At 44.3% G+C, this 288,358-nt stretch overlaps 4 protein-coding genes and 1 pseudogene across 5 annotated transcripts; 3 read left to right on the plus strand and 2 right to left on the minus strand.

Moving 5' to 3' along the window:
* Window positions 1–5,732: 5,732 nt before the first annotated feature.
* KCNK18 (potassium two pore domain channel subfamily K member 18) lies at window positions 5,733–17,592 on the plus strand (the record flags this gene model as incomplete). The annotated part of the gene is made up of 4 exons (XM_082643743.1): window positions 5,733–5,952; window positions 7,935–8,016; window positions 8,628–8,908; window positions 16,808–17,592. The coding sequence occupies 4 exons, from the start codon at window positions 5,733–5,735 to the stop codon at window positions 17,590–17,592; spliced, it is 1,368 nt and encodes a 455-aa protein (XP_082499869.1).
* Window positions 17,593–39,829: 22,237 nt separating this feature from the next.
* SLC18A2 (solute carrier family 18 member A2) lies at window positions 39,830–79,450 on the plus strand. Its single transcript, XM_082607170.1, has 16 exons — window positions 39,830–40,140; window positions 41,547–41,898; window positions 49,993–50,051; window positions 50,333–50,416; window positions 50,724–50,816; window positions 51,540–51,629; window positions 51,737–51,780; window positions 51,850–51,910; window positions 54,486–54,581; window positions 65,978–66,056; window positions 66,225–66,276; window positions 67,314–67,377; window positions 69,098–69,217; window positions 69,356–69,489; window positions 75,697–75,986; window positions 77,043–79,450. Exons 1-15 carry the CDS (start codon window positions 40,020–40,022, stop codon window positions 75,799–75,801), a joined length of 1,554 nt encoding a protein of 517 aa, XP_082463296.1. The 5' UTR covers window positions 39,830–40,019; the 3' UTR covers window positions 75,802–75,986; window positions 77,043–79,450.
* A 5-nt stretch (window positions 79,451–79,455) lies between these two features.
* On the minus strand, window positions 79,456–166,874 carry PDZD8 (PDZ domain containing 8). The gene is made up of 5 exons (XM_082607145.1): window positions 165,915–166,874; window positions 137,986–138,111; window positions 117,776–117,878; window positions 88,889–89,051; window positions 79,456–83,995 (listed from the first exon to the last, which is right to left on the minus strand). Exons 1-5 carry the CDS (start codon window positions 166,778–166,780, stop codon window positions 81,792–81,794), a joined length of 3,462 nt encoding a protein of 1,153 aa, XP_082463271.1. The 5' UTR covers window positions 166,781–166,874; the 3' UTR covers window positions 79,456–81,791.
* LOC309795106 (gamma-aminobutyric acid receptor subunit alpha-5-like) lies at window positions 148,691–151,623 on the minus strand (annotated as a pseudogene). Its single transcript has one exon. The product of its transcript is annotated as a gamma-aminobutyric acid receptor subunit alpha-5-like (transcript).
* A 58,746-nt stretch (window positions 166,875–225,620) lies between the features above and the next one.
* LOC309797167 (non-histone chromosomal protein HMG-14-like) lies at window positions 225,621–226,388 on the plus strand (the record flags this gene model as incomplete). The annotated part of the gene is made up of 1 exon (XM_082610639.1): window positions 225,621–226,388. Exon 1 carries the CDS (start codon window positions 226,140–226,142, stop codon window positions 226,386–226,388), a length of 249 nt encoding a protein of 82 aa, XP_082466765.1. The 5' UTR covers window positions 225,621–226,139.
* Between the last annotated feature and the right edge of the window lie 61,970 nt (window positions 226,389–288,358).

The following is a 288,358-nucleotide window of genomic DNA, read 5'->3' on the forward strand; positions in this document are numbered from 1 at the left end:
TCATTACTCTGAACTCTTTCTCAGGTATTTCATGTATTTTGAAGCTCTGTTATTAAGAGAAAACCATTTAAGATTGTATACCTTCTTGATTAATTGACCCATTTATGATTATGAAATGACCTTCATTATCTCTGGTAATATCCTTTTCTCTGAAATCTATTTTATCTGATATTAATATAGCCATTACAGCCTTTTCTTTTGATAAGTGTTAACATGGTATACCTTTTTCCATTCTTCTAACCTATTTGTGTCTTTATGTTTAAAGTGTTTTTCTTGTAGACAGCATCTAGTTGGGTCTTTCTTTTTGGTTTTATTTATTTATTTTTGGGGGTATTTTTTGGCCGTGCAATGCAGCTTGCAGGATCTTAGTTCCCTGACCCGGGATCAAACCCAGGCCCACAGCAGTGAAAGCTCAGAGTCCTAACCACTGGACCAACAGGGAATTCCTGGGTCTTGCTTTTTAATTCAGTCTGACAATCTGTGCCATTTTATTGGGATATTTAAGCCATATATATTTAATATGATTATTGTTATGGTTAGTTTTAAGTCTATCACCTTGCTATTTATTTTTTATTTGTCTGTTCTTTTCTCTGTAGATCACTATCTTTTGTTGGCTGATGTTCAGGTTTTTTTTTTTTTTTAACATTGTTTCATGTCCTTTTTTCCCCCTGGTAAGTCTTATCCCTGTTATTCCATCTTGACTGGACCTATTGACTGTCTTTGAGTTCATTAGTTCTTTCTTTTGTTGTGTCCAAGTCCTCAATTAAACCCATCCAGTAAGTTTTTTTAAAAAGTAGACTATTTTGGGTGCAGTTTTAGGTTCACAGCAAAATTGAGCAAAGTACAGAGAGTTCTCATATACATCTGGCCCTAATACATGCACAACAACCCTTGCTATCATGATCTGACACCAGAGTGGTACCTTTGTTACAACTGATGAACTACATTGACATATCATTATCATGCGAAATCTGTAGTTTATATTTGGGTTCACTCTTGGTGTTGTACATTCTTTGGGTTTTGATAATGTATAATGACATGTATCCACAAATACAGTATCATGAAGAATAATTCCATTGCCATGCAGAATAATTCCATTGCCCTAAAAATCATCTATGCTGTCTATTCATCCCTCCCTACCCCCTACCCCCCAGCAAGCACTGATCTTTTTACTCTTGCAATAGTTTTTAGTTTTGCCCTTTCCAGAATATCACATAGTTGGTATCATTCACTATGCAGCCTTTTTCAATTGGCTTCTTTTACATAGTAATATGCATTTAAAGCACCTCCATGTTTTTTCATGGCTTGATAGCTCATTTTCTTTTTAGTGCCAAATAATAATCCATTGTCTGGTTGTATTGCAGTTAATTTATCCATTCAACTATTGAAACACATTTTGATTGCTTCCAACTTTTGGCAATTATGAATAAAGCTGCTGTAAACATCCACATGAAGCTTTTGTGTAGGTGTAAGTTTTCATCTCCTTTGGAGAAGGACCAAGGAGTGTGACTGCTGGATCATATGGTACGAGTGTGTTTAATTTTACTAAAAAACACCAAACTGTCTTCCACAGTGGCTGTGCCATTTTGCATTCCCACCAGCAGTGAAGGAGAGTTTCTGTTGCTGTACATCCTCACCAGCATTTGGTGCTGGCAATATTCCAGATTTTGGCCATTCTAACAGGTGTGTAGTGGTATGTCATTGTTGTTTTAATTTGCAATTCCCTAATGACATATGATGCTGAGCATCTTTTCATATGTTTATTTGTACCTGTATGTATCCTTTGAAGTGTCTGTTCAGATCTTTTGCCCATTTTTAAATCAGGTTGTTCTTTTTCTTTTAAAAAATTATAAATATTTTATTTTATTTTCCAGCTTTATTGAGATACAATTGACATATAACATTGTGTAAGTTTAAGGTGTACAACATGTTGATTTTTTTTTTTTTTTTTTTTTTTGCGGTACATGGGCCTCTCACTGCTGTGGCCTCTCCCGCTGCAGAGCACAGGCTCCAGACGCACAGGCTCAGCGGCCATGGCTCATGGGCCCAGCCACTCCACAACATGTGGGATCTTCCCGGACCGGGGCATGAACCCGTGTCCCCTGCATCGGCAGGTGGACTCTCAACCACTGCGCCACCAGGGAAGCCCCAACATGTTGATTTGATGCTCTTATATATTGCAAAATGAGGTTGTTCTTTTTCTTATTATTGAGTTTTAAGAGTTCTTTATATATTTTGGATAAATCCTTTAACAGATCTCTCTTTTGCAAATATCTTCTCCCGGTCTATGGTTTGTCTTCTCATTTTCAGTAAGTTTTAAATTTCATATTTCTAAATTTTAAATTCTAGAATATCTTTTTGATTGTCTTTTATAGACTTACAGATTCTCTGTTAACATTGTTCATTCATCAGTTTGTCAACCTTTTCTTCTATCTTCGTTAACATGTTAGTTATAGTTAAAGTACTTGTCTGCTTACTTTAACATCTGGATCATATGTGGGTCCACCTTTATTTTGTTTCCCCACTTGATTATGTTCACAATTTCCTCTCAATATGTCTATCAGTTTTTTTTGTTTGTTTGTTTTCCCCAATATGCGGGCCTCTCCCGTCGCGGAGCACAGGCTCCGGACGTGCAGGCTCAGCGGCCATGGCTCACGGGCCCAGCCGCTCCGCGGCATATGGAATCTTCCCAGACTGGGGCACAAACCCGTGTCCCCTGCATCAGCAGGCGGACTCTCAATCACTGCGCCACCAGGGAAGCCCTGTCTATCAGTTTTTTTACTGGGTGCTGAACAGGCAGGATGGAAAGGGTGGGAACCTCCATACCCCAACATTCTAGAATAATAAAAATCACACTCAAAAAAACCAAACAAAAAGCAAACCCCCAAACAAGAACATCACCCCTTGAATTTATACAGTGCTTTAGAGTTCCCAAAGCACTTTGAAAGGTTTTTTTGGGGGGGGGGTGCTGCGTTGGGTCTTTGTTGCTGTGCATGGGCTTTCCCTAGTTGTGGTGAGCGGGGGCTATTCTTCGTTGTGGTGTGTGGACTTCTCATTGTGGTGGCTTCTCTCATTGCGGAGCACGGGTTCTAGGAGTGTGGGCTTCAGTAGTTGTTGCGACTCGCGGGCTCTAGAGTGTGGGCTCAGTAGTTGTGGTGCACGGGATTCCTTGTCCCGCAGCATGTGGGATCTTCCTGGATCAGGGATCAAACCCGTGTCCCATGCATTGGCAGGTGGATTCTTAACCACTGGACCACGAGGGAAGTCCTCAAAGTTTTAATCTTTTGGCTTTCCTCATTCTTCCCTCACCAACCAGGATAATTAATTGCAGGCTATAATAAGAAGTCATCTGCAAAAGGAAATTTTATGAAAGCCCTTATCAAAGACTCAGAGATGTGCGTCTCCTTCCGCCAGTGTGGCGACTTAGCAGCAGTCTCAGGACGCTGTTGCTCTGTTAGTGTGGTTGTGGTCAGTTGTGTCCTCATAGTCAATTCCCTCCTTCTTCCTGGGCAGTTGCCACCTGCTAGATGCTACATTTACATTTTCCAGATGACCTTGTGGCTGGGTGTGGCAAAATTCTCATCAACTGAATGTGAGCAGAAGTGATATGTACAATTTCCATCTCACTGGCTTAAAAGGAAAGTGAGGGCTTCCCTGGTGGCGCAGTGGTTGAGAGTCCACCTGCCGATGCAGGGGACACAGGTTCGTGCCCCGGGCTGGGAAGATCCCACATGCCGCGGAGCGGCTGGGCCCGTGAGCCATGGCCGTTGAGCCTGAGCGTCCGGAGCCTGTGCTCCGCAACGGGAGAGGCCACAACAGTGAGAGGCCCACATACCGCAAAAAAAAAAAAAAAAAAAGGAAAGTGATTTTATTTTACCTGCGTCTTATGCACCTGTGTTCTCTGCAAAAAACCCACTTGTTTAGAAGGGGAAAATCCTTGCTATTATTTCCATCTACCCTTAGCCCCACCTCCAGAACTAGAAAATTTGACCTCAGTCCAATCTATCACCATGGATATGCTCTCATCTGTCCATTATTCATCTCCTCCTTTGATATTTTTTAATTAATTAATTTACTTATTTTTATTTTTGGCTGCATTGGGTCTTTGTTGCTGCACACAGGCTTTTCTCTAGTTGCGGCGAGTGGGGGCTACTCTTCGTTGTGGAGTGCAGGCTTCTCATTGTGGTGGCTTCTCTTGTTGCGGAGCACGGGCTCTAGGTGTGCGGCCTTCAGTAGTTGTGGCACGTGGGCTCAGTAGTTGTGGCTTGTAGTCTCTAGAGCACAGGCTCAGTAGTTGTGGTGCATGGGCTTAGTTGCTCCGCAGCATGTGGGATCTTCCTGGACCAGGGCTTGAACCTGTGTTCCCTGAATGGCAGGCAGATTCTTAACCACTGCGCCACCAGGGAAGCCCCCTCTCCTATGTTTTAAATGCCTGAATTGTTGCACCTGCACACCATCCCACCTCACCATTGCCAAAAGTGTAACAACTGGATGGCCACCTTGAGCCAGGAGCTGCCTGCGCGCCATCTCCTTACCAGTGGGTACTGAGCGACCCAGCGCTGAAACCCCATTTAAGATCCTGCTCTCTCAGGTCATTCTCGTTGCCCACTATTGCAGGTTGGATCCTCTGCGAAGCAGACACAGAGTAAGGCATCCAAAAGCTCTATTTATTGGGAAGTAAAGGCGAAGGGAGGAAACAGGATGGGACAAGGGGAGCCTTCATATCACGATGCAGACCTGACAAAATCTCTGGCAGACCAAGAGAGAGCGAAGATTTTGGGTTGGAGGAGTCCAGCAGGTGGCAGAAATGCTTAAGCTCTTGTACCCCACCTTGCTCAGCCATTGGACAAGGGCTTTTTGGAGAACAGGGCCTGAAAGCTGAAGCAAATCCCGAAAGAACGAATAGCTGGAGGCTGTCAGGAACCATGCTCCTTGAAGCTGCATGGAGAAACCTTTCATGAAGGGGGATCTAAACGCCCACATATCTCCACATCCGCCATGTGGGGCACTTTTTTTCCCCCTAATGGCAGAGGCAAGGCACAGGGGAGCAGGTCCCATTGTACATTCACTTTTCAGGTCCCTGCTTACGTCATGTCTGCTAACACCTGATTGGCTGGAGCAAGTCACGTGGCTTAGCCCAATGCTAAGAAGGAAGTATGTTCTGCCCACCTTGAGGCCAAGGCAAGTCTGGGTATGCTAGAGGGGAATGAAGAATTGGGACCAATAATTAGATCCACACAGAATAAAGGCCATTTGTAAACTGTGGAGCTCTGGCCACACTAATTACTATTATTTCTACCTGTCCAAGAGTCAGGGTACCACAGACAACCCCCAGGAAGGATGATCACTTGAGTAAAAGCCAAAAGTCACATTTGGTACCTGGAGTCAAAAGCGCAACTTTGGGATGGGAAAGGCCAAAGCACAAAGCAACCACCACGCATTCCTCCCAAAACCCCTGAAGGTCAGCTCTCGGGCTGGCCAGGCTGCTGGGAGCGCACCTGCCTGGTGGATCAATAGTAATTTGAGACACTAGGTGGCGCGCTATCTGAGAAACTCTCAGGAACTGAACGCGCAAGGAGTGCCGCCTGCTTCCCAAATCCTTGGGGGAAGCGCTGGCACCATCCACTTAGCGCTGGAGCCGGGCCATTCTCGGGGCACTCCCCCTCCTCCCTGGCGGGACCTCTGGGCTCCTCCTTCTTCCAGCAGCTCCTGTCCTGCCCACTCCTGGGAGGATGGAGGCTGCGGGGCTGCCTCAAGGTAGGAGGTGCTGCTGGGAGGCCCTGAGGAAAATCTTCCCTCGCCTCTGCTTCCACTGCTCCCTGGTGACGTACGCGCTGGTGGGTGCCGCGCTCTTCTTAGCCCTTGAGGGCAGCCAGGACCTGGGGGCAGATGACCCGGAGTTTGAGGAGTTCCTGGAGAAGCTCTGTGACATCTTGAAATGCAACAGAACAGGTAGGTTGCGTGCCTGGGCAGGGCGGGCCTTTTCTCTCTGGGTAGAGGCAGGCTCCAGAGAGCAGAGAACTGCCTTGTAGGAAGCTGAGTCTGGGAGCCCTCTGCTTGCATCCTGCCCACTCCTGGGCGACCTTAGGCAAGAGACTTCTCTCTGGGCCTCAGTTTTCCCCTCTGTAAAATGGGGGTGGGAATAATGGACGGCCTCTCAGGGTTGATGTAAAGAATGTAGGAAAAGTGCTGAGCACCCAGTCGGCGCTCCCTTCCCCACCCAGACCGACAGACTCTGAGGAAGATGGATTGCTGGAGATTTGATGAGGTGGGGTGGGGTGGATGGGTGACCAGATCTGGAGCTGTGGGTTCCTAGGCTGGTCCTCAGAACTGCCTGCCCCACCCCATGATTCAGTTTACAAGGACTGGAATTCAAGGAACAATCCAAATTGGACTTGGACTGCCGAGATAGTAGCCTGCCCCCTGCTCTCCCACTTCTTGTTTCAAGTGGCCTTTGTTTGTGGTCGGACTCAGGGGAGGAAGAAGGTGTTATGAGAAGAACTTGGGACCCGGTTTCAGTCCCAGTTGCTCTCCCAGCTTGCTGTGTGGTCGGGGGCAGATTGCCCTCCCTGGGTCTCAGTCTGCCAGGGAGAACAAGGCCCACAGTCTCAGGCCCGCCAATCACAGGGACCCTGTGGGAAGCAGATGAGACAATGGACGTGAAGCCTCTTGGAAGGCACAAGGCACTTTATATATGTCCTTATTGCTTTTCATTCGTATTTGTCACTTATTTCCATACTGTCCCCTAAAGCTTGGAAAGATGCATTCAACAAAGCAAGATAAAATAATAGAGAGTAAATAAAAGACAAAGGAAAAACAGACTCTCAAGTTCACGGGAAGAACAGGGTCCCATGGTATGACAGGTCCTCAGCCAGGCTGGTAATGACCCCTCCAACCTGTGGGAGATCCTTTCAGCGGTGGGGGTGGGGGGGACCAGAGGCTGATCACAGGTGGCAGAGTCTCCTCTCCGTGGAGGGTCCTACTCCTTCTCTCTGCATCTGTGCCAGACAGACACAAGCCTACTCAGATGACCCAGGAGATGCCGTCTGCCATCAGACACTCTGAGCCATCACTGGATCCAGACTGTCAACAAGTTCAGGGCTTTCCAAACCTGGCCATGCATCAGAATCATCCAAGGAGCTGGTCTAAAATACACATTCCCTTGGGCTTCCCTGGTGGCGCAGTGGTTGAGAGTCCGCCTGCCGATGCAGGGGACATGGGTTCGTGCCCTGGTCCGGGAAGATCCCACATGCCGCGGAGCGGCTGGGCCCGTGAGCCATGGCCGCTGAGCCTGCACGTCCGGAGCCTGTGCGCCGCAACGGGAGAGGCCACAACAGTGAGAGGCCCGCGTACTGCAAAAAAATAAAATAAAATATAATAAAATAAAATACACATTCCCAGGCTCTTCCCCAAACCCACTTAATCAGTATCTCCAGGACCGGGCTGGAGATCTTATTTTTAAAAAGTTTCCTGGGTGATTCTGATGCACAGAATGGTATAGGAAAATAGAGCTGGTCCATCTGCATTTTGTACTGATTTTCACTGGAGATTAAAATGCTCAGTAAGTAAGTGCTGGTTAGTGCAGACCCTGTGCCAAGTGTTTCTCATGGACTATCTCACTTGATCCTCACACCCACCCTATGAGGTGGATATGAATTGTCCCTCTTTTACAGATCAGGAAACTGAGACACTGGGAGTTAGACAACTTGCCCAAGGTCACCCACTAGAAAATGGAGCCAGTGATTCAACCCCAGGCATTTAGATTCCAAAGCCATGTCATGCTGCCTCCCCGATGGGGAAACTGAGGCTCAGAAAGAAGCCTCTTGTCCACGGCTACAGGAACTAGTCAGGGTCAGAACTGGGTCTAGATTGCAGGTGTCTGGACTCCCAGGTTGGTGCCCATTCAAACAAGTGGTGACTTCCTGCTGTGCCAGACTCTGTGACATCTTCTTACAACTGTGCCAGCTGGCAGGGGACTTCTGGGATCCCTAAAACCCACTGGCTGCCAGGCCAAAGGTACCATTTGGACACCTCCCTGAGAAACCAGGGCCCCCAGGCCTGCTTCCGCCAAGTCTTCCCAGACATCCTCAGCCAGCTGATCCCAGTATGATCACCACACTCCATCAGGCTTAATGGCTTGCAGGAGTGGATATGGTTTGCAATCACGCAAGACCTTGCATTTCATAACAGCCTTTTTCTTTCAGTTCTCAAGACCCGGGGAAAGAGGCAGAGTTAGTAGGCCCCTTTGCAAGGCTCAGAAGGTTCAGAAAGGCCACAGGGCAGTTCCATGGCTGAGCTCAGGCCGGACCCCTGTGGGCCTCTCTCTTGGGTGCTCAGCACACAGGGTTATGTGGCCTCCTAATCTCTGCAGGTGCTGGAGCAGTACCTAAACTGCAGAGACGTTGAACAAAGGGTTCTGAGATCCTGCATGTAGTGTTGATGAGGGCCACAAGGCAGGGGGCGTGGTCCCTGGGAAGACACCCCTTCCCCTGGGCAGGACCTGTTTTAAAGGGCGTAACCTTCTCTCTCATGCTGGTTGTCTCTTTCTGGAGTTGAGGGAGGCAGGAAGCGGGATCTCGGGAAGCTGCTGCGGAACATGAAGCCCCAGTGGTTTAGCGGGTCTGCAGACTGGTCCTTCTTCTTCTTTTTTTTTTTTTTTGCGCTACACGGGCCTCTCACTGTTGTGGGCTCTCCCGCTGCGGAGCACAGGCTCCGGATGCGCAGGCTCAGCGGCCATGGCTCACGGGCCCAGCCGCTCCGCAGCATGTGGGATCTTCCCGGACCTGGGCACAAACCCGTGTCCCCTGCATCGGCAGGCGGACTCTCAACCGCTGCGCCACCAGGGAAGCCCCAGACTGGTCCTTCCTGAGCTCACTCTTTTTCTGCTGCACAGTGATCAGCTCAGTGGGTAAGTCCAGGGGCGAGGGCAGGCCTGTGAGAGGAAGCTGGGGGTGGGGGCAGGGGAGAGGGGGAGGAGGACCCTTGGTGGGGATGCTGAAGTGTTCAATTCATTTAGTGCAAGAAACAGCTGTGGAGTGCCTACGCTGTGCTCAGGGAGACGGCAGTGAGCAGGGCTGCCACTGGCCCATTTGTGCGAATGAGAAAAGAATACCCTTCCTTCAGGTGGGCACGGCCCCATTCCCCGGGCAAAGGCCCCAGTGAGTGAGGTGTGGGCTGCGTTTCGGCTTCTTCTTGTGTCCCAGTGAGTGCTCTTATACAAAACACAACCTGCCGGGTACCTGCCTGCCCAGGTTCCTGGGCTCGGGGGCAACCAAACGTGGTCAGTGTGATGCGCTCAGGGTATCGCGGGAGCACAGCTACCCCAGCCTTGGGGCTGGGGAGTGGGTTTCAGAGTCACCAGCATATTGATGGCAGCTGGCTCCAAGAGAATGGAGGAGGGCACGGCACAGGGAGGGAGGACAGTGTGCCAGAGCAGGACCGGAAGCGCCAACGATAAGACAGAGGAGGAAGGGGACCTGCAGCGCTAAGGAGAGCTCACCGTTGCCTGCAGGGGCCGTGCTAAGCTGCCTTCTTTAAAGCCCACAGTGAATCAGGTCGGGGAGCTCAAGCCCAGAGAGGTGACGTCAGGGGCCAAGGTCACGCAGTGAGTGGAGCTGGTGCCCACGAGAGCTGTTGAGACTCCAAGTCCAGGGCTCTTTCCCCAGAGTAGGCTGCCAGCTTTGCAGGTCTGTGGGGTGCTGTGGAGACTCTGCTCACCCCTGCTCAGGGAGCCCCAGGGAGAGCCTCGCTCCGCCTGGAAGCAGGGGCCACTCAGATTCTTGTGTCCCAATGGAGTGGATGACAGTGCCCAGAAGGGAAGGACTTGGAGAGTGGAAGGAGCTGGCCTCGCCCTGTTCCCTGCACTTGCTTTATACGTGTCTCCAGCCTCCAAGCAAGGGAAAGACTCCCGTGCAACACATTGTCCCAGCGAAGTCCCTTCCGGAGCCCCGGGCAGAGGGGAGGGTGCGGAGGCAGAGCTGCTTCCCTACAGGGACCACTTGCGCGTTGTAAGGTGGGCTCTGTGGACCCTCAAAGCCCCGGATCCTCCTCTCGGTGGCCGCGCAAAGGGTGGGCTCCTGTGTGAACCGCACATTGGAGCTGGGCTGTGGAGATGGCCTTTGCTTCTTCCCTCCCTCCCTCCCTGCTTCCTTCCTTCTCTCCTTCCTTCCTTCCTTCACAAATACCGAACGCCTATGATTGCAACAGCAGCGGCTGCGGGGGCTAACACGTGTATTTATTTATTTATTTTTTTACATCTTTATTGGAGTATAATTGCTTTACAGTGGTGTGTTAGTTTCTGCTGTATAACAAAGTGAATCAGTTATACATATACACACGTTCCCACATCTCCTCCTTCTTGCCTCTCCCTCCCTCCCACCCTCCTTATCCCACCCCTCTAGGAGGTCACAGAGCACCGCGCTGATCTCCCTGTGCTATGCGGCTGCTTCCCATGTGTATTTAAGACTCATCAGGCTCCCTTTTAAGTTCTTCGAGATGATGAGCCCATTCACACCTCGCCACAACCCTGAGGTAGCTGTTGTTATTATTCCCACTCTCTGAGGCAAGGCAGGTCCACCATTTTCGCAAGGGGCCACAGCTCATGTCTGTCTGGGTCCGGGCTGTCTCGGTCTTAACCCGAAACCCCATGGCCTCTCTCTGTGCGTGACTTTTTCTGTGCCTGGCATGGGGCTGTACTAGCTGGATGCCTCCCTGCCCTGGTGGGCCTCCGAGTCTAATGGAGGTGGGGACAATGAACAGCTAAGCACACAGACGTGCTCAAGAGGAGAAGCTTGGGCTGTGGAAGTGGGTGAAACAGGATGGGGGAGGGGGGTCCTGACTTTCGGGGATGGGGGAGAGGCTTGTCTGAGGAAGTGACATTTGAGTTGAAGGATCTGTGGAGATTAACCAGGCAAAGAAGGCTGAGAGAGCTTTCCAGCCAGGCAGCAGGCAAAGCTCTGGGGCTTAGAGGCCCCTCTGAGGAAGAGACCACTGAGGCTGGCGGGCTGTGAGAAGCGGGGCTGGTCTTGCACTCAGGCACCATGTCCCTGGGCCAGCATCGGAGGACCTTCTAGTAACTAAGGGCCCCAGCTTCCCTCTGCGGTGCCGCAGCAGGGTGGGCCAGGTGCAGGGGCCGAGCCAGGCCTGGCAGGAGCCAGCCCTGCTGGCGGTGAGGGGGTCACAGGAGTGGAGGTAGTGGAGCTGCCCTCGGCCACAGGTCAGGGGCTCCTGGGTCCCCACCAGGAGTGTGACTCACTGCGCAGCTCCTGCCCCTCTTGGGCAGCGAAAAGTACTGGGGCCCCATCTTCATTCAAGAGAGCATCCATTCAAGAGAATACCGATCCCCGGGGGGCCTGAGCTCACAAGGGCCGTGGCTGGGCACTCGTCCCAGGGTCCCCTCACACTCGGGGTGGAGGTGGAGCACAATGGCCAGCTGTGGACTCTGGGGGCCAGCCACCTTGGGTCAGAGCTGTGTGACCTCCAGTGAGCAATTTAGCCTGTCTGAGCCTTGTTCCCTAATCTATGACTCCTCCCAGACCTGCATCTAAGGGTCAGCGTGACGGTTAGCTGCAACTGACAGAAAACCCAACATGGTTGGCTTGCAAGGAAAAATGTGTCACCTCCCAAGTAGGAAGTCCAGTGGGGGACAGCTCTCAGGCTGCTTGATGTGCAGCTTAGCTGTGACATTGACTATGAGGTTCTCTCCATCCTGCTCAGCGGGTCACAAGATGGTCACTAAGGTCCACGTCCCATCCGGGCATAATTGCATCTCATAGACAGAGAAAAGGCTGTCTGTCATTATCGGCAAGAAACTTCCTGGAAGCCTCCCACCCCCCAAGCCAGTCCCTGGCAAGGGGATTGGATTACCAGGATGACCTAGACGGATCGGATCTATCTCTAAATCAGGTGAGAGAGCAGGAGCGTTCCAGGGAAAGATGGGGGAATGGCTGCTGGGTGGACAACCTGTGCCTACTGCAACACACTTGCTTAAATGGGCACATATGCTTGTGTCCAAGGGTGCCCCCATGTGGTTTCTTTCAGAACCGGTCTCATTCACCTGAATGTTGATCCAAGCAGGGACAGGTCAGGAGCAGAAAGAATAACAGTAACTTAATAGCTGCACTACTGAGCACTTAGCAGCACCAGGCGTTGTGCCAATGTGCTTTATATGCATGATTTTGTTTAATCCTCATGACAGCCCCACGAGGTGAGTGCTGTGACTGTCCCATTCAGCAGTGACCTTGGGCTCTGGGAGGGAAGTCGTTTCGAGCAGGGTATAGAAGCAGGGCACAGCTGGCCTTTTCAGGGACCCCAGAGCTCCAGGGAATGCTTTAAGGAACAACATTTACAGGGGAACTGCGTACGGAAGAGGCTGGAAGCAAATGGGCTTGAGAGGATGGGGTTTCGTTAGGTTTTTTCTCAAGAACAAAAGGGGACTGATCTAAGGCAGCGTTTTTTAGCCTTGGCACTATTGGCGTCTTGGACTAGAGGATTCTTTATGGCGGGGACTGTCCCGTGCATTCACTGTAGGATGTTTGGAAGTATCCCTGGCCTCTACCCACCAGAGGCAGCCACCTTTTCCCCTGCTGTCTTCACCAGTTGCAACAGCCAAAAATGTCTCCAGACGTTGCCAAATGGCCCTTGGGAGGCAAAATTGCCCCCTGTCGAGAACCACTGATGTAATGCAATGGTTATTAAAACGTGGTCCCTGGATCAGTGGTGTGAGCATCACCAGAGAGAACTTGTTAGAGCTACAAATTAATTTCCAGGCCCCATCCTAGATCTACTGAGTCAGAAACTATGGATATGGGACCAGTGATCTGTGTTTTAGCCAGTTCTCCAGGTGATTCTGATGCACGTAGATGTTTGAGAAGCACTCTCCTGGGGCAAGTGTTCTCAGGCCAGGCTGCACATCAGAATTCCCTGGATATCTTTTACACGGCCCCGTGCCTGGACCCCACACTGATCACGTCAGACTTACTAGGGACAGACCCAGGCATCAGTATTTTTCAGAGCCCTCCAGGTGATTCTAATGGTAGTCCAGGTTATGAACCACTGACCTAATGGAAATGCATTAGCTTGGCTCATATCCCAAGAAAACGAGGCTGCCACTCATGGTACAAGTCCATTAAGACATCAAGCCATCCAGTAAGTACAACTGGAAGAGGATTGGGGAAGGTTCTTCGCTGCCTGTAATCAATCATGGTCCTGCTGGTAATACTGCTTCCTGTCCTGCATTTCTGGGTCACCTGAAATGCACCTGGTCGTGATGCTGAAAAAGGGACCCCTGAAAGGCATGAGGTTGGTCAATCCCCAGTCATTCCCAATTGGATCATCCCCCTTGGATTAGGAAGTGTATGGGCTGTTAAATACTCACAGGCTAAGTGGCATGGACTAATGGAATTGGAATATCGACATGCATTATAAGAAATACTATGATTTTCCATTATGCGTTGTAGCATTCAGTAATTGGGTAGGCAATACATTTCCTTCGTAGGGGCCTGTGCTCTCTGAGACTTACTTCCTTGATGCGTTCTATGCAATGTGGCATGTCCTCTAGATTGTAAACATATTCCACCCAGAGGCAGCCACAATGACTTTGTTTATAATCCACTAAACCCACCTTTGCCAAGGAAAACATGCATGTGGAGGGAGGTCTTCAGGTGAGGGGTGCCCACAGGCTGTGGGCTGTGAGACTCCAGACGTGTCACCTGACTCCCCTGTTCCTTGTCCATTAAATGCAGTAACGACGGTGGTTGCCAGTATTAGGGGTTCTGCTATGCGGGAAATTCTGACTCTAAAAGGCACTTTACTCCATAAATCCTGTAAGAAATGTGATATTCTTTCCTTTAAATAAAATAGATCTCACCCTGGGACTCCATCCTGGAGGCTGGGGGGCTTCCACTGGGGAGCCTCTCCTGACTTTCCCAGGGGTGCACGAGAGCTGGGGGCTTCCAGGCAACATCTGGAAAACAGGGTGGCTGCCTGCCCCCGGGCCCTGCTGCTGACACCCCTAAGGACTGCAAGGCCTGTGACAAGCTCAGGAGCAGGGATATTTGCTGACACCGGGGCCTAGGCTCCTGAGACTCCACGGCCAGGCCTCTCAGAGCTCTTGTCCCGCCACGAGGGGCTCCAGGCTCCCTCCTCTCTTCCCTCACCCTCCACAATCACTGTGGCTAGAGTGAGCCACGCCCTGGTGTGCCCGAGGCTGCCATGGTTTTAGCATTTAAGGGTTTGCCAGAACGTGAGACTTTCAGTCCCAGGCACATTGGGCCGTTGGTTATCCTCTCCAGGGCCCCCCTCTGTCCCCAACCCCCTCCCTCTCCCTGAGACCCCTCCCCACCCCAATCTCCTCAGTGCTTCTGGGCTTTCACCGAAGCCTGGACAAGATGCTGTCCTGAGGTCATTTTTGCAACCTCCTCTCCCTGAGGGGAGGGTTGAGCTGCTGGAGACCTGCAGGGAATGGGGAAGGGAAAGAGAGGCAACAGAAACCCTGGGCACCCCCGCAGCAAGTCCGGCCCTGCGGAACAGCCTCGGGTTTCTGACGGGGGGTTTAGCCAGTGCAGGCTCACTCCTGAGCCTGGTGCTCTTGGGTCCTGTTGGACAGGTGGGGAGCTGAGTTCAAGGCTTTGCTTCCCGCTCGACTAGGAGCCCCCAGAGGGCGTGACCTCTGCCTGTTCCTCATTGTATCCCAATCCCACCCACGAAAGCCTGGCGTAGAGTAGGTGCTCAATAAATGCAAATCCAGGATGGATGCCTTTGTTCTAATCTGTTGGTCTGCTCTTACGCATCTTGTTACTGATCTCCACTTGTAATTGCATACTCACGAGGGTAGTTATTTGATTCATATCTGCTTTGCTCACCACTGTGTCCCAGTGCATGCAGTAAGCACTCACGTGCACAAACAATATGAATGCACAGAGAGTTCACCACCCCTGCCGTCAAATGGTACCTCATGGACTCAGTCAGGGTGGCGTGGAGTGCCCTGGGAGGGGTGCACAGTGATGGGACCTGGTGAGGGCCACAGCCCTCTTCCAGAACCCTGATGAAGATGGGCAGCCTGATCCTGTGCGTATGCCTGGAGGGCGGAGGCTGAGGCCAGAGTTTGCACAGGAAGCTGCAGCCCTGGAGGAGGTTGGGGCTTAGCCAGCCCGGGAATTGCCTTCCAATTAATTTACATAATTGGGCTGCGGTTTTCTGTATTAATCATCCTTTATGACACGAAAAATTAAACATAGGCATTAAATACAGAAGCTTCTCCCTCTTTGTTGAAGGCAGTGAGCTTGCCCACTCCAGAAGATCCAACGACGTGTGCTGTGGGGTTCGACATCCCTCTGATCCTGCCCTCTCTAGACATGGGGGGTGGGGGGCTGGGGTGATGGGAGGAGGGGGCTCCTGAAGAGCATGAAGTCTTCAACCTCTCTTTGCTTGACCATCCTGTTCTTGATGGTTGGAGGGTCCCACCCCCTTGGTGCTCCTGACCCAGCAGAGGGAGCTGGCTTGGGAACTGGATGGCCCTGGGGGTTTGACCCCCCAACTCCACACTTTATCACATGTATGCTCTTGGCTAAGTCGCTTCACTTCTCTGAGCCTCAGCTTCCCCATCTGTAACGGTGATAATACCTACCGATGAAGGCTGATTAATACCCAACCCACAGTAAATGCTCAAAAAAACAGCTATTAGAATGAGGACACCAACCTCCCGAGAACAACACACTCGCTGTGTGTGAGGTGCTGGTCTCTTGTAATCCTTCCAGCTGGTCAATATACAAAGCAGGTATTGTCATCCCCATTTTACAGATAAGACATCTGAAAATGTGAGCAGTCACGTAACTTTCTAGTAAATGGCAGAGCTGGAATTGGAAACGAGGTTGGTAAGATTCTAGATGCTCGGGGTCCTCAACATGTCACTCTCATTTATGAACACGTTTGACCCACTGAATTACAAATGGCTCTGAGGGCAGCAATTGTATTTTAGTCACTGTCCAGCTTTCTACCATCCCAAATACCGTGCGTACTGCTGTACACACCACTGGCACATAATAATTGGGTATTATATAGAAACAAACATAGAGGCCCAGACATCCCAGGAAGGACAAGCGTGGCTTCATAAAAACTGACGCCTTCATGGAGGATGATGGAAGTGATGGGTGTGTTTGCAAAGCCCGCACATCCTGTCACCTGTGCTCACCCTATCCCTCCAGGTGAGCTGGGCCGATCCTCCTTCAGATGCTCAGAAGTGGCAAAATGCAAGGCAGTCACCTCCTCCCAAACACGGGGTTGTCTCCTGCCAAGGACATTTCGGGTCAAAGATCTGGACATGAGTCATCCCTTATCCTAAAGAGAAGCTGGGTTTCACCGCCTGCTCCCCCAGCAAAGCAGACCTAATGTCAGACAAGTGGATGAATGTTTTAAGATGAATATATATATATATATATATATATTTTGTGTGTGTGTGTGTGTGTGTGTGTGTGTGTGGTACGCTGGCCTCTCACTGTTGTGGCCTCTCCTGCTGCAGAGCACAGGCTCCGGATGCGCAGGCTCAGCGGCCATGGCTCACGGGCCCAGCCGCCCTGCGGCATGTGGGATCTTCCCGGACCGGGGCATGAACCCGCGTCCCCTGCATCGGCAGGTGGACTCTCAACCACTGCGCCACCAGGGAAGCCCCAAGATGAATATTTTTAAACGTGTTGTGTAAAATGTCATATGCCAGGGAAATGAAGTGGCAGGTCTCTTTGAAGCTTTATGAGCAGGGGAGGGGGGAGGGGGGAGGGCAGCCTACAGTCCCGGGCTCTGTCCTCTTTCTCAGGTTACGGCAACACCTACCCTGTCACCAGGCTCGGCAAGTACCTGTGCGCGCTCTATGTGCTCTTTGGCGTCTCCCTGATGTTCCTGGTCCTCACAGACACAGGCGACATCCTGGCAACCATCTTATCCATGTCCTACCACCAATTCCAAAAACTCCCTTTCCTCCCCCCTCCCCTTCCCAAGTGGCGCTCCGGACCCCCCTGCGAAAGAAGACCTGACACCAATCCCGTAGACGAAGCCATCCTGAGGATTGCCATCAACGACCCAGGGCTCCCGGGCCCCAAACCTGCCCCCTCAATCCCAAGCAGCAACATGGAGCTCTTCGAGAGACTTCTAGCACAAGAGAAAGGGAACACACTGCAGGTGCCCCCTCAGGCCACGGAGAGGAGCTCTTCGTGTCCTGAGCTGGTGTCCGGGAGACTCTCGTACTCCATCATCAACAACCTGGATGAGGCGGGGCGGCAGGTGGAGAGGCTGGACATCCCCCTCCCTATCATCGCCCTCGTGGCCTACATTTCCTGTGCAGCTGCCATCCTCCCCATCTGGGAGAAGCAGCTGAACTTCGAAAATGCCTTCTATTTCTGCTTTGTCACGCTGACCACCATTGGGTTTGGGGACATTGTTTTAGAACAGCCTCACTTCTTGTTCTTCTCCATTTATATCATTGTTGGGATGGAGGTTGTGTGCATGGCTTTCACGTTGGTGCAAAACAGGCTGATTTGCATCTACAAAAATGTCATGCTGTTCTTTGCAAATGGGAAGTGTTACAATCCTGTTAAAAAGTGAAGGCTCGGGCTTCCCTGGTGGCGCAGTGGTTGAGAGTCCGCCTGCCGATGCAGGGGACACGGGTTCGTGTCCTGGTTCGGGAAGATCCCACATGCCGCGGAGCGGCTGGGCCCGTGAGCCATGGCCACTGAGCCTGCGCATCCGGAGCCTGTGCTCCGCAACGGGAGAGGCCACAACAGTGAGAGGCCCACGTACCGCAAAAAAAAAAAAAAAAGTGAAGGCTCCATCAACTCTCGTGTGATGTTGCCGGCCCAGCTGGTTGTGTTGTCTTTTGGGGCAGTGTAGTTAGAGCTGGTGGCACTGAAGCCTGTCACCTGAGGCCTCAGAGTCACACCCTGCATGATAGCTGATTTCAGTCTCAAAGCCCTGCAGAAATGTGGCCAACGCCCTTCCTATCAGGACATTAGACAAAAACTGTCACCATCCTCCAAAGTTCAATTAATTGCCCTGTCTTCATTTTTCAAAAGCCCCACCTAATGTAGATGAAACCACCTTACAGATGTCACTGGATTTCTTGCAACATGAGAAAAAATGTACCTTTTGTTTTTGCAATTTGTACTTTCAGCTAAATTAAAATCTTCCTGAGCTGCTCCCCATTTACCCTTGATGAAACAGAGCTAGACTGAGCCACCTCTTTCCTTGGATGACTGCATGAACGGGATCAGCCCAATCCCAGCCCTTGTAAAATACACTGATGGCACTGAGAGGAATTGTCCCCTGTGCTCACAGGGGCCTGGGATAGTTCCTGATTGCCGGATTCGGTGTAGACCAGTGTTCTTACCAAGCAGCACATGATTGCACCTCCTGAATGAGCTGGCATGGGAAAGTGTTGATGCTTATGTGAGTGGATGGGTACGTGTAAGGGTTGGCACTCATTGGTGGCTGTACTCGTGACCTGTTCATGAATGAGTTGGCATGTGAATAGGGCATCTGCATGGCAGATGCTGTAAGTACCCCACCCATATGGCCTGTTACTCTAGTTCCCTTTGTCTGAGGACTTTCTCTGGCCACTAAAGCATAGGCATGCGCAGGGCAGGCTAGAAGTGCCAAGGAATGAACGCTCCTGGGAGCAGCCCTGAACCAGTAAGCGATGGGAGTGGGTGGATGTATGGCCCCAGCTTCCTGGGCCACGTTCAACACTGTCTCCCCCAGGGGAATCAAGCCTCACTTGCCCAAGAGTCCACCCTGTATGGCTTCCTTCATTTCTCTGTCTCCTATCTCCCCTCCTCTTGAGATCACCCTCAGATAACCCAGTTGCACACAAAGCTTTGTCTCAGAGTCACTGCTGGGGACCCCAGCCTGGGAGAGGATGTACCAAATTGGTGTATAAACTGGTTGGCCCACGCACGTAGTACTACAAGAGTCGCACTGTTTCCCTAGTCAGTTATTAGAAATGTCTTATTTGAGAGACTCAAAGTTTCTTGAATGCTTCTTTGAGAGAATCTTGGAAAAATCAGCTTGTGTCCTGTGATTGGCCAAATTAGTCAGCTCCTGGGTAAATGGTGAATTTTGCTCCAGGGTATAGAACAAAAATCGCAAAAACCAATGAAAAGTGCCAGGAGGTTCCAGTTTGAAAAGAAAGGAAGTCAGCAGTCAGAGGGGGCTGCAGACCTTCCTTTCTGGATCTTTCCTCCTCTTCCCCAAACCTATTAGGTTTTTTTGCCCCTTCAGCTCTTTAAGACCCACCTCAGGAAATGGAATTGACACGGTGTGAACAAGAATCACTGAAAGACATGGGGTTTCAGGCAGCAGCCGCTGGGACTAGGGTTTCTGTGGAGTTTCTTGACAATCCTGAAGTCACAGTCGCCCAGTTTCTGTGCAGCAAAGCCCCTCAAACCCAAAGGTAGTCAAGACTGGCCACTCAAGTGAGAGCACAGGATCAGATTCAAAGTTCAGTTTGGTAAACGTTCATTGAGTGCTTGCTGTTTTCCGGGCTCTAAGAGGATTGCAAAAATAGGCATATCCTCAGAAACATGGAGGTAATAGCAGGTGATATTCAGTCTCTCAGCCCCTCCCTTCCTAAGGCAGTAGAGAGTCCTGTTCAAATGCAAACATGGAGTTTGTCAGGGACACATATTATGTAAATTGAAGGTCACTGTCATTTGCTTACTTCATTTGCTACTGGGCACTCTTCTGTGGTTCTGAGGAAATGGCCCAGCATGCCTTCCTGCTCTTCATTTCTTGCATCTCTGCTCTACACACCCCATATTCCATCTACCTCGGGCTTTTTATTCCCATACACCTGGGCAGGAATGTAAACTCATTCCTCCAAGCCTTTGCTTGGTGGTTCTTAGCTTTGCCTGTACACTGACACCTGGGGGCTTCCAAGAATTCATGTGTCTCCCCATCTCTCTCCCCCTGAGATTCAGAAGTCATTGGTCGGGGGTGCCACGTGAGCCATTTAAAAGGTCCCCGATCGACCCCAGTGTGTGGTTGGAGTTGAGAACTTTGCTCTGGCTGCTTTCTCAGCCTGAGTGCCCTTCTCCCTTCTAGGACTGATGAAGCCTTAAGTTCATGCCTCAGCACACATGTCCCCTCCTCTGGGTAGTGTCCCCTGACTCCTGGTCTCCCCTATGCACCCACTGCATCCACTGTCACCCCTTCCTCTGTTATAGGATTTTAACTAGGGCCTCTCCAAACTCAGAGCTGCCCGAATGAAATGATTGTCTTTTTCACCATCATTGTTCTCTCTTTTATTTTATTATTATTATTATTTTTGTGGTTCGCGGGCCTCTCACTGCTGTGGCCTCTCCTGTTGCGGAGCACAGGCTCCGGACGCACAGGCTCAGCGGCCATGGCTCACGGGCCCAGCCGCTCCGCGGCATGTGGGATCCTCCCGGACCGGGGCACGAACCCGTGTCCCCTGCATCGGCAGGCGGACTCTCAACCACTGCGCCATTGGGAAGCCCCATTGTTCTCTTTTTTAATCCTCCCATCCGTACTCCGCAGTGCCTGCCACATACGGGAGAACTCTGGGCAAAACTTAGGTGCATAAATGCCAAGGAGGGCAGCCACCACTTAACCGCACACCGGCCACATCCGGACCCCAAGCTGGGTCCTTTCCCAAGTGGCCACCAGGTGGGCGTTGCCAGACCGCGAGGGCCCCGCGCTCCGAGGCCAGCAGGTGGCGCATCCGTAGCCCGGGCCCTCGGAGGAAGGGGCCCCTGGGCGCCGGGAAGAAGAGCGTCGGGTCCCTGTCCTTGCCGTGGACACCCGGGGAAGCAACGCCTCGGACCACGTCCTCAGAGCATCCCTCTCAAGGGGGCACCTCGGACGGCTGGCCCGCATCTCTCAAATCACACGTCCTGCCAAGCTCCTATGCGCGCCTGAAAGGTTACCACTTGAGTCTCAGCCACTCAACAGGTGACGTCCTGTCAGTAATTCTGCCATTAGCTCCCTTTCACCCTGGATGCTTCTCAGATCCACCGGCCTCATTAGAGAGAGCAGGGCCTTCTGGACCTTATGGAGCTTGCAAGAAAGACACCTGGAAGTTTCTACAATGTGCAGGTGCCCTGTCCCACTTGAAATCTGCTGGGTGGGAGGCCCTGGGAGTGATGCCCAAGAATGGCTGCTGTTGGGGGCTGTGGTTCACTTTCTGTCTCTCAGCTGTGGAGGGAGATTCTCACTGAGAAGCACCGTCCTAAGTGGGAGGGTGGAGAGGCCCAGGGCCAGGCATGCTCTGACCGGAAGGGGCTTGGGGAGGCCTAGTGCTTCCTGGGAGGACTGCTGGGGACAGAGGGACTAGAAGACAGAGACCTGGCCGGAGTGCCAGTCCTGGCTGTGACCCTGCTTCTGGGTCTCTCCAGAGAGGAGAGGATTGGCCTGGACAGCCCCCGTGGTCCTGCTGACCCGCACACCGGACCCCTCGCCCCCCATGCCCACCCCACAGCCAGGGTTTGAGTAGCTGCTGCTTTGATGGGTGGGAAGTAGGACTGATTGCCTAGGAGACTGGCTCGTAGGCTGCTGGATGCATTGCTCTGACCTTGGCCTCAGCTTGGGAGGGTGCCTAGCAGATGGGAAGAAGCTTTAATGAGCAACTAATATGTGCCAGGCTCTCTGCCCATGTTACACATTTAAACCTTTGAGCTATATTTGAGGGGTTCACGGTGAAATGGCCCTGGCATTGTGTTGGCGTGTAGTAGGTACTCGGTATACGTCCGTGGTGTGAATAAATCCCTATGATTAATCTACAGAGAAGATAAATATTGGTGCTCGGATCAGAACCTTTGCCCCTGAACACTTGTGCCAGACCACTGGGGTGGGCTCTGCTCAGAACTGCCGGAATCTTCCCTAACAGTGTCCCCTCCGCAGTGGGGTTGATCTGGGAGAGGCAGCAGTGAGTGGCGCCGTGAAGCGAGATCTTAATTCCCGGCCCAGGAATTGAACCTGGGGAGCCTGGATGAAAACTAGGAATCCTAGCCACCACACCCCCTGGCTCTTGCCCCCAGTGAAAAATGCCTCTCACAGAGGCAGAACTGTAAAAACAGGTACAATGTTTATTAGTAGAGACATAGCAGAACAACAAGTGGGAGAGCACACAGAGAAACTGTTAAGAGAGAAGCAGGGCAGAGATGCACACCTGGAGAGCAAGAGTGTGGGCGTCCCCCCCCAATGAGGAGGAACGCAGTGAAGAGGCGGGTAAGTCATTTATACAGGGCAGTTCTTCCGGGTCTCTGTTTACCTCTGGCCAATTATCTGGTTTCTTTTTCTGCACCTGCTCTGCCCTAGGACCCTCCCCAACACGCGTGCGCAACATTATTCCAAGATGGATTACAGCCCAGAGGCCTATGGGACGGCCTTAGCATCACCTATTATGGGGTGGCGCCCCCTCCTTTTTGACCCCCAAGGAGCCTTTCTGCACACGTGCAATGTCTCCCTTGCCCCAAGGATGGGAAATGTATGACCTCTTGATCTTTTAACAGGGTTTAGTCCCACTCTGTCGCTGCCATAAAAATGTCCATTGTCCGGTTATTTTCCCTATTTCTGTTACTGGTTTTTATATCGAGGTGCAGATCTCAAAATATAGACACGAGTCCTGTCATGAATATGTAGTCCGTTTGTCTCTTGCTTCAGGAAATGTAAACAGGGGTCTGGTAATGAATGTCCAGCCTGGAGCCCATCTTCTTCTCACCCCAGGAGGTGTGAACAGGAGGCCAGTTGTAAATATCTAGCCTGGAGCCCATCTATCTCCTGCCTCAGGGTGGACCAAGCCAAGCCCCAGAAGGTGGTGCTTGAAACAAAGGATCCGAGACTTCCACTGACTCTGATCAAGGTCAGTGTGTCAAAGGCAGAGGTGATTCCCCTGGAAACTGACGAAGCTTATGCTCAGGGTCCTTGCTTGGCTCCACCCTGAGTGTGGTCACGCACTTGTACATTTTTGTATTTGTTGGCACTTTGTTATTTTTTTCTCATTCTAAATAAGTATTCATATTCAAACCTAGCTTTGAATGGGCAATTTTGTATTTTTTTCTTAAAGAGGACCCCTTAAATTGAATACACATCCACAAACCTGCCCCTGGCTGACAGGTACTCAGCAGGAGGAAATGCTGTCCATCTCCTTCAGCCAGCCTCCTGCTGATCCAGTGTCCTCCCCAGACAGAGGTCCAGCCACTTTGCCGCCAGCCACTGGATTCCCTTTGGCCACATCAGCCTGTGCACACACAGGCGCACAGTAAATAACCTGAAGTGGAGCCACAAACTAACAAGAGCTGTGCCCTGGTTTCTGCCAGGTGGTAAGACTGCCCACTGTCCAGAGATGCCCCCAAAGAAGGTGACTGATAGAGTCAAGAGGAAGGTACTCAGATACCAGAAATTTCCCTGGGGGCACCCTCAATGTGCTGACCCGGAAGAGACAGTGCAGCCTGGTGGTTAAGGCCTTTGCCTGTGGAGACAGGCAGCCTGGCCAGTCGACATAGCAGTAGTACCTACCTCAAAGGGTGGTTGTGAGGATCGAACAAGATAATCCATGTGAAGTGCTGTAGCCCAGAGTCCAGCTTTACAAGCGCCTAAAAAAATCCTAGCTGTCTCCATTACTATGATTAGGAGGCAAAAAATGCCATGTTTCCGCTTTCTCCAGCACCCCTCCCCCCCTCCCACTGTGATTGGGGAAAAGGATGCATTTCGTCAGCTTGCAGGACACTCAGTGAGCCCCTGCTGATTCTAGGGTGGTCCCAGTCCTGTGGGCCCAGGGAGCGTGGGCAGTCCCCAGACAGGTGGGGCCTCTTCAGTGGCTAACACCCCAGCACGCATCGGGTAGAGGCCCTCTTCCTCGGTTCCCCCCTCGGTACCCTGAGGTCCAGGCATGACTGCAGCCTTCTTCCCCGGCCTGCGCTTGTCTCTTTCTCTTGGTTCCCACAACACCACATTGCCTGATGCGCTCTCTCTGATGGCTCAGGTTTTTTTGCTGGGCCTTCCTCATTGGGCTCCAGGGCTTACACCTTGGACCCTTCGTTTCTTCCCTGTCTCCACTCCCTCCCTTGGGTCTCATCCACTCTGATGGGTATAAACACCATCTCCAGTCCTGGCTTCTCCCCAGAACTGCAGACTCACGACTGCTTCCCCAGCACCTCTCCCTGGACAAGTCCAGGACAGAGCTCTGACCTCTGCTGGGGCCCTGCTCCAGCCCATGCACCTGGGGAGTGGCAGCCCCAGCCTGCTAGTAACTCAAGCCACATGCCTGTGAGGCTGTCTTGACTCTGCTTTCTTCTCTCTCCCGCTCTGACTTGAGAGGCATGTGTGCAGCTTTCAAGAAGCTCCCCAGTCTTGAGTGTACCTCCCAGCGATTCTGATGCAGCTGATTTCAGGCGGGGCCTGGCGTTTGTATAGTTTAGAAGCTCTCAGGTGACTTTGGCTGCTTCTTCATTCATTTACGCATCACAAGCCTTTGTTCAATAACTGTGTGCCAGACACTGAGGTATAGCTCTTAAGGAGAGCACTTCTGATGCCCAGGCACGTGGCGGGTGCTCACGTGTGTTGAGGTGGAGCTGGTGACCCAGAGCTCCCTCCCTCAGCAGAGAAGCAGTAGGAGAGCTGGGTGACAGAGGGGCCAGGCTGAATGGGTCCTTGGACTCCCCACCCACTGTATAGTCCCTCTGTCTCCCCCCACCCATCCCCAGCTTCCTGGAGTTGGGCTGTCAGGGTTGGGCGGGCTGGGCTTCTTGGTTGTTGCCATGGCGACTGATGTGCATCTATCTGTTCAGCAGAGAACTTTGAAGTTGACTTGGATGTGGGATAACAAAGGGCACCTCCATCTTGGATGCAAATGATGGCTTCTTTTCATCCTCCTGGGCTCTTTCCTGCTCCGCTTTTGTTCTTGCTATTTAGATCAGAGAGTAAAACCCTTTCAAATGCTGTAAATTCAAGACATGGGCAATTAAGGGTCCACTCTGAGGTTCAAGCCTCCCTTTAGTCTCGTTGGAAAGCAATTTCATGTGTAGGAAAACAGATGACCCTGCAGAGACAGTCAGCATTGCTTGTACGTCACTATCCAATGAATTTTTACTAAGCATCTACTATGTGCTAGGACTTGGGGTGGGGTTGGGATGCTGGGGATTCAGTGTGGTACAAGACCAACCAGGTCTCTGCTTTCTTAGAGCTTATGGTCAGGACCACATCTCCATGCCTCAGTTTCCCCACAGTACAAGGGGACTGAAGTAACCCAGGGGTTTTCATACAGAGTTTTCTGAAACCCAGGCAAAGGTTCCAGCCACTTACCCCTGTTTTGGCCTGAGTAGCTTTGCTTTGCTCTGTTTTATATATTCTGCTTCCCTATAACATTTTGTTTGAAGAAAGACGTCCATAACTTAAAACAGAGAGAGAGAGGAGAGAGAGAGTGGGTTAGGAATGAAAACCACTGGCTGAGGATTCGCTAAGGCTCTCTCCAGGTGGAATGTTCTGTGATGTAGATGCTAAGGAGACTGCAGGTTCTCCAGGCTGTTTGGCCACACAGAGACCAATACACAGAAGGAGGTGCATTTAGGATGTAAACCTGCCTGGGATGACGACACCCTGCCTTCATTTTGAACAAAGTAAGGATCCTGATGGAAAGAGAGCAAATTCCATTCTGTTTCCTTCCGAGTAGACCCAGGGCTTCGCTCTTAAGGCATCTGCCTTCTCAGACTCTGGATCCCACCTCGAGGCCCCACCCTTGCCCTCCCCCCTTTCCCTGCCCCCTGCTGGCCTCCGCACACTTACCCTGTGACTGAGGCCTGTGTTGGTCCTCTCTGTCCAGCTGGACTGTGCATTCTTAGGGCAGGATGTTTGTTGAAGAAATGTTAGTAGATGAGGTGCTGGGGCCCTGTTGGTGCTACTTACTCTTTGTTCCTGACCCCACCCTGCACCTTTCCTGGGGTTGCTCCCAAAATGCAGGAGGGCCCAGTGGGCAGAGCACGCCCTCTGCCACCTTCCTTTCCTCCCTTTGCAGCACCCACCCTTCCTCCTTCCCGACAGGTGACTGAGGGACACCAGGCCCCATTACAAAGGCGACCTGAGTCTTTCCCTAAAGCCAGTCACACGGCCCAGCCAATCCCACTTAGAGCCATCACGCTGCCTGGGCCCACTGGAGGGTCTCGCCGGTATTGTCACCCCTAGGCTGAGTCATCTCATATTTGGTTACCCTTCTCCCTGAAGGCCAAATTGATGCAAAGAGCAAAGAGAGGTTTTGGATGGGAGAACAGCTTCTATCTAAACACGCTGAACTTGGCAAAGTTGCCCCACTGTGTGGGACTGTTGACATTTTGCTCTCTTGCCTGATCATTGCGGGGTCCATTGGGAGATCAGAGGCACTCAGGTGCTTTGCACGGTCCTGGCACACGGTGGGCTTGCAGCACAGACAGGAGGATGGACTGCCTGCTGCTGGGCATGTAGGCTTAGCGGCCTCTCGGCTTTACCAGCTTTGGGGAATCCCTTCCTTCTGGGGGTGTGTGCGGTTCAGTGTCATCAGCAATCCCGCTAGCCCGTCCCTCCCTCATCTTTGGGGAGACGTGAGCTGTGGAGAACAGAGAGAAAGGGCCATGTCAAGATCTGAAGCAGGCTGGTCGGTCGGCACACAATTTACAACCCATTTCACCTTCTCATTTTCCAGTTGCATAAAGACCTTAAAAAAAACCTTTAAAAATTAGCAATATGTATTCATGCAACTATTTTAGAAAGCATTTGACATTTGCTGGGAAGGGTGAAGCTGTGGGTATCCCATGATCCAGCAGTTCCCCTCCCAGGCACAGACCCTGGAGAAACTCGGGCCACACATCTCCAGTGTGTTATTAGCGACACTGCTAATAACAAATGTGGGACACCACAATGTCCATCCACAGAAGGAACAAAGAAATTGCGATATGGTCCTGCAATGGAATACTATACAGCAGTGATTAGGAATGAACGTTAGGTATACATCATATGGATGAACCTCACCAGTGATATTGGTGAGACTGAAAAGGAACCAGATAGAGAAAGAACACCTACAGGATGTTTCCACTTATAAAAAGATAAAAAACAGGCAAACCTCAATTATATTTTTAGGAAAATGCCATAGGTGGTAGAATTGTAAAAAAGAGCAAGGAACAGAAAATCTAACAAGTCAAGAAGTCTAGGGGAAAGGAGGTTTTTGTGATGGAGGAGAGACCCCCAGGAGCTCCGGGGCTTCCGGCTGGGTTTTTTTAAAATTTATTTATTTTATTTATTTATTTTTGGCTGCATTGGGTCTTCATGGCTGCACGCGGGCTTTCTCTAGTTGCGGAGGGCGGGGGCTACTCTTTGTTGCGGTGCATGTGATTCTTACTGCAGTAGCTTCTCTTGTTGTGGAGCGTGGGCTCTAGGCGCACGGGCTTCAGTAATTGTGGCACACGGGCTCAGTAGTTGTGGCGCATGGGCTCTAGAGCGCAGGCTCAGTAGTTGTGGCACACGGGCTTAGTTGCTCCGTGGCATCTGGGATCCTCCCGGAGCAGGGCTCGAACCCGTGTCCCCTGCATTGGCAGGGGGATTCTTAACCCCTGCGCCACCAGGGAAGCCACCGGCCGGGTTTTATATCTTGACCCAGGTGGGGTCACAGGAGGCTCACTGAACAATTATTTTTTACTCTGTAAACATATGTTTTGTGCCCTCTTCTGTATATATGATATATCCCATAATAAAGATATGAGAAAGAAGCAATAGAAGCTTGTGGTAAATAACACTTCAAAAAAATTGGAAGAAAATAAAGTTACCCGTGGAGAGTAAAAATCTTCACCTTCCTGCTCTCCCTTTCCCCCACTATTTTCAGTCCCTAGAACTAAATACAGTCAGTACTGTATTGACTGTACAGTATCTGTCTGCATTTTGCATTAGTACATGTATTTATAGCCTTTTTGAAAAGTTCACTGTTTTCCTAAATGAATCATAGCAGACACGCTATCCTGTGAGCTTTGATTTCACAAATCAAAGAACGAAGAATGTCTTGGATACTTTTCCGTGGTAAACCTTACACTGCCTCATTTTCTTAAGTGGCCACTGGGTATTTCACTGTAAGGGTGACCACCACTTACTTTCACAGTCCCCCGTGTGCAGCCAATCAGGAGCTTCCAGATTTTTCCTATTGCAATTCTAAAGTCACACAAGTGACTTGACATGCAAACGTCTTAACTGATTTTCAAAAGATTTCTCATCCTCAAGTATTTTCTCTCATTTAGGGGGTTTGGCAAATACCTGGGGTTGCAGAAGATATTCAGTCTCTCCATGCTGCCATTTTAAAGGGATTTGTTTTCTACTCTCCTCAGAGGAATTAGGGTGGCAAAATCTGGAACCTCAAAAATAAGACCCAGGGGCTTCCCTGGTGGCGCAGTGGTTGAGAGTCCACCTGCCGATGCAGGGGACACAGGTTCGTGCCCCAGTCCAGGAGGATCCCACATGCCGTGGAGCGGCTGGGCCCGTGAGCCATGGCCGCTGAGCCTGCACGTCTGGAGCCTGTGCTCCGCAACGGGAGAGGCTGCAACAGTGAGAGGCCCATGTAGCGCAAAAAAAAAAAAAAAAAAAAAGACCCATAAAGTCACCCAGGTAACAGCACCTCTGGCCACCTGTGTAAAAACAGTGGACCGGAACCTTCCCAAAGGCTCCTAGAAAAGGGACAGCTCTCCCGTGTGTTTGTGCTTATGTGTATGTATGTGTGTGTGTGTACGTATGCATACATGTGTATGTGTCTTTGTGTGTGTGAACGTGTGTGTGTCTGTGTGTCCCTGTGGCACCCAAACACTGGTTTTGCAGGGAGACAACATCTTCTACAACAAGACAACAGTCAATGTAAATCCAATTGGACATAATGACTGGATTTCTCTTCCCCCTCAGAGAAGGTGACAGTGATTTCTCAGATGCCTTTTAGTTACAGACAAGTTTCTGAACAAAATAATTAGGTTTGGGGCTTTGCAGTCGGCCCTACTGGACTATTGATTATCCACTAAAATCTCCTGCCCTGCGGACGTCTGGGTATGCGGTCAGCATAGCAAGTGGGCAAAGACAGCCCTGAGTGGGCGGGGGGAGCCTTCCAAGTCCCTTCTAGCATCCTCTGCGGCTGAGGGCTACCCGCGGGCACCCACCTGTCGGCCCCACCAGTGTTGCACACCAGCTGTCCCCAAACCACGAAGGCCCAGGAAGCAGAGTTCTAGTCCTCAGTGCCCGGACCTCACACGTGGTGTGGCTTTGGGCAAGCCTCGGTCCCTCTCTGAGTCTGCTTTCTCGCGTGGAAAAGGCAGCCCTTAGACTCAATAACGTCCGAGGCCCCTTCCAGCACTGATGTTCTTTCCCCACACTATCCAGTAGAAATATAATGTGAGCCACACACTCCAGCCATGTAGGTAATTTAATTTCTAGCAGCCATGTTTTAAAAAAGCAACAGGTGAAATTAGTTTTAATAATATATTTTATTTAACCTAATGTATCTAAGATATTGTTTCAGCATGTAACAATACAAAACATTAATGAAACTCTTTACATTTTTTTCATACTAAGTCTTTGAAACTCCGTGTGTATTTTTTTTCTCATATTCTTTTATTGGAGTATAATTGCTTTACAATGTTGTGTTAGTTTCTGCTGTACAATGAAGTGCACCAGCTCTATGTATACATATATCCCCTCCCATCCCGTCCATCTAAGTCATCACGGAGCACCAAGCTGAGCTCCCTGTGCTATACAGCAGGCTTTATACTTACAGCACATCTCACTTCGGCCTGTGGCATTTCAGGAGCTCTGTGGCCATGGGTGGTGAGTGGCTCCTGGACTGGACAGGGCAGGTCTACCCGGCCCATCCACTCTGCCTGTGCAGATGAGGACGCTGAGGCAGAAGCCTCTGGCCCCAGGCTCTTCACTGGGCATCTGATGCCAGCCCCAGGGGTCTACTCTGTACAGTGCATAGCACAAACCATCCTGGGGGGAGACAGAGAGGAAGGAATCGCTTCCCTTGCCATCAAGGGGTGAATGACCCAGGTGGAAAAAAGAAAAAGCATGAGCCCAGATGGACCTACTGCAGAAGAGCGCTGGCTGGTAAATGCTTTGGGGGACAGGCTATCAGGGCTTTGTGTATTCTTGGAGGTAGTGGCCCAGGGCGGGCTGTGGGTCATCCCAGGCTTGACTTTGTGGGTCAAAGTGACTTGACAGAACCCCTGAGGTGGGCTCTCGGGCTAGGAATAAGATTTGCAGAGTCAGAGGGATGAGGAGAATGTGAACGATGTCTGTTGCTGGGCCACCGAGGAGGCCAGTGTGATTAGAGCAGAGGGTGGGAGCTGGGGGTGCAGTGGGTGGATTGCGGATGACCCTTAAACGTAGGCAGGGGCTTCCCTGGTGGCACAGTGGTTGAGAGTCCGCCTGCCGATTCAGGGGACGCGGGTTCGTGCCCCGGTCCGGGAGGATCCCACATGCCGCAGAGCGGCTGGGACCGTGAGCCATGGCTGCTGAGCCTGTGCGTCCGGAGCCTGTGCTCCGCAACGGGAGAGGCCACAACAGGGAGAGGCCCGCGTACCGCAAAAAAACAAAAAAACAAAAAACAAAAAACAAAAAAAACGTAGGCAGAAGGGTTTAGACAGGAGCGTTAGGGAGCGGCCTCAGGCTCTTGGGCTGGGGAGGGGCTTGTTGGAAGCAGTGGTTCATTGAGATCCGCTGAGTCACCGATGGATTGGAGTCAGTACCTGGTGCCAGGGAGCGGGGGAGGGGCTGCTTGTGCAGGAGGTGGTGAGTGGGGTTGGGGGGTCTTAAAAGGAAAGAGGAGCCGTTCTACAGAGTTAGAGGACGCCTGTCCCATGGCCGTGAGCCTTCAGCTTTGATGGTGAAAACGTGACCATGTGATGACATCTGGGCATTTGGCTTCTGGCTGGGCTCCCCATCCCAAGGGCATTCTATGTGGATGGATCTGCCTAAGCAAAGACTCAGAGTCAGGAAGGAACAGAGGCTGGGGGGCTGCGGGGTGGGCGGGATGGCTGCAGGTAACTGCTGGGGAGGGAGGGGGCATGAAACGACTCAATTATTTGAGGCTTGTTAAACAAGCAGAGATGGCAATTCCTTATGGGATCATAAGTTGAGTGGGTTTTTTGGTGAGTTGGTGGGATAGTGGGAAAAGGGTTTTTCAAACCCAACCAGGTAGGAAGAGGCAGGGGCTTGGGTAGGTAGAAGAAAGGGGGTGGACAGTGCAGGTGAGGGACGTCACTTTTGCAAAGGCACATGAGCTGGACTGGGCATAGCACTTTGCTGTCTCTATACGGCCTGTGAGAATAGAGGTCAATTCCTCGAGTTACCCCCAGAGGGCGCTCACTGCTTAAGTGATCAGGGAAACCTGAGTCAACAGCTGTACTTATTGATACTTTGTGCCAGGCAGTGTGAGGCTCTGGGGGGATGACGTGGGGAGCAAGACGCCAGAGGCCCTTCCCTGGCCTCAGCTTGCGTGGCGGAGGGATATAGAAGTCAGACATTAATTACAGTCTCATCAGTAAAATTGTGATTATAATGAAAAGTACCAGGAATGAAAGGTTTAGGGACCTATCAATATAGTACAGGGGACAAATGCATAGGGGTCAGGGATGACTCCCCTGAGAAGAAATACCTCTCCCTCCATTTACTTTCAACCTACCTGTGTCTTGACCTGAGACATAAAGGCTAAGGGGGAACTAACTAGTTAAAAGGGGTAAGAGGGAAGGACATTCTAGGCAGCATAAATGGCCTGAGCAAAGGCTCTGGGGTGAGAAGGAGCACAGGATGTATGAACAGTCAGGAGACTAGGAATGAGAAAGATAATCAGACAAAGAGGGAGAGGAAGAGCTTCGCAGGCAGAAGGAATGGAGAGTGCAAAGGCCCTGAGGCAGGGAACCCTACAGAAAGGAGCCCTCTGTGGCTGGAGGGGGAAGGCAGGGGCCAAGTGGCATAAGATGTGTGGAGGCTGCATGACCCAGGCTGGTAAGGGCCTCTGGGCCAGGGCTCCCCAGGCTGCAATGCTGGGACCCTCGTGATACACAAAGATATCTGAAGCCATGTGAGAGACCAGATAATTATAAGGGAATCCAATTTTAGATCAGAGTCAAGAGCAATGTGGCAAATGAAGATGGAGGAGTGGTAGAGGCTGGACCAGGCACTTCCCGTTGGGCCACATTGAAGACATTTGACATTATCCCAAGTGCAAGGCTGCTGAAGGTTTAGACAGGGGGTAAGTAGCGTGACCACCCTGGTGTTTTGAAACTCCCTTGAGCTGGTGAGGAGGGTGGACTGTGGGAGGGCTGGGTGGCCATTGGAGTAGCCACTGGGGATGACTGAAAAGCCCAGGTGAGAGTGGAGAATCAAGGCATAAAGCTGATGAAACACTACCCTTCACAGCTGGCTGGCTCCTCTGCGGCCTCTAATTACAGCAAATGTCCTCAGACAGGTTAGTGATTCTATCAAAGTGGCCAAACCTGGAGACCCACATTTTACAGATAATGCTGCATGAAGCCAGTTAATTCAGTGATTGAATTATTAAGTTAGAGCATCTATGACTTAATTTCATTGGCCATCAGCAAGGCCTCCTTCAAGTAAATCGACATCTGCTTTGCCATTCTGTCTTAAAACCAGAACAGTAGATTTGGTTCCATTTCATACAGAAAATGTGCTTTTGCAGTATGCAGAAGAACTCAGAAAAGAATAAAAATAAAATGCATTAAAAAAAAACTGTGTCCTCACTCTTTGTATGTGTGTTCAACAACAGTAGAGCTGGCTTCAAAGAGAAAAGAAAAAAAACCTCTCTGAATGAGATAGCTCCTGGCAGAGACCTTCCATGAACCCTTTAAAAGAATGTGAAGGCTGCTATTTGTTCAGGCTAAATAAATATCAATTAAACCAAGGTGGTTAATGGCATCATTCTGATCTTCTGCATTGCTGATTTTTTGGTCTAGGTGTTAGATTCCCCAATTTGGATTGTGAAATTGTCTTTTTCTCTCTTTAATTCTGTCTGGTTTTGTTTCATACATTTTGAAGCTCTACTGTTGGGTGTATACACATTATGATTCTTAGGTCTTCTATTGAATTAATCACTTTTCTCATTATGATATCTCCTTCTTTATGTCACCATTTAAAGTTTTGTTTTGAAATCTATTTTATCTGATAGTAATGTAGTCACTTCAGCCCTCTTATGCTTACAGTTTGCATGGTGTATTTTTTTCATCTATTTACTTTCAACCTACCTGTGTCTTTACATTTAAAGAGTCTCCTGTAGACAGCATAGAGGTGGGACTATTTTTTTAAAAATCCATTCTGACCATTTCTGTCCTTTAATCGTGTGTCCCTGAACACAGTGTAATTGTTAATGTAGTTGGATTTCAACCTATCATTTTATTTTTTGTTTTCTGCTTGATTCCTCTGGGTTTTTCTTTTTTGCTTATCTGTTCCTCCTTTCCTGCCTTTTGCAAGTATTTGAACACTTTACAGAATTCCATTTAATTTTAATTTTCCTGTTAGCTATTTATTCTTCTTTGTATTACTTATACAGTGGTTGCCCTAGAGATTACAATACACAGCTTTGACATTTTACAGTCCATTTACAGTTAATAATATACCACATCACATAAAATACAAGAATCTGGCTGCTTTATAGCCCCACAACCAACCTTGTCCTTTAAGTTATAGTTGTTATAAATAATCTACCTACCCGTGCCATAAATCCCTCCATTGTTATAATTTTAAACAGTTAAAAGTTTATAAAGAAAATAAGAGGGAAAAGGCAAAAAACAAAACAAAATAAAACAGAAAACCACCAGTGTCTTTTGCATTTAGCCAGAGAGCTTACTTTTTCGGATGCTTTCCGTTCTTTGCTGGACCTTGGTTTCCATCTTCTCTCATTTCCTGTCAGCCTGGCTTGCGACAGAGCACAGCCCTGTCGGCCCCAGGAGACAAAACCCACGTATAGCCTATGCGCTCAGAACAGCCGACTCTGTACTGAAAGGCTGTGACTTCTCTAGCCATCCACAGGCCACAGCCCCCTTTGGGGGGAACCACGTGCACAGGGAGTTGAGTTGATCATCTGTCTCAGCTCTGAGTGTCCTGTCATCATTGGTCCTTGCAAGGTCCATTTCTTGGTTTATTTCCACTTTCCCACTTCATCCCAGATGCTCACTCCTCGGCCCCTTCTCTACAAAGGCACCCATTCCGAGGGGTTTAATACGGCCCCTTGAATAGGAATGAAACCTCCCAAATAAGTGGTGCTCTGTGTGTTTACTGAACTAACATGCAACCTTGTTATAGACCTTGCTCTCCTCCTGCTTCCCTCATACGCAAGACAGTAAAACCTGTGCACAGACACCCGGGGAATCCCATCCCATGGCGCTCCACCACGAGCTTCCTCCACATTTCAATTATTTATTCCCTAGTGGTGGAAACTGAGGTTGCCTCTAACTTCCCGCTGCCACCAGAAACACTGCGATGCCAACCCTAGTTCTTTCCCTTTAGGGACTTCCCCGAGTCGTAGACTGGGTCAGAGGGTGCCTGCTGGCTTAATTCCACCAAGCACTCCTGATTGCTCTCCAGAAAGGCTGCACCTGCAGTCCCCACTCCACCCCCCCCAAGGAAAGCATCCCCATTTCCTTACATCTTCACCAACATATGGCATTTACCCAACTTCCTAGTGGTTGCCAGTCCAATGGGTGTAGCGCTGCATCTCCCTCTCATTTTTTTTTTTTTTTTTTTTGCGGTACGTGGGCCTCTCACTGTTGTGGCCTCTCTCGCCGCGGAGCACAGGCTCAGGACGCACAGGCCCAGCGGCCATGGCTCGGGGCCCAGCCGCTCCGCGGCATGTGGGATCCTCCCGGATCGGGGCATGAACCCTTGTCCCCTGCATCGGCAGGCGGACCCCCAACCACTGCGCCACCAGGGAAGCCCCCCTCTCATTTTAATTGGCATTTCTCTGCTCACTAGTGGGTCTGAGTGTCTCTTCATGAGCTTGGGAGCCATTGGGGCTTCCTCTGTCTACGAACAGCCTGCTCTACCCTGTGCCTGGCTCTCCCCTGGGTACTCACCTCCTTTCTCTACCCACGTGTTAACCAGAGTATCAGGCTTTGCTGGCCCACGAACCATGTGTCTCTTCAGGATGCTATTGTTCATTTCTGCTCTGATCCTTTGTTTGCATTTCACAGCATAATGTCCAGGTCATAAGTTTGTTTTCATTATTTCCAAGTTCTCTGGTTGGGGGAGCACCTGAGGATTTTCCCCACAGACGAGCTACACCTCCCACGTATCAGCACTTTCACTTTCCCGAGGCCAGGGAACACCTAAAGTGTGAGCCTCTGCTGTGTGCCAGGCACTATGCAAGGATCATCTCCCTTGATCCCCAAAACAACTCTGTCAGAGGGCCCTCTTAGCATGCTTGAGTGACAGATGAGAAACGGAGGCACATAAAAGTTAAGTAACATGCCCCAATTCACAGAATTGTAAAAGTGACCCAATCGGGATGCCATTCATAGCTTAAACTCATGTTAGTTTATCTCAAATAATGCCTATTTCAAATAACTGCTATGTTCCAGAAAGCTCCATGCCTTACCTTTCCTAAATATTGAAATTTAGTGAAAAAAAGTCAACCCTGGTGGTACCTTTGTACCTTCCCAGTCCCTAGTGTTTGAAAAAGGTGGTTGAGTTCACCAGTCTGAGTGCCCAGGAAGAGCAAATAAATGTTGTGTTCACTAGGGGGCTTCCTCAAAGCCTGGTCCCGGAGGAGTGGCCTCTGGTGGGGGGAGGTACAGTAACCTTTGCCTTCCAGCAACGGTGCTTCTCTCTCTGGTCCCCATGGCTCCGCCTCAGAAGGGAACCCAACTTACGCAGAGCACATCCTCTTCGCAGGTATTTAATGAGCATCAGCTGTGTTCTGGAACCTCAGTGATGACCAAGAAGAGTATCCCCAGTCCTGATAACCTAGGGAGACAGAGATAACTGATTACACTTATGTGAGTATTTTTCCTCATGGATAGACGTATTCCGGAGGAAGTAACAGTTCCATGAGGATTTATAAGAGAAGGGGACCTGTCTGATACTTGGGGGATGTCCATGAAAGTGTGGCTCCTCCTAAGAAGTGGCACTAGGGCTGGTAATGAAGAATGAGAAGGTGATAACTAGAAGAAGAAGAGGAAGAAATTCCTAGGCAGAGAACGTGCAAAGGTCCTGAGGAACCAGAATGTGCAAAGGTCCTGAGGAACCAGTGTGGCTGGAGGGGAAAGGCAGGGGCTGAGTTGAATAAGAGGCTACAGAGTCCCAAAGTCCCAGATCAGGCAGGGCCTCCCAGGCTGGCTCCTTCAGGACCTGCTACTTCAGGACACTGGGTATGTATGAAGACTTCCCAAGCCATAGGAGACCCTCAATTTCCATATGTCCTGTATTTAAAAATTGATCTGGCTAAGATGGACCCAGGTAGGGACACAAGGATTCTCTTTTATCACCTCCCCCTTCAACAATCTCCCGTCTCTCAGTTGACGAGGAAAGGCTTACCTCCCACCCAACCTGACTCCTACCATTTTACTGGGTTACATTGTTCTGAGGCATAAAAACAATATAGTTTCTCTTCTTCTAAGGCTCCAATTATCCTCTCTCCACCCATCTCATTAGGTAATGCACTTCTAATACAGTGTTCCTTTTTGTGTTTAATATTTATCAAAATTCATATTATATGTCTGAGGCCTTATCATTTATATACTACTAATAATTGTTATAATAACACAATTTTAGAGAGAACCTTAGAAATTAGAACCTTATGGCCATAAGAAAATTTTAAAAAGCGAATGCATATTCATATATTTGTTGCAGTTCATATAATAGATAAGGTGGTGAATACTGGATTTAAATAATAAAAACATTACAGTTGGATAAAATTCTGTTGAAAGTTGAAAGAAAATATACTTTGAAGGCATAAAGGAAACAATGTAAATTTTTTGAGTGTTAAAGAGAAACTTGTTAGTATTTTAAAATATAATACGGTAGTTTTATAATTCATTGGGTACATTTAAAAGAGAGTTATAATGGTTTTATATATAAAGGTGAATTTACATAATATACCCCTAAACTATTAAAATGTATGATAAAAGAATATTTTAGATGTCAACTGAGAAATGTGTGAGGCATACCTATCTTTTTATTTTATTTATTTATTTATTTATTTATTATTTTATTTTATTTTATTTTTTGCTGTACGCGGGCCTCTCACTGTTGTGGCCTCTCCTGCTGCGGAGCACAGGCTCTGGACGCACAGGCTCAACGGCCATGGCTCATGGGCCCAGCCGCTCCGCGGCATGTGGCATCTTCCCGGACCGGGGCACGAACCCGTGTCCCCTGCATCGGCAGGTGGACTCTCAACCACTGCGCCACCAGGGAAGCCCATCATACCTATCTTTTAAAAAACTCTTTGGGGGTGTCAACAAGAAGTTTGAAGACACTGTTATAGGCCATGGTGCTCTAGGGGTGGTGGCAGAGATCAGGTGGAGGGGGCACAGGGACTGGCATTTTCCCTAGTGCCATGTTCCTCCAGCTGGCTGGGCTGGAGTTGGTGTGGCTTCCTGTGTTCACTGTTGTGGTGTTGCTACCAGAATGTGTAAGCACCCCAAGGATGGGGATTTTGTCTCTTTGGGCCGTTAATGTCTCTCCAGTATCAACCACGGTGCCTGGCATGTACTAAAAGCTCAACAAATATTTGTTGGATGGATGAATGGTGGACGCCGACTCTCACTTTGGGCCAGGCACTGAGTTAAGCGATGACTGTGGATCCCCACTTAATCCTCACAACAACCCTGCAGTATGTCCAGTTGGCATCCCCACTGCAGAGATGGGAAAACTAAAGCACAGAGAGGATACATAATGTGCCCCAGGTCACCAATCAAGGACGTAGTGGACTGGGACCCAGGCATCCTGACAAGAGCCCTTACCCATGATGCCCCTCTGCCCAGGGGGCACAGGGGCAGGAGCTGTGTCTTTGTTCTGAAACTCCAGGCACTTTGGGGCACCCCATGAACGTGATACCCTTCACAGCCAGCTGAAACAGCTTCCTGCCATCTGTTCTCTCCTCCTAAGTGGTTTTCCTTCTCTCCTCCCTGTTTAATATTTAAGTTGCACATATCCTGGGATATCCCGGAGTCTGCATGTTCCTGACCTACTTACGTATCCAGCCATTTTTCTCACATCGGGGGCAGCACAGGGGGGTTTCGGGAAGGAAGTAAGGAGGTGCAGAGAGCCGGGAGCCCTACACATCACGCTGCTGCTCTAAGCAGTCTCCAGCTGACAAGGAAACATTAAGAAAACGAGGCCAGACTCTACTGCTGCGGCTGCAGCAGACAACGTTTCTTCAGCGGATTTCCGAGAAAACAGCTCCTGCTTCTCCTGCCCCCAGAAGGGTCTTCAAAGCTCCAGCTCTGTCTGGGGCATGTCTGTTTGTTTCTCTTCTGTTTATAAAATGGAGGGACTTGGAAATCAAAGGCGGGCTGCTACCCCTTGGTAGTGAGGGTGACAGCTCCAGGTCAGCCACAAACAGGCACTTTGCCTGTTTCAACCATCTTTTTAACCAGAATCCCTGGGGAAAACGCTGCGGGGAGAGGACTACAGCACACAGGGCCTGGGGCAGCTGCCCCCTAAGCCCTTTTACTAAGGCGCCAGGCACTCACTTATTCTCCAGTGTCCCCTGCTCAGGGTGACACGGTCCCATTTTATGAGAACTGGATTCAGGGCCTGGGGCCCTCAGAACCCCACTCTCACTGTGGGGTGACACTGAGAGATGTCCCCTTTCCCCGTTTCCACATCACCATCTGGAGGGTACCCGAGGACCCGATGGTCAAAGACTCCAAGTGGCACCCTGCATCATGATCCCGAGGTGGGAGAGGGGAGGGGTGGTGGGGTGCAGAGTGGCTTCTCCAGGAAAGAGATCGGTCCCTGGCTCCCAACACCCTAAGACCTCTTTCCCTGGCGCACTCACTAGCCTTCACGTTCTCACGGCCAATTGCAGGAACAGGGAGGCTCAAAGAGAGCTTTAGCGCCTAATTGGACCAGATGAAACCACTAATCCCTGACTCCTTCTCTTGGCCCCTGACCCTTCACCCCGGGATCCTTGACCCCTCGCCCTGCGGCTTTTGACATCCTCCCTCTGCGACCCATCCACTTCATCCGGACCCGGGTTCCCAGGGCTCGCGGCCAAGTGCAGGGACAGGGGCTCGGGTCTGCTCAGGACGGGGCGACCTTAGGATCCGGGCTCAGAACCTGGTCGAGCACCTGGCGGGGAAAGGAAGGCGATGGCTACTCCGACGCAGTGACGGCGCGGGAGGGCGGAGGCCGGGGCGCCGCAGCCCCCCGCCCCCGCCGGCCCTGACGTCAGAGCCAGAGCCGGTAAACTGAGCGGCGGCCGCCGGGCGCTGGGGCGGAGACTGCGACCCGGAGCCGCCCGGACGGACGGAGCCCACGGCGGCCGGGGCAGGCAGCCGCACACCACCCGAGGTAACGCCGACCCCGCTCCCTGCCCGCGGGGCTCGGCGCTGGGGACGGATCGCCGCCCGGGGCGCGGGGAAGAGCGGGGCCCGGCCGAGGGCAGGGGAAGCCCCCCGAGGCGCCGCGCGCGGGGCTCCAGGGCGTCCCGGGAAACCCGGGGCGCAGGACGCACGGTGCGCAGGGGTCCCGCGGCACTTTCCGAGCGCGCAGGGGGTGAAGTGGGACCCGCGGGGGCGGCGGAGAGCCGGGCGGCGCCCAGGATCCGGCCCAGACGGCGCTCGCGGGCGTTATTAACAAGGAGCGCAGGTGCCGGTGAGAACGCGCTCGCCGAAGGTAAGCCGAGGGTGGGACGCTCGGGACCATCCAGCGCCGCCCGGTGCGCGCCTCTCCCCGAGCGCCCCTTCGGCGGCCGGGCCGGGCGAAGTCTGGGGCCTGGGGTTGGGGGAGCCCCCAGCCCGTCAGAGCCCCTGACCGACCGCGCGCCGCGCCCGCAGCCGAGCCCCGGAGCCATGGCCTTGAGCGAGCTGGCACTGCTCCGCTGGCTGCAGGAGAGCCGCCACTCGCGGAAGCTCATCCTGTTCATCGTGTTCCTCGCGCTGCTGCTGGACAACATGCTGCTCACCGTCGTGGGTACGTACGGACCGGGCGCCCTCCCCCCACCTCCCCGGGTACCCCTTCCCAGGGCGTCCCGCTTACCCGAGCGCGGTTCGGGAAAGTTGGAGAACACGTTTTGCAAAAATACATCCCCCAAGACTGCCTCATCTAGGCTAGTAGCCGTGTTTGTGGCTTCGTTTTCCTGGCGGTCCGGTCAAAAAATGTGACATCAGAGAAAACCCAGAACTTATGTTTCCTCCTGATAATTTTCTGCTTCCCCTTGTCACTTTCAACGCGATTAAAAAAATATCTATTAAGGAGGAGCAAGTCCCAGGATTCAAAATAATGTCATGATAATTATTATGCTACCCAGAAAGGTGGGTCAGTAATGTGGTCTATCACCTCAAGGAACAGGTCAAAATCCTTCCCTGCATAAAAGGAAGGGACATTTAAAGGCAGTGATTCCACAAATGACTTGACATGGAGACATTACAGGACCCACATCAAGAGCAATTTTAACAGCATTGGTTTTCATCTTTTTCCTGTAATGGATTTTTGAAAAACTAAATAATTGACATCCAGTTCTCTTAATTAGCACCATTAACAGCAACAGATTTGACATGCTTTTCCTTAAAAATATCCCAATTTTTAATGAATAAAAAATGATTTTTTAAAGGGTTGTTTCCCTTCTCTCCATTTAAGGTTCTCTCTCGATGGTTTTCAGAACATCACACAGTCAGGGTTTCACTTCCAGGAATATCAGAGCTGGGGCGGGGGGCGCTCATCTGAGTTCAGTAACAAGGGCCCGAGTCCTCCTTTGTCTTGAATGCTCTGTGATGCACACGCCCAGAGCTTCCAGTACATCAGTTTTTCGTTTCCTCTACGAAAGTCTCAAGAAGTCTCAAATCTTCCAGGTTGTATGAAACATTGAAGCTTCCCACTCAAGTAATGGAAAGATGAAGTGGGCCTGCTGCAGAATTTCCGAATTATTACTTCCTGCAGGTTTATTCTTTTCTAAGACACCTAATGAAATTTAGATTTCTGTTACCTTGATTCATTCACTTAAAGGTCTTTCTAGCCTCTTTCTGAGAAGCACTGGTTGACCCCAGGTCAGCACTGATTAGACTTCAGACCGAATCTTGCTTTCCTAAAATATTCCTGTGAAGGAGCCCTGTAATGGGAAAGCCCACAAAGAACAGGGATCTCTGGGGTGGGTCAGGTCTGCACAGTAGCTGGCCCTGAGAGCTCTCACAGCCTCTGGGGCTTTGTTCGCAGAGCTGAGCAATGTGAAATTGTTCAGTGTCGGCACGGAGGTCCCATTCCCGAGGCAGACGTGCCACTTCTCTGGGCCTCACTTAGCGTTTGACAAGACCACGGTTTTGCTGGCTTTGGTCCCGGGCAGGGTTTCAGTGTAATCACCACTCTCCTGCTCTTGTTCCCAGTCCCCATCATCCCAAGTTACTTGTACAGCATCGAGCATGAGAAAGATGCTGTAGAAATCCAGACTGCGAAGCCAGTGCTCAAAGCCTCCACCTTCGGCGGCTTCCAGAACATCTTCTCCTATTATGACAACTCCACCGTGGTCGCCGGCAATAGCACCGGCAGCCTTCAGGGGGCGCTGCTGCATGAGACCACCACGCAGCGCACATTGACTAACAGGTCCACTGCCCCTTCCGACTGTCCCAGTGAAGACAAAGACCTCCTGAATGAGAACGTGCAGGTCGGCCTGTTGTTTGCCTCGAAAGCCACCGTCCAGCTGCTCACCAACCCGTTCATAGGACTGTTGAGCAACAGGTGGGTTATATCATTTTGGTCAAAAAGTTTGATATTTATATTGTTCCAGGTCACTTTCCCCTGGGATTTTGCTTCTCATTCATTGATCAGAATCTGGAAAACCAAAGCTGGGGAAAAAGCCAGTCTCCTTCGCCTTACGTTTCTGTCCTTAGTCAATCACGATTTCCCATTTGGTCTTCCTTTTCATTGCCACCATGACCATCCTTGTGGGGTTGTATGTACCATGTGGCTTTCTCTTCTCTTGCACCTGTGGTCATGCACTTCCTAATAGACAGCTGAGGTGGCTTCCTTCAGGGCTGGCGTGCTCGGTGCTCGTGGGGATGGCCAGGTGGGGAACGTGGCACATGATCTGCAGTCCTGCTGCGTGTACGAAACATCTCGCTGACACTGAGGTCCTAGGCAGTGTACCAGTCCTTCCCCTGCCACTCACTAAGCTGCATCCACATGCACAAAGGGAAGAGGCTTTTTTCCTGGATAATTCAAGCTGCCCAAACTAGCTTTATATTCATCTCAATGTTCTGGAGTCTTTTGGGACCCACATTATTTTGAATAACTGTTTACATTTCCATTGCTGGTGGCCATCCAGCAAGTATTTGCTCTTCTACAGCTGAGGCGGGCCAGCTCTGCCTGATATATGGGGACTCCAAGTACAGGACAGGGGACTGGCAGAGGAGGGGAGGAGGTGTCAGCTGCAAAGAGTGGGAGCTGGTAGAGTGTGAGTGGTGGTGGGCCGCTATATGACCGTGTGACCCCAAAGGCAGCAATGTGAAAAATGGGGCAGTGCCCAGAGTCCTACCTGTGAACCAGGCCTAGTAGCAAGAACCAAGACAAGGACTAGAGAAAAAAAGAGAATAAAAGAGGGGCGGGGTGAACTGAGGAGGGCGGGGCTGGGGGGACCCGGTGGGGCTGAGCTGTAAGAGGCCCCATGTGCTAGATGAGAGAGGAGTGGGGCTTGTTTGGGGGGCACTTGGGAACCACTAGAGGTTCCAAAGCCAAGTTGCAGAGTCAGGGAGCTGAGCGCAATTTTAAGCGGGTCAGCCCAGCACCCCCCGCAGGCTGGGAGCAGGGAGGTCTGTACATTTACCAGGCTTTGGCCTTGGGAAAGGTGGAGCAGGGCTGGCCGGGCCTTCTATTAAAATATTATTAAGCATTTCAAGATGGCAACAACAGAAGCGTTAAACCAGGCAGGGGACCCTTCTCAGAGCGGGGCCCACTCTGCGGGGTGGGAGGCCTGGGGCGTTGGCAGGGGCTCAGAGAGGGGATCCGCCCTCCTCCGCACGAGCTGTCCTCTGGCACGTAGGTTGCTGGCTATGTACTCACGGGGAGTCCGATGGAAGCACATTTTCAACTTCTGTGATTCGATTTTCCGCGCCGAGTAGGGCCATGGAATCCATTTTAACCGTCCCAGGCCACATCCAGCCTGCAGTTTGCTGTGTAGTGTTATCAGGCTGCTGCACAAAATGCTGAGCAAGTTAACGCAGGACGCCGGGCTGACTGGGAGCCCACCGAGAGGCACCATCACCACCGTGATGTTCGGCAGCTCCTCTCTTCTTCAGGAGGAAAACCAAACAGACCTTCATAGTTACAGGGTTTTCTTTCTTTTCTCCAGACTAAGAGCACTTCTTAAAATGCATCTGGTATAATTACAGAAAACAGCTCAGGGTTTTGTATTCTGAGAAAGCAAACAGCTCAAATACTACATGGGAAAATTGAGGACATTATTGTAATAACGCCTTGCCAATCACTTGGACGTGAATGTCACTAGCTGCACAGTGTAATACTTAGAAACTCGGCTGAAATGATGTGAGTGTTCCAATCTTCCAAACGTAAATGGCAAATGAAAAGCTTACAAAAATATCCCATTCTTGTTTTTAATGCTTCGCTTATGCTACCAGGCAGCAGCTTGTTTAAAACCAGTGAGACCTTTCCCCTAGTAAATACTCCAAATGCTTTGACATTGCAGCCACCTAAGGCTCATGTTTGGGGCTCCCAAAAAATTATCTGCCAAGAGAAAACAAATTTCCTTTAGTGACCTGTGAGATTTAGTCTATTGGTATGGTGTGTAATCCACTCTGGAACTTATTGAGGGCAAAATTTTAATCCCTAGCTGATTTCTCCCAGCTCTCCAGCAAATTTCAAAATAAACTTCATCTTCTCACACTGCCTTGTAATGTGGAAATGCAAACAGGTTATAATATTGATGTAGGACAACAAACTCTGCTGTGCCTCCAAAATGATCATGATAAGTAATTTTTTCTAATATTTTCCAAGCCCAGTAGATATGAATTTGGGGACTTTCAGCATTTCTGGGCCCTCCACGGCTCTGCTCAGAGAAGTGAGAAATACGCTTCCCTCTACAGACTCTACCTTCGTGAGCCATTGCAAATAGCCTTCTGATGTAATTTGTGCCAGTCACATCCGCAATTACCAACAAGACGTGTGACTGACAGTTTCAGTGTTGTAAAGAAGTGAGTTTACAATAGCATTTTACACTTGGTTAATATGTTTCTGGTTAAAGAGTAGTTAAAACATGAAGCATCAGATCTTGAGGAGACTTTAGCAAAAGCTTTTGGGTCTGTCTTAGAATTTTTTTTTTTTTTAAAGAAGATGTTGGGGGTAGGAACTTATTAATTCATTAATTTATTTTTGCTCTGTTGCGTCTTCGTTTCTGTGCGAGGGCTTTCTCTAGTTGCGGCGAGCGGGGGCCACTCTTCATTGCGGTGCGCGGGCCTCTCACTATTGCAGCCTCTCTTGTTGCGGAGCACAGGCTCCAGACGCGCAGGCTCAGTAGTTGTGGCTCACGGGCCTAGTTGCTCCGCGGCATGTGGGATCCTCCCAGACCAGGGCTCGAACCCGTGTCCCCTGCATTAGCAGGCAGATTCTCAACCACTGCGCCACCAGGGAAGCCCCCGTCTTAGTATAGTATAGGCAAAAGGGTTTGGTACTCAGGAGGAGAAAGCATTTGTCCGGACTCTCTGGCCAATGGCTTCCTTCCTTCCTGTTCTTTTCATCTGCTTACTGATACACGCTTGGTACCTTTGGCTACGAAATGTAAACAATGCAGGTCAAAATCTGCTTTTTTTGCATCTACTTGGGCTCTCCCTTGTGTGCCAGGCTGAATGAGGGAAGGTCCAAACAGTAAGTTGTTGGGTGCTATTTTTATTCAATGGGAGGGAGTTTAGGAGAAATCAGCCTGATTTTTGGGACATGGATCCTCCCTCACCTCCCTGGCCCTAGAAAAATATCTTTTTCCAGCCCGTGATGTGAGCTGGTCCAACTTCCCAATGTCTCTGCAGTGCTTCTGATAGTGGGGAAAAGAAAGGCCTCCTGCATCCCCAGAGATGTGAGGGGAGCTCCATAGAGACAGGCCGGTTGGAGCCGCTCCTTTCTAAAGCTTCTCGCCGTAAGTGGGACTCACTCTGCAATGAGACACCCAGCATCACACAGGTCATAATCCGAACCCCCATGTTACAACCTGGGGCCCCATAATTCATGGTCACGATGCTGCTGAGTGAGTGGCTTTGTGGTGACACAGGACGCAGGCTGCCTGTCTGTTTTAAATATTGGACAAGATCTCATGCCAAAGCCTGAAAATAGAAAATGACAATTCTTGGGAAGCATTTAAATGCTCATTTGGCTGTTAATATGGTACAAGTAATTCCTGTTTCATTTACGCTTTGGGAACTATATTTTTACTGAATAAGATGTGACCAGATAGGGAGCAAAGGACCTTTTGATTTTGGCGAGTGTGGTGATCACATGTCCAGTAACGCACTTTCGAAAGCCTGTGGGTGCCTTGCTTGGTCTGATTGCCATCTTTTGAGGCTTGTGTGACTTATTTTATAATTCCAGTTTAAGTATTCATTTCATGATTGCAGTTGTGAGTAAAAGGGTGTAGAAGGACTTATACTAGCAACATCTGTTGTCTTTTGGCCCAGCAAGTGGATTTTAGACACACACACATAAAAGGAATGTTCCAGGCTGGTAAACAATGTGAAAACCACCTTTACATTTCTCTCTTCTGTAAGTCAGGTTAAGAACGAGGCATCATGGTCTTCACTTGCTTAACATAAGGCTTACATAGTAGTTGCACCTTTAGACCCAGGATATTCCAAATGAAGCCGGCAGCTTGGGAAAGGGTTAACAGGGGTGGGGATGGTTCCCTCCTCGGCTTGTCATTGTGTTAGTGGCCTGCTTTTTATCAAGCCAGCGTCAGTGACTTAATTTATTTCCATAGTTACCTAGTATATTTGAAAGCCAGTTATTTTTCCTCACAAATCTTAGCTAACGTCTGAAAGACAGGGAGAAAGCCGCAGGGCATGAAATCTCTACAAAATCTACTGTGGGTTTTTTTTTTTTTTTTTTCCTTTAGCTTCAGGCAGCTGGTCTGAAGTGGGCTTTGTAGGAATAAGCAGTGACCTTTTCAAAAAGCTCCTCCGTGGACAGGGAAACCAGCTCTTCTGGAAAGGGATTTCCCATCCTCGATGTCATTAGGGTGGTGGAGACGGTGTGACAGCGTCTTTGCTTCAAAATCAGAAGAAGCTGGCCGTGGAATTGGGTACTTCTCACGGGAGCAAAGCCCTCACATGACCTGTGTGTTGGTGAACACCCTGGAGAATAAGAAATTCAAGGCTCGCGTAATTCCCCACACACATCTGATAGCTGAAAAAGACAGACCCAGGGGCTAAGCCTAAGAATTTTGTTTTATTTATGAAATGGTTGGCCACAAGCTTCCTAGTGTATCCTAGCAAATGTAAAATACCTTTCCATTTACTACTGCTCATCTTTTAGGAGGATGTTGAGGTACTTGAAATGGGAGATGTCACCTCTTGTCTCATCTGGTGACAGTTTGTACCCTTCCCTGTCCCCTGTTCTGTGTCCTTGCTTTTGTCACTTACCACAGCAGAGGGAACCCAGGTCTTAGCAAGCCTGGGAAGAGAGCTTACATTAATCTCTGTGGTAAAGACAAACTAGTTAGTAGCATTAGAGAATAAGTACTGATTGCCAGTGACAGTTTAGAGACATAGTGGGGTTTCTCTGCTGACTGGGTAGGGATATGTAATGAATGTAACTTTTACTGCTTTGCACATTTTTCTAGGATTCAAATATATGATTTTTATTTTTATTCAACTGGATTAACTGCTCCCTGATGCTCTGTGAAGATGACTGTGGGCCAGGATGACTCACGAGGGGGTGATAAAGGGATATTTGGTTAAAGGTTTGCCACATCAGACATGGCTCTGCTTAGTAGCCCTTTAATTGAGATGGCATTGAATTGGGACAAGAGGCCGAATCAGACATTTATGACTAATGTCAGTTGGGGTTCTGTCCATTTAGGAGACATTGTGGGGAAGGAGAAAGGACAGTGGCGACCTGCCCATCACTCAGTGACCCTGGGGCCTTGAGCAAGTCTCCTGAGGTCGGTGTTCAGGGGGCCAGGGGAGTCTGAGGGTGGAGAGCCAGGAGCTGCCCCTTGGGCCACAGTGGCCATGGGGCTGAGCTCCAGGGAAGGACGCTGCCCAGCACTTTCCACTGGGCAGCCCTGCCAGCGGCTTGGCCGATGTTGAAAGCATAGGGCACATGTGTCTGGTAACAAGAAGGAAGCAGCGGGAGCCCAGTGGCATCAGAGGCAATTGGCTTGCTTCACCTCTGAACCTCGGCTTTCTCATCCACGTTGGGGGTTTGGACTGGCCAGCCTTTGAATTTCCTTCTAGCTTTGCTGTTTGGCTATTCCCTTCATGCTTTATTAAAATCCCAAAGGAGTTAAAAAAACAAAACAGTAGCTACAGCATTTTTAAAGAAAACACAGCACCTGGCCTTGGTAAAAAGAATCGTCCATAAGCACACAGCCCTGTGGGTACGGAGCCACCTGGTTTTAAAAGATACTGTGGACCCTGGGTTCCACTCAACCCATGTGAACCTCTGCTCTTGTGACTGGTGTCCCCACCAAAGTGTATGCTAGCAGGCCCTGCCACACCTTAGACACACGAGATATGCCCATTGCCCTGAATTTGGGGCAGCTCCCCAAGCCTCAATGTGGCCATCTGAAAATAGGGATAAAGCCAGCTACCTCATGGAATTGTGGTGAGAATCACAGGTGACCCTTATAGTCTCTGGGAGTGCTAGACACTCCTGGTAAGAAGGAGCCCACCTCAGCTGTGTCCTGCCAGGTGACGTTGGCCATTGGCTGGGCTGTAGACTGGACATAATATTGCTGGTATTCCAATAGCTTTGACATATGTATGGTTTTCCAAGTAGGATGTTGAAAGGGATGAGAAGCCTGTGTTTATTCCAGGGCAGTCGTATGTCCATTCTTCCTCCAGACATGCAATAGTTGCTGAGAAAATAAACTGCCTGTGAGTTCTCTGAGTTTCCTGGAAGTTTCCTTCATCAGTATCCAGCAGTGCCATGTTGGACCTGGTGTTGTGAACGGCTTTCTTTTCCTACATGAATAAGAGCACAGAGCAGTCAGCTTGGTGTTAGTTGAGACAGGAGAAGCTGTCATTTGATGGCATCTGAACTGCTGTTCAGAACTCTGGTATCCTTCCTAGTTCACAGGATTGGCTTCAAGCCCTGCGTTACAAGCTCATTTCAGGTCACAGTAGAGGAATCTTTGCCTGGTTTGTGGGAGGGCGACTGCCTGAGAATGCTATGATTTTGTGATGCTGTTTGGTTTCTGGATGCACATGAAGCAGTAAAAAAAATTTGTAAGTGTGCCCAGAACTTTTAAAAGAGTTCTATTTAGAGCCACGTATGCCTTTTGGCATATACCTGAGGAGGTAGTTAAGTTTGCAAGGAAAAGTCCTGGACTGGATTGAATGGCCCTGAGTGAAATTAGCCCTAGGACATTAGACAAGTCATTTTTTGTACCTCAGTTTCCTCATCTGTAAAATGGGGAGGTGGTCATCTGCCCTTATCAAATCATTGAGCTCGTGTGTAAGTGCTTGGAGAATGGAGTGTAACCTTAAGGTGAAGGTATTGTGTTATGATTTTTTTGTTCACGCCTGGAATAGAAGAGCCCTCCCAGGCTGTTTGACTGGGACTCGGGGTTCCTGTTCCTCATTTGGTTTCTCTACAGGATCTGGAGGGTCCAGGGCTGGAGGGAGATGAGGCCTGGAGATGCTCAGGGCTGTTCTGGGCTGACACAGATCTCCTTTAGGGCAGTAGCTCAGCCAGTGCTGGCCCCTCTCAGGCCAGGTGTGGTGGGAGGGAAAGAAGCTGCCTTCACTCTCATGCCCTGTCCATATGGCGGGGACCAACCTGCTTGCTTAATCTGCAGAAACAGAAAGGAAAAAAGGAAGAGAATGAGGGAGGAAACAAAATTTCTGAGGCACTTATTCTGTTCCGGATGCCCTGGTAGCAGTTTAACATCCATATCTCACTTCATACCCGCTCCAGCTCTGGGAGGTGGGTGGTGGTCTTTCTACGGGGCTGAGGGGAGATTTGCCTGGGTTAAGTGGCAGGGCCAGGTGCCCAGGCAGGGGTGTGATGCCAGGAGGCCAAGGTCTCCCCACCTCGCCTGTCCTCCTGGTGGCAGAGCCCTGTACAGACAATGGTCTTACAGAGCAGATAGGATGTTGAATTTTTGCACAGAAAACAAGGTCTGTCTTTCTCAGCTGGCTTCATTGGGGTCAGCGTGAAGACAGATCTGAAAACTTCCTTGCTTCCTAATGCCCCTTAGATGTAGTGCCATTGTGTCTGCTGCCCGTTGAATCACTTGATGACCTTTTACTAGAGTCATTTGATTGCAGCTGTCCCTTTGGGGAAGCTCTAGCAAAGACTATAATTAAAGACATTTTTACAAAATGATGGAAACAGGGGCTGTGTATTTGAACGTGTTCTGGGTTACTTGCCAATATTTTATTAACATTTATTCCAGAGAAATTTCAGAATGGCAATCCGTAAATGTATTCACGTCCCAAGACAGTCAAACACAGAAAGGTCATATAGGAAGCACCAACTATATGAATTTTTAGAAAAGTTGACCAAACATTTATCCACCTGATCCCAAAGGGTAAGCAGGAGAGACTCAATATAAAGGCTTATAAAAATACAAAGCAGTCACCAGGTTTTCATTGTGGTTCTGTTTTGTAGAATCGGCTATCCAATTCCAATGTTCACGGGATTCTGCATCATGTTTATCTCAACAGTTAGTAAGTGTCTGATGTTTGCCTTCTGAGTGTGGGTCACCAGGTGGGCTCTGACCACCACCAGCTGGGAATTGAGAACACAGCCGGGGGTGGCGGTGGGGGTGGGGTGGGGAGGTGTTTTGGCAACAACTGCAGAAAGAAGTTGATAGGAGAGGTCTTCCGAGGAGCAAAAACACAGTGTGATTAACACGGAAATACCCCATCGGGTTAAGGGAGGTCCCTGTTTGAGCTGATCTGGCCACAGCACCAGCGGGTCTACAGTGACCTGGCCCCTCTTTCCGCAGTGTTCGCCTTCTCCCGCAGTTACGTCTTCCTGCTGATCGCCAGGTCCCTGCAGGGCATCGGTTCCTCCTGCTCTTCTGTAGCTGGTAGGTGTGGAAACGCCTAAGTCAGTGCCCCGGGGCTTCCATCTGTTGGAGGGGCCACCTTCATTGCCCAGGCTGGTGGCCCTTTACAGAATGAGTTGGAATAATTCAGGGAATCTAGGTATTGGTGGTGGTGGCTGGTGGTTGGTTCTCAGAGAAGGTTCTTGTTGGATGCTGCTTGGCCTTATGTTCTGTTGGTCTGGCAGGTGTGGGAAGACCACTGTCTGGGCTGGGGGTGGGGGAGGGCGAGTCGTGATGGTTATTCTGTTGCTCCCAGAGCTTGGCTGTCACTGTTTCCTTTCCTGTTTAGGGATGGGCATGCTGGCCAGCGTGTACACAGATGACGAGGAGAGAGGCAATGCCATGGGGATCGCCCTGGGAGGCCTGGCCATGGGGGTCTTAGGTGGGTGAGGGCCACTGTGGGGGCCACCGGGGGGGAGGGGCCTATCTGACATTGGACAGTGAGCCCCCTTTCACACTACTGTCCTCTGTTTCTTCCCTAATTTCATGGAGCCTCTGAAAAATGGTGGGAAGAGTCCTGACCTGGGAGTACCTGGACTCCCCAGACCTCCCTCCTGGGCCCAGATGTAAACCCAAGTCTTGAACAGGATGGTCTGCCAAGGCCCTTCCTCTTGAACATTCTCTGAGTTACCACCCACCTGAGAACCTTCCCACTTTCTGAGCCTGCCTCCTCCACCTGCCCTGGCTGAGCTCCCAGACCAGGTGCAAACACCTTCCCTGAGAGATCCAGGTCCTCTCCCTTTTCTGTTACATTCCTGGCCTTCATCTGGGACATTCCTGGCCTTCATCTGGGAGCCCACAGTCCCTGTGTGTCCTGCTGTGTCATGACCATGAAGTCTTCGCTGGTCCATTTTCCTGTGCACTTCTGTTGCCTGGGTCTTATTTAAATCCTCTGACCTTTACTTTGGGAGTGATTCCACGTCTCAGGTGTGAAACCACTTGGAGGAAGTTGCCAGGGCAACTTAACAGTCCTGAACAGAATGTAGGGTGGCCACCCCACGCAGTGTTTCGAACAAAGTAGAGGAAGAAACGCAAGATGGTTCTAGAGCAGGGGGCGGTCATCAGTCCCGGGCCCAGCACTGGCCCTTCTCTCTCTTCCTTGCAGTGGGCCCCCCCTTTGGGAGTGTGTTGTACGAGTTTGTGGGGAAGACAGCTCCGTTCCTGGTGCTGGCTGCCCTGGTGCTCTTGGATGGAGGTGAGTGAGTCCACGTGGACCCCGTGGCCATGACCTTGGGGGCCCTGAGCTTGGCACCCCTGTGGGCAGGTGCTGGGGGCCACACCTCTTCTTTTTTTCTCCTGTAGCTATTCAGCTCTTCGTGCTCCAGCCATCCCGGGTGCAGCCGGAGGTGAGCGGCGGGCCGAGGCGGGCGCTGTGGTGGCCGCGTGGCCTCTTCTAACCCCTGTTGTCCCGACAGAGCCAGAAGGGGACGCCGCTGACCACCCTGCTGAGGGACCCGTACATCATCATCGCTGCAGGTGGGGCTCCCCCAGCACCCCTGGTTCTTCCCAGCCAGGCGGGGGTGGGTGGGTGGTGAGGACCAGCGTTCATTTTGCTGTTGGAAACGTTGGGCTGTAGAAAAACATAAAAGGCCCAAAGGGGTTACACGTCAGAAGAAATGGTTTTCTTCTGTCATTAATTTCTGACGCAGCCAAGCTCCTTTGTTGTTCTTCGTCTGGGGCAAAGATGCCTGAGTCACAGAGACTCCCTGCACAGAGGATTGTTTTGGGCTAAACTTGCTCACTGTGTTTGTGTCAGAGGCTGTCTTCGTTTGGCCTCGAACTTCTGGAATGGGTCCATGGCCTCCCTGCCGGTGCCTTAGGTGGGTGCTCTGATTCACCTTGGCATCTGTGAATAGAGACTGACAGCAGGGCCCCAGAGGGCCCAGGGGTGCCTCTCTCTCTGCAGAGGGCATCCTGCGCAGCGGCGGACAGGCGGCTGGAAGACACCTTTGGGTTCTTGGCCGAGATGGGCTCAAAGGATGCCCTGGGGTTCTGTGGCTCTTGGGGAGGATAATGGGCTGCATCCATCCAAGCAGCGGACCTCCCAAGAGCACCCCAGTGACACAGGCCTGGAGCTGCCTCGTGAGGGACTAGCCTTACGCGGCCTGGGCCTGGACACAGTGGTCAGCAGTGGCCCTTGGCATCAGGCTGGAGAGGGCATCCATGCAATGTGGCTTCAGGCCCGGTCAGGGTTCCCTCCAGGTAGGGGTAGGTGTGTCTAAGCAGCAGTCGAAGCTAGGGCTGGGGGGAGCCTGGGTGAGGTGAGGCACGCCCCGCCTGAGGGCATTCAGATTCAGCCGCTTTCAAAACCCCAGGCTGCTTTTGTTAAGGTGTATACTGCTGGGTTTGGTCCGGGCAACACATAAGAGGCCTTGGTCTAGACCTTGTCTGTCATGCCCGTTGACCACAGGGTTATAAGCCTGGTGTGGTGACCTCCTCATGCAGGGGGACCTCGCTGTGCCCCCAGCAAGACACGGGGAACATTCCACAGCTGAGATTCCCCTGGAGCCCTGGCTGTCTGAGCTGGGGGGTGAGGACATGTGTGGTGAGAGATGGGGGCCCAGAGATGCGAGTCCCTGCACCTTGGGGCACACGTGTGGGCAGGCTGTGCTGCCTGGACCGTCACTGTCTCACCCCAACCCACCCTTGGAGGAAATATAGAAATCCAGCTGGCACGCAGTGTCAGGCCGTCGGCAGGTCCGGGCAGCCTGGATGGTGGGGTGTGGGGTGGAGCTGGGGGGCAGGCGGTGTCTCGTTTGTACCGCTAGGGTTTAGTTTACAGAGGCGACTGAGTGACGAGATGACATGGAGAGATTAATACTACCAAAGGATGATTTTATTACTTATGTTTCTGGAGAAAAGGGGGCATGCCACGTCGCTCAGGGCCACATGGGGAGGTACCAGGTTTGGTCAGGAGGCAGAAAGGGGCAAGGGGAAGACCCAGGCCAGAACCTAGGCGTTTGCATGAGAAAATGGAGTTTCCATGGGAAAGGTAAGGGAGGGTAAGCAGTTTAGGATTGGCTAGTTTAAATAATTCCAGTCTGCGTGTTCTCCCCAGTTGCCTGGGTGGATTTAGGGCAGGAGATACTGGTGAGGTGGGTGAGAGTTAGATAAAGCAGGGACTCAGAGTATGGGTTCCGGATCACAGGGGAGACGTGAACAACTCTGGTTGTTAGTTTAGCCCTGTAATTAACATCAAATAGACAAATACAGAATTTAAGAAAACACGGAATAGGTGGGTGAGGGGAGTCCAGCCATTTCAGCATCATTTTTATGTTCTGTCTTTAAATGCTACAAAGAATGAAAAAATCTTTCATCGTATGTAAACACCTTAATTATGATCGCACAATGTTCTTTGAATCAGGAGTCTAGCAAATTAGAGTTTCCACCGCACACAGCACAGGAAGCTCTCAGAACAATGGGGACAGCAATGTGTGTTTTTTTCCAGGTGGTTCTACATTTACAAAGGGTTCTGGTTAACACAGTGATAATGGATATTTGCATGGATACCCTATAGGTATAGCTGGTTTAACAAAACTCCCTCAACAGCATATTTGCACTGAATACACTTGAATTTTGGGCAACCAAGGGCATCTTTAGAAATATCTATGTTTGTTATACCGTGAAACATAGGTGTAGGAGCCTCAGGTTGCCTGAGTCTGTGTATGGTCAGCCTGAGCTGCTGAGTAGCCTCAAGCAAGTTACTTCATTAATAAAGTGGAACTCCATTTCTTCATTAATAAATTGGGACTCCATTTCTTCATTAATAAATTGGGAAGGTTAAACACACTGATCACTAAGCTTCCCTCCACTTCCACAGTTTATGACTCTGGGATTCTAGTTGTTTTAAGTAATAATAATAATTTAAAAAGCAACACTCCCCGCTATCCCTTTGACCTGTTATTTGTCTTTTTCTAACAAAAGTAGATGTTCTGGGTATCTGAGCTGATTGTTCTGGCTGTGGGCACATGGGATTGAACTGTGTGTGGAAACGGTAGGGGACACTTGAGACCCCAAACAGAAGGATGCTAACCTTCTTTCTCCCTTAAAGGGTCCATCTGCTTTGCAAACATGGGGATTGCCATGCTGGAGCCAGCCCTGCCCATCTGGATGATGGAGACCATGTGTTCCCACAAGTGGCAGCTGGGTAAGACTGGGCCGTGAGTTTCTGGTTCTAGACTTTTTGTCCCCAGGTTGGGTCTCATTATTGTAGTCCTGCTGAGCTGCCGGTAGCAGGATGATAAAGTGATTGTTTCCGTTTGTCACTTAATGGGGTCAGTGCTTAGGTTAGCAATGAGCTTTGGGGTTTGTTTTGGCTCCAGTTTTTGTATCATCCCTGATAGAGGCATAATTAATATCAAGGCATCAGACCTGGGCAGAAATGAGAGATGAAAAATACATTCAGCATTTCCTCACACTTCTGAACTGGACAAGTTATATTAAATATATGTGGACAGTAATAAAATTTATGGGAAAGAGAACAGCAAACGTAGTTTTATTTTTTTTAATTGAAGTATAGTTGATTTACAGTGTTATGTTAGTTTCTGGTGTACAGCAAAGTGATTCAGTTATACATACATATACGTATTCTTTTTCATATTCTTTTCCATTATGGTTTATTACAGGATATTGAATATAGTTCCCTGTGCTATACAGTAGGACCTTGTTGTTTATCTATTTTATATATAGTAGTTTGTATCTGCTAATCCCAAACTCCTAATTTATCCCTCCCCCCGCCTTCCCTGTTTGGTAACCATAGGTTTATCTTCTAGGTGTGTGAGTCTGTTTCCTAAATAAGTTCATTTGTGTCATATTTTAGATTCTACATATAAGTGGTATCATATGCTATTTGTTTTTCTCTGTCTGACTTACTTCACTTAGTATGATAATCTCCAGGTCCATCTGTGTTGCTGCAAATGGCATTATTTCATTCTTTTTAATGGCTGAGTAGTATTCCATTGTGTATAGGTACCACATCTTCTTTATCCATTACAAACTGTTTTTAAGAGGATGAATTTTTGAAAGTATTTTTTATTTAGAAAGTAATTCATGCTTATTGTTAAAAAAATCAAAGTACAGGGACTGAGGAAGTAAAAATTGTAAAAATCTCATATTCATCTTTCCCCCTCTCCCAGCCCAGTCCTCTGTGACATTCATTGTTAATAGTTCTGTGTGTCTTTTCCTCGATTGTTCGGCATTGATCACCATCTTTGTGAAATGCCTGAAAACCCAACCCATGTGGAATCTTGCCATTTACACACTGTGTGACCTCTTGTTTTTCTATGTTTCTGTGTCAGAATGGGTAGATTTACTTTTCACAATTAACTAAATTTTAATTTTTGAGCAAAGTTACACATGTACACAATTTTTAAGTTAAATATGTTATAAAAATCATAATGAAAAGACAGCAGTCTTTGGCCCATGCCTCCTCATCTCCAAATCTCTTCCTCAGATTTGATCACCTTCAACTCTTATAGTTGTTTCTTCTGCTAATTTCCTTTATGTCTCTAAATAATGTGTACACTCCTGTTTTTTGATTTTCCAATTTCTGACATTGTCCACCAGCTTCCTAATACAGTAGATGAGGATTTAATGCCATTATTGCTTTACCTGAAAATATCAACCAACCAACTCACATGCTTTCTCACCTTGTGTTCTCCTAAAACAATTGTATTACAGGTTTTGGTTAGATTGGCATTCAGTATTGACATTATTGTGAATATGTAAATATTATTCAAAGACAAGCTCTGTAGGGTTCTGTGATTATTTCCTTTCTTTTTTACAAACTTCTTGTTTTTCCTGGTGTTAGTAATTGTGGTGTCTTTCTATTTTCTTAATTTTCTGTGTAGTATTTATGAATATATCCCTCAAAGTCTTTTGCAGAGATGAAAGACCCTCTAAATATGGACAAGCACATCCACAGACCTAACCTTTCTGTGTTTTTGCTTGTTTGTGGACATCTGTCCCACATCACTCTGACTTCCTGCTCCAGTCTAGAGTGGTTCCCTAGGCCATCCAGAGATTTTCCTCTTCTAATATCTGGGCACCTTCTTTGCCTCTCTTCTGTTTCCTGTATCCTCCTCTCTCCTGTGTTCCTCTCTTTTGGTTTACTTTCTCATTATGCTGGAACCCGTCCTCCAGCAGCTTCCTGAGAGGGGGTGCACGGCAGGTAAAGTTCTCTGGGATCCTGCTTATCAGCAACATCTTTATCCATACCTCAACTTTATCCTGAGTTTGGTTGACTTAGTCTGTTTGGGTATATAATTCTTGGTTGGAAATCCTTTTCCTTCAGAGTCTTGAGGCCAGGGTTGCTGTTGTCTTCGGGCATGCAGGGTTGCTGTTGAGGAGGCCAGTGTCCTCATTCCCCATCTTCCTCTCTAGGTTATGAGCATCCACGATGCTGATTTGCAGGGAGTCTTTTCCTCCACTGTGCTGGGCACTTGCTTGGTCAGCCTCTTCATTTGGGAAATCCCTTCTTTCAGTTCTGGGAAACCTTTTTGTATTATTTCTTTAATCCCCCCCCCTTCCATTTTCTTTCTTCTCTTTTCTGATACTCAGGTTGGTTGGATGTTGGGGCCTCTATGTTTTATACTTTTAATTTCTTAGTTTGCCTTCCCTTATTTCCACTGATTTCTTCATCCTCCTCCTCTAAAGTCTGTTGAACTTTTACAGTTGGTGGCATCGTATCACACTTTTGAAGAACCCTTTCCCATTTACCCTAAGGGGTTTTGTGTATGTGTGGGGCGGTGGAGGGATGTGGAAATGATCCCCTTTACCATTCAGTAGGAAGCCTTCTCTTCACCTCCCATTTCAGCCTCTCGTGACATCCCTGGTCTCCATGCTGCCTGGGGTCCCTGAACCTTTTCAGTTGTTTCTCTGAAGAAACCCTCTCCTGCTAGGCGAACCACTGAGGGCTGGGGGGTCCAACTGCTCTCTTTCTGGTTGACAGCCTCCGCCCTCAGCCTTACGTTCACAGTACCTGGAGCCTTCAGTTCCTTAATTTTCTGGGTTCTGAGGCACAGAGGTCTTGCTGCTTCTGCCCGCTCCGTGAGCAGGTGGAAGGTTCCAGCGCTCTGGGCTGTGTCCCTCTCTGCTCTCCCTCCCCTTGCTCCTCCCTCTCGTTGCTTTTCCCCCTTTCATTTTGCCTCTCCTTGGGCAGAGAGGGGGAGGGTCTATAGTTTTCTTTTATTCCTTTACTAAAATTTAAATGGAATTTAGAGTGGGAACAGAGAAGAGCTCGTAGATTCAGTCTGCCCTGTTTAACTGGAAACCCATCATTCCTTCTGCTCTGATTGCCTTTTATTCCATGTTAAGGTTATACCATACATTTTCAACCTGTCCTTATTGCTGGACATCTAGGTTCATTCCGGTTTTGCCATCAGAAACCATACCGCAGCGAAGTATCCTTTCCACGTATTCCTGCGCATGTTTGGAAGTACATATATCTGTAGGGCAAATTCCTAAACTTAAACTGGCATTTTGATATTTGGTAGCATTGCACTAACACGGGTATTATCAATCTTTTCCAATCGAGTGTGTGAGAAATGGGGTCTCTTTTTTTTAACATCTTTATTGGAGTATAATTGCTTTACAACGGTGTGATAGTTTCTGCTTTACAACAAAGTGAATCAGTTATACATATACATATGTTCCCATATCTCTTCCCTCTTGCGTCTCCCTCCCTCCCACCCTCCCTATCCCACCCTCCCTATCCCACCCCTCTAGGTGGTCACAAAGCACCGAGCTGATCTCCCTGTGCTCTGCGGCTGCTTCCCACTAGCTATCTACCTTACGTTTGGTAGTGTATATATGTCCATGCCTCTCTTTCGCTTTGTCACAGCTTACCCTTCCCCCTCCCCATATCCTCAAGTCCATTCTCTCGTAGGTCTGTGTCTTTATTCCCGTCCTAGCCCTAGGCTCTTTATGACATTTCTTTTTTTTAGATTCCATATATATGTGTTAGCACACGGTATTTGTTTTTCTCTTTCTGACTTACTTCACTCTGTAAGACAGACTCCAGGTCCATCCACCTCACTACAAATAACTCAATTTTGTTTCTTTTTATGGCTGAGTAATATTCCATTGTATATATGTGCCACATCTTCTTTATCCATTCATCTGTTGATGGACACTTAGGTTGCTTCCATGTCCTGGCTATTGTAAACAGAGCTGCAATGAACATTTTGGTACATGACTCTTTTTGAATTATGGTTTTCTCAGGGTATATGCCCAGTAGTGGGGTTGCTGGGTCGTATGGTAATTCTATTTGTAGTTTTTTTTTGTTTTTTTTTTGCGGTACATGGGCCTCTCACTGTTGTGGCCTCTCCCATTGAGGAGCACAGGCTCCGGACACACAGGATCAGCGGCCATGGCTCACAGGCCTAGCCGCTCTGCGGCATGTGGGATCCTCCCAGACCGGGGCACGAACCCATGTCCCCTGCATCGGCAGGCGGACTCTCAACCACTGCACCACCAGGGAAGCCCCTATTTGTAGTTTTTTAAGGCACCTCCATGCTGTTCTCCATAGTGGCTGTATCAACTTACATTCCCACCAACAGTGCAAGAGTGTTCCCTTTTCTCCACACCCTCTCCAGCATTTATTGTTTCTAGATTGTTGGATGATGGCCATTCTGACCGGTGTGAGATGAGATATCTCATTGTAGTTTTGATTTGCATTTCTCTAATGATTAATGATGTTGAGCATTCTTTCATGTGTTTGTTGGCAATCTGTATGGGGTCTCATTTTGATTTAGTTTTACAAATCCTTTGTGAGTGAAATTGAGCACCTTTTCATATGTTTATTATCCATATCTATTCCCTTTACTGTGAACTTATTAATATCCTTTATCCATTTTTTGTATTGAGTTTTGTCCTTTTTTAAAAATTGATTTTAAGTGTTCTTTGTATGTTATTAATCCTTTATCAGATGTTTTGCAAATATTGCCCTTTGTTGTGTGTCTTTTGACTTTATAGGTGGGATTTTATTTTACTTTATTCTAAATTTTTTACCACTTGGAACATTCATAATGCTCTGAGTCAGATTTAGCAAGCTTCCCCTTTACATCATTGTCATTTCAAGTCAGGCTCAGGAAGGCCTTTCCCATGCCAAGATTATTTTTTCACTATGTTTTCCTCCAGTAAATTTGTGATTTATTTTTTGCATTAAACTCTTGGATTTACATGGAATTCATTTTGCTATAAGGTGTGTGATAGGGATGTGGTGTTACTGTTTTCTTTATGGCTGGTCAGCCCTACAGCCAGGAGCCCTAGGAGGCCATCTGGTATTTCCCACGTCTGTCATGCTGGAAATGATCGTGTGTTCTTGGGTCTGTTTCTGGATTTCTCTCTTGTGTCCCATGTGTCTGCTTGTATTCCTGTGTCAATACCCTCTTATTTAATTAGCTTGAGAATACTGCTTTGTACATGGAAGGCTAGTCCCTGCACACACACACTTCTTTAAGAATTTATCAGTTGTCCTTTCTGGAGGTTTACTTTCTTTTCATCGTTCTCTCACCTTAAACACTGTGAGCTTCAGATGGACACTGTCAGTTCTGAGTAAGCCCACTTGTTAGCGCCCCCACCCTTCCTCAGGTGAACTTGCATTCCCTTTGCGGAGGCGTCCTGGCAGATGCCGCCTCCTGGTTTGGGCTGGTCCCTGGTCTTCCGGCCTCACTCCAATTGGCCTGGCCTGGGCACTAGTCCTTTTGGGTTCTGCATTGAATTTCTGTGTTCGTTCATTAAAAAAAACCCCAAAATCCTTCATTAAAAAGCCTGAAATGGTTGGAGGTCGGGCCAGATATGGAAGGACTGCTAAAGGGTGTGAAGTTTCTTTTTTGGGGTGATGAAAGCGTTCTGGAGTTAAATCGTGGTGATGGTTGCACAGCCCTGTGAATATACTAAAACCCAGTGAACTGTGCACTTTAAAACGGTGAATTGTATGGTTTGTGGATTATGCCGCAAAACCAAACCAAACCAGGCCCCCAACAACGAATCATTCAGTGAAGGAGGAAAGATTCTGGGAGGTAAACTAAGGCCAGTTCTTAGCAGGAATTTCGCTCTGAACTTCCTGGCCATGGAGAGAGCGGAGGAAACCCAAAGGCTCTCATAGGTTCTAAGGAGCGCTCACCGCTTTGCAGGAGGGGTGGACGTTTTCTGTCCTCGAGTTAGCGAATAGCAGCTTTGCAAAAGATGAGGAGACGTTCTTCGTGTCTCGGTACTGGTACCGGCGGATGACACCACGGGAGCAGTTTTTCTAGGGCTCTTTCCCTCTGTGCCTGTGCTGATCGGCGCCTTCAGGTCTCCTCAGGAGGCTCCCCGTGTCGGTGGCGCGTGGCTGTGAGTGGGGCTCCCATGTTGGCTTTGCACGTGCTCCTGGGCAGAGATGCTCTCCTGGTGTTTCTGTTTTCTCCACTTAACTGACTTATCACCCTAATTGAACACGTCCTGGCCATGTGCAGGTCTCTTCAGCTGCTTTGCCCTATTCTTCTCCAGACACAGCCCGAGGCTTTCTGTAGAAAGTCTTTCACGTCAGTCAGGGGCCCAGGCCATCCGGGTTAGATAGCAGGCCGCAGGCTGCCTAGATTTCATCAGGAGGTCCTCTTGTGGGGCTTATCACCCCGGCCAGATGTTCCCCTGACCCTGTACCTTTCCACCAGTGAGATGGTTCCTTCCTTGTTTCAGAGCTAGACTTGGGTTTCCTCAAGAGAATCAGATTTCTGTGCCCGTTTGCAGTGTCATCTCCAGTGAGGGGAAGCTCTCCTCTTAGGTGGGCCTTGCCACCTTGCGGCCCCCTCTCCCGAGCCCCTCAGGCCCCTCCGAGCCTGGGTGAGAAGGCCCCTGGGTGGGCCTGTCCCCGAGGCAAGGACCGAGCTCTAGGAGGTGGCACAGGACTTCCCCAGAGGCCCGGGCAGCTCAGCCCCTCCCTGTGTGAGCCCTCTCCAGCCCAGTGTGGAAACGGAAGCCGTTCTACCTTTTGCTTCTCTGACTGTTTCTGGAGAAAGACTGTAAGATTTGAAGTCAAAGCAAAACAGTCTTATGAGCTGCGTAGGGGACGCGTGATTGTTCTTGTTGAACGCGGTGTTTTGGGCCATCATTTCGGGGGAGGTAAAGACGCAGCCCGTCCCTACTCCAGAGGGCTCCCTTGCAAGCCTTTCCTTGTGCTGCCACTTGGGTGTGGCCCTGGGTTTGGGTTGGTGGAGAGAGAATCATCATGGCATCTCTTTACCTCAAGTCCTGGGTCAGATGACCTCTCCCTGACACACTGAGGCTTAGGGAATCAAAAAGGTCATGTTCATGGTGAGGGCTGTGACCCCAAAAGGGAAGCATAGGCTCTGAGAAGCAGGCCCCGGACAAGGGTGGAAACAGACTTTTTCTTCTGGTTCTTTAACAAGGTGTGGTGGTGCAGTGTGGGATGGAGGGAAGGACACTGGCCTGCTGGTGGGGGACCATACTGCTCCCAGCCAGCTGTGACCCCAGGCATGTCCCGTGCCAGCCTAGCTGGGTGGCAAAGACAAGATGATGGCCAACCTCCTGTGGTTCTGGGATGTGATGACTTCAGCCTTCCGAGCCTCCCTCTGGAGAGTCCAAATGGGACCACTGCCCCATTCTGGTTCCCAGCTGAGTCCTTGGGGACGACAGGGATGGGTCACCCGGAGCTCGGAAGAAGCCCAAGGCCTCATTCTCATGGTCACTTTGGGGCTGCGTGTCCAGGATCAGCTCTCTGTGGACTTTGTGATGGTCCAGGCCTCTCCCTTGTGTGCAGGTCAAGCCTGTGGTCAAAGCCAGACTTTCCATAAAGGCACCAGGGGCAGGTAGGTGGTCCCTCTTGGTTTAACTCTCTCTCTTTTTTTTTTTAAATTAACTATTTTATTTTTTATTTTATTTTTTTTATTGGAGTATAATTGCTTTACAATGGTGTGTTAGTTTCTGCTTTATAACAGAGTGAATCAGTTATACATATACATATGTCCCCATATCTCTTCCCTCTTGCGTCTCCCTCCCTCCCACCCTCCCTGTCCCACCCCTCCAGGCGGTCACAAAGCACCGAGCTGATCTCCCTGTGCTATGCGGCTGCTTCCCACTAGCTATCTACCTTACGTTTGGTAGTGTATATATGTCCATGCCTCTCTCTCGCTTTGTCACAGCTTACCCTTCCCCCTCCCCATATCCTCAAGTCCATTCTCTCGTAGGTCTGTGTCTTTATTCCTGTCTTACCCCTAGGTTCTTCATGACATTTTTTCCCCTTAAATTCCATATATATGTGTTAGCATACGGTATTTGTCTTTCTCTTTCTGACTTACTTGACTCTGTAAGACAGACTCCAGGTCCATCCACCTCACTACAAATAACTCAATTTTGTTTCTTTTTATGGCTGAGTAATATTCCATTGTATATATGTGCCACATCTTCTTTATCCATTCATCTGTTGATGGACACTTAGGTTGTTTCCATCTCCGGGCTATTGTAAATAGAGCTGCAATGAACATTTTGGTACATGACTCTTTTTGGATTATGGTTTTCTCAGGGTATATGCCCAGTAGTGGGATTGCTGGGTCATATGGTAGTTCTATTTGTAGTTTTTTAAGGAACCTCCATACTGTTCTCCATAGTGGCTGTACCAATTCACATTCCCACCAGCAGTGCAAGAGGGTTCCCTTTTCTCCACACCCTCTCCAGCATTTATTGTTTCTAGATTTTTTGATGATGGCCATTCTGACTGGTGTGAGATGATATCTCATTGTAGTTTTGATTTGCATTTCTCTACTGATTAATGATGTTGAGCATTCTTTCATGTGTTTGTTGGCAGTCTGTATATCTTCTTTGGAGAAATGTCTCTTTAGGTCTTCTGCCCATTTTTGGATTGAGCAGAGGCGAGTGAGCAGGCACCAGCACCCCAGGGGAAGAGAAGGGGATCGCATGTGGCCCAGCCCCAGTCAACACTTCTCATGCGGCTGGGGAAAGGCCTAGAGAGAAGTCTTGTTGTGTTTGCTGGTGATACAAATTTGGGAGGGATAAAGATGTCCAATTAGTCGCAGATTCAAAAAACTCTCCACAGGCACAAATGAAGGCCTGAAAGGAACCTGGGGGGATCCTCTGGTGAGAGTGTGAAGCCCTGCCGAAGGCTGGAAAGCACCCCAGGAAGGCGAGGTCGGGGGCCTGGAGGAAGCGCAGGTGTCTGCGCGGCAAGCCGGGTGAGCGCATGCGCCGCTGGGGCTCCAGAGACTCTCACTGTGCGGCTGCCCCGGAGGGGCGTGGCCGAGGGGCCAGACCTCGGAAGAGGCTGGTAGGATTCCTTCAGCCCTTCTTTTTTTCCTCGGTTGCTAGTGGTCCTGTGCTGTGTGCCCATCGTGGGCTGGGGCAGTTCTGGGAACCAGGTTTCAAGGTCGAGAATAACGTGAACTTGTACAGAGGGGGCCGCAGTAGGCGCCCTGCCGCTGGGGAACAACCCAGAGCCTGAGGCCGTGTTTCGTAGTGAAAGCTGAGTGGCGGGAGGGATGCTTCTCACTCTTCCCACGCGCCGCCGGCAGCGGGGCTAGGGGAGGGGTTGAAGCCAGCTTGTCTTGGCTCTGGAATGTGAACCAGGGCCGGCGGGTGGAAGTGGTGGGAGGCTTAGGGCTTGGTGGTAGGATGCTGCCCTGTAGTAGGAGGCGCCCCTGAAGCGCCGTCTGGAAGAGTAGTGGGCTCCCGGCCCCAGGTTTCCCAGCAGAGCTAGATGGACCCCGTTCCTCCCCGAGGCACACTGAGGTTTCTTTGAGTTCCGAGAGGCAGGTTCTGTGGACTGTGTGAGGTGGTGGAGGTCCTGGCGAGGCAGACGATGCTGAGGCTGTGTCAGAACAGGAAAAGGGAACTTGGAACCTGAGGTCCAAAGAGTGCATTGCCCCAGCCGCAGCTTGAAAGTCAAGAAAGGAGGACTCTGGGCCCCCGACCATACCCTGCCTGTTGCCCCATGGAGTAAGCCCATGCTGGACCAACGGGGGTGCCTTCAAGGGACGGCCTTGAATACTTCCAGCTCTGTGAAGTGAACGTCCTCACGCAGGGTCTTTCCTCTAAATGGTCAGCGTGTTCTGGGCGCCTCCTGTATGCCACCGTGGAGTTGGGCTGCCAGGAGACAGATGAAGTGGTCCCTGCCCGCAGGCGCTTACCGCAGTTTGGGGAAGGTCAGCAGGCTGGGGTGAATGGTGAGTGGGGGTTGTGTGGAGTGACAGGGCACCGGGTCAGGCTGGGAGGGCTGGTGCCACAGCCCTTCTTGCGCATGTTGCCGTGTGATCTTCAGAGCCTCCCCGTGAGGTGTGTGCAGTAGGAGCTGTCACTGTCTCTTGGGCTCTAAGGGGTTCAAGTGACCCACTTAATTAAGCCTTGGGTGGTAAGTTTCCAGCTGAAATGAACACCTTGTTTCATGCCTCCTAATCCCATGCTTTTGGCTTGAGAATCGTGAAGTGGGTGTTTGCTCTCTGAGAGTACAGTTGACCCTTGAACAACTTGGAGGTTAGAGGCGCAGACCCTGTGCATGAATGAAAATCCGCTGTAATTTATAGTCGGCCCTCCGTCTGTGGTTCCTCTGTAGCTGCTGTTCCACATCTGTGGATTCAACCAACCATGGAGCGTGTAATACTGTAGTATTTACTATTGAAAAAAAATCTGCGTACAAATGAACCTGTGCAGTTCAAACTCATGTTGTTCAAGGGTCAACTGTATCTGCTGTCCGTGGAAAATAACATATGCTGGCTTCCGGGTCACATGCGTGAGCTCAGCACCCAACTCGCTTCAGAAAGATGTAGCTTGTCTGGGGCTTCCCCTGAGCTGGTCTGCATCCCTGCTTTGAAGTTTTGGCTTCAGAGATGGTTTCCATGCTTCACTCTGGGAGTCAGGAGTCACCAGCAAGCCATTCTGGCCACAAAAAATGACCACGTAGACATTTACTTATTTACTTTTCTGGCATGGAAAGATGTTCATGAAGGTTATTGAGAAAAGCAGGATGTAGAAGCATAGGTGCAATCCCAGATTTTTTTGAAAAACAAAAAACCTAAATCCTGTGTACACACATTTATTTATGTATGTAAAACTTACAAGGGAAAACTGTGGTGATTATATGAGTGAAGGGGTGTGGGATAATTTTATTGTTTTTTTGCCCTCATCTTAATGTTCCTCGATTTTGTCAAAGCCCATGTCTTTCTCCTGTCGTACAAATCATGAAGGGGGGGTGGGGAACAGAAGCAGATGCCACCATGCTCACTGCCCATGCTGGGAGGTGTCAGTGTCATCTCCGTGTAAAGCTCGCCAGCAGGCAGAGGTGGAGGCGAGATGAAGCTGTTGATAGAGGGAGGAATCTCATTTCTGCAGCGTCTCGGCAGCTTTGGGCAGCCGGATAAGCCGCGTGGGGCCCAGACGGGCTCTGGCAGCCGCCGGATATTAGCTGCTTGGGTGCAGGCCCCAGGGCTTCATTTCATCAGCTCTAATCACCAGCGTGGTGTCTCACAATGATTAGTTTTTCTCACATGTGTCTGATATCAGTACCGATAAGGTGTCCTTTTCATACATTTGCAGGCATTGCTTTCTTACCAGCTAGTATTTCTTATCTCATTGGAACCAATATTTTTGGGATCCTTGCGCACAAGATGGGGAGGTAAGATGACATGAGACAACACTTACTCTGTTATAATAATGTAGTTCTTTAAAAAAAAATTCCAAGTGTTTCTGCCTTCACGATTACAACTTATTGTTTTGATATCCATTGAAAACTTGGATGGGGGTGGAAATCATGTATTGATGGTGCTTTTTTGTTTTTTGACAGGTGGCTTTGTGCTCTTCTAGGAATGATAATTGTTGGAATCAGCATTTTATGTGTGAGTGAAAGATGACATTTGGCAAGTGGAAATAATCTGTGATTGAAACTTTTGCTTTGGGCGGGAATCACCAAGAAATATTTTATAGCAGTTTGAAGTTCGTCGACATTGAGTTTTATTACATGTTCCATTTTCTTCTCATCAATTTTTATCATCTTAAAAATTTTGGACAAGACTCTCCAAAGGGTTTATTTTCACTTCATGTTGGTTGGAAATTATTTAGAATGTTTTATTCCATAGTTTTTATTTCACTTTGTAGCCCGCTCCCCAACATCTTAAACATCGCCGTGTCTTAAACACTTTAGGGCAGCTAGCCAGAAACAATAGCAAGATGTTTTTCTAGAATAGAACATCTACTAAAGGCCAACATCTATCCCAAATGAGACCTTATGGTTCTTTTCAAAAATGGTGTATGGACGAGGCTGAACTTGCACATATGGCCGTGAACTAGCTGTTCGTGGTGGTCACAAAACCCACTTCAACTCTTGACTGTTAAAGATTTGGAGGGTCTACTTCTGCTCAAACCTCATCCTGCTTCTCCTCCTACTTCCTCCAGGAGGGAACACGCATAACAGGCCAAAGAAAGCATATCTTTAAGACTTTCCAAGATGATTTAGAGTTGGATAGCATGTTATTTTATTTAGTTATTTTTAATAAATTTATTTTATTTATTTTTGGCTGCGTTGGGTCTTCGTTGCTGCGTGTGGGCTTTCTCTAGTTGTGGAGAGCAGGGGCTACTCTTCGTTGCAGTGCTTGGGCATCTCATTGCAGTGGCTTCTCTTGTGATGGAGCACGGATTCTAGGCGTGTGGGCTTCAGTAGTTGTGGCATGCGGGCTCAGTAGTTGTGGCTTGCGGGCTCTAGAGCGCAGGCTCAGTAGTTGTGGCGCACGGGCTTAGATGTTCCGTGGCATGTGGGATGTTCCCGGACCAGGACTAGAACCCCTGTCTCCTGAATTGGCAGGCAGATACTTAACCACTTTGCCACCAGGGAAGCCCCAGCATGTTATTTTAGCATAACATTTATTTCTTCTTACAGATTCCTCTTGCAAAAAACATTTATGGACTCATAGCTCCCAACTTTGGAGTTGGTTTTGCAATTGGTAAGTCACACAAGTCTTTTATTTTTAAAACTTTGTTTTCCCATTACTAAGACAGAGTTCCTCTTACTTGGGCAGACTATAGCTACTCAATCTAAAATATCTAGAAGTTTGACAGCAGGCTGTGGGCGGCTTAGCTCACGTACGGCTTGTAGATCGTCCATAGGAAGGTACTGGCTTCCATGTACTAGTCATTTATTTCCTGAAAACCGGTCATATAAAAGCCTGCTATTTACAGAAGCAAAGCAACACTCCACTGCTGAGCTTGGGCAAACAGGAGAACTGCTTCCCCAGAATCCATTTGTTTGGGCTCATATCTGTGCACAGACCTTCTCATATGAGGCTGGGGGACAAAGAGACTTCACATGTATTTCTTGTATAAGGTTTGGTACAGAAAAGGTAGACTGATGTATTGATGACCAGCTGTACTGCAGGAATTTTCACAGGCAAAGGGGTTGAGTCTTTGCAGTGATGTGAGGAACAGTAAGTAATACGTTAGGGAAAAACCTTGTTAATATTTTGGATAAATAGCATATGCTTTTTTCTCATTTATAATATACACATTGATCATGATAAAAGTAAAGGTAAATCTGTCACAGGGTAAAGGCAGGAGTTGACTCTTTGGTACAGTAGAAAGGGTGGAGCCTTTGTGGACCCCTTAGACCAGGTTAGGTTCTCCTAGCTTGTATGTATACATATACATAACCTCTCACAGTGCCTTTATAGCCTCAATCACAGTCGTAATTTATTTTCCAACTCTTTGTTCGTTTTGTTCTCCCCTGTGTCCCAGCAACTTGCACATGTTAGGTGATCAGCAAATACTAGCTGAATGAAAGAAATGTCCCTTACCCTCCTGCCTCTGGTGGGTGTTTGGGTAAGGGGTCTGTCGTTTGAACGCCCTGCTGGGCGTGTTCACAGCCATCACCTCATTCAGCCAGTCATTATCATCTCCATTTTATCGATGGGGAGACTGATGTTCAGAGAGATAAGGCATGACAGTGCTCACCCAGCCAGGGATTTGGACCCAGAACTCTGATTATATGTGTTTTTTCTTTATGCTTCCTGTCCCTGACTATTCAAGAGACCAGAGATTCTAATACAGGTCTTGGAGGTGGTGGTGGCGGTTTTGGTTTTTTTAGCCAACTAAATGAGCAAAACTCTTTCGATTTTAATTTCCTGAGTAGGGCAGATGATCCCTCAGACTCCTTCCTGTCTGGTTCCTTCTGATTCTCCCTAATACTTTCCAACTTTAACTCTCATAATCTAAGTGTGAGGCCACAGTGTGGATGGGGAGGGAGCTGAGTGAGGCATGTAGGTTTGCCCAGTCTTTGAGGGCAAAGGACGAGTGGACCAGAAAATAGTGAATCAGGAAAACACCCACAGGAAGCAGGCTTGGGGTCCACACAACCAGTAACCAGCATCCCTCTGGATCTGAAGAATGGCAGGTGAGTCACCAGAGGACTGGGCGCTGTCCACCAGACAGCGGAGGACAAGGTGAGGCAAGGTGGAGAACGGCAAATGGTGGTCTGGGTTCCAGTCTCAGCCTCAAGCGCTTTCAGTCTGTCTTCAGCCAAAGGTATGTTGCAGGGAGTTTGCCTCAAGACTTGCAGGTAGCAGTGAGAGATCTTGGCAGGGTCGTGAGTTTAGGACACAGTCCCTGACATTCAGCTCATTATTGGTTTCCATCAGTTTTCTATAGACTGTGTTCCCTGATTGTCCACAGGCATGGTGGATTCGTCCATGATGCCCATCATGGGCTACCTGGTTGACCTGCGGCACGTGTCCGTCTATGGGAGCGTGTATGCCATTGCCGATGTAGCATTTTGTATGGGATATGCTATAGGTAAGGACATTGGCTTTCAAAACAACCTTTTTTCTCAGTGCATGATTGATAATGCCTACTGAAAATTATGTAAACTTTTGCATCTTTCTGCCTACAAGACATTTAGAGAGAGCTTTATCTAATTCTGTTTCCTGAAAGGTCCTTCCGCTGGTGGGGCTATCGCAAAGGCAATTGGATTTCCATGGCTCATGACAATTATTGGAATAATTGATATTCTTTTTGCTCCTCTCTGCTTTTTTCTCCGAAGTCCACCTGCCAAGGAAGAAAAAATGGTAAGCAAATTTTAGGATGCAATGAAGTATTTCTGGATAATTTTAGCATGGTCTCCTGGATAGTGTCCTATGGCTTAGTTCTAAAATATATTTCTGCCCCTTTTGAACAGAACTCCCCAAATGTAAATGGTAAGAATTCCTTTTTAGTTTATACCACATAAGGCAGCTACTTGTTTTACTGTATCAAGCATTATGTTTATATATTTTGAAGAATGAAACTAGTTTTGTACATAGACTAGCAGTCAATATAGCTCTTTTCATCAACCAAATATAAACAGGGATTGTTCAATTTAATTTTCTAAGGTTCTTGAAAATCTTGAAGATAACTTTTTTGCCTCTTGTGCTTACTTCTAATAGGATCAGCCATTTTTGGTCCTGTTTGCTTTTCTCCTAACCCTTACAGCTTTCAGTAATAGTGTCTTAGTCCTTACTGCATAAGATTCTGGAGATGGTTTTAATGTAGGTAACAGACGCTTATGGAAAAATATTGTTTATGCACCTTTGGGCACATGTTAGCACATATGTATAACGTTTAAGTTCATAATTTCATGACCAGAATCATAGCCATAGGCAAGATGTAGTATTGAGTGTTAAGTGTTCCTCTTCTGAATAAATTCAAACTTATTGATTCTAAATTTGAATTTTGAAATGCATTGGTCATTTTACCCTTTCTGATAAGCATTCATACCTGGTTTGGTGCTGCTGCTGATTTTTTTTAAACATCAAATGGTGATAGACACTCGTCTAGTTGAAAGATGAGGGCCTTAGGTTAAAGGTAAATGAGAGAAACAAGGCTGGGAGAGATGGTATTTGGCATTTAGGAATGGGTGTGAGGTTCCCTTGTTGCTGTTCTCTAGGGAGTACGTCAGAAGTTCTCTCTGATGTTTGACCTGAAGTGGGTTTTAAGGCTTTTTTGGCATTTCTTGACTGCCCTTTTACATGATTATCCCTAAAGAGTGGATTTAAAGAGAGACACAGACCCTGAAGTTAGGTTGTGTGCAGTCTTTGTTTTGGGCACTTTTTGTATTTATTAATATGTGCAGTATATTTAAAAAATATGTCCAGCACTGAGCACTGGTCTTGTGCCCTTTACTCTATAGGATTTAAGTAGGTGATTTTGAATTGCTCTCGAGCCATCTGACTCTTCCTCTTTGCCTATGCTTGCCAGCTCCGAACAGCCACAGCCAGAGCACTATGTTATATCTCTCTCAGGGCACTTCCTGTTTTCCAGCCTGGTTGTCTAGGTTTCCTGTCTACCTTCGTTTGTCCGACCCCAGCACAGTATCTTGGCCCCAATCAGGGTCAGAAAATTCTCTGTGCAACCACAGAAAACAACGCTTGTCCTGTTGCCACCGTATCAATCTGATTAAGGCCGAATGAAGATTACTCCCAACCCTATTTGACCAAAAAAAAAAAAAAAAAATCACCTACAAATGCTCCTGTCATCCAAGAGACTGTTTAAGGCTCAGGAGACAGCGCAGGGCCAGCATGGGCAGCCCTGGAGCCAAGCTGTCTGTCCCCCGGGAAGACATAGCCTCAACCTCACAGAGTGGTTGTGAGGATTAAATGAAAGAATACCAGTGGAGTGCGACCCCGGAGTCTGCACACAGTAAATGCTCAATAAATTGTCACGCGTTCCCATCTCACCCCACTCTCCTTTCTTGCTCTCACCTAACCCTGACTTACTCTGTCAGCCCAGCAGTACCCCAGTTTCCTCCCTCTCTTCCTCTCTGAGATGAGAGCCTCCTTTTACTCTCAGAGCCCAGGGCTGCCCAGTGGGCTTCCCTCGCTGAGCAGCAGACGTTAGTGGCTGTTGTGTTATCTGTTCGTCGGCAGCAGTGTGAGGGCTTATCTGAGGTCTTGGAGGAAGCGGATGAGGTCAGGGGACCAGGGTGGGGTGAGCTTGCCCTGCCAGCTCCCACTCTGGGGCCCCCACGTGATGGGCGGAAATCAGGCCTCAGTGCCTCTTCCCACATTTAAACTAAGGCTTTAGTTCATTTAAAAAGAAAAGTGCTGAAGGAAGTGGAAGAGACGATTCTGAAAGGCAAAGCAACAAGAATGACAGGCTTCCAGAAGCCGCTTCCACTGTAAAATGTCAAAATCCTTAATAAGTGCCTGGCAAGATGAATCATTAAAAACTTGAGAGAATGCGCATCTGCCTGCCCATAATTGATGCCCATAATTGAATGCATCGTGTCAGACACCATTTGACTGTCATAATGGCAGCATGCGAAGGTGGCAGCCAATAGCTGCCACCTACTTACTGTGCAGGCAGAGCAGGAAGGAACCAGGTGGAAACCAATAGCGCCGGATGATGAGGGGAGCGAGGGCAGGAAGCAGTGTGTGCCGTGGAGGAGGGACGATCGATTACTGCCCACTTGAGAAAATCCAATACAGACAAGTGCTGGCATTCAGGATCAGCAGTTACCAAACACAGGGGACCCGAGAGCCAGAAGAAGGTATACAAACCTTGGCAAATCATTCTTTCACTAGTAAACATTCTGATTAAGTGGTGTTTGGACTTAAGCTAGAAATGGAAAATTCGAGTGCTATTTTATGGATCCTAAGTCATCCAGTCATGAGCCAGTTTGTGAGCACTTGAGTTTTTCTTCCATTTGGTTTATTGGATTTCTGCTTTTTTTTCTTTTTTTAAATAATCAGTGTTATCAATACAGGCAGAGAAAAAAGCCTGTTACTCCAGTTCCTCTGCAAGTATAAGAAACACCAACTCTGTCATTTAGGAAACTGTGTTCCAGTTATAAGACAACTGCTTACAGCCTCTAACTGTCAGAATACCCAGTGAGGAGGAAAGCTGTGTTCTGGAATGGAGTTTTGTTTTTTCTGGTTGAATTATTTTTAAAGATAGGGCACATTTCTTAGGTCTTACTCTTGAAGTTTCTAATTGTTGCCCAGGCAGGAAAGTAGGAGGTTTGAAGACTGCAGCTTTCTTTCAATGGGCGACCCTGATGCAAAACCATCACTTTTTTTTTTTTTAAAAGATGTGGTAAATAAATCTTTTCTAGCACATAGAAGTCTTGAAGCCTGGAACTCTTACATTTTATGCTTTTACTTTTTCACTGTCCCAGCTTTGTGTTTGTGTTACTTTTACACTTCACTTGGTCCAGCATGTTTTTACCAGTTTGGAAATTCTGACTCTCCTGTGTCTGATATGAAACCAGGCATTTGGTAGGACCAGGGCTCAACTCTCAGGAACCAGGCATTGCCGTGAATTCAGATGAAAATGCCCTCTCGTTTTTTTTTTACTTTTTCTTCAGTCCAGAGTCAAACACACCTTTTTCCACACAGCAGTGCGTGGAACACTGCTCTGATTACCAGGCTGCTCCCCGGGCCACTCTGCACACGTCCCCCATGCACTTGACTTACCCACTTGATCTTGTTCAGGCCCCTCTTTTCGTGGCACTTTTGGACTATTAGATGCCATCTGGCTTAATCATGTACAACTTAAAAAAACCACAACAACTATGGCACAATAAATCTTTCAAAAGAGGTTCAGAAGCCAGTAAGCTAGGTTTTGAAAGCAACAGATGATCTTTTAAGAAAGAAAACTTCTTAACCTGATATAGGTAGTGTCAACAAATGCAGTTTGGTTAATTGATAAATTCTGTTTAAGTCTATATGATGCCAAGTAACTGGTCTGACTGAACTTCTTCCCTTGCAATGCAGTTTTTTAATTGAGTCCGTATTACGTACCCAGAGCTAGGTTCCAGAGGTCCTTAAGTCTACATGTACATACCGTTAGGTATAATGGTGGACAACCAAGGGACAGGAGGCAATAAGGTAGAATGATGGCCGTCCTTTCCAAGCCCGCTTTGCCACCTGTGGGCCTGGGGTCGAGGCCCCTGCCTGGCATTCGGGGCCCTGCAGTCGGGCCCCGGTTGGGCTTTCCCGTGAACGTCTCCCTGTGCCTCATCATCAGATCGGGGGTGGGGGGGTTGGTGGGGAGGCAGGCTGTTTTACTTAATGTCTCGTTTGGTAAATAACCTCTGCCGCGCTCATTCCCAACTCCCTCGCTGTGAAAATCCTTTCCGTCGTTCAAGCTTCAAGTCCACCCCCATCGCTTCCACATTGCTTTCCCTGAGCACTTAACCCACAGTGAGCGCTCTGCCTGCAAACCCTATGGAACCTGTCACTCGTGTGCAGTGAGGTACCTGAGTTGCTGGCAGAGGACCTTAAGGGCACGGACACACACGTCTGGTAGGTGCCCAGTAACCTGCTGTCAGCCGTGTGACCCTACTGTGCCCTAGAAAATGCCACATAAGTCGGGCGGTGTTTCTCGCAGCGCGTTTCTCACCCTCATGTGAGGGTAGGGATGGGGGATTTCATTTTTAACCTGCCCCCTCAAGTGATTCTTGGGCACAGTTCTTTGAGGATCACTAATCCAGAGAGGCAAGACATCGAGCTCTTTGGTGGCTAGACCTTTTGTGTTACGAGCACACACCCACGTGGAGAGAATGGTCCTGGTATAGTGTCTGTTGCCTCAATTACTTATTTTTAGAAATTGAGCTCTTTATGAAGTCCATGTATCAATTCACTTGGCAAGAAGCACAATCAAAAAAATAGAGTTAAATTTGCAGCTGACAATTTGAGCTGGCAGCCTAACTTGGAGGGTCCTATAAGTCCGTCCTTTTTTTTTTTTTTTTTTTGCGGTACGCGGGCCTCTCACTGTTGTGGCCTCTCCCGTTGCAGAGCACAGGCTCCGGATGCGCAGGCCCAGCGGCCATGGCTCACGGGCCCAGCCGCTCCACGGCATGTGGAATCTTCCCAGACCGGGACACGAACCCGTGTCCCCTGCATCGGCAGGCGGACTCTCAACCACTGTGCCACCAGGGAAGCCCCGGAAGTCCTTATCTTAACATGCCACACAGCAGATCAATTTAGCATTTCTTGAGAAATGATAAATGGGTTAAGCCCTTGAGTGGAGACATAGCAGCTTATCAAATCTGTGGGACAAGAACTGGGAGTAGCTAACAAGCGCCAAGATAGGTTGCAGTAGGCCAACAGAAGATAAATTTTAATCCAGATAAATGCTGCCATTTAGATTTTCAAACTGCACAGAAAGGCACTGGAGGGAATAGTTTACGTGGAGGAAAACTCTGGAAGACATTCTTGATGAGAGAACTCATTTCAGTTGCACCTGATGTTGTGCTCTACGCTCCTGCTGTCCTGTGGGGCATCGCCAGAGCAGACTTTGGCATAGGCTGCCTGGGCTTGTATCTGCCCCATTTAGCTGTACATCCCTTGGTCAAGTTCTTTAACCTTTGTGCCTACACGGAGGGTTATCAAGCTACCTCATAGGGTTACTGTGAAGTTGAGGTATTGCATTGAAAATGCTTAGCACAGTCCTGGCATGATAAACCCCAGCTGGACACTCAGACTACGTGCTTGGTCTGTACACTTTCACGAGGAATGATGACTGCAGTGCTCATCAACTGAGGATGTTTGTCAGCTGAGGATCAGTTGACCTTTAAAAAAGTTTTCAGTAACAATAAGGGAGTGCACAAGATTTTTATGTACATGAGAGGAATGTAGTTTTTAAAATACAATTGAGCAAGAGGAGGCCAGCCAGGATTTGGGGAGAGGTCCTCCTGAAATGCCATTTTTTAAAAAGATAAGGGCCCTGTGACGTTTAGTCTAGGGAAATCTAAGGGGGCATGGCCGTGGTCTTAAAATATTGTAAGGGCAGGCTGTGAAGACGGCTGGAATCAGAACTTGATCCACAAATAGAAACATGGAGACAGGTTTTAGTCTAGCCTCAGGGATGTTTTTAACACGAGAGCTTGCCTCATTAAGGAGGGAGGACCTCCTTATTAAGTGTTGCCACTGTGAAGGTGCATTGGGTGACCTCCAGGATCCCCCCACCCTAATTCAAAGACTCTAAGTATAACCTAAACCTAACCTGCATATCCCTTTCTTCCTAGCTTACAGTTTCCTCCAACTCGACTTACGGCTCCTGGCAGGTATAATGGGAATAGTGCAGACTGCTGCTGCTGCTTCCTGTTGCCTGGAATTTTCAGTTTAGAACTCCAGGTCTTCTAGGGGAGGCACCTGGAAGTTGCACCAAATCACTGGTTGGTTGATCGTAGGTGGTACTATATGTAGTTTTCAAACTACTAATCCTTAGAAACAGGGTAAGACTATCTTCTCTTTATGAAACAGTTAATATATCTGCATTTTGCTCTCTTTTAGGCTATCCTTATGGATCACAACTGCCCCATTAAAACAAAAATGTATACTCAGAATAATATCCAGTCGTATCCGATAGATGAGGATGAAGAATCTGAAAGTGACTGAGACCCTCAAAAGTCATCCAAGTATCTAATTGTATAAAACAGTGTTTCCAGTGAAATGACTCATCCAGAACTGTCGTAGTGATACCACTCATCCCTGGTGAAAGAGTAAAACAACCAAAGGTTTTCTTTTCCATGGTTATGATCGATTGCCAACAGCCTTATAAAGAAAAAGCAGCTTTTCTAGGGGTTTGTATAAATAGTGTTGAAAACTTTATTTTATGTATTTGATTTTATTAAATATTATACAATATATTTTGACGAAATAGTGTAAATCTATAAATATTTGAATCCAAATCCAATATAATTTTTTAACTTACATTCACAAACACCTGGGCAAAAAAGTCTTATATATTTTCTGAATATTGGTAATGAGTGTTTAAAGCACGCATTATCTCCGAGACACTTCCAATAATGAGGAACTAGAAGGAAGTCTGAAAAACAGAATCAAGTGAGATGGCATATATTATATAGTGACACTGAATGTTGAGTTACTGAACTTGCAATTACAGTTGACCTTGAACAACACAGGGTTTGGGGGTGCCGACAACCCATGCAGTCGAAAACCTGCGTACAACTTTACAGTCAGCCCTTTGTATCCATGGTTTCACATCTCTGGATTCAATCAACCACAGACCATGTAGTACTGCAGTCTGTATTTATTGAAAAAATTCTGCATATAAGTGGACCCGTGCAGTTCAAACCGTGTTGTTCAAGGGTCAACTGTACTGTCAATATATTCATGAGTTAAAAGCTAGTTTTCTCAGATGCAGAAGACAAGAACTTGAGCCAGTCATCTTTTGGATTTATCCATGAATCTCAGCGGGCATTAGTTTTCTATGTAATCACCTACCTGGAAACAGATGGTTGTAAATTATATGTTTACATGTCATGTGGTTGGCAGCAAACATAAAAGCCAATAAGGGTAAAATAGTAAATGTTCTGAAAGCAGAGAAAAGCACCCAAACGTATAGTTATAAACAACTAGAAGCTTTCCCTTTCAGATATATACTTGTCTTACCAGGTGACAGAAAATTGAGGATAGATATACCTTATACTGTCAGGGTTGTTTAAGCATGATGAGATATATCAACACCTAGCTCAGGTTTTAGAAGAGAAATTTAAAAGGCTAATAGCTGCTGTGATGTGAAAAAATCAGACTATAATTATCTTTGAGCTGGAGGTCATCCAAGTGTTTTCTAGGGATCTACTAATTTTGAGTTGTTTGAAACTATTATTTTTTAGACTTCTGAACGTTGTTCACATCAATGTGAAAACAAATTTTACATGAAGATGAAGAAGGAATGAAATTGTCTTGAATCGTGTTAGGAAAACAGGTAAAAATAATAGGGTGGTCAGGGCACACCCCCTTTCACAGGCAGGAAAAAACCCAAACATCTAAAAATGTCTGTAATACTGTATCACCTAGTGCTGTGTGATGTAGTTTTTCTAAGCATGACGACGTTGATGTGCCTTTTTGATGTGATAGCAAGTACCGTGTTAGTGAACATTGTTAGTTTATATCGAGTTTTGTATGAGATATGAAGATAGTGTGGAATGTCTCAAATAACACTTGTTCATTCTGTAGTTCTGTAATCGTAAACAAAAACTACTTAATGTCAGTTCTTTGTTAAGCTAAAATTGTGCTCCTGTTAACTTGGAAGGACCCCTCAACCTTATAGTTCTCTAAGAAAGTAGCTAATACTTCCCATTTTCTTTATGAAGCTTTTCTTGTGGGGCTTTGATCTGAAGTCTGGTTTTCAAGTGCATGTGTTGGAAGCAGACAAGCGTCCTACTCGTGTATTTGCGTTGGGCGACTTACACAAGGACTCTGCTTTGCTGGAGGCGCTTCTATGGCTAAAGTAAAAAGGCAGGATTGTTCTCTACTTCTGTAGGGGAGAGCCTTAAAAAAGAACGTGCTGCAAATCAGTTCTCTTGCGGGGTTTGTGGTTCTCCTCACTCCCAATACCATGTAACTTTTCCCTCTTTTATTTCTGCCTGCAAGGCTTCAGTCTCTTCAAGGATGACTGGCAGCCATGTCTGCTGGTGATCCCTAGAGATCATATAAAAGATATATATTTTTCAGAACTGTTTTGAGAGCAAAAGGTATCAGTTGTATCTGAAGGAGAAAAAAATTGTAAGGTCTTTTATATGACTAGTATTCTGGGGTTGGCAAGACTATGAAAAGAGCAGTTTTTTTTTTTAATGTGTGTATCAGAATGAACACACAGCTCTCTGAACATTTATTTTTTGAGCAGAGGTGGTTTTTATGTTTGTACCTGGCAAAACAGATACAAAAAGCTTAATGAGGTAGTGATGAATATTCAATTCTTTCTTTTGACTGCTAAGTGTATCCACCTACGTCATGTTTTAGCTAGTTTACTTAATAAATCTTCTGAACACTACTGTGCCTGTTGTATTCCTTTGTTAACCAGATATTATCATTGGAATAAAATATGTAAGAAGGTACTGTTTTAACTGTGGGTATTCAATTAAAAACTATTCTTCTTTGCTTGCAGGCATCAGGTAAAATCTACTCCAGACTAGTTTGAACCATACTTTTTGGCTTTGCAAAATTTGTTTTAAATTGAAGTCTGTAACTAGCCACATGGTGTCAGTGTGGAACCAACCAGTAAGTTATCCTTGCATCTCTAAAGTTATATTGTTTTCCTGATTACTACGAACAAATAACTGTATCTGATGAAAATAACTATGATATGCAGCCACTTGACACAGTAGGTCCACAGCCCCGGGAAGTTCCATAAAACTTAGGGTGCGCCTGTGTGCACCTTTCAGGGGTGAGAATCCATGGTTTTAAACAGGTCTTAAAATGGATCCATGGCTTAAAAAGGCTTAAGGGAACCTCCCCCAACCCTGTTTTTAAAGGAAAGCTGTTATCTTTCAATTTAGAAATAAACTCAATACATTTTAAAATTAAAGTGATTTTAAATTTATTCACTTTTAGGGGACTTGAGATTTTATTATCTTAATATTAGTAAGAGCCAAATACTTTTAAACTGCCTTTCAAAAAATTCAAAAATACTTAAATTTAGAATTGACAGTACCCTCAAATTTTTAGCATGTGTTTTCTCCTCTCAAATTCACAAAATGGCCACATAGTATTTTAACTAGTTCTGATACTGAAGAATGTAAGGTCTGATATTAAGAAATGTAGCATATGAATTGATTCTAAATGCTAAAATATTGCTCAGCTTGACTGTCTAACCTAATAATTCATCTAAATACCAATGTAGCAAATACACTTTAGTCCAATTACTACTAGATAGCATTGGCAAATCCATAAATCTGATTTTCACAGCATAAAAAAATAGTAAAACCAAAATTTAATGCTCTTAGACAATTTTCAGAATAGCAATTTTGTTTAGCAAAAGCGGACTTTGTTAAGCTTATCTTCATGGCCCAGTTAAACCAGGCAATAATTCCATAGAGATGCAGCAGTCACCTTTTCCAGATGACATCAAATGAAGATATTCTTGTTTTCTGTGGTAGTTTTTATTTAATATTATTTTTTAGCTATTGATAACATAGCATGGCAGAAAGATTACATCAGGAATGTGATATCATACAACTGTTTTCACTGAAGCCTTATACCTTACTATTCCTTAGGCTATTGGAGTGTCCCACCCCCCCGCCCCCCCTTGCACGAAACTACAAGTGTGATGCCTCTTCTGCCTCTCCCAGTAAATAGAAAAGTATTGCACTACATTGAAGGTATATTTTACAAACATCATTGGCAGCATTACTGAGCTTTCCATAATTGTGGTTCTACAGAGTTAAATACTTTTAAAACATGAGTAGATTTTTATGAAACCAAAGTTTTGCATTATTTCTACAGCTCTTTCAAATGCATCAGTTTCAGCAGCATGCTTGGATGTCACTAAAACTTCCATGGTATAATCCAAAACCACCAGCCACTTACTCTGCCTTCCAGGTTGTCAGTGGTAAGTGACTTTTTATGATGAGATGACAGTTGGTTATTACGTTGGGCAGATTGTTTCAAGCTATTGTTACAGAACAACATTTTAGCTTTCAGTGAATTTGGTGTATAAAGACTTCTACAGCAGTGTTCTTTTAAAATGCAAGCATGTTTAAACAAAAATGGGGGGTATACACAGATATATTTTTGTTATAAACTTGGCCAAGAAAGGTATTTAGTTTCCTAATATTTTACTTAATAATAAAATAGCAAGAATGAGAACTGGCTATTGATTTTAAAAGTGGAATGGCTTTTCTACCCATAAAAATGTTTTTATCATCCATATAACCCTTTTATTTCAATAGCTTTTTACTGTTCAGAGAACTTGTGCAGTTATGCTGTTGTTTTCCTCACAACAATCCTGTGAGGTAGAATAAGTTTTGCTTATTCCTACTTTATAGCTGGGGAGCCCACAGCATGGAGCCCGTTCGTGGCTTGCCTATGGTTACACAGTTCACTAATGGCCAAGAGAAGAGCTTGAACTTAAACTCTTGTATGCAGTCCTGGGTTACAGACCTGGGCCAGAATCCTTACTATTATACTATGCCTTTTCCTGCCAGCCATAAAAACTGCCATCTAGTTTTAAATTCATGTCATTGTCACCATATAGCAATTATCATAGTAGTTACCTACAAAAGGGAAAAACATGTACATATCTATTTTATAGAAATATAAAAGGCGAAAACTTTTATGGTATGCCAACAGAGGTCATGCTCACATGTTTTCCCTCAGTCATGTGTTATTGGGATCCACACGATGGCCTGAGTATCAGACTAGACCTTCATTTTAAGAGAAATGGTTCCAATTCCTATGTAGCTATGCTGTGTAATTTTTTTTTTTAATAAGACAGTCTGAACTACAGAAGCATTCAGAACGATCACCATTCCTTTAAGCCTGTAGGATGTCAGACAAAGCAATAAATCTATTTTGCATGATTCCTCTCCCTTACAGCATTCTCATGCATGACTATTTTTCTAAAACAAAACAGCCAAACCAGATATCAACAAGGTCATTTTAAGAACAGTCCTCTGAAACTTCAAATATCTACATGCTTTATTTCCTATGGGAGAACTGAAGATGAAAAATAATCATAAATGTTTAGTACTTCCATTTGAAAGGCAAGTGTCAACATTTTGAAAGATTATATTTCAAAATCCAACTGGTTCCTGTGTTTTTTTGTTTGTTTTAGTAATCTGGTCATCCTCTCAAAATTCTTGACCAACTGCATTCTGTATTTATTCCCTATTGCATTTTGTTTTTCAATGCAAGCTCTTCAAATTAATCACTATATTCTCACTATACTTAAATTGCACATAAGCTTTAGAAAAAAATTTCACAAAAGCATAAAAAACAAACTATATGTAAAACTTTTTTTTTTTTTTTTTACTAAATCAGCATAACTAACTAAAGCTGCGGCATCTGCTTTCATGTTACATTTGGCAAAATCAAAACAAAAAGCACTCCCCCAAACCCCAAAATAACAAAACTCTCAAGCAAGTAGATATGACAAACTTCATAACACAAAGATTCAAAACCTGTTCCCTCAATGACTGCTGTTGTCAATTTGGGCATGCAGCAAATTTGTTGTTATAACTGTGATGGAAATGAAAATATTTCAAGAATCTGGACAGTATCCTATTCAACACTAATTCAAAAACTAGGAAGAGGAAGAAAAAAAACACAATGAGACATCACACCTACATAAACACAAAAAGTCAGCTTACATAATTACATAATTAGAAAAAGTTAAAAATAAATTAGTAAAAATAAATTCCCAGTATAAACCCAAAAAGCATAGCTATAAATGCAATCTGAAACAACCAATTTAGTGAGCTGGTTATGTTTTTGCTGGAAAACCACCTTTTCCACTCTAGTTCTTACACAAGCAAATAACTGTGAAGAAGCAGGCCAAAGTGCATAATGAGGGTTTAAATGTGGTTATCTGTGGTACTTTAGATGCAACTTTTCCTCAATCACTTGAAAGTTTAAACAGGCTGTTACACAGACTCAGATGGGCCAAATAAGTCATCTGATATGCTACTGAATGGCTGAGAGTCTATTAGTTGGGTTATTTCACTATCAAGGTCTTCTTCCGTATCATCTGTGTACTTGCTTATTTTTTTGGAGTGCTGGTCTAAGGACAGACTTTCTAAAGATTCAATATCTTCAATGCCTGCTCTGTAGTGGATCATAAGAAGTGTTAGAGCTTGCAGTCTTTCACCTGATTTAGCCAAAGCAGCAGAAAGAAGTGATTTTTTCCTCGTATCTGTTGTCTCTTTTTCCTCTCTAACAAGGGAATTATTATGTTCCAACTCCTGATCAATTTCATTCTGCAGTTTATCTAGCATGAACTCTAGTTTCTGGATCCTCTCCTCTGTAGGCAACCCCCTGTACAGATCACGACCGATTTCTTTAACTGCAATGAAAACGCTGTCATCCAGACCACCCTCCTTTCTCACTAATTTTATTCCTGTGTTGTTGCCCCGTTTAGAAGGGCTGTTTGGGCCACAGATCTCTGTGTCACTGCCTTCGTTGTCTGATGTGTTGGGTGTGTGTTTTGGTGAAGGTTCTACTAGATCAGTTCCTGGCTCAGAAAGGCGCGTTTTAGAGACTTGACGCAGATTTAACAAACGAGAGCTCGTATTGATAATATGTCTTGTCAAACCTGTTGTTCTGTTGACTGACTTCCCAGCTTCAGCGTCAACACGAGGGGGCAGGCCTAAGAGGGTTTCTTGTCCTTCCAGCCTGAGATTTTTCAGGGCCCGGTCTATCCGTTGATCAGTTGCTCCACAAAGAGGAGTCTCGGCTAGACACTTTTCCTGACATTTTTTATGGCAAACATAAGCACAGAACATACACTGGGAAGCAGCTTTAGTCCAAACTTTTTTCTTACAGTAATCACACCAAGTTGGGTTCTGGAACTGAGTATCCTGGAAACTATGTTTATTTTCTGTTAAACCCATCTGTCCAACAAAGTGCTCCTCTTTAGGTAGGGCAGAAACCTCTTCGACCAAATGGAGTTCTTTTTCTTTCTCTAAGTTAGTAACTACATGGTGGTCTGGCTCTCCTTCTTTCAGATATTTGAAGTGAACAGTAATATCACCGAAACAAAATTTGTCATTGAACCCCTTCTGCATACTCAGATTACGTAGCGCGGTTCTCGTGACCATGGCCTTAGGTGATGGGGCTTCCAGTCTGAATTTGGAAAGGTATTCCATGTTCGATGTAGCTAAGCATCCTAAAGCCACCTCTTCAAGTTTTAAGCTGACATGCCCCAAACAGATGAGACCCCCTAATTTGAAAGGATCCCTGCACCACAGTGCGATGTTTAAGTACCTGTGGCAGGCTTCTATGTCAAAGAGACAGCTGGCTCTGGTTCTTGTCCATTTTCCGAGCTTATTACGATAAAGAATTTCTGATGATTCCCATGTTTGATGGTCATCTGAACTGTCCTTAGGAGGGCAGGAACTTTCTGAAGTCAAATCTTTTGCCACTTCTTGCTTTGCTAAAAACTGCTTAGCTGCAGCTGCTTCTTCTATGTGATCCAGATTTTTCGCTTGCTTTTCAGCAGGTTTATCTCCAGCAGGCGGTGGCAGCACCTTCTCTGGCTTTTCAACGAGAATATCTGGTTCTGCCTGATTTGGGGCATCAGCAGAAGGCAAAGGAACTTTGACTTGCGGTCGTGGTGGCACAGGTGGTTTGAAAGTGGATCCTTGGGTGGGTTTTGACACTTGTGCTGGTTCTGTTATCTCAGAAGATTTTAGGGCCAAGGGCTTACTTCCTTCTTTGGATGGAAGTTTTGGGGGTGGTGGGTAACTTCCTACAACTAATTTACGGTTTAAAACTGGTGATATAGTTCCAAGGGGTTTCACAGAAAGTGTTGTTGGAGTACGTTTGGGACTGTGACTTAATGACTGTGCCTCATCTTTGACCTCAGTTTGTGCTCTCACATCACTTGCTAAGTCTTCAAATTCAGAATCCAGGTCTCTGTTTTCAGCATCTACTGCCAACCCACTTGTTTCCTCTTCATAGTTTGGTTGGCATGAGCCTGACAGAAAGTTGTCTTCCAATTGTCCAAAGTTATCTTGCAGCACTGCACCCTGGTTACTCTGGCCAACAGGCCTTTCATAATATACCAGGACTCGGTCACCAGCCTGCTTGATAAGCTTCAACACTTGCAGTGTAGATGTGATTTTCACACCTGTTTTAAGATATTAAAAGGGAAACATGTAAATTACTGAAGTAAAAATTACCTAAATTCACTAAGTGTAATTGCCATTCATTCATGATTACTTAACTAATGGAAAAGTAATAGTGAAACCTCTAAAATATCTTACGGGCTTATGGATACATCAGTGTACTGATTCTTAAACACTGACTGCTCCGATGTCCTGGAAATGTTTACCTTTTCAAACCAAATGATGACATGAAAATCCTGAGGAGGGTGTCAAGCTGCTAACTCCTAATTGCTTCCCATTCCTTCCTAGGTTTAAAAGACATTTTTCCTCAGTTTGAACTGAAGTGAGCAGAGTGAGACCTATTGAAAAGGATTTTATTAACGGTTAAATCAGGCTTAAAATGATGGGAAACTGTGATTATATTGAGGGAAATTGTAAAATGCATCAGGGATTACAAGCTGTATGGTGAATGATTCAAATTAAGAGACCAATGCTTGAAATAAACTTAGCAAAATATTGGGCTGGCCAAAAAGTTTGTTCTGTTAGTGAATACATTGTTCAATAAAAGTCTTGGTGAAAATGAAAAATGTCTTTTATTTTCACTTAAAACTGAACAAACTTTTTGGCCACCCCAATACTATTATGAATAGTGGATTCTTACAGATTCTTTTCAGTAGCCCTACCCATCAAACTAATCTTTTTCAGGACCAGAAAGAATAAGGAAGGCATAATAGGAAGGCTTTAAAGTTAAACAAGTTGTTTACTATCTGTATCTATATCAACAATATCTTAAGTTTTCATTTTATTTTCTAATAGGTGCTACATCAGTTAGTTCAAAATTCAAAAAGTACAGAAAGATGTACAGTGAAAAATCTCCTTTCCACCTCTATCTCCCAAACGTATTGTCCCTTTCCTGAGGCAATCAAAGCTTCTGATGTATTCTTCTAGGGATATTCTAGGTGTATCTTTTAAAGGCTCTATTTTTTCCCTACCCTCCCCAAAACAGTACTTACCTAAGCCAACCCTTTCTGTAGGAGTTAGAGAAAGGTGAAAAGGGGTCTTTGCTTTCCAAAGGTCTTAAGGCCATCCTAAATAAATCAAAGTAACATCAGCCCCATCTAATAACCTGACTTCAGAGTTCCTCAACCTCTATATTCTCCTACTTTGGCTGCCCAGGCAAGACCATGCTTTAGACCTGGTCATCACTTGGAAGTTTTCCACATCAAAGATCTTTTACTTGGAAATTAACCTCTGATCACAATCTCCTATTTCCACCTCTAACAATCCTGTCTGCTAACTGAATCTGTTTTGAGGTAGTTTCCATGTCCAATCATTCCTCCTTTGCTCTCATGGTCCAGCTGGTCTCCTGATACCACTTGCTTTTCTCCCCAACCTCAGTTCAAGACTTCAGTGGTGTTCACATCAAGCTTTTTTATTCTTTTGCCCCAGCCCTTGCCTCTTCTACCATCTACCTGTCTTTCTGATCCCCAGCTTTGCTAGCCCCTTATCGCCCTTTCCTGCTCCTGAGCTTATCACCTGGATACAACTCCCGAGTTATACCATCCATCTGCAGCAAGGCTTTCAGTGCTGCTTTAGCATTCTTTTGATTGGTCTCTAAACAACTAAGTCTCCAAACACCAGCTTCAAACCTTTCTTATTCCCCTGAAACCCACCCTTCCTACTCTCTTTTATTCTGTAGATGACATCACCTTATTTACTGAAGATCAGTAAGAAGCCACCTCTTCTCCCTGCCACATTTTCAGGATTAAGCTATCTTAGAGGAGGAAGTATCCCTTGTACTTTGGATCCTACTCCCTATCCCCTTCAGGACTTTGCTCTATCAATTATCCTTGCTAAAATCGTAATTCCCTTCCTCCTTCTCCTTTAAAACCTTGTTTTCCTTGGTTTTCACAACACTGTACTAATTTGGCTCTGATCATCTCTGCTTTCTTTTTTCCGCCACCTGTATCTGTCCCTTGTATGCAAACATTCCCATGGTTTTGTCATTAGTTTCTCTGCCTTTTTGTTCTTTCCCTAGATTACACCCATTTCAGTAGTTTCAACTATCAACGTTTTCTTTGGTTGGCATCCCCTCTTCTTCACTCTAGTCGTACATTCCCAGCTACTTCTGGATATCACCACCTGGATGTTTCATTGATACTACAAATTCAGTGAAGTTAAAATCTCTCTTTGACCTTCTCATCTTCCTGTTCTCACGACTATGTGAATCAATTTGCCACCTTCCCAGTTAACCCGATCTGAATCATGGAGATGGTTGACTCCCTAGATAGATTCAGTCTGCTGTCAATCCTATTAGAGTTCCAGTCCATTTTCATTCCTGGTTCAGATCCTCCTGACTACTGGCTTCCACTATAGTAATAAACAGCTTTTTACTATGATCCCTCACTTAGATCTTCCCTATTTTAATCACCAAACATATATTGCTCCCCAGTTTTCCTAAAACATTGGCTCAAAAACCTTTAGCCTACAAACTCATACTGCAATTCAGAGCTTTCTGGTATGACTTCATGATTCATCCAGGCTTAATTTCTGCTGCTTCCCTTTAACCACACTATGTCCCAGCAAAACTGTAGTTTGACATAAATAAAAATTAAGTCCATCTAATGGTCTGAGGTAGGCAAAACACTTCAGCTCAATCTAAAATCATTCTTTGTGACTTAACATCTGCCTCTTGGGACTGTTCAGCCAAATATGGATTACTGTTCTATTGGAATATTTCAAATATATGCAAAAGCAGAGGAAATAGTGAAATGAACTCCATCATTGAGCTTAAATATAACAAACGTTTTGCCAATCTTATTTCAATTATCACCAATCTCATTACTAAATGTTTTTTTTTTTTTTGCGGTACGTGGGCCTCTCACTGTTGTGGCCTCTCCCGGATGCACAGGCTCAGTGGCCATGGCTCACGGGCCCAGCCGCTCCGCGGCATGTGGGATCTTCCCGGACCGGGACACAAACCCGTGTCCCCTGCATCGGCAGGCGGACTCTCAACCACTGCGCCACCGGGGAAGCCCACTAAATGTTTTTTAAATGTTGTATACCCATACAAATAAAGTATAGCTATAAAAAAAGAATGGGTATCATACCCTCCCCTTATCTCAATGAATATTATTATTATTTTTACAAATGTTAGACACGAAGAGATGACTTTTGCTTTTTCACCCTGCCTGTATTCATATTGCTTGGATTTATTTATTTATTTTTGATAACAGATATTTACTACTTGTATAATTGAAAACAAAAATCTTTCATAAAAGGATGTAAAAAAGAAAACAATTTTATGCTGTAGGTAAAACCAAACAGGGTATATGTATACATATAAAAAATTCATACTGAATTATGATTTTTAGCTGAGGGATGACTGTTATGTTTATGTTAAATAACTATGTAACAGATGAGGTTTATTTTATAGCCTTATTATCCTAAGTGTCTATGAACCAGTATCATCATCTGGGAGCTTGTTAGAAATACAGAGCCTGGAGCCCCACCCCAGGTCTACTGAATCAGAATCCACATTTTAACACCATGCCTGGGTGATTGGAATACACAAGAGAGTTTGAAAAGCACTGTTTATGACATAATCAGAGGGATTTCCATGTGAAATATTGACTTAGTGGGGCTTCCAGGTATGCAATTAAATAATTTTCATTATTTTATTGTCATGATGGATATGAATTAAAGGTAGAGTTTCTTCAACATATAACCAAAGACAACTGCTCCTTAATTTAGGAACTAATCTACCTTGTTATTTATTGTTTTAGCTGTGAGAGAATATTCCATGTTGCCTTTAAAAGCTCAACTGTAACCAACCATGGGTTCAAGAAATCTCTTGACAAGCCTAGAATGGGTGGGCCAGGTACTACAAAGGTCTGAAAAGGTTTGGACTTCTCCCCCACTGGTGTCCACAGTGAGTCTTAGTGCTTATTTATAAACATGCAAGCAAATAATCTGCCTAACAGTAGAGAGTTTTTGTTGTTATCAATCCAACTGATAGGAAGGCATGCAGGTGACACATTTTTCTGCCGGTGACAGTGATTTGGGCTGCGCTCTGAATGACAATCTACTAACAAATGGCTGGCCAGTCAGGAACAATAGGGGCAACCAATATGGGGCCACAGGACAGTTCAGGTATTCCCTCTTAGACAAGGAATCTCTCTCCTGTTAATTACCTAGTCCTAAGTGATGGGGGCAGTAGTGCTCACATTGTCACTTTTAGGCTCAGAGTAGTAATGGTGGTGGCCACACAGAAAGATAACTGTTGACCTGCCCTTTCTTTCACATTCAATAAAAAAAAATAGAAGTAGAAGGAGGAAAATGGTCTAAAGATGAAATATTTTCAAGATTTATAATTAGAACTAAAATGATGTGTTTTAATTTTTTTAAGGCTTCCTTCACATTTTTATTTATAGTATAGTTATTACTTTCTTTCCATTGTAAAAGTAACGTGCTTATAGAAATAAAGAAGGGAGAGGGACTTCCCTGGTGGCGCAGTAGTTAAGAATCCACCTGCCGTTGCAGGGGACATGCCCAGGTTCGAGCCCTGGCCTGGGAAGATCCCACATGCCGTGGAGCAACTAAGTCCATGGGCCACAACTACTGAGCCTGCGCTCTAGAGCCCACGAGCCACAACTACTGAGCCCGCGCACCTAGAGCCCGTGCTCCACAACAAGAGAAGCCACTGCAATGAGAAGACCACGCACCGCAACGAAGAGTAGACCCCGCTCGCTGCAACTAGAGAAAGCCCGCACGCAGCCATGAAGACCCAACACAGCCCAAAATAAAAAAAAATAATAAAGAAAAAAGAAATAAAGAAGGAAGAGCAGAAAAATCCCCACATCTGTTCTCTGGTTTTCTCTGTAAATGTCAGGTATATTGCACATCAGCATAATTACCTCCAATAGCAATCAGTCGATCTCCCCGCTGAAGATCAGCAATTGCAGCAGGTGAGTTTGGGGCCACGGTCTCAATTATGACATGCCCAGCATACCCATCAGTTGACTGGACAAGACGAAGTGTAAGTCCGACACTTTGTAAATTCCCCTTTATTAATTCAACCTTTGATAAAGATAAAAAAATGAAAACAGATTCAATGGGTTCACAGTAGTGGAGTGAGAAAACACTTAACACATTGAGAGCACTACAGTTGACACTGACTTTTATACCATGGTGATTATTATTAAGACTAATAAAGGAGGGAGGAAATCTTTTATTGTGACAATATAAATTAACATATGCTCAGACTGCACACTTGTGCCATCGAACCTTAAATGATGAGGTGAAAATAAACAAATAGAAATCCTAAATATTTTTCCTACATCTGGTATAGCATGTGGCATGCACTCCCTAAACTCTGACATCATTACCAAAGATGATTTGGTTTTTAAGGTTTTATTACAGAAAATTTAAAAAATATACAAAAGCACAAAGAATAATTAAAATGAACCCTGTGGTAGGTTATAAAATATAGTATCAAATTCTCCTTGACTTGAATGCATGTCCCTTTGCAATTAATACTTTACCAGACCTGCCATTAGAGGTATACCTGTTTCTCCATCCTTCTCTCAGCAACCAATATAACTAGAAAAAACAGACGAAGACATAGACGATCTGAACATGATCAACCTTGACTTAAATGACATTTATAGAACACTATACCTAACAATGCCAGAATACACATTCTTTTCAGGTACACCTGGTAAGTCCAGGATGTGCTATGGTCATAAAACAGGCGTTGATACATTTTAAAAGACTGAAATCCAAGATACATTCTTTGAATGGAATTAAATTAGCAATCAATTAACAATAAGAAACCTAGAAAACCCCCAAACATTTGGAAAGTAAAACAACACACTTTAAGTAATTCATGGTTAAAGAAGAAATCAGAAGGGAAATTAAAAAGTATTTTGGGGACTTCCCTGGTGGTGCGGTGGTTGAGAATCTACCTGCCAATGCAGGGGACACAGGTTCGAGCCCTGGTCCGGGAAGATTCCACATGCTGTGGAGCAACTAAGCCCGTGCGCCACAACTACTGAGCCTGCGAGCCACAACTGCTGAGCCCGTGTGCCACAACTACTGAAGCCTGTGCGCCTAGAGCCTGTGCTCTGCAACAAGAGAAGCCACCGCAGTGAGAAGCCCCCGCACTGCAATGAAGAGTAGCCCCTGCTCACCACAACTAGAGAAAGCTCGCGTGCAGCAACCAAGACCCAACACAGCCATAAAAAAATAAATTTATATTAAAAAAATATTCTGAGTGGAATGATGATGAAAATACAATCTATCAAAACTTGTGGGATGCAACTAAAACAGTGTTTAGAGGAAATTTATAGCTTTAAATACTTATATCAGGAAAAAAATTCTAAAATTAGTGATCTCAGTTCCTTCCTTAAAAAACTAGAAACCCCAAAGTAGAAGGAAAGAACAGAAATCAATGTAATAGAAACGAAAACAACAGAGAAATCATGAAAGCTGATTCAGTGAAATAGTCAATAAAACTGATAAGCCTCTAGGATAGACTGATAAAGAAAAATGTGTACTACCAAAATCAAAGTAAAAGGGGAATATCACTATAGAATATAGAGACATTAAGAGAGTAGGCAACATTATACACAACTTTATGTCAATACATTTGACAACCTAGATGAAATGGAAAAATTTCCTTGAAAGATAACAAATGTGAAAAACTGACTAAAGAAATAGAAAATTTGAACACCCCTATATCAATTAAAGACATCAAATTCATAAACCTTTGCACAAAAAAAATCCCTCCAGGTCTAGACTGCTTCATTGTGAATTGTTGAAATAACAATCTTACTTGGAATCTTTTAGAAATAGAGAAGGAGGGTATGCTTCCTAAATCATGTGTTAAGGCCAGTGTAACCCTAATTCCCAAACCCAGACAAGAAAGCAGAACTACAGACTAATATTTCTAATGTTCAAATATGGATGCAAAATTTCTTAACAAAATTTTAGGGAATTCAACCCAATAATATATGAAAAGGATAATAATCATAACCAAGTGGAGTTGATTCTAGGAATTCAAGGTTGATTCAAGCACCCAGGAGTCAATTAGTATAAGTCACTATATTAAGAAAAGAAAGGAGAAAACCATATAAATACTTTAATAGCCGCAAAAAAAATCAACATCCATTTATGATAAAAGCCCCTAACAAAATAGAACTACAAGGGAACATCCTAAATCTGATTATTGGCATGTACAAAAATCTATAAATAACATAATACTCAAGGGTGAAAGACCTGTTTTCTACCCAAGATCAGGAACAAAGCAAGGATTTCTGTTCTTACCACTTCAATTCATTATTATACTGGGGGGTATAGTTAGGGTCATGATGTAAGAAAAAGGGAAGACATAAAGAATGGAAAGGGAGAAGAAAAATGGTCTTTATTTGCATATAATATGACCCTATACATGGATAATCCCAAGAAATCTACAAAACAACTTTTAGAACTAATAAGTGAAATTAGGTCACAGACTACAAGGTCAATATACAAAAGGCAAATATGTTTCTATATATTACCAACAAATAATTAGAAAATAAAGAAACCAAATTAATTTGTAATAGCATAAAAATACTTAGGATTAAATTTTTAAAATTTATCTTTTATTGAGGTAACATTGGTTTATAACATTATATAAGTTTCACATGTACATTATATTTCTACTTCTGTATACACTGCAGTGTGCACTCATCAAAAATTTAGTTTCCATCTATCACCATACAACTAATCCCCTTTATCCATTTCACCACCACCTCTCCTCCTGGCCCCTTCCTCTCTGGTAACCAGTACTTTGTTCTCTATATCAACATGTTTGTTTTTGTTTGGTTTGTTCATTTATTTTGTTTTTATTTGTTTATATTCCACAGTATGAGTAAAATCATAAGGTCTTGTCTTTCTCTGACTCACTTCATTTAGCACAATGCCCTCAAGGTCCATCCATGTTGTCACAAATGGCAAGATTTCATCTTTTTTTTTTTTATGGATAAGTAGTATGCCATTGTGTGTGTGTGTGTGTGTGTGTGTGGGGTGTATATATATATATATATATATATATATATATATATATATATATATATATACACACCACATCTTCTTTTAGGATTACATTTAATTGAAGATATACAAAACCTGTATGCTGAAAACTTCTGCAAAGGGAAATTAAAGAAGACCTAAATAAATGAAGAATGACACCATGTTCACGGATTGGAAAACTCATTATTGTTAAGATGCCAATTCCTCCCAAATTTACCTACAGATTCACAGTAATCCCAGTAAAAATCTTTGCAGGCCTTTGGAAAGGTAAAAGACCTAGAATAATCAAAGCCATCCTTAAATAGAACAAGGCTGAAGGACTTATACTACCTAATTTCAAGGCTTACTATATAATGTTAGCGTAATTAAGACAGTGTGGTATTAGCCTAAGGACAGATATCAGTTGTAGAAATTAACATCATCATTTCTTAAGATATCAAATTTTAGACAACGTGTTGACTTCCTACTATAGTAGATAAGGATGATAGTCCATTCTCCTGCCCCCAAATTACAGTAGAGTTACATCATTATTTTTAGTTCCTCTACATAACCTCTTTATAACTTTAATTAATATACGTATACCCCTATATTTCTTATTTCATCAACTACAGACAATATCTCTCTTGATACTAGGACTTCCCCTTCACTTCTCCCCTTTATACCTTCTACCTTCTAAACTCTACCATGAAAGTTGATAACTATTATATTAATTTTTAAACTATTTTTAAGCTATCAAGGTTGACTGAAAGTCAGTCATGTTTATAATATTGTGACTATATAAATATTATTTATTGAGAACCTGGACATCTTTACATTTTCTGTCTTGTATAGCCTTTTGCTTTTCTTGGAGGTTTTTCTTTCAACAACATAGCTTTCACTTTAAATGTAGGATTTATGTAAGTACTGCTTCTGCAATTAGCTCTTAAATTCACCTATCCATTTGTTTACATATTAAATTATTTAGCACTCAGTCAAAGCGAAGTTTTTCTTTACCCCTCCACCCTACTCCTGCCTAAAAAGAAGCCAGTTAATAAATGTAGAAGGAATGAGCAGATTTGAAAAATCACCCAAAAGGGGAGAGAAACATTTAGATTAAAAAAAAAAGAGAGAGGGAGAGAGAGAGAGAGAGACAAAGAAAGACTGAAGAGTTGGAACAACCGAATGTAATGTCTGAATCTTGGTAAGATCCTAGTTCAGGGACAAAAAATCTACAAAAACATTTATGGGACACTGGGAGCATTCTAATATAGACTGAAACTTTGGTGAAATTAAGGAATTATTAATTTTCTTATGCGTGATGGTGGTTATTGTAGTTATGTAAAATGTTCTATTTTTAGAAGATTCATACTGAAATATTTAGAGGTGAAATATGATGTCTTCAACAATGTCTTTCTCAGATGCAGAGCTATGAAAAGTTTCAGTATTTATTATTATACTTATTAGTAAGACTCAGCACTACTAGTCAAAACAGGATACAAAAGGAAATTTAAAAGCCAATCTGCTGTGAATGAACTCAATATACAGCCGAGGAAACAAGGCAAACATATTATGAAACAAACATCAATTCAGGGCATTAGAATATTTAAACTATCTTATATCGTTCAAACCTTAATTTACTTTTACAGGATCAAGACTGAGAAGCTAATTTTATGATCATATGACTTTAAAAACTATCCCATTAGAAAAGACAAAGACTGACTGATGTTGACATTCAGTAAGAGAACAGCAGCCAGTTCCAACCCACTAGAAGAATGGGCTCAAGCATGGTCTTTATTTCCAAAGAACAGAAATCATACCAATGGTGGTAAATATCTACCTTTTCACAAAATTATGTTTTCATCCTGCTATAAGGTTTCCTCTATGTAGCAGACTAAAGACATATCAAATGAAAGGAAAAGGAAGGGGCTGAAAAAAGGAATAGCAGAGAGAGAAAAAATTGTATTTCTTATGGACAAATAAAAGCATAGTGAAGAAAAAGTGAACATGGAACAATATTATATTTTCCTTTGAGTTGCTGATCATGAAATCTTTATTAAAAAAAAGAAAAGCAGGATGAAAGTGGAGGTAAAATGTCTGATAACAAATACAGGAATAGATTATGGATGGGAGACCTTCAGTCAATTCTAACAATTATGTAATAACTTTTCCTTTCTCATAAAAAGCCAATTAGATGTTTTTAAGTCCACCAAAATATGGGTACTCCTCTATTCCAAAAGATAAGCTATGATTAAGGAAAAATTAACATCTACAGAACTCATTTTGTCTGCAAAGAGAGAGAGGCCTGACAGTGATTTAGTTTCTAGTTCCAGTTTGTTGCTAAGGCCTGGCTGTACTCCTACTAAAAGCTATGCAGAGCCTAGCCCACACAACCATGAACAGTGGCCCTGACACCTGACTGTGGCATGAAATACCATGGAATCCTCAAAATAAGCACACCTTTTTTGCTTAAGTGAGTTTTAGTAGGTATCTGTTTCAAACGGGTTCTGGCTTACCAGGTACCGTGTGTTAGAGACCATCATATACAATATCTCATTAAACTCAAAGTGCCGTATTTATTAACTACAAAGCTACAAATACATTATAAATGTAGGATGGAATCTGCCCGAGCCTAGCCAGGGGCCTCTGCCGCCCGCCCTTGCAGGGACTTAGCACGTGCAAGATGGGTCAGAGAAGGGGAGAGGCACCTGGGCCAGTGCTATACCAGCAGCTCCTCCTGACACCAGAGGCTGCCTCTTCTGCAGATAGGGGCCTGTCCAGGAGGTGATGGGGGCTCGGGGCTTCAGAAGTGTGGTGCTATCCTCACCATCGTCCTACAAAGTAAAACCAAGTCCCCCTAAAACAGAGTTCCCTTACTGAGTTTACAGTTATTCTATCTAAAATTTTATTTCCTTTCTTTGTCACCTCTTACCCCAATCCTATGCTAACTGAACATTAATCAACTAGAGTCAGATGGCTAAGATTACTATAGTTAACATCATTAATGTACCACAATTGCTGCTGTAGATATCATCATTAACATACCAACTCAAGTTGTTTCTCCAGCGCAAGATGAGCTAACAGACCCCTGAACTATGGACCACCTGGCCTGAGAATCATAAGAGAGAGACATCCTGACTGCTTAAACCATGATAAAGAAATGTCACATAGGACTTCCCTGGTGGCACAGTGGTTAAGAATCTGCCTGCCAATGCAGGGGACACCGGTTTGAGCCATGGTCGGGGAAAATCCCACATGCCATGGAGCAACTAAGCCCGTGCGCCACAACCTCTGCTCTAGAGCCCGTGAGCCACAACTACTGAGCCCGTGTGCCACAACTACTGAAGCCCACGCACCTAGAGCCCGTGCTCTGCAACAAGAGAAGCCACTGCAATGAGAAGCCCGCACACCGCAACCAAGAGTAGCCCCCTGCTCACCGCAACTAGAGAAAGCCTGTGCACAGCAATGAAGACCTAACACAGCCAAAAATAAATAAATTAATTTAAAAAAAAGAAAAAGAAATGTCATACAGTATGGGATTGAGAGATACAAACTACTGTACACAAAATAGATAAGCAACAAAGATTTACTGTATAGCACAGGGAACTATATTCAATATCTTGCAATAACCTATAATGGAAAATAATCTGAAAAAATACATACATAAAACTGAATCACTGTGCTGTACACAAAATAGATAAGCAACAAAGATTTACTGTATAGCACAGGGAACTATATTCAATATCTTGCAATAACCTATAATGGAAAATAATCTGAAAAAATACATACATAAAACTGAATCACTGTGCTGTACACCTGAAACTAACACAATATTGTAAATCAACTATATTTCAATTACAAAAAAAGAAAAAAGAAAAAAAAAGAAATGTCACATAGAGTAACCTAGTGGTTACCAGTGGGGAGAAGGAAGAGGGAAGGGACAAGATAGGGGTAGGGGGCTAAAAGCAACAAACTACTATGTACAAAATAAATAAGCTACAAAGATATATTGTACAGCACAAGGAATATAGCCAATATTTTAGAATAACTATAAATGGAATATAACCTATAAAATTATGAATCACTATGTTGTACACCTGAAACTTATATAATACTGTATATCAACTATCCCTCAATTAAAAAATATCGCATATTAATAAAAAAGAAATGTCACAAGTTCATGATTAATCCCAGCCTCTTTGTTCTTCCCCTTTAAAAAAGCCCCTCAATCAAAGTCCAAATTGGAGTGGATCAGAGACTTGTTTCCCACTCTCTTGCTTGGCACCCTGCAAATAAACCCTTACTTTGATTCAAACACGTGCTGTCAGTGTTGGGCTTTCACCTCCTTCTGCACCTTTACATTATGGACCAGGAATGGTTTTCCCATTATGGAATGGGAATGGTTATCTGCATCTAAAAGCCTACTGTTAAAAAGTTCAGTTTTATACATGTGTTGTGTACATATGTGTACAGGTTATTGTGTCACTTCTCCCTTTCCTGTCCCCCTACTCTATTAAAAAAGCTAGGAAATAGTCCTCATAGTCCACATGAGCCCTTGCTCCATAACAAGAGGACGCCCCAGGCTGGCAGCTCCAGGTCCTAGAGTGTTAGTGACAGAGAAGGTCTCTGAAGGGTGCAGGCCCAGGCACCTCCAAACTCATAAGCTGCGTCCCCAGGCTTGAGCTGCTGTCCCTACTCCCAGGAGCAGTGCGGTGGGCTTCGGAGAGTCTGGGAAGAGTGGAGAACTGTTGGAGGCCATCCTTGCTGGGCCAGGAACACACCCCTGCTCCCTGCCCTTGTAGCACCCTCCATGTGCTAAATAAAGTGGGCTTTATTATCTGCAACTCATATTTTAGTAGTTGATTATACTCTGAACTGTTATGAAGAAATTTTTTAATATTGTTGTCAACATAGATAATCAATAAACCAATCTATCATAGGAATAGAAAAAAAAAAGTAGGATGTAAAGTGCTTTCTCTGTGGCTTAGCCTGTGTCAATTGGCCTGAATTTTGTTGAAACCAAAAGATAAACTTCTATTGGAAGAGAAATACTATTTTTAGTATTTTTTTGCATGACATACCAAAAAAAAGTTTATCAATTGTCAAGAATTGCTGACACATACTAAACAGCAATTACATGAGCTTAATCACTAGTCAACACATACAAGATTGCAGACAGCCTGCATTTAACTTCACCAATCATGTTAGACACAGGTTAAAAAATTCTAGCTGTGGGCTTCCCTGGTGGCACAGTGGTTGAGAATCTGCCTGCCAATGCAGGGGACACGGGTTCGAGCCCTGGTCTGGGAGGGTCCCACATGCCGTGGAGCAACTAGGCCCATGAGCCACAACTCCTGAGCCTGTGCGTCTGGAGCTTGTACTCCGCAACAAGAGAGGCCGCGACAGTGAGAGGCCCGCGCACCGCGATGAAGAGTGGCCCCCACTTGCCACAACTAGAGATAGCCCTCGCACAGAAACGAAGACCCAACACAGCAAAAATAAATAAAAAAATAATTAATAAAAGAAAGCTGTTGTATTAAAAAAAAAATTCTAGCTGTATGTGTACCTATCTGGTGGAGAGCAATTTAGTAAAAACACCAAGATAGCCTTTAAGAGCTCTCACACTCTGACATCCTTTTAGCCTTTCCTGGACCCAGCTGGGATGCCTTATTTTCACCTTGGGGGGGGCAGGGTGGGGAACAACATATTGATTTTTTAATCCCTTCCTAACATGGACATAATTTTATACAATGGATAAGAAGAGGATATATTTTAATAACACATCAATATAACTCTTTTACAAACTGTTCTCTCTTACTTGAGCTTGTAACATTGAGCAAAAAACCAAAAATGCAAGAAAGAGTAAAAGGATCACTAAGTGAAAGACCCTGAATAACTGTGACCAGGTATACTTTTGAGTATTCCTTCATCAAAAAATCTTCTGAAAAAGACATCATGAGGACTATTTCCTAGCTTTTTTAGTAGAGTAGGGGGACAGGAAGGGGAAAAGTGACACAATAACCTATACATGTACACAACACCTGTATAAAACTGAACTTTTTAACAGTAGGTTTTTAGATGCAGATAACCATTCCCATTCCATAATGGGATAACCATTCCTAGTCCATAACGTAAGCCAATACCTAGTCTACCAGAATTCTCACTATATTAAAATAAAAAAAAGATGCCCATGATATTCAGGCATATTGGTGTATTCTCTACCTCCTTTCCCCAAAATGAAATGATGGTAATATTTTCAGAAAACCAATACTGACCTAAAAAAACACATATTTAACATAACCTATTACAAAACTGCTGAGGAAGAAAAGTAATGGAAAAAAATGCATTAAGTGATTCACTCACTCATTAAAGTGCTTAGGCACTGTGAACAACTTAGATGAGCTTTCCTGGCCTCATAGTAGTAGAAAAGGTAGGCATGAACAAATAATTACTTGTGTGATTTAATAGGACTCACCTAACTAACATTTAGAGAGCAGAAAAGGCATTCCTAAAAAACAAGTTTAATTTGACACCTGAAGGATTAGTAGTAGTTTGCTAGGCCAGGTCAGAAGTGGAGGCAATATATCTGAGAGCGGCAGGTTTGAAGGGAGGAGATGAGGGCTAGCATAACATATTTGAGGAAGTGAAAAAAGTTCAGTATTACAGCTCTTTGACAAGTTTTAGTCTATGTGAAGAGGGAGGGAATCTTGGTTCATTCAGCTGAAAGATATCTTAAAAGAAAGCAGCATAATATCAATTCCATTACCGATTTCATGCCCTAAATAGTCAAAGTTAATAAATGGTAAACGGTATAAAAAGCATTTGGATGTGCTAATTAATGCTATGATGTGGCTGAAAACTTGAAAGCAAGTAATATTTAATCCACATGGATCCATCCAAGCCCTTTTAAAAATAATCCCAATTTCATGAATATTATCAGAAGATGAAGGTTTTTTCCCTAAAAAAACAACAACAAACTTAAAGTCAAATGTTTAAAAGTGAAGCAAGTTTCAAATTACTTCAAAGTTTGATTGCTTGCTAAAAAACATAACCATTTACAAGAAACTTCCATAAAGATACTTGTATTTGTAAACCATTAAGTGCTTCTCCTTTCAAAGGATACTTCAACATTATCCATATTCCCCAAACTCAAGTACTCTCAAGGCCATAAAGTACAAAACTAGGGGGTCAGAAAACAAACTTCTCCCATGGATACATTTTATTTACCTAATCAAAGTTTGAATGTTGAGAAAGAAGGCACTTCAGAAATTGCTAAATGAAGGCTGAGGCCCTGAAAATAAATCATAAAGTTCTCCCTGCTTTTCTCAGGGAAATCTGCTGTTGAGATAAGCACACTTGTCACTTGGAGAGACTGCTTAGACTGACCCCTCACAGATAATAATGAAAGACAGAATGCCCTAGTTCTGAAATCCTACACACAATGGCCAAAATGGTGAGAAGTACAGAAACAGGTCTGACTTGGGCAGCACACATGCAAGCTCTAAATTCCTGGGCTAGCTCAGCCCAGCCTTGCTGTCTGCCTGGCCCCAGGACCAGCCAAGATTCAAGGGGAAAGGTCTCTGGACTAATACTTTCCCACCTATCTGGGAGAACTGAAACCTAAATCTCCTTTCTCCCTTCCTTCATTCTCCTGTGCAGTGGATAAGGCCCAGAGCCAGCCACCAAAGACCCAGGACAACAAGGTTAAATGAGGAAGGGAAAGTACACTTAACACAGCTCTTTTCAGATGGTTAGGGACCAGATTACCTCAGGGCAGTGATGGCCTGGAACAACAGAAGAGCCTTCTCTAGGAGCGATTTTTTTTTGAGAAGAAAAAGATGCCAGACAGCTAGTGGCAAATAGCATCTGATTCCAAAAGGGGGGTGCCTTGAAGAAGGAGCCATCTACATAGTTTAATCCCTGTCGTTAAACATTTCTTGGAAGGGCATTTCCTATTCATTGTAGTAGTCAATTACTACTGCACTGATCTGCAGTGGTTTTGTTGCCTATATTTTTTAAAAATTGAAAACATGCACCCGGTCAGCTATAACAGGGGCTTTTGTAGACTGTCTAAGGAACCTATATAGAACAGTTTATATGGGAAACTCCTGTTTCTGTCAAGTCAAACCTCTACCCTCTCCTCCACCTCCAGGTCTCTTTTCAGTACCAGGCCCGCTCTCTAGCTTTACCTACTTTCTCATAGGTTATAGAGATTTGACCTGCTTTCCCTTCCTTTTTAAAAGCTGACACCACCTAGCATCCTGGCTTCCTACTTCTATTACCCCAGAAAAGTGTACTATTCCTGTGGCTGGGGAAACATCTTAAACATGGGTAGAATTAGAGTAACAAGTACAGAGAGTCTAAGAGCAATTAGCGTATAAACTCAAGCTTTCAAAAATTCATGCTTGAAAGTAGAACTATTTGTTTATGCCAACCAAATACCCTGGATATTCTGAGATTATTCAAATTTTTAAAATGGTCTTCGGTGGGACAGGGAAGGTGGGAGGGAGATGCAAGAGGGAGGGGATATGGGGATATATGTCTACGTATAGCTGATTCACTTTGTTATACAGCAGAAAGTAACAAACCACTGTAAAGCAATTATACTTCAATGAAGATGTTAAAAAAAAAGTTATTCTATTATTGCAGCATCCAAATATTTCTGTCAGAAAGCCACTTGAGTTTACAAAATTTGGTTTCTGTGTTCATGAAATACAGTACAGCTCCTTTGGTCAAAGTAACCAAAACTCTACATGCTAAGGACTTCCAGAAGGTGACTAAAAATCATCATTTTTGATGGGCCATTGTACAGATCACCTTTACTTGGCTTGCTTTGAGACGTGGCAATTGAATTCTGAATATCAGGGACCCAGGCAATTATGACTAGAGTATTAAAGATTTATCCCCAAACTCTGATTTATATTTGAGAGGTCAAGATTTCTAAAACTAGAACAACTTTTATATTAAATAAGTTACTGAGCCGTTTGCAAGGGGAACTTCGATGTACAACAAACTCAGCACAGAGTGTGTTAGAGGTGTAACTTTCTGGTCATTTGCTTGAATACCAGATTTCAAACCAATTTGTTTACGGTTACAGGGCACAGATTTCGGTTACAGGGCACGGATTACTGCACAGATTACAGGGACCAACAGCTTGCTGTCCATCTCAATTAGAAGCAGCAATGAGGCTGTTGAAGATCTAGAGCCAGATTTCATATTTTACCATCCATCACCTTTAAAAATCACAACCATAATTGATGATTCCACTAACTTCATTAGTACCATGCTAAACACTCACAAGGGAAAGTGCATGTTCTTATTCATACTCATTGTCTCCCCTTCCCCTCCTCTCTTCTTCTCCCCCACACAAACACACTTGAGTGTAAAGTAACGCAAGTAACATTTGGCTCGGTTATGAAGTAACTGAGTTAGAAGCAGAGTACTATTACTCAATTTCTGCTTTTAAAGCATATGTCAATAAATTATAATTCTAAGAAGTTAATAAAACAATGTCTAGGTTCTAGAATGAAAAAGGAAACACATAAGAAAGAGAAAATACTGAGTCTCTGAAGGGTCATTCTGCATCAATTTAATCTACTTTTACACTCAGGCAGTTTTAACAGCACAGAAGATTCAAACAAATATTTCATGGGACTCTCAACTACTGGGTAACTATTTTGCTTCCAAGGATTCAGCTGAATTCTCAATCGTCTTCCATTCAGATTTATCACTCTAACAGAAAAAAGGAGATACTTTTTCACATAAAGTATAACTCTTGAAACAGACATACGGCAAATGTCTTGTTTTTATCTATTGGCATACAAATTACTATCAACTCTCACAAAACCTTTCAAAGACCTGTCATTAAAGTGTAACCACTTCATAAAGGTTTAAATCATAACAGATCTTAAACTCATACACCAGATAAATAAAAGAGTGCCACTGCAGAAGTAAATTTTCATGCCCCGTCCCAAATGATGACAAAAATTAGTTTTAAAAGGGGGGGGGTTCTTAAAGGGGCATATTTGCACAGTACAGGGAATAAATCCTAAATTCTCTCACATGGATTTTACATGTAAACATTTTCTTTGTCAGTAGAATGCCTAAATTTTCAGTTATCACTTTTCAATGAATAGTTAAAAAACAAAACAAACAACAACAAAAATACTGAAATCAACTCCTCCTCAGTACTAGGACAGATTCAAAATTCTTTCTTGAAGTGTCTGGGATAGTCTGTATTCAGTGTTGGGTCTGAATTCTAGCTCGAACGTTAACTAGTTTTGTGGTCTCAGGCAAGTGAGTTAGCCTCTGTGAGTCTTATTTGTAAAAAGAGGATACTAATGTCTACCACACTGGGTTGTTGTCAAGATTAAATGAACTCCCGGAATAAATATCTAGCACAATCCAGGCACTTTTGTTATCTCTCTTCAGGTGGATTAGGAAGACCTCTTTCTGGGGTGAAAATACAAGTGAGGCCCCTCAATCTCTAAAACGGAATGCCAGCTTGGCCATCTGATAACCTTGTCTCTAAAGCAACTGAATGGTAAATTAGGACTGCATCCTTTCATTGCCTCATCTGAGAGACAACAAAGATGTAGAAATATGCTGAGAAAATAAAGTCCATTATACAAATACAATTGACCTAAGAGATCCAAAGAATAAAACTGATCCTTTGCCCAGGTTCAAATGAGCCTGTTAGGAAAGTAATCATGTCCAAATGATTACCTTGCAATACAAAGGGTTTCTTCTCTCTCCCTTTTTAAATGTGATTGAATTCTCCATTAATATTTTGATCTGAAACTATAATAATTTAAAATTTATACAACTATTCCAGTGAAATAAAAAACTCTGAAAAGTATGTAAAGTCTGAGTTGTTATGGGCACAATGGAGTGGAACACTCTTGCCCTTTTTAATTCCTTTGTCAAATAGAAACAGCTCTGATTCCGAATCACCAAGTCAACCCTCAGCTTCCTATATTACCAATGTCCTTCTACAGGGTGATTTACACCTCACTAAGGAAGTATGAGAGCTTTAGGGCCAGATTGTTTTTTATTACTTTTTAACTTGAAATAATTCCAAACTTACAGAAAAGTTGCAAAAATAGTACTAAGGGTTTCCATTTATCCTAAATCTAGATTTACCAATTATTAACATTTTTTCTCTCTCTGCATATTTTTCCTGAACCATCTGAAAATAAGTTGCAGACATGATGCCCCCTCACCATTAAATATTTAAGTGTATATTTCCTAACAAGGACATTTTCTTATATAACCATAGTACAATTATCAAGGTCAGAAAATTAACATTGATACAAATACTATTATCTAATTTATAGACTTGATTCTAGCTGGGATGCAATTTTGAAATACATATTACTAGCCTTTTATTTTTGCATAATCTTTGATCAAGGAATCATAATCGGGGTCAGCAAACTATAGCTGTTTTAAAAAAGTTTTATTGGAAAACAGCCACACTCATTTGTTTATGTATTGTCTCTGGCTGCTTTAGAGTTAAAACAGTGGAGTTGAATAGTTGCAACCGTTACTATCTGGCCCACAAAGCCTAGAATATTTCCTATCTGGCCCTTTATAGAAAAAGTGTGCCAAACCATGACTTAAATGTGCATGAATATATATACACTGCCATTATAGATTTCTCTACAACATCAAAAAACTGGAAAAAGTCTAAATGTTTATCAATAAATGATTGGTTAAATAAATTATGGTACCCAGTGGAATATCATGCAGATATAAAAACAATAATACATGTATATGGAGATAAAAATATGCCCTCAATATATTGCTAAGTTGGAAAAAAAGTAGGTTATAAAATACACAATCTTATTTTATTCTTATTTAAAGAACCATACCTAGGGGCAGGACAGGAATAAAGACAGATGTAGAGAATGGACCTGAGGACACAGGGGTGGGAGGCAGGCAGGGGAAGCTGGGACGAAGTCAGAGTAGTAGCACTGACACATATACACTACCAAATGTAAAATAGATAGCTAGTGGGAAGCAGCTGCATAGCACAGGGAGATCAGCTCTGTGCTTTGTGGCCACCTAGAGGGGTGGATAGGGAGGGTGGGAGGGAGACACAAGAGGGAGGGGATATGGGGATATATGTATACGTATAGCTGATTCACTTTGTTATACAGCAGAAACTAACACAACATTGTAAAGCAATTATACTCCAAAAAAGATGTAAAAAAAAAAAAAAAAAAGAGAACCATAAACATACCTCATGAATAGTGTGTGTATACTTGTATTTATAAAGTTCTTCTAAAAAGTTATTAGTGGTTTCTCTGGATAGTAGGATTATGGCTGACTTTTGCAGTTTTCTTTATAGCCTTCTGAATTTATTTTTAATATGGGCAAAAAAAGAAAGCTCATACCAATTTCCAAACACATATCACTTTTATCTTTTAGAAATTACTGATTTTACTGTTAAAATATGCAAGTATCCTCCAATTTCACAAATGAATGTATCACCACAAAAACTAAAACTCTGCTTCATGATAGCTACTTCCTTATGCTCAATGGTTTCTTACTTAGACTTCTGACAACATTCTCAGTGTTGATCAATTTATGAAAGATAACTCACACATCATTTAGAAAACAAGCCATCTGTCTATACTCTAAGATAATCACTTGATAACCTTTAAAGAAATATAATGTTTGACCCAGAAGTAGTCTTTTTTTTACAGTGATTAATAAAAACATTAACTCTTCCAGTATAGAGCATACTATTTATATATAAACAGCTTTCAAATATAACCACATATTTGCCTAGTACAATCCAGTATCAATGTAATCAACATGCTTACAAATGGGAAACACAGCTGCCCCTAAACCCACTTAAATGCTATTTATGGTCAATATTTATGTGGAGAAATACACAACACCTTATGGAAATACTCATTTAACAGGGCACATGTATTAAGCATTGTTGTTGCTGCCCTTTCCAGTTGGCTGTTTGAAGATGATAACACAAATTTCAACCTGGTTTTACTTTTGGCCTATGCATCTTAAAGTACCTTCAATAAGCAAATGATAAACTTCACATTTATAGTAAAATGCAAAAGTGAGTGCCACTACTTCCTATATGTTCTAAAATTATATTATTACAGACATCTAGACATTTTTTACTGTGCTATGACATTAACACTCTTTATTCCTAAGAAGTTCTTACTTGTCTTAAACCTTCCTGAAATTTAAAAGTTTGTCAATGCTTTACCCTCAGCTGAGATGGGCAACAGCTAGTTGGTCTCTATCCTTCTTATAATAGCCTTTAATAAATTTGCTGAGGTTCTTAAAAGTCACCATTTGAAACTCTTGTCTTAAAACAACACTATCCTTTGAGGAAGCTATCTCCTTGTCCTCCTCCCCTTGTTATAGGAAGGATTTAAAAGGGAGAGGGGGATTTATAAGGATATATAAAATATCAGATAGCACTAAAAACACTGGAGCAAAAGAGGCGGCATTTGGGTCAAGTTCAGTGATAATAGTTACTGTTACAGTTACCATGATACTGGGCTAAGTGTTTAACCATTACTACTATCTCTTTTTTAGAGGTTATGAAAAAACTTGTTCACAGGCATAGACCTTGAGTGGAAGAGCTGGACCTGAAGCCACCATTCATGGAGATGGTATAGTAATGAAGAATACCGGCTCTGGGTGTGCAGACTGCTTTTACCACCTGCTTAGCTGGATGATCTGGGTAGGTTACTTTCTCTCTGTGTCTCAGTTTCCTCGTACATAAAATGCAGATGATAATAGTGCCTGTTCTCATGGAGTTGTTATAAGAATTAAGTGGTTAATGCATATGTCTTAAAATCCTCAGAGGCACACAGAAATCACTCACATCTTGTTATTGCTCCTAAATATCACTGGACTGAACGCACGTGGGCAAGGAATTGTATACACTGCAAGATCTCTGACAAAACCTCTCTAACACTTTTCTAAATTGTTTATTTCCTAGTTCTATATCCTGCATCTGAGTGTATGACTGAGAAAATGAGCTATTTGGCTAAATGCATTTCTACGGTAAGGTGCTACTGTGCCTTGAATAGGAATGTTTTAGTTCATGACAAAATATGAACTTAGTGAATCAGTTTTACTTGGATTGCAGTGAACTGGAGGGTTCTAAGAAACAGAATGCTTAAGTTTCATTAAAACCAACGTTTAAATTTCATTAATATTATTTCCTTAACTTGTTCTCAAAAGCTCTTTCAAAAAAAAGATTTAGATTCTTATTATTCTTTTGTGAAACCATTCGGCTTCTCTTTATCCTACTTGAAAAAGGAAATCTAAAAACAAAGCATATACCCCAAATAAAGTGTTCAACTTACCAGATACTAAAACTTTCATCAACAGCACTGAAAATATTAAAAACAAACAAATGAAAATGAATAATCAAAGCAGCACATAAAAAAAAAATCCATCTCTGGACTGACTTTTTTTTTTTTTTTTCAGTACGCGGGCCTCTCACTGTTGGGGCCTCTTCCGTTGCGGAGCACAGGCTCCGAACGTGCAGGCTCAGCGGCCATGGCTCACAGGCCTAGCCGCTCCGCGGCATGTGGGATCTTCCCGGACCGGGGCACGAACCCGTGTCCCCTGCATCGGCAGGCGGACTCTCAACCACTGCGCCACCAGGGAAGCCCTGGACTGACTTTTGACCATCACTGTACCTCAACTTCAACACATCCAGAATGAGACCTCCTTCCTCTTCTTCCTTCTCCCTCCTCATGGCTCTCGTCTTTCTGGCTTCCTCTCTCATTCTCCAAACCCCCTTCCATTTCCAGTGGTATCTAAGCCACAATGATTCTATTTTCCATTTTCACCACCATTCTGTTTCAGACCTTCATTATCCTTCACCTCTTCTATTTCAAGTCTTCCCCTTGTCAAATCATCCTTGACTTTACCCACTTGCTGCCAGATTTAGTAAACATCTTACTACCTACTATATGCCAGATACTGTGCTAGACATTTTAATATACAGAGTCTCATTTATCCCTTACACAACCATGTGAAGCACTATCATTCCCATTTTATAGAGGAATAAAATACTTGTGGATGAGATAGGTTTGGGGACTGTCAGTAAATGAAATATCCTTCTGTCAATAAGTGAAATAGCTAAGACTCAAAGTGAGAGCCTAGTCTGCCTAAAGCAAGGTGTGATGAGATTACTTTCATTTTAAAAGCCTCCATAACTGCTAACTGTCTGGGAGTAACAGCCAAACTTCTTAGGCTGGTATTTAAAGCACTTCTTTAATTGGACAACATGGTCCAATCCTTTTACTCTTGTTTTGCATGATCTTCCTGCATTACCATATTCTTCAGCCAACCTGGATGACTCAATGTATCCTAAACATACTCAAACATTCATACTCTTTATTTGGGTTTACCCCATGTTTTCCACCTTGAAATGCCCTCCTTACTACCATTTTAAAATCCTATATATACTGTGAGGCTTGGCTCAAATGTCACCTCAAAATATCCTTTCCTGGTTTTTCCAAAAGAATGCTATCTCCCCTTCAATGGAACCTCATAGTACTTTATTATGAAACTCTCTTAGAGCATTCATATGCTATAGTAATATTGATGCTCATCATTACTGTTGATCTTATTTCCTCCTTCTTGAAGGAAGGGACCACATTCTCATTGCCTTGCACCTCATACTCAGTTTCTTCTTTCTCATACCCAGTGCCTTACACTGACTTGATTTGGAGACACTTCTATATTTTAACCTAAGTTTCTACTCTTTTCACAGAATTTCACAATCATATTAAACACACTTAGAAAATATGAGACAGAAAACTGCATCCCTCATTTCTAACCAAGATGAACTTTAAGAGTGGAAATGCTGAATAGGATTTACTACTAAAGCTCAAAGGCATTTAGTTTATTTAAGAAGCCAAATTATAGAACATTACATATGGTTAAAATTTCATTGGGTCCCTACTGCATTACAAATATTATCAAATGGAACTAAACCAGAGTTTTCATAAAAACTGACATTTTCAAAAAAGCTTTATTTGCTTTAATCTTTCTCTTCCTTTTGACAAGATTAAGACTGTAAATGGCAAATGGTTAAATAGGAGCACCAAATAATACTATCTGCAAGACATCTGGCCTTAAACAAACACACCAAAATGCCAACTCTGAAGCATCTAGCCTAATGTATTTATAAATTTGTCTGTCTCTGATGTTCTTACTTGAAACCACAGTTCTTTAGGGAGTTCTTTGAGACTCTTTGTATGTACACTCAATAATTCATGGACAAATATCATTCAGCAAGAACTTCTAAAACTCTCCAAAACTTAAAGGGAAGCAAGGCAAGTAAAAATTTTAGATCCCACAGTCATTTTATTTAGGCTATGCTGAACTACACGCATTGGGTAAGAAGTTCTTCTGATATTTTAAATAATGCCATTATACCATTATGTACCATATTTGTAAACTCCTCACTCTAAAAACCAGGCTTTTTATACAGAAGGAATATTGAGCAGTTAATCTAATTTTGTGGACCTCCTCAACCTAAACATTTTTATTTGCTTAAACCACACATCAGAGATAGCCTTGAAGGAAGAAAAGAGACAGAAATGTGACTATGTCATGCTGAAAGTTTGGAAGAAAAAAGGTTAAGGGTAAATGGAGGCTCATAGCTAAACAGACAGCTTCAGTGTTCCCAAAAACATTTATTGAATACCCACTAAATGCCAAGTGCTGAAAGTAAAAACAATCATGGTATCTGCTGTAAAGGAAGATACTGGCAGAGATAACCCCAATCAAATTATCATACAAATATAAATGAAAACTCCCAACTGTGATAAATATTACCAAAGAGTTTCATGCTCATTAGGAAAAGTTTCCCAGAGAAATGATGATTGGTTGGTGAGTCAGTTAGGGACTGATAAGAAGGCAGACACACATAAATATCTGAAACAGAAGGACTTTAAAAGAGGAAATGGCTACTCAGTGATGGAAGAACTGAGAACCAAATAGGAGACAGTGAAGCAACTCTGTCTCAGATAGTCACTACCACCCTTCGGCTGGAAGGACAGAGGGAAGAAGTAGTATTAGGTGAGGCCAGGGGCTGGAGCATCAGGCAGAAGCTGGAAGCATGGTGAGCCTGTCCTGTGAGAAGTATGGAGCCATGAAGGCCACTTATCCTCCCCTCCCTCCTCCCAGGACATTCATTGAACAACTGCAACATGCCAGGAATTCTACTAGGTGCAGGACACATAGCATAAATAGAATATAGCATATTTGTGCTCCTGCAAAGTCTATCAGCAAGTACGTAGTATGCAGTATTACCAAAGACCTTTTAAGTGCCCTTCTTTTAGCATTTAGCATGTAATTATCATTAGCACTATGAGTTTTATCTTCATAGACCCAGAGACTTTTAGTTCCTTGCTCCGTAAATCTGTTCATCATTCTATTGTTTACTTTTTATATTTATATGCTTCCATTAATCATTCACCCACCTTTGTCTTTTCAGCTGAAGAACATTAATTTTTTCCCATCCATTTATCTTTATATGGCTGTCTCACTTCCATATAAAGTTCAGTTCTTTCTCCCCACCTCATCTAGCAATTGTAAATTTCTTGTATTATAGAAACCAGAAATGTACAAATAATTTATTCTGAGAACTTCATAGTTTTAAAATAAGCATATTCATTTTTTGACACCCACTCTAATGAAAAGTTGTCTTGTTTTGGAGCTACAATGATATATTGTCTATTTCTTTAGGGAGCCTAGATCTCACATATTTTAGGCAGTTTGGAATTCTTTCTTACATATTTGTCCTGAGAGAGCTTTCTCAATTTTGTACCTTTTACCTTGGAACGTTTTGTTGACAGAAGTTTAATGACACGTGCAAATCTGAATATTATATTGTACGCTGCTCGCTCTGCATCTGTGCTGTCTGATACAGTCCCCACTAGCCACATGTGGCTGAGCACTTGAAGTGTGGCTAGGATGAACTGTGATGTGCTGTAAGTGTAAGATACGCTCCAGATTTCAAAGACTATAAAAAAGATCTCCTTCATTTTTATGTTGATTACATGTGGAAATGACAATATTTTAGGTGTGTGGGTCAAATAAAAGATTACTAAAATTGTTTACTTGTTAATTTCTACTTTAAAAAATGTGGCTGGAAGAAAACTTAAAATTACCTAGGTGGCATGCATTTTATTTCTATTGGACAGTGCTGTTTTAGATCATCTGTGAAAACTGATCAAAGTCCCGGACTCAATCATTCAGGATATTACACCTGGTCATTTTTACCCTGTTTCCCCTATCCTTAATGCAGATCTATCTGTGACAAAATATTCTCCTAGTAATTAGATGTTTTGGGAACATATAATTTCCCTATACATTGTATTTTCTCCAAAATGACTACTTTCCCTCTACCAAATGTTTCCTGTATTCAGTGGCCCTAACCTCTACTCTGGAAGTAAAGGGAGACTCACTGACTCTATGATAAGGCATATTATCAGGCTCAATCTTTGGCATTTAAACATGGCTGATCTTATTATGAGGGCCTTTCCACTCAAATTCCATCTCCCCATAGTTTCAGAGCCTTCCTTGCCTCTGCTCTAAAATGATTCCACTAACACCATTCCCAAATTGTCTCCTAATTATCAGAATACCACACACAGTCTAGTTTTGTTTGAGGTAGTGGCATTTAAGGGAGCAAGTACAGATCTTACGGGCAAAAGACTTTGGCTCTTTGTATACGGTTAAAGTATCAATATTTCATAGACGCTGAAGTATTACATATGTGACATATTTGGTTCACATGTCTCTTTTCCTACACTGACAGTTCTTAGAAAGTAGGCATCATCTCTTCAAATGTCTAAATGTAAGGGTATGTTTAAAAGAAAATGGAAGGGAACCTGATATAAATTATTTATTTCTCAGAATCAGATCCTTTAAAAAAATGAGGTTTTGGGACTTCCCTGGTGGCACAGTGGTTAAGAATCTGCCTGCCAATGCAGGGGACATGGGTTTGAGCCCTGGTCTGGGAAGATCTCACATGCTGTGGAGCAACTGGGCCCGTGCACCACAACTACTGAGTGTGTGTTCTGGAGCCCACAAGCCACAACTACTGAGCCCGCGTGCCACAACTACTGAAGCCCGCGCACCTAGAGCCCGTGCTCTGCAACAAAGAGAAGCCACCTCAATGAGTAGCCCCCGCACTCCGCAACTAGAGAAAGCCCGCATGCAGCAATGAAGACCCAACGCAGCCAAAAATAAAAATAAATAAATAAATTTATATATATATATAAAATGAGGTTTTGATAGGGAAGCAGCAGTAGAGAGAAGGAAAAGTACCACTCAAATCAAACAAAAAGATAAAGTCTAGACTCTAGATAATTCTTCTGACTTCATAATTTTGGGTGCGGTAGACCCTATCTAAAGCCCTTCTTAGAGCAGTGGCCAATTCCAAGTTGCCAGCTGACACCATACAACCCTCTGAAAGGAATATATTCATTCTGATTAAGAGCTCCAAATTATTATTTATGGACTCTCTCCAAGTTGTTTGCTGAATGCTTTTCAGGAATTTATTACTTCTTATTTTTCAGACAGATCTGAAATATGACATTTCCTAATGTCTTTAACCATAGTTCCCTCTGGTACCTGCATACTGGGCTACATAAGACATGAAGTGCTTCTACTTCTTTTTACAATGAACACATGACTGTTCCAGGATCTCTCTTTTGTCCACCTAATATATTCAGGGAAGATTCTTTTTAAATTCATCTCCACTTCAAAGGAAGAAATCGATATTCTTCCTTCCTCTTTGACAGTGACATATTTATGCCAATGGACTGACTTAACAAGTTAGATTTTTAGCTTTCTATGTCTAATTAGAGAAGGAAAGACTTGACCCTTACAAAGGACAATTGCTATCAAGTGTCTGAGTGCACAGTGTGGTAGGGTGGAAGGAGAGGGAATAGGGTTAGTATCAAAAAATGTACATTAAAAAGCTTGTTTTTAAAATTAAAACTCTTTTCATAACTCCTTTTATTCAGAATGGAGAACAAGGGAAAGAACTAGATTGAATAGCCGGGTGCCAAAAGGCCCCCAGTGCTTTTTCCTCTGCCCCAGAACTCCCAGATTCAAAGGTTCCACAACTCATATTCATGGTGCCTTCTTCTCTTCTCTCCAAATGGCCTCAAGAATTCCAGGTTGCACCAAGAATAAAACAATGTTTGAAGACTCCAGTGACAGTGGGGATAAATGATGGAAGAGAAGACATGGATGGCACAGGCAGGATAGTTGAGAGAGAGTAAGAGAAAAGAACATTTACTGATAACCTATTTTATGTCTGGGGCTAAGGGTAAAGCAAGTGGGTGGTCAAAGATGAGGGAACTCCAACTCTGGGAGGGTAAGACTCAGGATCTCTCCCTCTTAAAAACTATGTGTGTCTATGTGACATTTATGAGATCTCTTTGCTTTACCATGCATATAATGATTATGTATACTCAATATGTTTAATATATGTCAGATTAATTTTATTGTGAATGTTATTTGATAAGTACTATAAATTCTAGAGTTATACAGTTGTTTTCATAGTTTCCTACTGAAATATCATGGCCTGAAACTTTTTTAAAATCTGAAAACTCCTTGAATTTTCTTCCTTAGTGAAAGGGAAGCAAATTATCATTGCCAAACCTGCATAATGCAAGACTGAAATAAATCATGAAGTGCCTTGTCTCTTTTGATGTAGGTAAACATATTTTTAGTATTGGCTCTCTCAACTCTTGCAAGATGATCTTATAATTTTTGTTTAAGCCTAATTTCTAATTTATTTGCTATGAAATCTTATGGGATTCTCATGAGGAATTTTATTAATTAATTAATTTAGTTAGTTAGTTAGTTATTTCGGTACGCGGGCCTCTCACTGTTGTGGCCTCTCCTGTCGCGAAGCACAGGTTCCGGACGCGCAGGCTCAGCGGCCATGGCTCACGGGTCCAGCCGCTCCGCGGCAAGTGGGATCTTCCCGGACCGGGGCACGAACCCGTGTCCCCACATTGGCAGGCGGACTCTCAACCACTGCGCCACCAGGGAAGCCTTCCTTATTTATTATTTTTAAGGAACAAACACTACCACAAAGTACCTCATTTACCCTATGAGCTCTTTCATTGTGCAAATGAGCTAATAAGCAGGGCACTGACCTAAGTGTCTGATTTTGATCCAAACTTTCCTCAGATATCTAATAAATAGGAAGTAGGTTCTATGCAGGGTATTTATTAAATTCTTCTTTTCAACTATTCCCTGATATCCCAATTCAAGAAAAATTCCATTAAAAATAAAAAGTCATCAAATAAATTTGAATTTTTCTTGTGGCAAGACTGTGGACTGGCCTCCTAAAAGGCATTTGTAACTCTTTTTCCCTTGCCTTCTACCTCTACTAAGGCTGAAAAACTAAAATGATTCCCTATACTTCCTTACTGCTGGGGGAGGCCACGTGATTTAGTTCTAGCCAATGAGATATAAGTGGAACTTCTAGGAAAGCATTTTAAAAAACCAAAACCTGGCTGACATGTCTCTTTGGCATGCCTTACGCCTCACTCTTTTTCTTGAAAGATGGATACCTAGGGGTGCATTAGCCATCTTGCAGCCATGGAGACAAAAACCCTGTGCTATGGATGATGGAGGAGAAAGCCAATAAGAGCCATGCATGCTCCTTGATTACAATATTGCTGAGCTGCCATACTAACCCAGGGCTTATCACACAAGACAGATAATTCCTTTTCTTGCTTAAGCCACTATTCATTAGATTTTGCTAGGACTCGCAGCTATTGCATTACAACTGTTCCATCTCCACACCTGCCCAACCCATCTCCACCACCCCCCATAATTGTGAAAATACTACAAATTTAAAACTTTCCATCTATTATTGATCTTCCCTAATTTAACAGCACGATAAGGTATATTATGCTTTAAAAAATGTCTGAAAAACTCAAAGGCATATTTAAAATACATAATTAATTTTTCTTTCATTCTGCATATTCATTGAAATTGATGGCTAACTTCACTTAATAAATTTCAAAATTAAAAAAACTGATTTAAACCTGAATTTTTATTATTATTATTATTTTTTTAAATTTTTATTTATTTATTTTAATTTATTTTATTTTTGGCTGCGTTGGGTCTTTGCTGCTGCGTGCAGGCTTTCTCTAGTTGCGGCAAGCGGGGGCTACCCTTCGCTGTGGTGTGTGGGCCTCTCATTGCGGTGGCTTCTCTTGTTGTGGAGCACAGGCTCTAGGTGTGCGGGCTTCAGTAGTTGCAGCACACGGGCTCAGCAGTTGTGGCTCGCAGGCTCTAGAGTGCAGGCTCAGTAGTTGTGGCACACGGGCTTAGTTGCTCTGTGGCATGTGGGATCTTCCCGGACCAGGGCTCAAACCTGTGTCCCCTGCATTGGCAGACGGATTCTTAACCACTGCGCCATTAGGGCTTCAGGGAAGCCCTAAATCTGAATTATTTATTTATACAAAGATAGCTTCTAAACTCAAATACTTTTTAGCATACTTATTTTTTTAATGATGTACTTTTTTGCTAGCCAAATTTGCAATGTATCTCAAATTATCAAATCCTATTCTGTAATGCTTTATGTAATCTTGAGAAACACTCTAATTCTCCTCCCTAGAGTTATTAAATTCAGACATATGTAATTTAGTGCCTGGAGACACTTCAGTGCTGCTGACATTTTTGACACTAGATGTAATTAGTAACCTAGAATTCCTTCTCCAAAACTACCTATGACATATGCTAAGATCTAAAATTATGACTCAAGATTAAAGTCTTACTAACCTTTGCTACAAAATATTAAAGCTGTCTAATCTCATATTTTTGCAAGTATAATAAAGGAAACTGAAAATGCCAATAGCAATGGCAAGTTATGACCATTTCATACCTAGACAAAACAATACTGCGTTTTCAGGTATTTATTTATTTCAGAACAAATTATAAAGCTGGTTATTTTCTCTGAGGAGTTGCTTCAAACTGCTTGAGATGTAACTTAAAGGTGGCATGAACAACCATGAGAGAAAGGGGAGATTTTCCTAAAAAAAACTATTTTGACCCTGTCATTCCCATGCCCCAAATCCTATTCTCCCAACTACTTTCATACATTCAAACTCCAGGGGTCAGCCCATCCTCCCTTTCCAGCTTTACTTCTCCCTACTTTCCCATACTCATTAAAATTACTCTATTTATTCCAAAAGAATTTCACACTGCTCAATTTTTTATATAAGAATGCTCACAATTATTACATGAAGAAATTGGAAACAATTTAAAAGTCAAAGAGGCATCCAAAAAAATACCACATAACCATTAAAAGTCATAATTTTTGAGAGCACTGCAATATGCTTTTGTATCTATTTAAGAGAATTGTAACTATTTTTTTTTTGGTAACTATTTTTTAAAATGCTATGAAGAATAACAGACTATCCCAGAAATACCAAAAAGCACATTACTACTACTATAAAACAGCTAGGTAGTACAGTTCAAAAGTATATTCACCAGTATAATGAAGACATAATAGAGAGAGAGTTTTCCTAAATATTGGATACAAATAATAATCATAGGATTTGCTATACTGCCACCAAGAGCTAAATGTGATAGAAACAGCTAAACATCTAACTTATTAAATACAGCTTTAAAGAACACAACTATAATTTATTCCTGCAAAAAACTACTGAAGTGCTAAATAGATCTTACCTTAAAACAGACTAAAAGCAACTCTGGAGAGGTCTGGGGGTTCCAAAATCACTCTTAGAATTTTATTATTACCAAACCCTAAGATGGTGTGAAAAAAACTCAAACGAACTTTTTGGCCAGCCCAATATTTCAGTATATGCTTAGTAAATTAAATAAATTTTCTTTAAAAAAAAAGGCTGGGCTTCCCTTGTGGCGCAGTGGTTGAGAGTCCGCCTGCTGATGCAGGGGACGCGGGTTCGTGCCCCGGTCTGGGAAGATTCCCACGTGCCGCGGAGCGGCTGGGCCCATGAGCCATGGCCGCTGAGCCTGCGCGTCCGGAGCCTGTGCTCTGCGACGGGAGAGGCCACAACAGTGAGAGGCCTGCGTACCACAAAAAAAAAAAAAAAAAAAAAAGGCTGAGGATCCCTTAAGGACACTGTTTTTTTTTTTTCTTCCCTATTTCAGCCATAAAATTCTGGGATTCTATTTTCATTATGAAACTTCATGGGCTTAATAAAGAAATTCTGTAGACAACATCTTGATAAATGCTCTAAAATCTTTAATAGACAACTAGATTTATGCAAATTCCAAGAAGCATAACATAACTGCTATTAAAATTGCTATGCAGAATATTCAGAAAACACCAACTCAACTTTGGTTGAGTTGTTTGTTGGTTATTAGCTCAACAAATTAGCTAATAACTAGTGACAAGTTTTACTCATTTAGGAATCCAAAGAACCCAAACAAGTCCAATTAAAACACGTTGAGAGGGCCTTTCCTGGTGGTGCAGTGGTTAAGAATCTGCCTGCCAGCGCAGGGGGCATGGGTTCAAGCCCTGGTCTGGGAAGATCCCACATGCAGTGGAGCAACTAAGCCTGTGGGCCACAACTACTGAGCCTGCGCTCTAGAGCCCATGAGCCTAGAGCCCATGCTCCACAACAAGAGAAGCCACTGCAATGAGAAGCCCGTGGCGCAGCAATGAAGAGTAGCCCCTGCTCGCTGCAACTAGAGAAAAGCCTGCATGCAGCAATGAAGACCCAACACAGTCAAAAATAAATAAATAAAATTTTTAAAAAATGTTGAGAGTAAAGCACTGTTTTTGTGTATTTTTTTTTTTTTTTTTTTTTTTTTTTCCGTACGCGGGCCTCTCACTGTTGTGGCCTCTCCCGTTGCGGAGCACAGGCTCCGGATGCGCAGGCTCAGCGGCCATGGCTCACGGGCCCAGCCGCTCCGCGGCATATGGGATCCTCCCAGACCGGGGCACGAACCCGTATCCCCTGCATCGGCAGGCGGACTCTCAACCACTGCGCCACCAGGGAGGCCCTTGTGTATTTTTAATTATAGCACTTAAAATATTTTAAAAGCCTTTGCATTTTTTTCAAAGCCTTGCAATTTAGGTGAGTTTCTTTTGAGAGAGATCAAAAAAGAAACTGGAACTCTAAGTCCTTCACACACCAAAAGTATGTCCCAAATCCATTCTCTTCTTTCCATTTCCTTGGCTACCACCTAGTTAAAGTAGCCAACACCTCCCCCTAAATACCTCCTAACTGATCTGATCTCTCAGGTTTACCCCATTGTCCTATAATCCTTTCTCTCTACAGGCAGACGATTATCAAACCTCTCCCCTATGACAGCACCACAAAAACAGGGTCTCTTGTCTTGAACTGTTTCCCCAGCATCTAACACAGTGCCTGGTACAAAGTAAGTGCTCATGAAATATCTGATCAATGAATGAATGCTCTGAATTTACAAGCTTTCTAAGGTGTTCGGAATCATTTCCTCCTGATTCCACAACTATGAAACAACTTTAAAGTTATAAAAGGAAAATTAGTTAGACAAGGTTTCTTATGCAAGCAATTAATACTATAGTTTTACATGATTCATTTTATTATGGATATATTGCAACAAGACAAATTAAGAGCTATTCATAACTATTTGCATATGACCAAAAATAACTCTAGGATACAGAAATATTAATAAAACAACACTTATAGAATATAAACTTTATACAGATGTAAAGCTATGCAAATCTATTTTACCGTCTTAATAGAACTCCTTTGCTTTTCTTCCCAAACGCCACTGCTCAGCTCAAGTGTGCAATGAATATTTGCCTCTCTGTCATAGGATCCAAAAATAAGTAACCTGCAGTATAAAATAAAACAAGGGGACTATTATACCAATTATATGCATTAAACTTTTTCTTTCTGATCATTATACTAAAAAGTAATAAATCACTGTCAACAGAGGAAAAAATTTAATTAAACACTTCGTATACCCTCTACTGGAAAAATAAAGCTAAAAATTAGGTGAAATTCTAGGACAAGCTGTTATTCAGCAGCTAAATCAAAGAAATAGAAAGTGGAATCTATTCATGAGGTAAACAAATTGACCAGATATCTATACACAGTAGCAAAAGCTATAGATTTTCAAATCAGCTATAGATTTGAATTTTAAAAATAAGTTGCAGAGTGATACATATATACAGTATGATACCATATCTGTAAAAATTAAACACAAAATAGTACAATATAGTTGCTATGAACACACATACATACACGTACATCTCTACCTACTAATGTGACCTTGGGCAAGTTATTTAACTTCTCTAAACCCATCTCTTCCTCTGGAAAATTCAGGCCAAAAATAAAACTTACCTCTTAGAGCTGTTGTGAGAATAAAAGACAATGCATATAAGACATTTAGCATAGTGTCTCGCAAACAGTCAGTGCTCAATAAATGTTTATTATTTCTATTATCTTGAAAATAACTGTCAAGGAATAATTGTATCACTTAATTTTACTGTTTAATATTCAGATCTAAAAAGGAAATCTTGGGTCCAATCTTGAGAAGACATAAAGCAGTTTTTCTTATTGAAGGAAAAAACTGTTACCCACATGCTCAACTTCTATGTTATCTATCTTCTAAGTCAGAATGTAAGTCTGCCAATGTTTTTTAGGAGTAAGTTTGAGACTATCTTTAGCATTAATCAACATTTTGACTGCTACTCTATTACTTTATCTCTACACGAAGATCACAGGGATAGGAGTGAGATAATGAAAGAAAAGTGGATAAAAGACCTTAGAGTAATAAGAGAAAATTGTGTCCTAAGGTTGGAGAACTCAAGCAAATCATGTCCATACCTCATAAACTGGCTTCATAACCTGAAAAGTCAGAATAAACTCATGGCAAAGAAAAGTTCATAAATTTAAATAATTTTTAATCTGAAAGGCAATTTAAATTTACTGCTCAACAATTTACTGCCAAGAGCATTAAGAAGATTCATAATTATAAAATACTAAGTTTAGGAAAATGAGAATTTTCATTCATCAAAGCTCTGCTGCCACCATGTGTCCAAAAGAGCAAACTACCTAAAGGCCTTTATGGTCATGCAGAGAAGGCTATGCACCAGCTAGTACTCTCAAATTCTCAACAGATATTACAGGATTCAGGAATAAGAAAGCATAATGCTTGGAATCTCCCCCTAAAACCATAAGTCATTCTGTATTTTTCATAACACCTTTTTTTACATTTTAAAAAAGCACAACAAAAATTAACTCAAAATAAGTCACAGACCTAAATGTCTAATAAGAAAACATAAAAGCAAATCTTTGTGACCTTGGGTTAGGCAATGATTTAAGATAGGACACCAAAAGCACAAGTAACAAAAGAAAAAATAGGTGAATGGGACTTCACTGAAAAATTTTTGTGCTTCAAAGGATACCACCAAGTAAGCAAAAAGACAATCCACAAAATGGGAGAAAATATGTGCAAATCATGTATCTCGTAAGGACCTAGTATAACCTAATTTAAAAATGGACAAAGAAAATGAATAGACATTTCTCCAGAGAAGATATGCAAAAAGCCAATAAGCACATGAAAATATGCTCAACACCATTAGCCATCAGGAAATGCAAATCAAAACCACAATGAGATACCACTTCATACCCACTAGATGGCTAATTAAAAAAGAGACAATAACAAGTATGGGTGAGGATGTGGAGAACCTAGAATCTTCACACATTGCTGGAGGGGTTGTAAAATGATGCAGCCACTTTGAAAAATATTTTGGCAATTCCATAAAAAGTTAACATAGAGTTAACATATGACCTAGAAATTCCACTCCTAGGTAAATAACCAAGAAAAATGAAAGCATACATTCATACAAAACTTGACATGAATGTTCATAACAGCATCATTCATAATAGTAAAAAAGTGAATACAACCCTTATGTCCATCAGCTCATGAATAGGTAAATAAGACGTGGCATATACATTCAATGGAATATTATTGGGCAACAAAAGGAACTGAAGTAATGATACCTGCTACAATATGGATGAACCCTGAAAACAAGCTAAGTGAAAAAAGCCAGTCACAAAAGACCACATACTGTATGAAATGTCTGGAAATGGGCAAATTTATAGAGGCAGAAAGTAGACTATTGATTACTTAAGGGCTGGGGGAGGAGGACTAGGGGGATTAGGAATTGACTATTAATGAGTATGGAGTTTTTTTGAGAGGGACAAAAATGTTCTAAAATTAGACTGTGATGATGGCTGTAGAACCCTTTGAACATACTAAAACACACTAAATCATATACTTTAAATGGATAGATTATATGGTATGTGAATTATATCTCAATAAAGCTGTTTAAAGAGAAAAAGAATAATGAGCGTTCATTAGGGTTATATCAAAAGTCTCAGAGATTTGTTACAAAAAGATATAATAATAAATGCTTGTTTTATTTTTACTATGAATCAATACACTGCAATAAGATTATGTATTTCAATAAAATAGAAAATGGATTTTTATCTGATGTTGACATTTGATAACAGAAAATATTAAAAGAAGGGTCCCTTAAAATAAATTCCAGGGCTTCCCTGGTGGCGCAGTGGTTGAGAGTCCGCCTGCCGATGCAGGGGACACGGGTTCGTGCCCCGGTCTGGGAAGATCCCACATGCCGCGGAGCGGCTGGGCCCGTGAGCCATGGCTGCTGAGCCTGCGCGTCCGGAGCCTGTGCTTCGCAACGGGAGAGGCCACAACAATGAGAGGCCCACATACCGCAAAAAAAAAAAAAAAAAAATTCCAAATAAAAATCATTTAAAATATTGAAATACCACAAATATTTAACATTTAATAGTTATCATTCTTAACAATGACATTTTTTTTCTTTTTTTTTTTTTTTTGCGGTAGGCGGGCCTCTCACTGTTGTGGCCTCTGCCATTGCAGAGCAAAGGCTCCGGACGCGCAGGCCCAACGGCCATGGCCCACGGGCCCAGCCGCTCCGCGGCATGTGGGATCCTCCCTGACCGGGGCACGAACCCGCGTCCCCTGCATTGGCAGGCGGACTCTAAACCACTGCACCACCAGGGAAGCCCAACAATGAAATTTTAAAGTACATAAAACATTAACTGCCCTATCAGATAGCCTTGATCTTTGTTTTGTGACAAATATTCCAGATACAGAGAACTTTCATTTTAAAAGCAACTGATCAACTATTAAAAGTACTTCCAAAAACACCTTTAGGTTGGTTTGTTAGGCTCTATGTTGCTTCAGATGTTTATTTCTTTTCTTAAGGATGAAAATATTTTGTCTGATTACCCTGAATTTAATTTTGCCATTGAAATAGATACTGCTTTTATTAATTCTGATTTTTCTGATTCTATGTCAGAGCACTCCACGATACTCACTTCTACTCTTTACATTTCTTCTGTTAAAGTAGTTACAAAGATCTGTAGCCAATGGTGAATATTCTGGAAGAACTGAGCAAACATTACTAGTACTCTAGAAAAGCTAACAACACTACACTAAACCATGTGTCATAAATGCCAATTTAGTAAGGATCTATTTTGCTTAGAAAATTTATTTCTTTTAAAAAAGTATTATTTCTTAGGATCTGTATAAAGTATATTATGTGTATAAACTTCTTAATATTTAGTTTTCAAGAATGACCCACCATTAGCAACAGACAGGGAAAAAGAGATACCTGAGACTGACTGCTTAGATTGACTGTTTCTCTCCTACAAGCACCAGATCTGGTTCCCAGGACATAATTCCTATGTTAGCCTGAACCTGCTTTTGACTTGCAATCAGTGGATTCCTTCAACTACTAATGACTCTATGTTGATTAAGATTTAATTCTTTTAGAAGAATAATAATAGTATCCCCCATTTTCCTGATTTCTTGACTGATATCTTGACTGATTTGGAAAAACATATAATTTTCTAGATAAACGCCAGAAAGGAGTTTCCACTGTACCACTAGTACCAGCCAACTGGGTGAATTAAGAAGGCATTTGCTTTAGTTTACATAGAACATTTAAAACAAAAGTATCCACTTTCATTGTACATCTACAATTCAGTCTTGAGTTAAACAAAGATTTACCATTCAAATTATATAATCACCAGAAACAAGTAGCAACAGCCACTGGTTAATACATATTTTGAGTGAAATGAACACTCAACATATACTGAATTAGCAAGAAACGAGTACAAATACATTTGTACTATTACTACTTCCTAAGGGAGTAGGAGGAGTCTGTACTGCAAACAAAAAAGGCAAAGAAAATCGCCTTTAGACATCTGTCTCTGGAAAGAGCTATTAGCTCTATAAAAGTTCTTTCCAATTTCAAAATGTTTATTTTTTTTAAGGCAAAGGTATATTGAAACCTCATGTTGAGCATAATAAGCACAAACATCACCTATCAAGAAACAAACAGAGAATTTATATGACTCAAGACCAAACCACTGAGAAAAGGAAAGGAATTCCCTGTGCACCCTTCTATAAGAAAGTCATTTTTATAATCAAAAGTGAAAACCAAAAATCTTTTTTTCCTTTTTTGGATGATTAAACTTAATTTGAAAGAAGAATCTCACACCTGAAAGGAGTCAAATATCACCTCAAGGGTTGTGAAAAGAATCAAACTTGGCTGACCTCCTATATATGCTTACCTCTGGTCTATACTCCTCCCCCTTGGAAATTATCCCACCCAGGACTTAACTCTCCCTGTCTATGACGAAGACCTCCAAACCTAATCTCCAGTCCCTGTCTTTCTCCTTCTCCATGTCTAAACCGTCAAGTTTGCAGAACACTTCTACAAGGAAATCTAACCATGCCCTACTACTTAAGACATATAAAGTCAAACTCATCTCCCTCTGAAACAAGCACCTCTATTGCCCCCATAGTCCTGAAAGGGAGAAGCTTTGTCTTGATCTTTATATCTCTAATATTAGAAAATGATCAATACTTGATGACCAAATCAAAATCAATGAGACCATAATTCTCCTAAACGCAAATCCTTAACATTCCTTTGCCTCTTCCACCTATTCCCATCCACATATTCAGTCAGTCACTAAACCCTATCCTACTTATACCAGTTATCCCTTCCTGTTTCTACTAATACACGTCTTTCAAGAATTTACTTCCTCACCTTTAACCTAAATACCTCTTGTCTCTGGGCCTTCAATTTCTCTTTCTATGCAATCTATATATAAACAGCAATTTCTGAAAACAGTGTATCTTAATATCACCTTCAGACATCAATAAATTCATTAGAAGAACTAATTGACAGTCATGGAATAACGGTGCAAAGAGAGGGAAAATTCAGATAAAACACTATTTTGAATTCTTATTTTTCTGACCACAGTTCATTTTACAGTTCACTTTTGTTGAAAGTATCATATATAAGTATATAGCATGCCAACATTACACTTAAACATTTTGGAGTTTGGCATTTTAAAACATAGTGTTGGCTTTATGTCATCTGGGTTCATACTTAATTTCTTAAATTCGTTTACAATTCAGACATCAGAAGAATTAAAACAGCTGTTTTGCTGTATGAAGTAGCAGTAGAGGTATACAGGCATACCCTCGTTTTATTGTGCCTTGCTTTGTTGCTCTTTGCTTTACTATATCGTTCGTAGATATTGCATTTTTTACAAATTGAGGGTTTGTGACAACCCCGCATCGAGCAAGTCTATCAGCACCATTTTTCCAACAGCATTTGCTCACTTCGTGTCTGTGTCACATTTTGTTAATTCTCGGAGTATTTCAAACTTTTTCATTATTATTATATTTGTTAGGGTGATCTATGATCAGTGATCTTTGATGCTACTATTATAATTATTTTGGGGCACCACCAATCATTCCCATGTAAGATGGCAAACTCAACTGATTTTTGAAATGACAACAAAGGATTTAGACTATTACATAAACTTAGTTGATAAAGCAGTGGCAGGATTTGAGAGGATTGACTCCAATTTTGAAAAAAGTTCTGCTGTGGGTAAAATGCTATCAAGCAGCACTGCACACTACAGAGAAATCATCTGTGAAAGGAAAAGTCAATCAATGCAGCAAACTTCTCTGTTGTCTTACTGTAAGAAATTACCACAGCCGCCCCTACCTTCAGCAACCACCACCCTGATCAGTTGCAGCAGCCATCAACATCGAGGCAAGATTATCCAGAAGCAAAAAGATTTTACGACTCGCTGAAGGCTCAGATGACGGTTAGCATTTTTTAGCAATAAAGTAGTTTGCAATTAAGGTATGTACAGTTTTTTAGACATAATACTATCACACACTTAACAGACTACAGTATAGTATAAATATAACTTTTATATGTACTGGGAAACCAAAAAATTCATGTCATTCGCTTTATTGTCATATTCACTTTATTGTGGTGTTCTGGAGCTATGCCTGTACAATTACAAAAGAAAAAATACTATTTTCCAACACAGTAATCTTAGGAAAGAGGAGGTGGGGAAAGAATACCTACATAAACCCAGGACAAATGAACTCTAAATTTGGAATCTTCTGAAAAGTCTTCTTCTATTCAAAAGCAACCTTGACAGGCCTTTATGATTATAGATCTATATAGCTTTAAAAACCACTAGGAGTATATTCAGCAACAGCTCCAAGTAATTCATTCTGAGTGGAAGTTTTCCCTTACAAAAATTTAAATGTCTCATGTTTCAGCTAATTTCCTTTCATCTCTCCTCCATGAAGGAAACAACTTCAGCCTTTATCTTAATGATGCTTCATTACTAATGCACATTTCTATATCCCAAGATCTTCTTGAAAAGGTAATTTTTAAAAAAATATAATGACTTGCCTTCAAATAGGTAAAAAAAATTTCCAAAATTTATATACTCTAACATAATATGAAAAATTTAAGAAACAAAATTTTCTTCAACAAGTTTTAAAAAAAGGCTATGAAGATAGAACGAGTGAAGGATTTTGAAGTCAAACAAACCTAGATTCAAATTCCAGCTATGGGGTCTTGGGCAAGTAACTTATGGATCTCAGTTCTTCATCTGTAAAATGGATATAATACTAATCTCATAAAGATGTTCTGAGGGCTGAAATAATGAATGCAAAGTACCTACCATATATTACATATTGCAGGTAATAAGTAAACGCTATTAGTAACAACAGAGGTATTTGTAGAGTCATGCCCCCAAATATACTCAAATTTAGTTAGATATTTTCTCTTTTTAAAAAAGATAAACTGTCAAACATTAAAATAAATGCAGAGTATAAGGAACACACATTTACCAACTACTCGGGGTGGCAGGGAGTTAATATTTAGCCTTATTTACTTCAGATAAAATTTTTAAAAAAACAGTTACCACTTGAGTCAAAAATAAACAAGTGAATATAATCAAACTCAATACTAAAATAAATGGAAGACCACAAACAAATGCAAGCTAGAAATATTTCTTTGGTTTTAACTTCTAAAACAGCTCATCTTGTAAGCGAATTTCAAAATTCCATGTTAACAGCCTTCTCTATAGAAGAACTAAACATTTCACTATATAATATGGATATAATGCTACTTAAAGTATTAATTCCTTCTACCAAATTTTTACCTTGAAGCTGCCTCACCTAATAAAAGAAACAGCTGATTCTATTTCAAAATAGTTTAATCACATAATTAAATCCTTTCCTTTGCCTTATAAAATCAAAGTAAAAATATGTATTTCTGGTTCTAGAAGGATGGCAGTGGTGGTAGCATGGTTTTGAGTCTCCCCAAATCCTCCCATTAAAGCACAAAGAACAACCAGGAAAACAAAGGCAATACCTGTCAACAACATCTACAAGAAAACCAAGTGAACAGTACTTTTGGTAATAGTGGTAAAGTGGTCACACAAACTCTCCAACAGACTGAAGTTATAAAAACTGGATAAAAAGAATTTTAAAAACACATTTAAGGACAATGTAAACCTTCCCAAAGCAGACAGAAGGCAGAGGACAGTCTAATTTCATAAAATTGCAACAAGGAGTACAAACTGCTAGCGTGGGGTTTTCACAGCTCAGGGCTATGGCTGCAGGAAAACGGTGGTGTAGTTCAAGCAGCAGAAAGTTGAAGCCTTATGGGTTTCAAGAATCAGGATACAGTGCAAAGCCAGCAGAGCCAGCAGAGCAGCTAGAAATTATGGGGAGACAAAGAAATCACTGAGAGGGTAAGTCCCATCTCTGCTCAAATCCTTGGCTGACTGCTAAATAAAGAAGGAAAAATTAGGGCACCAGTCTAAAAAGGCAGCAGTGGGAAGACAAAGGAAGAAGAGAAATATATGAGAGAAATATATGTTTTGCTGGGAAGATGGGGAGGGTGGGAAGAGTACGGAGACAAAGTTTGCAACTTGATAATAGGCAAGTTAACTGCCCACTAGAACAGAAAATCAATCATCCTCAGAATATAAGAGAATACAGAGTTGCTACAACTCATCATCTACAATGTCCAGTTTTCAATCAAAGAAAAGAAGAAAGTATGACCGATGGTCAACAGGACAGGGGTCAATAAAAACTGACTCCTAATGGGTCCAGATGATAAGACTTCAATGCAGCATTTATGTATTTTTTTTTCAAAGAAAAAAAATATATATACTCAAAGAATTGAAAGAACATCTTGTTCAAAGAATGAAAGAAAACACAATAATGAGTGAAAAGATAGGTATTCTCAACAGAGAAATGATAACTGTACAAAATTGAACTTCTAGAGCTGAATAGCATAATAAATGAAATTAAAAATTGGAGATAGCAGACTGGAGATTGCAGAAGACTCAGTGAACTTGAAGACAGATTAGTATTACTCAATCCAAAGAACACAGAGAAAAAAAGAAGAGTTTAAAGAAACAAACTGAACCTCAAGGACCTATGGGGAAAATGAAACAGCCCAACATATATGTAATTTGGAATCCCATAAGGAGAGGTGAAAAAGAAAGAAGCAGAAAAAATATCTGAAAAAATAATGCCCCCACACTTCCCAAATTTGACTGAAAACATTAATGCACATATCCAAGAAGTTCACTGAAATAGAAGCATTAAAAACAAACAAACAAAGAAAATTACCCCTAGACATAGTTAAAGGACTGAAAGCCAAAGTGAAAACTTGGAAAGCAGCTACAGAAAAATGACACATTGCACATGGAGAGGAGCCGTAAGATTGATTGCTGACTTCTCATCAGAATATAGGATTGAAATAAAGTGTTGAAGGAAAATAACTGTCAGCTTAGACGTCTATATCAGGAAAACTATCCTTCACAACTGAATGAAAAATAAATTTCCAGATAAACAAAAAAAGAGAATTTGTTGCCAGCAAACCTAAATAACAAGAAATGCTAAAGGAAGTTCTTGAGGCTGGAGGGACGGGATACCAGATGGTAACTTTGATCTAAAGGAAGGAATGAAGGGCAATAGAAATGTTAAATATACAGTAGATGTAAAAAAAAATTGTTTCTTTTAATTTCTTTAAAAGACATATGACTGTTTAAAGCTAAAAATAACACTACTGATGGGTTAATAACATATATGAATGTAATATACAGGTTTCCCCCCGCTATCCAAAAGTAGAGCATTCCTATGAAACTTTTTGTAAGCAAAAATGGTGTAAAGGGCAGAAGCAATTATCTTAGGACACATCTTACTAACGGATGAACAAAATAAATCAAGACAAAGCACAGATGTTCACAGACACAGTTCAAAGCTACAGCGGCTTGATGCTGGGATGCTGAATGTTCCCAGAGAAGGAGCTTGGTGGTGTCACTCTCACTGCTGCTAGGGTACACAGCTACCTCTATAACAGCTTGCTGCAAAACAAAGGTTGAATGACATTTTCTCTTTTCAATTTCTGTAAAAGTAAAAATCCTCTTCAAATTTCTTTCAGTTAGCAAAAACAGGTACTAAAGTAGGTCTTTCATAAAGGTGAAGTGGTGTAAAGCAAACTTTCAAAAAGCAGGGGATACCTGTATATGACCAACACTGATGATGTGGGCATAAATGGAAATATACTATTATGAGGTTCTTGTAATTTACCTTAAGTAACAATATTCTAAGTATATGGGATACATTAAAGGTGCATACTCCAATTCTTAGAGCAACTATATACACAGTGTAAAACTACAGTTAGCAAGCCAATAAAGGAATTAAAATGGAATACTAAAAAAGATTTGATTCACAAGACAGGAAGGATGAAAAGAAACAGAGGAGAGAAAAAAAAAACACGAGACAAAAAACAAATGGCAAAATGGCAGACCTAAAAACACAAGCTCATCAATAACTACGTTAAGTATAAGGGAACTAAATATGCCAATGAAAAGGCAGAGATTGTTATACACATAAAAGCAAGAGCCAACTGTTTATGACATATGATACAATTTAAATATAAAGACAGAAATAGATCGAAAGTAAAAGGTTGTTAAAAAAAAGATAGGGCTTCCCTGGTGGCGCAGTAGTTGAGAGTCCACCTGCTGATGCAGGGGACACGGGTTCGTGCCCTGGTCCAGGAAGATCCCACATGCCGTGGAGTGGCTGGGCCCGTGAGCCATGGCCGCTGAGCCTGCGTGTCTGGAGCCTGTGTTCCGCAACGGGAGAGGCCACAACAGTGAGAGGCCCACGTACCGCAAAAAAAAAAAAAAAAAAAAAAAATATATATATATATATATATCTACCACACACACACACACACACACACACATACACCATGAAAATAATAAGAAATCTGTAGCTGCTATATCAATATCAGATGAAATAAATATTAAGACAAGAAATATTATGAGACAAAGAGGGAACCTTCATAATGATAAGAGTCATTATGTCAAGAAGAAATATGAAACAGAAATGAAACTGAGTTATTTGTAGTGAGGGGATGGACCTAGAGTCTGTCATACAGAGTGAAGTAAGTCAGAAAGAGAAAAACAAATACCGTATGCTAACACATATATATGGAATCTAAAAAAAACAGGTTCTGAAGAACCTAGGGACAGGACAGGAATAATGATGCAGATGTAGAGAATGGACCTGAGGACACGGGGAGGGGGAAGGGTAAGTTGAGATGAAGTGAGAGAGTGGCATGGACTTATATATACTACCAAATGTAAAACAGATAGCTAGTGGGAAGCAACCGCATAGCACAGGGAGATCAGCTTGGTGCTTTGTGACCACCTAGAGGGGTGGGATAGGGAGGGTGGGAGGGAGACGCAAGAGGGAGGAGATATGGGGATATATGTATATGTATAGCTGATTCACTTTGTTATACAGCAGAAACTAACACACCATTGTAAAGCAATTATACTCCAATAAAGATGTTAAAAAAATGAAGAAATATGCACCTAATAACCAAATTATAAAAGAAGAGATAAATTAATAGTCATGGTTGAAGATTTAACACACTTCATTCACTAACTGACAGAACTAGATAAAAAAAAAAAAACAGTAAACAAGATCCAAATGATAGTACTGGCAGTCCTCACTTTGTGTTAACTGCATATCAGAATTGTGTCCCTGCTTTGCACTGTTCTGACATGCAAGGTTTTGTTTAACACAGTGCCAGGCTGAGTAAGGGCTGTCTGTAGATATTTTTGTAGTTTTGTGTCATAGAAGCATGTTAATGCTCTACATATGAAAAAATAGGAATCAATAAGGATAGAAAGGCAGGGGTGGGGGGAGACTGAAACTGAGAGCAAACTGAAACGAACCCAGCTACATTTCAAATGAACAACATAATCACACTAAAGGGGAAAAATTATTCTAATTTATGAATACAGTACATGACCACATGCCCTCAACGGGTAGGGTAGGGGAGAACTGCAAATAAATCCTGAATTCCTTTTAGTAAGTATGTTCTCTGTTCACGTAGGGACAAAGCAATTTCAAAACTATCTGAGATGTAGAATAGGACTGAGCAAATGAGTCAAAGTGCTGATGTTATTCGGAGTCAGGGCTCAAGGGACATAAAAATACAAAAGGGGGAAGAACCAAGGCGGGGAAGAACCAAGGCAAGGAACAACCCTATGAGGATGAAATAGAATTGGAAGTATCAGGTGAACTCATGATTTCTAAAGTGTGTGTGTGTGTGTGTGTGTGTGTGTGTATGTTTACAAGTGTCTTCACATATATGTATTTCCTAACTCTGTTCACTGAAGGGCCCTATGAATACATGAAGTAGCAATGAACATACCCAACACCCAGATCTTGATTCCTAATATCATTCTCTACCAGAAGGAACCAGGGCTTTTTGGAAAAATAGCCGATTCTAGGACTCTGATGGGGAAGATACAAAATGAACCTGGAACAGCTTGTTATATGTACCAGAAAGTAGTGAAGACCTAAAAAGAAGAAAAAAAGAAAAAAAAGAAGAAGAAAGAAAAGAAGGAGGAGGACGGGGGTGGGGAGGAGGAGGGGGAGGGGGAGAAGAAGAAGAAAAGCAAAGAAAAAAATACAGGGTTATTTGAAGAGGCTCCTAGTGGTCATATATGAGATAATTTAGGCACCAAAATAATTAAGGATGGTAAAGAATTATAGTGATTGAAAAAAATAGGAATACATGAGTCCATGCTGATGATAGATAATTATGGAATAAGGGAGAACTCTTGGTAATGAAAGAAGAATGTCAAGCGCTGTGGTTTTTCTGTATTTGTGTTAACATTTAAAAATTTTAAAAATGATGTATTTTTGGAACCCAGAAAAAACAACGCTCTAAAAGGTGCTGAGAAAATAGAGGCTTTAGAACAGTGTAAGTGTGACTCAGTGAAGAAATGACCTTAATTAGAACTTCTATCTATAATTAGGACAGACTATCCTAAATATACTGCTCTAGAGTACAGAACTCTCACACAACAGAACTTTATAGGCTTTGCCTTCACTGACTATAATCTTAAGTTTGTTTTTTAAAGAATATAACTGGTTGCTAAAACCAGGAAAAGAAAAGAGAGAAGAGAAGAGAAGAGAAAAGAGAAAAGAAGGGAAAAGAGACCCATTACATTGTTCAGTGTCTTTTACACAAAGATGTAGGGGACAAATCCCTCCTAGAATTTGAGGTCAGAATTTCTTTTCCCCTGAAAAACATGCACAGTTTATCAAGAAATAAAAACTAGGAACTCCATCAAGTTTCCTTTGCTGCCAGAAAACTGATCTTCTCTTCTCTACATGGTTGTTTTTGATCTAATTTATTTTCTATTTAACTGCACATGGGTATATTATTTTCTTTGCAAAATACCTAAAATCCTTTAGAAGATGGACTATAAATTATAAATTTAAAAATAATAATCTTAATATGATTGTAATACTAATAGATGCAGAAAAAGCTTTTGACAAAATTCAACACCCATTTATGATAAAAACTCTCCAGAAAATGGGCATAGAGGGAAACTACCTCAACATAATAAAGGCCATATACGACAAACCCACAGCAATCATCATACTCAATGGTGAAAAACTGAAAGCATGTCCACTAAGATCAGGAACAAGACAAGGATGTCCACTCTCCACACTCTTATTCAACATAGTTTTGGAAGTCATGGCAATCAGAGAAGAAAAAGAAATAAAAGGAATCCAAATTGGAAAAGAAGAAGTAAAACTGTTACTGTTTGCAGATGACATGATACTATACATAGAAAATCCTAAAGATGCTACCAGAAAACTACTAGAACTAACCAATGGATTTGGTAAGGTTGCAGGATACAAAATTAATGCACAGAATCTCTGGCATTCCTATACACCAAGCAACGAAAAATCAGAAAGAGAAGTTAAGGAAACAATCCCATTTACCATCACAACAAAAAGAATAAAATACTTAGGAATAAACCTGCTTAAGGAGGTGAAAGACTTGTACTCAGAAAACTATAAAACATTGATGAAAGAAATCAAAGATGATATAAACAGATGGAGAAATATACCATGTTCTTGGATTGGAAGAATCAATATTGTGAAAATGACTATACTACCCAAAGCAATCTACAGATTCAGTGCAATCCCTTTCAAACTACCAATGGCATTCTTCACAGAATTAGAACAAAAAATTTTACAATTCATATGGAAACACAAAAGACCCCGAATAGCCAAAGCAATCTTGAGAAAGAAAAACGGAGTTGGAGGAATCAGGCTCCCCAACTTCAAACTATACCACAAAGCTACAGTAATCAAGACAGTATGGTACTGGCACAAAAACAGAAATATAGATCAATGGTACAGGATAGAATGCCCAGAGATAAACCCATGCACATATGGTCACCTTATTTATGACAAAGGAGGCAAGAACATGCAGTGGAGAAAAGACAGCCTCTTCCATATGTGGTGCTGGGAAAACTGAACAGCTACATGTGAAAGAATGAAATTAGAACACTACCTAATACCATACACAAAAATAAACTCCAAAAGGATTAAAGACCTAAATGAAAGACTAGACACTATAAAATTCTTAGAGGAAAACACAGGAAAAACACTCTTTGACATAAAATACAGCAAGATCTTTTTTGACCCACCTTTCAGAGTAACGGAAATAAAAACAAAAATAAACAAATGGGACTTAATTAAACTTAAAAGCTTTTGCATAGCAAAGGAAACCATAAACAAGACAAAAAGACAACCCTCAGAATGGGAGAAAATATTTGCAAATGAAACATCACACAAAGGATTAATCTCCAAAATATACAAACAGCTTATGGAGCTCAGTATCAAAAAAACAAACAATCCAATCCAAAAATGGGCAGAAGACCTAAATAGACATTTCACCAAGGAAGACATACAGATGGCCAAGAGGCACATGAAAAGCTGCTCAACATCACTAATTATTAGAGAAATGAAAATCACAACTACAATGAGGTATCACCTCACTCTGGTCAGAATGGCCATTATCAAAAAATCTAGGGCTTCCCTGGTGGCGCAGTGGTTGAGCGTCCGCCTGCCAATGCCGGACACACGGGTTCGAGCCCTGGTCTGGGAGGATCCCACATGCCACGGAGCAGCTGGCCCCGTGAGCCACAATTGCTGAGCCTGCGCGTCTGGAGCCTATGGTCCGCGGCAGGAGAGGCCGCGATAGTGAGAGGCCCGCGCACCGCGATGAGGAGTGGCCCCCACTTGCCACAACTAGAGAAAGCCCTCGCACAGAAACGAAGACCCAACACAGCCATAAAAAAAAAAAAAAAAAAAAAGAGCTGGTGACACGTACGTGCGCCGAGACAGCGCGAATTGGAGAAAAAAAAAAAAACAAACCTCAATAGGTTACCAGAGTAATTCAAGGTAAACTACAAATAAAGGATAATTGAGACAGCACCCAATTTTTGAAAAAAAAAAAACAAACTAGAAACAATAAATGCTGGAGAGGGTGTGGTGAAAAGGGAACCCTCCTGCACTGTTGGTGGGGATGCAAACTGATATAACCACTATGGAAAACAGTATGAAGGTTCCTTAAAAAACTAAAAATAGAACTACCATACGACCCACTACTGGGCATACACCCTGAGAAAACCATAATTCAAAAAGAGTCATGTACCACAATGTTCACTGCAGCTCTATTTACAATAGCCAGGACATGGAAGCAACCTAAGTGTCCATCGACAGATGAATAGATAAAGAAGATGTGGCACATATATACAATGGAATATTAGCCATAAAGAGAAACAAAATTGAGTTATTTGTAGTGAGGTGGATGGACCCAGAGTCTGTCATACAGAGTGAAGTAAGTCAGAAAGAGAAAAACTAATACCGTATGCTAACGCATATATATATGGAATCTAAAAAAAAAAAAAAAAAGGTACTGATGAACCTAGTTTCAGGGCAGGAAGAAAGATGTAGACACAGAGAATGGACCTGAGGACACGGGGTGAGAGGGAGAAGCTGGGGCATAGTGAGAGTAGCATGGACATATGTACACTACAGAATGTAAAATAGTTAGCTAGTGGGAAGCAGCAGCGTAGCACAGGGAGATCAGCTCGGTGCTCTGCACGTGACCTAGAGGAGTGGGATAGGGAGGATGGAAGGGAGGCTCAAGAGGGAGAGGATATGGGGACATATGTATGCATATGACTAATTCACTCTGGTGTACAAGAGAAACTAACACAGTATTGTGAAGCAATTATACTCCAATAAAGATCTATTAAAAAAATAAGCTTAAAAAGTAAACATTTATAAGAATATTAAGCTAAAACTATAACAATGACATTATAACAACCTATGACATTATAACAACCTGGACATGTTTAAATAGTGCTCGGTCAAGCAGGAGAAATGTTAATATGTATGCCTAAAGGCTAAGAACTCAAGAAACTTCAACTCATGACAGTAAGCTAATTCAAAACAACGTTATATACATACAAGTGGTCTATGGAAGTGTTCTAATCTTAATTGGTTTATGTGCTCTTAAAAATTTGATCATTCTAAAACTTTCCTCTATTTGTTTCAAATCTTCTCATATCACTAAGTGAACTTGTCACGGTAAAAATATCTCAAGAGGTCTTAAGCCTTAAATTTCCAAAATTGAAATAAATGATAAGCATTTTTCTGTCCTTCCTCCAAAAAAGGGGGCACTGTTATTTGTTCTTCCATTTTCTCTAGAGTGTCATTTTCTTTCTGTTTTAGAGATTACAATAAACCCCACAAGATGGATTTATATTCAGAAGCAGGAAAAATGAAAATACTTAGATTACAGTAGTATCTCCTCTTTTGTTTGACTCTTACAAACTTGTAATCTATATGAATTGAGAGTTCTTTTTTTTCTACTAACAAAACTGTTCAGAAGAAAAACAACAATGTAAGAAAGATTTTAATAAGAATATGAGAAGAATAAAAAAGCAGGAATGAGCTGAAAATAGTAATTAGTAATTTATTCTCTCCTTCATTAACAATTTTAAGTAATCCTTAAACTGTGTGAATAACACATAGCACCACAACACTAAGTAACTTTACATGGTTGGGTTTATAAAGATAGTGACTAAAACACTATTGAGATAGTGTGCTTGTTCCCAAGATTAAGCTGTCACCTGGGGAAAGGTGCTGGCCTACAAGGACTAACATAAGAACATGAACTACTGTCCATGCTTTCTCCTTCAACTCTCCAGAAATACTGGTCTTTATTTTTACATTTTTTGACAAGGTGATACAGTCACAAAAATCAAACAGTATAAAAAAGGTTATAGTGAAAAGTTTGGCTCTCACCTTCACCCCTGTCCATCATCGTTAACCCAGTTCCCTCAACCTTTTCCCCATAAAAATTTTTATTGGTTTCTTGTATATTCTTTCAGAGATTCATTATACAGTTCCTTATTAAAATAAAATAGGATACATATACTTCACAAATTATAATGTTTTTCTTTGTATTATTTATCTCAATTCAACATGTCCTAAATAATGCCTGACTACACTCTCTCAATGCCTTCATGCAGTCTTGGGTTCAAGGTTGACCCAAGGTTTTAAGGGAGCAGTATCTCAAATAAAGCAAGAGAATGGTGAGCAAAGGAGACAACAATAGCTAGTGGTTAAAAAGCCGCAAACAGGGGGCTTCCCTGGTGGCGCAGTGGTTGAGAGTCTGCCTGCCGATGCAGGGGACACGGGTTTGTGCCCCAGTCCGGGAAGATCCCACACGCTGCGGAGCGGCTAGGCCCGTGAGCCATGGCCACTGAGCCTGCGTGTCCAGAGCCTGTGCTCCGCAACGGGAGAGGCCACAACAGTGAGAGGCCCGCGTACTGCAAAAAAAAAAAAAAAAAAAAAAAAGCCGCAAACAACAGACATATAATTAATCCATAATCCCATCAGCAACACCAAGACAAAAGAACTAGTTTTTTAAAGTTCTTAGCACAGTACCTATTACACACCATATACACTGCATTAAATATCTGTTCAATGAATCAATCAAGGAATCTTCTTCAAGGCTATCTTTGCAAGTTTGGGGATGGGCAGGTAAATAGGTAGGTAGGAATTAACAACAGGAGAGTCAAGAAATTTTGTACAAAGCTGCCTTTCAAATGTTTAGAAGTTGCTATGATTATTTTGGAAAAGGTAATCCAATGGTATGATGTTGATGCCTGTGAATCTATAAGAAAATTCACTGAAAGAAAGTATCAGTCCAAAATTTCCTCAGACACAGGCCACTTGAAAAACATCCTTCCAAATGATAATATGACAAGCCCAAATTATAATTAGATATTTAATACTTATGCTTACCATAGCGTATTGGCTTAGCTACTTCAAATTCAGACTTATGTAGAGCCGTATTTTTATTGTATATATCATTTTACTGTACATTGCAGTCCCTTTTACAAAATGTACAGCATATTCAGTCTTTCTTTGATAAAAGAATTCCCTTTAAACTAGACTTTCTGACATAATCATACATAATATTGATTCACTCCAAGACTTAAAAAAAATTTAGCATATTATTAGTATACTCAAAATTAACCTATTAGCAAGGATACAGATATATCTGGTATAAAATAAAACCTTGGACTCAAGCACTTATTTTTTATTATGGGCTGAAAATAAAAATAGAGTGATTAAGCATCAAATAAGTGGTCACAGAAATGTAGCATAAGGATACTATATTTGTAGTTGGAATGATCAGGAGACACAGTAAGGAGGCAGCTTTTAAGGTGAAGCAAGAAAGGCTAGTCTCAAGGAACAGAAGATGGGGTAGGGCCTTCAGCCAGGAAAATAGTGGAGAGTCAACACAGGAGCTTGGTATGTTAAAATATCTAAGGCAGGGAATGGCAAACTATGGTCCATGGGCCAAATCCAGTCCACTGCTTGTTTTTATACGGCCTGTGGGCTACCAATCGTTTTCACATTTTTTTTTTTTTTTTTTTTTTTTTTTTTTTGCGGTATGCGGGCCTCTCACTGTTGTGGCCTCCCCCGTTGCGGAGCACAGGCTCCGGATGCGCAGGCCCAGCGGCCATGGCTCACGGGCCCAGCCGCTCCGCGGCATATGGGATCCTCCCAGACCGGGGCACGAACCCGTATCCCCTGCATCGGCAGGCGGACTCTCAACCACTGCGCCACCAGGGAGGCCCCGTTTTCACATTTTTAAATGGCTGAAAAAAACAAATCAAAAGAACTTTATGACACATAAAAATTATAAAATTCATATAATAAAGTTTTACGGGCACACAGCCATGCCATGCCCATTCATTTACCTGTTGTCTATCTATGACTGCTTTCACAGTACAAGGCAGAGTTGAGTAGTTGCAACAGAAACCATGTGAATCACAAAGCCTAAAATATTTACTATCTGGGCCTTTAGAGAAAAAGTTTGCCAACCTCTTAGGAAGGCCTATGTGGCTGAAGCACTGTGAGTGAGGGGCTGGGTGGAGAAAGAAACTAGAGAGGTAAAGAGGGGCATGCAAGCCATGAAAAAGATTTGGGTCTATATTCTAAGAGGAATGGGGAAGCCATTAGAGAATTTTAAGTAGGAAAGTGACAATCAGATATGCATTTTGAAAAGCTCATTCTGGTTGTCATAATGGTAACCCGTGTTAGGAGATAAGTAAGGAGGCTAATGTAGTAAGTAGTTCAAGCAAAGTATGAACATAGCTTAGACTATGGGGCTGGAAAAATAAAGAGGCTGGGCAAGATTATTTCTGAGATTCCCTTCCAGCTCTAAAATTTTAAGAATCACAGGAGTTTACAAGTCTGGTTTTGCAACTTTCCAGGGTATTTCCAATTATCACAAACAGTTCTCAAAACTGTTATGCTATGAACAGCTTTCTAATAGGTAGTAAGAAATATGCCAACAGAGCATTATGTATCTAAAAAGTTTGGAAATTACTGCAGGATAAATGATCACCCCTGCCATTAGAATGCTTTCTAAAATATAGTTTGTATTTTTTATAAGTTGGAAAGGACTACTTTTATGAAATTTACAATTAAAGAATTTACAGATAATACAATATAAATTAACACAGCGGGGAATAAACACAAATACTGCTCAAGTACATTTTCAGTGTACTTTCTATCCTATAATGTAGTAATGACAAAACAAAGAACATACCTGCTACATTCTAACAATGTAACTTTAAGGCGGCCTTCAGTAAGTGCCCATTGTTGTATATGGATATGCTCTTCATCATCTTCTTCGAATCCTTGCAAGGTTTGGAATGGGAAAAACGGCTTAAACCTGACAAAAGTAAAGATAAGTCTAAATTTCTGAATAATAAACACCACACTTTAAAGCGTAATAACAAAACCTACCTGTAGGAAAACAACACAAAACAAACATCTAATATTGCATGTGCCCTATAAAACCAGAGCTTACCACACTCCCCCATAACTGGCAGCAAATAGTGCCTTCTTGGTGGCACCCAGACTTCCTGGTTTTTTGGCATGCCCTCATTGACAAGGCAGGACAACTAGAACAAAGGAAAAGAAAATCTAGAAGCCACCAGTGGGCCCTGAAACTTGGGTGGGACAGGAGAGAGATTCTTTCTGGACCAGATGGGAAGAGTGTTCCTACAATAAAAGATCAAACTTCAGAATGCAATGTTCCATGGAAACAATAAAATTGGATAGCGATTAGTACTAGATAATGACAAATAACAACAACAATTAACAGCAGCAAAGGTATTTATCAGAGATGTTTACTATTTGCCAGGCAGTGTGCTAAGAGCTTTACATGCTTTATATGATCTTGTTCAATGCTCAAAATCCTGAGTGGGCAATATGATTAGCTTCCCACTCCAGGGTCTAACCCTGACACTCCAGGTCAGGGTTAGAAAGGTTAAAGAATTTGTTCAACATTACACAGTGAGTGGCATAACCAGAATTCAAGCTAGTTTGACTAGTTGACTACGTAACACTTCAGTTACCTATGAACTATTCAGGTCTTTACATGCTCATTGTTAATACTCTTGGGTTTTACGTAGAAGCTTGTGGTGAGTTATAAACTGTAAGCTTTAAAAACTTTAATTTGAAACATAATTCATACTCCTCCATTAAAGCAAAGGACAAAGAAAATGAGAAAATTGGGCTTGAGGGCCTATAGTTTTCAACTAACCCTACATGCTGTCACTAGCCATGACATCTGTCTGCTCAAAAGCTTTAATGCCTTCTCACTAACCACACACGGTATAAACGATAGTCAAAAGTTCTTGGTTTCATATTCAAGGTCTACCACAATTAATCTTTCCAATGGTATTTTTCCTTATTAGAAACCTTCCAATCTAGGAAGTGTAGTCACCTCATGTACCCAGAAGATGCCATGCATATTGCTGCTTTCAAGCCTTTTGTACCAACTGGAGGTTTTCCCTATTCCTCAAAGCCTACCCAAACCCTAAACACTTTCTATAATCAGCTTTAGGTCCTACATCACAGCAGACCACACGCACTGCTTTCACTCTTCTTTATCTTGCAGTCATTTAAATTGCTGGGCACCTATGCCTTGAAATCTCAAATGTGACCTGGTTTCACAATTATCTTTACCCCTTACACACACTATCAGGACTGAAGTATGTATTGATCTGATTTATAAAAATCCAACATAAAAAATGAAACAAACATTTAGAAAATATGAATAGCCCACAACAATTTATACTGAAAGATACTGATAGAGAGGGAGAAATACTATTTTACAGTTTCCCAATGAACAGGATTAAAGAAAAAATTCTTAGGGAAAGATAAGGAGGTATACAGACAATGCTCAGTGCTTTTCTCTTGCTTCTGAAAACAGATGGAAAACAGAAAGCCCCTTTAGTTTCCTAATTTCCATTGAAATCATTTGATTCAGACAGACTGGCACCAAATTTTTGAGAGGAAAAAAAGCAACTACATTTATCATGTTAATACGATGTTGTAGCTGAGTGTTTTTAATAAACAAGCCTTATGGCTCCTGAAGAACATATAACTGTCACTCTATTTAAAAAAATCACAAAAAGCACTACATAAACTAGCAACTTTGAATATAATAATCCAAGTTTGCTAAATCACAGCTGCTCTATGAATCAACTTTTCTTGTCAAGTATAAAGCTAAAATTTGATTTAAAAATTTCTCACAGGTGTGTGACTTCAATGTTATAAGTAGTAAAGTCTAATTTGGGTTTATTAATGCTTCTAGGGGGTTTGCTAAAAGGATTTATGCACAAAAATAAACTAAAATCAGAAAAAAATGTATTCCATTTTAAAATAACACACTAAACAGTGGGATAGAGCTACTTGTTCAACACCCTCTCACCATACACAAAAATAAACTCAAAATGGCTTAAAGACTTAAACATAAGACATGATACCATAAAACTCCTAGAAGAGAACATAGGCAAAACATTCTCTGACATAAATCATACCAATGTTTTCACAGGTCAGTATTCCAAGGCAATAGAAATAAAAGTGAAAATAAACAAATGGGACCTAATCAAACTTACAAGCTTTTGCACAGCAAAGGAAACCATAAACAAAACAAAAAGATAACCTATAGAATGGAAGAAAACATTTGCAAACGATGCGACCGACAAGGGCTTAATTTCCCAAAATTTACAAACAGCTCATACAACTCAACAACAAAAACGAAAACAACCCAATCAAAAAATGGGCAAAAGTTCTAAAGAGACATTTCTCCAAAGAAATACAGATGGCCAATAGGCATATGAAAGGATGCTCAACACTGCTAATTATTAGAGAAATGCAAATCAAAATTACAATTAGGTACCACCTCACACTGGTCAGAATGACCATCATTAAAAAGTCTACAAGTAACAAATGCTGGGGAGGCTGTGGAGAAAAGGGAACCCTCCTACCCTGTTGATGGGAATGTAAGTTGGTGCAGCCACTGTGGGAAACAGTATGGAGGTTCCTCAGAAAACTAAAAATAGAATTACCATATGATCCAGCAATCCCACTCCTGGGCATATATCCAGACAAAACTATAATTCAAAAAAAATACATGCACCCTTATGTTCATAGTAGCACTATTCACAATAGCCAAGACATGGAAACAACCTAAATGTCCATTGACAGACGAATGGATAAAGAAGATGTGCTAAATATATACAATGGAATACTACTCAGCCATAAAAAAGAACAAAATAATGCCATTTGCAGCAACATGGATGCAACTAGAAATTATCATACTAACTGAAGTAAGTCAGAAAGAGAAAGACAGATACCATATGATATAACTTATATGTGGAATCTAAAATATGACACAAAAAATGAACCTATCTATGAAACAGAAACAGAACCATGGACATAGAGAACAGACTGGTGGTTGTCAAGGGGGAGAGGGTTGGGGGAGGTATGGAGTTGGAGGTTGGGGTTAGCAGATGTAAGTTTTTATATATAGAATGGATAAACAACAAGGTCTTACTGTAGAGCACAGGGAACTATATTCAATATCCTGTGATAAACCATAATGGAAAGGAATGTCTATGCGTATAACTGAGTCACTCTGCTGCACAGCAGTAATTAACACAACATTGTAAAACAACTATACGTCAATAAAACAAAACAAAAGCTATTTGTTCAGCAAGCTACTAAACAGAAAAAGAAACCACACATTCACAAAGAACACTTGGTTTTCAAAACTTTTAGTCCAAGTCTTTAAATAGCCCAAACTCATAAAGGAATCCAAACAATGAAGTAGGCCACTTCTATCCCTTCCTTTTATCTTCCCATCATACCACAAAATCCTTCCCTCATTAGCCTGTATCTCCTGTGAACCTATCAACTTAAAAATGTCACTGTTTTCTCACTCAAGTTCCCCTTCTTTCTCTTTCTTGAGTCCCCTCACTCAAACCTTCTTTTACAAGCTATCTGTACTTCCTCTTGTAGAAAACTTTAAAAACCAACCTGGAAGATGGACTTTTATAATGACAGCATGAGACACTCCACTGACCTGCTCCCAGTGAAACTGGTGAAATTATTAAAACAAATATTAAAGCCTCTGGAAATGGTCCTAAGGGCAAACAAAGAAACTTCCATTCAAGAAAACCTACAGAAATATGGTAAGAAAGGTGAGAGTCTGTGGTGTTGGAGCCAGGATTGCTCAGCAGGGAAGAGATTCCACTCTGGACTGCTGAAGCGAAGAACACAGGCTGCCTCACTTCCCCAGCACACTGTCAGAGGGCTTTCTTCCTGGTTAAGAGCAGGGCATCAATGTTTCTCATCTGGCCCTCGAACACCTATTACTAGGCTAAGTTCTGGGAAAGAATGGTCAAGAAGTTGGAAGCTCCTTTCTTTGACCAAGTTCCCACTTGAGAAACAGAGACTCTACTTTGGGCATAGCACACTAAGAATACTGAGGCCTTGACTGTCCTTGCCCTGGCTCATGAAACAGTGGTTCTATGCCAAGAGAGGCAAGCCAAGAGAACCTTAGGCTGCTACCACCCCTCATCCCACCTCCATCTAGTGTCCAACAGCTAGAGTGGGGCTGTCACTCACAGAGAAGCTTGCCATTGTCCCCAACCCTAGCTCCAGAGCCCTGGCTCAAGGATTTTGCTGAGGGAGAAGGAGAGGGAAAGGCAGAACATAAAACAGCTCCTAAACTCTTCCCACACTTTGATTGGATTTGTGTGTAGAACAATGTCCCAGGGCATTGTTGAAAACAAAAGGCACAACGTCAGAAATTTAACACTCCACTATAATGATCCAGGCAAATCACTAAAACACAAATAAATAAATAATAAATCCTGGGAGGGGGAACCAGTATCCAGAGATACTACAATATATTATCTAAAATATTTGGTTTCCAACAAAAATTATGAGGCATATAAAGAAACAGGAAAGCATGATCCATAAAGCAGAAAGAAAGCAGTCAACACAAACTGCCAGTTAAAGTGGCCAGGTATTGGACTTAAGAGAAAAAGACTTCAAAATAGCCCTTACAAATATGTTCACAAAAAAATTTTTAAAGCATGATTAAAGAAGTAAAGGGAGGTATTATGACAATGTCACATCAAACATATAATATCAATAGATATAAGAATAATTTTTTAAAAAAACAAGTGGAAATTCTGGAGTTGAAAAATACAATAGGGACTTCCCTGGGGCACAGTGGTTAAGAATCCACCTGCCAACGCAGGGGACACAGGTTCGATCCCTGATCCGGGAAGATCCCACATGCTGCGGAGCAACTAAGCCCGTGTGCCACAACTACTGAGCCCGTGCACCACAACTACCGAAGCCTGTGCGCCTAGAGCCCGTGCTCTGCAACAAGAGAAGCCACCGCAATGGGAAGTCTGCGCACCACAACGAAGAGCAGCACCCGCTCACCGCAACTAGAGAAAGCCCGTGTACAGCAACAAAGACCCAAAGTGGCCAAAAAAAAAAAAAGTACAATGCAATTTTGAAGTTCACCAAAAGGGTTCTGAATAGTAGATATGAACTGTCAGAAGAAAAAAAAAAGTAGTGAATTCAAAGACAGAGCAACAGAGGTTACGTAAGCCAAAGAACAGAGGAAAAAAATGAAGAAAAATAAACTGAGCCTTAGAGAAATGATACCATTAAGTATACCAACATACACATAAAGGGAGTGCCAGCAGGAGGGGAGGGGAGAAGAGAGGGAAGAGCAGAAAAAATATTCAAATAGAGGTAGGTAGCTAGTAAGCCCCAAAGCCACAAATTATGTGAGTTCATTCATATGAAAATCCAGAATAGAGAAATCTATAGAGACAGAAAGTAATCAGTGGTTGCTTAGGTTTGGGGGTGGTAGGTAGGCTAGGAGGATGATTGGTTGAGGGTATGGGGTTTTGTTTTTGAGGTGATAAAAATGTTCTAAAATGACTGTGGTAATAGTTGTAATGTATCTGTGAACGTACTAAAAACCACTGAATTGTAGGTTTAAATAGGTGAATTATACAGAGTATGAATTATATCTCAATAAAGCTACTTTAAAAAAAATTTAACCCAGTTGCCCAGAGATAATTGCTCTTGTCATTGTTTTGGTATGTAAATGTTTAGTTAGAATTATCTGATTAAAGAAACAAAACCACAAATGACACAGCTCCATTAAAATAACTTAAAGCCCCTTTTAAGGCTTACGAAAAACAAAGATTTGTTGAAAGGCTACCATACCAGGTACTGACTGTATAAAGCATTTATTTGCTCACTTAATCCCCCCAAACCAGGCATTAGCACACTGTACATAAGGAAACAGTCCTAGAGGTCTAACAAACACTATACACTGGAGCCAAAATTGGAACCTATATTAGTTTCCTAGCACTGCCACAACAGAATATCACAGACAGGGTGGTTTAAAAAACAGAAACTTATTTTCTCACAGTGGAAGTCTAAGATCAAGGTGCCAAGAGGGCTGGTTTCTGGTAAAACCTCTCTCCTTGCTTACAGACAGCCACCTTCTTGTTGTATCCTCTCATGACTTTTTTCTCTGCACACATACTCCTGGTATCTCTTCCTTTTCTTTTAAGGACACCAGTCCTATTGGACTAGAGCTCCATCCTTATGACCTCATTTAACTTAAATTACCTCCTTAAAGGTCCTATAACCTCAAATACAGTTACACTGAGGGTTAGGGCTTCAACATTTTGGGGGATACAATTTGTCCATAAAGGAACTCAAATATAACTCTGGAGCCTGGTCCATAGTTCCAGAGGCTGATTTGATTATCGACCTGTTTTCTGCTGGAATACATGCTCTAAACCTGGTCTGAAGTTATCTGACGAGGATGGTCATGGTTTCACGTATATTACTGTGCTTGATCCTCACTCACAATAACATGGTGAGGCACGGTTGCAAACCATTTCCCCATTTCACACAACAGGTTCAGAGAGAACAAAGAGCCTTGCTGCAGACTGAATACTTTATTAAAAAGTTACATGAAGATATATGCCAGCAAAATGAGGGCCTAAAGCAAGAAAGAAGAAAGTGATCCAGAAAATAGTGGATCCAAGTCAAGCAGGCAATGATGTCCCAAACCCAGATGACAGAGGTCTGGCAAACCAAGAGAGAAGTCCAATTTGGGGAAGGTGATGAAAACTCCAAGAAGGAGATCTCCAGGAAATAGGGAATGAATAGAAGAGGCAGAAGACATGAGAAGAGGTTCATTTTTCAATTAAATCTTGAAGATTTGGTTAAGGCAACTTGGTAAGAGAATAAAAAAGAATTCAAACTTGACTCTAGGAACGTAGTGCTTTAATGGCACAAAGATTTTGAAACTGGAATATAGAAAAGGAAGCATAAACTTGCATATTAGGCAGCTCTGCAATAAAAAAAATTGTATAGACCTAACAATAACATAAATATTTCAATCAAGGAAGATTTAAGTCTGAACATAAATGTTATTATATATAAATAAGGATGTAGTTCAATGAATGAATTGAAAATAGTGACATAACTAGATTGGGAAAAGACAGAAGGGAAGGTGAGAGAGGATATCACTTAGCTAAATCTTCATCTATCTTAGCAGGAAGTCAATCAGTAGAAAATATCTAAAGTCGCTGAATCAAGACAGCTGTATGACTTTGTTGAGCAAAATATAGGTAACGTCATAATTAATTACTATAGCTAACATTTACTGAGTATTTACCACATAATAAAAGTTATTACATTTATTGGGCTTCCCTGGTGGCGCAGTGGTTGAGAGTCTGCCTGCCGATGCAGGGGACATGGGTTCGAGCCCTGGTCTGCAAGGATCCCACATGCCGCAGAGCAACTAGGCCTGTGAGCCACAACTGCTGAGCCTGCGCGTCTGGAGCTTGTGCTCCACAACAGGAGAGGACGCGATGGTGGGAGGCCCGCGCACCGCGATGAAGAGTGGTCCCCACTTGCCACAACTAGGGGAAGCCCTCGCACAGAAACGAAGACCCAACACAGCAAAAATAAATAAATAAACTCCTACCCCCAACATCTAAAAAAAAAAACAAAGAAAAATCTCCTTATAAAAAAAAAGTTATTACATTTATTAATTCTCACAATTCTGTGAGATAGGTACTATAATTAATCTCCATTTTGTAGATGAGGAAATTGAGACACAGGTTAAATAACTTGCTCAAGGTTACACAGTAAGTAGTGAAGCCAAGAAAAGAATCTAAGCAGTCTGGCTTCAAAACCTGTGTTATTAATCACCGCCTCTTAAAAGTTGTTAAAAATAGAAATAGTACTTATGGTTGCTTCTGAGGAGTGTGACCTAGGGGAGGAAAGTAGAGGGTTTAGGGAAGTAATTGTTGATTTTAATTCTAAGTCCTTCTGTTATATTTGATTTTTAAATTATGTACATTAACTCAAATGAAAAGACAGATAATATCAAATGTTGAAAGGATGTGAAACTGCTAGTGTGCCATAACTATTTTGAAAACTGTGTGGCAATTATCTGCTACACAGGGATAGATGCTTAACCTATGACCCAGCAATCCTAGATATCCAATAGAAATATGCATAAATGTTCACCAAAAAACATGTATAAGAATATTCATAACAGCAATATCCAATTGTCCATCAACAATAAAAGGGATAAATTGAGGTACATGTGGAAGACGCCACAGCAAATATTAATAAACAAAGTACATCAATACACAATAACATGGATTAATCTCACAAACATACTGCTGAGTCAAAGAAGCTAGAAAAACGATGTGTAAACACTATGGCTCAATTTATGTACAGTTAAGAAACAGGCACCTCCCTGCCCCACACCCAGAGCAATGGTGGTAGAAGTCAGGATAGTAGTTACTCTTAGGCAGAGCAGGGAAGGTAGTGTAGCATATGAGGGACTTTCTGGATGCTGGTAATAATTCTATTACTTGTTCTGATTGCTGTTTTGTTCATTTTGTAAAAATTCATTGAACTAAATTTTTACAGTTAGTGTACTTTTTAAGCAGTGAGTTACACTTCAGTAAAAGTTTAAAAGAAAAACATGTTTAATTTAAAAATATGTGTTACTCTGATAACATTTTTAAAATACATATTTAAAATTTTACACCTACAAGAGACGCCAAGCCTTCTTCTCATATGTGGATCTGAGATACTCTTTTTTAACATCTAAAATATGTTTTTGCTCCAAGATGTTTCTTCAAGACTGTTCTATAAGCACCCTGAATGCCAGCTGGTGACATCTCCATCACATGGCACAGTAAAACCGTTTGCAAACACTGTGATCTTTAGAGAAAAAGGGTTTACTACAAACCCAATATAAAAATATTCTGCAGTCTAAATCTACTCTTAACTTCAGCATGGGTTCTTGTGTCCTTGCCAAAATAATAAATCTGCTAGAGTTTTCAACTCAACAAAAGGGAAAACTTTCTAACAATTAGAGCCAGTCAAAAAGAACACAACTGTCTCAATGCACTGCATGCCTTCTATCTCTAAAAATATTCAGGTAGAGGTTGGATGAGGCTTCGTCAAGGAGGGAAGGTGTATAAAGAACACAAAATTTAGAACCATACAAACATAGATTATGGTCCCAACTCCGAGAGATGTGTTTCAGAATCATCAAGGGAGGGGAGCGTGGGAAGATACCGATGATCAAAAGTGGCCACAAGTTAATGATTGTCTGGCTACATGTATAATGGGGGTTCACTGAATTCTTAACTCTTGAGTAAGTTTGAAATTTCCCATAATGGAGAATTAGAAGAAGTTTGTTGTGCATACTAAAACAACCTGGGTTCTCTCTTCCTGTTTCCTTTCTCTTCTATATTTTCCTCAGCAACATCATTTGCTCTCACGGGTTCTATAAATTCCATATATTTCTGCTTAAAAGTAAATGGAACACCTTTGCTTCCAACTTGCTCCTCCTCTCCTGTTTTACTGGCACCACTGATTTCACAGACTCTAAGAAACCTGAAGTTACCTTTTACTTCCCCCTTTCTCACAACCAACCAGTTCCACCTCCATTTCCCCAACTTCATATGGCTAAAATATGTCTTCTACTTTTCTTCTGTGTTCCCCACTGGCTTGGTTCAGGTTTTCAACGATTACTTAGCATTTTATGACTTCTAAAATCGTGTTTCCTCTTCTTAAAAAAGACTATTTTCCTTTATTTATTTATTTTTATTTTTTATTTTTTAATGAACATTTAAGGTTCATATATAAAAGCTAACAGAGCAATAAGTCAATCATGAAATAACATACAGGGAAATAAAATGGAAAATAACTCATTTACAATTTCTCACCACTGAAGCACTACACACTGGCTGCAGTGAGGTGTGGTCAATGTTTCAGACAGTGGATGCTCAGGCCAAATGCCATGACTGTCATCACACTACTTTTTGTTTTAAGATCTTTTCTTTCTTGGTCATTGTTCAGTTAGTGGGGGGAGTCGGAGGGAGAGAAGTAAGTTTCATTCCCACCTCCCACCCAAAAAATATTTTTTAAGCAGTTAAATTTTTCCTTGGGGAAACATTGTATCTGTTAATCTAATGTACCATATATTTCTGTTATTAAATGTCTGCATAAATATTTGTTCATTCTATTTCTTAACATAAGGTCATGCAGTACTTTTAATTTCAGAACAGTACGAATTATCAAAGGTAATTAGTTTTGTACATAAATGCCCCCAGTTTCTTTTTCAATGAAAAATGTGCTCTTTGTGGTATTTGTTTCTTGTGAGAGTTGGTCAAGTAATAATCATGGAGTATTTCCTAAAATATTTACTTGCTGGGAAAATTTGTATGAAATGACATTCAAAGTATAAAAAACATTGTTGGGTAACACTTGTAACAGTTAAAAATATACTTGTTTGTAAACTATCAATGTAAGATACTGAGCATCTGAGTGTCAGAGCCATTGTCTCCTGTTTTTCTGGAAAGTGGCTTGATTTGTCAATGTGACATCTTTGAAACATCTGACATTATATATAGAAACATCAAGGCAATATTATTTGTACATATTATTAAATATGCAAAAAGTTCCTGAAAGATAGTGCCCAAATAAGGGAGGTCTCCCAAGCTCAACCTCTCCTTGGTGCCCGTCACTGAACGTATGGCTGTCTTGGAGTTTGGGAGCATGGCAGCTCATCTTGGAGAGGTAGCCCCTTTAATCACTGGCTCCCTATTCAAATATGTTGCCCAGTAAACTAGGTTGAAAGTGCCAAACAGGACTGGGAGTATAATTCGGGACATTTTGTGGATCTTGCTGATGCTGTTGTAAGTCTTTTTGTTTTCAGAAGTCTTGTCTTCAGGTTTTACTGAGGCTGAAGAGGCATTTGAGGTCCCTGCCGGGGGTCTGCTCCTTTGCGATGTTTGGGGGGTGGGTCATCTTCCCAGTAGTATAAGCATTTATTGATTTATTTAGTGTAAGTTCACACTCCTTTTTCTTGATCTTGGCTGCTTCCAAGGCTTTTTTGCCGTCACAGGCCCAGCCTCTCTTTGTGAAATAGTTGACGGTGGCAAACTCAATCAGCACAGAGAACACAAAAGCGTAGCACACGGCTATGAACCAGTCCATGGTCGTCGCATAAGCCACTTTGGGCAGAGAGTTTCGGGCACTGATGCTGAGGGTTGTCATGGTCAGCACCGTGGTCAACCCAAACACTGTCCTGGCTGGGACTGATTCTTGGTTCAGCCAAAAGGACACTTGCGACAAGATCACAGTCATTATGCAGGGGAGATAGGTCTGGATGACAAAGTACCCTATCTTCCTCTTCAGACGGAAATGAGCCGTCATGATTGTGTATTCACCTGTGCTGGTGCTGATGTTCTCTGTGCCCACTGTCTGCCCCATCAGGTGGTATTGGTTCAGCCTGGAGCCGTCTTCTGCCACCACCACCGACTTGGCTGTGCCGTTGGTCCAGACATAGACAACTTCGGAATGAGGATATGCATAGCTGCCAAATTTCAGAGGGCAGGCATGGGCATCCATCGGAAGTCTTCAGGTTGCACTGGGCACTCTGCTGAGATGGTCAAGCGCATGGTGTACAGCAGAGTGCCATCATACTCCAGCCGCAGCAGCTTGTTGGGCGTGGTCATGTTGTGGGCGATGGACTTCTTCCCATTGTAGAAGAAGGTGTCTGGAGTCCAGATTTTGCTGGCAAGGAGGTTGTTGAGAGGCAGGCGCTGCATGGGACCTTTAAACTGAAGCCTTTCGTCTTTCCAGCTTTGTCAGAAAAACACGTCTATGGTGCATTCCATTTCCGTGTCAGACACTGGGCCGAAGCTGGTGACGTAGATGTCCGTTCTCACCTGAGTGACACGCTCTCTGAGCCCAGGCCTCAGTCTGGTGTTGTAGCCATCCAGGAGCCCATCCAAGATCCTGGTGAATATTGTAATGTTGTCATTGGTTTCATCTTTTACAGAACTGGTTGGCATTTGTGAAAAGCCAAAGTGACTGGCTAAGTTCATGGAAACAGAAGGAGGTTTTTGATCATGATAAGGCTAGAGAACGTTCCATTGTCCATTCCCAATAAGAATAGCTGAAGCAGATAAATTTGGAAGAATAACTGTTCCTTTCTCCACCTTGATCTTGAAACTTTCTGAAATATTTGCCACGCGTTCAAAGTCAGCAAGCTACTCCTTGTTCTGCAAGGTGCCTGCGCGCCCGCCCAGGAAGGCAAGCCGTCAGCGAGGGTGCATCCTCCTCCTCCTCCGCCTGCTCTCAACCAGCTGGCAGGAGCGGAAGGCCAGTGCGGTGTCACCGCCCCATGCTGCCAGCGTGAACTTCCCCAGTCCTCCCGGGCGAAGGGCTCCGGTGCCCCCCACCGCGCTCCTGCCGCCATCCTGCGGCTCCGCTCCGCAACTGAGGCCGCGCTCTGCCCTGCTGCAGATACCCCCCAAAAAAGACTATTTTCTTAACCAAAAGCAAAAGTCCGTGTCTTTTATTTTCTTTAATAAAACACTACCTCACAGGATTATTACAAAGATTTAGGAGTTCATACATGTGAAGCACCTCGTAGAATTCCCAGCATGTAACAGGTACACGAATCCTGGTTTTCTTCCTTCTCTGTGCTTGAGTCTCATCAAACTGGCTTCCTTACTGAATCCCTAAAGATATCATACAGTGTCCTGATTCTGTTCCTTTGCTATTTCTCCTACCTACACTGAACTTCCATCCCATCTTCCTATGTCTAAAGCTACACTATCCCTTAACAAGCAGCTCAAATGTCATCTCATCCCTTCAACAAATATGTTTACTGTATTCAAGGATAGAGAGACCAATCAAAGTCAGGCACTCAGAGACTACAGACTTATTTCAGGGTCAGGAATGCAAGCATCACTACATCCTGCCCAAGGAAGAGAGGAGAACAAGTAGATATAAATTAGGTAATTGGGAGTTCTGTGTGGTTTTTGCCTTTCAGTCTGACAGTCTTGACTCTCTCACATTAGGAACAAACATAAATGTGCTCCCAAATCTCCTAAACCAAATATATAAACTAGATAAATCAGTGGTGATTGTTTCAAATTGTGTCTTCATTTACGTTCTTCAGAGGCTCCTCAGTGGTCCTTTAAATAATGAGTTCCCCTGCTGCACTTAAATATCATCACAAACCTCTATTAGCCATTACTTGTATGGTGCACATTATTATGCAAAGTATGGCTCACTAATACAAAACTACATGTAACTAGAAAGAAAACAAAGTACAAATAGTTCGAAACATTCTTAATTTTCTATATTCGTAAACCATGAACATAAATTTCAAATCTATTTTACGTAGACAATTCAACTGATATTACATTAAAAAGACAATTCATACACCAAGCTCCTCCACACTTAGCAAGGTTAACACAGCCACATTATTTCTCCTGAGAGACGTGTCTGCCTGCTAATCACTCTGATCCCATAACTAGCCCCACATGGTAAGCTCCTTTTCACTATTCAAGTTCTTCAGAGCCACCTCCTCTCTAACCAGCACCCCTACCCCCCCCACCATCTGGTCACTGCTTCCCCATCTATGTTCTACAAGCACTTTATACACACTTCTGTTATGCCACTAATCACCCCATTTACATGTCTGTCTCTCTGTAGTTCTCCCACACCTCCCACTCCTCCCAACTAAACAGGGAGTTGCCTGAGGAGAGGAAACATATATGGCAGGTAGTACAGAACTGTGGTAAGAGCAGACTCTGTAGCCAGACAGCTTGGCTTGGGATCCCATTCTGCTGCTTCGTAGCAATATGACCCTGAGCAAACTCTTGCCTTTAAGCCTGTTTCCTCATATGCAGAAGGAGGATAATAATTACACCAACCTCACAGTGCTGTTATAAGAATTACATGAAATAATTTAAAGCACTTAGCATCCCTCACTTCTCAGCTTCTTTGTGGCATGGTAGTTTAAAGCAGTGTTAAGGACACAGGTTTTAGTTAGGGCTTGGTTTCGAATTTTAGGTCCAACACTTATTAGCTCTGAGACCTTGGGCAAACTATTTCAACTTTGAGAGCCTCAGTCTCTTCATCTGTAAAAGTAGGATAATAACTAGCATCTATGTTAGGGTTACTGTAAGGATTAGACGAGAAAGTTCACATAAAGCCTCTGGCACAGGGAAGTGCTCTAGAAATATTTCCTATCAAGCTTTCTATTTATTTATTTGAAGGCTGGTCTCCTAGAGACATGTCAGACAGCAAACTTCTTTCCTTCCACAAGGAACTATATCAGGACTCAGCATTTGCCAAGTATGATGTTCAAGGTTATAGCTGTTTGTCTTCCTTGGACTTCAGATTTCCCACGGCCATGATTTCAGTCACTATACTAGTTGTCCTTTGTGAGGATATAAACTTGCAAGTGCAAGGAAACAAGTTAATAATAGCCAGTGCGCTTTCCTACCTTAGGTATCACCTTTATACCTCCGTGTCATTAAGCTTCTTAACTAAGGCTTATATTAAACTGAATATATTAAGAAACTGACTTAAGGAAACCCATGCAGAATTGTTCTATTTATGGAATTCCTTGGTGTGCACTAGGCTGACAAAGTTCATATTTGGGAAAATGATTTTAATTTCTGTACTCCTAGGGAGAAAAAAGTACTCCTAAGTGGTAATGAAACTAAAATGAACAAGGATAACAAATACTGTTACACAGAAACATTTCCCACCTGCTCATCCATACACCGTCTACCTAATATGAAAGCTTCACTTTTACCTGAACTCCTAATTCTGCACAGACTGATCAAGATCTAAAATGCTTCAAAATTTTCTGAAGCAGTTTTATATATACGTTGAACAAGAGTGATAATAGAGGCTGTAAGTCCCTCATAACAGAACTCAATAGCTGGTGACTCAAAGATGAGTCAATGTTAACTGATCTCCTATGCAGGAGAGAGATAAAGTATCAAATGAGATGAGTGGCTCAGGGAACCAAAGTAATTCTCTTGACCATGTCTAATAAATCGCCTATCTTTTTATGTTCATCACAACCTACAATGTGAAGGTCTCTTACCGTAGCCTATGATCAATTAAATTGAAACTCTCAGCTTTCACAAAGCTAAGAAAAAGGGCAGAGCAGTGAGAACTGTCCTCAAATCCCAACTCCTTCTATTCCTCTCTACCAGCTTTCCAATACATGCCTTTGAATACGGAATATAAAAATTACCACTTTATATGACTCTAGCACATTTACAAATTACATAATAATTTCATAGACATCCTTGATTCTCAAAACTCATAACAATGTACAGCATTATAAGTCTTATTTTACATGTGAAAAAACTAAGGATAAAAAAAAACTAAGGATGAGGAAGTTCAAGTAATAGCTTTCTGTGATCACATAGCAAATGGTACAGTCAAAACTGCAACACATCCACCCAGCCTGTGCTCCTTACAACACCAAGATGTACAAGCAATACTATAAAGCAACAAAAAAATGTATGTATTTAATATTCATTAAAGCTGACTCAGAAAGTGAGGCAATAGGGGTATCTCCTTTACATATGGCAAAAAATAAACTTCAGGTTAGACCAGCAGTTCTCAAATATTCTGTTCACAGGGCCCCTATACATTTAAAAAACTTATTAAGGACTCCAAAAAGCTGTTGTTTATATGGGTTATATGAATTCATATTTGCCACATTAGAAACTAGAAATAATACGTTTAAACATAAGACTACAAAAGCTCACATTCCATTAGCCTTCAGGGTGATGATGTCATCGCATATCAGGAAACTCCTGGAAAATTCCATTGTACACTTATGAGAAAATGAGAGTGAAAAAGGTGAATAACATGTTTGTATTATAATGAGAATAGTTTTGACTTGGTAGACTGCCCTGTAAGGCTCTCAAAGTCCAAAGGGGTCCTCAAACCATACTTTGAAAACCATTAGTAACAACTCTTAGTCATGGCAAATCTTCTTAAATTCCAAGTTGTAACTCATTATTTTACTTTAAGTACATTGTTTCTCACACTAGATTAAAAAAAATCTTGAAGGAAGGAAGGACTGTTTTATTTATTCCCTCACTGCGCTAATTCTCTTTGCAGTGCACTGTGCCCTGGACAAAGATGGTATCAAACATTTACTGAGTAAACTGAATCTCCTCTGAAATCTAGTGGATGGGGGAAAAGAAAACATCTTATGCCAAAATTATCACCTCCCTACTATGTAAAGATAAGAAAGATGAAGTATGTAACACAGAGGTCTGTCTTAAGTCAGTTAGCTGTATTGAACAGACAAAAACTCCATTCCAGATATGAAGTAAGAAACAGCAAAAGATTTGAACAAGAGAAATGAGGCAAAAGTTAATACTTTAAGGTTATAAATGTCCAGCTTTCCCCTCAATTTTCTCTATCCAAATAAAAGTAGCAAAGCATTTTCTGAACTATAAATGATTTTTAATATTATCTATATCTATGCTACACTTAGTTCATAACGAATCACCTAACTAAAGTCAGAACTTATTTTTTTTTAATTTAATTAATTTATTTATTTTTGGCTGTGTTGGGTCTTCATTTCTGTGCGAGGGCTTTCTCTAGTTGCGGTGAGCGGGGGCCACTCTTCATCGCGGTGTGCGGGCCTCTCACTGTCGCGGCCTCTATTGTTGCGGAGCACAAGTTCCAGACGCACAGGCTCAGTAGTTGTGGCTCACGGGCCTAGCTGCTCTGCGGCATGTGGGATCTTCCCAGACCAGGGCTCGAACCCGTGTCCCCTGCATTGGCAGGCAGATTCTCAACCACTGCGCCACCAGGGAAGCCCAGTCAGAACTTATTAAATGAAAATATATTAAAGATGATTTGTACCTGCACATTTAGGAGAAATTCCTACATTACACCTATGCAGAAGTAACAGAGAAGTGAATAATAACGCCACCTCATTCTTTTCTCTAAGAACTTTAAAAACTTTAGATTTTTGTTTCATTCAGTATCAAAAATTACAAGTTACATGACTTACCCAACTATGCACTAAATAAAGAAATCCACAGTAAACAGATGTTCCTAATCATATAATCCTACTATTTCAGGGCAAGAGGCTGAGTTACTTTCAAGAAAAACCTTAAGAGCACAGAGGCTCCAACAATTATTACCACAGATTCTGGTCTAAAATGCTTGTTGAGTGGCATGAATCTCAGAATGAATCCAAATCCTAACTCTATAGTACTAAAAAATTCAAATAGTTTGAATAATTTACTTAAATATTTTAAGTAAGCAATTTACCCCCAAAATGGCTTATAATTTAGATAAATTGTATTCATGGGCTTTACTACAGACTAAGATGGTCATGAATTTTCTCCTTACACTTCACTAATTTCAAAATAGCTGAACTAAATTCAATCTGTGCTATCTACCACTCCAGCAACAGTAAACAAAAGGAATCTTTTTTTTTTTTTTTTGCGGTACGAGGGCCTCTCACTGTTGTGGCCTCTTCCGTTGCGGAGCACAGGCTCCGGACACGCTGGATCAGCAGCCATGGCTCACGGACCCAGCCGCTCCGCGGCACGTGGGATCTTCCCGGACCGGGGCAGGAACCCATGTCCCCTGCATCGGCAGGCGGACTCTCAACCACTGCACCACCAGGGAAGCCCAGGAATCATATTTTGCTGCAAACATTTACTTAAATTCTTACCATGTCAAGAGTCTGCAATTCTAGTTCTGATTAAAATCCAAAGTTAAATACTGAGAACTAATAACCTTTCCAAATATTAAAATAGATGAGGCATACTCTTTGTAAACTTTCCAAAAATAATATTGTACTTAATAATAGTGAGAACAAAATAAAATTTTCAGTGTATTATAAAAATAATTATCGGGCTTCCCTGGTGGCGCAGTGGTTGAGAGGCCGCCTGCCAATGCAGGGGACACGGGTTCATGCCCCGGTCCGGGAAGATCCCACATGCCGCGGAGCGACTGGGCCCGTGAGCCATGGCCGCTGAGCCTGCGCGTCCGGAGCCTGTGCTCCGCAACGGGAGAGGCCACAACAGTGAGAGGCCCGCATACCGCAAAAAAAAAAAAAAAAAAAAATTATCACAATGAAATTAGCTATGGAAGAATGGCTCTTAACTTCAGCCTCAGCAACTTTCACAGAACTAAAAGCTTTGAATTATTTACTTGCTTGACCAAATAACTAAGGTAGCGAGACTGTGTAGTCAGCAACCACATTCATCCTTAGTAATAAGTATGAGTATAATCTAATATGCATGAAAAGCTATTGTGTGAAAAGAACAATGAATGAGTGTGCACACCACACCAGATGCACTATTTAGTAGATACTGATGTCTGCATGAAATAGCTGTACTAAGAAAACAACACAGTCATTTTTCAAAACAGAGATTCTTATAGCCAGCTACTAAACAGAAATAATATCTTCCCCATTATTGCTACTTAAGATTTTACAGCAAAGAAAACAACAGTCACTTATAATTACAGATTATATAGGAGGATATGGAGTTGATCCTGGCAGAAACACCATTTCTAAACATACGTAGGTTACAAATACCTATTCAACTGGCACATACCTCACCAATGAAACAAGTACACATAACAGGTACTTAATACAAAAGAATAAACTCAACTAAAACATCTTTACTATGTTTGCTAATCAGCATTTTTGTTCTAAGTACATATCACGAAGAATTATGCTGGAGAGTGGGAAATTGTGTAGCCTTTTTTTTTTTAAATCAAAGTTATGCAAATCAGAGCATGGACATTCCAGTAATCCACCTACCATATCATCAGCTCCATTCTCCCTACAATACATGAAGAATTTATGGGAATAAAGACCCAATGTGCTGACTAGAGAAGAAATACATGTTCTAAAGCATTCTGCTGGTTTCAGGAAAACTGGTAATTATGCACCAAACCAGTGAAAATAAGTTTTATTGTTATTCAATATCAGTCCAAGGGAACGATGATAATCTGCAGTTTATCAATATTGGACCTTTCCTAAGAATGTGAAATTAAAACGCAAGGCTTCTGGAGTGTCAGAGAAGGTTGCAAACACATTTGTGTTTTGTCTTTGTGTGTGGGAATGACAGGAGGAGAGATGGTGTCAGTAAGGTGCCTGACAGACCTTGAAGTCAGCACTATGAACTGTTGGAAACCTCAATCAGCATCATTCGAGTGCGTGTGTGTGCCTGTGTATGTGTAGGGGAGAAGGCATTCCTCTTCAATACTGATTTTACAGTCAGAACTGGGTTATATATCATTATTCTGTGTTTATAACAACAACCTTCAACCATTAAAAAAAAGGTTAATATGTTCTATACATTCTATTTAAAGAAATTCAATTAACAGGTATTCTTTAGACAGACTAACTTCTAAATCCCAGGACTTCAGTTACAAGGCTGAGTTCATTTTGTGAAAATTTATTAACTGTATACTTATGATTTGGGCAGTTTCTGTATATACACACAGAAACATACACACACACACTGTGTCAGTAAAAAGTCTGTGCAAAAAAAAAAATTCTGCGTTTAACAGGCTAGTGTACTTTTTTATATAGGATAGTCAAAAAGTGATACGGAAGCAAGGAACTGAAAAGTGAAAGGGTGAGCTCTTTGGCTATCTGGGGGAAAAACATTCTTGGAGAAGGACTAGCAAAGGCCTTGTGATGGGTGCAAGCTTGGAGTGTGAAACACCCAGGAAGCCAGAAAAGAGTAAGTGAGAGGAAGAGTTATAGAAAATAAGAGTTACAGAAAATAAGGTATGGCCGAAAGTGGAGTACATCAGTAAATGACTTAGACCAATGCATAGTGCCTGGAGAAATGTCTATGTTACACCTACAAACCAATTTTCAGGGTCACATTTATATTATACTCCCCACTTTATTATTAAGGAGAAAAGGATGGGGAGATGGAGAGGGAGGGAGAGATGGGGAGGGGAAGATGGAGCGGGAGGGACAGAGGAAGAGACAGGCACCTCCTCAGCATATAAGAGGCTTGTATTTGCGTGTTTGAGCACAGAGCTGGGTGTACAACTCAAACTTAACGCTTCGGTATATCAGAGGAATGAAATTAAAACGGAGAGGAGTACATTTATTCAGCAGGTATCATATGTGACATTTATTATCTCCAATTAGATAGATATTATTTCCATTTCCATTTTACAAATCTGGAAACTGAGACTTAAGAGAAGATAAGGCCTTTTGTCCAAGGCCTTTTTGCACAGTAGAGCGCTGAATTCAGGTATACGTTAATTCAAAATTCTATCTACTGGAGTAGACAATTTAAGTACTTCCCTATAGCTTCAACCAAAAGAATGAAATAATTCCATGGTATTGCCAGTCTCTGCGTAGTACCTGCAGTCCTACTCATTTGAAGGTAAATATTTAACACTTACACCTCATTTTTCCCTAGTACAAATACAGTAAGTATGTGGTTTTAAGGGAGCCCTAGCAATCTGGCAAGAGAGATTTCGAAACTACTCTGTAAAACTTCTGCTGATGACCCAGTAGTTGCTTTATGACTTTCCAATGAAGTGCGAAGTGCTCTCATGCCATGCCCAAAGAGTTGGTAGGTCCTATGACTCTAAAAAGGAACAAAGGTATTTAACGGCACTTGTTTCCTGGTGACACTGTTCTGAGGAAACGGAGAATGTGAAGGGAAGAAATGCTGGGTCAGTATTTAACTTCTAAAGTAGATATTTAGTGGTAGAAACTAACTAACTTGTTCGTATTGAACAACTGATTCAGAAAGTCTCAGCCTACTATAGGGAATCTTACTAAGAGAAAAAAAAAAGAGGGGCTTCCCTGGTGGCACAGTGGTTGAGAGTCCGCCTGCCGATGCAGGGGACACGGGTTCGTGCCCCGGTCCGGGAAGATTCCACATGCCGCGGAGCGGCTGGGCCCGTGAGCCTGCGCGTCCGGAGCCTGTGCTCCGCAACGGGAGAGGCCACGACAGTGAGAGGCCCGCGTACCGCAAAAAAAAAAAAAAAGAGACAGGTTATACTTTCTTGGATAGTGAGAGGTTTTTTAGAAATGCCTGAGCTGGGGCTTCCCTGGTGGTGTAGTGATTAAGAATCCGCCTGCCAATGCAGGGTACACAGGTTTGAGCCCCAGGTGGGAAAGATCCCACATGCTGCAGAGCAACTAAGCCCGTGCGCCACAACTACTGAGCCTGCGCTCTAGAGCCCGTGCTGCACAACAAGAGAAGCCACCGCAATGAAAAGTCTGCGCACCGCTACGAAGAGTAGCCCCCGCTCGCCGCAACTAGAGAAAGCCTGTGCGCAGCAAGGAGGACTCAACGCAGCCAAAAATTAATTAATTAATTAACTAACTAATTAATTAATTAAAAAAGAAAAATGCCGGAGCCATTGAAGGCACACAAGAAGGACAGCAAAAGTATTGAGTGCTTAATATTTGTTTTAGCAGGTTAGTTTTAGTTATATTTATGGAAAGTTGTATCCTTCTGTCTGTGTTTACTATGCAACAGGGAGTTAAGGACCCCAGACAGGTTTCCAGGGGACTAAAAATTCCATGAAATTAAATTGTTTATGCATTTTTCTGCAGAGAATATCCACAGTTTTCATTAGCTTTCCAAAAAGGACCCTCAAAAAAAGGTTTAAAAGTACCTTTCAAAATATATGCGTACACGTTCCTTTTTTGTACGCACTTAACATAGTTTTTTTGTTTTTTAGGGTTTTCTGTTTAAGGGTTTAGAGCAGGAATTAGCAAATCATTTTTTATAAAGGGCCAGACAGGAAATATTTTAGAATCTGTGGGTGCATACAGTCTGTTGCACATTCTTATTCTTCTTCTTCTTCCTCTCTTTTTTTTGGAACAACTTTAAATGTAAAGTTAAAAAATGTAAAAGCCATTCTTAATTTGTGGGCCTAACACCAGCTTGTTCGCAAACTCCTGGTTTATTCAGAGTAACCACTGATACATCTCTGCAAAAGTAACACAGCATGGCTTTGGGAGTCCAGGACTTTTTTTAAAAGGACTTTGAGAAAGTCACTAACCCCCTCAAAGTCTCAAGTTTCCACATCTTTGTAAAAATGAGATACTGACCTCTCCTACACAGTTCCTTTAACTATTAAGAGAGATAGCAAGTGTATGGAACTGCACAGACATTGCCTGGCATATAGTTAGCAAACTGATTTTATTACCTGTGCCTCTATCTCATATGATAAATTAGTAATATTTATAAGTCAATACTAAGTTTTTGGTCAGGCATGCTCCTCCAATGCAATCTACTTTATAATGATCTGCTTTGGCTACTACTTCTAGTAACAAAGTGAGGCTTTCCCAGAAGCCAACAGACCTGTACCCCACTGATTAGAATCCAACAGTTCCCTCATAATTACTCTTCTCCTTTCAATATGTAAATCAAATTTCTAGAGCAAAGATTTAATGTTCAATATATTATTTTCCATCTGAAGTGTTTTAAATGCCTAAATCATAGTAATTCAAAACAGCTTAAGAAAACCCAACTTGCAAGAAGTTATTAAAACCAACACTAAACTGGAGCATACTTAGGTGTACCAAGGAACCTAAGGTCACAAAATATTATACAACACAAAGTAATCAAGTATTTGCCTAGCAGAGACACTGATCTCTCCTGTTTCTCACAAAACTGAAGGTCTTAAATGTATCCAAATGTCATTATAATGAGCTTTAATTGTTCATTGTTTTCCCCTGGAAGACTAACCAGCTTGAAAGCATGAACTCTGTTTTAACCATTTTTTATCACCGTACTCTCACACACCAGGAGGTATGGTAATCTTCAGGAAAAATAGTTACTGAAAATAAGCGTCTATTTTCAAAATGACAACTATCTAAGATAATGATCTTACAATTCCATTTATATAGAGATACTCATCTGAGCAGGAGTACAAGAAAAAGCATAACAGATAAAAAATTAGCAAACACATTATATCATTACTCCAGAACAGCTAGCGTGATACCCCAACGTCCTTGTCTCCACTCTCCCAAAGTATCAAAGGTGAGTTATATTTCCTACTAACATTAGTAAAACTATGATTCCTATAATCACTAAGGAATTTTAGCCGCTATTTTAAAGTATTTTCCAGCCTAAGCAAAGATACCTTTTAGAAGTTGTCTATATATAGAAAGAAAAGTATGAAAGCATAAGTGAATAAACACAGCACATTACACTTAACTTTACAAATGATTTTGTCAGGTTTCAGCGAATTTACTTTGAAAGTTTTTAAGAAGACATCGATTACTATCTTTACCTCAAATAATGAGTAAAATTTTAAATGTTATAATTAACATTAAGAATAAATATTTTTCTTCCTCATCTCAGAAGACCAAGGAAGAAATAACACAATTACAAGCCACATTATAGAGTATGAGGCTTTCCAGACCAAGCCTAATTTAGTTCTCTGAAATTAATGGTATATTTAGAGAAGATGTAGTTAAAGATGCTAAAAGACCCTGTCTAGCTAAATACCGTCCTGTCCTCGCCTCCTCAATCTCCAGTCACTAAGAATACGTGAAAGTTTTTTACAAATACATATTGGAATATTTTCAAGAGTAAAAGAACAAAACAGTTATGACAAAACAGTCATGTTCAGAAGACACTCCGTAAACCTGAAAAGTGAAGTTTCCCCCAAATATTTGTTCCATACTCATTCATTAAATTCAAATGGTGTCAATAAGTAGATTCACCCTTATTTGTAAGTCAGAGAAGTAAACACTTATATATAGTTAATTAATGACCCAAACCTTGCACTAAAGCAAAAGTCCACCAAACTCAAGGTAAAAGCAGCCACTGTCTACTTACTATCACTGTACTGCAGAGAAACGAAAAATGTTTCAAGGGATTTTTAAAAGATTCCTAACAGAATGATTTTTTTAACATTCAACATTATAATGATAATGTCTTTTATAAAATAAAGTTGCTCAGTGAAAGTCTCTTCAAAGATATAATGTTTAAAGAGGGATAGAAATCATCACCCTCTACTATCCAGCTGTTAACTAACTCTTCCCATTTTCAATGAAGAGCAACAGTAACGCTCCTCATTTAGTAAGCATCTCAAGTTTATATTGCCAGGCCAGGCAAGTACCATCAGTAAATGTAGCAAGTGGGTGGGAACTACAAGCTACACGTTAAGAGGTTCCTGCAGCTGCTACTAGACTCCATCTCTCCATCTTATTCTTGCTAGGACAAATGCAGGCCTACTGCTACCAGATCTTCCAAATTTTCCTAAAAAAGGCCAGAAATCCAAATCATGCAAAATTTTCCATTTTTAAATGTTGGCGATTAAGAAATAAGAAAACCACAGTGCAGGCCAAATTCATAGTACCTACAAACTGAATCTGGCCTTTCAGTATGCAACGACTGCTAACTACACAGCAATAATACCCAAGGAACAGAAGCATCAGTAAGAATCTCAAACGTCTGACTCCCAAACCCTAAACTCCTCAGGACTGTTACTCAGATTTCACGTTGAAGATGGATTCTCCGTGTAGTCAAGAACACTGGTGGTAATCCTTCTCTCTTGAAGACTAATTTTTGACTAATAATAATTTTTTAAACACTACGGCTTTTACTATTTTAAAGTATACATTTTAAGAAAAAAAATCAAAACAATGAACACTGAGGTGGTGAAATCAGAATATTAGTAAAGTTAATAAAATTAAAATTATAATATGTAGAAAATGTATACTTATTAAAAAATACTATAATGCTTTACAAACTGTGTTAGTTGGGTAAACGTCTATCAGCTGGGTCCCCAGAAAGCAAGCAAGCACTTGAGCTCCCTTCTCATCTCTTTATGAGACATCAGGAATGGGTAGTCCTGATGGGCCACTTTTACTTTAGCAACATGAAAATAAAAAACAAATGAAGAGGGGCAAGAGGTGACAACAATGTTAATTGGCAAGGTATTTCTGTTTTATAATAATTTCAAGTGCCAAAAGATCCTAAGACTCAATACAACTTTCTTTACTGCTTTAGCTCTAAGTAGATTAGATGGCTAAAAAGGATAAACTAGCAAGACCTTCTATTTAGAAATAAAATCTGCTGGATTAAAAAAGAAATGCTACGTGGGGCAGCACCCAAAGATTTAACCTTATGATTTAACCTTGAAAGGATCGTTTCTCAAAATTTCCAAAAAAATTTTTTTAAGGAAAAAAAAAGCTTTATAGTCATACTCAGAGTTCTCAGTTAATTTGGAAGGCTACCCCCACATATATTATTTTGATGACATACTGGAAAAAAAATCCTTAAGAACAACACAGCAGAGTTTAAGGAAAAAGGGCAGCTTGGCTTTATCAGAACTTGACAGCTGTTGTGATTTTAAGCAAGTTATTTAACTACTCTGGGCACTATCCCCTGATCTATAGAAAAGGATAAACCATAGCTACTTTAATTCTCATGATGAGAATTGTGATACATCTTAAATGTATTTTAATTCATTCTCTTAGCTGAAACTTGAATCTGTACCACAACATCAGTACTTTAAAATATTCCTGGCAGAACAGCTACACACAGGTGAGAGAACTCAACACTTCTTGAAGCAGCCCTTTTCATCCTCACACTTCTATCATTTTCTTTTACTAAACTATAATCAGCTTCCTAGTTACTTCAACCCCATCAATCACATTCTAGTTTACATCTTATGAAGTAGAGCTAATTCAATTCTCACTAAACTCCAACCTCCATAAGGATTGAGGCTGTTCGGTATTGAAACCCCGGCACCTAGAACAATGATAAGCACATAGCAGGTGTACAATAACTATTTACAGATTGAGTGATATGTTCCGTACAGTATTTACTGACTGACCATTGAAATGCCTTCGAATATAAAGAGCACAAGTGTGTATAGTTCTGGAGGTGATCATTTAAAGTTTAAGGTTTAAAAGTTGAAATATCATACGTAACCAAACACAGGCATGCTATGTGTTTAAAAACCCCTTTGGATACAGTAAATAAAAGCAATTTTGCTACATTTTAAATGATGATGCTATTCAATGATACAGATCATAAAGTTCCTTCAAAGCAATACACCTATTAATGGCTCCATAACTTCTAATCATAATTTCCTTCAGATTTAACGAATTCCAAGTCTACATTAAAAAAAAAAAACCACCTCAAAATGACATGTACCCTCACTACCACTGGCTATCCTGCAAATAACCCCCAAATACTAACTTAGTCAAGTTTTATCACCTGAAAGTTACCCAGAAAACATCAGAATAGAAATTGTGAGAGAATTATCAAAATCCGTAACAACTTTCTCTCATGACTTTCTTAGCCACACACTGCTATAAACACCTCACTGCTTAAACACTAGAACTCATTTATAATTTAGTCACTTATATTCCAGAGCTGAAAGAGTAGGTTTCATAAAGTTATGTTCTACTTCACAGAACAGGAAATCAAACAGTGGATGACCAGTTCACCATCCTCTGCAAATCTATGGAAATATTTCCATTATAAATTTCTCCTGCCACCTGACGGTTTTAAGCTGCCACTCTGTGCTATTAGCGTAAACAAAACACAATTACTAAGGTAAATCTGCCACATAACACAAGTCAATACTCCATCCCAAACCCAAACATCAAATATTCCTGAATTCTTTGGGTCACTGATGCTTGAAACTGTGGTAGAAAATCAGCGATCTAGAAACATGTAACTTCCACCAAAGGAAACTAGGTAAGGCAAATACCAGATGGACATAATTTTATAGTAAAGAACAAAATCTAAAAGGGTCAGACATTTTAATGAACACAAAATTAAAGGAGGACAGAAAGTAAAATTAAAAATGCATCTGTGTTGGAAGAAATAGCCATACATGACCCTTTCAACACCGACAAGCCTTCCCAGACCAAAGTGGATGAAGCCTCTAGTCCTACAAAACTTCCTTTCCCCTTCCACTTCTATGATATTAAAAGAAAAAAAAAAAAACCCCAACCCTTGTACCTTAATCAAAATAGTATACTACAGAAAATCAAACCGCCAGATACAGAGAGACCTTAAAACAGTCAACGTCACTACCAATCTTTAAAATGCTATCTGCAGGGCCATTTCGGGTACTGTGGGAGGAACTCAGAGCCAGGAAGAGCTGAAACGTGAGAGGCAGTCTGGGTCCCCCAAAGGGCAGAGGACGCTAACACAGAATGTACACAGAACTACCGCACGCACAGGCTCCCAACTCGTTTCCAGTTTGCAGCGGAAGAGTATTCCTTTCCAAGACACTCCCTCTACCCGGAAAGTTGCCGAGGCAGCACAGCAAAACGCGCCTGCAGCTGCGAACTACCACAGCCCTGGGCTACCAGCAAGCACACTCTTCACGCCTGTACTCTGCGTCCAGGAACAATGTCTCAACGTGGCCAAGGGGATGCTGCAAAGCTGCCCTCAATGCAGCAACCACGGATAGGAGGGGTTTCGCAACAGTCCCACAGCCGTCCCGGGGAGGAGGGTGGACTTCCCTTCCATCTTCAGTATGCTGCTTCGACCCATGCCGACAGCACCTTGGCTGCCCAAGAACACACGAAGGGGGTTCTAGCTCCCATTAAGGGCCTTCGGAAGCAAAGAACGTAGGCACTACCTGCCTTTATCTAGGGCCCTGTCCAGGGCTGGGAAGGGCCCTGGAGAGCAGGGACTGGGATTCGGTCGTTGCCCTTGCCACCCACGCAGGCGGCAGCGCGCCTCCGGGCCCGGGGTCCCAGCAGCCAGGCCCCCGCGCCCGGGCGACCCTTCCCCCCACGCCCCCTCTCACCTGATCTTGTAACTCGGGAGGGTGTGCTTGCGCTTGATGACTTTCTTGAGCTGGTTGACGATGATGGAGGTGAGCTGGGGCATGGGCCGCCCTTCGAACTGGGAGCGCACCTCGAAGTCGATCAGCGGGTCCTCCACGAAGGAGAAGAACCAGTGGGTGAAGGGCACGCGGGTGAGGACGAAGCGCAGCCTCCCCACCACCCGGGACAGCTTGACGAACAGGTAGGCGGACTTGCCGAAGACCAAGTCCACGTCGATGGCCAGGTGGAAGCCCCCGCTGTACTCCACCTCCGCCTCGAAGGCCAGCTCCTCGGGGGAGGTGGCGGGCAGCGCCTCCCCCTCAGGAACGTCGGGCTCCCCGGTGGCCGAGGGCACCACGGGCCGGACGAGCCGGATGGTCTTGATGAAGGGCACGGTCTCGCCCAGGAACACGTCCCTCAGGCTCAGCCCCTCCAGCAGGCGCCCGGCCGTCTTGGTCTGCAGCAGCTCCTCGAACTCCACCTTGATCTTCTTGGTGACCCAGCGGCGGGCCAGCGCGGTGTCCCGCAGCTCCCGGAACAGGAACAGGATGGTGGCGTTGAGGAAGTAGCAGGTCTCCCGCGTCGGCGGGGCGGGGGTCTCGGGGGCCGGAGTCGTGCCGCCCTCGGGTGGCCCGCCGGAGGGCTCCTCAGCCCCGCCGCCGCCATAAAGGTACTCTCTCAGGGCCAGGTCCGGCACCGGCTTGATGTAGCGGAAGCCGTCGGCCGCGCGGGCGGCCTCGTCCGGCGGCGGCTCGGGCTGTTTGCGGTAAAGCAGCAGGAACTGGGTGAGCAGCGTGAGGAAGGAGCCCAGAACGGCCGACGCCAGGATCATGAGCAGCAGCCCCATCCCGCCACCGCCTCCGCCCGGAGCGCCCGCGCCCTGGCCCCCGCGCCCACAGCGCCGCTTTCTTCACGCCGCCCTCCCCCCTGCCTCCATCTTGAGGACATCGGGCGGCGGGGTCTGGGCGAGCGGCTCCCTGGGCCTCGTCCAGGGGCTCCGGACGGCGCACTGCAGCACCCCAGCCTGCAACGGCCCGCGCCTCCTCAGAAGCTCCCGGAGGCGGCTGCTGTGGTGGCGGCAGCGGGGGCGGGAGGGAGCGGAACGGCGCCTTCCTCTGGCCGCCGCTCATTGGACAAACGGCGGGTGACGTCAGGAGCGTACTCGCTCCCGGCGGCGTCGCCTGGCAGCCGGCGCCCGGGCACGCGTACGCGGGTCCTTCTTCACCTCTCGGGCGCCCTTCCAACCCCGCCCCCACGCCAACATTCCAGTACCCCGCGATACACGTGGCTGTCACTTCTGAAGCCGCTGCGCGGATCTGGGAGCATAACTGGGGCCACCGGTTGGAGGATAAGGAGGCCGGGCGGAGATGTGGCGGCGCGTTCTTGACTCCGGTCATCCCGTTATCTTCTAATGCGCCCATCCCCCCTCATTGGCCGCGGTCCCTGTTACCCCTGCTGCAGAGTGATTCTTCCACTCCCGTCCCTGAGAATGGGCTGGCGGCTTTCCCTGCCGGGCAGCGCCGCAAAAGATCTGAGCTGGCAGTTCGGAGACTTCCCAAGCCGGGGACACGATTACACTGCCTCTGAGACCGCCTTCGCCGATCAACAATCTGACCAGCAGACGCTCTGCGTTCGCGGAGGGTGGGCCGTGGGAAGGAGGGACAGAGAAAAAAGGAGTCAGATGCGGACTAACTTTACTACCTAGGCGGATATTCGAGATTTAAACGAGAAGGACATAAAAAAAAAAAAAAGAGCCGGTTTGAGGAATGATGAGTGGGATGAACTTGCCAGATGATTGGAAGATGAATAGTCACTGTCAAGCTATCGCAGTGCGTTAAGCCCCTGAGTGTATTACCACATTTAGTTCATTTAAGAGACAGTTATAGTTAGCCACCACCCATTTTACAGATGCAAACACTGGCGCAGAGAGGCAAAGGAAGTTGCCTAAGGTCACACAATGGTGCCTGGTTTTGTCTAAAACTAAACCCTAAGTCCTTGGTCACTACTCAGTACTAGGATACCAAGATTGCTAGAGTTGGAAGGGGGCTTATTGGTTCCATGGTGCACAGGAAGGGGGCGTTAGAAAGGGGGGGTGAGGAAAGACTTCAGGGAATTTTGCACAAGGTAGCACCTTGACCAAAGCCATAGAGTTAATGAAGCCAGGTTGCCCAGCAACAACGTTATCCTCCTGCCATCTGGTTACCTCATAAATGCTTATGTGCTCCAACCACATGGACAACACAAAGATCCACCCCTAATCCCACAAGGGTCAGATATTCCATACCTAAAAGTCAGGTTGGTTCTGGCTGGCCTTAAGGGGCCAGGGCAGGGCTCCTCTTTAGCCCTGGAAGATCCCCAAGCCAGTGACAGTCCTGAGTCTGGGTGATTCTAGAAGAAAAAACAGAATTCTGACCCAACTGGAGGAGGTACAGAACTTTGGAACCAAGCTGTTCTCATCTTACTTACTCATCCCCAGGTGTGAGACCAGAATGGCTCCTTTGTTGCAAAAATGTTAGCCTGCTGAGAGGGCCAGGCTCAAAACCGTATTCCACATCCTATCGAAGTCCAGAGCCCTGCCGGGATATCTGGGAGCTCCAGGCAGCTTCTTTTCTTGTGATCATCTCTGGGCTGCCGTCTCAGTTCTACACTGTTTCAACCCAAATGGGAAATGCAGACCCTTAATATCCACCAAAAACCTTATTTATAATGCTCCTGCACCATTGTAATAAATGTCTCAGAAGCTGGAGGTGGGGTGGAAGATTATCTGAGTAATTTTCAGAGTACTGAGATACAATATCCTCAAACTGTGTATTAATCCATTCTGCATCTCAAAATATTCTTCAAGTACCTCCTTCCCCGACAAGGAAAGTTGGTGATTTTCCTGGGAGTGAGTTCTCAGTCTTACACTCCATCTTGCAGGCTTCTCCCTTTTCTCCCCGCCTCCTACCTCATTAGTAACAGAACTCCCATTTGACATCATGAATGTCAATGCATTGAGATAAAAGACACTTATTCCCCAATCTCCCTTACATCTAGATGTGTCAATGTTACTGGTTTCTGATATGTAAGAAGTTGTGTAGGACCTTCTGGAATCTCTTAAAGGGGACTGACTCAGCTGGAAGCTACACCGTTTTGCTTTCCTCTCTTTGTTCTTCCTTCCAGCTGTCTGGAATGCAGTCATGATTTCTGGGGCTCCGGCAGCTACTTTGGATCTTGAAGTAACTTTGACAATGGAAGCCATATGCTAAAGATGGCAAAGTAGACAGATACGCCTGGATCCCTGATGATTTCTTGGAGCTACCATAGCAGCCCTAGATTTTCTGTTATATTTGTTCCTCTCTTTGTTCCTCCTTCCAGCTGTCTGGAATGCAGTCATGATTTCTGGAGCTCCAGCAGCTACTTTGGATCTTGAAGTAACTTTGACAATGGAAGCCATATGCTAAAGATGGCAAAGTAGACAGATACGCCTGGATCCCTGATGACTTCTTGGAGCTACCACAGCAGCCCTGGATTTTCTGTTATATTTGGTCAAACCTAATCTTAATTGTTTCATCCAATAACCATCCTTCCCAAGTTGCCCCCTCCTCTATGTTCCCTACCATTCACCCACCTGTCCAAACATTGCTTGCCCTCCTTACTCCCCCTCATTATTTTTTCTCTCTCTCTTTTTTTTAAGATGTTGGGGGTAGGAGTTTATTAATTTATTTTATTTATTTTTGCTGTGCTGGGTCTTCGTTTCTGTGCGAGGGCTTTCTCTAGTTGTGGCACGCGGGGGCCACTCTTCATCGCGGTGCGCGGGCCTCTCACTATCGCAGCCTCTCTTGTTGCGGAGCACAGGCTCCAGACGCGCAGGCTCAGTAGTTGTGGCTCACGGGCCTAGTTGCTCTGCGGCACGTGGGATCCTCCCAGACCAGGGCTCGAACCCGTGTCCCTTGCATTAGCAGGCAGATTCTCAACCACTGCACCACCAGGGAAGCCCCCCCTCATTATTTTAATTCTATCTCCTTAGTATATCTCAAGTGTGTCCTCACTTCTCTAGCCCTATCACCAGGCCCTTATTTCAGGCCCCCTTCTTTTCTCTTGCAATGACTTTAGTTCTTCGTTATCTCCTACCTAGTCACTCTGCCTGTCTTGCCTCCTGTAATCATTCTCCACACTGTTGCTGCAATGATCTTTCTTCAGTACAAAACTGATCTTGTCACCTTGTAGCTAAAAGTTCTTCAGTGGCTCCCCACAGCCATATTCATAATAATGGCTATTATACATCAAGAGCATAGTAAATGGGAAGCATTGTGCTAAGCACTTTAGAAGCATTTACACTCCCACAATTGTCCTTTGCGGTAGGTACTATCATCTCCAGTTTATGGATGAGGAAACAGGCACTTAATGCAGATAAATAACCTGCCAAAAGTCACTAAGTTAATAAGTGGAGGAGTGGAGATTTGAATAAACTCTGTCTAACCCCAAGCCCTCTCATTTTAGGTCAATATTCCTTTAGGATACAGTCCAAACTCATTAGCATCCTTTGTGAGCTTGCCTTTGCTTACACTTCAGCTTCTCTCACTACTCCAGACATAGATTTTGAAGATTTTTTTCCTGTCTTTATTTTTTTAGGTCCTTGTTGTTTATCTATTTTATATATAGTAGTGTGTATATGTTAATTCCAAACTCCTAATTTATCTCTCCCCCGCTCCATTATCCCCTTAGGTAACCATGTTTGTTTTCTATGCCTGTGAGTCTATTTCTATTTTGTAAATAAGTCCATTTGCATCATTTTTTTAGATTCCACGTATAAGTGCTATCATATGATATTTGTCTTTGACTTACTTCACTTAGTATGATAATCTTTAGGTCTGTCTATGTTGCAAATGTCATTATTTCATTATTTTTTATGGCTGAGTAATATTCCATTGTATATGTATAACACATCTTCCTTATCCACTCATCAGTCGATGGATGAAGATATTATTGATGAATTTGCTTTCGTTAAAGCCAGAAAGTAAAATTATAATAAACGCTGTTTGGGGTACAAACAAAATATTTAAACTTAATGTGAACTTTAATATATCTACTTTTCAAATTTACTATATTTTTTCAACTACTTTAATGTTCCGGAATAAACTGGCCATTAAAAAATATTAAAAGGTATATACAGGGTTTCACATGTTGACTGAAGAAAGACACACAACCTAAAAGTTGCAAGTTATGTTTTATTTGGGAAACTTACTGAGGACTACAGCCTGGGAGACAGCCTCTCAGATAGCTCTGAGGAACTGCTCCAAAGAGGAAAGGGAAGAGCCCAGATGAATAGGAATTTTTGCTGAAAACAAAACAAAACATGTAGTCAAACATCAAAAGATTACTGCTAGTCATGAAAAACAGACATCTCGAGTTAATGATTTTAGTGCTTTTCTGTGTATGGGAAAATGCAATAGTCTGGGTTCACTGAAGTTATTCCTTAGATATGAATCTTAACTGTCTAGGGCCAGTATCCTGTTTTCCTCCACCCTGAATTTTCCTCAGGGCACACTGCAGGGGTTAGCTGCAGTGCCTGATGACTTGATGGTGGGCAACATTCTGTGTTTATGGAAAGGGCAGGCAACATTTTTTTGTCCACCCACATTTGTCCTTTTGCCTCAGGCTCTGGTATTTCTTGGCCTGGCACTGTCAGATCCTGTCTTTATTTGAAATCTTGATGTTTTGTTTATCATAGAGAACATATTATTTTTATTTTTTAGATGTTGCAGTAAATGTTACTTATCTTGTTGATTGATTTTTTGGGGCCCCTTCAAATTTTCTGCCCAAGGTGAGTACCTCACTCACCTCACCCTAATCCTGGCCCTGCTCTTCAGCCATTTGGGACTGTTTGCCGACTCCTAAACACACAATTATCTATCTTACTTCCTTTATTTTTGTCAGTCTTGCCTAGCACATGGTGGGTACTCCATAAATATTTGTGGATGTGAATGAATGCTTTTCCTTCTGACCTTAACTCTTTGGTTCCCCTGCCCATTGTCTGAATAACTCCTACTTGGGGTTTAAGACTGAACAGAAGGGTCACCTCTACCAGGAAGTTTTCCCTGACTGTTCACACCCCTGTCCCTCCTGACCTCCTCTAAGTCTGGGTTAGGAGCTTTTCCATTGTCCTCAGTGCAGTTTGATGTCACCTTGGAAACAGCATTTCTTATCATGTTCTGAGATTCCCTGTTCCTTGCTCGGAATCACGAGTCCACTTGTGAGCTTCTCAAGAGCAAAGACGATGGCTTTTTTGTCTCTGTATCCTCAGCCCTCAAAGTGCATACTAGGAAGCATGCTCATAGGATGAATGGATGGCTGAATGGATGGAGAGATGGTAGAGTGAGATCTGCTTTAAGATATAACTGGTAGCAAATTGCAAGTGGAGTCTGTATGGAGGGAGAGTGAGATTTGTGAAGAAGTTTTGCCAGAATCCAGACAAAAGTTGATCAGGGATTAGACTAAGGCAGTAGGTTGGACTTACGAGACATTGTAGAGGAAAAATCAAGGGAATTGGTTGTAAATTAAGTGGATGGAGAAGAACTCAAAGGCAACTGAGGTTTTATAATTGAGTGAGTAGGGAGATGGGGGCTCCATAAACAAAGACAAGCAACACAGAAGAGCAAGCTGTAGGCCTATCACCTACACGTGGTCGTGGACCCAGAGAACAGGGAGCGCAACCATAATCAGATTCTTACTAGATAGATGAGGCCTTAATCAGCATTTATATTCCTCCTAAATTCTTCTCCAAACCATTCCACTTTTCTTTATCCTCTGAAATTGCTTTAGCCTGGGCCATTGTCATCTTTTATCTAAATTCCTGCCACTGCCTTCTTATTGGTCTACCACCTCCAACTTTCCTTTCCTTACTTTATTCACCATTCTCAGTCAAGCCAAATTAAGCTATTCTCTGCTTAAAATCTTTCAACAGCTCTCCATAGGCTTCTGGATGAAGTGCTAATTCCTGAGCACGATCCCTCAGGCTTTCACGATCTAGCCCTTGCCTACATCTTCCACTCCATTTCACAATATGCCCCCACTTGTGGCTGTGCTCCAGGATTCCTAAAGTTCCTGTGACTCCTCCTTGTCCCTTGCTCTTTCTCTTATCTCTAGGGCTTTGCACATGCTACTTCTTCTACCTGAAACTCTTTCCCTCTTCCCTTTGTAGGCAACTGCTGCCCTTCAAGTTTAAATACTTATTTCTAGGAGACTGTCCCTGCTCCTAGCCTTAACTTGGCCCCCTGCTACATACTCATATAACAACCTGTTCTTTCCTGATGCTTGTGACAGAGACTGCTAGTTGCCTATTCACATTACATACAGATGTGATGACTGGCGCTGTCATGGCCATCTTACAATCATGTGGTAACCTTGAGGATAGATGCCACACACTGAACATAGTTAAACAGAAAGATAGAAGAACCTTGGGACACTAATGATATTGAAGCTGTATACAACCTTGCAATCCTCACCTCTGGACTTCTTCTACATTTGAGAAACATGTCCTTTAAGCTGTCACGCTAGTACTTCTCAGGTCTCTGTTGCTAGTTGCCAAATGCAATCCTGATAAAAGTTCATCACACCTTTTTGTTATCACTTGTACAATGTGTCTTATAAACCACAGTATTTCCCAGTCCTCAACATAAATCTTGGAACATAGCAAGTGCTCAGCTGATATTTATTAAATGAATGAATATATTCACATGACACCCTCTCCACTTTTGGTGAGAAAGAGCTACCCTGTTCTCCTGAAACTTTGGGACCACTCGTTTGAAGGAAGAGGCTAGGGAGGAGGGAGCAGAATGTCCCAGTAGACTGGGAGAAGAGGCACTGCTGTTGGCTATGCTCCCCTGCAAAGCAGGGGAAGGTAACTGTGGGAGAGAATAACAGGCTGCAGCAGCAAGAGGCTTGGAGACTGTAAGTCCTTGAGATCTATTGGTGGATCCAAATCTACTGCTGGGAATCGGTATAACTGTTGGGGTCCCAGGCACACTCACCTCTTCTGTATTTACATTCACTCCTTAGGTGATCTAATCCAACTTCATGGCTTCAAATACTATCCATCTGCTGTGCTTCCAAATGTATTTAATCAGTCTGGACCCCTCCCTTGAACTCCCCTAGGAAACCCATATATCCTACAGCCTACTGGACATCTCCATTTGGGTGTAGAATGACTTAGTGTGTGCAAAACTGAGCTGATATTCAGCCCCACTGGTTCTCTGGGAAGGCTTCAGTTAATGGTGCCTCTGTTCTTCCAGTTACTAAGACCAAAAGCCTTGTGTTGTCCTTGACACCTTTCTTTTGCTCATATCTATACCTGGTCTGTTGACAAATCCTGTTGGCTCTATCTTCAAAATATATTTGGAATTTTACCACATTCATCATCCTGGTTCAAGCACAAGGTTGGGCCTGGATTTTTGGAATGGACTCTTAACTGGCCTCTCTGCTTCCTCTCTTGCTACCCTGATGTCTATTCAAACACAGATGCCACAATGATTACGTTAAAGGACAAGACTGATTGTGCCACTCATCTGCTCAAAACCACCAGTGGTTCCTGTGGTGGGCGGAATGGTGACCCTTCCAAAGATGTCCACATCCTAATCCCTAGGACCTGTGAGTATGTTGTGTTAGATGACAAAGGGGAATTAATGTTGAAGATAGAATTAAGTTTGCTACTCAGCTCACCTTATGAGAGGGATATTTTTCTGGATTATCCATTTATGTCCAATGTGATCACAAGAGTCCTTAAAAGTGGAAGAGGGAGGCAGAACAGAAGAAAATCAAAGTGATGTGATGTGAGAATGACTCAGTCCACTATTGCTGGCTTTGAAGCTGGAAGGGGGATAGGAGCACGAAATGTGGGCAGCCTCCAGAAGCTGGAAAAGACAAAGAGCCTCCAGAAAGAAACACAGCCCTGCCCACACTTTAATTTCAGTCCAGTGAGATGTGCTGGAAGTTGGGCTTTTGACCGCCAGAACTGTAAGAGAATAAACTTGTGTTGTTTTAAGCCATTAAGTTTATGGCAATTTGCTATAACAGCCACAAGAACTAATACAGTTCCCTGTCGCATACAAGGTGAAAGCTGAAGTTCAGCAGTGAAGTCCAAAGTTCCAAATGATCTGGTCCCTGTTACCTATCATCTCCCACTTTCCACCTTATTCACTCATCAGCCACAGTGCCCTCTTGATCCAGCCATTAATCTACAGCTTTGTAGGGGAATGAATGATTTTGAAACTTCATTTTCCAGAAGAAAGAGAGGAGAGGCGACCTGCCCCTGGTGCCCCAGCAGGGACTTGAACTCAGGACTCCTGCCCAACTACCAGTGGGCTACTAATTCTATGGTACTTAGCTTTTACTTCAGCTTCCTCCCCAAGAAATTCTTGTGGTTACATCTCCCTGGCCACCTACTGGTGTTTAAATTCTCCTCCAATGCGGTTATCTTTCTTTTGAGCCTATTCCTTGCAGAGAGTAGCTCATTTCTTGCTGTCTGAAATTCAAAGACAGAAACATTTTCCCTTGAAAAGGCAGGGGAAGATATTCCCAGGGCATCAGACTGTAGTGATTGAGACAGCCAACTTCCTTAGGAAGAAAAGTCAGGCCTGCCTTTCTTTCAGCCAAGGAGGTTTGCTGTATGGATTCCTGTTTATACCCTGTAGAGCGATTTACATAGAAACCAGGACACATTTCTAAGTGTTGTTGGCCTTGTCAATCTGAGTGCAAACAGCCCTGCTTGTTTTGCTGACCTGGCACTTACAGTTCCAAAAGAGAAGGTCTGATTGGTTAGCTTCCTTCCGTGGAGCCCCCAAAGCCCCCTACCCCACATTTGTGCTGAGTCACCTTGGTATTGATCAGCCTCCCTTGTGTCCAGCTGATATATGTGTTGCAGGCTGCTCTGGGACTGATTTCTGGTCCACTTAGCTCTGGCCACAAGAGCAGAGGTGGCTTCCTCTACAAAGCTTGTGGGTACCAGCCTGGCAGATATGACAGGCCTATTATGTCGTTTGGATTTTTTTTTTTTTTTTTGGTCTGCCTAGCATTGCTTTCATTTGGGAACTCCCCTTGGATCAGGGGTCTGCAAACTTTTTCTGTAAATGGCGAAGAGTAAATATTTTAGGTTTTGTGGGCTGTCAGTTCTCTATTGTAGCCAGTCAATTCTGCCATTGCAGCCAAGCGCAGCCATAGGCAGTAGATAAACAAAGGAGTGTGGCTATGTTCCAAGAAAACTTTATTTACAAAAATAGGCAGGGGGCCATAATTTGCCTATTTCCTGGTCTGGAAGGCCTGGAACCTTGCCCTCTATTCACAATCCATCCTCCCTTGCCTCCTCTCAGAATCTTCATGCTCTAATCCACAGGGTCCCTTCCTCACAGGGCTCCCAGCCTGGAAAATTCTCCTGAACCTTTGTATGGCTAACCCCTACTATCACCTCGATCATTGCTCAAATGTCCTCAGGGAAGTCTTCCCTGATTCCCCTAGTACACTTTCCTAGGGCACCTACTGCTCCTTCATGGCATTTTGGATCATCGTTGTAATTTTCAGTCTTTTCGTGTTAATTTGCTGTCTGTCTCCCCACTAGGCATAAGGGTGAGGCCCTGTCTGTTTTGTTCAGTAGCTGGCATAGTGCTTAGTGCATAGCAGTAACTCAGTGTGTATTTCCTGGAAGAAAGAGAGAGAGCGAGAGAGAGAGAGAGAGAAAGGAAGGAAGAAGGAATCAGTCTTCTGAACTTGCCTGTTAAATGACTGAGCATCTAAGAGTAACAAAAATAAATGGGACATTCTACTTACCTGTGCATTGTTAAAGTCAGGAGAACAGGAAGAACTGGCAACACTGGCACTCCTCCCCACCTATTCAGACATCTGGTAGCCTTTGGTGCTTGGGGATGTTCCCTGGAGGTGACCTCCCATCTCAGGTCTGACTGTAGAGTTGGTGGGGACTTGTCCTCACAGCCCTTTCTTCCAACACCCTGACCCTCCCGCATCGCCTTCCTTCTGTCTAAGCTCCCAGCAGGATGTGCATCAAGGTCATCTCCCCTAAGTGTCCTTTCCCAAAGTTACTCAGGCCTCCTGGGGTCAGATCCCAGATCCAGGACTTAGTGGTTATATGACCTTGAGCACGTCACTTATACCCTCCAAGCCTCAGTCTCCTCTCTGTAAAGCAAGGATAATAAAATTACCTGTGACACAGGGCTGTCGGGAGGCTTTAATAAGGTAACATGTAGAAAGTACTTAATAGGACGTCTGACACATACTTAGTATCAATAAGTTATTACTAGCTAAGTTTTAGAAAAAGAACGACCTGATTATCTGATTGAAGCTTTCAGGCCCATCTTTAAAATATGTGGGATCCACATGCCGCGGAGCGGCTGGGCCCGTGAGCCATGACCACTGAGCCTGCGCGTCCGGAGCCTGTGCTCCGCAATGGGAGAGGCCATGGCAGTGAGAGGCCCGCGTACCGCAAAAAAAAAAGTAAAAAATAAAAAATAAAAATGTGGGATCAGGGCTAAAGTACAAATGCTTGAAATGTTTGAAAATTATAAATCAAGCTGTTAAATAAGATTTGTCTGTCTTCTCCCTCTACATTGACAAATATGGCTTCACAATGGCAAAACTTTTTAAAAATTGGAAAACTCTAGTTTTTACATGACTGAAAGATGGCAAAATCACAAAGGCAACTGAATTTAATTATTATTGTGCATTGCTATCGAGGGCCAAGAAATATTTGCATTGTAACAAAGACTCCTACTCAACCCCAAAGAATCCCTGGGATGAATGGGACCTTAAAAGGCAATTTTGAGCCAAAAAAGATGTACAGCGCCTCCTGCCCTCACTGTCCCTTACTGCCCCCCACACATCAGAAGAATGGGGTTCTTCAGCTCCGCGTCCTCATTCTGACTCTGCACTCTCTATGCTTTTGCTAAGCAGAAGTAGAGCCACAACTGTTAAGTAACAAAAGACACAGCAACCAAATGCTTTACTTCTTTATTTCCTGATTGATATCAGAGTTTCAGGGAAGTACTTTGACAAGTAACTCAATAATAAACACATCAAAATAAAACAGAACTAATGAAAGAAGAATAAGATACTGATCTGCAGAAAATGCCAACACTATTTTTTTTAAGTCAGGAAAAAGTCACAAAGATGTATTGCTCATAAATGCCTATTAAAAGCTTTTTTTAAAACACAGGTACCTGCAACAGGCTAGACCCTCAAATAAAAACTGAGGTAAGGATAGAATTCCTATTTTACAGAGAGGGGATGGAAGCACAGAGAGGCTAAGCAGCATGCAGAAGGTCACACAGCTACTAAGTGGCAAGGGAAGAATTCTAATCCAGGTTCATCTGTGTCCAGGTTCTGACCTGGTGACCACCATGACACACCGGCTCTTTGCTCCCTACCGCCTCACATCCAGAGAAACCAAATAATCAACACTAGTGAAGAAAAATCCAGTCGGAACCCTGGCTGAGCATCCTTATTCTGCTGAGTCTTCAGTTTCTTCAAAAAGACAAATAAGTCTTATTAACACCATGCAAACAGTTAATAAGCATGTGTTAAAGGGTTGGGTTATAAGATGTTGTAAAACAACACTTACTGACCTACCCTTTCCTATTGAGTAAAAACCTGACCGTTGAACTTTAAATTACCTCTTCCTTCTAATTACAAAACGTTGACTTGCTTAATCTTAATGTTGAAGACCAAGCGGCTTTACAATGTTATTACAAGTTGAAAAAGTGCCAAGAGGACCTTGAATAGCAAGGTGGGGAAACATGTTGTAGTGCTATGAAGATGTTGACAGTATCTTTATGGTTCGTCGATATCTTTATGATTAGTGAGATTTTTAATAGCTTTGTTGAAATATTTTTCATATACCATAAGATTCACCCACTTAAAGTGTATAGTGGATTAGTTTTCATATATTCAGAGTTGTGACACCATCACCATGATCTAAGTTTAGAACATTTTCAACACCCTAAAAAGAAACCCCACGCCCATTAGCAGTCACTCCCCATTTCCTCTCACCCCAACTCCAGGCAACCACGCATCACCTTCTGTCTCTATCTATGTGCTTAGTCTGGATATTTCATGAAAAAGGAATTGTACAATATGTGATTTTCGGGTCACTGGCTACTTGCACTTAGGATAATGTCTTTAAGATTCATCCATGCTATAGCATTTATAAGTATTTCATTGTTTTTTATGACCAAATAATATTCCATTGTATGACTATCCAATTTGTTTATGCATTTAGCAGATGTTAGACATTTAGGTTTTTCCGCTTTTTGTCTATGATGAATGATGCTGCTATGAACTTTTGTATACAAGTTTTTGTGTGGACATAATTTCCATTTCTCTTGGATAGATACCTATGAGTACGATTGCTGGGTCATATGGAGGCACTATGTTTAACCTTCTGAGGAACGGCTAGACTGTTTTTCAAAGCAGTTGCACCATTTAACATTCCTAACAGCAGTGTATATGGGTTCCAACTTCTCCACTTGTTTGCCATCGCTTGTTTTCTTGATTTTAGCCATCCTAATGGGTGTGAGGTAGGATCTCATTGTGGTTTTGATGTGCATTTCCCTCTTGTCTAATGATGATCTTCTCTGGAGAAGTGTCTATTCAAATCCTTTGCCCATTTTTAAATTGGGCTACTTGTCTTTTATTATTAATTTTTGTTATTAATTTGTAAGAGTTCTTTGTATTTCTGGATACAACTCCCTTCTCAGGTATATGATTTGCAAATATTTTCTCCCATTCTGTGAGTTGTCTTTTCACTTTCTTGATAGCGTCCATTGAGGCATAAGCGTTTTTGACTTTGATCAAGTCAAATTTATGTCTTTTTTTCTTTGGCTGCTTGTGTTTTTTGCATTATACCTAAGAAACTATTGATTAACCCAAGGTCATGAAGATTTACTACTATATTTTATTCTAGGAATTTTATAGTTTTAGCTCTTTCATGTAGGTTTATAATCCATCTTGAATAAATTTTTGTATATGGTGTGAGGTAGGGGGTCCAACTTCATTCCTTTTCATGTAGATATCCAGTTGTCCCAGACCATCTGTTGAAAATACTGTTCTTTCCTCTGTTGAATGGTCTTGTACCCTTTTCAAAAATCAGTTGACCATGAATGTGAGTGTTATGTCTCAGGAGTCAGGGAATCCTGGTTGTCTGCATATATTTAAGAGAGGTGGGCCAAAAAGCTGATGGGATCTTTGAGTATGTTGGTGGGCTTCTAGATTTTGAACGTTGCTATAGAATGATCTGAATCAGCCATTCTTAGGGTAATTGTTCATGCTATATCTTTAGATATTTCCTTTTGGGCAAGTCAGATTTCTTAGAGAATGCTCTTTGATTCTCTTAGCTTGAAGATAGAGACCAGGATGTCAGGGTTCTGGGAATTGAATAAGGGAAGAAATCAGGAGGAACTCAGAGATCAGTATGCATCCATTACTGATTTCCCATTATTTTACTACAGCATTCCTACCCTCAGCTGTGTTTTACTTGCTCCAAGGGTTATACTTCCAGTCTTCTGCCAGGGTGAGAGAGGGGCAGTCACCAGTGATGTAGAGTGGGAGAAGGGAATCTATTTCTCAAACAGCTTTAAACCAGTCCTCCTAATTTTAGTCTCCCAACCTCACCCTCATTTCTAAAGGTATGCAGTGCCACTAATTCCTGAGTCTTTTGAATTTTCTCCATATTCCTTTATTTCATGTTAGCTCTCACATTCCCCATCGCCAGTTTACGATTTGGCTTCCTTGTGTCTGTCAAGTCAATTAACACTCATCTATCTGCTTTCTAGAATTTTGATGTTGTCTCTTAGCCTTGTCCTTGTGGGTTTAAGTCTTACAAAAAATTCCTTTAATATTGTTTTAAGTGAGGTTTTAAGAGGAGGAAAATCAGATGCTTGGCTTAATCCACTCTCTTTAGCTGGGAATCTGATAACCATCTATTTAAAAAATACCAGTGAAAGGTGAGTGATGGAGTGGAGGCCTTTCTTCTCCTCATACTCCGTTTTCCCCTTGGATTCCATTACTCTGTCCTCTCCCAACTTATGTCTGAAACCTCTGATTATTTATTTTGGTTTCCTTTTCTGCCTCTTCTTCCTCTCTCTGTCCCCTAAATTATAGGAAGCTCCACATTTGGGTCCTTTCTGACCTTTCCATCCTTTGCCTCTTTAATAGCCTTCATCTCAGAATAGCCTTTCCAGACCATGCCTTCTAAGCTGCTCTCCAAACCCATTTCTCTGTCTCATTTCCCTGATTATTTCCTTCATAGCACTCATCACTGTCTGAAATTAAGTTTATTAGCTTGTGTATTCTGTCTCTTCCCATCAGAACATAAACTCCACAAGGGCAGGAACTGCATCTGTCTTGTTCAGTGCTGTATTCAGCAGTACCTTCCTGGTGCATAACAGGTACTCGGTAATGCTATCTGAAGCAGTGAGTGAAAGATCTGACCTCTCCCAGTGTGGAGAAAAGGGAACGCTCCTACACTGTTGGTGGGAATGTAAGTTGGTACAGCCACTGTGAAAAACAGTATGGAGGTTCCTCAGAAAACTAAAAATAGAATTACCATATGATCCAGCAATCCCACTCCTGGGCATATATCCAGACAAAACTATAATTCAAAAAGATACATGCGCTGCTATATTTATAGCAGCGCTATTCACAATAGCCAAGACATGGAAACAACATAAATGTCCATCGACAGATGAATGGATAAAGACGATGTGCTGCATATATACAATGGAATACAACTCAGCCATAAGAAGAAGGAAATAATGTCATTTGCAGCAACATGGATGCAACTGGAGATTATCATACTAAGTGAAGTAAGTCAGAAAGAGAAAGACAAATCCCATATGATATCACTTATATGTGGAATCTAAAATACGACACAAATGAACTTATCTATGAAAGAGAAACAGAATCACAAACATAGAGAACAGACTGGTGGTTGCCAAGGGGGACGGTGTTGGGGGAGGGATGGAGTTGGAGGTTGGGGTTAGCAGATGTAAGCTATCATATATGGAATGGATAAACAGCAAGGCCCTGCTGTATAGCACAGGGAACTATATTCAATATCCTATGATAAACCATAATGGGAAAGAATTTTAAAAAAAGAATGTATATATGTGTATAACTGAATCACTTTGCTGTATAGCAGAAATTAACACAACATTGTAAATCAACTATACATCAATAAAAAAATATTGATTTAAAAAAAAGATCTGACCTCTCCTTATATTTTTTCCCCTTTATCTTACATGCCTTCCTTCTCTGTTCCAATACTCATTATACATAACCATCAACAGTCCCCTGAATACTAAGACTTTACACCTCCGGGCTTTTGCACAAGCAGTTCTCTCATAATGGAGGGCCCTGGGCTTCCTGCCGGACTCCCCCTTTATTCTTGAAGACACTCTATCCCTTCCCCAGGCACTCTGACACCCCTTCCTCTGGACCTCACTGTTGTCAGTACACTTCTATCCTTGACTCTGTCACTCCACAGGGACCTTTAATTTGCTAACATGTCTGTCACTCCAACAAGACTGTGCTTCTTGAGGGCAGGGACTACATCCTATCTGTCTTTATAACTCCAGGCCCAGGAATTCAAAGTGTGTTGAATGAACGATTTGGATTCACTTGGTATATGTGAACTCCTGTGGGTAGACTAGCACACTCAAATTGTGCAACAATTGACCCGAGAAGTCACATCTGTGCACATGTTTCTCATACAAACTGAAGAGGGGCTTTGACAATTACTGGATTCATTGACAAGTATTGGTTTATTAAGAGACTTATCAGGCTTTATACACACATATTTAAGAGAAAACCATTTGAGGACCTGAATGCATTGATCAAATAAACTGATGGCTGTCAGAACTCCTCCTTTCCTGGAACTCTATACAAACTCACCTAGACGCTCATTCAACCCCAGGAAATTCTGTTCTCATTTGCCCTAAAGCTAATTTCCTCAAACCACACTTGGGCTCATTACCTCCTCTGATACCTTTGGATCAAGAGGTGGAAGATGCTCATGGGTTTCAGATGTTTTTACCCTCACTGTCTCACTTCCTGGCTCAGACCGAAATATCTTTGGACTGAAGACAATTCAAGAGCTGGCCAAAAACATTGATCCTGCCCAATTTAGACCACATGCCTTTTTATGGTCCTTCCCATCAGAGTGAGCGTAATTAAGACTCTAGACTGATGAGTGTACGGTCTTTTCCATAAAATTGCTTAGCTGGGCAGACCTTTTCTCTTCCATGTTCTTTAGTTACCTCAAAGGTCTATGAGGTGGGAGTCAGGCGTGGTGGGTCTCTTTCTTAAGGAAGAGGAACCAAAAGGTCTTTGAGCAAGGACAATTTCCCACTGCAGCACTTAATACTCCATTCATGTTGTCTAATGAACAAATCTGACACATATTTCCAATGTAATATGAAGGTTAGGAATCTTCTACTTTGAAACTATTCTCTGCTTTGCAAAGGATCCTTCCAAGGACTTCATACTACTTTTAACCACAAAGCCGCTACAAATGGTCTTGCATTACTCCCTTCCCTTACCCTTTGTGTCAGAGTTCAGAGGTCATATGTAAAGGTTGAATGAATTGCATTTAATTTCTGAAATTAAGGATACCCTTTTGCTGCACTTTAGTCATACGCTTTTATTAAAACATTCTTAACTCATTCTACTATCAAAACAGCAACATTTCAGAAGAGATTTTAGAGCTACAGTCTGTTAGAAGCAACAAAAATGAACAACAAAGGTCCACTTAGGAAAGCCCTACTTGAAGAGGGGGGAGAAAGGGTCTGAGCTGTACTCCCTTCCCCTCTATTCTCCAATCAGTAGCTCACCTCTTCCTCCTCCCTTGGGGGCAGAAAGAGGCCGGTAGCCTCACGCTGATGGAGTTTCTTTCACGTGGAAATATAAAAAGACTCACCACTCTCAAAGGTTTTTTTTTTTTTTAGTCTGATAATTTAGGGAAACAGTGGACTGACCTCTGATAAGCAAAGTCAGTCTGATTTCCTTACTGCAGACCTGGGAGCCTCTAATATGTGTGCTGCGATTCTTAAGGGACAACATGGCGGGCAGTTTTCTCTAAAGGCATTTGACCAGGGAACACTTTCTTCCCAGATCATGTCTTTTCAAGGTTAGTGTCCCATGGAACACACTTTGAGAAATTCTGCCTGACAAGAGTCTAACCCCTGGCTTTGCACATTAATTCATACTTTTTTTCATACCTAGGAACCCTCCTTTCAAAAAACAATCACTTCTCAAAAAGGAGGAATATTCCTACTGCTTAGGGCATCTCTGGTTTAACTCAGTGAAGAGTTGTCATGCTATTTGGCCAGAGCTAAGCCATGCCCTCTATTACAGCTTTATCAGTAAGAAAGGAGATATTTTCATTTCCAACTATTGGAATACTGTGTCTCTCAATTTGTTCAAAACTCAGGCCCATTTTACTGGCTCATTACAACATCAACAAGATGCATTACACTGGAGTGCCTCCAGATGCATTTTGAAAACCACTGCAGTAGGTTGATGGGGGTACATCACAGAGCTGAAAGCAAAGGAACAACAAGATCAAATCAAGAGCTAATATAGGTAGGGAGATCTGACTGAGACCAGGAAAAAGATGCTGGGGACCTGATCCAGGGCAATGCTGGCTAGGGGAGACAGGAAGTCACCGAGGTGGCAGACAGGTGGGCAGGGCTTGATGGGGCACAGGGGAGCTGAGGATGATGTCCTGGTGGCTGACGTGGGTGACTGTGTGGGTGGAATAAAGGTGGAGGTGAGTTGTGATCTTGATCTTCACTGTGTGTCCTCAACTTTTAAGGCTAGAGGAGGGGAAAGATACCATTGGCAACAAGGTGGAAGAGGGAAACTATGAGAATAGGGTGAGGCTTTTGAAAGGAAATCCTTCCCTCGGGTTGGGGTAGAAAACTGCTAAGACAAAACATGTACCAAGAGAAGCCCTTCTCTTTGGGGCTTGACCTTGGAGGCTGCTTCCCTTCAGTTCCCATCCAGGTCCACAACTTGGGAGGTGACATTAGCAGCTTCTCCAGCAAGAAGAGTATTCTAATTCAGGAGGTACTTTCTCACCTTCAGGTTACAACTGTCATTCTGGTGTCTACCTGTGTCATGTTTCCTTAAGTTGTTAGGAGTAGTTCTGTAGGGGCTGGTACTCCTGGGAATTGATAAGCAGGAACATCTGGGACTTTGCCTTACTGACTTGAGCACTTGTGTCCATGGGAAGCCCTGGCTAGTGTGATCAGCCTTCCATGAATTTCTGCACCATCTCTCTTGTGGAGGAACTATAAAGATCAAAGGAGATAACAATTGTGAAGAACCAAAGGCAGTGCTTAGCGCATAGTAGGTGCTGCCCATATTGGGCTCTTCTCTTTTCTCTAATATCCACAGCCCTCAAATGTGCCAGATCTCCAAAAAGGTCATCCTGGTGGTGAAAAGCTCTGACTTGGTACTAGACCGACTTGAGTGTGACTCCTGAGCATAATAATACCACACTTAGAAAATCATTGTTTTGCCCCATAAAGAGCTAAGTACAATGCCTGGTACCTAACAAGTGTTCAGTACACCACACTATATTATCATCAATACAAATCCAAAAGACTCTAGAGAAGATAATGAGTTCAGATGTGACAGACCAAGGCTTGACTCCATCCCAGAATATTCAAAAACAATTTGCCACAAAGCACTTTTCTCACAAAAAAATGCAAATTGCTTTTTATTTCATTTATGCATCTTTTAGATTCTATAAACAGTTTGTGTTGTGGGCTGTACATCAACTGGTCACTGACATTTTGCAAAGCTAATGAGGAATGTTTGATCAACTCACCCCAGGGCTCAGTAGGTTGCAAGGTGTAGTGAGTTGAATGGTGGCCCCCCCAAAATATATGTCCAAGTCCTAACCCACAGTGACTATAAATGTGACTTCATTTGGAAAAAGGGTCTTTGCAGATGTAATTAAGTTAAGGATCTTGAGATGAGATGATCCTGAATTAACGAGGTGGGCTCTAAATCCAATGACAAATGTCTTTTTTTTTTTTTCATAGATATTCATAATTTCATAGATTAGGACTCCTAATCCTGTGTTTTTTCCCCTCCCATAAGGTCTTATGTTTCTTTTTTTTTTTTTTTTTTTTATTTAACAAATTTAATCAGTTATACATATACATATGTTCCCATATCCCCTCCCTTTTGCGTCTCCCTCCCGCCCTCCCTATCCCACCCTGCCAGGCCGTCACAAAGCACCGAGCTGATCTCCCTGTGCTATGCGGCTGCTTCCCACTAGAAATGACAAATGTCTTTAGAAGTGACAAAGGGGGAGAGATACGGGCAGAAGAGGAGAAGTCCACGTGAAGGCAGAGGCAGAGATTGGAGTGATGCAGCCACAAGCCAAGGAATGCCAGGAGCCACCAGAAACTGGAAGAAACAAAGAAGGATTCTCCCCCATAGAGGCTTCTGAAGGAGCATGGCCCGGCTAACACCTTGATTTCAGACTTCTAGCTTCTAGAACTGTGAGAGAATAATTTCTGTTGTTCTAAGCCACCCAGTTTGTGGTAATTAGTTACAGAAGCCACAGGAAACTAATACGTAAGGAACAGAAACACACTCAAACTAACTTTGGCAACAAGAGAGGTGGAGAGAGGGCATTTTCTAGGAAGACACGGGGGGTATCATGGATTCCGAGGATGGGAATTCAGGCTGGCCTCATAAGGGACAAGGACCAGGATCTAAGAAGTTGGGAATAGGGTGGCTCTCTTGTTCATGGACACTTGACCTCTCTTATCATCCTCTCTCTATCTGCAGGCTGGCTTTCTCTGGTTCTTCACACATGCAGCCAAAACAGTCACCTTCAACGTGACCTGTCTGCACATCGCATTTCAAGTGCATAAACAGTTCTATCCACCAGCTTGACAGGTCAGGGAGAATCTGACCTTTCCAAGTCTTCTTTCCCGCATTATAGACAATGTCCTTAGCTTTCTAACATTCTGTGTCCTCAGACTCCTCTCTCTGGCGTAAGTGCATCATGTCACAGAGGGGGAGAAAGCAAAGAGCTGTCCATTAGATCCTTTTCTTGTTCTAAACATAAAGTTAATCTACTGGAACAAAAACATTATTGATTTGTATCTGTGATAGCCTTCTGAAACAACCAGTGTGTGCTCCTCTTGGCAAAACAGTTGGCTTGTTTGCACTCAGATCTTAATTTTTTAAAATTCCTATTTACTAATTTTGTATTTTGGCTTCTAAGGGCTCCTTGAGGCCAAGTGGCACAGGAGATATTGGGAGGTAGAATGATTTTGCCTTTGCCTATAATGCCTTTGATCTGAAAAACCAAGTTTCAGACCAAACAGAAATCCAAGCCAGGCAGGGGGGGTAGCAGAACAGGAGAAACAGGTTCTGGGGAGAAACTCATTCCTTGAAATTCATTGAGTAATCAAGGAGAATTTGCTGAGTGCATAGTACACGCAGAGCCCTGAGCTAGAGCTGGGATTACAGAGGGGAATAAGCGGGACTTTGTGCTTCCCACATGGAGCTTATGACCATGGGAGAGGCAGGCAGAGAGAAAAGAAAACAACCGAGAGGAATGCATAATTGCAAGCTACAACAAATGTCAGGGAGGAGAGGGATCTGGCACAGTGAGAATGAATAACTCCGGCAATCAGCCCAAGGGGTCAGGGAAGTCTTCTCTGAGGAAGGCGCATTTCCCTGAGATCTGAAGTGTGAGTAGGTGTTTAACTAGATGAAGCTGAAAGGGGTGGGGAGATGGGGGATATTCTAGGTAAAGGGAACATTGTGTGCAGATATTCATTATGCCATCCAGGTAGAAAGCCATAAAATGTAAATTAGAGACATATGTACACACACAGACCCACTGACTTGTGAAGCAATGAGACATCAGGCAGTTATGCTCTGCTTTTTTGCATACCTGCAGGTACAAGAGGCTGCGTGAGGCTTTCCACCAGGCCTCTGGCCCCAGGGAGCTCTCCCTAGAGCCTCCGGCATCCCTGGCCTGGTTGAGAGCCTTCAGGGCTGCCTCAGGGTCAGCATCCTCTAGAGCCTATCAGGGAGCCCAGTCTACAGGAGCCTAGGCAGACAGAAAACAGTAGATTTTGTCAGAAAGAAAATTTATTCTGAAATGAGGAACTGTTTTGTTTTCTTTTGTCTCTAAAGGGAGAAGATGGGATTCCTGGGGCATGCAGAGATGCCGACCTGAGATTTTCCCATTTGAGGGGTGCCCATCTGAGGTCTGCCAGTCCTCCTGAGAAGGCCACCTGGAGGAGTAAGTTTATCACCCCAGGAGAAGGAATCAATGTAGGGAAGAGCAGAGGATATTAGGAGGGGCACCTGGCTTCTCCCCAGGACATTAACCGTCACTGGCCATTCCTGATGGCCCACTCCTTCCTGGGTGTCCGAGGAGCCCGGGCTACGCCCCTCCCGTGGCCTGCGTTGTAGTGCTTTGCCGACCTGTCTCTCTCCCCCACTCACCACTGGGCTCTTTGAGGCACTGTGTCTTCTTCAGTTTTTGTTCTGTGCCTAGCACCTGGCATTCATATGATAAGCATTCAATAAATACTTATCAAAGGAATGAATACACGCGCCTTATTAATTTATACTCCGCTTTAGTCCCAAACATTCTGAGGCTGAATCATGCTGCTTAGAAATAGATGAGTGGAGATTAAAGGAAGGGTATGGGTCACACTGCCTTGTACATAGTCCGTGCTCAATTGTGACTAATTGAATGAGTGGTTATTAACATGGAGATGTTACATATCTGGTACATATATGTAGCACAATGTATTTCTTAACGGCATTGATTCTGTAACAAAGCAGCACTTTGGGGTAGGAGTCATACATTCCTAAGCTAGCTATTTCAGTGAAGCAGAAACTGCCAATTACCATTCTCTTTATACATAAGAGAATATACTTCTGCCCTTCCATTAAAGATAGGACATAGGGGCTTTGTTTTGTTTTGTCTTATTCCTGACCCTTGAAGGTCAGGACAACTGGTTCACCTAATTTGTATGTGAGTATGTGTATGTGTGTGTGTGTGTATGTGTGTTCAGGAAACAAAGGCTGAAAGTCCTTCAGCAAAGGCGGCTGCGGTTCCTGTGTCTCCTCCTTGCATAATGAGCCCTGCCAGTTAGGGCTGCACGAGGGTGGGGGCGGGTGGCGGCTTGCCAGCATGGTCCGAGGCATTTGGATAAACAGACATCAATATTTATCAAAGCTGCTCCGATGTGCTTCCACGGCGGCTGCCAGAACAGGGAGCTCTCCCGTGCTTATATATAGTTTTCTCTGTATGAGATAAAAGTTTGGGGCCATTAAGGGAAGAAAAATGTTTGTACACTGCTCCCCAGTTACCTAGGCTAATTTACTGCACTAGGGGGCCTTGTGGTTCATTAATAATATACAAATACAAACCAAGGGAAGAAATTGCCTTGTTCATTGACTTTTGTGATGCTAATCTAGGACTCCTTGGCTTTAAACATTACTCAACAACTGCGCTTACACCAAACATTTTAGAGAAAGCAGAAAGCCACACAATACAAATGCTTGAAATCATTGTCTCTGGGCTTTATAAACAGACACTCACCTCCGCTCCTTCTCTTTAGGAGTCTGGAGGTAGAAGACACAAGGAAAAGACACAGAGAGATGGGGATAGACTCAACCATCCTAGAATACAGCACAGACATGCTACAAATGAAGGCCAGGCTGTGCTGGGCAGTGCTGGGCTGTGCTGGGCTGTGCTGGGCTGTGCTGGGCTGTGTAGAGTGTTGCCAGGTTCTCTACTCCAGACCAGATGGCTGCAACGTTTGATTAGAAACAGTATTATTAGGATCAGCTGACTGGTCCAATTAGAAGCAAAGTTCATCAGTGTCTTAAGAAACCAAATTTCCCCCACTGACATCCCTAGGCTAGGCTTCTATCTCTTGTCCTCTCTGATCATTGCCTACGGAGAAGACACAGAGCTTTTGTCAGTTCACTAATGATGAACTGGGAGGTAGCGAAGTTGAGCGACAAGGTTCCCTAGGCCAGCCTTGATAGTCAAATGGATCTGAATTTGAATCCTACCTATTTTCCCACCAACTACCCATCCCTACAAGTCTGGGAGTTGGAGTTTCAAGTTCATGAATGTGACCTTAGACATTAGCCACTTCCTTATCCCCTTTGAGTCTGCTGGGGTCATCTGGATGACAAATATGGTTCCTCCTTGTAGAAGTCACTCACCCATGGTGTGGGGAGCCATGTAGATTTTACTGCAGATTTCACAGGGTAGGTAAAGGGGAGCCTTTAAGTTGCATGTCCCACAGTATACAGCTTAATCCTTCTGTTAGATTTTTCTGTTCTCCCCAAGGCCCTCCTTAATTGCTTACACTCTGTGACTTTTTCCTCTCTGATCTTGCCCTTTGGAGTCTCCTAATTCTTCTCATTCTTTCCTTTTTTGATTAATAGAATAAAAGTGAGAAAATCGATCTGGTGTGTGAAGCTTGAGATTCATTTTTCCATTCTGTAAAATGGGGATGATATTAATTTCTACCTCATAAGGTGAGAGGGACAACTAAATGAGAATTAAGTAACTGTGAACTCTAAAGAAATGTTTTTCTAACATGACCCATGAAATCAGTTTAATGGGTTGCCACCAGCATTAAAATAATGAAGTAAGATAAAATAGAATAGAAAATATCAGAGAGTATCACTTGTAGTAGGGGTCAGTCTTATTCTGTGAATCTTTTCTTCCAGCTTTATATATTTGTGTGCATGTGTGTGTGAGCAATGACGGACTGTAAATGGATTTTTTTACTGTAGGTTACAGTAAAAAAAAGTTTGAAATATTTGTCATTAAAATTTGCCTTCATCTTTGAGGCAATGATCTCTGAGAGTTAGGGAGACGCCAAATCCTAATGTTGAAAAGATCAGAGGCCCTACATCCAGCCCCCAGCCAGGAGGCTATAACATCACACCAAAGGCACAATCTAGCAGCCCAGGGACCTAATTCTGTTCACAGATATTTTTGTTAGGCTCACATTGCATTGATAAAAATTTTTGAAATCATTACTATCATTTGAAAATCAGGAGGTTGGATATGAAAATCTAGATTTTCAGTTTCTCTGGGAAATTCAGATTTGACCACACCAGGTATCTTTCCCACAGTCTCTGTCCTGCCTGCATCCTCATTTGTCTTCTGCCTGGGCTCTGGAAGCACGTGAAGCCTCAACTCTTGGTGGATTCCATGGGCCATTTGCTGCTCACTCCTTGACCTAGGGTCCTTCCCCAGCTAAGGCTCGATGTTTGTTTTAAAGAATCACAAAGCTGGATTGTACTCAAAGGTTCCTTTGGTCCAAATCCTCATTTGTGGGTGGAGGAAAGAGGCCCAGGGAGGAGGAGGTGACTCACCCAAGGTCACACAGATCATCACTGATGCGATGGGAAAGTACCCAGCTCTCCGCCCACCTGGGTCAGTGCTCCTGTCCTCATGAAAATGGAGACTTTCTTAAGAGATGTGCTCGATTCACTTCAAAGGTCATCAGCCCTCTCTTTTTCCCTCTGTCTCCATCAAGGCAAATGTTTACCTTGCAAAGGTGAAATTAGATCCAGAGTGGTTCCTGCTTGTCTTGCAAGGTGTTTTCATGACTCCGCCTTTGCCTTCCCTGACTTTTCCTTGCGGCTTTGCTGGAGCTGCAGCCACATGAGTGCAGCTTCTGCAGGAGAAAGACACCCAGGCAAGGGATTCACCTGGGTGGGTATTCAGAAAGGACATGTTTCTCCAACATTGTCTGGATGTTGGTTTCACCTTATTTAGTTGAAGGGCAGAGAAAATCAACTTTGGGTGCGTTTTTTTTGTCCAGCATGGTCGCAGGCAATGTCAGCATTAGCAGGCTGATATATAATTCCCTGATCACCCTACAAGAAGGTGCAGGGTGGTCCTAATAGGGCCATTCTTAGATGTGAGAGCCTCCCTCTGCCAGGCACATGGCCAGGAGCTTGACAGATATTTGGTTGTTTTTAATTTTTTATTTATTTACTTTTTTTGTGGTACACGGGCCACTCACCACCGTGGCCTCTCCCGTTGCGGAGCACAGGCTCTGGATGTGCAGGCTCAGCGGCCATGGCTCACGGGCCCAGCCACTCCGCGGCATGTGGGATCTTCCCAGACCGGGGCACGAACCCGTGTCCCCTGCATCGGCAGGCAGACTCTCAACCACTGAGCCACCAGGGAAGCCCTGTTTTTAATTTTTTTAAATTTGTTTTGCATTATAAAAATAGTCAAACATACACACAAGTAGAAAGCATAGTATAATGAACCTCTGTACACCTATCACTCAGATTCAACATTTATCAAGATCTTGCTATGTATACTTCCTAATCCCCCTTTTTAATTTTTCTTTGACATGTAATTTATATACAGTAAAATGCATAGATATTAAGTGTACAGGTATGAGTTTTCTTTTTATTTTGAACTTTTATTATTTTGAAATAATTTTGTACTTACAGAAAGTTACAAAATACAAAGAATTCCCATATACTCTTTAATGTGATTCCTAAATGTTAAGATTTTACCACATTTGTTTTATCATATTTTACACACACATTATCATCATTATCAACATCATCATCATCTTTCTGAATCATTTGCAGGTTGATGAGTTTTTCCGAATATTTGCAGATGTGTTTGAAGGCTGCTGAGAGCTTCCCATTCACCAGGATCTAGACCTTGAAAAGGTACCAAGTGAAATAGTCCAAATGCAGAAAAAACACATTTCCTGCCTTTAATATTTTAGGTCATATTTGCAAATGAGTTCCAATAATATACAAACTCACCTTTTATTTTTAAAAAAAGAAATAAATAAATAAAAGAAACTAACACCCACAGCAATCTGTTCTTCCAAGAGACAATTAGGTAGAAACAAATCTAAAAGGGTATTCCGACCCATCCCCACCCCACCCAAAGCCCAGCCGAGAACTCACTGGGAACAACTTGTTGTCAGCCTGAATCAACTGCTAGCAATCACGATTTTATTCAATCTCATAAATCGCAGGGCTCGTGAAGCAACTGGATAATTCAGACTTAAATGTATTCACATATCAAACCTTACACTTTTCCCAGGAGACATAGTTGTTTGGTAAATACATCCTTATTGCTTGTTTCTAAAACAGCTGGATGCAGCTGTTTAAATGGAAATGGATTTTCAGCAAAAAGATATTTCTCAATTACTTAGAAATAGAATCCTTCCCCCTTTCCCACTATCATTGTCTCTGTTCTCCACACGATGGGCCTGTTGAACCTTACAAGGTTTTCAGGCTGTGTTTCCTTTCCATGGAAATCCAAAGAAGGACCTCATGGACCAGGGGATGGAGGGTGGGGAGTGTGGGACTGAGGGGGGTGGTTGAAGCTTCCCTGTCTCTCCCTCCCTCCTTCCCTCCCTCCCTCTTTTCCTCCCTCCTAATAAGCTGTCTGGCTCCTTTTTAACCTGTTTTATGTACTAAACTTGTGTATAAGATTGCCTTTGGAGAACCACTGGCCTCATCAATCTTTTCTTTCTCTAGCATGTGAGATGCTAAGAAAGTCAACATGAGGGGGTGTAATTCCCTAGGTTGTCAGCACACTGCAGGCCTGGGAAGTGGCCTTAGGTTCTGCAGCTGTAGATTCTGGTCTGATGCCCATGGACTTGTTGCCATGGTGCTTCCCCCTCCCCAATGACTTCTTGGTATCCAGAGAGGGAAAGTGAGATTTTAAATGGGAACCAGCAATACACAGAGGCTTGAGAGGACTTTCAAAGTTCTTGACCTCCTCCTCTTTTTTCTCTTTGTCCTTATTTTCTTTTAATTAATTAATTTATTTATTTTTGGTTGCATTGAGTCTTCGTTGCTGCGCGCAGGCTTTCTCTAGTTGCGGCGAGCGGGGGCTACTCTTCATTGCGGTGCACGGGCTTCTCATTGCGGTGGCTTTTCTTGTTGTGGAGCACGGGCTCTAGGTGCGTGGGCTTCAGTAGTTGTGGCTTGCGGGCTCAGTAGTTGTGGCTTGTGGGCTCTAGAGCACAGGCTCAGTAGTTGTGGCGCACAGGCTTAGTTGCTCCGCGGCACGTGGGATGTTCCCAGACCAGGGCTCGAACCCGTGTCCCCCACATTGGCAGGCAGATTCTTAACCACTGCGCCATCAGGGAAGTCCCTCTTTGTCCTTATTATCATTATAAAGATACATGCTCATGGAAAAATTAGTAAAACACAGAAAAGCAGGAAGAAGACCAAAAAAAAAAAAAAAGCCTCATTGGCTTCTGTGTCCATTGGCTAGACATAAGAAGGTATCTATTTATCTTAAAACATTTTTAATGCATTTTAACATAGCTTGGATCATGCAGTATGCACAACTTTGTACTCTGCTTTTTTTCACAGGCCTTTTTGCACACAGCTTTTACTGACTGTGTAATACCCCACTGCAGTATTGGACCAAGATTTCCATACAAGTGGGGCTTTGCAGGAGGGTTTTCTTTTCTATGAAAATTGCTGGGGCTTCCCTGGTGGCTCAGAGGTTGAGAGTCCGCCTGCTGATGCAGGGGACATGGGTTCGTGCCCCAGTCCGGGAAGGTCCCACATGCTGTGGAGCGGCTGGGCCCGTGAGCCATGGCCGCTGAGCCTGCGCGTCCAGAGCCTGTGCTCCGCAACGGGAGAGGCCACAACAGTGAAAGGCCCGCGTACTGCAAAAAAAAAAAAGAAAAAAAAATTGCTTAAAACGTTTCCTAACATCGCACTGAGGCAGGAACTCGCTCCCCACTCTCTCTTCAGCATGAATAAGAGGGCTGAATTTTGCACAGGGCCCGTGCTGATGGGGCAGGCAGCCACAAAGCCCAGCTAAGAATGGACTTCTTATAAATTCTGACACAAAGACTAGTCACGTGGAGCATGGTGAGTGCAAGGCTAAGGTCTGGGACCCAGGAAAGTGCTCTCGAGTTCTCCCCAGTTAGTGATGCTGGAGCACCGCTGCTTCTGGGCAATAAATCACTTCCTTGGAGCAGTTTCAGGAGGTTCACTGCCCACGGGTCTCATCAGTCATACGTATGTTTCAGGCTCTTGAAGCCTTCCCCAAACCTTTATTATTCCCTCCAAAGGACCCAGAAAAAGGTCCCCTCGTCTCCCTGCACCATCAGAAGGCAAGCTCTAATATACAGCACTATAGAATGTAATGCCCCAAAAGGGATGACTGAAATATTAGCTGAATGTCTCTGCACCAGGCATTGTGCCAAGGAATTATGCGTATGAGCTTTTATTTCATCCTGGTGAGGCCGGAAGTGTTCTCCTCACTTTGCAGATGAGGAAAGTGACCCTCAGAGCTTGAATTACCTGCTTAAGACCCCCAGGTAGGAAGGGCAGAACGGGGACTAGGGCGCATCTCCCCGCCTTAATCCGCCCTGTCCTGCACTGCCGCCTCTTGGTCACGCATCAGCTGCATGACCTCTTCGCTGCGGCCAGCCAGGCCTCTCTTCCTCACCACGATGCCGCCTGCTCCTGGCTGGAGGAGCCGGCAACACATCCTCCCAGGCCTTCTCAGCACCAAAGGTAAAGGTGTACCCTTGGCCCCCTGAAAAGACCTCATGATCTCCCCAGAGCCTGACGGTGCTCAGAGAAATGAAGCAGGGAGAGCTCTCTGGAGACAGGGCCTTTTTATTGTATTTCATTTCACAAACACAATGAAAAAAAATTCTGCTAATAGGATTGCCAACTCAGCACGCCTAGGCAAGTAACTGTAGATAAATATAAAGCATCCTGGCACACCCTGGGATTGATGACAAGTTAGGAACAATGACAGGCAGCCAGAAATTAATCAGGAGAGTTGCCTTTTACTAAAGGGAGGGGCAGGGAGAGAGCAGGCACGAGGGCACAGCCATTATACCAACTCCTGTTGATTCTGTGCCTGTTTCTCTCAGGGCCCCTGTGGCCCCTAGGAGCAGGGGAAGCAGTCAGGTGGCTCTCCGGGCTGCCTGAGTGCTTGCAATTCTGACCAAACCACCATGCTTCCTCATGGCGAGTCTCACTGCCTGTGAAGGCGGGGTTTCCTCCTGTCCAGGTGTGATAAACCTTCTGTGGTCCAGAGTCCTGCCCTCCAAGCCTCGCCGGCAAGGCACAGTGTCTTCTGGGCCAAAACGGCCCTCCTTTCTAATATTGGCCTGGCACCAGCAGCTCTAACTTGGGGCTGATGGCCCATGGCCAGCCTCCAAGCTGCTGTCTGCCATCTCCTGGGTTGGGCTGGTCTTGGGTGGATCTTCTGCTCATTGCCCTTCCCTGGTCTTCTTTCACCTTCTCCAGGCAGCTGACTGTGGTAAGGGTGCTGGTAAGTGAACGGGCTGGTGCCCGCTGGGGGTGACAGAGAAACACAGGCCGCGCTCTGCTTTGGGCATGTATGGCTCACAAGCCCCCTCCTCTTTCTGGTCACAGTTAGCTCACCTGGAAAGTGATCTGTGCTTGCTCGATTCTTAGAAGATACAGTCTAAATGTGTCAGATGACACTCAGGGCTTTCATGAGCTTACCCTTGACCTCATACCCTATGCCCTGGTCAAGAGTTTTCCAGAATGCCCCATGGTCATATAACCTCTCTTTGCTCTTTATGACTTTACTTAGCTACTTACTATTCCTCCCTTAAGTCCTAGCTGCAGCATCACCTCCTCCTTGTTTCTCAGAAGGCCTTATTCCTCCTGTGTGTAATCCCTACATCTTGTCTGCCCTCTAAATGGCAGGTAAATGTCACTCACTTACTGCTATACACTTCTATATCTCAGTACTATATACCAAAGAAATACACCCAGTAGAGGTATCTCAGGCATGACTTTGTAAAATACAGGCACATTTTAGGGGTGGAAGCACTGGATCCATTTCTAAACCCTGAAATCCTGCTACAGAGGCACCAGACTCCCAATTTTCTTTTGAGATTCGGAAGGTCTTCCTGAGCCTGAGAGCCACCATGAGAAGCATTTATTGCATTTATTTTCATTTTAAGATTCAGCAGTAAATTCTAGGAGTGCTAATCCCTGTGGATGAGGAGCACTGCCTGCTTCCTTGGATTTCACTGTCTCTGTCCCACAGAGCAAAGGGCAGCGCACCATTGTGGTACTGGAGCCTTTTACATGTTTGACTCCTAAATCCAAGGAGATCTGTGTCCTCAGGAGGCCCTGGGTACCCCCTGGGGGGGCACCCACATCTCTGTAGGGAGAGATGGGCAGGGCACATCTAAGTGTCCACATGTAGGGCAGGGAGGCCTCAGAGGCTTTGGGCTCACAGGGGTGGCAGTCTGGTGGGCAGGGAGCTAGAAGACCTGGACTCTGCCCACTGCTGCACTTGTAGGCCAGTAGTTTCTTCCTGCTGCTTACAGTTCAACAGAGTTTCATCCTCTTCAGCCAAGTTTATTCTCCAGCCCCTTTAGGGTCTCTGGGTACCTGGTTTTCTGGTTCTATGAGATAGAGCAGAGGGAGGCTCACATTTGAGGAGAATGTTGGGACTATAGGGAAATTGCCGTCCAGAAACCACAGATGCGTAGGGGTTGGCAGGGACTTGAGAGGTCAGTCAGCCCACTTCTGTCTTACCACTTAAGAATGCAGAAAGTTGGAGGGTTTTGTTTTGTTTTAATTCAAGAAGAACATGAATCTCTTAGCACTATGAAAGTAACTGAAGAGGCAACATGGCGGTCAAAATTATCAGGCACCCAACTGTAGTAGATACCCATGAGGTGAAGGCCCAGAAATAGGACCAAGTCTGGGTTCTGTGGTCTCGTGCCTGTGCCACACCCATGCAATTGATTAGTTCGGTGCTGGGGCCCTGACTCAATCTGGACCAATCAGAGTTCTTCCCTGTGAATTTAAAAAATTGGAACCACTTGGAGGTGGGAGAGTCGGGATGTGAGATGTAAGATGTGAGTGAGCGTGTTCTCAGCTACATGGAGAAAACTGGGCTACAGGGAGAGAGAATTGACTCAATGGGCAGAGGAGAGGTGGTGTTGGAGTTCCTGGTTTCAGTTGCTTTTGTGGCCCAGCTGCAGCTCTCTCCTTCCCGTGGCTGGATGAGATACCTCCTTTATGTCTGAGCTACTTTGGGTTGCATTTCTGTCACGTGCAGCCCAAAGTGTCCAGACTCACAGGAACAAAACTGTATCAAGCATTTCACATGTTCGGAGCTCTTTGTCCTTAAAATCCCCACCTGGATCTTAAGAAAGACCACGGCATCTGTAGGAGATGATGTCATGAGAGAGTTCAACAAATTGGAAGTGTCTGTATCGAAATTATATTAGGCTCCCAGAAAGAGCTTTCAGAACCAAACAAATAAACGAAGTGCAACTTCTGGTGTTCCCCTAACTACTTCTGATGCCCAAGCCTCCTCACTGCTGCTCTGATCTGCTATCTTTCACCTAACTTTTCCACGTGTTGCTAGGGTAGAAGGAACACTGGACTGAGAGCCCTGATTCTGTTCCTTTCTATCATTTGACGGCAAACAAACCACTTACCTCTCTGAATATTTCCTCACCTATAAAATGGAGATAATAATAATGCCTAACTCACAAGTTTATTGTAAGGCCGAAACGGGAGTGAAGTTCCAAATTCAAGTGCTGTGGCTATCTCTTGTGAAACAAACAAACAAAAAAACAGGCCACATGGTCTGACAACTCTTCAATCATTTGATTCAGTGCAGCACCATTCAATAAATATTGCTGAGTGGCCCACACACGCCAGTTCTGTTTTGAGAGCTGATGATCCTGTAATGAGCAGGACAGATGAGGGTTGTTCCTATGCAGCTGATGTCCTAATGGGGACAGCAGCAAATAAACAAGTCAACCAAGAAATGAGCACATAGGAAAATTTTGAATAAAGAGAAGTGCTATGAAGAGAGCGAAATGGGGTGTAGAGTGAGTGGGTGCGCTCCTGAAGAGAGCAGGGCAGGCTATTTGAAACTGGGCCAGTCCTAGAAGATCTGGGGCATGTGGCTACCATGATAATAAACCTGTCTTGTTAGGTCATACACCCAGCATGCAGTGATGGGCCTATGGCCACTGGAGGATGTGGATAAATGGCTGACGAACTCCACGCACATTGCCTACCCAGTTTTGGACTGTGCAACCCAAAGAACTGATATCAGACTCAACTTCAAGAAAAAAAAGTATATTAACTGAACAATGGCTTGAGTAAGGAAAAAAAGCCCACCCGAACTCACATTTCCTTTGCTTCCTTCCTTTGGCATTTCTTTGCTATAGAGGATATCTTGAAACTTTTCCAGGTTAAGGCTGATTTGGCCTCAGTTTTTTTCTTGGACAGTTGTGCTCCACTCAGTTTGTCCAGCTGCTGACATCCTTAGAGAAGACTTTCACAACTGGGCTTTTAAATCCTTCTTCCAAAATGATTCTAAATGTAGGGAGGAAGGCACTAATGCCTTAGACGTTGCACCAGGCACATTATATCATTTAATCCTTATAGGACTGAACTTGGAGAGGTTTTGTGACTCACCCTAGGTCACAATGCTGGTTATAAACCAGTCACGCCTGCCTCTAAGTCCTGGGTTGGTCGCCCAGCCACTTGGCTTCTGAGTTTTACCAGTGACTCTCTGTCTACAAATGACAGGAAGCATCACATGGCAGGCTTTAAACAAAGCCATTTTATGGGAGCTCTTTTGCACTCATTGTCAGTTGATCTGCACAATGGCTCTGAGGTGTCGTGGACATTTTTATTATGACTTATCAGCATTCCTTATTCTCTTTCTCAGCTTTGCTCCCCCTTTTCAAGGAACTGCACCTTCCTCATTCCAACAGATTGGGTCTAGAGCCATGGCAATAGACCCTGCCCCACACTAACCAACCAACCAACCAACCAAACAAACAAACAAACAGCAGAGCTCATTGTGGAAGCTCATTCTTCTGGCTGCAGTGATTAGTCCAAGGATGTACATGTGACCCAAGCTGGGCTAATCAGAGTTGTTCTCAGGGATTTTTATACTTTGAGCTGGAGGAATGAACCTTTTTCTCTTAAGCAATAATTGTGCAGACGTGAGCCCAGAGCTGAGGGTAGCTGTGTTCCAGCCTCATGAATAAAGCACGTTTGGGGGATGAAGCCAGAGGCTGAAGAGAGACAGAGAATATCCTGAAGTGTTGGAAGCCCTTGCTTTGATTCCTCCTGTCCTTCCTCTGTTTGGCTAAGCCAGTTTGGGTTAACTTTCTAGGCCATACATTCAAAGAGCTCTCACTGAGAGGCCAGCTTGAGCTGTTTCTGGGGTAGTGCCAAGGGGCAGTGGTAGAGGTTGCATATAGGTTGTTTTTAGAGGCCATTTAAGGGAAATACCCCTGTGGATAATATGCAAAAAAGTGTCTGTCTCTGTACGATGCAAATGACAGAAAACTCCAATATAAACTGGGTTAGGCAATAAAGTAGATTTAATAGCTGACGTGATTTAGAAGTCTAGAGAAAGCGTGCTTTCGGGTAATGCTTGATCCAGGCTCTACTGATGTCCCTGAAGTCATTTCTTTACCTCTCTACTCTACCTTTCTCAGGGTTCACAGAACAACCCCCAGAAGCTTCAGGCTTCCAGATTCCCCTAAAGGAGCAGCATGCATCCATTTCAGGCCTTCAGAAAAGGAGAGGATATTTTACCACTGATTTTTTAGAAGGGCTGGGATTTACTTTTCCTTAATGGCTCAGGCTGCATCCGAGGCCTATCCTTGAATCAGTCACTAGCTAGCCTGGGAACGGGGATATGTTGCAGGGAGGGTGGGAGGCAATTCCGTCCAGATTTCATGGTGGAGGATGGAGGAGGGAGACTTCTCTAAAGGAAAATCGAACACCACTGGGAGAGAAGCAGGGAAAGGATGTGACATACAGAGCAGCACATTCCACCGCAACACTTAGCACTCAGGCCACTGTGTATCCAGGCTTGGGATAGAATTGGCTGAGATGCTGGGGCAGCCAAGCTTGCACAGAGACAAGCTGCAGTGAAGGTTTTAAAAACAACTGCAGGGGGAACACACTTTGAAGTGGTCTGCAGCAGCTGGTGTCCACTTTGCCAAGAGATGGCACATGTCCTAGGGGGCTGTCTGGGGACCTAGCAGATGATAGGTGACCCAGCCTTCCTCCTGGTCCCTGGATCCCCATGTGGTAGAGCAGGATTCTTAACCTTAGCTCTCTGACACCCCCAACTCTACTGCTCATGGAAGTCAAAGCCATGTCCTCTCTCCTGCTCTCCCTGCCTTCTGGCTTCACCTCCCTGGACTGGGCACTAGTTAGCTGGGCATAGTTCTATCTGTTCTCAGCAGAGGGCAGGAATGGGGGGGACATGCTTAGGAACCCCTCATGCTGACAACTGAGGCTCCATCAGTGTCTGATGAGTCAAAATCTTTAGGGCTCAGATGAAATTTTTTGAGTCAAATTCTGGCCAAAGTCCCCTGACCGTGTGGTGATTGGGAAGATAGAGCTTCAAAATATGGTTCAGGTCTTTTGCTTCTGGAAATCTGACCTTTCCAAATGTCTGAACAGCTGTTCCTTTTGCATTATGTATAATAGGGAATAATTAGAGGCAACCTCAATGTCCACTGGTAGGGTTCCTCTGATGGGCCACTCGGCGGCTCTTCTTAAACATGTGACTAACAATCACATCTCTTCTCATGGAAAGACCACTAGGATATACATCCAAGCAACAAAACAAATTATAGGACAGTATGCAGTACAACCACCCCGCTCTGCAAATGCACAAAAACCTCTGACAGGCTACCCTCCAAACTCTGAACAGTGATTCCCTTTGGAGAATGCGACTGGAGCAGGATTCATCTGGATTCATTCATTCATTTGGATTCATTTTTTACTTCATTTCTGTATTGTTTGTTGTCTTTGACAGTGACCATGTATTACTTTTGTAATTAAAAAAGATTTCAATTGGGCTTCCCTGGTGGTGCAGTGTTTGAGAGTCTGCCTGCCGATGCAGGGGACACGGGTTCATGCCCAGTCCAGGAAGATCCCACATGCTGCAGAGTGGATGGGCCCATGAGCCATGGCCGCTGAGCCTGCGCATCCGGAGCCTGTGCTCCGCAACGGGAGAGGCCACAACAGTGAGAGGCCCGCATACTGTAAAAAAAAAAAAAAAAAAAAAAAAAAGATTTTAATTAAAAAAAAACTCTAAAATAAAATAAAAACAAGCCATTGTGGGGGCATGGTGTTCACTGTTCACTTCTTCTGGTGTCCCTTCCATAGTGCGGAAGCCAGAAATGGAAAAACTACATTTCCCAGACCCCTTTACAGCTAGGATTCTGGGTGTAGTTTAGATTTAGCCAGTGAGACACCTTCAGGTGAGATTAGGAAGGGGATGTGAAATAGAGACTGCTCAGCTGTTGCTTATGCTGACAAGCTCAGCCAGCTGAGGGGGAATCAGGCTCTTTTGAATCAGTGTTAGCAAAAGTATCCATGTCCCATCACTTGCTCTGTGCGGCACACATCTGCTGCTCTGGATTGGAGCTGCTGAGGACTGGACACTTCCCAAGTCGGTAGGTGGCTTCCTGGTAGTACAAGAGTCAGCAGCTCCCTTGTGGCCTGATTCCACTGTGCGACTGGAAATTACACTTGTTTCTTTCAGCCCTTCTTATAATTCTATTAACTGTAATAAAGCTCTTCTGGGACTAGAATAGAGTTGTGTTTTTTTTTTTTTTTTTTCCTTGACAGATACACTTGTATGGAAATCTGGAAGCAGCAGCATAATACTTCTTTGGGTTCAAAGTCCTCTGATACCTTTAGGAAACGCGAGAGGATTGGCTTTTGTTTCTTTTAAATTAAGCTCAAGTAGAAAGACTAGACTAAACTTTTAAAAATTCCACTCCGGTAATTTATGAAATCTGATGGCACAAACAGAAAGAGTCAGGAATGTGGTCTTTGAGCCTCCCAAATCACCTCCCTACATTTTCTCTCCTATGCACACACCATTTCCCTATCTCTGGTCATCTCATAATTTCATTTACAGCCACTTTGCAAGACCAGTCTTCCTAGGCAAAACCCTAGTCCAAATACACATGGAAAAACAAGAAAAACAATTATAAGGAAATGTGCAAGGGTGTAGTCTACCAGTGCAATTGACATTAACAATAGCTCCCTTGGATATTAGAATAAAAGGTGCCTCATATTTTGACTTTGGGTTATGATTCTATTTTTAAAAACTTGTTTGATATATGATTTTTTTTTTTTTTTTTTTTTTGCGGTACACGGGCCTCTCACTGTTGGGGCCTCTCCCGTTGCGGAGTACAGGCTCCGGAAGCGCAGGCCCAGCGGCCATGGTTCAAGGGCCCAGCCGCTCCGCGGCATGTGGGATCTTCCTGGACTGGGGCATGAACCTGTGTCCCCTGCATCGGCAGGCGGACTCTCAACCACTGTGCCACCAGGGAAGCCCTTGATATATGATTTTTGAAGTTAGATGGCCCTTGAAGTTACTCACCCATGTTTATCTCTGAGACTTGAGCCCAGAGAAAAATGCAAAATGCCCTTTTCTGGTGAGGTCCCCCTGGCAGTCCAAGGCTGAGTCTCCAAAGTTTCAGTGAAATTGGAACTTGGAAGTGTTATTTGTCAGCTGGCCAAGCCTCCAGAGTCATAGTATCAATACTTAGCACCTCCTCACCAGCTCCAGCTTGCCCTGCCCTGTCCATCACCATTCCATCCTAGCAGCCCCAGCTGTACAGCATTTTGCAGCTTACAAAATGCTTTGCAAACATTCTCGTTTGACATTCACCACAACGCTGGGAGGCTGGCTGAGCAGGTGAGGAAGGTGAGGAAGCTAAAGCACAGCGAGTTTAAGGGACTGCTCAAGGTGACACAGAGCAAGTCTTGAATCAAGTTTTCTAACTTAAAAACCAGTGTGTTGGGGCTTCCCTGGTGGCGCAGTGGTTGAGCGTCCACCTGCCGATGCAGGGGACGCGGGTTCGTGCCCTGGTCCGGGAGGATCCCACATGCCGCGGAGCGGCTGGGCCCGTGAGCCATGGCCGTTGAGCCTGCGCGTCCGGAGCCTGTGCTCCGCAACGGGAGAGGCCACAACAGTGAGAGGCCCGTGTACCACAAAAAAAAAAAAAAAAACAAAAACCCAGTGTGTCTTCCAAGGCCCTGTGGCCCCTTAACATTTTAATTTTTTATGGTCTTGTCACATTGCTGGTGATGGCCCCCTTTTCTCCCTGTGACTAGCTAGGGTCATCATTCAAATAACCCCTGGGCATCTTGTAAGCTGGCAAGGCCTTGGTCTGGCTTGCTTGCCTCTGGCTGCAGATCACACAGATCACACAGATCCAAGTTAACAGCACCCATCTGTAGCTGTCAGCCTCCGTTACTCCTCCTTTCTCTGGGTGAACACCCACTGCATTCTGGAAGAGAGAGATGGAGAGCTTCAGGCAGAGAATCCTCTGTGACCACTGGATGTCAGTACTGATCTATGCCAGAGAGCAGAACCTCTTCCCAGGCCGGGCAGAGCCCCTAGCGCCGGGATTTAAAATGGAACAGGAGAGGCACGTTGATTGAAAGCAAAGTGTACAGTGACTACATGTTTTAGTTAAACAGTTGGGCTCCTCCGGCCACATCTCTGAAGGCTGCTGTTCTTGGATCCTCCCTCTAAGTTGTTTGATTTAGCTGTTGTGGACCTGATCTAGCAAGAGAGAGAGAACAACCAGAATTCCAAGCAAAACTTAGGACATCTCTGTTGGTTCGTTAATTCCCTTTCCAAGGATGGCACAACTTCACATGTATCAAAAGTATCATCAAGCAAAGAGTTTAAGTAGTCGCCTTTGAGATGGAGAAACTGGGGGGAGGGGAACCTTGTAGAACTATGTGATTCTTTAAATTAAAATTATGTGAATATGCAGTTTGAATAAAATAGAAGCAAAAAAGTGTTAAAAGCAGCCACTAAATGTGGGAGGTGGGGAAAGAATATAGGATGGACTCATGGACTGGCCACAAAGGCACCGGGTGTTAGAGATTCCGTGACCCTGGATGAAACCATTCACTCCTTTTTGGGCCCTACAGCAACCTCAAGAGGTACTGCTGGATGAGGAAATGAGGGTTTAGAGAGATGAAGTAACTTGCCCGAGGAGCCAGTGGTGGAACTGGGCTTCAAACTCTGGTGCCTGATTCTAGAACCCATCTCTCCACTGCTCTGTTATGTTGCCTTCCTTCGCCTTTACCCACCCAGAGGGTCTAGATGACTTGTCCAAAATCACACAATGTTTGGGGCTAGGGAGTGGGGCAGGGACAAAGTTCCCTGACTGTCTCAAATGTTTTTTCCGTGGTCTCACTGGGCCTTGTCCAGATGTCTGTGTTAGAACTGGGGGAAAGTGAAGCCAAGGAGCCTTGTGTCTTGGGGAGTGGCCCGGATGGCCATGGCGCCATTTTGGAGCGGGAAGGCAGATCCACAGCCCACACAAGCACAGCTCTGAACCAGCCCAAAAGATAACTCACACTTCCTGGGGCCCTCCCTTCCTTTCCTCATGCAGCCTGCACTACCCTCAACCTATTCTGATATCCCCAAACTGGCAGATGATCCTTGTCTCCCCCATTCCTCCTCCTCTGGCCCTGGAGCTGATTTTAGTTCCAGGCAGCCTTCCAGTCCTCTCAATCTGGTGCACATATTGTCAGGGACCTTTTCCTCATAGATGGAAACCTAGCAACAGGGACATAAAGGATGGACCATGGTGTCTGGCAGCCAAGTGCATTCTGACCTAGCCACCCAGGGCACAGTGTGAGACGACTTAAGAGAAAGGTTAGGTGGATATGTGATGATTCGGGCCCAGAAATTTTTGCTCTAGGTCATCTCTAGACTGAGCATAACCCAGAGGGTATTTGTATTTATCCTTTATCTCATTAGGCCTGTGGTGTGGATTCCTACCCGTCCCAGAGACAGTTCAAGCCTCAGAGAGGCACCCCAAGGGATGGGTCAGTCTTGGGGCTGTGTAATCATGGACTCTGAGGCAGACGATGATCAGAGCTTGTTCATGGACATACTTAGGCATCTTTGTGGACCTTGGAAACATGGGGAAAATGGAAATAGTTATTCAAAGTGTATTTTAAATAGAATATTTTTTAGAGCAATTTTAGGTTCAGAGCAAAATTGAGTCCAAAGTGCAGAGTTCCCATATTCCCCTGTCCCCACACGTGCATGATCTCCCCAACTAACAACCTTTGTTACAATCAGTGACTCTACGCTGACACATCACTGTCACCCAAAGTCCATGGCTTATATTAGGGATCACTCTTGGTGTTGTACATTTTATGGAGTTGGGCAAATGTATAACGATGTGTAGCCACCATGATGGTATCATACAGAGAAGTCCGATTGCCGTAAAAATCCTCTATGCTCTGCCTATTCATGCCCCCCTCCCTCCTAACCCCTGGTAACCACCCATCTTTTTACTGTTTCCAGTAAACAGCAGTAGTTTTGAGGTTTCTAGAATGTCACAGAGTTGGAATCATGCAGGACGTAACTTGCTCAGATTGGCTTTTTTCACTTAGTAATACTCATGTATAAGTTTCCTCCATGTCTTTCCATGGATTGATAACTCATTTATTTTTAATGCTAAATAATATTCCATTGTCTGGGTGTACCACCACTCATCTGTTGAAGAATATATTGATTGCTTCCAAGTTCTGGCAATTATAAATAAAGCTGCTATGAATGTAGATGTGCAGGTTTTTATGCAGACGTAAGTTTTCAACTCATTTGGATAAATACCAAGGAGTGTGGTGGCCAGATAAGAATATGTTTAGCTTTGTAAGAAACTTCCAAACTGTCTTCCAAAGTGGCTGTACCATTTTGCATTCCCATCAGCAACGCACGAGAGTTCCTATTGCCCCAAATCCTAGCCAGCATTTGGTGTGGTCAATGTTTTGGATTTTGGCCATGCCAATGGGTGTGTAGTGGTATCTCACTGTTGTTTTAATTTGCCTTTCCCTGATGACATATGATGTGAAGCATAGTTTCATAAGCTTTTTACTACCAGCATATTTTCTTTGGTGAGGTCTGTTTAGATATTTTGGCAGTTTTTAAATCAGGTTGTTTGTTTTCTTACTGTTGAGTTTTAGGCGTTTTTCGTATATTTTAGATAATAGTCTCTTACCAGATAAGTCTTTTGCAAATATTTTATCCCAGTCTATGGCCTGTCTTCTCATTCTCTTGACATCATACTTTGCAGAGTGGAAGTTTTTAATTTTGTTGAAGTTCAGCTTGCAAATTATTTTATTTAGTGGATTGTGCCTTTGATTTTGTATCTAAAAAGACATCACCAACCTCAGGGCATCTATATTTTCTCCTATGTTATCTTCTAGCAGTTTAATAGTTTTGCATTTACATTTAGATCTGTGATCCATTCTGGGTTAATTTTTTTGTAAGGTGTGTGTCTAGATTCATTTTTTTGCATGTGGATGTCCAGTTGTTCCAGCATCATTGGTTGAAAAGACTATCTCTTCTCCATTGTCTCCAAACACTTTTGCTCCTTTGTCATAAAATGTATGTTTTGACTACTACCTAGGTTCTGGGACTTGAGCAGGGAAGAAAACAGATTTGGTCCCTGCCTGTGGGAGTTGATATCTGGTGCATATAACTTTCTTAAGCCAAGAAGCAGGAAGGAGCTTGGAGCAGTGACACTGGGTATGTAGGTTCCCATCACTACTTTTGTGTCCCCAGGCTGGTGAGGCCTGGGCCATGGAGGTTACAACCATAAGAAACCAGAGACCCTGGCCTTCAGTTTTAGGTTGGGACTGATTTGCTGGGGTCCTCAGCTGACATTGGACCCAAGGTCTGATGGTGGCTGGGTGAGCATGGGAGCTTTCATGGTATCTGTATAGGAAACTCTAGGGTATTAGAAAGAAGGAAGACCCAGGAGAAAAGCCTTTTCAGGAATACTTGCCCACCATCCTGGGGAGTGGAATAACCGCCCTGACTTCTGGGTTGAAGGCCAGACTGGAGTGGTTCCAGTGGTGGGACTAGAGGGAGAAGTCCCACAGGTCCCCAGTTAGTGATCAGTGGAAGGCCTCAGTTTCCTCACCTGTCAAATGGCCAAGTGGAGCTGGGGGACCTTTCATGTCCATCCAGCGCTACCATTCTGTGTTCCTAAAGGAAGCTGAACTTGCGGCGTGGCCTGGGTAGTCGCATTTGGCTGACCTCATTCAGGACAAGAGAGGTAGGCAGACTCTCAGCTCACCCTTGACAGTGGGTAAGAGTGATTTAATGAAGTCCCAGACCGCAGGGGCGTGAGGTTCTGGGGGAAGGGCAAGATTACTCTTATCTTTAACTAAATGAAAATCGTTGCCCAAATTACAGTTTTAGTTTAGGAGGTGAGAAAGCACCTTTGAGGTAAGTGACAAGATTTATAGGAAGGCTGGACATTCTTGTAAATTCACCCCCATCTTAAGGGAAAACCTTATAACCTGGTGAAGAAGACTTTCTAGGAACATAATGATGGTGGATATTGATGTGGTTGAGGGTTCAGTGCGGGGGACAGGTGGACAACTGGGAAAGAAGCAGGGACGATGAGCACAGTGAGTTGAGAAAGACATAAAAGGACATTTAACACTACAGCGTGTGTGCATGTGTATCTCTTGTAAACCAGGTAATATCTTGCTGTAACAAGGACATTGTCCCCCAGCCCACATGCCTGGATTGCCTCAAGAGCCCCCTAACTGGTCTCTCGGCCTCCTCTCTGCACCGCCCTTTCTGCACAGATTAATCAGCCTAAAGCACCATGTTCATCTCATTACTCCCAGATCTTCCAAGGCGAACTTCCTCCCTGCAGGGATATTCTGACCTTCCTTACTTGGCCATAGCCTCCTGCCACTTTTGTTTTTTGCGACTTCCCATCGTACCTACACACACTCTCTCTTTCTCTCTCACACACTCACATAAGTCTCCACATATTTGCCTGTGTTTTTGCCCATCTGCAATTCTCCCACCCTCCTCCACATTCTCTTTTTTTAATTAAAAAAAAAAGCTTTATTGAGATATAATTCACATACCATACAATCCATCTAGTTCAAGTTGTAAGATAAAATAGTTTTTAGTATATTCACAGGTATGAGCATTGTTTCACAGCTAATTTTAGAACATTTTCATCACCTGAAAAAGAAACCCCACACGCTTTAGCTATCACCTCCCAGTCCCCTCAGCCCCATGCTACTGGCCCTAGGCAACCTGTAATCTACTTTCTTTCTCTATAGATTTCCCCTGTTCTGGACACTTCATATAAATGGAATCGTGCATGTGGTCTTTTGACTGGCTTCTTTCACTTAGTGTAATGTTTCCAAGGTTCATCTGTGTTGTAGCATGTGTCAGTCCTTCATTACTTTTTATGGCCAAGTAGTAATATTCGAATTCTCCCTATCTTTCAAAACTCAGCTGAATCTTCACCTCCTCCAGGAAGCCTCTGTAATTCCTCGGGCCCTTCCGAGCTCTCCCTGGGATATTTACAGTGTAGCATGGGATCCTTCCTGCGTCCTTTCTTCCCCCATCAGATGGTGGCACAGGCCAGGTCCCTGGGAAGCAGGCTCTCTGCACGCAAGAAGTTTATTGGGGATGCTCTTGTGCCCAGCCTCGTGGGGGAGTGACAGCTGCAGGAACGGGCAGAGGGAGAAGTTGAAGGGCAAAGCTGCAGCCAAGGTCTCGGCCAACCTCCAGGACCTCTGAACCTGGGAGGGCCCTCAGAGCTGGACACAGACTGGACCTTTATACCCCACATCTACAGTCGTTGGATGCAGCTGCTCCGGGAAGAAGGCGTGACCTTGGGCGAGTTGTCTCTCCTCAGCCAAGGGCAAGTCCTGCAGAGGGACCCAGCCGAGAGCTGTGGCTAGCAGCACCTCCAGCAGGTGGCGGAAACGGGGGCATCATGGTGTCTACTACGAATGGGAAGCCCCTTGAGACGGGGGGCCATGTCATCCTTCCTGCTTGCCGCTCCCCTCCCCTAGCACCTGAGTTTTGCTTGAAATCAGGCTTTGGGGTCAGACAGACATGGATTCAAATCCCAGCTCTGCCACAGATTATCTGAGGAACCACAGAAACTTTCCACATCCCTTTAAGCCTGAGTTTCTTCATCTATGAAGCAGGGCTAATAAGAGTCCCTACCTTACAGTGTCACTGTGAATTCTAAGTGAGTTGATATTTGTAAGGCATTTAACAGTATTGGTACATACTAAGCTCTCAATAAGTGTTGGTTATTGTTATTGTTAATGCTATTATTAGCAGATGCTCAAGGCCGCCTGATCATCAGCTGACAAAAGGATGGAAGCTGATATAAACTAAGGGACAACAAATGAACCAGATGTCAATATTGAGATGTCAGCATTCTAAGGTGGAAAATTATTATTATTATTATTATTTTTTTTTTTTTTTTTTTTTTTTTGCGGTACGCAGGCCTCTCACTGTTGTGGCCTCTCCCCTTGCAGAGCACAGGCTCCAGACGTGCAGGCTCAGAGGCCATGGCTCACGGGCCCAGCCGCTCTGTGGCACGTGGGATCTTCCCGGACTGGGGCACGAACCCGTGTCCCCTGCATCGGCAGGCGGACTCTCAACCACTGCACCACCAGGGAAGCCCAGAAAATTATTTTTTTAATTAGGAAACATTTCAGACATCCAGAAAGGCATAGGGATTTACTGAACATTCATGTTCCCACCATTGAAACTGATTTTCAAAATTACAGATATATTTGAAGTCTATTGTGTACCCTGCCCCAATATGCACCTGTCCCCAAGGTGAATCTTACAGGTGATGTTTATTATTCCAAGGAATGTCTCGGTGCTGCTGTATATGTTTGAATCTCTAGATAATATATTATCTTCTGTATGTTTTAAAACATTTATGTAAATGACATCATAGTATATCATCTTTCTGCTTTTTTCACTCAACACAATGCTGGACGTCAAATGTGAGATTTGCCTGTGTTTTTACCTGCAGCTCTGGTTCATTTATTTTCCCTGCAGTATAAGGATGAAAATGCTGCTCCCGAAGTATAAGAAGAAGTGGAGGGTAAGACACCCTTTACGACTGAGCTGCTTGGCTCCACCTTCTTTCTAGCCACCCTCATCTTGTGGCGAGGTAGTGTAGCCTAGAGGTTAAAGCCACTGGAACCAGATTCTGTAGGTTTGAACCCCAAGTCTGCCAGCTGCTAGCTGGGAAACCTTGGGTAAGCTCCTTAACATCTCTGGGCCACAGTTTCCTCATCTGTAGCAGGAGAACAATAACACCTCATGCCTGCTTTAGAGGACTGCTTGTAAACACTTCATGCGGGTGCTGGTAGTACGGTACCAGCAGGGGTAGCTACTACTCTTTTACTTGGGTTGTTTCTAAGCAGACAGTATGGAACATATCTCCATGAAGCATTATCCCAGTCACTAGGGCCTGACTCCCGCCATGGAGGGAAAAGCAGCTTTACAGACCTGGATATTCCACATTTGGAAAGCTGACTGTCCAAATGTTTGGTTCCATATCCTGCTGGTGGCCCCTGGTACAGTTGTGTAGAGAGGGCTCTTGGCTCCCATCCATCACCGCCTTTGAACTGTCCAGCTCCCTCGAGGCCACCCTTAGTATTGTTCCCATTGCACAGATGAGCAGATGGGCTCAGAGATGTGAGGTGACCTGCTAATAATAAGTGACTTCCATGAGACCTGAACCCAAGTCTCCTCATTCCAAATCCTGTGGCCTCTAGCCATCTAGCTGTTCTCCCTAAATTGTATCAGTCATTTTCAGCCTCTTGTTTTCTCGCTTGAGGACAGTGGTGGTTCCCTCGAGGCTGAGAAGGGAAGAGAAGCAGCTTTCGGGACCACTCACCCCGCAGGAGGTGTGACCCGCTGCTGGCCTTGCAGCATCAGCAATCACATGGCAGAAAGCCACGTTAGAGCCAGAGGCTGTTGTGTGGATTTTTCTCTGTCTTTCCTCGAGGACTTTAGTTGAGCAGTCAAAATGTATTTTCCAAAAGGCTGAAGAGCCAACAGGGTGGGTGTGAGGGGAATCTGTGGGTGGGCGGGGAGTGTGGAGGCAGGTGGTGGTCAGCCAGCACGGCTTGCATTCACCCAGATATACAAGTTTTAGCTTGCCTCACCTTGAAAGGCAGTTCTCATGGGGGAAAATATGTCAAGGTAGACAGATTCTCTCCTTTATGAGATGTCTTATGACTATTCTTGCATGCAGTTATTTTCCTTTTAAAATAATTCGTAATGGCAGAACTCACGGCCATAAATCAGTTTCTGTTTCCATTATGAATCCAGTTTTGGAAGGTGATGGTGTCTGCCATTTCATCTTCTTCAGGGCTTAAACTTCATATTTTTCTCTGTAAAAAAGGAAGCGGTTTGTGTGTATGTTTTAAGAAACTAAGGGCTGGGGCTTTTAGGGGATAATTTAGCAACAGGAATTTAGGCAAGAACAACAAAAGCAAATAGGTTTCAAGTCCCATGACAACTTTGATCAATTAGAAGTGGGTGAGTGGAGTGTTGTGTTGAGAAGAATTCTGAGACCATGTACAGCATCAATGGAAAAGAGCTGTGATTGATTAGTGATGTCTGTCATGAATCTCTGCGTGGGAGGGGAGAGCCCAGAGGGAACCCTGCAAACACTCATTTGTAAACTAGAGTAAGCTTGGTAGTTTTCTCCTAACACAAACCCCTTACGTCTTTGTAGCATTTGATGGTTTGGAAAGCATTTTCATGTGCTTTATTTTCTTTTTTAAAAATTAAATTAAATTTTGTTTTATTTTTAAAAATATTTATTTATTTGGTTGTCCCGGGTCTTAGTTGCAGCAGGCAGGGTCCTTAGTTGTGGCATGTGAACTCTTAGTTGTGGCATGCCTATGGGGTCTAATTTCCTGACCAGGGATTGAACCTGGGCCCCCGCATTGGGAGAGCACAGTCTTATCCACTGCGCAGGCAGGGAAGTTCCCATGTGCTTTATTTTCATTGAACCATTCCATCAACTGTGTGAAGTAGGGCTAATCTGTCTTCATATTAATTCATTTATCCATTAAATGTTTATTGGGCAATTACTGTACTAGGTTGCTGTAGCTAATCTCTAAGGATGACTACCACCAATTTCTTCCTTCATGTTCATGAATGCTGCCCCTCACCAAGAAGTAGAATCTAATTCCCTTCTAGAATCTGGGCTGTTCTCAGTGACTTGCTTGACTAATGAGATGTGGCTGAAATGATGTTCTGGGCCTTCTAATGATAGGTCTTCAGAGCCTTTCAGTTTCAGCATACATCTTCTTGAAACACTTGTTTTTTTCTTTTTTAAAAAATTTATTTAATTAATTAATTTATTTTTGGCTGCATTGGGTCTTCGTTGCTGCACACAGGCTTTCTCTAGTTGCGGTGAGCAGGGGCTACTCTTGGTTGCGGTGTGTGGGCTTCTCATTGTGGTGGTTTCTCTTGTTGCGGAGCACGGGCTCTAGGCACGCGGGCTTCAGTAGTTGTAGCACGTGGGCTCAGTAGTTGTGGCTTGCGGGCTCTAGAGCGCAGGCTCAGTAGTTGTGGCGCACGGGCTTAGTTGCGGCATGTGGGATCTTCCCAGACCAGGGCTCGAACCCGTGTCCCCTGCATTGGCAGGGGGATTCTTAACCACTGCACCACCAGGGAAGCCCGAAACATTTGCTTTTGGATCTGCCACATAAGACATGTTACTACCCTTCTGGAAACACCATGTTGAGAGGCCCTGAGACTAGAGAGAGGCTCCCAGCTGAGCCCAGCCTTCCAGCCATCCCACTAAGGCTCCGGTTATGTGAGAAGTCATCTTGGACTCTCCAGACCAGCCCAGTGGCCAGTTGACTATCACTGAGTCACCCCCGTTGAGACAGTGTGTAACAGAAGAATCACCAAGCTGAGTCCTGCCTAAATTCCTGACTCACAAAATCATGACGTGAAAGGGTTGCTATTTTAAGTGAGTATGTTTTGAGTTAGTTATGTAGCAATAGGTAACCAGAACACTGACACTGGGCTTCCAGAGATGAGTAAGACCCAGTTTCAACCCGTAGAGAGCTCATAGTCTCTTGGGAGAGATGGACACATGAACAAACCAATCATAATTTGGCAAAACCAAACATGTACAAGATAACTCTAATTAAAAGGGGCTGGCAAGGCTTTCTGAAGAAGTGATGTCTGTCTGGGCTCTGGCCACTGCTCTTGGGATGCATGGCCCACAAGAAGTCATTTTTTCCTAAGAATCCCCTAATACCGAGAGAAGGGTCCCCAGTGGCCAACTTCTATTAGGTCACTCTGTTTTCCTGGCTATAGCTGATAGATCCAGGGGTGAACAAATACTCAAGGTGGGCCAATCAAGTTCTGTCTCCCAGTAAACTGAAATTTGGGATGGAGAGCCTCAGAGGCTGGGTGTCATTGGAGCCAAATCATGGTGATGGTAGTCCTCTAGAGCAGGGTTTCTCAGTCTTGGCACTACTGACATTTTGGGCTTGATTAATTTTTTCTTGGGGTTGGGAGAGCTGTCCTGTGCATTGAGGAATGTTTAGCAGCCTCTCTGATCTCAACTCAGCATATGGATCTAGCACCTCATCTCTAGTCACGACAATCAGAAATGGCTCCAGACATTGCCAAAATCACCTCCCCCAAGTTGAGAACCACATCTCTAGACTGAGGGCCCTCAAGTTCGTGAGCTGTCCTATCCATGCCGTTATTGAGATATGGTACTTAAACTCTTCTTTTGATTCTGTGAGGCATCCCAGAGCCTTCTAATAATTCAATGTCAGTTTCCATATCTTGCAATGAAAAAAATCCTAGTTCCTACAGTATTGAAGATTGGAAAGGAATTTATGGGGAAGGCATTTGGATATGGAGATATGAAACAGCACTATGGAAGCATTGCGTATGGCTGGGGCTGCTGGCGAAGGTGGGCGGTGGGCTGGAGGCACACAAGGGCCCGCCTTCGCTTTGCAGCCACACTCAAGTTTGCAGCCCTGGCGACTGTGGCCCTGCAAACCTCCATAACTTACCTAAGCTCAGCGCTTTCCACTGAACCAAAGACCTCCTCCATGTCCCATTTTCTCAGGATAAAGGTTCTTGAATGGCTATTAAAGGCTAGAGTTTGGGACTTTAGAAGATTACATTCCACTGAGAATATTTTTCCTTGTTGAGGAATCAATTGCTCCTATATTTTAACCCTGCTCATGTTTCACAGGCAAACTAAAGTGAGGAACTGAGGACACTTCTTGAAGTTTGCTGAATCCCGCATATCTTCTCAGTGTGAGGCAAAGGCGGAGTCCTTCAGGCTTGAGTTAGTCGGATGAAAGTTTCCCATTGTCCCTTCCTGGTGGTCCAGTGGTTAAGACTCTGTGCTGCCAATGCAGGGGGCATGGGTTCGATCCCTGGTCAGGGAACTAAGACCCCACATGCCAGTGTGGCCAAAAAAAAAGAAAGTGTCCTATTGTCCACCTTGCCCTGTGTGTGTGTGTGTTTGGGTGTGTGACAGATGATCTTCTGGGTCACAGAGATCAGAGATGCACTCAGGTTGTTCGAGGCTACAGGGCCCATTGTGAGGAGCTCTCCACATCCTCAAGCAGCCATGCCCCAGGAGCCACCTCTCCCTCCAAGACTCACCTCTCAGCAAATCGTTCCACTGCTCATGCAGTAACAGATTTTCTGCAACTCTTAAGCTCCCCAGGAGAGAGTCTGGTCTGGTTGGTTTAGGTTTTGCTCTAAGACAGCTTTGCCTCCTGATCAACTATAAATCCTGCCTTTGGGGGCTGGGTCCAACTCCAGGTGAACTAGGTGCAAAGCATGGTGGACCCTCTGTGGAAAGAGTGTCTCAGAAGAGGCTTGTGAGGACGAAGGACCCCTAAGCTGCCCCAGAAGGGGACGTGTCCTTGCCAGGCACGGTTACAATTACGAGTGCTGGAGTCAGGGCTGAGCTGTTACCGATCACCCCTTGCAAATTACAGGCCATGGCTCTGAACTCAGAATTCCCGGTTTCCAACCAACTGGCCAAACCAGTAGCCTTGGACCAGGTGCACCCAGGGGAGGCCACTTTTGAGAAGTTAGCTTCCAGGAATAAATTCCCTTGGGAAACTCCGAGGGCGGCTTAAATCTTGAGAAAACAACTCATTAGGCGCTTGGGGAGCTGTTTAATTGCCCTGTCCAGCCAAGATGCAGTGCTGCCGTGCCAGCTGGATGAAAAATAATGAAGTCACCAGAAGTCCCAGCTCCCTCCCTGTCTGCCCACATCCCCCCCCCCACCTTCCTCTTCCTCCTCTCACCCCAGGCACTGTGGCCCCCTGCTGCCCAGAGACCCTTGCTGTGGTGTTCAGTAACCTGTCTGTCCCTGGGGCAATCAGATTCTCAGAAAGAACATACAAAACCAGGAAAAGGGTTGTTTTGTTGTATTGTTAATGTATTCATCTGAAAGCTATGTTTACAAAGGTATAAGGGTTAAATCACATAGAGCTACTACTCATCTCTTCTTAGAAAAGTATGACAGCTCAAGAAATTCATCCAGTCTTGGAAAAGCTGTGATTTTCGGTTGCCATGGCCACACTCTCCTCGTCTCTGTCCTGCTCCTACACCAGAGCAGGCCAGTTGCAGGCTGGAGGACAGTGCAGTGGGGCAGAGAACCACTGGAAGGGGAGCTGGGAGGCTTGTGTTCTAGTCCCAGCTCTGAGGCTAACAAGGAGCTCTGAGCTTCTGAAACAGGAGTGCTGCACTATAGAGCTCAATCTTTTCCAGCAGGAACATTCCATGCTAATTATCTGAACACAAGGGACCTTAGACCCTTTTAAGGGGATCTAGCGTGTGAAACCACTTGGTACTAGGGGGCATTCTCCCACAGTGTGGGTTAAGGGACGGGGCAGAGCCTCCAGCTCCTTGGGGAAGGGGGCGTGGGGCAGAGGTCGTTTCTCTGATCTTGCCCCCTAGGGGGCAGCACCTAACCTATGCTGGCAACTGACTCTCTCCCCTAAGACCTGGAATCTGGAGAGTTGACCCAAAGAGATGGGCTCATGCAGAGGTTGTTCAGGGTAACAGCAGCTGAACTGCCAATGCAACGGCCGTGGTGGGGCGTGTCCAGTGGTGGCAACAGTGACGTCTCAATCAAGCTTTTCCTGTGGCAGGAACGTGACTGTAATCGCAGTTAACTTCCATGGTCTTGCCTCTTTCTCTGCTTCATGTTCCATTTTGTGAGTAACCTAATACCTTCAGTAAGGATTTGATGCTTTCTCTTCAGTTGGCCAGAGTTGATTTCTTTTTTTTTCTTTTTTTTTTGTAAGCGATTTAAAAAAATTGAAGTATAGTTGATTTACAATGTTTCAGGTGTACTGCAAAGTGATTCAGTTATATATATTCTTTTTCAGATTCTTTTCCATTATAGGTTATTACAAGATACTGAATAAAGTTCTCTGTGCTATATAGTAGGTCCTTGTTGTTTATCTGTTTTATATACAGTAGTGTGTATCTGTTAATCCCAAATTCCTAATTTATCCCTCCCCACGCCTTTCCCCTCAGAGTTGATTTCTGTTGTTTGTAACCAGGAACCTCAATCAGAACCTTGATGAACTAATTACCCCGCAGTTTGCTGTTCATGATTGAAACCATTTTAAGGTCTCACCTAATCCCAAAGATGTTTAGGTGTCAAGGAGGATGCTGGCATCAGTGATATGTCAACTTGAGGATATGCCACATAGACATTACTTCACCTGCTAGCTCTGCTCACTTGGCCGTGGCTACATGGGGTGCTGTGCTGAGGATTCTGAAGCTAAAACTCTCCAGTGATGTCTGCCAGTAGGGAGAGGGGAAAGTGTGGCCGTGCCCCTACCATGCAGATGCTTTCCATGCTGTGATACTGTGCTTTATGAGAAAGATATATTTGGTTATTCAGATGACCAAAATATATTCCTCACATATATTTGATCTTTGTCTGCGGTTCTGGCTCACAGCTCCCCAAACCTTTGGAATTTCCTAACTGTTGAGAGTGATACAGGTGTCTTTTGTTAGGGAAATGAGGTGACTTTTGGACCCATCCCAGGGTGGGGACTGGTTGCCAGGAGAACCAACTCTGTGATTAGAGGGTTGGAAACTTCAGTCCCATCCTGATTTCTAGGGAGGGAAGAGGGGGCTTGAGGTGGAATCAAGAGCCCTTGGCCACTGATTTAGTCAATCATGACTATGTAATGAAACCTCCATAAAACCCCCAAAGGACAGCTTTTCGGCTCCCTTTCCCAGAGAGCTTCTACTTGGGAGACCCAGAACACTTCCATGTGCCACCGTTGGAGCAGGTCCCAAGCTCCATGAGGACAGAAACTCCTTTGTTTGGGACCTCACCCTATGTACCTCTTCATCTGGCTGTTGATTCATATCCTTTAATATCCTTCTACAATCAGTTGGTAATCTAGTGAGTAAACAGGTTTTCCTGAGTTCTGTGAGTCATTCTAGCAAGTTGATCAAACCCAAGGAGGGCGTCATGGGAACCTCTGATTTAGAGCCTGTTGGTCAGGTAACAACCTGGCCTTGAGACTGGTGTCTGCAGTGGAGGGCGGTCTTGTGTGACCGAGCCCTTTACCTGTGGAATCTTATTCTGTCTCTGAGAAGGTAGTGTCAGAATTAAGCTGAATTTCTGGACACTCTGCTGGCGTCTGAGAACTGCTTGTTGGTGCGGGGAAGCCTCCACGCACATGCACTGGAGTTGGGTCCAGGAGCCCCTTTTGCACATGCCTACACACAAAGGGGGGAATTTCAGGGGGTTGGAGAGACACGTTTGGTGGTAGTGGTGGTGGTGATGGGTTATCCCAAATCCCCTCAAACTTCTTGCCTCTGTGGAAGGCAGCTGAACTCCCTTTGTCATCATCCTCTGGCAGGACAGCCTCTCTGACAAACCAAAGTGCAAAACCAAAGATGAGATCAGCATCCCTTATGAGGCCCAGCACAGGGAGATGCAGTGTGAGCTGCCCCCAGTGACTGCAGCCACGTCGCCCAGAAGACCAGCCTATGGAGTCAGAGTGTCAGAGCTGGAAGGGCTCTTAGAAGTCATCCACTCCAATATTCCCATTTCACAGATGGGAAAAACTGAGGCCCAGAGAGGGAAGGGATGACTTGCCCATGACTCCTCAGTTAATTTAGTGGCAGTCTGGGGTTTCACACATCAGTTGGCTCTCAGCCGAAGTTCTTCCCATATCACCACCGTCTCATATCCACTGGACTTTAATCATCTCTATCTTTGGAATATCCCACAGTATTAGTTTCCTGTGGCTGTTGTAACAAAGTACCCAGAACTTAAACAACACAAATTTATCTTACAGCTCTGCAGGTCAGAAGTCTGACACAGGTCTCACTGGGCCAAAGTCAAGGTGTCAGCAGGACTGCTTTTCCTTCTGGAGGCTCTAGGGGAGAATCCAGTTCCTTGTCTTTTCTGGCTTCTAGAAGCTGCTCACATTCCTTGGCTTGTGGCCCCTTCGTCCTGCATCATCAAAGCTAGCAGGAGCTGATATGTCTTTCTCACACTGAGTCACTCTGACACTTACTGTTCTGCCTCCTCATACGTTTAAGGACCCTTGTGATTACTGTAGTCCCATCCAGATAATCAAGGATAATCTGTCAATTTTAAGGTTAGCTGATTAGCTACCTTAATTCCATTTGAAGCCTTAATTCCCCTTTGCCATGTTAGGTAACTTATTCCTAGGTTCCAGGGATTAAGACAGGGACATTTCGGGGGCGTCATTATTTTGCCCTCCACATCTACCTTCTCTCTGAAGTCAGGGTTTCTCATCCTGAAAAATCATTTTTTTTTGGTCCTGCCACCCATGCTAAGCTCCTCAGAGGAGGGTCTATTCTTGCTGCTTCCCATCCTTTACCACTCACTCATTTTTTTTTCTTTAAATTGAGATATAATTCACATGCCATAATAGTCACTCTTTTTTTTTTTTTTTTTGTGGTACACGGACCTCTCACTGTTGTGGCCTCTCCCATTGCGGAGCACAGGCCCCAGACACCCAGGCTCAGCGGCCATGGCTCACGGGCCCAGCCACTCCGCGCGGCATGTGGGATCTTCCCGGACCGGGGCACGAACCCGTGTCCCCTGCACTGGCAGGCGGACTCTCAACCACTGCGCCACCAGGGAAGCCCCCCTAGTCACTCTTTTAAATTGTACGATTTAGTGGTTTTAGTGTATTCACTACGGTGTGCAACCATCACCGTGCTCTAATTCTGGAACGTTTTCATCACCCTAAAAAGAAGCCCCCCACTCAGCAGCAGTCACTCCCAATTCCTCCCTCTCTCGGTCTCTGGCAACCATTAAACTACTTTCTGTCTCTATGGATCTGCCTATTCTAGCCCAGACATTTCATATAAATGTTATCATAGAACACGTGGCCATTTGTGCCTGGCTTTTTTCCCTAAGCATAGTGTTTCCCAGGGTCATTCACTCTTATATACCTTGCAACCTGGCTTCTGTGAACCTGCCCCACGCTTTACTTCCTGAGCTCCCCATGACGTCCATCCTGTGGTTCCCAGATTTCATGGCCTTTCTCAACCCTTGGTCAGTCACTGGTGGCAACCTCCCTCTTGGAATATTTCATCCTTGGCTTCTGCCATGATGCCTCTTTTTGGTTCTCCTTCCATCTCTATGCTCTTGCTTCTCCTGTGGCCCAAGTCTCCCCTGGTCTTCTGAAAGGAACTGCCCCCCAATGGTCAGCCTAGGCTCTCTGCTGTTTCCTGTATCCCAGAGGTTCTAGAAGCCCATAGGTGGAAGCTTAGATTGTAGACAACATTTTGTGTATGTATCCTTCGCTTTCATCTGCTTCTCAAATGGGTCCATGAATACTAAAGTGTTGTAATCTTTCTGCCTTTGAGAACTGAGGTAGCCAAGAAACTTTGAGTTGCAAGGGACAGAAACCCACATTAAGCCAAGTTGAATATGAAGGGAATTTAATGACTTACATGCCTGGAGTAGCTCAAAGAACTCAAGGAAGCACAGCAGCTTTGGGGGTTTGGGGGACTGGAATCAGGAACATGTTGCTGTCAGGATTCTCGATTTCTCAACTCTGCTTGTCTCTGCCTGGCTTATTCTCTCCTGTAAATTAGTTTTTTCACATACCACAGAGGATGGTACCTGGCAGCTCTCAATTCCTTCCCACTCTGGGACTCAAAGACCAAGCCCTTCTCCTCCAACTGCAACTTAAAAATCCTGAGGAAGGGCTCTGAACACTCTGTGTTGGGTCATAAGCTCACCACTGGAGCAATTGCGTGACCAAGGGAGTTGTGTGCTGGGATCAAGTGGGGTTAGGCCTGTTGTCCACCCTTGTATTTTGTGGGGCAGGGCTCGGCGGTCCTGCCAGACACCCCTAATGGGAGCGGAGGGGGAGAAGTTCTTCAAAGGGGTGTGTGTGCATGTGCTGGACAGTGGAAAACAGTGGATGTTTCCTTCAAGAGCTCCCCAACCACTGCTGCCATGACTACCACCATGTGGATAACTCCACAGTCCCCAGCGGCCAGGTGCCTACGGAGGTCTACCTGGTGGTCCACTGGCACCCCCAAACTGAGCATCTCTGGTGTCCCCAGTCTTTGCCGATGGCACCACCCCCAGTAAGTCTCCCAAGCTTCTCACAGTCCCTTGCCCTCCTGAATTACTGTCCCCCACTCCTACCTAGGTAGTGGCTAAGGCCCACTGACCTTAGTACCTCAACATCTTTCCCAGCCATTGTTCTCATCCCCAAGGCTCCCTCTTTAGGTCTTGAGCCTCTGGCTCAAGCCACCCTCCTGATCTCTTAGTGAGACTCCCTGCCTCAAGGCAGATTCGGCCACCATCTATGAAGGCCCCCCTCTATGCCAGAAATGTGCTCAGCATCACTTAAAAATAAATCCTCGGGCTTCCCTGGTGGCGCAGTGGTTGAGAGTCTGCCTGACGATGCAGGGGACACGGGTTCATGCCCCGGTCCGGGAGGATCCCACATGCTGCAGAGCGGCTGGGCCCGTGAACCATGGCCTCTGAGCCTGCGTGTCCGGAGCCTGTGCTCCGCAACGGGAGAGGCCACAGCAGTGAGAGGCCCGCGTACCGCAAAAATAAATAAATAAATAAAAAATAAATCCTCATAACAGTTCCATGAGTAAGATAGTGTTATCACTGGTTTATAGGTTAGGAAAGTGAGCCTCAGTAAATTAAGCGCTTGCCAAAGAAGGGAGGGGTGGTGGAAGGAAGATTTGAACTTGGGTCTCTCATTCTGAGTGTCTATTCTGGTTCCCCTCCACTGCCTTTTCAAATAGTTGCCTAATGAATTTATGAAAGATTACGTTATGCTGATTTCTTTCTTTTGGCTCACACAGATGTTCTGAAAGCTTTGTAGTTTATAAAGCAGAGTCCGTAAGCAGCCCCAGGCCTTGCCCGTTGCTCACAAAGGGAAATGCTGTGGAGGTCACCCTGATATCTGGGTCTCCCTGAGAGCTCTGGGGGTCCCTCTCTCCCACTGGTTGTCTGGGGGCAGCAGGAGGGAAGAAAGCCTGTTTCCTAAAAGAGTTAAGCTGAAGAATCCAGTGTTATGCGCTTAACACTGAGTGCTTGATAATTAGTAAACACCTGATACGATTACTTATCAGAGAGCTACACGATAGGATACTTATAAGGTAGTTAAGCACAGCTTTAAATCAGGAGGCTGGGCAGGGGGTGGGGCTACATTGTCCTGGCTGTCCCGGAGGAGGTGCCCTGTGGCCTCCTCTGGGTGGCTTGCAAAGGCTCTGGTCTTTGCTTGTTTATGTGCTGGTTTTCAGTCTCTCTCCACTCCCCCCAAATAAGCTCCAAGTGAGGACCTTGCCTATTTTCTCTGGGACCAGTGCCAGACACATGAGTAGGTGCTCAATAAGTACTTATTGGATAGATGGATGGATGGTTGGATGGAATGGAGGGATGAGGAAAAGAGTTTCTAGTTAAAGTCCTAGAATGAGATATTTTGCATTGTTATTACCTCTGGTTATTCCACCCAAATGGCAATTTGTTTTCTACTGAGTAGACCAAGTGTGCCCAAACAGGGCAACTCTGCAAGGACAGGGCGTCTAAACAGTACTTGAAGGCTCTGTGAATAAGGCCCTCCCATAGTTAGCTTCCTGCTATAGAACATTGGGTTGCTCTCTAATTGACCTTGAATGAGGCAGTGTTTACAGCTGCAACTTAGCAGCCATTGATCTTGAATTGATTAAGCCAGCATTTTGAAAAGCAGAACTACAGGAACAGGGACAAAGAACCCCATGTACTGAGGACTTCACACCATCCATTCACCTCCTTTGCATCTAGTGTGTGTGTGTGTGTGTGTTTTAAAAAAATAAACAAACAATTAATGAATTACTTAGAAAGAAGAGGAAACAGGTCCAACTTTTTCTCAGCAGGAGGGCAGACTGGCTGCCCAGAGCCTTGAAAGGGCATTCCCAGCCCTCATTAGTTCTAACTGGAGAGGCCTGTCCATTTCCCCTAGAGTGGGCAGCTGATCAGGGCTTGGCGGGTTGGGGCTTCGTCAGGGATTGTAAACTCTTTGGATCTGCTTTTTTTTTGTGGCAGTTCCAGCACTTGGCAGGCACCCGTAAAGAGCAGAAAACTTGGGGTTCTCCTCTTGGCTCTCTGCCTGGCTGAGCTTGACTGGGCAAGTGACCTCACTTTTGGGGCCTCGGATCACTCGTCTATAAAATGAGGGGGTTGGAAAAGGTACATTGATTTCCAAACCTTTTACTTTTTTGGCCCTGGAATCTGTTCTTTAAACAAAAGCTAACTGGGCCACCTCTCCCCCTACAACATATTAAGACGAAGTTGGGGAAAAAAAGATGGGTTAGGAAGAGGCAGCATGGTCCCATATGTCCCCACTCCCAATCTCCAGTCTGAGAGGGGAGCTCCATGGAACCTCCCAGCTTCTGTGGCACACTGTTTGAAAACCACTTCAGGCTCCCATCCAGCTCTAATTGGAGTTGTTCCTAATCAGAAGCAGCCTAATGCTTGTGGCAGGTAGGAGTTGTGCATGGTTGCTAGTAAGAGAAACCTGACAAATAAAGGTTTAAGCAGATTGGGGGGGGTTATTCATTCATTCGTTTATTTGGTAACAAGAAGTCTGAAGGAAGGCACTGCAGGGCTAGTATGGCAGCTCCACAGCATCATAAAATGAGGCCCAGCCTCATTTTATTCTTCTGTTCCATCATTCTGAGCATATGGCTGCCATTCTCAAATCTGGCTCATGGTCAGAATATGGCTGCTGAAGCTCCAGACATCACACTCACATTCGAAACAAGAAAAAAGGAGGAAGGGGAGAAGGGCAGACAGGCACATGCCAATTCAGTTTGCTCCCTTTAAAGAGCTTTCCTGGGTGCATTACTGAGGATTCCAGCTGAAGTCACCTTGGAAAGAACTGAGTCACATGACTACTTCTGAGTGCAAGGGAAGCCAGAAAACATTAGCACCGTTGTTTTTAAACCAAGGTGTATTGGCATCCAGCATAAAACCAGGGTTTTGCTAATAATGACAAGAGGATGGCTATTAAGTAGGCCACAGGGAAAACCAACAACAGCTAACACTTACTGAGCACTCATGAAGTAGCAGGCACCATGTGGAGAACTTTGCATGCATTATCTCACTTAATTCTCGTAACTGCCCAGTAAGGTAAACACTCACCATTCCCATTTTATAGCTGAGGAAGTGGAGGCTCCGGGAAGTTAAGTGACTTGGCCAAGGTCCCACAGCAAACAAGTGATGAAGCCAGGACATTAACCCAAGCACTCATGCTAGAGTCCCAACCCTTAACCACCACCTGGTGGTGGTATGGTAAAGACCAAAATGTAAATTACATGCAAGGCTTTTCAATGCTGTTTCAGCATCTTTAAAAAAGGGAGACACACGGCAACCTACAGAGGGCCAGGGCCTGCCTTTTCTGCTCCTCTGCAGTTTCCACATCATCTTTCTCCTGGTAATGACAGCAGCGGTGGCAGACTGAGTCGGCTATGATGCATTTACCAGAAGGTAAGTGTTTTAGATTCGGTTTGGAGCGAGTTCAGGGGAAACAGTTTCAGGGACTCGACGTACAGAAATGATTTATGAAGCAAGATTAAAAGAGCTAAGTCTGTATGGGTTGGCACAATATGAAAGGGTAGGAGGGAAGAAGGTGACACAAAGATCAGGCATGTAGACAGCTCGAGAGTTCCAGAAACCTAGGGGAGGGCTGCAGTAGCATGAGGCAAAGGGGTCACAGCTCAGATCCAGTTAAAAAAGGAGAAAATAGCAAGCCGTTGGCTCTGTCAAGCACATGCTTCTTCAGTGCTCGGTCTACCATCAGCTCTGTGACGGGAGGTGGCTGGCTCCCGCCTTCATGAGCGCCAAGAGGCACCATGAGAAATGGAGCCGTTTGCTGGGGCCATAATGGTGCAGGTAGAACTCAGAAACTTGGTCTCCCGAGAGGAATGGGCAACGTCTTTAAGTCAAGGTTCATATTTATAGACCACCTGGGCAATAATTTTCTCTTTTAATCATCACAGTAATATTATCCCCATTCTGCAGATGAGAAGCCTAATGCAGAGCTGGCTCAAGTGACTTCAGTTTCAGGTGACGTCACACACCCCAGGCAGTGGCAGATCCAGGAGTGGGGATGGCATCAAAAGTGGCATCTTCACTCAGCATAGCCGCTGGCACATCATAGTTGCACGGTAAAAGTCATCTGTATCAAATCCATGGACATATCCCTTGTCGGTCAGCATTTCTCTTAAGGGAAGTTCAACTTCAGTTTGTTCATCAGGAGAAAGACTTACCGAAGAGAAAGTGGGAATACACTCTTGTTAAGACCACGGAGTAATGCAAAATAAATGTTAAGACCACGGAGTAATGCAAAATAAATTCTTGTGAGCCAACACGGAATGAGCTAGCTACTAACCTGGGATTTTATTTTCTAATTGAATTCTTTTTTTGTTTTAAGGAGGGCTTTCTGGGCTTTTGGTAACACTCTATATCTTGATCCATTTGTGAAAATTCATTGAGCTTTATTATTTGCATACTTGAATTAAACTAAATACTTAGAAATGTTCTTTAAAAAAAGAAAAAGGTCCTAAATTGGCATTCTGGCTAAGACTGTGATGTGGGCGGGTCCCAGCAGCTCTGGCGGCGGCGGCGGCAGCGGGGGGAGTGGCAGCGGTCAGGCAGCCCAGCGTCAGGAAGCCTCTGCGCATCTCGGCCCGCAGGCACCTGGCACGCGCCGGCCCCGCCACCACGATGCCCAAGAGGAAGGTCACCTCCACCGAGGGGGCGGCGAAGGAGGAGCCCAAGAGGAGATCGGCGAGGTTGTCAGCTAAACCGGCTCCTGCAAAAGTGGAAACGAAGCCAAAGAAGGTGGCCGGAAAGGATAAATCTTCAGACAAAAAAGTGCAAACAAAAGGGAGAAGGGGAACAAAAGGAAAACAGGCCGAGGTGGCTAACCAAGAGACTAAAGAAGACTTCCCTGCAGAAAATGGAGAAACTTAAAACGAGGAGCGCCCAGCCTCTGATGAAGCAGGAGAGAAAGAAGCCAAGTCTGATTAATATCACACACCTGTGAATTTTGTGCCCTCTGTAACATTTTTGGTCATGGTTGTCCAGTTCTTCTAATAACTTTGTTAATGTGCTGTGACTGACAATTTGAGTATGTAGTGTATACGATATTAAATTGTGAATGAGGGGGACTTACAATGTAACAGCATATCAATATTTGAAGATATTGGTACTTGATTTCCTGTCAAGGAAAATTTGCCTCCAAATTTTAAGCTGGAAAGTCACTGGAATAACTGTTCAGAAAAGAATCACAAGTACATGATTTTTTAGATTTTTGGTACGTATGTTAAGAATTGTGTACAAATTGAAATGTCTGTGTACTGATCCTCAGAACAACCAATAAAGTCTCAATTATGAGAGAAAAAAAAAAGACTGTGATGTGGCAGAGACCACTAGGTGTCTCTCAATCTCACTCTCCACTTCTGCCTTAGAAGGCAACTCCTGATTTTTAACTGGGCACAGAGCCAGGTGGAATAAAGCTGCATCTTCCACCTTCTCTTGCAACTGGGCGCAGCCTTGTGACTCAGTTCTGGGCAGTGGGATATGATATAACCATAGCATGCAGTTTTCAAGAAGTCACCTTCTTTCCTTCCCTTCTCCTTCTTGCTGGCTTGTAAGTAGATGAAATGGCTGGATCTTTGCAGCTATCTTAGTCCAGGAGGTGGAAACTGTACTGTAGATGGTGGCACACAGGACAGCTGGTCCTGGAGTATCATGGAGCTCCCACAGCAGCCCTGAACTGCTTTCCTTCAGATCTCTTTTTATGAAAGTGAATAAATTTCTATCTTGCCTGAGCAACTGTTTTGAGTTTTCTGTGATTTTTAGCTAAACTTAATCCCAACTGATACATAGGATGGATGCCAAATTCAGGTTATTTTGAGGAGGGGGAGGAGAGAGTGTGATCAGCTTCAACTCTATCGGTAAAAAGTTTGTTTCTTAAACTGGGTGGTGGGCATAAAGGTGGTAATTATATTTTAAACTTTTTGGGTATACTAAGGATCACATATTAAATCTTAAAAAAAAAAGGTACTGGTAGAAATAGTGTCAAAGCAAAACCATGAGACACATGGAAAAATAATCAAATGGTGGCAGTTTGGGGCTTCACCCTGGCTCCGTGTCCAGATCGTCTTTGATGTTAGGGTTTGAGTGCAGCCTCTGAATAAGCCTCATGGACAGAATGAGCAAGACCTGAAGGGGTCTGTGGGTACCAGACCCGTGTGTGGAAGCAAGAAGGGAAGAAGAAGAAGGCAAGGGCTAGGCAACACTCCCTCCCCCATGCTGCCCGGACCCTGTCTGGGGTGGGTCACCAGGAAGCTCTCATTGCAGACAAGTCATGGAAAGGTCTCTTGACCCCATCCACCGGCCCCAACCCTGTGCTCTCCACCAATCCCCACTGTCATTTTAAGGGAGTAAAAAAAAAGTGTACTTAAAACCCCACATTTTCATTGCAACAAATTCAACCAGATGTGATTAAAGTAAAATATGGACATAGTTTCCTCCTCCGATCTAATCCTACCCTTCAGAGCTAGCCATGCTGAACAGCAGAGCAAGCATGTGACTGATGGCAAAGCCAAGTTAAAGGCTGGAACCCCAGGGAGACCAGGGAGACGTCTTTAGCCACTGGTGTCCTTTGCCTGGATACTGCCCACAGATACTGTAGGCTGCAGTGGTGGGGAAAGGGCTGCTGCTGTTGAGGGGCTAGGCTTAGGAACTCCTTGAACTTGTAACCCAGGCTCACCCCAGGGATCAGAACATTCCAGAAGAGGTAGACCTACTTCTTATCTTTTTAAAAAAATTATTATTATTATTTTTTTGCGGTACGCGGGCCTCTCACTGCTGTGGCCTCTCCCGTTGCAGAGCACAGGCTCCAGACGCACAGGCCCAGTGGCCATGGCTCATGGGCCCAGCCGCTCCGCGGCATGCGAGATCTTCCTGGACCAGGGCACGAACCCGTGTCCCCTGCATCGGCAGGCGGACTCCCAACCACTGCGCCACCAGGGAAGCCCCCCTACTTCTTGTCTTGATTGGCCCTCAGCCTTTTGGCCACACCTCACTGGGAGAGGCCCCAGAACCCAGGAGGCTGCTTTCTCCCACCTTTGTGATTCTCTTTCAAGTGCTCCTGAGTACATGGCAATAGACATTACAGAAACACACAGATAGACCAGCAACGTTGTGGGATATCCCGAGCCCAATGAATCATGTGTCAGGAAACTGGCATCCTCAGGCTCTGAGGGTTTACGGCTGCAGCGGCAAGAACAGCTTGTGGTGACACGTATGTCTGTGCTGTGCCCAGTAAAAGTACGATGGAACACCTCAGCTCATCTCTGCTTTGTCAGAGGATATAAAAACTATGCTCACTCCATTCCCTGAAAGAGCCATGGAGACCTCATTGCTTGAAACAGGAACTGAGACAGCGCTTGGCGAAGGGCTGTTCTTGACTTTTACAATTACAGTCATAGAAAGGCATTTAGTCTTACTACTGAATTGCCTTTACTGAAAAGTTGGGGCTGTTCCAGTAAATTCAGACTCCTTCTGTCTAACTCAATACTGAGCAGTAGGCACCAAGAATGTTGTGAAATGGACTTTTGTGTGGATTATCTCATGAAATCCACATGTTAAATTCCCAAATTTGGGAAATAGGTAAAAGTTATCCCTAAGTTACAGATGACTGAACTGAGGCTTAGAGGGCTTAAATAACTACCAGAAATCACACAGCTAGTTAGTAGTGGAGTGCATATCTGAATCAGGCAGGCTGACTTCAGTGCCCATGGGCTTAGTCAGTATGGTGTTCTGCCTCTCTGGAGTCCTAAGGGAGCCAGATTCAGTTGGGGAGGTGTGGTTATTCATTACAGAAAGATAAGAAGGGCATCATTATAAGGGCAATTGGAACCAACAGGCAGCCTTGATAGAATTTTCTGTCTTCTTGTGTCATCTAAGATGCTTTTTGCTGGTGAATCAGCAACAAAACAAAACAACCAAAAAAAAAAAAAAAAACCCACCACCACCACAAAAAGACCTAACCAGTGATTTAACTAATAAGGAAAACATTTACTATCTCACATAACCAGAAGTCCAGAGATAAGGTGGCTCCAGGGTTGGTTAACTTAGCAGTTCAATATTGAATGCAAGGCTTCAATAGCAAATGCAAGACCCAGGTTGCTGCCATGGTTTTGTTCAGCCATCATCAGCACATTGACCTTTGCAAGCACATTGACCCTCATGGTCGCAAGATGGCTGCCATCACTCTCACACAATGTCCAAAGGCCAGAAGGTCAGAAGAAGACATAACTTTTCTTCATGACCCTTTTGAAGAATATGGATCCTTCCATTTATATCTCCTTTTATGCCATAAACATGCCATGCGTTCATTCTTAAGTCAACCATTGGCAAGGAGAATGGAATTACTATTATGATTGGTTTGGTTCTGAACCATGGCTGTACACTAGAATCACCTGCAGAATTAAAAAACAAAACATAAAATGTATCTATGCCAAAATCCCAGTCCTAGAGACTCTGCTTTAACTGATCTCAGACGGGATACATTCATGGCTATCTTTAAAATTTCCCCTGATGCTTGAAGGTACAGCCAGGATTGAAAACCCCTCATTTAGACCAATCAAGATTCCTCCCTGGGGCTGGGGCTGGGGCTGGGGACCAGCCTGCCATGAAACACATGTCACCTGATTCTGGAACAGGACTGGGGTTCTATTTAGCAAGAAAAAACATGCAAGGGTGGATGGGGGTGGGGGCGGTGGCTGCTGGGAGGCAGCCTCCAACATCTGCCTCCCCCCACGTCTCCCTGCATGTGGAGGCCAGGATTCTGGCAGAGTTACCGCACAGCTAGGAAATTTCTTCTTTCCTGACTCATCAGATGCCTTCAGTGATGCAATCCAGAGCTGAGGTCATACAAGGAAAGGAGACAATGGCGGGGCCGGGGTTGGGGGAGGCTCCATGAGCTCAAAGATTTTGTGAGTAATGGGGATGCCAAACTTCAGTTTTCTCCGTGTGGTCTCTGACCACCAGGGCAACTTAAACTGCAGATTCCTGGGCTAAACTCCAGACCTGTGGAACTATAGTATCTCAAGGTGGGACCCAAGGACTGGCATTTTAATGGACACCGAAAGTGAGTTCCTATTCACTCTCAAGCTTAAGAACAACTGAATTAGATGTAGCAGAAACAAAGAAAAAGTGGTCAAGTTTTCAATTTCTCCAGGAGGAAGAAGCTTGAATATTAGCTTTCTTATTTTCTTTTGGGTCACAGTGACTTGGGAAGATGGAAAATGCTTGCCTTCAAATTGGCTCGTGGGGCTGAAAAGAATCAACTCTGAAAATTAACATGGTGAGGACAGTTGAGTTGCCTTGGAGGTGTGCTCAGTGACAGGCCCAATTCTGTGCCTGGGAAAGCCATTCTGTCCTGAGAAAGGAGGCAGCATGGGATGCCACCCTCAGGTGTGTGTGTTCCTTTAAGGTTCTCTGGGAAGAGTATTGATTGAACCCTACTCCTTGATAAGCCGGTTCTTATCCCGGAACAAGTGAAATGGAAACAGGAAGCTGAACACAGTGACCTTCCAGGTCAGAACTGTCCTAAGTGGGACCCTCAAGCTTCAAGGTCTCCAGTCTCCCCTGAGTCCATGCTGCATGAGGGGTGAATCTGGTCATCCGTGTCCCTGCATGCCGGGCTCCCCCTGGCCCAGAACACACCCACAAGCCCTCCTGGATCTTCCCCCCTTGCCCTGCCTCCCCAGCTGGCACCCCTCTGCCCACCCCTCTGCTTCCCCTGGGGTCTCCCCTCTGCTCTGCCACACGGAATCCCCTGTGGCTCCCCAAATGCCTCCACGCCATTGCTTTGACCTCTCCTTCACCCCTGCCTCCTCTGACTCATTCTTCAATTCTTACAATGCGGGAGCCTATCCAGGAAGCCAGTCCTGAGCTCTCCCCTCCCTGCAGGAATCCCCACCCTCACCTTTGGGTCCCAGCAGCTCTCCATGAAGACTTCGTGGAAACATTTGCAGCCCTTTACAGCATGGATGTGAGCACATGTGCCCTCTGGCCTTGGAGAGCCCCTGAGGAAGGGTTTATTTCCATGTTCCCTGAGCCTGTAGACCAGCTGGAGCCCCTCAAGCGCTTGCCAGCTGAATGAATGGTGTTTGGCCCAGACATCTGTTTAGAGCCACATCTAAGACATGCTGTGTTGCAGGACGGTCTCCCTACCTTCCCGTGTGCCCAGGCCAGTCACCACAATCCTCTAACTCTAACAAGGAAAAACCACCAGCCTCTGCTGGGCCGAGCCCTCTAAGAAGTGGGAGAAGCTTCCAGAGCAGGAGCCTGGCCTGCTGGTCCTCTACCTTGAGGGCCTGGGAACAGACATGGAGGAGAGAAGGCAGGAAGGAGGGCAGGGGACGAGCAGGCAGTGATGTCTTTCTGGAATCCACACGCTTTGTAGCGGCATCTTCTCTGTCATCTCCACAAAATCACCTCATAGCAGGTGTCACTCTTCTCTCCATTTCACAGAGAACGCTAGCTCAGTGCGAGAACTTGCCCAAGGTTCCACAGCAGGAAAAGGAGGCCTAGATTGGGCCAGTCTGCTTGGTTTTTGTTTGTTTTCTTTTTGGCTGCGCCGTGCAGCATATGGGATCTTAGTTCCCCGACCAGGGATCGGACCTGTGCCCCCTGCATTGGAAGCGCGGAGTCTTAACCACTGGACTGCCAGGTAAGTCCCCAGTCTGCTTGTTTTTAAATAAGCAGAAGGTTGGGCCAGGGTATGATGTGACCACAACTTGTGGGCCAACTGGATAGAGAGGCTGCTCACCTGCTGGGAGATGGGTCCAACCTAAGTAGGAGGACAGGTGAGATGCTTCCAGACCGGAGCTCTATATAGACCCTACACACACATCCCTTTATACATGGATATAATAAAGCACAAAGCTCTTTAGTTCTGTTTTAAAGGTTGTAAGAAGAAACTACATAAAACACGTGCATGCTGGCTAAGTCCAGGAGAGGAGGTGCACATCTGGTAAGGAGAGATTCTGAAATCACTTCTTAGCTGAGTGTGCTTGGACAAATGACTACACTCTACTGAGCCTCAGTTTCCTCATCTGCAAAATGGAAATAACAATGTCTTCCTTGCCTAGTTGTTCAAGAATTTTCAGTTATGTGAAGTATTTAGCTCAAGCCTGAGCCATAAAAGCATTCAGTGAATGAGCTGTTATTAAAATTGTTAGTGCTACTATTAGGATACATTTTTGTCTCCTCCAAGCACCCAGCAGAGTGCTGAGCCCACGGGGGCAGGAACCGTATCTCCTTCCCTCATCTCTGCATCTCTGGTGCCCAGACATCGTCTGGCACAACGGTGGCACTTGGTAAAGGTCTGTTGGGTTGGACTCAAGACTTGTTATTCTTCATTGTTATAAGGCACTTTGCCCTTTTTCAAATCCTCTAAATATATTATTACTCTTGAGCCTTTCCCAGTGCCTGTGGGGCAGGCAGGTTAGGTGACACTGTTGTTCCCATCTTACAGCTGAAAAAAATTGAGGCTTAGAGAGAGGATGCTTCCTGCCTAAGTCACGCGGCTGAGCTGGCTGAGGTCAGGCTCTTCAGACTGCAGGTTTCACAGCCACTGTGTGTGAAACCATCCACAGGAAGCAGACGGTGTTGCAATGAGCTGAGCTGGAAACCCCCAGGGAGACAGACCCCTCTGTCAAATCCCAGGGTCCTCTGCTGATACATTCAGAAAGGGCTTCAGAGAATGACCCAGCGTAGGTCAACTGGTCCCACTGATCTTGGCCCATCTTTCTACCACAGCTCAGTCCTGCTCTGCATCCGAGGTGGATCCCAGCTGGACCTCCTGGCCCATCAGAAAGCACCTTGAGAGCCTGTGGATTTCAGAGCACATCAGACAGGATGGCCTGGGGTACTTGGAAGAGCTGAAAGCAAGAGGACTTTCCTCGCTGCAAACAACACCCAGGGTCTGCATCCTGGCCCAGCTGACAGCCTCACTGACAGGTTTAGTACCACGTTTTATGACTTTCAAGCTTAGTCGCTGCCTAAGTCAGTCTGCTCAGAAACTAACACTGAGCAAAGCCATGACCCAGATGCTTAAGCAGGGAAAGGGGTACTCCCCCACCCCCCGGCAGAACTGGCCTCTGGAGCCAAGTCTGGGGACACTGGAGGCAGCAAGGCTGTAGTGGTGGTATATTTCAGTGACCCACATGGTTGTCCTTTATTTTCCCCCAGTTTCCACTACGGAGTTTTAAGGGAGTAGGAAGCAGATGCCTGCTGCATCCAGGGATAGCCTGACACAGGCCAAGGGCTTCTGATCCCTGTCCCCAGGCCTTCCTTGAGAGCTGAGCCTGAAGGCATGAAGAGTGGAGGTCTGGTGCATCCTTTGGCAGACAAATCAACCCCCCTCCTGGCTTTCAGTTCACACACTGAAGATGGAAGACCAATCTCTGACCCAAAGCAGTTCAACCCTGGATTTCCTACACGATGTTCCCTACCCCCTACTTCCCACCCCCAGTTTGGCCTCTGTGAAAACCAGAAGCCTCTCCAGAATCTCTCTAGCCTCCACGCAGGTCTGCAGTCCTCCCGGATGGAGTGGGGATGCACCTCGGGCCCGGGTGGGTGCGCCCATGGGGAGAGTGAGGTGTCCTGACTGCACAGCTGCCATCCTGCTGTGAGGACAAGGTCCCTGCTGGGGACCCTTCCTCCAGCTCATTTGGGGGCCGCGTCTCAGACTGGAGAAGAGATGAGGTGCCCAGTTAACTGGAAACTGGCTCTGAGCCAGAGTTGGGCTCTGTGGCTTGTAACTTTGGATAGGGAGAAAGAACTTGGAGGATGTCACTGCGATTAAGTGGGTTTACTTGCCCAGTTCCTTCACAGCGTGGCTTTAGGGCACTGGGTCACATCATGTGCTTTCATTCTTCAGGTGCTCACTTAACCCTTTCACCCTCGATCAAGTCACCATTGTCACTTGCCTGATTATAACCACAAGAGCCTCCTCCCTGATCTCCTGGTTGGAATGACAGCTCCACTCCAGCCCCTTGGAATGAATAATAGTAATCATTTTTTTCCTTCTTTCCCTTGATGTGATTTTTATCTCCTTAAACACAATCCATCTCCTTCATTTCTCTTTTTCCCTTTCCCAGACACTGAAGTTCTATTCTAAAAATTCCTCTTGATCTCTAGAGAATTATAATAGAACAAAACCTGCTGTAATGCTACTAAATGGGGATGAAAATTTTACACGTATGAAATAGGGTGGCATCACTGATAAGTTTATAAAACAACCAGGATGAGCTTGTGCAGCTGGGCAGCTCCAGGTTCTAGGGGCCAGCTGTCAATTACCTCATGTCCAAATTTACATCATCACAGGATCGGTATTAATGCAAATGTCCTACTGAAGCAGCACCAACACCTACATTTTGGGCTTTAGCCCCAGAAGGTCCTAGATTTAAATCCTAACTCTGCCACATGCTTATTTTATGACATAGGCCAATGTATAAACCTCAAGTCTAGTGTATCCATCTGTAAAATGGTAGAGAAAATACTTACTTCAGAGTTGTTATGAGGTTGAAATACTGTATCAGCTAGCTACTGCTGTGTAACAACCACCACATCTCAGTGACATCCAACAATAAACTATTTATTTCTTATGTTTCTAAGGGTTGGCTGGGACCAGCTGTTGTAGCTGGGCCAGGCTGGGCAGCTCTGGTTCAAGCTGCATATCTGGATGACTCCAGTCTCCTCCATGAGCCTCACTGTGGGCCCAGGCTGAAGTGGCAATAGCTGCCTGGGGAATCTCTTCTCACAGCAATGGCAGAGACACAAGAAAAAGACTGCTCAAGCATATTTCAAGTCCTTGCTTGCATCTTATCTATTAACATCCCATTGTCTAAAATAAATCACGTGACTGAGCCCAGAGACAGGGATCAGGAAACACAACCTGCCCACAATGGGCCCATGGCAAGGGCATGGGTGCAGGGAGGAGTGAAGAATCAGGGTTGGTAATTCAGGCAACCACAGATAACAATGCTCATTCAAAGCCGCTCTGCAGCTCCTGACATGTGGTAGGTGCTTAGTAAAAGGTAACCATGATCATTGCAGGACCCCTTAGAGTTTAGGTAAACCAAAGTGTCTCAGTCTCATCCTTGGCAAGTAGCAAAGTCAGGAATGGGCCTCAAGGCATCTTGCTACTGTTCAACATTTTTTTAAAGTGTCCCATCACCAGCCTCCCATGTCTGACTTATCCTAACCCCATACACTGAGGGAGGTAGGTAGGATAGATGGTGGGAATGTAGAAGTGAGAACCTTGGGCCTCAGCAGCCTAAGACATATCCAAGATGTATAGATTAAATATAAGGGGAGATTGTTCAGCCCCTCCATTCCCATGGGCTTAGTGATGGGGAAACCGGTGGGAAGAGCAATGCTGTGGGTTAGAATCCTGGTTCTGCTGCTCACGGGCTGAGTCACTGTGGGCTCCTGCAGACGGAAGTTCTCCCTGAGTGGTCTGTCTATATTAGGTCCCCATGTCACTCACTCTCATGGCACCCTTGGCCTTTTTTTTTTTTAACTGTATTTTATGATGATGTATAATATAATTGTATATTTATTTGTGGGCTCATTTCTTTAATGTGGGTCTTGCTCACCAGCCTGCAAGCTCCGTGAAGGCAGGGCCCATGTCTATTGGGTCAGTTCTTACCTAGTGCTTGGCACAGTACTTGGTATGTTCATCTGTGGGATGAATGAATAAATCCAAACTCTCTGAGCTTTACTCTCCTCATGTGAAATACGAGATAATAATATGTTCTCCTTTTTTTAATCTCATTGATAGCTTTTTTAATATGATTTTTAAAAATTTATTTATTTACTTATTATTTATTTTTGGTTGCATTGGGTCTTTGTTGCTGTGCGCAGACTTTCTCTAGCTGCGGCAAGCGGGGGCTACTCTTCGTTGAGGTGTGCGGGCTTCTCACTGTGGTGGCTTCTCTTATTGCGGAACATGGGCTCTAGATGCATGGGCTTCAGTAGTTGTGGCTCACAGGCTCTACAGTGCAGGCTCAGTAGTTGTGGCACATGGGCTTAGTTGCTCCGTGGCATGTGCGATCTTCCCGGACCAGGGCTCGAACCCGTGTCCCCTGCATTGGCAGGTGGATTCTTAACCACTGCGCCACCAGGGAAGCCCAATAATATGTTCTTTAAAGAGATTTTTTTTTTGAGAAATGTAAAGAAAACTATTTGGGGCATGCCTTCCTTGGGGACTGGCATGGTATGTGTGCATGGTACATGGTAATATATGCCCAGCACTCCACCCTTAATTCTTACCATTGAGTGGTTAAGTGCGCAGAGTTGAGATGTTCAAGGCAGACCTGTACTTCTAGCTTCTCTTTCCAGCTCATTCCCCATCTCCGCAGTGACACTGGGGGTCTTAATCCTAGATCCCTGGGCTGCCTGCCTGAACTGTTCCTGTCTAGCCAATAGGGAAAGCCCTCGTCATTCGTCCCCCTCTATCTCCACCCCCTTCCTCATGTCCCCTAGGTCCTTCTGACTCAGGGTTGTTATTTGCTGAGGACACACCGCTAAGTCCTCATGGTGATTAAAATACTGAAATCCTCTCATACCAGATGGTAAAAAGTATGAGTTCATGAGACTCTAAACCATCAAATGACATTGGCCCAGGCAGCCCAGAGGTTACCAGGTGGCCGGATGCTGGAGAGGATGCTGGCAGCCCTTGCTGGCACCAAATGGATGGGGGCAGCAAGGGTGAGTGCCATGCCTGCCTGCCGCTCCAGAGCAGCCAGCGTTGGTGGGCACAACAGAGCCGGTGGCAAGGCAGGCAGCCACTGTCGCAGAGGCTCTTTGCCTCCAGGCCACAGGGTAGGTGTGTGTTCCTAGCCATGATGTGTGGGCACAAGGCCATGCTTCACTAGCTGTAACAGAACACCAGGTGCCAGGGACCCAGTGACCATGAATCTGATGGGGACAACCTTGGAAGGATTTGATGCAGTCCTGAGAGTGAACTGTGGCTCAGACAGGGACCTCCCAGCTAGTGGCAGCCAGAACAAATTAAAAAATCACTCCACAAATGAGTTGATAATTATTAGAGGGATTGAATAAATGATTTGTGTTACAATGTTTATTCCTAAGATGAAATGTCGGCATAAATAATTTTGTTAAGTTAGAGATAGAAGGTAAAAGTCTGTTTTGGATTTACATATGGCCCAGGCTATACATATTTTGCACATCCCCTTACCCTGGGTCCCTCCCAGGGATCCTCCTCAGGGTCCCTCTTCACTTCTGCAGTCACTCAGTCCCACTTGGTTTTTCACCTGCTCTGACCTCAGGCTGGGGAACCTGCAACACAATCAAGCCTTTCCTGGGTCAAAGGCAACTGCTCATGCATAGCACTTGTGTGTTTTTATGCTAAGTACCCTTTCTTTTTCTACTTTGAGCCCTGTGATGGTTAATTTTATGTATCAGCTTGACTGGGCCACAGGATGCCCAGATATTTGGTCAAACATTATTTTAGGTGCATCTCTGAGGGTGGTTTTGGATGAGATTAACATCTGAATCCATAGATGGTATAAAGCAGATTGCCCTCCTGCTGTGGGTGGGCCTCATCTAAATAGTCAAAGGCCTGAATAGAACAAAAAGGTTGACTCTTCTGCAAGTAAGAGAGAATTCCTCCTGCCTGACTGTTGAGCTGGGACAACAGTCTTTTCCTGCTTTTGGACATGAACTGAAGCATGAGCTCTTCTTGGGTCTTTAGTCTGCTGGCTTTCATACTGGAATGTACACCATCAACTCTCTTGGTTCTCAGACCCCTTCAGACTATACATGCATATCTCTTGCTGGTTCTGTTTTTCTGAAGGACCCTGACTGATACAAGCCCCAATTCCTCAGACTCCCTTTTATTCTCCTAGTTTTGGTGTGTGTTGGTGTCTATCAAGGGCCATGAGGACGAAAACCTCCCACCCCAGGAATCCGTGGCCATTGGTATTATACCTCTTATTTCTGCTGTGTCCTTCCCCTCTGGCTGCCTCCCCATCATGTTGCTGAATCCTGCTTTGGGGTAGGCAGAGTGATCCCGAAAAGATGGTGAACTGGCCCAGAGGGGTCATTCCCAAAGGCACTGAGTCGCAGGGAGACTTCCACAGGCAGTGGGCTTAGTGGGCGCTGATTCATGTTCCTTTTCCCAAAGACGAGGCTGAGTGTCAGGGCTGCTAATCCGTCTCCGAATGGCTCCTGGCTCAACCCACATGGAATTAAATCCAGAATTAAAATTCAGAGCTTGTTCTGGACTCGAAGGACAGACTTAGCTGTTTTCCTCAGGGATAAAGAGGCCCAAGGCTGGCTTGGGAAGCGTCATCACAGCAGTTTGGAGCACAGGGGCCACTGGGTTGGTGGATTGTCTGCTGAGTGTTGAGAGAAGACAGAGTCGCTGTCACCACGGGGTTTACAGATGTAACAGGGGAGCCTGGAGGGGGCACAGGAGGCTAAAGGGCCCTCAGTCAGGGAACAGCCTCTTGACTTCCCTGTTCCAGAACATCAGCCCTCCCTGCGGGCGGTGGTACCCATACTGCTGTCCTTGGGGCTGCCACCTCCCCCTTAGCCTTGCTTTAAGTGTGTTAAAAAATGAAATTTAAATGAGTAAATCTGAAGATCCAATTGGCTTTATTCAATGATTCAAGAATGCAGCAGCAGCCCACCTAGTAAGTAGAAGGGTGCTCAGAGGGGTTGTATGAACTGGAAGGTTTTTATAGGCAGGAGAAGGGCGGCACACAGAAGCTATTAGCAAAAGAAAAGGATTGTTTCAGACCAGATCACCTTCTTTCGGGGGGTGGGTGGGGGGAGCATGAGGGTCTATCATGCAGTTTACCTCTTCATCCCTTGGTGGGGGAATGGACAGGGCCCTGTGATAGAGTACTTCACTGGTGCTGACCAGAAAATTCCAGACTGGCCGATTGCCACTACATTCCTGGGGAAGGTCAAAACTACAGTTAGGTCAGGTATGAAATCTAGGTCAGTTAGCATGGGTTTTAGCACAGGTGACGCCATTTGGGGCCTTTGGTTTTTCCCTTTAACAGGTGGCCGTTTGTTTCTTTCCTAATTTGCTGGTCATCCTCTTCCAGGGGCTGCATGTGGCCATGGCAAGAGGAAGACAGGAGACAGAAGGATCCAGGTTGGAAGCCGGTCGGCTCTTTCTTCACCCCCAGCAAGCCTGCTTTTCACTCCACTCAGCTGTGCCCTCAGGCCTGGGCCCAGCTGTTCCTCCGTTCAGTTTCCCGGGTGCCCAGGTCATGACCCAAACCCGAGGGACCCCACGTGGGGAAGCCGCTCATGCGAGGAGGTGGCATAGTGGAGTGGTTAATTCCGGAAGGACCGTGTGGGTTCAGATCCCAGCTCTATCCCTCAGTAGCTGTATGACCCCATGTCAGCGCCTGTCTATGTGCCTCACTTTCTTCCTCTATAAAACGGGAAGGATAATGGTTCCCACCTTCTGGGGTTGTTCTAGTTAACGTCATTAATGGATTAAATGAGTTAAGACCATAACGCACAGGGTCAGGTTTATCATGGGCACTCCCTTATGTTGATTATATCACAATTAATTGTGATTAAGTACAGGTGGGCCACCATGACCTTCTTCATTGCTCAATAAGATGATGTACTTGCCAGGTGTTGCAAGGGTCCCGGGAAGGTTCTCTGAATTCTTATTCCTTCTTTTCTCCTTGGTGAAGGCCCTTTTCTTTCATTGTTGGTTGTTAGAGATTCAGCCTTAATTAATAAAGCTGTAGAAATGCAGTTAGGAGGGGAGACACCCTTGGTCTAAGATGTCGCCTTGCCTGGAAAGGCCCAGAAGCTAGGGGCAGGTCCTCCTTGGCCCCAGAGTTGGGAGTGGTGATTATTGCCCAAAAGCCTGGTTTTTAATGGTCCAGGCCCTGTAGGCCCTTCCAAGTTAGCCTACATCCATGGTATGCTCCCCACTGCTGCAGGACCAGGAAGAACTCACAAGGGGAAGCCCCCAGCCCAGCCACAACAATCAGCCTGACCTGGAACAGCCAGTTTTTCCGCATTCTCTTGCTCCTAAATGAGCACTCACCCTTTCCCTCCTGATTTGGAGATAATCTTTGTCTCCCTTTTTCTTTGGGTGTCTGTGATGAGTAATTTTTTTTTTAAAGAAGATGTTGGGGGTAGGAGTTTATTAATTAATTTATTTTTGCTGTGTTGGGTCTTCGTTTCTGTGCGAGGGCTTTCTCTAGTTGTGGCAAGCGGGGGCCACTCTGCATCGCGGTGCACGGGCCTCTCACTGTCACAGCCTCTCTTGTTGCAGAGCACAGGCTCCAGACGCGCAGGTTCAGTAGTTGTGGCTCACGGGCCTAGTTGCTCCGCGGCATGTGGGATCCTCCCAGATCAGGGCTCAAACCCGTGTCCCCTGCATTGGCAGGCAGATTCTCAACCACTGTGGTACCGGGGAAGCCCTGTGATGAATAATTTTATGTGTCAACTTGCCTGGGCTCCAGTGTACCCAGATATTTGGTCATACATTATTATGGGTGTTTCTGTGAGGCTGTTTCTGGATGAGATTAACATTTAAATCAGTGGCCTAAGTAAAGCAGATTGCCCTCCCTACTGTGGGTGGGTTACATCCAATCAGCTGAAGGCCTGAATAGAACAAAAAGGTTGACCATCCTCTGAGTAAGGTAGAATTCCCCTTGTCTGACTGCTTTCTGACCAGGATGTTGGCTTTTTCCTGCCTTCCAACTGCCTTCCAACTGCCTTCCAAGGGCTCTTACTGGCCCTTGGCCTGCCAGCTCTTGGAATGGAACTTATACCACTGGTTCTCCTGGTTCTCAGGCCTTCATCTTCAGACTCAGACTGGAGCTACACCATTGGCTCTCCTTGATCTCCAGCTGGCCAACACACCCTGCAGATCTTGGGACTTGTCAGCCTCAACGATTGTGTAAGCCAATTTTGTAGAATAAGTCTTTTCCTATGTATATGTACATCTTAGCGGTTCTATTTTCTGGAGAACCCTGACCACCACAGTGCCCTACTCTGGTAGTGCAGGGGCCTTCCTTTCAGGTTCCAGAGCCCTTTCCCCATTTCTCCCATGTGGCCCAGGAGCCCCCTGCTGAAGAGGCTCCTCCAGTTTCCTAGCCCTCCCAAGGGGAATGTCATTTGACACCCCTGTGCCTGTGACCCCCTCCTGACCCATAAACGCCTGCATGTTTTGGGAGCTTCGCTTGGCATCAGCACGAGCACGTTGCCAATCCCCACTCCATCCTGGCTTCACTTACCCAGAGGGAAGCAGAAAAGATGATGAATAAAACCCATCACAGAGCCTTGACCTGGGTGTTGATCAGATCTCGTGCAAGAAGCAGCAACGTTACAATTAAGTAAATGGATGACCCCAATTCAGAGGCAGTGTTTGTTGAATTGAATCTTCAGCAGGTTAACTTTGCTCAGATGAGTAAAAATGATATCTGGGATTAAGTTTTCACTGCACTGAATGCATTACTGGATTTCTGCTCCTCGTCATTGGAAAGGGGACGTAACCTTCACTAAGGCGGTCTGCGGGGACTGGGACAGCTGGCATAGCCGCAGGGCGCTGACTGACCACAGGGGATTAAGGCCGAACACAACTCATTTCACACTGAGAATAAGCTGATTTGTTTTTGTTTTTAAATAAGCCTTATTAAACTGGCTGCCACTCACGTTGGATCTGTGGGAGCATTACAGGGCAGGGGTTGGCCATCCCTCGCTTGGCCGGCAGAAAACCGCTTTCAAACAACTGCTCCTTCCTGTGTCAAATCGGGAATAACCTGGAGAGCCTCGTTGCTGGGGGCCCTGGGGAAGGGCCGGAAGGTGCACTCCCGGGGAGCAGCTGCGTGTGGGCAGCCTTGGGCCCACTTGCTAAACTGCAGGGACCGCTATAGCAGGTCAGGTGGGCACAGCTGTGTCTCTCTGCAAGTCTCCCTGCTCCATCGGCCTTTCTGGAGCCCCTCCTAGTGGGGCCTTTCCCGACTGTACTTGACTTCCCATTCGGATACCCTCTCCTCCCCCTTTCCCATCCTCTCTACAGGCCTCTCTAGAGGCCTTGCCTTAGCTCTAGAATAGACCAGCCACTCTCAAAGTGTGTTCTGGGAATGTTTGGGAGTCCCCTGAACCCTTTTAGGAGACCCACAAGGTCAAAACTATTCTCATAGGAGAATATTATGCTGTTATTTGCCTTTTTCCCTTTCCTTCTCTCATGAGTGTGTGGTGGGGTTTCCCGGAGTGACATGTGATGATGTCATCACCCTGATGGACTGTGTGCTTCTGTGTTCTTGTTTGCTACACATTTCTCAGCTTTAATTTTGAATGTGGAAAATATTGATAGATATCAACCATATAAGCACAAGCCCTTTGGGGTTTTTCAAAACGCTTTAAGAGTGTAAAGGGGTCTTGAGACCAAAAAGTTTGAGAATCTCTCTTCTGTATCTTTCTTGTTTTTTTTCCTTCAAGGTGAAGTACTATGTCTATTGTCGTATTTATGTGTTTTTTAACCATTTAACACTTGTAAAACTGTGCTGTTTTGTTACGTTCCTACTTATTTTTTAAAATGTGTAATTGACAAAATTTTTGAGTGTTATGTCCCAGCTCTATTTTTCCCATGAACTCTATAATTTTTATTATGCAATTTAAAAGATTGTTCTAATTGTGATAAAATAAACATAACAGAAAATTTAGCATTTTAATCACTTTTAAGTGTACAGTTTAGTGGCATTAAGTACACTCATATCATTGTGCAACCTTCACTACTTTCCACCTCCAGAACTTTTTCATCATCTCACACTGAAACCCTACACCCATTAAACAATAGCTCCCCATTTCCCCCTCCCCCCAACCCCTGGTAACCACCACTCTACTTTCTGTCGCTATGAATTTGACTACTCTAGGTGTGTCATCTAAGTGGAATCAGATGCTATTTCTCTTCCCTGCTTCACGTTTCCGCTTACTATTAATGTACAGTCTCTCAAAACTTCCTCACTAGCCTGAGCACTCCTGGGTCCACTGTCAGCACTCACCCCCATCTTGATGTAAGCCAGGTGGTTAGCTGGACAGAAACCGCTCTCTGTCCCTCGAGTTGCCCCTTGGGGTGTCTGTTCACCTCTCCATCCAAGAGCTTATCAAAGTATTCACAGAAAGAAGCCAGCCGTCTTGCTAGGGTGTCTTTGCCAAGAGAATACAAGCTGATGCATTCACTAAAGTGTTCGCTCCAGCTTCTTCCTGTCATGCCGTGCCTCTCCCCAATCTAGGGCAGTTGGACCATCACCTCAAGACAGGATCATTGTAGCACAGTGAGGAGAACAAGAGTTCAATTTTTGGCTTTTGAGTTTTGAAAGCCAAGGTCCAACTCTGGAACAAAAGATCTGGAAGATCTTGGGTGATCACCCCAAGCCAGTCCCCCCCCCCCGCCCCCAGGAGAAGAGATCCAGCGAGTCCCAATGAAGGCTGGGTACTGGGGGTTATAAAGGGGAGCAAGAGGCCTGGGGTGGGCTCCTCCTCCCTGTCTGAGTTCCTATGTACATTGTAAGCAGGGAGAGGGCACGGAGGGGACACAACAGAACCTAAAACACATTTGGAGATCTGAGAGCAGAAATGGGTATGTGCCCAGGAAAAGGACGCAGGAAAGGGTGCAGGCGTGTGCCCAGGAAAGAGGTTTGGCTTCTATTCTAATGGCTTTGGGAAGCCAGCAGGGATGGACCAGGGCTGTAATGGAATCTGATTTACATTTTTTAAAGAACACTCTGCTCTGGGTGGAGAATGGATTAAAAGAACGAACCTTTTGGTATGGAAAGGAGAGAAAACTTTTTGCTACTTACAACGCATGAACCTTTCTAAGGAAGGTGGATCCCATTAGACGAAAGGCCCTTCTGTCCAGGGTCGCAAAATCTTGGAGCAGAGGCTGGGATGAACTGAATTTCAGTGTCTAAGGAAAGGGAAGGGACTTCCCTGGTGGTCCAGTGGTTAGGACTCTGCGCTTCCACTGCAGGGGGCGTAGGGCTGGTCCCTGGTGGGGAACTAAGATCCCTCAAGCTGCGTGGCCTGGCAAAAAAAAAAGAGGGGGGGAGGATTTATTATATCTTTGGAGTTGTTCTTTTGAGAGAGGACAGAAATATAGGGAGAAAGGAAGGGAAAGACCACATAAAAATCCAAAGATCAGAACCCTATTTCAGAAACGCTTGGGGGAATTTTTAGCAACAGGTATATTGAACTGTGAATTTTAAGTTATATGTATCTTAAGATATAAATCCTTTCAGTTCCCCTAAAGTTTCAGTACTCTGTACGCATATGAATAACTGTGTATGAGGGATGTGTGCGTGTGTGTGCGCGCACGTGTGTGCATTATAGAAAAGGGCTTAATCTGGATAAATGTGGCATGGGACAAAACAGCATGTGTGGGATTACTAACAGAATGATTTCAGGGTTGCCCAGGGTGAGGAATCAGAGGCGACCCTGCAACTGCAAACTCCTCCCCCTTCTCTCAGAGAATTTCCAAAAAACTTGGCAGGGCATTGACTTGGGAAAATCTGGAGAATGGGGATTGGAAGCATTATTACTTAGAATTTAAGGAGCAAGTCATCACCAGCTGATGTCTGATCCGTAAACACTTCGGAGTTAAAGTAATTTCACATCTTATTCATACCTAAAAGTGACATGAAATTTTTAAAAAAGGCTTTCCCTGAGAAATTATCACCCTCTGGTTTTGGAGTTGAAGATTATTCTGAAGGAGTGTGAATTGCAAGATCTTCTTGAGAAGCTATCAGGCAGTGCCTGGTACAACTTAAACACACATTTCCTCTGACTCAGCAATCCCACTCCAGGACTCTGCCCTATAGCATCAAAACCCCAGTATGTCATGAGAGATGCATAGTAATTATTACAGGGCTGTTTGTAATAATAGCAAAATAAAAACAAGACTCCTAAACAACAACAACCACAAAATCCAACCTGGAAATGACTTGAATGTCCATCACAGAAGACTGGTTATTAAAATCATGATTACCGTAGACTGAATGTTTGTGTCCTCAGATTCATATGTTGAAAACTAACCCTCAGCATGATGATAACTGGAGCTAGGGCTTTGGGAGGTGATTAGGGCATGAGGGTGGAACCCTCATGAATGGGACTGGTGCTCTTATAAAAGAGACCCCGTAGAGCTCCCTCATCCCATCTACCGCATGAGGACACAGTGAGAAGGTCGTCTATGAAACAGGAAGCAGGCCCTCACCACTCACTGAACCTGCCAGTGCCTTGATCTTGAACCTCCCAGTCTCCAGAACTGTAAGGAATAAATTTCTGTTGTTTATAAGCCACCCAATCTGTGATACTTTTGTTACGATGGCCTGAAAGGACTAAGAAGACAATGGTATATCCACATAATGGGATGCAACAGAGCTGTTAAAAAAGAATGACTCATCCCTATCTCATGACCTGGAACAATACCTGGGACATATTGCTAAATATTTTTAACAAAGCAAGTTTAGTAATACTACGTGTCACCATTTTGTCTGGGGGAAAAAAGCCAGTAGGTCAGTGTGTTTTTATAAGCATTAAAAAAAATAAATGTACATATCAAAATAGTAATCTTCAGAAAGGTAGGATTAAAAGGAGAGAGGGAAAGACCATGAACTTAAATATATATATATATGCCTATATAATACTTTTTATATTGTGCGATTTGGTTCTATATTTGCACAATGGAGTAGAAAAAAATCCTGAATTACTCTGAGGAAGTGCTGTCATTCCAGGCAGTGGGGGACGTGTCCTGGGGTTCTGTGGATACCTGGTATTTCCCTGGGGGATAAAGCAGGACAACCCAATACCTGATTCTCTAAGTGTCCCCCCCAACCAGTGCCTCCTGCACAGCTGATTGCTGAGCGTGTATGTATGTGCGAAGATGGGTGGAGGCGGGGCAGAGGGGCATAGCTCCAGCCAGTCTCTATAAAACCCCTTACCCCGCGCATCTTCATCCACAAACCCTCCTGAATAACCAAGAGCTGAAAAAAGCCAGCGTTGAGGATGGGGTTTCTAAGATGCAGGCTGAATTTCCACATGCAAAGGGGAGTAGGTGGAAAATTTGACAAAACCCTGGAGATGGCTGGCAGAGTCCCAGGAAAGCTTAAATGATCTCCAGGCTTGAATTTTCCCAGTAGAGACTTAAATTTTCCTCATCCTCTTTCATGGGGAATACAGCTGGCAAAGGAACCCTGAGTAACATGGGCCCCTGCTGGCCATTTCTCCTGCCACTGGCCAAGTCTCTTCTTCCTATCTCTCCACTTCCTGCCTCTCCTCTACCTATCTCTCCATTTCCTCTATCCCCACTTTCTCAGTCTCTACTTCCCGTCTCTACTTCTTGCCTGTCTCTCCTCTTCTCACCTGTCTTAACCTGCTACTCAATACCTTGGGGCTGGCCTGGGCACCCAGACCCCTCTTGGTCTCAGCCCCTGTAGAGTTGGCCCCTCAGAGGGAGAATTCTGCCCAGGGAGGCCCCCTCTGGTTCCACAAAGCAGCATGACCTGGAGTTCTATCAGCTGGATTTCTTTCCTGATTCAGTTTTCTCTTTCCCCCCTTATCAGCTCCAGGGTAAGGAAGGCTAGGAGGCAGAAGTGGCTTTGAGAAGCTTCTCCACCAGGTGAACCAGGACTTGGACTGGAAGGAAAAGGCTGAGAGGGGGTCCAGGCTGTGCAGACAGGGCTGGGCAGTGGAGAGCAGATTGCTCAAGTTCCCCAGGTTTCCTCAACCCTCAAGTTTTTTGTTTTTAATTTTTTAATTTTAATTTTAATTATTTATTTTTGTCTGTGTTGGGTCTTCGTTGCTGCACGTGGGCTTTCTCTAGTGGCAGCAAGTGGAGGCTACTCTTCGTTGCGGTGCGTGGGCTTCTCATTGCATTGGCTTCTCTTGTTGCGGAGCACGGGCTCTAGGCCCGCGGGCTTCAGTAGTTGTGGCACGTGGGCTCAGTAGTTGTGGCTTGTGGGCTCTAGAGCACAGGCTCAGTAGTTGTGGCGCACAGGCCTAGTTGCTCCGCAGCATGTGGGATCTTCCTGGACCAGGGATCGAACCTGGGTCCCCTGCATTGGCAGGTGGATTCTTAACCACTGCGCCACCAGGGAAGCCCAACCCTCAAGTTTTAACAAGAGGCAAACCACCACCAGCTCCACAAACACTGCCTGCCAGGAAGGTTTCTGCAGTGCACTCCTCAGGGCCCTGGCCAGAGCTCCAGCAGACTGGGGCTTGGGTCATTCACCATGAAAACTATTAAACAAACAATGACTCTCTGCACACAAGTGGCAACTTTCCACTGGGGGGGGGGGAATTTATTTTCCACTTGAAAAGCTAATGAGAGCCAGTCATAGTGAAAAACCCAGCCAAAGAAATAATTTAGGCTTTCTTTTCTTCAAGAGGAGAATAACACCAAGTTCTGGGTGGTTCTTTGTGGAATCGAGACCCAGGGAGAAGACGGGGCTGTGACACTTGGAGTCCCTCAGACTCCCACCAGAAACTGGGCCTTGGGGTCGAACAGGAAGCTGAGTGGGGTTGGCAATGGCTGGCGAGGCAGGAAACATGCTCACTCTTCAGGGGGTATGGGGAATGTCTGGGTGGAGAATTCCGGAACACCTAAAAATAGCGGGAAAGAGAGATAGGAACTGAGCTGTTTTAATAAACTTGACACTTTCTTAGCTGTTTCTCTTTTAGTTTCCCGTGCTGAGGTGGGTGTAGGGAAAATCTGGGCTGAGCCTAAAACGCTCCAGGTGTGATGTTCTCTGTTCGGGGCTTAATGCGACAACCTGACTCTCCCTCTCAGCATGCTGCCTTCACTGGGGCGCTGGGCCTAGCTGGATCCTCCTTCCTGGCAGAGGCCCCTGCCTCTAGGAACCTTCTCAGATCCCCCCACCCAGGCCCTTCTGCCCCATCACCCAGGGCACCCTGGGACAATACGGCTCACTTCTACTGCCTTGCAATCTTTTTTTTTTATAGATCTATTTTTTTAAAATGAATTAATTAATTAATTATTTTAATTTTTGGCTGTGTTGGGTCTTTATCTCTGTGCAAGGGCTTTCTCTAGTTGTGGCAAGCAGGGGCCACTCTTCATCGCGGTGCGCAGGCCTCTCACTATCGTGGCCTCTCTTGTTGTGGAGCACAGGCTCCAGATGCGCAGGCTCAGTAGTTGTGGCTCACGGGCCTAGGTGCTCCGCGGCATGTGGGATCTTCCCAGACCAGGGCTCGAACCCGTGTTCCCTGCATTAGCAGGCAGATTCTCAACCACTGCGCCACCAGGGAAGCCCTGCCTTGTAATCTTTTAGATGCTCTCTCACCGCTTAACAACCTTCAATGGCTCCCTGTTGCTTCCAGAAGTTGCGTTTTTTTCGGTTGCCATTCAGAGGTCTTTATAATCTTGCCCCACCTGTCTTCACAGCTGCATCTCCCATCACTACCTCGAAAGCTTCTTAAATTCCAGAATTAAACAAAGGAGGTATGCCCCTAACTGTACTCTTTTACACGCAGGTGCTTTTGCACATGTGCGTCTGCTCCAGGAATTCCTTTCCCTTCTGCGTTGCCCGCTGGGGATTCTCTCAGTCCTTCAAGAAGCAGCTCAGATACTGTTCTGCCCTTACCGCTGCCTGTGCTACTTTGAAAAGTCAGTCCCAAGCTCCCAAGGCAGTGTGGCAGGCTCTAGTTGGAGTGCTTTGGACACTGAGCGGCAATTATTCAGACCTTGGCCACATTCACCTTTCAGAGCTACAGGTTCCTTGCCTGTAAAATGGGAATAAGAGGAGCTTCTGCAGGAGGGGAGGGGAGGATTACAAATGAAGCAAAGCACGCAAAGCTTCTGGAAGTACTCAGTGAACTGCTGGTTGGGATTATATTATTAGACGGTGGACATTTTGAGGACTTCAACATATGAATTTTGGGTGGGGACACCATTCAACCCATAATAAAGGTCCATCAGGAATCTCATCTCCTTGAGGAAGCCTTCTGCACTCACACAAGCTCATGTAATCTCCCCTCTCTGGAACTCCTACAGCACAGAGTGTCTGAGGAACTCAGTGGCTGGGGCAGGCCTGGTCTCCTTGGGTGTTTATATGCTGTCTCTCTAAGGCTGGACTTAACTCCAGGTGGATAGCATCTGCGATCTTTTAAAACAAGCACAGCACAGCAGAAACCCTCTCATCTGATGCTATTAGGACTGATGGTTAGGTGATAAAGTGAAAATCTGAGAAGAATGCCCTCAGAAGGCTTGCTAGCAGCCTGGGCCCAGGATGCGGTAGACAGCAGATTTACATGGGGATGGAGAGCTGAGGTCAGCCGGGATGAATGAAGACTGGGTACAAAGTCATCCAACCTCACACCGAATGTGTATTTCTTTAAAAAAGAAACCATTGACACTCCAGACCATTTAAGACTCCTCGTATCTGATACCTGGGTGCCAAGGGAAGTGGCTGTACAACTTGGGGGCTTTAAAACTGGCAAGAAACTCTGGGCTGCAGTGAGAGGCCCCAGTGGGACCTGGGTTCAGAGAAAAAAGACAGTCTTTTGAGTTAACCTATAAAACAAATATACTAGTTCAAAGCAGAGAGAAGCAAACATTTTGTTTCACCTGATTCACAGTATTAATGTATCCAAAAGAGAATATGGTCATTGGAAGTGTGTGTGTTTGTGTGTGTGTGTCAGTGTATGTGCATATATGTGTTGTTGTGCGTGGTTGTATGTATGTGGGTGCACGTGAGTGTGAGCACGTGTGTGGGTGTATGAATGTGTGTGATTGTGCATGATCATGTGTATGTGTGTGTGAGAGTGTGTGTGTGTATGTGTATACAGCTAGGGAGACCCAGGGAAGAGAGCAAGACTTAGCAAAGCCAAGCAAAGTTCTTGCCTTTCCCCAGTGGAAAGGGGGCTCCTGGGCCAGGAACCCGAGTGCCTGGGTGCTGAAGGTCTGTCCATTTAGGGGGATAGGTACATCACAGGCATCAAGTTGTACAGTGTGATGCCTCTGTGATTAATATCACCCCCATCATCCAATGTTCCACTGCCCACCATCAGATTCCAAACTCGCTCAGCCACTGACTGTCATTTGGCTTCCCAGGAGCTCTCCCCCCAGGGAGGAAGTGTGCCCGTGAGCAGAAGTACGGACCCAGCCCGTGGGGGTAAAGGCTAAGAGCCTGGACTGGGGTCAGCCTGCCTAGGCATGAATCCCAGTTCCTCTCCTCACTAGCTGGTATCCTCTGGAAAGTTACCTAACCTCTCTGAGCTTCAGTTTCCTCATCTTTGAAGTGGATTTAACAACAGTACCTGACGCATGGGCTGTTGTGAGGATTAATGAGATGATCCATGCAACGTGCTTAGCACAACGGCGAGTACATCCCAGGCTTTTAAAATAGCGTAAGCTACCATCATCATAATTACAATTATTATAATAAATAAGCACATCAGTTTTGTTTTGTTTTTTTCTTTGTGGTACACGGGCCTCTCACTGCTGTGGCCTCTCCTGTTGCGGAGCACAGGCTCCGGACGCGCAGGCTCAGTAGCCATGGCTCACGGGCCCAGCTGCTCCGCGGCATGTGGGATCTTCCCGGACCGGGGCACGAACCCGTGTCCCCCGCATCGGCAGGCGGACTCTCAACCACTGCGCCACCAGGGAAGCCCCAGTTTTATTTTTTATACATCAGCCACGTGCCCTTGAGAAATGGATTCATTCCCAAGGGCTAGCTGTGCAGTAAGTTTCATGAGGACACAATCTGCTTCTTCATCTCTGGACCCTCAGTGCTAACCACTGTGTCTGGGGTAATAGAGGCTCACTCAGTGTTTGCTGAAGCAATGAATGAATAAGTGAGTTAGTGGGTGGCAAGTCAAGTTTGGGGGCCCATAGGTCCAGGGCTGTAGTAAATTCACAAAGGTAACATTGCCCTACACACGTGTGCTTGGTGACCAGCCTCCTTTACCTGGGGACAGCTGACCCCAACCTACCCCTGCACATTGCTTACTCTTGGGCGAGAGAGCAGGGCAGTTTGGAGGAGCCCCTGATGCAGCCACTTGGCCACCAGGCCAAGTCTTGGGTCATTTCCCCAAACTTCCCAGGCTGCTGAATTGGGTCATCTACACCTGCTTTTGTTTTATAGTCGTCTGCAGGGAAGCGGAAGTGGTGCTGAGCCAAGGCAGCACCCTCCCATGCCTTGTTATTTATTCTCAGTGTGTTCCATGGACCAGCAAATCACCCTCAGCTAGGAGCTTGTTAGAAGTGCAAGCTCTCAGGCCAGACCTATGGAATCAGAACCTGCATTTCAACAAGATCCACAGGGGCTTTGCGTGCACATTAAAGTGTGAAAGCACTGCTTTAGGGCAACTGCCACAGAGAAACTACAGTTTGGTCACTTCTGGAAGAGAGGCCAGCATGTAGGAGTTGTTATTTCTCCCACACTCCAGAAAGTCCGCCCAGGGTCTGACCAAAAGGACGAGGCTGCACGGGTCATGCGCTCTGCGCTTGCTTCTTCCTGCCAGAATATCTCCCCTCTTCTTTTCTGAAACTCTTACGCTGCTCAACAGCCCTGCCTTTCCTCATGATTATAATGTGTTTGCTGATGGAATCGTATTTGTTTCCTTGAAAAGCGTGTTTTTAATTCAAGGGAGTTGTTAATGCAAGCTGTACTGCTGTGAGTTTTATCACCCCTCTGTGGTACCACCCCAGGCCCTGGCGTGCACCCTCTGGAACTTGAGGAGAAAACAGGATGTTCAGACTCTCAGACAATCTCCCCCCTCCCCTCATCTTTCCCCATCCGCCCAGCTGTGCAAACCTGGCACCCGGGAACGCCCTCCCTTAACTCTCCCCCCCTCTAACCTGCTCAGAAGAGAATACAAACATATGTCAATGACAATACAGTAAAATCCAGTGCAGCCCAAGAGCTCCTAAATCTTCCCAACTGCGTCTCCACTTCCTCTAACTTTATACCCTAGCATGCCTGAGCTGACCCACCCTCCCGGGTCCAGCTCAAGCAGCTGCAGTCAAGCATCTGCTCATTTCAGCTGCTTTGGGAAATGCCGGGGTTCCAGGTACCAGCCTCCTCCTGGCTGCACTTTCCAGAGTTGGGTACAGCTAAGGAGAGGGGGCCAAAGCGGTTGGAGGAATAGAAAACGGAACCCAGAACTCTCCCAATTCCAAATCTTGCAAAGGCTCCTTCGGCTTTCCACATGGAAAACCAACCAACCAACCAACCAATGAATAAATTCAGTGAAGCTGACACAGGAATCCCAAGGCAGGACACAAGACAACTCCTGGTGGGTAAGCTTGTGGCAAAGAGGTGGTATCTCTTTCCTAAGCAGCTCTATGCTATATTTGGGAGTCTAAAAGAAAGGCCTAGACTTTTCCTTGAGCAACTAGAAATTAGGCTTCTGTCCTCAGGTTCAAGTTGAAAATAGTGGTTGGAATTCTGGTTTCGACTTTACCAAACAAGGGGGAATGCAGAGGCTCCCTGGAGGTGATACCACATCCTCCTTGGCTCCTGTGGCCCCAGCGTTTGCAAACGGCTTCATGAGACAAAGCCTCTGCGGGGCCTACTCCCTCCTCTTAGGTGCAAAGAGGCCAGTGCTTTGCCTCCAAACCTATTCTACTCAGGAGCAGAAGCTTCCAGTTTGGGTGGGAGAAGGAAAGTCATTTAAAAATTCATTTCTAAATGAAGAATTGATCATTTTTAAAGTGTCCTGCTCTTTGACCAACTGACCCTATAAAAAGACAAAGCATGATCATTTCTGTTCCACTGCTGACTCCCCAAAGCAGGATCAATGAGTTCAGGGTCTACCAGGAGACAGAGGGCACGCTCAAATAGGAAAATGTAAGGTCTCCTTAAAAAAAAAAAGACTATTTACAAAGGTGCGGGCAGGATATAGGGAAACCAAGGGGGACAGTGGAAGGTGCTGAGGCTAGTCACTGACTGGGCTCTTACCCCCTCCCCCGGCCTGAAGGGGCGAGGGAAGAGTGCATTATGGAAACCTGGAAGGAGACCGTCAAGTGAGGAAGGTCGCTGAGAGGAGCTTCCCCCAGGGGTGCAGCTGGTCGGAGCAAATCTGCGAGAAGGCAGCCAGAGGCAGAGCTATTCCAGCGTCACTGCCCCGCTTGCCCTCAGTCTTCTGCTGAGCCCTCACCCTGCCCCGCTGTTGACGCAACCTGACCAGGAGCCAGAGCCGAAGGGGCCTAGTCCGGGAGTCCAGACAGGGGGTCTCGCCAGGCCGAGAGCAGGGCGAGGAGGATACAGGGAGATCGTGGAGCTGCCAAGAGGAGCTTCCCAGCACAGGAGGCATTCTTGTGCTGTCATCACCCTGCGCTGGCTAGTTATCTAATCTGCTAGACCAGCTTGTAAACTGGACACAGAGACTGCACCTTACCTCACACCCCCTTACCGCCCATGGCCCTGGGTCCCTCCTGCACACATAGGTACTCAGTAAGTGCGCGGGTGTGTGTTCATGTGCCTATGTGCCTACGTGCACATCAGCCAGGATAGGCTAGGTTATGGGGCAGTAACAACAACCAGATCTTAGCAGCTGTATGTACACAGTGAATGCTTTCTATTCACACTACCAGTCCATTACAGGTCAGCAAGGGGTACTCTGCATGTCACAGTTACTTTGGGACCCAGAATGGCTTCATCTTTTTTTTTTTTTTTGCGGTACGCGGGCCTCTCACTGTTGTGGCCTCTCCCGTTGCGGAGCACAGGCTCCAGACGCGCAGGCTCAGCGGCCATGGCTCACGGGCCCAGCCGCTCCGTGGCATGTGGGATCTTCCCGGACCGGGGCACGAACCCGTGTCCCCTGCATCGGCAGGCGGACTCTCAACCACTGCGCCACCAGGGAAGCCCTGGCTTCATCTTGACACACACATCCACAACCATGACAGAAGAGGGAAGAAGATGGAATGAATTACACACTGGCCTGGGCTTTCTGCCCGAAGTGTCATTTTTGCACACATTTCATTGGCCAAAGCAAGACTCATAGCCATACCTAACTTTGCAAGTGGGGAAGCAGAATCCCAACATGCTCAGAAAGCAGAGAGCCAGAATTATTTTGTGAACAGTCTCCACAGTGGGCAAGGGTGGTCTCCACTGGAGAGCTCTGGAGGAGCAACTGATGCTGTTGAATTTAACTGAACAGTGTCAATAAAAATTAAATGACTAAACAAATCTATGCCTTTTGACATATTCAGTTCAAATCAGTCAAGTCAGCAACAGCAACAAAAAGTCAGAAATCAGGTGCTCAGGAATTATGGAAATTAAATGATTTTTTAAATGGACAGACTTGTTTATATTACAATATTCTATTTCTGGCTGGTTTCAACATAAGCTGTTTTGTTTGCTATGAATTGTTACTGGGATATGGAATCTTGTTTCCCTCCCCCATCAGGTTATACCACTATTTTCTAGATTCTCATGTCCTTGGCTATCCGTTTAAGACTCTGACAAGTCGACAGAGATATGCTTGTTGATCCTGATGCCTCCTTTGGCTCAGCTCCAAGGAGAGTGTAACTGCTGCTACACTCGTCTCCCACTGTGTGGGGGGGTGTCCCCCAGGAATGGGAGATACCATGGGCCATCCCCAAGCATCAGGTTACACACTTGCCCAATCCTGGTTCTCCAGAAAATCCCTGGACCTTATAGCAAGTCACTTCACTTCAAAAGTAGGAAAGGGCGAAAAAAATTTCCAGGTCTAGGCAATTTCTTTGTTGAATGAAAATATTTAAAACAATTTAAACCAAGTTCTCAGTATTGTTTTCATAAGTAGAAAAGCATATTCACTCATCTTCAGAAACTGTCCACACTTAAGAACTGTTTGTGTGGTGACCCTGGCCACCTGAGGTTACCATCAAATTGTCTTGTCTACTCAGCTTCTCAAAGAAATTGCCTTCAAAAAACATGAAGAGACTGTGACTAAAGGTGTAAAAGATAATGATATTTTTAAAAGACAGTATCTCCTCTCCGTTCCCTCTTATTCCTTTTGTAATCTTTTGCACACCATGAATCTTGAAAGCAAACGCCAATACTGCTTCCTCAAAGTAAACTGTCAAAGGAATTTTAAAGGCTGGATTTAGGTAGATGAATGTTTCATTTCCAATGGCAAACTAGATCTTTTGGGATGACTATTAATTCACAAGACCTCTAGGGGCCTCTTGGGGGGAGGGGGGAGAAAAGAAGCGTGAAATTGACCCTTGTGACTCAAAGTGGTCATGGTCTTCCCGATAAAGTTACTGTGGCGGCAATCTCAGAAGCTTACAAAAATGGATCGCTAGCAGGGTCCTTACCTGTCTCCCTGGGGGGTTGGGGTCAGTTCGGCTCTGGGACCTTCTACAGGGTCTTTTTGTGGTCTCTCATCTTCAGCTTTTTCAGCAATTCAGATTCCGATGTGACCTGCCAGAGAGGTGGTGAGAGTGATCAGAAAGAGTAGCTTCCACTTTTATAATTCCTTTACCTGATTATAAAAGTAGTACATGCTCCTTGCAGAGAATTTGGAAAATATGAAAAACAAACAACAAAAAGGGCACCCATATTTCCCCACTCAGCGATAATCATCATCAATGTCCTGATGCCTCTCTCCCCCTTTTTAACTTTCAGCATCCTCTTTACTGATTTTTAAGTTAAATATTTCCATCATTCATTCATCCTTATTTTTTGAGCACAAACTATTGTCCCGTTCTCAGCACTAGCAAAATAATGGTAGGATAAATGGAAAAAAGTCTGTTCTCATGGAGATAAAATATTATCAGAGGGCTTCCCTGGTGGCGCAGTGGTTGGGAGTCCGCCTGCTCATGTAGGGGACACGGGTTCGAGCCCTGGTCCGGGAGGATCCCACATGCCGTGGAGCGACTAGGCCCGTGTGCCACAACCACTGAGACTGTGCTCTAGAGCCCGCGAGCCACAACTGCTGAGCCCGTGTGCCACGACTACTGAAGCCTATGTGCCTAGAGCCCATGCTCCGCAACAAGAGAAGCCACCGCAATGAGAAGCCCGTGCACCGCAACAAGAGTAGCCCCCCGCTCGTTGCCCGCGCGCAGTAACAAAGACCCAACGCAGCCAAAGATTAAAAATATATATATATATTATCAGAGACAATTATTAAAATCTAAGGAGCAGAAAGACAACAGGAAAATCTCCAAACACTTGGAAATTAAGTAGCACACTTCTAAACAATTCATGAGTCAAAGAGGAAATCTCAAAGGAAATTAAAAAAATACATAGAACTTAGATGAAAATTAAGATATAACATCAAAATATGTGATGTGCAGCTAAAGCAGAACTGGGAGCGAAATGTATAACACTAAGTACTACTACTTTAGAAAAGAAGAAACGTCTCAAACAAAAAATCTATGTTCTTACTTCAAGAAGCTAGGAAAAGAAGAACAAAATTAGACCCAAAGTAAACAGAAGGAAATATTAAAGGTTGGAACAGAAATCACTGAAATTAAAAGGAAAACAATAGAGAAAAATCAATGAAACAAAAAGTTGGTTCTTTAAAGACATCAATAAAATTCATAAACATCTGGCAAGACTGACAAAGAAAAAAGGAAGACACGAGATCAATACCAGAAATAAGACAAGGGTCACTACAGAAACTGCAGCCATTAAAAAGGTATCAAGCAAATACATTGAACAAATTTATGTTCATAAATTTGACAACTTAAAAGAAGTGTATCAATTCCTCAAATACCACAAACTACCAAAACTCAACCAAGATAAAACTAATGATTGGAATAGCCCTATAACCATTAAAGAAATTGAGTTTGTAATTTTAAAAGCTTCTGAAAGAGAAATCTTCAGTTCTACACTGGAGAATTCTTCCAAACATTTAAAGAAGTAGCATAAAATTTACATCATCTTTTCCAGAAAACAGAAGAGAGAATACTTTCCAACTCATTTTATGAAGTTGTATTACCCTGTTATACCAAAACCAGACAAAGACAGTACAAGAAAAGAAAACTAGGAGACTAAGTTTCTGGTCCGGCATGTGTAGAGCTTAGAAGTCGCCACTGCATCCTAACAAATAAAATAACACTGCATCCTGGCATATATAGAGCTGAATAAACTAAAATATCAACAACTCTTCTTATATTCACCAGAGAAGTGAGGTCATAGGGCAAATTTCTGCTCCAAAAATTGGAGAAACAAACAGGAGGATACAGAAAGTCACAACTTAACAGAGCAGAAACCTTTGTGGAAACAAGTGCAGGGGTAGGAAAACTGGAACTGTAATTGACAAATATTTGGACGCTCAGTGTGGACAAGTCTGTGAATTAAACTCTCCACCAGTTTAATTCACAGTCATAGGGGGTCCCTACATTTTTTCTGAGTTTTATCTCCAGGGGATCCACCAGTGAATCATGGAGAAAAATCCCCTTGTGCTTCCAGCAGGGGGATAGAAAAAGGAACCATTTTGAAATATGCCAGAGAATTCTGTTCTGAACAAGCCAGCCCTCAAGCAAAACTATTTACTAGAGACTAAACTATGGGGTTTTATCAGAGCCTAATTGACCCAGGTGGAGAGAAATACTCAGCTCCAGCTTGCTTTAGCCTTCCATGTGGAGGAAAGAAAATACCAACTTCAGCCCCCTTTAGCCATCCTGTCCCACCAAAGTTGGGGGAGAGGAACAGATGCATTGGTGAAGTTCACAGACCAGGGGCATGGACTCACCAAAAAACTGAGACCTGATCATAGGACTAAAGAATGCTTCCCCTCCCCCCACGTCTTTCCACTACATTGCTAAATGCCTCTTTAAGGCAGTTCCTTCTACCTAGTACATCATGTCTGGCTTTCAAAAAAAATTACAAGGTATACTAAAAAGCAAAAAGCACAGTTTGAGGAAACTGAACAAGCCTCAGAACCCGAGTCAGATATGGCAGGAATGTTTAAATTATCAGACAAGGAATTTTTTTAAAACCATGATTAATATGCTAAGGGCTTTAGTAGAAAAAGTAAACAACATGTAAGAACAGATGGATCATACAAGTGGGGAGATGGAAATTCTAAGAAAGAGTCAAAAAGAAATGCTGGAGATCAAAAATACAGTAACAGAAATGAAGAATGCCTTTGATGGGCTCATTAATAGGCTGGACATGGCTGAGGAGAGAATCTTTGAACTTGAGAATATCTCAATAGAAACTTCTAAAGCTGAAAAGCAAAGAAAAATGAAGACTGGAAAAAGTGGAACAGAATATCCAAGAACTGTGGGACAACTAGGAAAGGTATAACATACATGTAATGGAAATACCAGAAGGAGAAGAAAGGGAGAAAGAAACACAAACAATATTTGAAGTAACAATGACTAGGAATTTCTCCAAATTAATGTCAGACACCAAACCACAGATCCAGGAAGCTCAGAGAACATCAAGCAGGGTAAATGCCAAAACAAACAAACAAAACCAAAAAACTACACCCAGGCATATCATAGTAAAACTCCAGAAAATCAAAGACAAAGAAAAAAATCTTGAAAGAAGCAAGGGCGGGGGGACACTTTATTTATAGAGAAGCAAAGATAAGAATTATATCCAGCTTCTCCTCAGAGAACATGCAAGGAAAAAGAGGATGGAGCAAAGTATTTTAAAGTGTTGAGAGAAACCACCCCCCCCACCAATCTAGAATCATATACTCTGGGGATTATACTTCAAAACTGAAGGAGAAATAAAAACTTTCTCAGATAAACAAAAATTGAGGGAATTTGTTACCAGTAGACCTGCCTTTCAAGAAATGTCAAAAGTTCCTCAGGAGAGAAGAAAAATTACATCGATCAGAAACTTAGATCTATATGAAGAAAGGAAGACCACCGGAGAAGGAATAAGTTAAAATAAAAACTTAATTTTTCTTATTCTTAATTGGTCTATGGAACAGATATAGTTTGTTCAAAATACTAGTAAGAATGTATTAGATTATATATCTAAGGATATATAACTAATACACACACACGTACACTTAAGTATGCTTATATATAAGCAAATGGAATGACGGCGATGATATAAGGAACGGGAGGGAAGAACTAGGAAGTTTTTTGTTCTTTTATTATTATATGTTATTTTTGTTGTTATTATAAGGTACCTGCAACTCCCTGTGAAGTGGTATAGTGTATGAAAGTAGAGAACTTGAAGTAGTTGTAAGTGTATATTGCAAACTTAAGAGCAACCACTAAGAAGAGTTTTTTTTAAAAAAGTATAATTGATATGCTAAGAAAGGAGAAAGTGAAATCATATAAAATGTTCACTTAAAGCCACAAAAGGCAGAAAAGTTGTGGAAGACAAAAACAGAAACAAAGAACAAGGACAACAAATAGAAAACAGTAACATATATGGTATATACTGATATTAATTTAATTATATCAATAATCTCCTTAAACGTCAATGGTCTAAATATCCAAGTTAAAAGACAGAGATTGTCAGAATGGATTGGAAAAAAAAAAGGACCAAACTGTATGTTGTCTGCAAGAAACCCACTTTAAATATAAAGATTACATATGCATTAAAAGTAAAGGGATGGAGAAAGATATACCATGCTAACGTCAATCAAAGGAAGGGAAGAATACCTATGTTAATTTCAGACAGAGTAGACTTCAGAGCAGGGAAACTTATCAGGGATAAAGATGGGCATCACATAATGACAAGAGGGTCAATATTTCAAGAAGATATAACAATTTTTAATGTGTATATGATTAATAACAGAGCATCAAAATATAAGAGGCAAAAACAGAACTGTAAGGAGAAAAAGAAGAATCCAGTACTATAGTTGGAGACTTTTTTTTTTTTTTTTTTGGCTGCGTTGGGTCTTCGTTGCTGTGTGCGGTCTTCCTCTAGTTGTGACGAGCGGGGGCTACTCTTGGTTGTGGTGCGCGGGCTTCTCATTGTGATAGCTTCTCTTGTTGTGGAGCATGGGCTTTAGGCGCGCGGGCTTCAGTGGTTGCGGCTTATGGGCTCCAGAGCGCAGGCTCAGTAGTTGTGGTGCACGGGCTTAGTTGCTCCACAGCATGTGGGATCTTCCCGGACCAGGGCTAGAACCCATGTCCCCTGCGTTGGCAGGCAGGTTCTTAACCACTGCACCACCAGGGAAGCCCTAGTTGGAGACTTTAACACCTCTCTATCAGAAATAGATCCAGCAGGCTGAAAATCAGTAAGCGCATCGTTGAAGTCAACAGCACCTTCAGTCAATTGGATATAACTGACATTTATAGACTAGTTCATCCGATAACAGCAGAATACACATTCTTCTCAAGCTCACATGGAACATTCACCAAGACAGACCATATTCTGGGCCATAAAACACACTTTAACAAATTTAAAAGAAATGGAAATCATGTAATGTCAGCTTTCAGATCACAGTGGAATTAAACTAGAAATTAACAACAGACAGATAGCTGGAAAATCCCCAAACACTTGGAGGTTAAACAGTACACTTGTAAATCTTAAGAGAAAATTTAAAATATATTTTAAGTCAATGAAAATGCAATTTATCAAAATTTGTGGGATGCAGTGACAGCGGTGCTTAGAGGGAAATTTATAACATTGAATACGTGCGTTAGAAAAGAAATACCTAAAATCAAAGAATTTTAGCTTTCACATTAGAAAACTAGAAAAAGAAGAGCAAATTAACATAGGAGAAAACCCAGACGACCTTGTGTATGGCTATGACTTTTTAGATATAATACCAAAGGCACCATCCATGAAGTAATAATTGATAAACTTGACTTCAGTAAAATTAAAAACTTCTGCTCGATGGAAGGCAATGTCAAGAGAATGAGCAGAAAATATTTGAAAAAGACCCATTTGATAAAGGACTGTTATCTGAAATATACAAAGAACTCTTAACACTCAACAATAAGAAAACAAACAGCCTAATTTAAAAATTGGCAAAAGATCTGAACAGACCTCACCAAAGCAGATATACAGATGACAAAAAATGTATGAAACTATGCTCCACATCATATGTCATCACAGAAATGCAAATTAAAACAATGAGATACCACTACATGCCTATTGAAATGGCCAAAATCCAAAGCACTGACAATGTACACAAAAGAACTTGCATACAGATGTTTATAGCAGCTTTATTCATGATTGCCAAAACTTGGAAACAACCAAGATATCCTTCAGCAGGTAAATGAATAAATAATATTCCAGACAATGGAATATTTTCGGTGTGAAAAAGAACTATTTGTCTCTGTGTTCACTGATGAATCCCAAGTGCCTAGAACTATGCCTGGCACACACTTCCTGCTTGATAAATATTTTTTGATTCAATGAAATACACTTCACTCTTTAGCCCTGCCAGCCAAGGAGATCATGTCATACTAGGATTGCCCAGCAGATGGCGGCCAATGAACGCTAGAGACAGCTGGGAGCCTACACTCTGAACTCAAGGTTCCTCCCAATTAAGTTCAAGATAATGACCCAGCAGACAAAATCAAGTCCAACTTACTCCTAACACAGACTTGTATTCGTGAGAAAGATGTTGTATGTAGGAGGTGAGCTGCTGAGCTCAGAAAGCCTTTATCTATTATCGGAGGTTGTTTACCCACAATTCAGGGATAAAAAAATGAAAACAGCTGTTGAGAAGAACTGAGGTCAGAGTCCTCCCACGGTGGGAAAATAGCAGGGAAGAAAGCCTGCGGTCATGGATCTGCATCAGTCCTCCAAAGGATGGAAAAGTGACACTTGACCACTATACCATCAAAGGACAGAAAAGTGACACTTGACCACTATACAACCAAAGGACAGAAATAACACTAAGAACTAACACTTCTTCCTCTGAACACGCCAGAAGATGCTCTGTTACAAGAACCTTGAGTCTCCCGCTGCAATATTGTCCTCTGGGCCCCTGCCAAGCTGCGCTCTTCCTGGGTGCTTCTGTTACCCATGCAATCAGGGAATTGAGTTGCAGTGGTAACAAACCCTTCAAAAGCTAAGTTCAAGGTGACCCTGCCTTGGATCAAATTCGGCTGTTAGAGTGTGTCAGGTTAGGAGGAGGCTCCAAGGCAGATACTGCTTGCGAATCTGAGTCTGCTGACCCAGAACTATCCAAGCCAGCTGGTCAACCTGCTCACCACTACACTGACAACAAGAGCTAGCATTTATTGGGTGCTTCCTGTGTGCCAGGCATGTGCTGAGTGCATCACCTGCGTTCTCTCAGCAATCCTCAGAGCAACTCTCCCAAGTCCACACTGCTCTCATCCCCATCTCACAGAGGACACAAGAGACGTGTTACTTTGCCCCAGGACCCAGCAAGTTTCTCTCAAGCTCACCCTCAACCCCTGGGAGGGAGGAATCTGCTGAGATGCACCATGGACCCTGATGGACCTCAGAGAACATTTAATCCAGCCCCTTTTCTTCAGATGGAGAAAGTGAGGACCAGAGTGGGGAAGGAACTGGTCCAGGTTCACTCAAGGAACCCAGAAGCCTGTCCAAGCACCACTAAGAACTATCCTGTACCTTAACATTCTTGGCTAGTGTCAGGAGGTCATCCTCATCCCTGAGTCACAGGATTTTATTTAATGTCCCCCAGACTCCAAACGTGCTTCAGTCCTGCTGGCACTAAACACTTCTGTGTAAGATCATGTCACAACAACAATACTTCTCTTGTTTTAGGAGTTTCATCAAGTGGTAGACTCTCCAGCCAGCATCACTCTCAGAATGTAAATTCTGGCTTCTGCAGCTGGTGTCCTTGGCCAAGCCACTCACCTGATCTGGTTTGTTCATCGGTAAAGGGGGGATAGCAGTATTCATGAAAGGGTATGTTATATTCTAGGCCAGTGTCGTCCAATGCAAATATAATGTGAGCCACAGGTGCAAGCCACGGTGTAATTTAAAATTCTCCAGTGGTCACATTAAACAAAGGTCAAGAAAACAGGAGGGCCAAAGCACTTGACACGCACACATCACTATTAATTTTCATAATTTGTTTCATTTAACCCAATATATTCAAAATATTATCATTTCAATATCTAATCAATATGCAATTTATTTTGCAATGTACATAACTGTATACAGTGGATTTACAAGGAGATACTTCATGTTTGATTTCATACCAAGCCTTCAAAAATCTGGTGTGTATTTTGTGCTTATGGCCCATCTCAACTCGGACTAGCCACATTTCAAATGCTCACCAACCACCTGTGGCAAGTGGCTGCTGCGTTGAACAGCGGTGCTCTCAGCCTTGATGGATGTTCTGAGCACACGGCTCCATGTTTTCAGAGTCTGTATTCATACCTTGTCTGCTGCGGAGCATCTTCACCCGAAGAGGATGTGCTGGGACCCTGACAGGTCTGGAGGGTCTGTCTTTAGGCTCAGCAGTGGGAGGTGATAAATCCCCAGCCCCTCCCTGCTCAGGTCACTGGGTACCTTTGAAAACCTTCCCTTCCCAGATCCATTTCCTTCAGTGTCACAAGCAACGCTTTTGTGTTCTCTGCAAAAATCCTTGTCTGCTTCGTCCTTGGTTCGGCAGGAGCGTTCATAACGACTGCACAACAGACTGCGCTCCAATGAAGAGGAGGGTGAAGTGACAGGACAGCTGGAGGAACTGTGTCCCCTCCGCCTGGTGGGACCCTGGGGCCCAGGACTCTGGTCACCTGGACGCTGCCCCTGCTCTCAGGCTCAGAACCTCACCTGGCCACACCCAGTTCAACTCCGTGGCCTGCCCTGAAACCCCCTCGATACCAGGACGCTCCACCTCCGTGTCCAGGACTTACATTTGCTGATTCCTCGGGTGCCAGGGCAGTGATTGCGCAAGGGCTGTGCTCAGAGAAACACAGAGTGGCTCAAGCCGGGGGTTCACCCTCAGGGGGCTGGGAGGGGGGATGGGAGCCCTCATCTGCCTGGGTCTCCCTGACAGCGGTGGCCACAGGGGTTCAGGGAGAGGGCCGGGGCGGGATGGCCAATGAGGACAAGGAGGGACCCGTGAGCCAGGCTGAGACAGTGGGAAATGCTGGTGGGGTAGCTTAGACACAGGGGCCTGGGCTCTCCAGAGGCTCTGAGGGTAGAAGGGACCCACCTACTCTCCCTACACCCCCAGCTCCCAGATAGTTCCTTACTTTCTTCTGGAAGGCAGTGGTTGAGGGCCAGGGCTCTGCCTTCACGTGGCCTGGGTTCAAACTCTGACTCTGCCACCTGCTGTGTGATTTCAGCGAGTTACCCAACCTCTCTTAGCATCAACGTCCTCATCTGTGAGGGCGATAATAGCTCCTTCCTAAATTGGGCCGAGGAGTAAATGAGGGGTGTAAGAGAGGTGCTTTTCACTACCTGGCCCCTTGTAATATTCACATTATACCAGGAGTGTGTATTACGGCTTCTCTTGTTTTTGAGCATGCAGTACTTTCTTCATAAAAAATAAAACTAATTAAGATATCCTCCCCTCTCCCCACCAATTACAAAGGCATGCATGGTCATTGTAGAAAATTTCCAAATTTTGAAGGAAGGCATGAAAATACTGTGTCGTCTCATTGCTGGATGTTTGAAGACCTGGGGTCCCTATACCTGGAGAGATGATTTGCTCCTAAATTCATCTTCTGTGTGTCACCATTTTAGCATCGGTTAGGATTTAGTTGGGGCAAAAGGAAAACACCAAAGGGGCTACTAACGTATATGAATGAACTTACATACACCCAACAATCAAAGCATCACACACACACACACACACACACACCAGCAAACACAAACAACCGAAGGGTTACACTGCACCCCGACATACCAACAGCTGAAGCAATGCCTCCCAGACCCACCCCAGCCATATTCCACACCCACAAACACATATATCCCAACCACCAAAGCTCTTTACACACATGTAACCAACAAGCAACGTGCTTCACGCATACACCAAGAGTTTTTACCCACCCCCATCCAACCAAAGGGCTTCACACGCACACACCCCCCTCAATAATCAAAGAGCTTCACACACCCTTTCAATGATCAAAGCACCTCGTTTACACACACCAATAACCAAAGAGCTTCACACACATACAAACTCCAACAACCAAAAGGTTCACACACCCGCTCACACATTCCCCACGACCAAGCACTTTACACACACACACCCCCGAAAGAGCTTTACTCTCCCACCCAAGGTGCTTCACGCACACCCACCAGTAGCAAAATGCTTTACTCCTACGCGCAGTAGCCAAAGCTCTCCATAGAGACACCTGCGCAAAAGAACACCCCGAAGCACTTCGATTTGTCTGCCGCAGCAGCGGGTACTTGAACACCAAGACGTTCAACTGCGACTTTCTTTTCAGATTAATGAGCAGAGAAAGGTTGGAGGAGGGAGGGGGGGAGAATGGCGGGAGAGAGCAATTACACCCAAATCTTTTCTCTGTTGATTAGGTATTCCTTCCCCAGCCTGCTTTGGCTCCAGCTAAATCTTTTTCTAATGAGATGTGGCTTATCCAGATCAGGGCGCTGAGAAAAAAGTTGCAATTAACTTTAGGAAGAAAAGGAGTGAGTGGTAGAGAGAAGGAAGGGGGGAGGGGCGGGAGACAGTGAGTGGGGGCAGGGAAAGGGGCGGAGCTGGCAGGCCAGGAAGGGCCGGGGGACCGGCTCTCCCGCGGGGCAAAGTGGCGCAGGGCCCAACCTCCTTTGGACCATCAGCTCCTTGAGTCCAGAGTCTAGGGACAGTCACCTGTGACCCCTATGCCTGCTGGGTCGGCCTCTCTGCCGCTCCAGGCTCAAGCCAAGCGTTGGAGTGCTGGGTCTCCTCGGGTCAGGGGCCTTCCTGACTCAGCACACCTGACACCTGGCAGGGATGCTGGGGGAGAAGGGCCCTCTCCACTGCCTCTCTTTCACACCTGAGCTCTACCTTCTGCACGCTGACTCCTGCAAAGACACGGGGCCTCGGCCACCTGCCAGGAACCTCCGTGACCCCCAGGTGTCCAGTCGGCACGAACTCTTTTCTCCAGACTGCTGGGTCCAGCTCTCCCCTGGAAGCCAGAAGAATCGGTCCTGGACTGGTCTGGGGTCAAGCTGGGGTCTCCCAAGCTGGGGTCTCCCAAGCTGGGGTCTCCCAAACTCGCCTCACTGTTCCCACCTGGGAGGGGCTCCCAAGCTGTTTTCGTGTGAGCCACTGAGAAGAGTGGAGAGGGTATGGGATTGAAAGAGACATTTCATGTGGAAATGGTGAAAATGCCTCAAGCTCCTAGAAACAACACAGATTTACCTTCATTTGCTTCTCTGTCGATAGCATCAAGCTTGACCAAGCTACAACCACGGAACAGGCACTTTCTCTCCCTAGCGCTCAGTTTCTTCTGTTAAAAAACGTAAGGGGCTGGGCTTACCTGGTGGCGCAGTGGTTGAGAGTCCGCTTGCCGATTCAGGACACACGGGTTCGTGCCCCGGTCCGGGAAGATCCCGCATGCCGTGGAGCGGCTGGGCCCGTGAGCCATGGCCGCTGAGCCTGCGCGTCCGGAGCCTGTGCTCCGCAATGGGAGAGGCCACAACAGTAGAGGCCTGCGTACCGCAAAAAAAAAAACACAAAAAACAAAAACGTAAGGGGGGGTGGTGCGCATCGGCTCTCCAGGGCATCCCCAATCCTAGTGCCCTGAGATCCCGCGCGAGGGGCAGACGCACGCTCGAGATCCCGCGAGATGCAGAGACAGACTCCGGATGTCTCGAGGGGTGGTCACAGACGGTTCGCGTCTCGCACACTCTGCCGTGTGAACCTACAGGACGCTTCCACATCCCTGCAGCTCTTATCCAAGCGACTGGGTTTTGCCCTGTTTGGCAATAAATATCCAGCACTGCCTGACCACGGCACGGCCTTTCCCCATGCCATGCACCTCCCAGTACAAATTAGAAAGGATTTGTATTGCACTGCTGGAGACTCAGTGGGAAAAAGTGAATCTGGGGCCTCTGAATCTTGCCTCACCTGACGACCTTCCTTGGTTCCCAAAGAAGAAGGGCCCCTGTGTGTTAGTGGCCACCCAGACACACGGTTCCCTCAGTGGTATGTTTGGGTGACCTCTTACCAAATAAGCTTGTGGAGATGACACCCGGCCAGGGGACGGATGAGCTAAACCCATTTTTCCTGTGTCTGGATTCCAGAGAGGTCAGCCTGTTCCTCAACTTCAAGGCCCAGGAATTCCCTTAGAGCCTGGTCCACCGGATTCCTGGTCAGGCCTCCTTTGTGCTTCTGCCCTCCACCGTGTTAGCTGCTAAAGACAACCCTGGCTTTCTCCTATCTCTCTCTGGCTGTCACCAATCTAATAAGCATATGTGCTAGAAATACTAGCTGGAGTGCTAAGTTAGAAATTCTTCTTAAACATATAGTAAGGTCAGATGAAGGAAAAAAAAAAAACCACCCAGAAAACAAAACAGAGAACCCCGAATCAGAAATTGGACACAGGAGGGCAGATGCAGACTGAACAGGAAGTGCTGGCCCTAGGCTAAATGAAACAGCTGTCACCATTGTTCTGGACTGAAAACTGCCTTTGCAAACTCCATGAGGGCCAGGCTCAGAAAGCAGATGTTAATAATTACAGCACATGAAACGAAGGGCACAGGATTAGGCAAGTGACGAAAAAGCAATGGTACCAGTAGATTTATAACTTGCTCAGGCAAATCTGTTTGGGCTGGTGGAGGTGGGCAGGGTGACCTCACTGCAGACGCCCCCGCCCAATCCTCTTCCTAGTCTGGCAGTTTGGCTTCTGGGGTTGTCTCAGAATGGAGGGATTGTTGAAACTGTTTTGGGGGGTGGGCTGTGGAGACCTTTCCTGGCTAACTTTCTGGGGACCCCTGGCCTGCAGGACCACAGCCCGTTGCCTCTGACCTGAAGGAAAAACATAAAAGCCTCCATACCCAACCCAGGTACCCAAAGGAGATCTCTAGGCAGACAAATCCTGGAGTTGGATAGTTCGCTGGTTAATGAGGACTCATGGACACAAGGCCAGGCAGCCATCCTCAGAGCTCTTGCTTTACCAAAGGGTACATGTTTAAAATCCAGGAGCTCCAGTTCTTTGCAGCTGAGATTGATTCACACTTTAAAGTCAACCAGCCCCTAGCGCCTTGGAGGAGGCAAGGGAGAGCTGGGAGAATGTTGGGACAGTTGAAGAAAGTAAGCAAAGCAAGTTTCTTGGGCTAATTACATACATAGAAAAGGCAGAGAGTCTTCCCATGTTTTCTTGAACATTCCTCGGTGCTTTACCACGTGAGCCAGAGTTGTAAAAAAGCAAAACAAAACAACATACACTCACTCACATCCACCCCAAATCCTCCCATCCCACCACCCCCTAGAAAGGACGTCTCTAGGAAAGGTTAGAAAGAAGGTAAAGCATGTGTTTGCCATCTTTACGCCTGATATGGAAACCATATGCTTAAATACACTAGCAAACATACTTAATGTAACACTCTCTTTTATTAAATGTGGTTTTATAAACGCTCTCCCTAGCCAGGGCACCTTTGCGGTGCTGGAGGCTGGAACTTGGCAAAATAATCTTCCTGCTGTTACATCTATTGATACACATTTTTTGAAAATGAGTCTGGGACCCTTGGAAAATAGACTGGTTCTGATTATTATTGCAAGCGGGAAGGGGCACACAAGGGCATCTTTTTTCCTCTGATAAATTAAAAGGACTGTAACGGGTGCTTTCTGCAACCTGTAAAAGGGCAGAACCATCTGTGATTCATTTAGCAGCTCCTTACAGAAGATTTATTTGATTAATTCGGTCAGAAGAGAGAATATGGATTTTCCCCTGCTCTGAAAGGCACATACGCACTCACACATGCACACATGCACCCACCCATGGGTAGACATCTCAGGAATGAAAAATGACTAATCATGTTATTGGAACTGGCCAACGCGGGGCCCCAGTGGTGAGATCGCAGGCTCTCGCCCTGCCGATGGGAGGGCCAGTTTCAGAATAGATTTTGTATCCTTAGGCCCAATGCCACCAAAGGGTGATCATAGAGAATAATTATACTGTGGACCCTGGATCACTTTTACTGGGCATTGAGCACTGGTGCCAGGCTCTGTGCTGAGCCTTTGTATGCATTATCTCACTGCACTGTCACAACCACCCCTCTTGGAGGAGCACTATTATCATTTCTGCTTTACAGGCAGAGAGACTCCCCTATTCCCAGCAGCCCTCTGCTCAAAATTTGTTTCACATGCTCTTTGGCTTTCTCAGTCCTTCATGCCCCAACCGTACAGATAGAGGCCACATCCAGCATCTGTCTTACAGTGGATAACCTTGCACAGGGTCATCCCCATTGGCCGTGCTTCATGTCCTGTGGGTTTCAGTTCGGTGTTGATAGAGAAAGACTTTCTTTGGGGCTTATTTCTAGTCTCCAGGAGGAGAGGTGGCCTCCTCTGGCCTTGGTGGTCTCTAACTGGCATGCCCTAAACCCTATAAGCAATTGTCTGCAGACCACTGTCAATTCCCAGTGGGTGGGAACAGCCCTTGAGGTAGGTCTTCAGAGAAGACAAAGAAAACAACACAGAAAAGAAGACCCATAAAATCGTACAAGAGCTGAGCCAAAGAGGACTTTGGATATCTACGTCAGGAGTGGCAAATACAAGGCAAGGAAACGTGGCTCTGCTCTCCTTCCCGTGCTCACAGCAGACATTGCTAATTGATCCCAGCTCTCTTTCTCCCTCTAACCTTCAAAATCTTTCTCAACACAGTGCTCCAGGAAGCCTCTACGGAAAGATCAGAGCTAGGGCATGACGTGAAAACCATTTGCAGTCCCTTCCAGTCGAATGTTCCATTTTGTGGCAGGAGAAATAGGGGCCCAGAGAGAAGTCAGCTACAAAGCCAGTTAGGAAGCCAGTTCTGAGCAGTGGTTGTCTGGCCTCCCTGTTGGGTATTCTCTGCATCCATCCCAGTGGAGCTGGTGGAAGCCAAGGTACAGTGGGGCTGCATCTTGCCAGGTCTCTGCTCTCTCCTGGGCCCCCAAACCCCATAGGGTGTCACTGAAGCTGCTCTGCAGACAGGATGAAAGGCATCCCCTGGAAAAGTGTTGAAGATTGAAATCTCACTGTTACTTTCAACTAATTAATCCCTAAACTGGGACAGACTGGTGTAGCTTGAACCCACGACATTTTACAATCCGGGGCTTAAGATTCTGGAAAGAAGTGGAGGGCTTCACTTTGGAGATGCTAGGGTTGGCAGACTTTCCCCACTGCAGCCTTTCCCACCCCTCTCTCACTTGCTGGACCACAGGAAATGCCTAGGTCAAAGGCAACCAGGATGCAGTAGGCTGAAGGTATTGAGTGCTTGTCTGGGCTGGCTGCAGGCTGTCACCCACGTCCTCAGACTTTTCAGCCAGGCAGAATTTGTCTCTGGGGAAAATCATGGTTTTGTGAATGGAAGGAGGGGTCTTCAAGCTCAGAAGTTCCCCGTTCCCACAGCCCCTTTCCTGCTGGTCCCCTCCTAGGACCTGAACTTAAACGTTTCTCAGCCTGGTGTGGCCCAAGAGGGAATCTGGGGTTCACGACCTAGTTCTGCTGAATGTCTGATTGGCAGAAGCAAGCTTTTCCATAGGAGAAGTGAAGCTGAGGACCAGGACAGGTTTGGAGAATCAGAGAATGAGTCTGAAATACCACATATTTTGAAGGGAGGCGCCATGGCGTGATGAATCTTGTCACTACCACATTTAGCAAGGTTACCTGTCAAGTCTTCAGGGCATCTACTTGCAGAATGGATAAAGTTGTGTGTAACTTGCATGTCAGCTATTGGGTTGCTTCGGTGGGTGGGCAGTTCTGTGATTTTTGAGAAGACTTGAAAACACTTTGTTTAAACATGCTTTCGACAATCTTGTTTACACTATGAATTTGTAATTCATAGTGAAGAAAAGCTTGCTAACCAAATCATACGCTACTCCAGCACAGCATCATAAAAAGATCACAAATATTGAATTATTCGAGGCCCCGAATAATGAGGATTTTACAGAGCTCAGATGACACCTCTTGAAGGGGTTTGTTGACCAAAAATCAATTGTTAAATAAAGGTGCCTGTCTGTACTGTGGAAGTGGTTTTCCGGAATGTTCCTGGCTGAGAGGGTGATTGAACAGGCTGGAGAAGGAGCCAAGTTTGGGCAGTGGGGGAGGGGTGAAGAGTGGGGAGGTGGGCAATGAGGATGCGGAGGCTCTCGGTACGCCATTTTGGATTCCATGTAGGGATACATGAACAGGCTGAGGTATGTATGAGTTGTCCCTGAAGACCCCAATAAAGAGAGGGATCATGTGCCCCTTGGAATTACAAACAAATGTAGGGGCCAAGCAGCTATTCCTAGCTGTGTGATTTTGAGCAAGTTAGATAATCTCTCTAACACCTATCCCATAAGGTTGTTATGAGGGTTAAATGAGATAAAGCACTTAGAACAGGGACTGGCATATAGTGTTAAGAAAACATTATCTACCTAGGGGCAGGACAGAAATAAAGATGCAGACGTACAGAATGGACTTGAGGATATGGGGAGGGGGAAGGGTAAGCTGGGACAAAGTGAGAGAGTGGCATGGACGCATATACACTACCAAACGTAAAATAGATAGCTAATGGGAAACAGCTGCATAGCACAGGGAGATCAGCTCGGTGCTTTGTGACCACCTAGAGGGGTGGGATAGGGAGGGTAGGAGGGAGGGAGATGCAAGAGGGAAGAGATATGGGGACATATGTATAACTGATTCACTTTGTTATAAAGCAGAAACTGACACACCATTGTAAAGCAATTATACTCTAATAAAGATGTTAAAAAAAAAAAGAAAACATCTTCCAAATGTCCATCAACTGATGAATGGATACACAAAATGTGGTGTAGCCATACAATGGAATATTATTTACCTATAAAAAGAAATGCAATATTGATACATGCTACAATGTGGATGAACCTGGAAAACATTATGCTAAGTCAGAGAAGCCAGACACAAAAAAGTCACATATGGTATGGTTCCATTTATACAAAATGTCTAGAACAGGTAAATCTATAGAGACTGAAAGTTAGATTAATGATTACTTAGGGCTGGCGGGGGGATAGAGGGACAGAGAGGTGATAGCTAAAGGGGACAGGTACATTTCCATCACCTCTTTAAAAAAGAAAATAAAATATTATCTTATTTTTTTAAGCGAGTGCAGTTACCGTAACAGGGGGTGATGGGACCTGTGACACTGGACAGTGTGTGTCTCCTCTAGAGACATTCAGATTTAAGAAAAAAATGCCTGTTTTGGCTCAGACTTGGCCTCAGTTTCCCCATCTGCTAGAAGAGATAGATGCTCCTTGCTCAAAGGGACTTAGCACAGAGTCTGGCATATGCTAGGCACTCAGGAGACAGCAGTGGGCCTTGTCACTCTTCCATTAGACTCTAGAATTCCATGCTGGAGGGGCTTGTGGGGGACAGTCTGGTTGGAAAGGGAGGGGGTGACTGAAGCTGCAGGAGTTACAAATCAAGTCTACTGCATCAGCTTAAGTCATAAGTTTCAAAAAAAATTTTTGCAAAGTTTTCTAAAGATGCTTTTATTCACACTTTAAAGGGTTGAAAGCAATCTATATCAAATAATATATTTTTAAAAAATTTCAGGTGCCTTTGAGGGGAGGCTGAAGATTGTAGAGGAATTGAATTCTCCCCCATTCCTGCAAGCCACCTATAAGTGCCACCATTATTATTAGAATTAAGTATTTAAGACAAAAGGCCATATATGAAGGGCCCTGGGCAGCATCCAGTGCTGGGCTCTTGACCTGACTTGGCCACTCACTAACTGTGTGTCTTAAGGAAAAAATTTAACTTCCCTGGACTTCAGTTTTTTCAACTATAAAATGAGAAGATGGTGGGTGTGATCTCTAATGTCCCCCAAGCAAAAAACTTCAGTCTATGGTCATGGCCCAAATCTTAGTGCCAATTAGTCTGGCTGTTTCAAAGGTGTAGACCCAGGTTCCACAGACTGGAACTTGTCCCTTCTATTCCAAGGGTCTTGAGTTCTAGGTGTCCACACTGAGGCTCACAGCACACAGGCCAGAGAAGGACCTCATTATCACCTCCATCCTGATTCCCCTCCAGACTGAAGTATCATTGTGGTTCCTTCCTCTCTCTGGGGCTGGAGATACTGCATTGACTAATGTCCCCCTCCAGCCCTAAAAAAATTTCATGTTCTCCAGAACCTGTGAATGTGACCTTACTTGGAAATAGGGCCTTTGGAGATATAATCAAGATTAAGTCATAATGGATTAGGGTGTCCCTAATCCAATGACTGGTGTCATTATAAGAAGAAGGAAATTGAGATCCAGAGATACATAGGGACATAGGGATGAGAATGCAAGGTGGAGATGAAGAAGGCAAAGATTGGAGTTATACTGCCACAGCCAAGGAATAGCCAAGGATTTCTGGCAACCACCAAGTAGCTAGGAGAGAGGCATAGAAAAGATTCTTCCTCAGAGGCTCCAGAAAAAAACAACCCTGATGACATCTTGATCTTGGACTTCTAGCCTCCTAAATAGCGAGAGAATAATTTTATTTTGTTTTAAGTCACCCAGTTTGTGGTACTTCGTTAAAGCAGCCCTAGGAAACCAATATATGGCCGGAGGTTTCTGCTCCTACAAGTGTCAGCATCACCCTGATGAAGGGAAGACCCCCAGCAGGCAGGGAGAGAGAATGCTGCCATGTGGACACCTGCCACCTTTGTCCACCCAACAGGTCCATGTGGCTGCTGCATAAGACTCTGCCTCTCCCTGGCCCATGACATTTAGCACGGAATTGGGCAGCAGTAGACTGGGAACTGCACATTCAGACTATGAAGTAAGGCTGCCCTTGGAGCTGGGCTTCCCCATGTTATTTTTACTGTGATTAACAGTAAGAAATACATCTTACATTGCAACCTAGTACACACATCCACAAAATGAAGTTCATGTAACAATACTTGTTCTTACTTACACTTTGATATTTTCTATTTATATTTTTAAATGCTGGTTGCTACCCAGTAAACTGACTTTCAGCTCACTAATTGGTTATGACCTACCGTTTGAAAAACAGAGTTGGAGGAAATGTGAAAATAGTAAGATCTGGCCTCTCTAGGCCTATTCTCTTCATATTCTTTACACCCAGAAAGACAGTATTACTATTAGCAACCTTATTCATTCATCAAATATTTATTAGCATCTACTAAGGTTTTGAAAGGATTGGGGGCAAGAAGAGAGCAGAGATACCAAGATAATAAGTAACACTTATAGAGCCATGCCCATACACTAGGTATTGTGCTAAGCATATTATATGGATTTTCTTCGTTAAGAAAATTAATGCTCAGGTCATGTCAGGCAGTTAAGAAAACAGCAAGACCAAGATTTGAACTCAAGTTCAAATCTTGAACTTAAGTTCTTAAGTTAAGAGTCAATGAACTTAACCCCTTGACTATCCAGGGACTTAAGGATAGGAAGAAGTTTCATTTATGAACGTTTGAATAAATGCAGCAAAATTCCACTTTTCTTCCTAGCCGCAACCACTGTCAATAGCTTGTAGACTGTCTATTCAGACATTTCTTTGTGTGTTTGATTACATGGGTACAATCAGAAATACAATCCTCTTTTTTGTTTGTGCTCATAGGAGATTAAACATAAAAGGAATCTGTCTTTTCAACTGTCAATTTTAGATGTATCTCTGAATTATCTTTATGTCAGTGATTAGAGCACTATCCCAGTCTTTGTCACCCCTGCCTATTCCATAGACCAACTACTCCAGTTTATACACTCTTGGCCCTATTTCTAGATGTTAAACTCATTTCTAAATTTTCATTATTACGAGAATATTTTGTACATGTACCTTTGTGCACATGTGTGACAGTTTCTCTGGGGTGGGTTACTAGAAGTGAAAGTACTGAGTGGAAGAATAGGTGCTTTTGAATAAATACTGCCAAATTCTCCCTTAAAAAGGCTGCGCAATTTATATTTTAACCATCATGCATGAGTATGTGTTTCCTTGCAGCCTCATTACAGTGGATATTATCCATTATCTTGACTTGTGTTAATTTGATGGGTACAAAAATATTCTCCTTGTTGATGTGTGTTCCTTTTGATTACATGAAGTTGAGCTTTGCACCTGTGTGGCAAACATGGAATCTTTCATATACCCCAATATCCAAACCCTCATTCCTCCTCTTTGATAGAGCCTCTCATGGTTAGCAGAGGGAATGAGCTCCTGGAATAAAAACTACATTTCCCAGCTTCCTTTGCAGCTAGGTGGGGCTATCCAGCTAACTTCTGGCCAATGAGATGCAAGCAGAAGGGTTGTAGGCAACTTACTAGAAGTGTCCTTAAAGGGAGAGAGCATGACTTTTTCCACTCCTGGTTTCCTTTCTGCTACCTGAAAGGTGTCAAGATCACTGGAGTGGGAGCAGCTTATCTTGGACTGGCATGCTAAGGAGGGTGGAGGGGTGAGATGGCAGGAGTTCAGTGCTGTCATATTAGCACTGGACTGTGTTCTTCCACACTTCATTTACTTATGTCAATCTTGTTTAAGCCACTATTATTATTGTTATTTCTCCTATGCAGCTAATCTTAATCTAAACCAATACAATTAATTGAAGATCTTGTTTGCAAGCAATGGATCCTGGCTAGTTTACATAAAAGACAACTTTTGGAAGAATATTAGGGTTTAACAGAATCTGCAGGAGACTCTCAGACCAGGCTCAGGAGTAGACAAGAACTAGAGGGGCTTTGAACACCAGGTGCCAGGATGGGCGCAATCAATTGCACCATCAGATGACCTTGGCCAGGGTGAAGGCAAGCACCTCCCACCTTTCCTCCCCAACCTCTGGCACTTGGTGTGGCCATCCAGTTGGCCAAGAATGTTCCTAGGCCTGGCCCCCGTGGCCCCAGGGATGTGGAGAGGGAGGACTTGGCCCCTTGGGCTTCCCTAGTGGGAGAGGAGAACTACCTTCCTCCATGACAACTTGCAGTGGGGAAGTCCTGTCTTGCTGTGCCCTGAAAGGTCAGCTAGGGGCACGAGGAATGGGGTTGGGACACTGTGCTGGCCAAACACTGACAAATGTCCACAACCAACCTTCATATGTTCACTGCCTTTTTCTTCATCTGTGAGTCAGTGGATCATGCCCTTTGCCCATTGCCCTCTTAGGCTGTTTGTCTATTATCTTATTGACTTGTAGTTAGCTTTCTTTATCCTGCATGCTCCCTTTCCCAGATGCCTCAGCCATTAGGGCAGCTGAGTTTCTGGAGGCGTAGCAAGACCACCACTCTTCCTTTCTGTTTCTGCCCAGGCCTCCCAAATATGAGTGGCTTCTCTCAGTGTTGCTGCCAGTAATACAGCACCTCTGTGCAGATTAGAAGAAGGGACTTCTTCCCTAAGACACATTACTTTTATCTGTTGGAAAAGTGTTATAATAGATGGATTATTAGACATTTTATTGCAATCCAGATAAATGGAATAACTGCATACATCTACCATGTCTAAGATGTGATTGGCACCTCTTCGGTTGGGACAGGGTGCCCTGATGCAGGTGATCCTCCTCCTAACTTCTGGACAGCCTTCTTGAGGTACACAGTCCTTGTCTGCATCCTCTGGTGGGAGCCTGATGTGAGTAACAAGGCTCCAGTCCTGGCCTCTCCACACCTATCTTTCTGGGTGGCTTCAGATTTGTCACAGTATCTTTCTTGATCTTCATGATAGCTGCTCTGTCTTCCTCCTGAATGAGGCTTAAAGGGTATTTTGCCTGTGGGAAGCCTTTGAAGAGTCAAAAGTTTCCTCACAGGTGTGTTATTAATACTATGGAAACACATTAAAGGTGACACGATCTAACAGCATTCACCATGTTTTCTTTACAGGCTGGTGGTTCTGTGCTCATTCAGACAGCCATCTGGAAATGTACCATGCCTGCGCTGTGTCTGCCCTTGGAGGAACACCCCGAGGGGCACACCCAAGATTTCTTGGCATCTCTTGCCATTTGGACTTGCTTTGCACAGTCACAGAGAAGCTCATGTGTCCAGCCAAGTTTCTATACTCCATGTGTTTAGGGGCCCAGAACCAAGTGGACACCCTGGAAGCTGTGCTCTCCTCCTGACTTAATTGGCTTCGGCACTGAGCCTGGTCTGCGGGTGGCCTGCAGTGGCCTACAGCAGTAAGAAGAGACAGAGATAAAGGCTTGCCATCCCTCGGGCGCCTGGTGGGAGTGAGGATGTACAGTACAGGAATCCCAGAGCTTTAGGGCTGGCTGAGATTTTTCTGTAGACTCCTGAGCACTTTTGCAATTTCTAAGAGTCTCATGAAATGGTGAAGGTACTTGTCAAAAGATCACTTGGGCTGACTGATACTTCACATTCCTCTGCAGTGATCTGGAATGACATCAGCTGCACATGGTGACGCCTCTTCTCTCGTGGTGGCCAGAAGCCGCTGGAAGGGCAGGACTGCAGCTAAAACTGACTTATTAAAATAAGAAAGCAATTAGTACGTGATAAGCACATTTGCTTGGTAAACAAACAACTTTCAAAACGTAGAACCATAGGGAAGAGTAAAATAATTGAAAGTGTTCTGGGGAGAAGGAAAGTCCTTGCTTTATTTAATAAATACCTTTGAAGAGCACCTGTGTGCCAGGCCGTGCTTTGGGCTGTGGACAGTGAAACATAAGAAGAGAAGGCACCTGTTCCCTTGGAGCTGATGTGCTTACAGTGGGAGACAGAAAATAGGGACACAAAAGTGACCTTCCTTAGGCACTTGGTAAGTGGTAGTTACTAAATTACATAGCCCACAATACGGGATTGGTTTAATATATTTTAATATACCCACACTTTAGACTATTTTGTAGCCATTATAAACATGGTTTTTGAATATCTTACGACACAGAAAAGTGCTCACAGTTCATTCATTCATTCAACAAACATTAGCTGAGCACCTACTCCATGCCAGGCTCTATCCTGAGCTCTGGAGACGGAGCAGGGAGCAGCAGAGGTAAGCTCAGACAGGTTCTCTGCTGTTCTGGAGCTTATAGCCTATTCAGGGGGACAGTTAATAAGCAAGTGGAAAAATGCCCAAACAGAAAAAGGTCAGATGGAGACAACAGACAAAGTGACATGGTAGTGGCTGCCTGGAGGAGGGAAGGAGGTTGCTGCAGCCTGAGTGGTCAGAGAGGGCCTCTTGGAGGAGGTGACCCAGAACGAAGAACGACCAAGCGGTGGCCAATAGGAGAAGATAGGGAAGCTTTATGGATACTCTAGGACAGTTAGCCTTTCTTTAGTGCCACGGATGGGGAAACTGAGGTGACATGGCTTGCTTTGAACGTCAATGGCAAAGCCAAGATAGGACCCTGGGGCTGGGTTCCCTGGACAGTGCTCTTCCCGTGCTGTGTGCCACTTTGGCTTTCAGTAAATGTTCCTCTCCAGTGCCTTTACGGACCTAGGACCACACAAAGGATATATCTCTTCATCAGGCAGGTCTCAAGGATTTCTGGAAATTCTACAGTGTGCGTGGTGCCGTGCATGGTGTTATGCCCGGAGCCCCAAAGAGTGTAATGGACCAAGCCAGGAGGGATCCACATCCATTTGCCGTGTAGGAAAGTGAAAGCAGCTTTGCCAGAGAGCATGGATGTGAGCACAGCATCCCGAGGTGCTGCCAGCCAGCAGTGAATTGAAGGAGGAGAGGTCGCCGAGGCCGGGCTGGGAGATTGAACTCTCATTTATCCACAGACAACTTTCCCAGCCCCCATTTTATTGACCCCTCAGCCCCTGGAAGGAAACCAGCGGGGGGAGGTCTTCTGCCTTGTACCCAGGGTCCCAGACCTTCAAAGAAGCCCCGGCCCTGGGATGCAGCCGCAGGAATGATATGGGACTAGCCTCACCCCTGCGCATTTCTGTTCCGCATTGCTGTGCCACCCCCCGCTGGTTTTGATCTCAGTCCCACGGAGCTTGGCCAGGCTTTGAGGTCTCCTGCTGTGACGCCTCAGGCTGGGACTCCAGCTCACAGGGACTCTTTCCCTCTCGCTCTGTATCACAGCCTGGATCTGGCCTCCTGCCTGCTGGGCTGTGGCAGCAGGATCCCTCAGGACCCAGGGGCAGGTAACAAAGGACAAAGGTAACTTTGGGCCACATTGCGGAGAGGTTTGCCGGCCAAGGGCAGCTAGGCAGACGCACTTTGGTGGGCAATGGGGGCCACCCCATCCCTGGCCGGCTGAGTCGTATGTAAGACCTAAGAGGGGTGGTTGGAGGTAGCAATCAGGAGTTCAGGCTCCAGGTGGGAAGACCTGTTCACGTTCCAGTCTAAGCCAGGTGATACCTGGGTAACCTTGGCCAAGTTCCTCAATCACTGTGGGCCTCAGTTTGCTCATCTGTAAAATGGAAGTAATAAGATTAGTTACCTCATAGGGTTGTTATGAGAATTAAATGAGAACATATATGTCAAAGTGCCTGGCTCATTGTAATCACTCTAAACCATAGCTGTCACGGATGCTGACGTCTCAGCTGACTTTGGGAGGAATCAGAGCCAACTCTTTGGAAGCACAGCTACAGTGGTTCTTGGAGCCTCTTCCCTGCCTTCGGCATGATTGGAGTTGAATTCCCTCTCTTGCGCCCTTGTTCTCTTTTCTCCTCTGGCTTGTGGCCCAGGTTGGATGTAACGACCTCTGAGGGACTGCCATGTGCTCATCCTTCATCCACCTGCACCCAGCCTCTTTCTGCTCTGGCTTCTTCTGTTCTCAGCTGCCCAGTGGATCTTCCAGCCCCGCTCAAAATCCTCGATGGCTCCCCAAGACTACAGAGGAAATAGTAACTTCCTGAGCTTTTAATTTAAGACCCTTGGCAATCTGACCTCACCTTACCTTTTCAGCCTTAGGTGGATCTAAGAAGTTTAAGCCTGGGGCTTCCCTGGTGGCGCAGTGGTTGAGAGTCCGCCTGCCGATGCAGGGGACACGGGTTCGTGCCCTGGTCTGGGAAGATCCCACATGTAGCGGAGCAGATAGGCTTGTGAGCCGTGGCCGCTAGGCCTGAGCATCTGGAGCCGGGCTTTGCAACAGGAGAGGCCACAACAGGGAGAGGCCCGCGTACCACAAAAAAAAAAAAAAAAAGTTAAGCCTGAATTGGAATTTAGGCTTTGCTGCATCTGAGCTGTGAAACCCTGGGAAATGTATATAACCTCTGTGCACTTTGGTTTTCTTATCTGTAAAATGGCAATAATCATCCTTGCCGTATCAACTTCACAAGGATGTTTGAGGATCAGATGAGTGGGGATGGGCATGCTGCTTCTATCTGGAAAGTGACTCCCAGTTTGGGGACCACAGTGGTCTCCTTTGTTCTTGTTGTTCCATCCACCTGGCGTGCCTTGTCTCCCTCAGTTACCATTGTCCAGATGGGCGCATCACGCAGAGCCCAGGGCACATGCCACGTCCTCGGTGAAGCTGCCCTCATCACCCTGCCCGAAATGACCTCTTCCTCTCATGTTTCTTATATCATGTTGCTTATGTGCTCTCAAACACCCGTGATGGCCTTACACTAGTTGTCTTCCCGTATCTGCCTCATCTTAGACGGTGAGCCCCTGGAGGGCAGGACTATACTTCCAATCAGCTCTGGTTTTCCCATAGCACTTCGTATCCCCACGCAATCGGTGCCTGGGGAGTACTTGTTGAAAGGATAGGTGACTGGACGGATGAATGAATGAATTTGGGTAGAGTGAGGGGCACTGAAGCTGAAAAGATGAGTCGGAACCCCTCCTGTTTTATGGCCCAAATTTTCACCAACAGAATGGACCCAGTGTGCCCATACAGGAAGGGGTTAGGGGCAGAAATCCGATTGGAGATTGGGGAGGGGCAGCTGTGTTCTGCAAGACGTGGGTTAGGGGCGGGGCTCCGCACACAACTAGACTCAGGAGTGCAGCTGAGTCAGTGCAATACCTTGCTCCTCCTGGGGGCGGCTCTACAAGTGCCTTCCTGGCAGGGGCCGGGGAAGAGTGGGGCGGCCGGGGATCTGGGGAAGTGACTCCTGGCTACCTGAATTATGTCCCCAACACAGGAGCACCTGATTTATTATCGGGGGCTGAAACACACAAAGGAACAAAGGGCCCTGGGGACATTTGTGACTCAGCTGCGGTGACTCTCTGTATGGAGGCATGGCAGTTCTCAGAGCCACCCTCTCTGTCTTTGTATGAGCCCCTCCTCAGCTACCCCTGACCCCAAATGTTATATTCTGGGGCCACACATTCCTCAGGCAATGTTGAATCCTAAGTATTTTAATGCCTGATATCTATCTCCGTGTGGATTTTTGTTTTATCATGGGACCACTGGAAAGTTTTTTGATATCTCTTTGAAACAGATGTCAGCAAAAGCTTCCAGCACAGATCAAGGGCAGGTTAAGGCCTTTGAGATGGGTTTGAATGTCCCTATAACATCGTTCAATCTAATACCCAAATATACCTCGAGTCATTACCCTGTTTTTATAAGAAGCTCTGAACCATATGTTCGGGAACTAATTAAGCATACACATCAAACCCTGGGATCAGGTGGAGCTCTGTTTAAATATCTTAACCTTTTATGATTATCTTAATTTAGAGAAAATTCAAAACACATTCAGAAGTCTTAGAAAATGAACTGAATAGGAATTTACTGGCCGGTTTCTTTTCTTGATGTTGGGATCATTTCTTTACAAGCCCAGCCTGGATTCCTGGGGAAATCCTCTGTGCTCACAACTTCCCGAGAAATGTAGACATTTGCCAGCCTGGGAAGCTCAGAAGGGGCCACACCTGACTTCATTACCTTCCACCAGCAGCTTCTCCCAGCCTGAGACTCCGCCATTCCCCACCTTCCAGCCCAGATGTGTCCTGTTTGCCAGAGGAAGGGGGAGAAAAAAGCGGACTCTGAACATGGAAGTTTTATCTTCTTTATTAATAGAATATATGAAGTATGAAATGAGTTGGCATGAAATATTTTTGTAACCCATGTTGTTTTGGGGGGCCACTGAGGGGAGTTCAGGACAGGGGCTGTGGTGTAAACTGCACAGATCTGGCTCCACATTGGCTGCAGGTGGCTGAGAGGCAGTGAGGGCATGATGGTCGCGCTCCATTTCGATTCCAGGTTGATTCTGGGGATGGGGAGTGAGGGCTGGGGTGGTCAGCGGGTCTCTGTCTTCATATCGACCTCAGGTAAAGGAGGTGCATGACTTATAAGGCATGTTTAAGACATATATACCTCCCAATCTGATTGACTTATAACGAGGTCTTAGCTGCTCATTCAATACATTTTTTTACTGAGCACCTACTGTATGCCAGGTTCTGTTCTAGGCACTGGGGATTCAGTGAGCCAGAAAGGCACAGTCTTTACAAGGATATCAAACCACCTCTGGCACAGGTGCCCAGGTGGACTACCGAGACCCAACTGGGTCTCAAAACTCCTCTTTCTTAGGATCATTAAACCTTTAGAATAGGGTTTCCAGATAAAATGCAGGATGCCTTGTTTAAGTATGTCCCAAATATTGCATGGGACATATTTATGCTAAGTAATTATTTGTTGTTTGTCTGAAATTCAAATTTAACTGGGTATGCTGTATTTTTGTTTGATAAATCTTGCAAGCCTGCTTTAGAGAAAGGATGAGGGGTAGTATCTCAATCTTGGATGTTAAATACTAATCTTGGAGGAAGACAAGCAGAAATCAACCTCGTGCCAAGTCTCTTTACCTATGTTATTTCATTTAGATCTCACCACAACTCCATGAAGTAGTTTCTATTATCATCCTCATTTTGCCTATGAGTAGACGGAAGCTCAGAGAGTTAAGCTCAGAGGTTAAGTGACTCGCTCAAGGTCACCCAGCTGAACTTCTGGGCCAGCTCTGCTGAACTTCGAAACCTGGGCTTTTTTCATGGCACCCCAATGCCAAGCTGATGGTTATCTTTACAGAGTTCTTATTTTCCTAGCTTGCCCTGGCTTCTCTCAACTTCTTCCCCTTTTATCCACAAGTGTTCAAGAAGAGATTCACTCTCGTCAGATCAATGTCACTGCCGTAATGAAAACCACCACCCAAGCCCATGAAGGATGAGATCTGTCGAACCCTAATGAGAATGGTTCCGATTATGCAAAAAGCAGCCTCATGGTTATTCTAATGTTACAAGTAAATATAAAACATTTAGAAATACTTGGCTTCGCCTGTTTTTTCAAGTACAGATGTCTGATTCCCTGCCAGTTTGTTATTAAAAATGCTATGGTGGTTTGGGTACAAAGATTGCTGTAAAAATAAAAGCTGATGTACTCCCAGCACTCGTTTTGACTTTGTGGGGAAAGTCGGCAAGGGTGACGCCGGAGAAGATGGTGGCTAATGGCGGCTCTAAAGCGGACCCCAATGTTCATAGCTCAGTCGTTCCTCCCTTAAAACCCTGTAGGAGCTTCCCATTGTACCTCAGATCCCCAGTGGGCTCCTGCCTTGCTCAGCCCCATCTGCTCCCTCTCCGTCTCACTTACTAGCTTCTTCCAACTCACCACACACTTGTACTTGCTGTGTCCCCTGCTCTCCACGTTTCTCTCCTGGCCGCTGTTCATCTAGCTGGCTCCTTCTCAGCCCGCATCCTTCAGGTCGCCTCTGACCATGTTCTCTGACGTGGTTGTCCTTCTCTTGCTTCCGTCACTCTTAATCACGTACCTTGTTTATTTCCTTTGTTTCCCTTCTTAACTTCCCTTCTGAAATGATCTTGATAGCTTTTTGTCTGTCCCACCAAAAAGTAAATCCCATGAAGACAGGGACCCTGTCTGTCTTGTTTACACACTTTGTCCCCAGCACATAGAGCAATGTTAAGGCACATAGCAGCTGCTCAATAAATGTTTGTTGAACAAACTGATGGATTTCCCAAAGCACCTCAATTCGTGCATTGCACAGTCCCCTCTGGGTCTATGGACCAGAAGGAATGGAGCAGCTTCTACAAATGTTCATCAGCTCATAGAAAACACTGAAACTTGGGAGAATCCTGAACCTCTGTGAGCAATGGTTTTGAGATCAACAGGAATTTCCAGGATGGTGCTCCAAACCTCAGCAATGGGAAACACTTTAATTTGCCACAGCATTTACTTACGTATAGAAGGAGAAGTGTGAAAAAGATAGAAGATTGAGGGGGTTCAAGTGCACCCATGTAAATATGGTCACCCTAATAATCTTCCTATTCCAGGCAAATGTGGTGATGTGACCAGAACAATTTTGGGGACGTGGGAGGGGGAGCATTCCCTGGAGACTTTGCTCCTTGCGTTGGCACTCAAGGCTCTTCACACACTTGCATCAATTTCCCTTCCCCGATTTCTTCTCATGCTTCTCTTTATGCAGCCTGCGTTCAATGGGTCCTGAATTGTTTGTCATGGCCCCTCTCCCTACATGCTTTCCCACGCCTGTCGCTTGACTCTCTCTGTGCCTTCGACCTAGAATGCCCTTCCCCCACCTGTGTAGGTCCAAAGACTACTCACCATCAGGGCCTGATTCAAAGATCATCTTCTTCTCAATCTCTTATGACATCCACCCTTACCTGCCAGTGACCTCTCCCTCCTCTGAACTCCCTGGATGTTTTTTTTCTTTTCCTTATCATGTTCTACTTGATATCAAGACTGACTTCAATCTCCTTAAGGGCAGGAGCTATGTCTCGTTTTTGTGTCCTTCACTGCCCCCAGCACAGTCATTTTTGCAATGAGTTAATCATGTTTCCTGGACATACACACCCTCAAGTCATTAGCTCTGGGCAAGAATGGGGCAGTGTCAGGAAGCTATGGTTAATCAGGGTCCATAAAGCTACCTTCCTCTTTCCCAAGACTTGAGGAAGAAGTGGTGTGACTTATGGAACGGGCAATCAAGACTATTGTCTGCAGGACACCGCGTGTCCAAACGAAAGGTCCAGAACACAAACTGAACTCTCCCTTTTCCCTTCAGATGTTTTCCTGTTGGGTGGCCAAAAGCCCGAAACAGCCGAATTCCTGGGTGCTCCACAAACCACTCCCCTTCCCAACTTTCACAAATGTTTTATTCCAAAACTCTGTCCAAATAAAAAATTTCCAAAGAAAGTCAAGTGCTAACACTGAACACATGAGTCTGAGAACTAGAGATACGAGTGGAAACAAAGACTGTTTTTGCTAGGTAAATGTTGTCAAATATAGAACACGCAAATATGTCTCCAGTGGGTTGTAAACAGAGCGTGCATCTAACATGGGGTCCAAATTCACTTGCAAGAAGATGGTAACTGGTTTTGGAGAATCTCACACACATTAAGCCAAGGATCCTCCCTTTCTGCATGATTCAGGAGATTTGGAAATGTTCTGCGAGCAATGTGGTTTTAAAATGAAGCCCAGTACAAGCTTTTGATCTGTATGGGATAGAATGTGTGCATGTGCAACTCTACTGAGTCAATGGACTAAATTTAAACACTCCTCACGTACAGAATCTGGATTTATTATTTTGCTTTGGGACACACACATCTTTTGAGTTTTCTACATCTATGACACATGGAGAGGTGAGGTAGGGGGGCCCATGATCTTTCTAAGGCCAACACCCAAGTGCGGCCTTGGCAGTTTTGAGGCCATTGTCATATTTTCAATAAGCGATTGCTGTTAGAGGGTGAATCAGTAAAAATCTTTCCCTGAACTCATCGTGGATTGAACAGGAGGAAACACTCCATCACTGAAAAGTGACACTAATGTATTCTATTAGATTTGCTTATCATGTTAAAGAGCATATTAAAAGGAAATGTTTGGAAAAGGGATGCCATAACATGGTATGATGGATTGAGAATTCCTAATTTGGAAAAAATGTGCTAAGACAACATGATTGATGTGAGTGACCTACTTTGTTTTATAAGAAAGTATGAGTTGCCTCAGGCTCATTGGTACACATATATGGAAAAAGTTGTTTTTTTTCCACATTAAGTTTTTATTAACATTTTCAAAAGAGCAGAAACACCATAGAAGGATATAAGTTGTGACTTGTCAATGCAGATGTGTTTGTAGTCATTTGCTGCTTAGAAAAACATTATCCCCTTGCTGGAACTGTTTCTGAATTAGGAGTTTCTTGCCAAGTGAACACCTGATTGGGAGAAACATGACACCTTTTTTTACTGATAAAAAATGACAGGGAAGGGGAGTTTTTATTTAAAGCACAAATGGACCTTCTGCTCCTTGTAGGTGGCAAACTCTTAGAATGATGAACATTTCATGGAGTCTCCTGGCCACCATCCTGCTGCACAGAGCAAACGAGATTGAAATTGAGTTTATCGTTTTATTTCTACTTTAGAAGCTGGAACCCCAAGGTGAGGCACCCAGTCGTCAAACGAAGCTGCTTGGTCTGGAAGTCAGGAACTTCTGGGTTATCCCCGGAAACGGAAGGAACTGAGATCCAAGGAGGGCTGGTGGCTGGAAGAACACTCTGTTTCTATTAAAATAATGTTGCCAGTGAGTTTCAGTACTTAAGAAATGCCTATGGTATAATGTTCATTGAAGAAAGGGAGATATGATGAAGAAATATGTATTAAAAAGTGGAGGTAGGAGAATAAGCTTTCTGAAGGGCAATTTGTCCAGTTTATCACAAAAGCCTTAGGTTTCTGCCTTCGGATCCAGAAAGTTCACTCCTAGAAATTTCTTCTAAAGGAATAATCATGACCATTCATGAAGATTGAGGTAATAAGATGTTCACTATCAATTTATAATATTAAAAAATGGGGGCTTCCCTGGTGGTGCAGTGGTTGAGAGTCCGCCTGTGGATACAGGGGACACGGGTTCGTGCCCTGGTCCGGGAAGATCCCACATGCCGCGGAGTGGCTGGGCCCGTGAGCCATGGCCGCTGAGCCTGCGCATCCTGAGCCTGTGCTCCGCAACGGGAGAGGCCACAACAGCGAGAGGCCCGCGTACCAAAAAAAAAAAAAAAAAAAAAAAAAAAAAAGGACTCAAACTAACTGTCCAAAGTTAGAGGATTGCTTAAATAAATTCATATATTTAATGCAGCCATTAAAATGATAATGTAGAATAGTAACATGGAAAAAAGATTTATCATACTTTATTAAGTAGGAAAAGTGATTTAGAAAACAAATTATGATGCTATTCGTAAAATTCCATATGCATATATCTACTTAATTCTTAGACATATACGTCTGTCTACTTCAGTAGATATATGTATAATGTTATATATTATGATACTATTTTTAAGTATATATGTGTATATATATATATAACATATTTTTTTGAAGGACATTCATCAAAATGTTAAAAATGACTACTTCTGAAGAATAGATTTTACAGTTACTGTTGGTTTCTTTCCTTTTATGTTTTCATTTTCTACAATAGACATGCTTTATTTTGGTAATAAGTAAAAGAGTTATTAAATGGAAAATCCAAGCGGCTTAGCTGACTACTTTATAGAAAAAATAACCAGTTTTCTCATATAATAGTAATAAGTTAAAAATATAAAGTGAAAATTATTCCATTCACCACAGCAAAAACAAAACAAAGCATAAATCACCCACAAAACTGAAAATACAATGACTTATTCATGCAAGAAATCTCTATCACCTGTGTAGAAGCAAATACTGAAGTGCATCAAAGAAAATCTAAATGGAGTAAATTACTGTATTTCTGCTTGAGATGGCTAAATATTGTGAAGGTTTCAATTCTCCCCCAAATTAGTTTATAATTTTTATGCAATTTCAGTAAAATTTCTGATTAAAAGAAATGGAAAATTGATTATAAATTTTCCCTAGGAGATTAGATACATGAAAATTTTTGTAAAAGAGGAAAATGAGAGGAGGCTTGCTCTACTGGATTTTAAAAAATATTAGAGTCAGAGCAATTAAGCACTATGATAATGTTGTAGGAATATTAAATAGATAAATGAATAAAATAGTATGTAGAATAGAATAAAATAGGTTAATGAAATAAAATGTATATATGGGAACCTGGTATATGACAAAGATTGTATTTCTTGTTAGTGGAGAAGGACTAGATTTTTCCATAA

Source organism: Mesoplodon mirus (assembly GCF_964341445.2).
Source record: "Mesoplodon mirus genome assembly, chromosome: 2".
Lineage (NCBI taxonomy): Eukaryota > Metazoa > Chordata > Mammalia > Artiodactyla > Ziphiidae > Mesoplodon > Mesoplodon mirus.

Coding starts and splice junctions, on each gene's coding strand:
- SLC18A2 (XM_082607170.1), top strand. CDS start 40,020: ATGGCCTTGAGCGAGCTGGCACTGCTCCGCTGGCTGCAGGAGAGCCGC. Junction 54,582..65,977: donor TTCCCACAAGTGGCAGCTGG/GTAAGACTGGGC, acceptor ATACATTTGCAG/GCATTGCTTTCTTACCAGCT. Junction 69,490..75,696: donor CTGCCAAGGAAGAAAAAATG/GTAAGCAAATTT, acceptor GCTCTCTTTTAG/GCTATCCTTATGGATCACAA.
- PDZD8 (XM_082607145.1), bottom strand. CDS start 166,780: ATGGGGCTGCTGCTCATGATCCTGGCGTCGGCCGTTCTGGGCTCCTTC. Junction 138,112..165,914: donor CTCCCGAGTTACAAGATCAG/GTGAGAGGGGGC, acceptor TACTTTTGTCAG/GTTTAAGCCGTTTTTCCCAT. Junction 89,052..117,775: donor AAAGGAGTTCTATTAAGACG/GTAAAATAGATT, acceptor TCTTTATCAAAG/GTTGAATTAATAAAGGGGAA.